The sequence below is a fragment of the Mustelus asterias genome, chromosome 4 (assembly GCF_964213995.1).
Source record: "Mustelus asterias chromosome 4, sMusAst1.hap1.1, whole genome shotgun sequence".
Taxonomy (NCBI): Eukaryota; Metazoa; Chordata; class Chondrichthyes; order Carcharhiniformes; family Triakidae; genus Mustelus; species Mustelus asterias.
Window position 1 is genome coordinate 146,828,862 of NC_135804.1, and position 282,491 is coordinate 147,111,352.

The following is a 282,491-nucleotide window of genomic DNA, read 5'->3' on the forward strand; positions in this document are numbered from 1 at the left end:
TCCACACGGCTCCCTCTGGTGAGTTGTTTGAGAACTGCCTAAACTCACCCGAACTAAAGCAGCCAAGTTCAAATATCAATTCTCAATGGAAGATGCTGGAAAATCTCAGCAGGTCTGACAGCATCTGTGGAGAGAGAATAGTAAGAAGTCTCACAACACCAGGTTAAAGTCCAACAGGTTTATTTGGTAGCACGAGCCAGCAGAAATAAACCTGTTGGACTTTAACCTGGTGTTGTGAGTCTTACTGTGCCCACCTAGTCCAACACCGTCATGAGAGAGAATAGAACCAATGTTTGGAGTCTGGATGACCCTTCATCTTGCTCTTTGTTTCAGATTCCAGCATTCACAGTATTGAGATTTTATCTAAAATCTCAACACTGTTTGACTCTGTTGCTATAACCTGCTGAATAGTTCCAGCATTTTCTATTTGTATTTTTAATTTCCAGCACTCGCTGTATTTCACTTTTCATCATAAAATCATAGAATCCTACAGTGCAGAAGGAGGCCATTCGGCCCATCGCATCTGCACCGACAACAATCCCACCCAAGCCCTATCCCCTTAACCTCATGTATTTACACTATTAGTCCCCCTGACACTAAGGGGCAATTTAGCATGACCAATCAACCTAACCCACACATCTTCGGAGTGTGGGAGGGAACCGGAGCACCCGGAGGAAACCCACACAGACACTGGGAGAATGTGCAAACTCCACACAGTCACTCGAGGCCGGAATTGAACCCCAGTCCCTGGAGGCAGCAGTGCTAACCAGTATTTGCATTTAAATACAAATAGCAGACAGCATAATTCCCCGCAGCCCGGACATTCTCTCTTCCACCTTCTTTCGTCGGGAAAAAGATACAAAAGTCTGAAGTCACATACCAACTGACTCGAGAACAGCTTCTTCCCAGTTGCCATCAGACTTTTGAGTGGACCTACCTTTTATTAAGTTGATCTTTCTCCTCACCTTAGTTATGACTGTAACACTACATTCTGCACCCTATCCTTTCCTCCTCTATGAACGGTATGCTTTGTCTGTATTGCGCGCAAGAAACAATACTTTTCACTGTGTCCCAATAAGTGTGACAATAAATCAAATCAAAAAATAAATATTGATCTATTTTGGAAGTGGAAAGCAAGACCCTCTGGCTGAAAATGTATTGCCGTATTTCTGTAGGGGCTAAGGTAGCCATGATCATCCAGAGAAGGAATATATCAATTGCATTGTTGGGTACTCATTTACAGTTCACACAAAGTCCAAACATGACCTTTACCATACAAACTGCAAGTGTGGTTACCCAAAAGATTTAATTTTGTGCCCTCTTTCATCAAAAATGTAGGCAATGGCAATTCAAGCAGCTTGCATTTGTTTTAAACTCCCCCAATTAATCCTCTCCTCTACAATTTCCCCACTCTTTTTTTCAATTAAGATGCTGAGTAATGTTAGTGACATTCCGTTACCATGTTAAAGTGGTCATTCTTGATGTATGAACCTTGCCAGTAATCTTTGTTTTCAGGAAGTATCACAAATGTACTTGATCCGAATGTCGCCTGCCCTCCATGGGTGCACTTTCCATCAGGAATAACTGGATTGTGCTGCTGACTTTTCCCCCTTCACCAGCCCAGACTTCTGAGGTCAGCTGTACTGTCCCCTGTCACCATCCAAACTGAGACTGGGTCACTCAAAACATATATGGAATTGAATGTGTCTCTCTGCTTTCCATTTACCAATTGAGCATTGGGCACTATGTAATCTTCCCCTTCACTGTTATTCTCCAGCAAAGAGTGAATGGGTGAAGCAGAAAGTGCTGGCAGGAATGACCAGAAGCTTCCACCTTTCCTCTATCCCTGGGGAAAGCTGCCTGGGCTCCAGACAGCACTTCATCTCAATCAGTTGTTTCACAGTTGCAAAGGTGCAGAGAGATTCCAATTCATTATTCCATCAAACAGGCAAACAAATGGAGTGATAATTTAACAGAATTGGGAGGATATTTGTTGGGTGCCTTCAGTAAACCCAGAAAAATCTCACATTTGCTACAGCTCCTTTAATGACCTTCAGTCAGCCTAAAGTACGTTACAGCCAGTGAAGTAATTCTGAAATGGGGTCATTGATGTAAAGTAGGAAATGCAGTAGCCAATTTCTGCCAAGCAAATTCCACAAACAGCATTAATATAAATGACAAAGTCTCTGTTTTTAGCTGTTGGTTGCAGAGTTAGTATTGGCCAGAATACCAGGGAAAACTCCCTCTGCTCTTCTTCAAATATTGACGTGGGATCTTTTACTTCCACCCGAGAGGGCACATCTCATCTGAAAGGTGGGTCCTCTGACAGTGCTGCACTCCCTCAGCACTGCATTGGAGTATCAGTCTAAATGATACATTCAACACCATGGAATAGGACCCTGACTCAGAGGCAAGTGGGTTGCCACAGAACCAGGTTGCCAGTGAGTCAAGTGGGAGTGCTCAATTGGTAATTGGAAAGCAGAGAGACGCAGATTCAATTCCATACATGTTTTGAGTGACCCAGTCTCAGTTTGGATGGTGACAGGGGACAGTACAGCTGACCTCAGAAGTCTGGGCCGGTGAAGGGGGAAAAGTCAGCAGCACAATCCAGTTATTCCTGATGGAAAGTGCACCCATTTGGGAGCAGTGCCTTATAAAGACCTTGGTCAAATCATGCCCTCGGCAAAGAGATAACGGTCTCTTTACAATTCAAGATTATTGCAGATGATAAATAAGATGATTCTGGCAAAATTAACTTCAGCTCCCTTAGACATAAGACCATAAGAGAGAGGAGCAGGATTAGGCCATTCGGCCCATTGAGTCTGCTCTGCCATTCAAATCATGGCTGATAGGTTTCTCAACCATATTCTCCCACTTTTCTCGGTAACCTTTGATCCCCTTACCAATCAAGAACCTGCCTATCTCTGTCTTAGATACACTCAATGACCTGGCCTCCACAATCTTCCATGGCAATGAATTCCATAGATTCACCACCCTCTGGCTGAAGAAATTCCTCTTCATCTCGGTTCTAAAGAGTCGTCCCTTTACTCTGAGGCTGTGCGCTCAGATCCTAGTCTCTCCCACTAATGGAAACATCTTCCCCACGTCCACTCTATCCAGGCCTTTCAGTATTCTGTAAGTTTCAATGAGATCCCTGCCTCATCCTTCTAAACGCCATCGAGTACAGACCCAGAGTCCTCGAGCGCTCCTCGTACATTGAACAATATCACCACAACAGAACTTAGTTCAGTCCCCTGACTGGGAGAGTCAGGCAGAGACAGAGAGAGAATTCATATCTTGGAGAAATAGAAATGGCTTCTGTTTTAATGAAAATTCAATTTCGCTGCTAGGTTTTATACTTATTCCAAACAAGATTGATCTTTTCTGGTTAATGTGAAGCAGTTTGGAGTTGAGCAATTCTGTTGGTCGTTTTGAATTCTGTTGCTAAAGAACTCCAGTTGCTTTGCTTCTCACTGCAAGATGGTAGTTATTTTACACTATTCGATTTGAATAAAAATAACAGGCACCTTGGATTTTCATCACTAAGTCACTCTTTTGCAACTGTTGGTAATTAGCTCCTGGCATGAGAAACATTTTGCTCAATTTTAACCTCTGTGCAAGTGGCTGGGTTTTGAGGGAGTTAAAATCTCACCCACTGTTCTCATTGTTATTACAACACCGGGTTAAAGTCCAACAGGTATATTTAGTATTGCGAGCTTTCGGAGCGCTGCTCCTTCATTAGGTGAGTCAACTGATGAAGGAGTGGCGCTCCAAAAGCTCATGATACCAAATAAACATGTTGGACTTTAACCTGGTGTTGTGAGACTTCTTACTGTGCCCACCCCAGTCCAATGCCGGTGTCTCCACCTCATTGTTATCAGATAGGAAGGGAAAAGAAGTTGTACAATTTTATCCTCAACTTAAGAGGAATATAATGTAGGAAATAAATAGCATTGAAAATACATATAGTGTACCTTCTAATCAGTATCTTTTTTCCTTTCTTACAGAAAAAATTAACATCCGAGTGTGTTTTCCGTGAGCAATTTGAGGAGAACTGGTACAATACCTACGCATCAACTTTGTATAAACACTTAGATACTGGGAGACATTACTATGTGGCTTTGAATAAAGATGGTTCCCCACGGGAAGGATACAGGACTAAGCGGCACCAAAAATTTACTCACTTTTTACCTAGGCCGGTGGACCCTGAAAAAGTACCAACATTATACAGAGACCTCTTTAACTATAGTTGATAAACTCCGCTGCCTTGCAAGTGTTGTACATATGCGGAAGCTTTAGCTATTCTGGGGAGCAGTGCCAACAAGACACTCGTGGCCATTTCTGCGATGACCGTTTTGGTTGAATTCATTAACCACTATTAACACTATCAAGCCTTCGCAAAGTGCAGACCCAGGATTTTTTTTATACTCACACATCTATATTCTCCACTGAATCTTGCTTGTTGGTGAGGTGGCGAGGAACACAGCCTCGCAGACAATGGACACTTATATTGCTGGAACGAAATGAAAGGCCACTAAGTGGTGATAAACGCTGCTGCAAATAAAGAAGCTTTGAGCTAAAAGTTATATATTTATCAAAAGTCGATATATTTCATATCTGTGGATGACACGCTGCTGAAAGCAGATATTTACTATGCTACACAGAAGAGACGAGCCAAGATAGAAGATTCCCAGTCTTTGGAATGGGCTAAAATTATGACCATGGACACTGTACAAACTGACAAAAACTATTTATAGAAATGTCAATATTATATTTATTTTATATATTTATTTATTACATAGACTATATTTTTAATGACAATGTATAGACCAGATTGCAGTCTGGAGGGATTAGATCCTACTGAAATGTAAATGACCACTTTTAAGTTATGAAGATCTATGAATGTTGAGTTTTTAAAAAAAAAAAGGTTATGGACAATAAAAAAAAACACTTTGTTTAAAGCAAAAAAGTATATTGTACAATTATCATGTTGCTTGTTCACTCTTAATAAAAAGAATCATTATGACTGAAATTTAACATGTTACGAATATTCCAAAATATTTCTAATCCATTACATAGCAAAACCTTTTGTTCTCCAACTTGCCTAGCAAGTGTGATGTTAATAATTGCTTTTTTTTAAAAAATCCTCATTTTTAGCTCTTCTTTCGAAAGACGTGCTGGTTAGAGTGCACTGGCCATGCTAAATTCTCCCTCAGTGTACCCGAACAGGCGCCAGAGTGTGGCTTCTAGGGGATTTTCACAGTAACTTCATTGCAGTGTTAATGTAAGCCTACTTATGACACTAATAAATAAACATTTAACTTACACTAGTATTTAGCATATTTGACCATTTATCTTTAGCTATTGCTTATTTCCTTTCTCTCGAGGTCAGTTCCATACAGGAACTTTATTCTTATGCATCAGAGCTCAGGTAAAAAGTTGCTCAGTAGAATATTCACAACTTTTTAAAAAAATTCAAATGGACTTGCTTATTTAGGTTTCTAGTAATTTCTATTATTTAATGTTTTGTTATACCACCGGGTATCATAGTCATTATTTTCCAAGATTCAACTGAGGAGAAGCGATGACCTAATGGTATTATCACAAGATAATTAATCCAGAAACTCAGCTAATGTTCAGGGGACATTCAGGTTCGAATCCCATCACAGCAGTTGGTGGAATTTGAATTCAATAGAAATATCTGGAATTAACAATCTACTGATGACCATGAAACCATTGTCGATTGTTGGAAAAACCCATCTGGTTCACTAATGTCCTTTAGGGAAGGAAATCTGCCATCCTTACCTGGTCTGGCCTACATGTAGCTCCAGAGACACAATGTGGTTGACTCTCAACTGCCCTCTGAAATGGCCCAGCAAGCCACTCAGTTCAAGGGCAACTAGGGACAGGGCAATAAATGTTGGCCCAGCCAACAATGCCCATGCCCCACAAATGAATATTAAAAAAGTACTTTTCAAATGGGGTCAAACATTAAAGTACCTCTGATCCACAAAACCTTAAACTGTGTAACACAATCAGTGCGACTCAGGTGTGTAAGTTCAGTTGATTAAATTACCGATCATCTTAAACATATTTCTGCAGGAAGAAAGGAACTTCAAAAATGAAAGGAAAAATAATCAGGAATAGTTTTCCAAAAAAAAGCCTTTTCCTTTTTAAGAGATAAAAAAATTCTGTTTAGACAAAAAGAAAAATGCAATCTCCATGTTTATTAGCAGATTCAAAAATATTGGAAATGCAGCATAAGGTGGCCAAACTTCACATTTTCTGGTGAATCATTCCCTCATTTTAAATAATCCTAAATAACCCGGAGAAGGATGTTGCCTGGTGTGGAGGGTTTTAGGTATAAGGCGGGTTTGAATAAACTCGGATTGTTTTCCCTGGAAACATGGAAGCTGAGGGGGCGACCTGATAAGTCTATAAAATTATGGGAAGCATAGACAGTGTGGATAGTCAAAGACTTTTTCCCAGGGTAGAAGGGTCGACTACAAGAGGGCACAGGTGAGAGGTGGTAAGTTTAGATGTGGAGTTGCCGGCGTTGGACTGATGTGGGCACAGTGATAGTCTCACAACACCAGGTTAAAGTCCAACAGGTTTATTTGGTGGCACGAGCTTCCGGAGAGTTGCTCCTTCACCAAATCCTGCACTCACCTGATGGAGCAGTGCTCTGAAAGCTCGTGCCACCAAATAAACCTGTCGGACTTTAACCTGGTATTGTGAGACTACCTATTTACTGTGGTAAGTTTAGGGGCGATGTGCGGGGAAAGTTTTTCAGAGTGGTGGGTGCCTGGAATGCACTGCCAGTGGAGGTGGTGGAAGCAGGCACGTTAGTAACCTTCAAGGCGCATCTTGATTGACAGATGGATGGGAGGCAAACAGAGGGAAACCACATAGGCTTGGTGGGCCAAAGGGCCTGTTCCTGTGCTGTATTGTTCTTAGCTCCTTGTTCTAACCTGCCCTAGGAAATATTCTGCCTTCAACACTCATATATGCATTCAATTCTCAAGCCCTTGTATCTTTTTCCTCTCCTTAACCGATGAAGGAATGATTTTGGTGTAATTCTTTGTTTTTGAAGGCTTTTTCCTCCAAGGTCTTTTAAAGTGGACAGATATTTGGAAATAGTTTGGGTCATCTTTTGCTAATTTTCTATGTTGGCATGTTGCAATTGGAATCCATTTGATGTGGTTACACAATAGCTGAAACAGCTGAGGATGCTTACAATAAGCAGCTCCAACCTTCTGCCGCAGATTCCTGGGCACGGTACTTATTAACAATCCCAGCAAGAGTTACTTTCATATAAAGGAATCTAGCACTCTCAGGCCAAAATGTGAGTTTACGGATCACAGACATATTCCAGACTGAGTTAGTTGAGTTGGGTGAAACTTTTGGAATGAACCAGCAAGGTAGTGAGTGGTCTTTTAGGATAAGGTATTGCCAGGAAATTGGGACTTCTCTTTAACCGGGAGTTGTTTTATGTTTGTTTAAAGTTGAAGTTTAAAGTTTATTTATTAATGTCACAAGTAAGCTTACATTAACACTGCAATGAAGTTACTGTGAATAAACTTTGAACTGAGACTTCTCTTAACTGGGAGTTATTTTATGTTTGTGTTCATTAGGATGAGTAATGTCAATCCCGGGGGATGAAACACTTACTACGTTTGCACCTGGTGAGGCAACAAGCATTCCGGAGTGGAGTCTAGCTGCAGAGTAAAGGTCAGCTTCTCTCTCAGAAATGTGCCTTTGGCCCTGTAACGAGAGTGACTTTTCCTTCTTCCCGCACCAATATTCTACTAAATACAGTGCTGAGCCAATCTTCTGTGCCTTATGCTGTGAACTCACAACCACTAGGGAGTGGATTGAAATGACAGTCCCTCAAATTGATCCTGCAGTTACAGGCAACAGATAGGGAAGGCTGATCATCTCAGGCCACAGAGGTGGAAGTTCAGCATGTCTCTTAATATTCTGGCCAACATTCACCATGGTTTGTGGATCTATTGTTCCAAGGGCCATTCAAATAAAAATAAACAGTGGATGCAGAGAGATTTTAGTATTTGGAGACAATATTCCACATTTTGTTTAATTCACGGGACAAAATTAGTAGTTGGAATAAATAAAAGAATTTCAGCAGAACAGCGCAGTGGCACAGTGGTTAGCACTGCTGTCTCACAGCGCCAGGGACCCAGGTTCGATTCCCGGCTTGGGTTTCTGTCTTTGCGCAGTCTGCACGTTCTCCCCGTGTCTGCATGGATTTCCTCCATAGACCAAAAGTCATTCTGGTTAGGTGTATTGGCTATGCTAAATTCTCCCTCAGTGTAACTGAACAGGTTTCAGGGTGTGGCGGCTAGGGGATTTTCACAGTAACTTTATTGCAGTGTTAATGTAAGCCTGACACAATAGAAAAACTTTAATGTTTATCTTAATGTTATAAACATTCCATAAACTGTGTGAGGCTAAATGAGAGTGAATAAAACGCCAGCAGCTTTCTTGTGGCATTTATCATCATTCAATAAAATCTATGTTGGTGCAAGTGGGAGGAGTGTTGCTATGAGTGGGAGTGTTTCCGGTACAGGATGTGCACAAATACTGCTTGTCCATATAAATAATAGCAGGATGTCATCTGGTGCTAAACCAGAGTTTAGTTTGAGTGGCTGCACACCTCACCAGGGGGCTGAATTTTGTGTAATGTCACTACCACTTAAAGCTCACCTTCACCTCTTCTGGTTGCAGTGGGTGCTAGAAGGAACTGGGGAAAAAACCATTGAGCAGGAAGAAGATTAATGAATACCACAAACAGCGCACAGAGTAGATTCCAAGGCTCTTACACCAGAGGCACTATTGGACAAGATGAACAAGAGTGGCACAGTGGTTAGCACCGCTGCCTCACAGCGCCAGGGACACGGGTTCGATTCCGGCCAAGGTGACTGTATGCGGAGTTTGCAGAGAAATATTAGTTGGAACAAATAAAAGAATTTCAGCAAAACTGCATGGTGGTGCAGTGGTTAGTAGCCAGGTTCAATTCCTGGCTTGGGTCACTGTCTGCACGTTCTCCCAGTGTCTGCATGGATCTCCTTCAAGTGCTCCAGTTTCCTTCCACAGTCCAAAGATGCGTAGGTTAAGTGGATTAGCCATGGTAAATGCGTGGGGTTTTGGCCTAAATACTTCAGCAGGGGACTAACCAGGGCTTTCAAAGGTTTAACATAAGAACATAAGAAATAGGAGCAGGAGTAGGCCATCTAGCCCCTCGAGCCTGCCCCGCCATTCAATAAGATCATGGCTGATCTGACGTGGATCAGTACCACTTACCCGCCTGATCCCCATAACCCTTAATTCCCTTACCGATCAGGAATCCATCCATCCGCGCTTTAAACATATTCAGCGAGGTAGCCTCCACCACCTCAGTGGGCAGAGAATTCCAGAGATTCACCACCCTCTGGGAGAAGAAGTTCCTCCTCAACTCTGTCTTAAACCGACCCCCCTTTATTTTGAGGCTGTGTCCTCTAGTTTTAACTTCCTTACTAAGTGGAAAGAATCTCTCCGCCTCCACCCTATCCAGCCCCCGCATTATCTTATAAGTCTCCATAAGATCCCCCCTCATCCTTCTAAACTCCAACGAGTACAAACCCAATCTCCTCAGCCTCTCCTCATAATCCAAACCCCTCATCTCCGGTATCAACCTGGTGAACCTTCTCTGCACTCCCTCCAATGCCAATATATCCTTCCTCATATAAGGGGACCAATACTGCACACAGTATAACATAATGCAAGAGTTATGTATATCTCTATTTTTAAAACCAAGGAACCCTCCACATGCTTGTTAAACAGTTTTCTGAACAGGCCCTGCTATTTTGAAAGGTTTATGTATATACATCCCCAGTTCTCGCTGTTGCTGCACCCCCCCCTTTAAAATTGTACTATTCAATTTATATTGCACGCCTCACTCGTGTGAATCAAATATCTTTCATTCAATTTCAGCTGACATGTGTCTGGATTTTTAAAAATTTTATTTATTGTCATATGTATTGGGATACAATGAAAAGTATTGTTTCTTGCCTGCTATACAAAGCATACTGTTAATAGAGTACATGGGGAGAAGGAAAGGAGAGGGTGCAGAATGTAGTGTTACAGTCATAGCTAGGGTGTTGAAAAAGACCAATTTAATATATGGTAGGTCCATTCAAAAGTTTGATGGCAGCAGGGAAGAAACTGTTTGAGTCGGTCGGTAGGTGAGCTCAGGCTTTTGTATCCTTTTCCCGACAGAAAGTGGTGGAAGAGACTATGTATGGAATGCAAGGGATCTTTGATTATGCTGGCTGCTTTTCTGAGGCAGTGGGAAGTATAGACAGCAGCAATGGATGGGAGGCTGGTTTCCGTAATGGACTGGACAACCCTTTGTAGTTTTTTGCAATCTTGGTTAGAGCAGGGGACATACCAAGCTATGATACAACCAGAAAGAGTTCTTTCTATGGTGCACCTGTAAAAGTTGATGAGAGTCATAGCAGACATGCCAAATTTCCTTAGCCTTCTGAGAAAGTAGAGACGTTGGTGGGCTTTCTTAACTATAGCATCGGCGTGAAGGGACAAGGGCAGGTGGTTCGTGATCTGCACACCTAGAAACCTGAAGCTCTCGACCATTTCCACTTCACCACCATTGATATAGACCAGTTTGACACTGTCCTCCTGGACTGTTATCATCCTCATCGCTGTTTGCTACATTTCCAAGTTTGGTGTTGGCCTTGAACTTCAAAACATGGGAGTCCATTCTTCCAAATCAAAAAGTTTGGCAGTGGGGGCACTCCTTCATTCTTTCCTCATCACTTCCACCTCACAGTCAATTATGTATCCTTGCAATCATTCTCCTGTTAATCCCATGGACTTTATTTCACAGCATTGGATTAACCAGAAAATCTGGCAGGTTTTAAGTACTGAGGCACCTCGGGAGATGAAGTCTGCAACTTTCAGTCTCTTTAGCTGGAGAATCCCAAAATGTTCCACAGGTTTTAAAACAGAAAACGTTTCAAGGTATTTGAAACCGCATAGAAATTATGACGGAGAGCAATCTAATTATTTTCTTGTAAATGTAATCATTTTATGTCCAACACAATTTCTAGTGTTAAGCCTCTTGGCTAGAGCGGCAGCTCCCTGGATTAAGAAAATATTGGGAATAATTTGAGTGGTTCCCATTCAATTTTGATTGGCAGCTTTTGTTGGCAGCCAGTCGATTGATGACTTTCCCATATTCTCATTTGAGTTGTGTTGGAAGTTACGCTATGAGCTTTGACCACTTCCAATTGGCACTTTCCCCAATCAGTTCAATTGTTGATGATTGCGAAATTTCAGTGGAACAAGCTAATGACAGCGGAGGCTTGGCAAATAAAAGGTACTCTGCACGCCATACTCGTGAAGATAAATATTGAAAATGTCAATTAAATTTGTAACAAGGATGGAGGCGGCACCATCACTCGGGAATAAATGAACCTAAAATTCTAAGACAACAGAATTCAACACAACTAGCTAAAGGGAAAGAACATTTTACTGGGAATATTACTTATTGGAAGCATCTCCCTATTATATGTTGAAAAAAAGACACCACAAAAATACTTTGATTAATAACCATCAATTTCCTCACCTTCCTGGAGACTTGCTGGCAGCAATGCAAAGCCCAGAGGTCATGCTATCATTCACCAGCCGTTTTTCTATATACTTGTCCAGCTTTAAACTTGGCAACAGTGCGTGTAACCCTACTCCTCAAAATAGTGATCACGTCCTTTTAAGTTTCGAACTGTATGTCATGCAAGAATGTCATCAAATAGCATACAATAACTTATGTTTTTTTTACCGTGGATACCACCATTTTTCTATCACTAATAAATGAATTGACTGAAAAATCACCCCACCTTCCCAGACAACATTGCAAACTCAAAATGCATCACCAGTATCTCAGCAATTACTGTTTGCGGTTTATTTGTCCACATTCCCAGTCAGATAGGGACTGCCTTGGCAGCAAGCATGTAGGGAACAGAGAAAGAATGAAATGTAAATAGAATGAAATGTAAATAAAATGCAAGCTTAGACATAGGGATACTTTGCCTGGAAAGATAAAAGCTACCATTACAACTATTCTTCACTGCTCTTGCTTACTAAGCAGGTTCAACACAGTAAAGCGCATTCAGAAAATCGTATAATGCTTCATTTTGTGTAAAAACAGTAGAATTGAAATGCTTGCCTAGACCTTTTTGTGCAAAACAATGCATCACATTCAGAACCCAAACTAGACATCCACTTTGCATGTCAAAAACATTACATTCGACATTTCAAAGTGAAATAGAAATAAAATGTACAGTAACATCTCCAGTTTTAAACTGGTTGTGAAGCAGCAAAAAGTCTGACCAAACTCTGACCGGGGAGGAAACAAGGATAAGAACAAAAGACAGAAAGGCGAATAAGAAAAGTGATAGGCGGAGAAATCAAACAGGGCAACAGCGAGAAATGGGAACGAGACAAGAAATGTAAAAAACCCACCAGTCTTAAAAGCTTTGTGCCTTAAGGCATGGAGAATTAAGTGGATGAATTAATCGAGTAAATAAATGTAAACAAGTACGATATAGTAGGAATTACGGAGGCACGGCTGCAAGATGATCAGGGATGGGAACTGAACATCCAGGGGTATTTAGGAAGGACAGACAAAAAGGAAAAGGCGGTGGGGTTGCATTGCTGGCTAAAGAGGAAATTAACAACAGTAAAGGAGGATATTAACTCCAGTGATGTGGAATCTGTATGGGTAGAGCTGAGAAACACCAAGGGCCATCGTACATAGACCCTCAAACTATAGTAGTGACGCTGGGGATGGCATTAAACAGGGATTGAGAGATTCATGCAATAGAAGAACATAATATGTAATTATGGGCGACTTTAATCTGCATATAAATTGCACAAATCAAATTAGTAGAGGAGTTCCTGAAGTGTATATGGGATGGTTTTCTGGACCAATACATTGAGGAATCAACTATAGAACAGGCCATCCTAGACTGGGTGCTTTGTAATAAGGAATAATTAGCAATTTAGTTGTGCGAGGGCCCTTGGGGATGAGCAACCATAACATGATAGAATTCTTCATCAAGATGGAGAGTGACGCATTTGATTCTGAAAATAAGATCCTGACTCTGATTGAGGCTAGGGTTCTGAATCCAAATAAAGGAAACTACGAGGGTATGAGGTGCAAGTTGGCTATGATGGATTGGGGAAAGTTATTTAAAGGGATGATGGTGGATAGGCAATGGCAAACATTCAAAGAGTGCATGGGTGAACTGCAACAGTTGTTCATTTTTGTCTGGCGCAAAAGTAGAACGGAAAAGGTGGCCAAACCATGGTATACATGGGAAATTAGAGATACTAAATCCAAGGAAAAGGTATACAAATTGGCCAAAAAAAAACAGTAGACCTGTAGACCAGGAGCAGTTTGGAATTCAGAAAAGGATGACAAAGAGATTGATTAAGAGGAAAATGGAGGTCAGTTGGTTGGGCAGGTGGTTTGTGATGCAGAGGTTATACATGAAAGCCCTGTCTTCTCAACCTTGCCCCTTGCCTGAGGTGTGGTGATCCTCAGGTTAAATCACCATTGGTCAGCTCTCCCCCCTCAAAGGAGAGCGCAGCCTATGGCCATCTGGGACTATGGCGACTTTACACTTAGTAGGGAAAATACTAGAAGTCTACTATATAAAGATTTAATAGCAGAACACTTGGAAAACAGTGGCAGTATCAGTCAGCATGGATTTACTAAAGGGAAATCATGCTGGACACATTTATTGGAATTCTTCAAGGATGTAATTAGTGGAGTTGATGAGGGGCAGCCAGTGGAAATGGTTTATTTGGACTTCCAGAAGGCTTTCGGCAAGATCCTGCATGAGAGATTAGCATGTAAAATTGAAGCACGATTGAGGTGGATAGAAAACAGTTTGGCAGACAGGGAACAAAGTAGGAATAATCTAAGTGGCAGACAGTGACTGGTTGGGTAGTGTTAGGGAGGACTCCAGCTATTCACAATATATATTAATGATTTAGATGAGGGAATAGATGACACAAAGCTGGGTGGAAGGGTGAGCTGTGAGGAAGATGCAGATATTTCAGCATGATTTGGACAAGTTAAATGAATGGCAAATGCGTGGCAATGCAGTGTGTGAATAACGAGATGTTATTCACTTTGGTAGCAAAAACAGGAAGGCAGATTATCTGAATGGCTATAAAGTGAGAGAAGGGAATGTGCAATGAGATCTACGTGTTCTCGCACACGAGTCTCTGAAAGAAAGCATGCAGGTGCAGTCATCAGTGAAGGAGGCAAAAGATAGGTTAGATGGGCTTTAGATTGGTTTCACTGGTCAGCGCAACATCGAGGGTTGAAGGGCCTGTACTGCACTGTAATGTTCTATATGTTGGCCTTTATTGTGAGAGGATTCAAGTAAGGATGTCTTGGGCCTTTTTGAGGCCACACCTGGAATAGTGTGCGCAGTTGTGTCTACTTATCCGAGGAAGGGTGTTCTTGTAAGTGAGGGAGTGCAGCAAAGGTTTATCAGACTGATTCTTGAGATGGTGCGACATACAAGGAGAGCCGGTTAGGATTATGTTCACTTCAGTTTAGAAGAATGAGGGGGGAATCTCAGAAACCTACAAAATTCGCAATAGGGTAGATGCAGGAAAGATGTCCAGAAACACGGGTCAGTCTGAGGATGCGAGGTAAACCATTTAGGACTGAGGAGAAATTACTTCACGTAGAGTGGTGAGCCTGTGGAATTCTCTACCACAGAATGCAGTCAAGGACAAAATATGTATGTTTTCAAGAAGTTATAGCTCTTGGGGCTAGAGGCATGAAAGGATATGGACGAAAGTGGGAACAGGTTACTGAGTTGCATCATCAGCCATCATCATAATGAAGTGTGCAGCAGACTTGAAGGGCCAAATAGTGGTTAGCACTGCTGCCTCTCAGCACCAGGGACCTGGGTTCAATTCCTAGCTTGGGTCTCTGTCTGTGCGGAGTCTGCACGTTCTCCCCGTGTCTGTGTGGGTTTTCTCCGGGTGCTTCGGTTTTATCCCACAGTCCGAAAGGTGTTGGTTAGGTGCATTGGCTATGCTAAATTCTCTGTCAGTGTACCCGAACAGGACCGGAGTGTGGTGACTGGGGGATTTCCATAGTAACTTCATTGCAGTGTTAATGTAAGACTAATTGTGATGAATAAACAAACTTTACTTTAAATTGAGATAGTTAAGATGACGATCTGCCATAACCTTATCAAATGGCAGAAGCTGTTGTAGGAGTTGAATGTGTCCAGGACTGTGTGCGAATTGGAAATGAAAATTTATAGCAAATAAATTTAAAACAGATAAAATAGAAGAACTTCCAAGTGATAAATATTGGAACAAGCCACCAGTTAAGGGCAGACGAAAAATATTAGGGATGCTCAAAGTGCAATTGGATAGTAAAATACAGTTAGGGCACTAGAAATGTCTTTCAATTGATAAAAATCATCCTCTCATTCTTACCCTTTATAATCCAAGGTAAGCACAAAATCTATTTTAACCTATTAAAGGCTTGGATCATTGCACACCAGTGCAAATGAACTGTTTATTTGCTTGTGATATCCAATGATATTCTTCACACTTCCATTACTTTGAGGTTAGTGCTTCAATTCAAAGCCCACCTACTTCATAGGCAAAGAAATGGTGGATCCTTCTCTGTAAAGTCCCAAATACATGTTGGTTAGACACATTGGCCATGCTAAATTCTCCGTGTACCTGAACAGGCGCCAGAGTGAGGCGACTAGGGGACTTTCACAGTAACTTTATAGCAGTATTAATGTAAGCCTACTTGTGATACTAATCAATAAACTTATTCATACTCCACAGAATAATTCTCAGTTTTGTTGCAATTGATTACACATTCACTAAGTGGGCTAAATAAATTGTTGAAGTACATCATTAATGCATTAAATTGTCTGATCTGTATTTTAATATTTCGAGTCCATGCTTCTTGGAAGTAGCCTCCCTAGTTAACGTGAAGAAATTAGTTACCATAGCAAAAGCTTTCTGGTCTCTGGATACCAATTGCATGGTTGCAAATAACCTGCGGTGCCCACAATTGTCTAGATTAATGCCTTAGCCTGCCTGTGAAAGCAAACATCAGCAACTCTAAGCTGCCTCATAACTTCACTGAGAGAAAGGGAGTAAGTGCTCCAACTCCACCCTAAAGAAATCATCTGCTGAGTTGACAATGTAGTGAGGAGTTATACAATAAATGGCAGAGCCATCAAGAGTATAGAAACACAAAGGGACCTAGGTGTGCAAAGTCCACAAATCCTTGAAGGTGGCAACACAGGTGGAGGTGGTGGTGAAGGCGGCATATGATATGCTTGCCTTTATAGGACGGGGTATAGAGTATAAAAGCTGGAGTCTGATGATGCAGCTGTATAGAACGCTGGTTAGGCCACATTTGGAGTACTGCATCCAGTTCTGGTCACCGCACTACCAGAAGGACGTGGAGGCGTTAGAGAGAGTGCAGAGAGGGTTTACCAGGATGTTGCCTGGTATGGAGGGTCTTAGCTATGAGGAGAGATTGGGTAAACTGGGATTATTCTCCCTGGAAAGACGGCGAATGAGGGGAGATCTAATAGAGGTGTACAAGATTATGAAGGAGATAGATAGGGTGAACGGTGGGAAGCTTTTTCCCAGATCAGAAGTGACGATCACGAGGGGTCACGGGCTCAAGGTGAGAGGGGCGAAGTATAACTCAGATATTAGAGGGATGTTTTTTTACAGAGGGTGGGGGGGCCTGGAATGCGCTGCCAAGTAGGGTGGTGGAGGCAGACACGCTGACATCGTTTAAGACTTACCTGGATAGTCACATGAGCAGCCTGGGAATGGAGGGATACAAACGATTGGTCTAGTTGGACCAAGGAGCGGCACAGGCTTGGAGGGCCGAAGGGCCTGTTTCTGTGCTGTACTGTTCTTTGTTCTCTACCATTCTACAGTATGGAAGCACAGAAACTACATGGTCTGTTCAGCTCAGCACACCTCTCTCCTGTCTATGGAATTCAAACCCACTTAAACATCAGGATGTAAACTGCCCTGTGACATCCTCAGCAATTCCCCAATCTCAAATCCATTTTGGCACGCAAAACTACATTATTTTATGGCACTTTCATTTGATATTTCATCTAGTTAGCATACTCAATAAGTTAGATGGCATTCACATTTCTAAGAGTTAACCCTTTGTAGTCTGAATCTGATCATATATCAGTACACAACATAAAATTAAACTAAATTTCCTCTTCAAAGTTTGCAAATATTACGACTTTTCAATTTAAAATTACCCAAAAACGTCAACCAAATCAGTGGGTGGTCCTGAAATTCTCTATCACATTTGATAGGAAGAGTTGATCGAGTTGCAGACTGGGTCCTTCACATTTAAAAAGACAGTTGAAAATTTATTAAGTCTGCTTATGCCAGTCACATATATGGCTTTGCACAGAGGTGTGTGCTATTTAAGCATTTATCTATACATCCGTTAGTGAATAAGATGAACTTCATTTTATTAAACTACCATCATTTCCCTTGTTCTCCCCAGGTCCTGGGTTTCTCAGAGCAGCATATTTTGATCTAAACTTGAACCATCATATATACGAGAGATTTGTTCTAATAGATGGAGAAGTGATATTTGCCTTCCATCACAAACCTGGCCACAAGGTTCGAAAAATGATTTAGAATATAATTTATCTCAGCTAAACAAGGTCCCAAGTTTGCAGGATAGACAGGCTACAGGTGCGCCAAGCAATTTGTGCCAATAAAAACTCAGGTTGAGGATGCAATGGAGAGCATGCAAGTGAGATAACTGCATTCCTGACACAATATAATCTTTCAACTCATCTACCAGGCCTGCACTGATGTGACTTGTTTGACATTGACAACCATTTTATTTGATAACTGATGGCTAGATGAACCAGAAAAGGTTAAGATTGATTTATTATTAGTCTAGACTATTTTATTAAAGAATCAAGAGCAAAATCCATAACCATCAGGACAGACCAGATGCTATCCAGTATTTTAAGAGGTGGATGGAGTTTTATCCACAGCAGCAGATCCTAATGGCTCCTTGCTCAACCTCTGATGTGACAAAATGTCGAGCTTTCACCAAGGTAGCTTGATACAACTGTAATTGGTGAATACTTAATTCTCTTCTGCCTTAGTGCCTTGTAGTTTGAGATGAATGTTAAAGGCAATTCTTTGTCTCAGGATCACTTTCTGTATGCCAAATGCTCCTGGGTGGACTTTTTTTTTAAGTATGGAAAAAGTTGACCGCTGCAGGCATTAGCTGACATGAGATTATACACAAGTATTTAATATTTTCCTTGCACAATAGCGCTATGTGCAATTTTAAACCTGAGCACCAGCACTGTGTTGACCAAACAACACCTCGGAGGGTCTCCGCCCAGCACTAGGAGGTGGGTTCTTCGTAAAGGTGTAGAATCAACATCCAGCATCAAGGCAGATCTACAGGAACTTGGAACAGATTGCAAAATCTAGACAGACTGAGATTTTGTTTACCCACTGATGTGGATCTAAAGTAGGACTAATTCCTGTGATGGCTAAAACAACCTCGAATCTAAAACATGACTTACATGCAATGCAGCAAGGGTTGGGGAATATCAGGAGCATCATGCTGCTAGATATGGAGCTGAGAAATGAACTGCACTGCTTTATCAATTTGATTGCTAGAAAATACTTATTTTAATAAATAACCTAGGCAAATTTTCAATTTTGTCATTTTTATTGAATATTAAATATTAAAATTTCAATGTTTTGATACCACTTGCAAAGGTAACAACACAACAGTGTGCGTACTTATTCATTCACTACAGTTTCTATTAAAACACACTGCCAGTTTATTTTACACACGATGATCCCTATGGGATGAAGTTGCATCAGTTCTACGGTATTTACGGTAGTGAATAAATACAGTTGAAACAATTTCTGAAATATATAGAAAGCAAGCAAGACTGTTACATCTTCAACGCTGTTGGAATTCAACAGCAAATGATGGTTTTAGGGCTCTCCTTTTGCTATTCAACTAGGGTACATCTGATACAAAAACATTACTAAGCAAAGAGTGCTTTACATCCAAAATTAAGGACAGTACGAGTTAGAAAATATGGTATTTACCATTTTTAGTCTTACTTAATACAAGCTGCAACATATTTATCAGTTAAGCAACAGCAACTATGTAAATCACATCTAACCTTATAAAAATGAACAATTTGAGTGATTTAATTTTTCTTTCAACCACAACCATAATAGTTTCAGAACTATTTCCTGGTCAACTTTAGTGCTAAATTACAGCACTGATAGATATAAACAAAAAAAAAACTAAATTTAAAGTGAAACCTATAAGCAGTCCAAATTTTATGTTGTGCATCTTGTCTTAAAAATTCACTTCCGTGCATTGGCTCAATACCTTAACTGTGCTACCCATAGCTTTTCAAAATTTTTTTTATCTGAGTGTAAGAAAAGCGTATAACTTGGATTTATACTGTCAGAACATCTGGTAAAACAGATGTGAGCAAATTTTGCTGTACAAGAGGTCTTGAACAGTACTGGAGCTCACTTGTTACAAAATAAAAATTCCAAAAGGTAAAATGAAGCAGAGTAAAGTAGAGCAATAGGAAAATGATTGCCGTTGCATGTCTGCCACCCCCCTCCCCCACCGTTAAGTACATTCAGAACACTATCTTGCTGGGTGACCCAAATGCATGGACACTTAGTTTGAATAGATTTAAATTTCAAAACAAAAAAACCTCTCTTGATTTTGTGTTATCTTTCAATTCTATTATGTCCAATCGCAGGAAGAAAATGGGATTTTTTTCAAGGATGTTGGAAAGATTCAAGCCACCAGATGCTTTTGAATCCAATTTGAGGGAGAGGAGTAGAAAGACAAACTGGCCATCAGCTGAAGCGGTCATCCTATTGAATGAACACGTGTCCTGTTCAGCACAACAGCATTAATGTACACACGCTGTTCTTCTTACACCATGATAGAACTTTGTTAAAAGATTTGTATGGGTATGCATTTAACATTATAAACCTATTAATTTTCCAAAGAATAACTTGGCAAACTGTTGCAGTGCTTTGGCGTGAACTCAAATGTGGAAGAGCAAAATGACTGACAAGGGGTAAAATGGATGGCCGGTCCATTTAAAAAAAAAAGCAGCAGCCAAATATAAGTCTCAGCTTTGAATCATACCAACAGGCTGGTAGTTTGCATCAACTGCGGAGTGAAATAATGTGCATTTAAACCAAAGGAAATGTTTGGCAGAACATTACACAACAGCAAAAGTTAGAAACATTTGAGATTTTGCTGCTGCAAGTTCCAAATAATATCATTTGAACAATCCTACAAGTCAAGCTGTGTAGATCTTTCTTTTATAAATCATTTCACGACTACAATAGTTTTTAAAATGAAAAGATATTAAAAATAAATGTTTCAGCCTGCAGTGCAGAGTAGTTTTATTTTTGGTTTACAACTGGCTGACAGTAAAGGTGAAAAAGTAAATGTGGATTACCATATTAAAATAAATTTACAGTGTGTTAATCATATGGATGAAATAAAGTTTTGTGGCTATATAATAAAACAAACAAACAACCTGACAGGCTTGTGAAATTTACATTACCGTTTCTGTATGGGCTCTTCACTGAACAGAAGGCTTCCACCACAAACCACAGGAGTGAGCCAAGGTTCCCAGCAGGAATACAATCCATACAAGACTTGAAACAAAAGGCCATTATGTAATGACAGTAGGATTTCATTCAAGTTTCGCACCTACCAAAAATATAGAAGATTTCACACAAGCCGACAAATTAATTTTTGGGGTCGAAATGGAAAACGAAATGCAAACGATGATCTTCTGTGACAGTTCTCAAGGACAGAATTCATCAAGTGTGATGCGTGGAGAGATGCTTTTACTCAAAAGGAAAAACAGACTGCTAGATAATCTGACGCCCTTCCTTATAATCAAACCCATAACATACAAAAGCTTGACCCAGCAGGACCAAAGAAGATGGAGCTCCTTGCAGTCTACTCAGCATCTTTCAGGATATTGTGAATTTCAGGATCATCTTGATTATGTCAGTTAACTGACAAGACAGCTCAGCAGATACTGCATAAAGTATCCTCAAGGCTAGCCCAGATTGAAGTAGATCTATTGGACTTCACAATCAATTTTCTATTTGCATGGTGACAATAATGTAGAATACATTAAAGAACTGTGTGTTTTTAAGTGTCTGAAGCAGATGTACGTTGTCTAGTTTTATAGATCCAGGCGACAAAAATGGTTTTATCCATTTGTGTATTGAAACCTACATTCTACTTCTGCCTTGCTTGGTGATGGCTGAATGGTCAACTTTTTCTTGTAAATGGATTTCACAAATCCTCCAGAAAGAAAACAGCCTAGGCGCTAGGTCATATCTAGTGGAGCTGATGGAACATCAGTTCTTCGAGCTCATGGACTACCCGGTTTTAAAGCGACAAAAAGTTTAATTTCTATGTAGTAAACGCAAGCTGGATGAGTTGTATGCTGCTTTCCCAACCTGTAAGGGACCATAAACCAACAAAATGCAACATCAACCCCAAAGCAACATTTAGATACATAGCTCAACACCTTAGTGACTGAACAAATCTTTGTTTGAATTGTGCAACCAAAATCGCTTAGCAATCTCGGAGTGCGTGCTTAAACTAATTGATCTAAAAATGCTGCTGTACTTGGACTGAGAAATAATTATTGTTCTATGTACAGCTATAATACTTTTAAATTAGATGACAAGGTTAGCAATCTATGCTCACACCAAGGTTATCTACCAACCAGAAAGAGATCCAGAAGTACAAGAAAAGGTTTCGTGACAAGGGCATGACTAACACCAGAAAGGATCAATGATGTTATTCGTCGTGATAACTTCACATGATACATAACAGGTTCTTTCCATTTGGAATAGGTCCTTAGAAACAGTAATCCTTTGATTGTAATGACAATGCAGACCCTGTAGGTTATTGAAACTCTTGGCTTCTTACACATGGAATTGGAATGTCCACCTTTAAGATAGAAACCAACTCAAGCAAAGTAAGGGAATGCACAGAAGACAGATTAATCGAATCAGCATATGGAGAAGATAAGGTAAATGGCTCTCGCATAGCAGATCACCATTGGAAGTTATCCATTTCATTTCCAATTAAAGATCTGCAAGCAGTATCTTGACATCCAAGTGTCTAGCACATATTAAAAAGTGAAATTCAGCAAGTTTTAATTGGATTGATTGGCAACAAATTGGGCTAAGATTTGAAAACCATCTCTTGAACTGCACTATGGAGGCAGGGGGAAACAAAGTTAGTACATCAATGCACTGCACAGGTGGGTTGCAAAGGGATGAACGCAATCGATTTCTATTAAGACTGATGGGGTTTATTCAAGACCAACATTGATAACTAGCTGGCACCAAATGAGCCCTGACAGCAGTGTCTGGTATCATCTCAGATGAACTTAACTCTTCAAATGTCATCAGTTCTGAAACTAGTTTTCTTTCGGGGAAAAAAAAAGAGTTGGGAAGACTTAACTATCAAAGGTTGGGGAAATAACTGACCTGTTAGATTGTTGAGACATAGAGGCGCTATCACTAAAAAATATACTTCAAAAGGGGCAACTTCAGGTGTTCCTTTATCAACTGGGGTTATTCCTGAAGCACACAAGTATATGGCAAAGACTACATCTGTTAAAGTATGTTGGTCGACGAGTCCTGGACTCAAGTTCTCACCTCCTCAAAACTATTTTAAAATTTTCAGATACATCAGAATTAAACAAAATGGTTGGCAGAGAGAAAACAAATCTTGGGAGAAAACTGGTTCTCTTCCTTACCAGTCACATATTTATTAAGGCTATATACAACGGTTAAAGATTCCTTGGAATCTCTTCTGACAATATTACCTCTGATGATCTCAGCACGATTCTATGCACTTTAGTGTCCCAACTGCAATCTACAGTTATAAATTGGTCACTTGAAGCTTTTCTTTTTCAGTTCAGAAATGTGCTTGCTACCATAGCAAAGGCACAATACTACGTTTCTATAATCTCTTCAGCGATGACTACTTCTTTGAATTTTTAATTCCTTGTTTGAGCTGTGGTGGACCAGGAGACTGTCCCTTCATCTGCATAGGTGCAGGTGGTGCCCGCTGCAAAGGAGGTGGTCGCATACCAGGTGGAGTTTGTGAAAACATTGGCAGTCCTCTTAAACCTAGGTGCGGATAGGTCATCAGTGGGCTAGGATTTCTTGAAGACATAAATTGGTTTAAAATTGGGTTCATTGGAAACTGCTGCTGTTGTGCTGCCATCTGGTTGAACTGTTGCTGTCTTCGACTCATTAATATCTGTTGTACAGATCTGATCAGCTGTGAAAGGAAAGCAGAAATGAGAACAATTGAATATGCAGTGCCTTCTTAAGGACCTTAGAAATCCCTACACTACAAAGTTCTGATCTTGCCACTGTCAAAGATAGGTGTTTAGTTGAGATTAGGCACTCAAGGGAGGAATGCAGATAATTCAGAATCAGTGCTAGCGATGAACTCAGAAGCACTGGAAGCGGTTTACCTTCACTGTGACCCAGTACACCCAAAAGGAGCTCTTCAAAAAGGAGTTTACATGCTCAGATGTACAACCTACATTTCTGCCTCAAAATCTGATTACATTATCTACATCCTCATTCTATCAGTATATTTAATTGACTACAAAAGGTAGATCAATTTTAGAAGCATGAATGGTAAATTTTCACTGACTTGTTTACATATCATACAACGGGAAGTGCTGTCCAATTACATTCAAATTAGCAATGGCCATAATCCCTAAAGATTAACAGTAGTTAGCAGTTTTAACACGTGGTTGGTCACCACAGTTGCAGAAATCAAAAGTAATCTTCGTACCACCAGATCTTCAAAGAACTTTAGCAACTCATCTCCCGAAACATCATCCAAGAGGAGTTTTGGGAAAACACTGGTTTGAAATGTTTTACACCCACAAAGACAGCCCTGAATCCTGGATTTTGAAGCCCAGTTTACCCAGATGCTCAATACTCCTTTGAATGGGAGTCCTTCTATGGGAACAGGAAGCTGTTCAAGTATTGTCATCCCAATGCCTGTGGCAAAAGGATTAAGTTGCTGATTTTGCGTGTGATACAGAAGTTCATTTCTGAACGACCATCAGTTTGGGAGAGAAGCAAAGAAAAGTGTTCATAAATTAAGTTGAAGAATTTATTCAGTATTTGAGAAAATAGACTACAGCCATTAAAAATCTAACTCAATGTTTTAAGATTAAAATGTATAATCTTAAAACAATTTGAACTCAATCTAATCATGCATCTTAAGAATGGAATTGACACTGGCAGTTACTTGTGTGGGCTATAAAACATTTAATTGGTGAAGTGGTTCCGTGGACCTCCTGATTATTGTAATTACATCTGAAGCTTCTGCAATATTTCAGTCACATGACATTTTACTTGTATGAAACAAGTTACCCAAAAATACTCATGATCAATTCTGGTAACTCATCTTTCATAAACTTATGACTACAACAGAAACTTAAAAATACATGTAAATAAATTCTTTATCTATTCAACTAAAATTTAATATGAAAATGTAATACTTGAGATAAATAATGCAAATATATTATACATGGGATAAAACAAAGTTATGAATATTTACTGCACCTTTTAAATTCAGTGATTATGCTTTTCAAATTGTTGAGACATTTTTAAAACGTCAAATATAACCTTGCTTAATCATTTTTTTCCCACAGAAAATACCAAGATCTTGTACTTTTTAAAAAAGGAAATTGGACAGATGTATCCCACAAATCAACCCCGCTACACCACTAATTAGCAAAAAAGTCTGAAAAAGGTTTTGTGTCGACATTAGGCACCAGTGCTTATTCATCAAAAACAGGGCTAAGTTCTTACCAGCTGTTGTTTTGAAAGGATATCATTGTACATAGCTTCTCTGCGTTTTATTTCCAGTTCTTGGCTTGCTTGTTTGCTCAGTGACACTGCTTGAACTTGCTCCTCGGACAGGTTGGGATTCTCTTTCCACTAATGAAAAGGAAGAAACGCTAAAAACCACGACAATCTTGGAACAGCAGAGCTGACAACAACGACAACAAAACATGCAGCTTGCTATTAATAGCTAATCTCAGTCACTTCTGAAGTGACCAATGACAGTTCAGGCTAAAAAGGAATTACTAAATAGTTTTCAGATTGGATGTAGGCAAAACATAGCAAAAAGTTACCAATTTATCTGAATGTTACATTTTCTGCCTGTGAAAATTAATGTATAGAATTAACTTCATTGCTTGAACCATGTTGTCCCCATGTAACTATAAATATTTTAGGAAAAAAAAGAGCACCACAGGGATGTACCACTCACTGTCCACATCAAAGATCAAAGAACAGTACAAGCACAGGAACAGGCCCTTCGACCCACCAAATCTGTGCCGACACAGATGCCTCTCTAATCTAATATTTTCTTGCCTCTACGTAGTCCATTTCCTTCTATTCCCTGCCTATTCATGGATCTATCCAGATGCCTTTTGAACGTTGTTATAGAACCTGCTTCCACCACATCCTCCGGCAGCGCGTTGCAGGCATTCACCACCCTGTGTGAAAAACTTGTCCTTTACATCTCTTTTAAACTTTCACCCCCTCACTTTCAACCTATGCCTCAGAGTAATTGCCCCTTCGACCCTGGGAAAAAGACTATCTACTCTATCCAAGCCTGTCATAATCTTGTAAACCTCTATTAGGTCACCCGTCATCCTGCAACACTCCAATGAAAATAATCCAAGTTTGTTCAACCTTTCTTCGTAGTCCATATCCTCCAAACCAGGCACCGTCCTGGTATCATAGAATCCCGAGTGTCCCTACAGTGCAGGAGGCCATTCTGCCCATTGAGTCTGCACCGACTACAATCCCACCCAGGTCATATCCCTGTAACCCCACATATTTACCCTGCTCAGCCCCTTGACTCTAAAGGTCAATTTAGCATGGCCAATCAACCTAACCCACACATCTTTGGACTATGGGAGGAAACCCACACAGACACGGGGAGAACGTGCAAACTCCACACAGACAGTGATCCGAGGCTGAAATTGAACCCAGGTCCCTGGCGCTGTGAGGCAGCAGTGCTAACTACTGTGCCACCCCAAAAATCTCTTCTGCACCCTTTCCAATGCGTCAACATCCTTTCAGTAGTGTGGTGACCAGAATTGTACACAATACTCCAAATGCAGCCGAACCAAAGTCTTATACAACAGTAACATGATTTTCCAATTCCTATAACTCAACCCCCCAACCGATGAAGGCCAGCATGCCATATGCCTTCTTGACCATCTTGTCCACCCAAGTTGCCACCTTCAGGGAATTGTGGAACGGCACGTCGAGATCCCTCTGTATGCTAATATTTCTAAGGGCTCTACCATTTACTGTATACTTTCTTTCTGCAATAGACTTTCCAAATCGCATCACCTCACATTTGCCCGGGTTAAATTCCATCTGCCATCTTTCAGCCCAGGTCTCCAGCTGATTTACATCCTGATATCCTCACTATCCGCTACTCCAATTTTTATATTATCTGCAAATTTACTAATCAGACCACCTACATTTTCCTCCAAATCATTTATATAAATTACAAACAGTGACCCAGCACTGATCTTTGTGCAACACCGTTTGTCAGACCTCCAGTTAGAGTACCAGTGGAAGGGTATTTTCCTCTGCTTTCTATGCCCAAGCCAGTTTTGTACCCATCTTACCAACTCACCTTGGATCCCATATGACTTCACCTTCTGTATCAACCTGTCATGTGGAACCTTATCGAAGCTTTACTAAAGTCCATGTATACAACATCCACTGCCCTGCCAAATTTCTTTTTGTCACTTCCTCAAAAAATTCAATCAAGTTTGAGAGACATGACCACCCCTTCACAAAACCATGCTGCCTATCGCTAATAAGCCTATTCTCTTCCAGATGCGAGTACATCCCGTCTCCAAGAATCTTCTCCAATAATTTCCCCACTCCTGATGTCAGACTCTCAGGTCTGTAATTTCCCAGAATATCTCTTCTGCCTTTCTTAAACAGAGGAACAATGTTAGCTACTCTCCAATCCTCTGGTACCTCGCCCGTGGCTAAAGATGATAAAGATTTTGGCCAAGGCCTCAGCAATTTCTTCCCTTGCCTCTTTCGGTATTGAGAAAGACCTTATCTGGCCCTGGGCACTTGTCCACCTTAATGTTTTTCAAAACTTCCGATACCGCTTCCCTTTTTGCCTTCTTAAGTCCCTGTTTAAGCTCTTTCCTGCTACCTTTGTATTCCTCGAGAGCCATATCCGTTTTCAATTCCCTGAAAATGTATGCCTCCTTTTTCACTAAGCTCTCAATCTCTCTCGTCATCCATAGTTCCTGAATCTTGCCATCTTTATCCTTCATTTTTACAGGGACATACTTTTCCTGAATTGTTAATAACTGACTTTTAAAAGACTCCCACACATTGGATGTAGGTTTACTCTCAAACAGCCACCCCCATTCTACATTCCCTAGCTCCTGCCTAATACTGTCTTAGTTAGCCTTCTCCCAGTTTAGTACTTTCACTCTGGGACTACTTCTATCCTTTTCTACAAATATCTTGAAACTTATAGAATTGTGATCACTGTTCCCAAAATGGTCCCCCACTGAGACAATCAACTGTCTGGACTCATTTCCCAGAATTAAGTCTAAGATAGCCTCTTCCTGAGTTGGACTATTTACATATCGCCTCAAGCAGCACTCTTGGACACACTGAACAAACTCTGCCCCGTCCAAGTCCCTGGCACTAAAGGAATCCCAGTCTATGTTGGGGAAGTTAAAAATCACCCATCAACAACACTGCTGTTTTTACATCTTCCCATAATCTGCTGACATATCAGTTCCTCCACTTCACGCTGGCTGTTGGGAGGTCTGTCATAAAACCCCAACAGTGTGATTACACCTCTCCTGTTCTCGAGTTCTACTCAGGAATATCAACTGAAGCAGTGGCAGGAAATATGATGTGTAGGTATGATGAGAACTATGTGTCCCTGAGAATTAAACGTGCTGAAGGCCAAGAAACACCTGAAGCACAGTGTGCTGTGTGTACAAAATATTACCCACAGTTTGATGGTACCAGATAAACTCAGAAAACATAACAAATGGCTCTGAATAAAAGAATAAGTTTCTTCAGGAGAAAACTTAACTCGCTGATGAACAGTAAATCCATGATGGTAGGATCCGTCAAGACTGATCACGAGAAAGCAATTTGGGTATCCTACAGAGTAAGTTAGCACAATACACTTGCCGAAGCCCACACAATTGATGAAAACCTGATAAAGCCTAGTGCCAAAGACATTGTAATGTGCTGAGGCAGCAGGTAGAAAGATTGAGATGCTACAGCTGTCCAACAATGCTGTCGCCAGCCAAATTCATGATCTTGCTGCTGACATTGAGGGTCAGCTAGTTTCTTGTTTTAATGTTGTGAGGCATATTCATTGCAGCTAGATGAATCCATTGATGTGGATTGTAATATTGCTGAGGTAGATCTTCAGTGTTGTTGTTGAGGAGGACTTGCTGATATGTGACCCTCTGCACAGCAGCATCACTGGCGGACAAATATTCAACTGCATCAACAACTTCTTGGAAAGACATGGAATTAGTTGAAAGAGTGTGTTGATGTGTGCACTGATGTGGCTAGGACAACGGTCAGGAAGACAGGTGCTGTAGCATGGATTATAGCTGCAAGGGCCATGCTGCATGAGCAATCACCATGTCCTCCACCAACATGTACTAGCTGTCAAGATGCCTGCACCTCTTAAAATAAAATGCGCCGGATGGAACAGCACAAATGAACAGCATTAAAAACTGTGCACTGAAATCAAGACTTCTTAAAATTGTGTCAAAAAAATGAGTCATGAGCACACAGCACTGCTCCTGCTCACAGGTGAGGTGGCTGTTGCGATGCAAAGTGCTCGAGACCTTTTGAGTTTTGTCGTACAGTCTTGGCATTTTGTGGGGATCAGAAATGTCAATTTTCAGAACTGATCAGTACTTCATGGCTTGCACATTTTGCAGATATTTTTGCACGGCTAAATTAAGGGAACCTGTCATTATAAGGCAACGGTATTACCGCAAGAGCTAAGATTTCATTGCTGTTGAGGAAACTTTGCTTTTGGACGGTGTGTAAAAAATTAAGACTGTTGACCGCTTTCCCACGTTGAATTACTTTCTCACTGAAGTTAATTCCGCCCCGAAGGAGAATACTTTCAGTGACATTATACAACACCTGCATGGCTCGCACTCTTTGATGAAATACTTCCCTTTGTCAGATGAGCACAATATGTGGGCATGCAGCTGTTAAGATATGGAAGTAAAAGGAAGATTCAAGAATTGAGTATCAAGATTAAAAATGAAATTGGGATAAAATAAAGAAATTGAATAAAAGGGGAACTGATGAGACCAGCTGTAGAATTAGAGTAGCAGTCGGAAAACAAGCGTTCACCTAAGTGACATGGGGAAAACAATGCTGTGTGTGTATATATATATATATATATAGAAAAGAGTGCTGGAACTATAGGTGAAGTGATTAAGTGGAGAGAAGAATATAATTTGAACCTATATGCTAAAAGCCTGGTTTAAGGTGTTATTACGATAACATATCAAAGGAAAAGAAAATATAACCATAGGACAGCGGAGTACAGGAGAGAAGCAGCTACCATCATGGCCACACCCAGCTGGAGAAAGCAGGCTCTCCCAAAAACAAGTTGCTAGAAGTTGTTTTTAAAAATTCTATAAAGAGAAGAACCGCTATGCCGAACTGAAGCAAGCCTCCCCAAACCTGGAAATAACCTGTGGGTGGTAACTACATGCTGGATTTAGCTCAAAATTTATACAGTATTGGATGTTGTTTGAGAAAAGGGACATTTTGGTTCAGGAAACGCAGGTAGTTGGGAACAAGGAATGCAGTGTGTGCATAGCCATTATTGTGGTTAAGTCCACTGTTGTAGTACAAAGAACAATACAGCACAGGAACAGGCCCTTCGGCCCTCCAAGCCCGCGCCGCTCCCTGGTCCAAACTAGACCATTCTTTTGTATCCCTCCATTCCCACTCCGTTCATGTGGCTATCTAGATAAGTCTTAAACATTCCCAGTGTGTCCGCCTCCGCCACCTTGCCCGGCAGCGCATTCCAGGCCCCCACCACCCTCGGTGTAAAATACGTCCTTCTGATATCTGTGTTAAACCTCCCCCCCCCTCACCTTGAACCTATGACCCCTCGTGAACGTCACCACCGACCTGGGAAAAAGCTTCCCACCGTTCACCCTATCTATGCCTTTCATAATTTTATACACCTCGATTAGGTCACCCCTCATCCTCCGTCTTTCCAGTGAGAACAACCCCAGTTTACCCAATCTCTCCTCATAATTAAGCCCTTCCATACCAGGCAACATCCTGGTAAACCTTCTCTGCACTCTCTCTAAAGCCTCCACGTCCTTCTGGTAGTGTGGCGACCAGAACTGGGCGCAGTATTCCAAATGCGGCCGAACCAACGTTCTATACAACTGCAACATCAGACCCCAACTTTTATACTCTATGCCCCGTCCTATAAAGGCAAGCATGCCATATGCCTTCTTCACTACCTTCTCCATCTGTGACGTCACCTTCAAGGATCTGTGGACTTGCACACCCAGGTCCCTCTGCGTATCTACACCCTTTATGGTTCTGCCATTATCGTATAGCTCCCCCCTACGTTAGTTCTACCAAAATGCATCACTTCGCATTTATCTGGATTGAACTCCATCTGCCATTTCTTTGCCCAAATTTCCAGCCTATATCCTTCTGTAGCCTCTGACAATGTTCCTCACTATCTGCAAGTCCAGCCATTTTCGTGTCGTCCGCAAACTTACTGATCACCCCAGTTACACCTTCTTCCAGATCGTTTATATAAATCACAAACAGCAGCGGTCCCAATACAGAGCCCTGTATTATCTCTCCTGCTGTGTTTTCTTTTAAATTAGTAAATATTCTTTACTAATTGACTACAAGACTACACTATTCCTCACTGGTTTGCATATCTTCCTTCACATTATACCAAAATTTAAAACATACAGCACTAGGCACCAGTGTTCCAAGTTACCCTTCTGGAATTTGAGACACTCTAGCACTTAACATCAGCAGGGTTTTTAATTAACAGTCAGGCCTGGTGACTTATTAGTACACGATTATGAGAGCCTGGTTGACATGATTTCTGTGTTCATACTAAAGCAATGGTTCAGTACACTACTGCTGCTGATGAACCTTTGGACCAGCTTAATGCACGAATATCCTGTGGCACACTGAAGACAACAGCAAGGTCAGCCTTCAGTTCTTATTGTTAATGACTTATTGGTAATATATACATAGATGTAGCTCGGAAAGACTGGCTTACATTTGATTTCTGTGATCACACCTAATTTCACAAAAAGGGTGTCGACATTATGAGAATGTGTGGGGTTTCCCGATGCTCTTGGGGAGGTCACTAAGGATTCTGTGGCTGGAAAGGTTTGGGGAAACCGTGGCATAGATACAAATAAACCATTCTCATTGATATGGGAACCCAGAACAAGGCATTATCTTTAAACTGGATAAAAGCCATTTAGGAGTGAAGTCAGGAAATACTTTTTCCACACAAAGGGTAATAGAAAACATCAGACCTGAGGAGTTTATTGGTCCAATTCTGTTCCTATATCTACTAATGTTGATCAAACAGAGTTACTTTGATATAGAATGAAAATACAGATTGAATTTTGATAGTAGACTGAGATAGGGTCATGGCCAGAATGTCCAAACCAGATCATGTATTTTCAGCCAGATTCAGAGGCCTTCACCTCGGAATTACTTTTCTGATACAAAATAATCACTACTACTCAGCATCTACTGCATAGGAAGCCAGTGTCACACTCAAGAGGCAGCAGTCACAATTTTGTCTGCAGTTGTTTAATCATCTGAATGAGCAGCATAAAAAATCCAGCAGCTCAGGTAACTGTGTTTCAATGCTTTAACGTCAAAGAAAGTTTGAGACACAAGGGCACCCAAGAGCAGTATTAGGTCTGTCTGTTTTCCACCTTCTGAGAACACAGTATAATATGTCTTTACTTGGCAAGGACAGAACACATTGGCTAGAAGGTCCTATGATTCTGTCTTTTGTGCTTTCTTCAAGTGCTGAGATTATGAGCCATTCCCATCATCCAATGACTTTCACATCAAAAAATAGACTTGGACGTGCAGCAGAGTTAATTAAATACCAAACCTGCTCGGCTTTGTTTTGTCTAGCAATGAAAAGACATTGGATTAGGGAATAGAATAAAAAAAAATCCAAATTAATCTTTTAAGCATGCAAAATACTAGTTAGCTTTCTTGGCCAAACTGCAGTCCCTTCAAATCCCAAATGGAAACCTTTTTTTAAAAAAAAATAAAAAGAAGCGGTTTAGGGACTTTGGATGGAGCAAAATTGGATTCCAACTGACAAGGTTCTTAGACACCTGGCAATGTCTCCCATTGCATTCAAAAACGAAAAAAAAATCTGCCCTATCAAAGATTGGAAGTGGATTTATCATACTACTTCCATTATTCAGTGAGCAGTAATATTCCTTCATTTTTCACTATGGTAGCCAAATATCTTTTATTTCAACCAAAACCATATGTACATAATCAGCATGGTCTATAATAGGCAGCATGAAAGCCAAGATTAATGGTACTAAAATGGGGCATCATCTCATTTTTTATTAAATATTTTTATATCGTTCTCTTGTGCTAAATGTTCCGAAGCACTTACGAAAACCTCCAACATGCAGCACTTGCGTTTCAGATCAACGCACAGCTATAGACCACAAGATGATGTAATGTATGAAGCAAAGGCTTTGGTATCCAATGTTGCTGAAAGGTCAACTGCATCGAACAAAATCTTATTCTGCTCTGTGTTAACAGTCTATTGATATTTAGAACAAATTACATTTTCCCTTTAAGAAATAAGCACTCCAGTTTCTTACCACTTGTGCAATTAGGTCTTCAAGAGCTTCTGTTCTCGCACCTGCTATACTGGTACTGGCTTCTACCACCTTCTCCCTGCCTTGGTTGATAAGATCCTTGAGGAGGAAAAACAATTAAGTGGAAAGGACCGCAGTGAAGTTCACAATTAAATACAGTATATTTTTAAATGGCAATATTTTTTTCTCAACTAACAATGAATTAACTCAGCCACCATATATAAAAGATAAAATCGGGACAAATCGTTGTGATTATCTTATTTATTGAACTAAACTGTCAGATTAATTTGGGTGTTTACTTCCATAATTCCTGCTCTAAAATACACTCACTCTTTTACATTATACATTAACACTATCTACTGCGATAAATTAAGCACACTGCCTACGCCAACTTGGGGTTGACATTATTAAATTGCCATTGTCATCATTAATGCAAGTTATTGACGGCATAATTGTTACTCCTGGCGATACAGCAAATCTCAACCAGTGCAGAATCTCAACATCCATGAGCTTTTGCAGCAGGAAAGTAATTCAAGTCACCCAGGAATCACATTTCTAATCATACCTATGAAATCAAATGCAGATGAGATATACCCTGTCCAACAGCAATGGACTGTTTAGGCTGGTGATGGTTAGGGGGGCAAGCACTTACCATGTAATCTTTATACACTGAATACTTTGAAAGTTATCAAAGCAAAAAAAATTTGAAAAACCACAAAATCTCTGGGTTAGGTAATACAAACACTGTAAAGTTCATGTACTTTACTGTCAAGAACAATTGGAAACAAGAACTTACAACTAAGAATTGACAAATACAAAGCATGTCATTACAATACATTTTTGTATTATACTAGATCAAATTAATCTCAATGTTCTGAACCTCAAATACCAAACAAGTTACTATTAAAGGTACTGGGGCCACCAGTTTAGATCAGATTACCCACCTCCAGCTGTTGATTACTCATTGCAGACAATGTTGCTATGTTGAAAGGAAAATGTGCAGCCTGTAAACTAAAATTGGCAGCAGGGAAATTAATCCCAGTTGGTACATTAGTTCGCAAGGAGAGACCCTGGAAGGAGTTAAAAATAAAAGCCATGTTTATCATTCTGAAACCCAACAGTAGCATGAACCATTAAAAGAATAATTTTATCTTAAACCAATCGATAATGCACAAATCCTGCTGTTTTCTTATTCAGAGGGTACTAAAGTGAAGTTTTAAAGCAAATTATGAACACAAAATTCCCTTCACAGATTTTCTATCATGGAATACCAATTGCTGCATTTTAGTTACATATCCTAAGAAGCTCAATGATTTCCCTCCAATTACGAGATCATCTTTGGACAGATCAATTTTTGTTAAGTGTTTTACCAGGAAACATACGATCAAGGCCAGATGGAATGGTATCTGGGTGTTATCTACAGTCACAGATCTTTGTAGGTATATAGGCCAGGAATTTCCTGTGGGGATGTTTATCAGCAAACACTGATGGAATTTATGCATGAAGTTTCCCACGTTGCTAACAATTATTTACACTTACTTATTGTGCATTTACTGTGACTACATCGGAAATAAAGAATCAACAACCTGCACGACCAAGTAGGCCCCCTATACCCTCTTTGAACATCAGACAGGCTTTTTGTGCAAACTTCACATCTCTCAAGTGGTGATGCTACAGCCTTCAAGCACTCATGCCCTTTGCTTTGGAATTCCTTCCTTAAACCTCAATTTTTCTCCCTCCAACTTAAAAGCATCTAGACAATTTTCAGGCCTGGATGGTGGCAAGTAGTATTCGTGCCACACAAGTGCCAGACAATTACCAACGAGAGAATTGCACCACCTTCCCTTGATACTTATCACCAAAACCCAGAAGGGTTATCATTGACCTGAAACTGAACTGAACCAGCCATATCAATATGCTGTGGCTACAAAAACAAGTCAGAGATTGGGAATTTTGCAGAGAGTAACTCACTTCCTGACTCCCCAAAGCTTGACCACTATCTACAAGGCACAAGTTGACTGTGATAGAATACTCTCCATTTGCCTGGATGAGTGCAGCTCTCATAACTCTTCCACAATCCATCCACAACAAAGTAGCCCACTTGTCTGGCACCCCACCAGACACCTTCAACATTCATTTCCTCCACCATCAACAGACAGTATACATTGCTGCCACTGTCTACAAGATGCATTGCAGGAACTCACTAAACTTCCTTCAACAGAGTCTTCAAATCCACAACCTCTCCCACCTAGAAAGGACAAGGGCAGCAGATGCATGGGAATATTGCCACCTGCAAGTTCCCCTCCAAGTCACATACCATCCTGACCTGGAACTATAACACCATTCCCTTGCTGGGTCAAAATCCTGGAACTCCCCTTCCGAACAGCACTGTGGGTGTTCCTACAACAGGGACTGCAACACACTACCACCTTCTCATGGGCAATTCAGGATGGGTAATAAATGCTGGCCTTGCCATCGATGTCCACATCCCACAATTTATTTTTAAAATTCCATCTATTTAAGTATATTTGAGTATCTGAATTTTTTCCCTTTCTTGGTCACTGACCCTCTTCAAATGGGCCTATGGGATTTTTCTTGGGACAGTTTCACATAACTTGCACTGTACAAATACAGATCGTTGTTAAACACTGAGCAAAACTCAAGTTTATACTTAACAAAACTGTTTTTCATATTTTTCAATAATGTTCCCACTAACCAAACAAAAGCCAAGATTCTGATCATATCAAAATAGATGCAATACTTGCATTGAAAATTAAATGCTAGCTTGATCTATTATATCTACAATAGCATAGTTACATTTGGCTAAATGTAAACCAATGTAAAATAAAAACCAATTAGATGAATTGTGACATTAGAAGCTAAATGGCCCTGTATATATTATTCATGCAACTTTTCTACCCATTTTAGAATGATATATGTCAGCTTTCAAGTTTTGCACAGAATTATTTTAGGCCAGATACATAATTCTCTCCAGGAATTTAAATCTGTTTGACCTTGCTGTTGAGCAAGTTCCTTACCTTCTTTTCCGCTTCATACTCAGCCCATGCTGCTTTTCGGTCCTCCTCACTAAGCTCCTCCTCCTCCTTGTGGTCCAAAAGAGAATCATGCTCATGGTAACCCACAATGTAATCTTTCTGGTTTTGAAGTATCTCTGCTAAAATGTGATCCTATTAAAAACACAAACATTATTATTGCTAACTATCCCTTCTGGGCTATGATTGGAACACTTTGCTTTAAAAAAAACCGCAGCTCACTACTTTATGACGACAACAGAATTGCTAACACTACAATCAACTGCCAACTGTTCATTCATGCCTCACATGACTACCTCCTTTCAAAAAATATCACTGGAGGTACACACAGTAGACAAGATTCAATTCAACAACTCTAATTCCAGCTGAAATCTCTAGGAACAATAGCAAGGTGCTGGGTTCCTGAAGAACTTTTCCACGATATTTTCTAGACTTAGATTTAATGAATTCTAAAATATAAAAGTATTTCATAAATTATCTCGCGCATCCTATACATCGCATTTGATGAAAATGGAGTAAAGAGTTAACATATTGATTTGCAATTAGACTGTCCAGTCACTTGCTTCACGAATGAAAAACCGCATGATTCAGAGTTGTGATGCAGATGATCACTCAAGGCCATCAAGTCCATACCAGCCATGCCATGGGGTGGCATGGTGGCTAACACTGCTGCCTCACAGCGCCAGGGACCCGGGTTCGATTCCCGGCTGGGGCCACTGTGTGAGGAGTTTGCACGTTCTCCCCATGTCTGCGTGGGTTTCCTCTGGGTGCTCCAGTTTCCTCCCACTGTCTGAAAGATGTGCTGGTTAGGTGCATTGGCCATCCTAAATTCTCCCTCAGTGTACCCAAATAGGCACCAGTGTGGTGACCAGTAACTTCGTTGCAGTTAATGCAAGCCTACTTTGATACTAATAAACTTAACAGCTCTCTGCAGAGTAATCCTGCTATATTCCCATAGCCCTGCAAGTTTATTTCCCTCAAGTGCCCAACTAATTTCCTTTTTAAATCATTCGTCACCACTTTGACCAGCTTTGTAGGTAGCAAGCTCCATGTCATATAGAACATATAGAATATATTACCACTTTTTATGTGAAAGAGGTGCTCTCATATTCCTCCTGCATCTCTACCCAAATCCTTAAATCTGAATGGACTGGTTCTGCTTTCCTTTGTCTACTTTATCTAGGCTTGTCAAAATCTTGCAAACATGCATCAAATCTCCCCATAATCTCCTTTGCTCCAGGGAAAATAACCCCTGCTTCTCTTAAAAGCCCTCACCCCTGGAGGCCCTGCCGTAAATGTTCACTACACCCTCTAAAGGGCTCATCTTGTGTGGTGACCAGAATTGAATGAAATACTCTAGTTGTGGCTAACCAGAGCTTTATAAAGTTCCACATAAATAGTCCTGCTTTTGTATTTAATGCTCCTATATTAGGAAGACCAAAATCAATATGCTTTGCTAATTACTCCCCATATCATGTCATCTTTAAGAATCTGTGCACATGTATTCCAAGGCCCCTTCATCCTTGCATACACATTGGAACTGTGCCTCTCCCTATCCCGTCTGCCATAAAGCACTGCCTCACATTTCAATGTATTGAATTCCAGCTGCCACTTGATCAATTCTGCTAGCCTACGTCCTAATGCAGTCATTATGTATTAACATCACCGTTTATCACACTTTGAATAGTTATCAGCAAATTTTGAAATTTCACTCCTTTCAGTATCTCTTTATTCTCCAGCCCTGCCCTGCCCTGCAGCACCCTAAGTCTATGATCCTCAATTTTGTTAGCTAGAGGTTGTGGTACTCTATCAAACATTGATCTAAAATCCATATGGATAACACCCATTGCATTCTCTTCAACTATCTCCTCTGTTGCGTCATAAAAGTATTCAAGCATGATGTGCCTTTCACAAATCTGCGCACTCGCTCCTTAATTAACATAAGACTTCAGCAATTCTTAAAAGATAGAGGAGCGCGAGGTGGACATTCAGCCCCTCGAGCCTGTTCTGTCGTTCAATAAGATCTAGCTGATCTGTGGCCTCACTCCATATACCTGCCTTTGGCTCAAATCCCTTAATACCTTTGCTTAACAAAAATTTATCTATCTCAGATTTAAAATTAACAACTGATCTAGCATCAAATGCTATTTGTGGAAAGGAGTTCCAACCTCTACCATCCTGTGTGTGTAGTAGTGCTTCCTATCATCGCTTCTGAATAGTCTGGGCCTAATTCTTTTACCAAAAACTTCAAAAGAATCATTAACGATATGAGTACATTTAGAATGACCATCCATTTTATACTCCTAAAATTTCATTCGAAGACTGAAGTCAACTTCTTGTAAGTGCAAAAACTAATGTAATATGATTGCAGGGAACCTGCACAGCCACAAACCAATTGGAATGCTAATATGCCTAAAAACCTAAATAAGGCAAAGACATAGGTGTGTTCTTACCAGAACATCCTCAAACCATGAAAGACCAGTCTCAGACAAACTGCATTGCTATGCACACAACAGATGGTGCACAAAATAAATCAAACTTGTTTCTTTTGATTGATCTTGTGATGATGCTTACTTTCCTACCTTGCAACTAGAAATATATTTACTTAGGAACCATTAGCAGAACCATTTCTGCTCAATTTCTGGGACTGTCATTTTCTTGAAACCCAAATAGAAGTGGTCCTCAGAACATAACAGCCACTTGGTCCCAAATTAATAATTCAAGCTGGTCCAAATGAGGATGGCACTTCTCTATAATTTTAACCTAAAGGTGGCTGTTTGTCAAACAGGTCCAATATATATTTACCAAAATGCTAAGATTGTTCTACTTTAGTGAAAAGGTCACACAAATAATACTACGAAAATATAATTGATTCATCTAGCTCTAAAAATCATTAGAGACACAAGGACTGATTAGGGACAGTCAGCATGGCTTTGTGAGTGGAAAATCATGTCTCACAAATTTGATTGAGTTTTTTGAAGGGGTAACCAAGAAGGTAGATGAGGGCAGTGCAGTTGATGTTGTCTACATGGACTTTAGCAAGGCCTTTGACAAGGTACCACATGGTAGGTTGTTGCACAAGGTTAAATCTCACGGGATCCAGGGCGAGGTATCTAAATGGAAACAAAATTGGCTTCTTGACAGAAGCCAGAGGGTGGTTGTAAAGGGTTGTTTTTCAAACTGGAGGCCTGTGACCAACGGTGTGCCTCAGGGATCAGTGCTGGGTCCACTGTTATTTGTCATTTATATTAATGATTTGGATGCGAATATAGGAGGCATGGTTAGCAAGTTTGCAGATGACACTAAGATTGGTGGCATTGTGGACAGTGAAGAAAGTTATCTCCAATTGCAACGGGATCTTGATCAATTGAGCCAGTGGGCTGATTGACAGATGGAGTTTAATTTAGACAAATGCGAGGTGATGCATTTTGGTAGATTGAAACAGGGCAGGACTTACTCAGTTAATGGTAGGGCGTTGGGGAGAGTTACAGAACAAAGATCTAGGGGTACACGTTCATAGTTCCTTGAAAGTGGAGTCACAGGTGGACAGAGTGGTAAAGAAGGCATTCGGCATGCTTGGTTTCATCAGTCAGAACATTGAATACAGGAGTTGGAATGTCTTGTTGAAATTGTACAAGGCATTGGTATGGCCACACTTGGAATACTGTGTGCAATTCTGGTCACACTATTATAGAAAGGATATTATTAAACTAGAAAGAATGCAGAAAAGATTTACTAGGATGCTACCTGGACTTGGTGGTTTGAGTTATAAGGAGAGGCTGAATAGACTGGGACTTTTTCCTCTGGAGCGTAGAAGGCTGAGGGGTGATCTTATAGAGGTCTAAAATAATGAGGGGCACAGGTCAGCTAGATAGTCAATATCTTTTCCCCAAAGGTAGGGGAGTCTAAAACTCCCCTACTAGGTTTAAGGTGAGGGGGGAGATATACAAGAGTGTTTAGAGGGGCAATTTTTTCACACAGAAGGTGATGAGTGTCTGGAACAAGCTGCCAGAGGTAGTAGTAGAAGTGGGTACAATTTTGTCTTTTAAAAAGCATTTAGATAGTTACATGGGTACAATGGGTATAGAGGGATATGGGCCAAATGCTGGCAATTGGGATTAGCTTAAGGGTTTTTTAAAAAAAAGGGCGGCATGGACAAGTTGGGCCGAAGGGCCTGTTTCCATGCTGTAAACCACTATGACTGTTTGAAAATCTGAAACACAATCAACTTTACATCTGTTTGTCAACCCAAATAAAATTTTGCCAGAAAAGAAAAAACACTTATTGATAGGGTAAATGAAGAAATAGGTAAAGCAATGCTAACTTGACAAAGATGTATTTGTAACCAAGGCAACATTATTGAAAACAATGTGCTGGAATGCAATATGTGCATATTCAGGCAATAGTGTCATCAAAATATGTTTTAGATTACATCCCTCTGTGCTTGTTTGCTTTTCTTAGTCTAAGCTTTATTCCTCATTTAATGGATGGAAGGTGATGAAAAAAGTGAAAGCACCTTCAAACAAATACCATTGTTAATCACTTAGAGCCACAAGACAATGCAAATTGCTCACATAGCAGGAAATGGACTCAGTGGATTCAGAGGATGAAAACAGCTTGGGCTGTACTGTACATGTTAACGGTATAGCAGCATTTAGTCGAAGGAGATAAACTTTATTTTGGTATTAGCCTCCGCACTCAGCAAGCCAGGAAATAAAAGGCATTTAATGGCCTTCATTTTAATTTAAGTTCTCAGTTCATAAAAATAATTATGCCAAAGATAAACTGTTTTAATATATGCAGATTTGTTTAAGCATGGAGAAATTTGACAATCTGCAGAACAAAATTAGCTTTTCAGGGTCAGAGGGTAGCAGCAATTATGAAGTTAGTACACCATTAAAAAATTGTTATGCTGCATTCAAAGTGAAGTTTCTTGCCAAGGTTCTTTACAGAAAGATTAAGCACAAAGTGCAAGTTCCCACCACTTCACAAGATTTCCAGTTGCTTGCAGTCTGGGGGATGACTCAAGTGTCTGGAGCATAGAATCACTGACAGAATTTCTGGATGCTTATGGTGTTCAGCATGTGTGCAAGTAGTTAGTTTCAATGGTGTAATGACAGTGAATGCTGACAGTTCAGTCATTACCACCAGATTGTGGAGCAATATTTGACGACCATTTTCTCAAATTCTCTACAAGAGGTTACAACATTTATTTTGCTAAGCCCTCAGTTGGAGATCCACACTCCATGCATGCAGCTTTTTGAGAAACAGTTGGGTGAAATTGGTTTTCGCCAATAACACAGATTGAATGGTAGTAAATCTGCAGCCATTTGCGTGACTGTCACAGAACAATTCCGCCCCCTCTTTGACCAAGATTTAATTTCCTTAGCTAATATTTTTTATAATAGAAAACACCATAAATAGTACAGTAATAGCATTAATTTTGAACATAAAAGAACATTTGATGACTTGCCCTTATTTCAGTGAGTAGGAGAAATATGCACACAATCACTGGAATCTCAGTGAGACTTTGGAAACTTTCAAATGCAATGACACTCTGCATTCAAGCTGGTTAAAAGTGAAAAATAATTTCATACATATGTTGAGGCAAAGTGGAAAAATATTTCAAAAGACTCCTTGGAACAACTGAGGAAACTTTTTGAATTGACAACTAAAATGGATCAAAAGGCATAAATTTAAAATGGACTCAAAAGTTATCAGCACCAAATTCTCTTCTGCACTCTTGAACAATCTTGGCCTTTGCTACAAAGTCCTGCAAAAATGGATTTCAATCCCAGTTAGAATTCTGGAATTCATTTGCTCTCTTTCAGGAAAATGTATTTTGAATTTTGTGCTAAGCCGATCACACCTTTAACTTCTCATATTTTACAGGCTGCAACAGAAGGCAAACTTGGGAATGTAGCTAAATAGCACATAGCTGCTCCTAAGCAAAAATTGGCCAAACTCTATACTTTTTCATGTGATGGAAATGCTTCAGATATTACCTTTCAAAAAAAGGTTGCGCTCATTTAGCAGTCAAGTACATTGACTGGCTAAGCCAGTGAAACCATAAATTTTCTATATTTCTCTGGTTAAATGTTTCTTAGAGGTTGTTTGAGGAAATGAAGTGCTGATTCAGTCAATCAAAAACATGCCTCAACATTATCGTAAGACAGTCACCGAACTCCGATTTGTCCTTTCAGTTAAGTGAAGTTTAATTTGAAAGTAGTTCTCTCCATTTGTTCTCCAGGAATTGCAGTTCCTTTGATTTCATGCCAACTTCCAACACATCATAGCGGATGAATTACACCAGAATCAGCAAATGCGAAACTAAAAAGTTAGAAGTTTATTTATTTGTTTCACAAGTAAGGCTTACACATTAACACTGCAACAAAGTTACTGTGAAATTCTCCTAGTCGCCACAGTCCGGCACCTGTTCGGCTCAATGCACCTAACCATCACATCTTTCGGATTGTGGGAGGAAACCGGAGTACCCGGAGGAAATCCACGCAGACACAGGGAGAACGTGCAAACTGCACACGGACAGTGACCCAAGCCGGGAATCAAACCCGGGTCCCTGGCGCTGTGAAGCAGCAGTGCGAACCAATGTGCTACTGTGCCGCCGCCCCTGGTATAAAGTATGAAACTAAAGCATGGTAAATCATACTTTGAATTACAGAATCCATACAGTGCAGAAGGTGGTCATTTGGCCCATCGAGCCTGCACTGACAACAATCCCATGCAGGCCCTATCCCTGCCACCCCACATATTTACCCTGAAAATCCCCCTAAAACGAAGGGGCAATTTACCATAGCCAATCAACCTAACCCACATATCTTATTTACTGTCTGCCTGGTTCTAAATTTTCTTTACATCTTCAATATCATGCCTCAAAAAAAGCGCTCCATTCCTTCAATGATTCTCAAACACCGAATGCAAAATGTACAACACAGGAATTAGGCAGAGCTGGGGTGTTCAGGATTATTTGAGTTGGCAGATCAGTGTAAATGTCAATTCAGTAAGGTACTGGCAGCCAACTACAATAGTGAAAAGGCAGTGTTTACCTGGCGAGTGCCTGCAGCTGCCACCGATGTAGACCAACCCTATTGTATTATATAGACAATCAAAGGTGTATCGGCAATCATAGCTTAGCATGGAACATTTGAATTCTTGTTGCTTTTTAAGGAAATTTTCGATGAACCAGAGCTATTTCACATGTACAGTAATTGATTGTGATGAGGTCACACTATAGCGAAGCTGCAGTATAATACTTTTTCCTTTGAATTTCAATTTAATCAGTTTCTTTAAAATTTAAAGAAATTCAGGCTTTTGATGCACCTCTTCTGTTTATGCAGGTTATTGCCCCCATGCCATATTCTTCTCATACCATCTCAGTTTGGGAGTCTCAGCCCCAAGGCAATCAGTCTCCTATCGTACAGACCCACCATGCAGAAAAAAAAACTTATCAGCCCCAGTAAACAAATAAAAGATCAAAGGTCAATGAGTTTCCATCTGTTCCAATGCAGTGACAATCAAGCTGCACACTTAAGTTACTGAGCTGGGAACTCAACTCATTATGATACATCATACTGATATTATTCACAAAGCCCTCCAGTTACAATCACTATCATTGTTGCAAACTGAATTTATCAACTGTCATCTCAACAACAAAGACTTACCACAGCTCTATTATCTATTAATGTGCATAAATTGCTAGGAATACACAAACAATGAAATCACCGTTGTAAAGTTGAGATGCATTACATGGGCTTTTAGTGATCCAATTACCAGAATATTACTAGGTCAAATCTGATGTGTTATTAAGCAACACATGGCCAATCAGAATTATATGGCTAGTTCTTATCCAGTGGCACAACAAAAGTCTTTGTAAGCACAATGGTTTACTCATGTAACAATATCCAGCAATCTGCAGAAAGCCTAGAGTGAGGCAGAAACTCTGGGTCCTCAAGCCAAGTACAAAAGCAGGCAATACGCTGAGTTATCAAGAGCACATTTACAGTGTACATGCTGTTCAAGCATTTCGAATTAGACATACATAAAACTATGTATTAAATTGATAAAATAGTAACTACTAGAAGGATGAGTCTCCCCAATCCTCCCTTGTAACTTTTCAATTGCAATACTAATTGGCAAGGCTACACCAAAATCTTCAGTTGGTTCACAGTAAATACCTCAAACTTGTTGATAGATCCATCATTGCAATTTAGTCTCGAGCAATTTTACTTGGTATAAATTGCAAAAAAGTCTGGAGATTTTTCTATTCAATTAGCTACCTGACAGAAAAGGGACGGACAGACGGAAAGCTGCAATTTACCAGCTTTACTTATTTCATATCCAAGAACAATGGTTCTCAAATTTGTTTGACAAGGACCTCTTTCCAAGGCCCTTCCACCCAGGTTATAATCTGCATAATGCTCATATGAAAGTGCTGCATGGAGTGTTTTAATAATGCTTTTAAGAAAACAGGCGTTCACTGACATTACCAATGAGATGCTGCCTCCCACTGCAGTCTATCCACTGTCTTACAATGACAGACTTAAATTATTCACCACTTCCAGATGAGACTTGCATTTTCATAACTCTTAACATGGAACGCTGATAATAAGATGTAATTGTAGCCTTACCTCCACTTTCTTGCCTGCCCTCTACTATACTCTCTACTCCCTCATAGATCAGAAAATATTTCAAATTTAGCCTTGAATATATTTAAAGAAAGGCTCCTCTGCTCTCTGGAGTGATAAAGATTAACGACCCTCCAAGACAATAAATCCATATCTGCAAATCTCCAGACTTTATAAATGGGAGACCTCTCATTTGTAAACTCTGCCTCTTATAAGCCAGTAATAAGTTTCACAACGCCAGGTTAAAGTCCAACAGGTTTATTTGGTAGCAAATACCATCAGCTTTCGGAGCGCTGCTCCTTCGTCAGATGGAGTGGAAATGTGCTCTCAAACAGTGCATAGAGACACAAAATCAAGTTACAAAATCACAAAATCAGAACTAGCTGTTCTGTCTGGAGACAATACACGTCTCTTTAAGCTGTGTTTAATGCTCCCTCCACCCACATTGTCTGTACCTTTAAGACCTGGCTGGCTGTAGGGATTCGCATTCTAATTAGTATTCTGTAACTTGATTTTGTGTCTCTATGCACTGTTTGAGAGCACATTTCCACTCCATCTGACGAAGGAGAAGCGCTCCGAGAGCTTATGGTATTTGCTCCAAATAAACTTGTTGGACTTTAACCTGGTGTTGTGAGACTTCTTACTGTGTTCACCCCAGTCCAACGCTGGCATCTCCACACCTTATAAGCCAAACATTCTCTCAGCATTTACCATGTCAAGCCCTTTCAGAATCTTATACATTTCAAAAAGATCACCTGGTTCACACTGTTCCAGGGACCCGGATTCAATTCTGGCCTTGGGTGATTTGGTATGGAGCTTGCACATTCTCCTAGTCAGTGTGGGTTTCCTCCAGGTGCTCCAGTTTCCTCCCACAGTTCAAAGACATGCAGGTTAGGTGGATTGGCCATGCTAAATTGCCCCTTAGTGTTCGAAGATGTGCAGGTTAGATAGATTAACCATGGGAAATGTGTGGGATTAGATGGGTAGAAGGCCTGGGTAAAATATTCTGCCAGCGAGTTGGTGCAGACTCAGTGGATCAAATGGCCTCTTCTGCAAGGTGGGGATTCTAGGAAATCCCACCATTCTTCTAGACTCCAATCAGTATTGGGCCAACCTAGTGAACCTTTTATAATAAAGCAACCTTTCTTCCCAAGAACCAACCCAGGTGAGGCTTCTCCGAACTGCCTCCAACACAAATATATCCCTCCTTAAATACAGAGACAAAAATTGAATGCAATACTCTAGATGTGGTCACATCTAAACCTTACACAGTTGCAACTCATCTAAACCCTACACAGTTCATTCTTCCTTTGTCAAGTTGCAGTTGCTCAGTGACATCAACCACAGGCAAAAGATAAGCTTTCAAGAACAAGACAATTAACACCCATCTCCATCACTCAACCATTTCCTCCATGGTGTCAAACTGGGACATTTTCGACCCTTCACAACCTTAAACCCCTTGCTACTGATTCTTTCCCCCTTTCAGGAAAATTTTAATGTGTCGCCACCAATTACTCCTCTCCCACACCTAATTAATAGTTTACATTGCCAAGTAGATTTTACCAAAATTATTCATTGCTTTTTTTCCTTCTGCAATCTTTGAATTTAATATGTCAAACATGAAAATTTCAAAATATATCTAAGCTATTTGCTACATTTGAAGATCCTTTGACCACGATTAGATTGTAATTCACTGCCGAGTTCCCCTATCTATTCAAAATTCTGCAAACTTTGGGGTGAATGAGATTTTAAATGAGTGCTTCCTGCAAAGTACGTTTTCTTTAATGCCTGATTTCACATCTTAATGAAACTATAACTGATTACTGGAGGGTATTCTTTAAGTCACCTCAACTTCAAAATCAGCTATACAGATTTAAGTGTTGTAAAAACTGAATGACTATAACCAATTGGCAATTACATGTAGTAGATTCTGATCATCATTCACTAACGGTTTAAAAAAAAAATGCTTCGACAGAAAAACATTTTCATATAAGGCAGCGCAAAGTTGGTAACTCCATAGGGGCAGCACGGTGGCACATGGGCAGCACGGTGGCACATGGGCAGCACGGTGGCACAGTGGTTAGCACTGCTGCTTCACAGCTCCAGGGACCTGGGTTCAATTCCCGGCTTGGGTCACTGTCTGTGTGGAGTTTGCACATTCTCCTCGTGTCTGCGTGGGTTTCCTCCGGGTGCTCCGGTTTCCTCCCACAGTCTAAAGATGTGCGGGTTAGGTTGATTGGCCAGGTTAAAAATTGCCCCTTAGAGTCCTGGGATGCGTAGATTAGAGGGATTGGCAGGTAAAATGTGTAGGGATATGGGGGTAGGGCCTGGGTGGGATTGTGGTCGGTGCAGACTCGATGGGCCGAATGGCCTCTTTCTGTACTGTAGGGTTTCTATGATTTCTTCTATGATTTCTATAGTGTTACATTTCTCTATGTGACAAATACCCTCAGGTAACCAACTGAATAATTAGAGGTTACCAGATATTTAATGGAGACTGCTAATAGCCCACTCTCACTGTTCTATTACAACTAAACAAATTATATAGACCTGAAGCTTTAAATGGTGTGCTGCTTTTCATATTCTAAGACATCACATGTACCAAGAGGTGAGTGCAGAGGCAGGAACACTATAATCAGTGGAGCAAAGTCTCCAAGGAACATCATGCTGTTGTGAGCATAATATTGTTTGTGAGATGCAGACCAAGTCTCAGGAAAAAAAACATTGATGAGAACTGCTCTCCATTATTTCTAGCATATTGAGAGAACACTTTTAATGTTAAAAAATGTCCTTGCCATCCACATTTTCGTGTGACAGATGTCATTTGGCATTTTCCTAATGTTAGAATCGAAACTAGATAATTGTAAAGGCTTAAATGGCTCCTCTTAACCTTTCAAGTGCTTTTCATTGATCCAGTGGCATTATGGATCATCACTGCATCAACAAATTATATCACTGCACTTCCAAGTGCAAGACATTTTATTAATGCCCAGGAAGGAGCATTCAATTTTTGACTAATGGAAAATTGCTCATCACAAACTTAAAAATACTACCTGCCAATATCTGAGATTGGAACAAATCAGTAAAACAAAGGATTATTTATCCTTTCACCAAAATTTTCCATACTTTTTCAACTTCCACACTCTTGCTTCCAATCCAAAAGTAACGTGATCAATCTTGATTGTATTATGTTTTGGGATGTTGATCCACTTGAGCTCATCTTTTTGTTTCACTGAAGTTGTATTAAGGTTCGTGACAAAGGGGATGCATACTTAGAACTTCACCTTCTGGGTGGTTAATTTTTCATGAGAACTCAAATGGAAGTGAAATTACTAGTAGAGGGAAGCTAGCGACTATTTATCTGTCAAAAACAATGCAACCAACTTAAGGTTGATAATTGTACCTGAAAATTAAAAACCTTTCCCATATGTTGACAAAATGTTTTCAAAAGAGAGCGTCGAACCTCAAAAAACAAATTCACTGCACAATTCTCAAACCACTAAGGGAAAAATCACTGGATTGATCTCCTCAGCAACTGAGGGCTTACAGCACTGTCAAAACAACAGTTAAATTAGGTTAATATGAGCCATAGGATCTTGATATCAAGTGTTGGCTAAAAGAATATGGAACATCTGGTTAAGTGTTATATTGCAAGCAAACCACATCTTTTGGAGTTGAGAAATTCTAAACTCGGTCCCCAAAATATAAATTGGTTTTAAGTGCTAGAGCAAATACTGCAAAATATTTTCAGACAATAAACTCTTTGTGAGGGCAATTGTGTTATGTCTGTCATTTAGCATAGTAAAAGCCAGTTAAACCACATCAACCCTTTACTGCTGAAGAACAAACTTCTACTTTTAATCAAAATTTATCTTTAATTTTGATTTTTTTTAAAAATCTTCTAATTTTCTGATAAAACAAAGTTATGAACAAGTCAATGGAATCAAATCTCATTATGCCTTTAATGCTATAATTACTGCAAAGCGGCAGCATAACTTCCACTTGAGGTGATATCTTCATAATTTCCATAATCAAGTGGATAGTAGAAAATGGCAGATAATTTAGAATTCCAAAAGTCTAGTCTTGTACATATGGTGCAAAACTAATTGCACCAGATTATGATCCGAATTAATCATTGTTTGATTAATGTCATTACTGATAGAATCTCTACAATACAGGAGAGGCCCATCAGCCCATCGAGACTGCACTGACAGTATCTTACCCAGGCCCTTTCCCAAACACCTCACACATTTACCATAGCTAATCCATCTAACCTACACATCTTGGGACACTAAAGGCAATTCAGCATGGCCAATCCACCTAACCTGCACATCTTTGGAGCATCCAGAGGAACCCACACAAAGGGGAGAACATGCACACAGACAGTCACCCAAGGCCGGAATTGAACCCGGGACCCTGGAGCTGTGAGACAGCAATACTAACCATTGTGCCGCCACCATTAGCAGCCAGTGTATTGCAAGGCCTGCAATTATATGGCCGATAACAAGCATGAATAAGAAGTTTCAGCATAATTCGTGTCAGTCTACTGGAAATAGATTCTTTAAACTTTATTTTGTGCCACAAGTTTAAAATAACGATAACCCTTGGTTTAAATCAAAAGCTGATGCTCCCAGAACATTAGCTGAGTTTCTGGATTAATAGTCTAGCGATAATACCACTAGGCCAGCACCTCACCTAAAGTCACACACTACAGTCTATAACAGAATTCAGAATGTTCCATGCCACCACTTTTGAGTGCCCTACCCCATCCACATCTTTTTGTTCAAAAACACTTGAAATTCTGCTACTCTTAATCTGCCTCTCCGAAAAGTGCCTTACCTTACATCCGCTAATTGGCATTGTAATATAGCAAGATAACTAATTTATGGACTTCTCAATACAACAAGATGTCAGATTTTGAAAAATCATCTCAAAATGAAATATATACAAATTAAAGGACTTCATCCACTGGCACCCAAATATTACACAAATCTCTGCCACAGGTTCAATAAACCTGACAATTTCTAAGCAAAAACAGCAGTTCTTGGATGGGAAACAGAGAACAGATATTAGATGGCGAAACAGAGGGCAGGAGTTTACAGCCTCACTCGTCCCGAAACTGTAAAATCCTGCCCGAGGTCAACAGACCTTTCCAGTGGGCGCCCCCTTGCCTGCTCCGATTCCCATGGTGGACGGGGCAGTAAAATTCCAGCCAGAGTCTTCACAAAATCATAACACATTACTACAGAAACATAGGACTACTACGGTAGTTTCATTGCACAATGGTTCAGGTTTTCATGTAGGAAAACATCTTGAAAGTTAAAAATGTTCTACTGAACCTCTTTAGATTAAGTAAGCTGAAAAGAGATAGTACTAAGTGTGTTGAGAAATATGTAGGAACACATTAGTTTAGAAAGTAATGTGATAAGACGGAATAATACGTAGGGAAAGGATTTTCAACCTTGTACTAAAAAGTGTGTTTGAGGAATCTAATAGTTCCCCCATGAGTGGAATTTGGCTCCTTGGTACTTCAATTTGAGTTTATCTTCTTTCTTCATAATTAATTCAACTTTTAAAATAAGCGTTTCAAATGCTAATCAAACTCCCGAAAGAAGTGACAAGTGCAATCTGGAAATAACACAACCCTCTTAGCAAACAACCTAGTAAAAATTCCTTTTTGTAATATAGCAGAATAGAAGTCAAATCCAAAAAATTGAATTGAAAATAAAAAAAAGTGTCGATTCTCTAGATCGTTACTTCTTTAAATTAAAAGCTGCGTCTATTAGTGATTTAGAAAATCAATTGCAAATCTCACGCTTAATAGATCCAAGTAGTACTGCAAAGCAGGTATCCAAAATATTGCAAATGCCTCTTACTTAAATATGGAAAATCTAACTGGGGCCAACTGCGTGATATCTAAATTACATACAAATGAAACCACTAATTGTGGATTTCACTTTACATGGATTTTTAAAAAACAGATTTTAAGACAGTTTCTCTTAAGGCTGTCAACCAGATCAAAAAAACGAGAACAGCATAATCCCACCCCACAATCTGTTACAATACAGTAGGTGGCCTAATCAGGTTCAATTTTGCAAAGCACAAAGTTACATGAAGTACATCAAAAATAAATCTTTATAACTTTCTTACATCTGTGATATATTGAAGAGTACTCAAATTAAAGCCAAATCAAAGTGAGAATATTACATTTTCAAAAACTCTTTGCTCAAACTTATCCATCTGCTTACAAAGACAATTCTGGTAAGCAAAGCTCAACTTAATCTAGAAATGTATGCAGGTCATTGTTAATTTGCTTTGCTGTGTGTTAATTATTTCAGTGTTCAAGTCAACACTTCGTCAAGATACTGTGTTCCTATATACTGAAGATATTAAAAATGCTCATATTAGTTAGAGAAATCTAGTCTTTTTTAGCACTAGTTCATGCATACATGTGCTTGGAACTAATGGCAATTGACTAAACCCCTCCCCAACCAAGATGTTTTAGTGATATTTAGCATGCTAAGAGTTGATATAAAACTATCTGCATAAAATTATGGGTGGGATTTTCCAGCCCCGCCCACCACCAGGATCCTCCAGTCCTGCTGATGTCAATGGGCTTTTGACTGGTTCACCATGTCTGCCAGGGCCACCGCACTGGGCCCAGAAAATCCCAACCCAATGAATATGATGTCTTGCATCATATTCCATTACAGACCAGGTGCTTTGCCCACAACTCAAATAGTTGGAAGGTACATCATATACATTAAAACTCATTTCAATAGTACAGAACAAAGTATTCAAATTAAACAACTGAAAAGATTTTTAAATTCTAGATCTAAATCATGGCGTGAAATGGTTAAGAAAAGAAAAGCACAATGGGATGGACCATAGGATCAATTTGAATGTTAAATTTATAGGGGTCTGTAATTTTTAGGCTGCTAATTATCCTGCTACAGTGAAGAGAAATCATTAGCACAGAAACTATATTCTGTCACTCAGTATTGTACCATGTCTCGTGCAATATTTCACAGTGCATAACCTTTAATGGCAGTGAATGCTAATGCAACCAAAACAATGTGAAGGCAGCAATTACTGTACATTCCTTTTCAACCTTTGTGCCAAAGAAAGTGAGCCTTAGCTATACTGCTGGTGGCAAATCCTGAATCACTCACTCTCCTCACCCTCCCTTGCTAATTTTTCGTTTGCAGATCTAACCACCACCTCCATTTCTTTCTAGTCCCTAATTTTTTCCCCATCCATTTGTTTCCATCTCACCAGCTGTTCTCAATTCTCCCTTTTGTTCTTCCTTCACTGATAGATTTCTGATCGATAAGGGAATTAGGGGATATGGGGAGCAGGCGGGTAAGTGGAACTGATTCGCTTCAGATCAGCCATGATCTTGTTGAATGGCGGGGCAGGCTCGAGGGGCTAGATGGCCTACTCCTGCTCCTATTTCTTATGTTATGTTCTTAATCTTGCCTTCAAAATTAAAGGTTCACTTTTCATTTGCATTCTCATGTCTATATCTCTTCCTTCTTCCCCACCACTTCAATGCATCTATTCTTGTGTCTTCTACTCTCCATTTCACACATCCCACCCTACCAGTTTAAACCTGCCCTTAATTCTGTCCATCTCTCCCTAATACAATGCCTATCTTCATCGCCAACACTGGTACCTCGATCTTTATCTTCTCCACTTTCATCACCATAACCATGTCAGTCTTCCTTGTTTTACCCACTCGATCCTCTACAGTCCCAACTCCCCTTCAGTATCACATCACTTGCCCGACTACATCATCCTTGCCCACATCCAATCTTCACCTGCTTGATCCATTCGCACATCTGTTCCCTTCGACACTATTCTTCTCCTATGCTTCCCTTCTTTCCATTTATTTTCCTCCTACTATCCATTTTAATGGAAAATGCTCCAATTTCCTGGAATCTGCAGTAACTTGCCTAAGAATTGATTGAATGAGACAAAATCAGAGATCACCAACACCATTTGCAACAAGTGGCACTGAAAGTGCTCCCATCGGAGAGAATCTGTAAAACATTTACTGACAAACATTAAAGGTTCTTAAAGAGGTAAACCTTTGGCAGCAGAGGAGTATCTCTCTTCTTCTTCTTTTCAGAATTTGGATCATCCAGCTGATCTGGCTCAAAAGTGTAGAGTTCAGTTAATTCATTCATTGTGAAGTGACGCTCAATCTGCTGCTGGTCAACGACACGGTACGCTAGCGACTGCTTTGTTACCTGTCGATCATAAATCTTTTCCTCCATAGTGCCCTGTTTTTAAAAACACGAATGTTAGAATTTATGCTTCTCTGGATAAACATTTTCCCCAAAGCTCCCCACAGCCCCCAATTTCCCTCCATAATGACCAACACCTGCGTGGCACAGTGCACCCTAGGTGAAAAGTAGAAAGGTTTATTCTCTCTGGATGAAGTGTAGGATTTCCACTACACAATCATATCACGTCAGGAGCGAATTATGTCCCATTTGCAACAGGCCAAATTGTCAAACAGATTTAATCACTGGCAGGCCATTTTATAGCAGTAAGCATCAAGATTGACTGGCTGAAATTACTCCAAATATCACTATGGAACCAGTTTATGCAAGAGTTAAACAGAAATACCAGTCAGCTGAGCTCCTTTGAATGCATTTCTCTGCAGATTTTTCAAAGGATAGACACAAATATTTCTTGGAACAGTAGCAGCTGCGTGAATTTGGTTACAGTGTCAGAATTACATCAGTATTCCTACCTATGGAGTCATATTTGTCTTTGTACCAGTTGCAGCTAGTTCCAAATCAAAGCTGGCTGTGCAGCTAGTTCCAAATCAAAGCTGGCTGGCAGATCAGAGGTGCTCAAACTATATATCCTTAAAACCCTTAGAAATAGTCTTGCCTCAGTAATAAAACTGCAAGATAGAGGTGCTTTACTCAAGGGATAAACAGCTCGTTTCACAGTATATATACTTATTCATGGTGCTCAAAAGCTGGATTAAGTACAACAAAGCAAGATATTTGTTAAAGATTAAGAATCCAAACTTTAAAAAGTACTGCATTACCACAAATATTTAAAGAAATTATTTTTCCAAAGGTGTTGACAACCTCAGGATACACAAAGTGTTCTTGTGTTATTTCCCCAAAGCATGGCAACTGTACAAGAACTGCAGTGAAATTGAAGAATCTCACCATCACAAGAGTATTCTGTCCATGTTGGTCTACTTGAGTACTTTTGAAGAATGCTGAAGGCATTACGAAGGGAGGGACATTCACAAGGTTACTGAACTGGATAGCAAATTGTGTTTACGTCAAGTTGATGTTGAAGCAGTTTATTATTTACCATTTGTTTCAATTCAGCTCCTCCATACTGTATGCTCCAGTACTCCACTCGTCATCATTTGTATATAATTTAAAGCAAAATACCCAAAAGTCAACAGCAAAAGTTAATTTCTTGCAACTTTCGGAATGTAAAGGGAACATCCTCACCAAACTGACTCAAAATCTTCCGAATATTCTCTACATTAGAAAATTCATCGAATCTTCAAAATATTTTCATCTTACAAAGGTAGATAAAATAGTCCATGGGACGAAAAGTGTAAATTTAGAACATAACATTAATTGAATTGAGGGACAGGGACTTTGTCTTGAGTACAAATTTAGGACTGTCAAGAAATAATTCTTCACAGTGCAATCCTGTGGATTAAATGTGCAGGGAAAGTGGAAACTTTTTCTTTCTTAAATCGTTTAAAATAGTTGAATTGAATTGGTACAAATACTTCTACCTAGTGATCGTTAATCTCAACTAGATATGATCTGACATTTAGCTGCTGGGAGGAGGGGAAAGAAAAATTAAAATCAATCTGCTTATTGATTTTAACTGGCTTTTCAAACATCATGAGGAATAAAATGAAGTAGCAGTCTTTACAGATTCATGTGTTTTAATATAAAAGCAAAGCTTTTCAGTAGCCAAAAACACAATTAGAAATATATAGACTCTCAGATTTTAAAAAAGTGTCCTGTGATGTCTTGTCCATTCATTCAGTTGAGCTACAGCAGTTCAATAAATGGCTCAGCACACCACCTCATTGGCAACCACAGATGGACGATAAATGCTGTTCTAGTCAGCACATCCCACGAAAGAACAAAATTAAATTACCTCAAATGTAGGACAAGGACTCACCTATATGATCTTTGTAAGGAAACACGATCAAAGGCTAATACAATTTTACAAAAGTTAAACCATTCCCGTCCAAATCCAATAGTGAAATAATGAGGTTGATTTTGCACTGTTTTACCTATGCTTTCTAGTAAATAGTCAAAGCAGCTTCTCCATAATGGATTAAATTGAAGAAAAACCCACAAAGCTTATGGATTTTCACAGTAACTTCATTGCAGTGTTACTATAAACCTACTTGTGAGTAATAAATAAACTTTACATAAACTTTAAATAAACTAAATACGCAAACCTGGAATACTCAGATAAAGCCAGGGCAATGGAACGAGGGGACAGCTTTAAAATGAAAAATAACGTGCAAACATGAAGTGTCCTTTTTAAGCCCAAAAGGTGTTCAGCGTTTGGAATAATCCACGTGATAAGGCAACAGAGACAAGGACATTTTGCTATAACCGAAAACAAAACTGCATCCATATGCTTTGTGAAAAAAAATTGATTTTCCTCCATTTTTTAAAAAAAACAGTACATTTAGTTTTAAGCAAGAAAGGAACAGTAATCATGGCTGGAGTTTTTCAGTCCCAACACAGATATCCATCATCATGGGTGGAACTGGAAAATTTGAAGAGCTGTTGAAAGCCTCTCCAAATTATCCCATAGCCTGCGATGCTGCCTGCTGGTGCTAGTGGTGAAAACTTCATCACAAACATTTTCTTAGCAGCTGAATTGGAAGGGCTTGCCCACTCAATGCATCAAGAGCATTGTGTTTCAGACAATCAAAAGTTACAGCAATCATTAAGTAAAAAGGCAGAAAACCACACAGTAGACGACACTTTAAAAAAAAAGGATGCAGAGGACCAAAACCACTCAAAAGCTCCACTATTTTCACGCTAGAATTTCTTTGCGCGCACACACATTTATATTCGGATACAATGAGGAACATCTTTTTACCTGAGCCAAGAATCGGTAGACAAAGACTGGCTTTATCTGTCCAAAACGGTAAACACGAAAGATGCTCTGAATATCATAGGAAGGATTCCAGGAGGCATCAAAAATGATAACACGGTTGGCCGCTACCAGATTAATCCCCAGGGATCCTGCTTTGGTCGAAATGATGAACAGGCGGCCTCTGTAAGAAAAAATTGTCCAAAGACGATAAGTAAAGCTTGATAAATTTAGGATTGATAAAAATCAAAAATACAGCAAACCTTTAGTGCTGCATTCAACAGGACACTTCTCATCCTGGCTTCACTTAGTTCTCTGAAGGAGCAGGGGAAGGGTGTGAGAGAAGGGGGGGGGGGGGGCGGCCAAGAGGGAAGGGGGGGGGGGCGGCCAAGAGAGAGAAAGGGGGGAGGCGGCCAAGAGAGAGAAAGGGGGGGGGGGGGGGGAGGCGGCCAAGAGAGAGAAAGGGGGGGGGGGGGGGGGGAGGCTGCCAAGAGAGAGAAAGGGGGGGGGGGGGGGGGAAGGCGGCCAAGAGAGAGAAGAGGGGGGAGGCGGCCAAGAGAGAGAAGGGGGGGGGGGGAGAGAGGCGGCCAAGAGAGAGAGAGAGAGAGAGAGAGGGGGGGGGGGGGGGGGGGGGAGGGAGGCGGCCAAGAGAGGGGGGGGGGGGGGGGAGAGAGAGGCGGCCAAGAGAGAGAAGGGGGAGAAGAGAGGGGGGCAGCAGCCAAGGAGAGAAAGATGGGGGGGGGGGGGGGGGGGGGGTGCTAGAGAGAAGGTGGTGGTGGTGGTGGGGGGGGTGGGAGGCGAGAGAAAGGGGTGGGGGGCCGCGAGAGAAAGAGAGAGAAATACTTTTGCTCAAATTATGCTCCAAGCTCACTAGCCCATATCCTGGAATCAGAATATGTTGAAGTTATCAGACTTACTTTAGTAAACTGAACAGTATCTTCCAGCATCAGCACATGCAGAGTCAAATACAGAAAACAGAAAGTCGCTATGCCAGTTTGTTGCTGAGAGATGAGGCTTTCAAATACATGGAAGGGTTAGATGTTGGGCTATTTATCCACTAGTTAAGCATGACACATGCCATAAAACGTGAGGGCTTGTCCATTCAAGTGGAAGCAAATTTTTAAACAGCGTGGCAAATCTTAATTACTACTGAACAATGGTTGGCTGGCACTGAAAATTACTTTTACAAGAGCAGTGTCTAATTCAATTGCCCCATAGTGTCCAAGATGTGTAAGGAAGGTGGATTAGCCTTGACACGTGTGTGGTTATGTGGATACGGTGGTGGGGTGGACCAAGATACTCTTTTGGACAGTCGGTGTAGACTTGATGGGCTGAATGGCCTCCTCCTGCACTGTAGGCAGGCTGATGATGATTCTTTCAGAATTTAATTCTTGCTGAAAATTTTAAAATGAAGTTTTAAAACATTGTCTCTCTCGTTTCTCTCAATCCCATTTTTCTAATAGAATTAAATATCTTAACGAATAGACTGTGTTCCTCAGTAAGGATTCAATTTACCATTCTTCCACTGACTGTGGCAATTATGGCCTGGATTTTGTAGTGTACAAAGAGTTGATTGGAATTATTTATATAGCACATACTGGGAACACTATATTCTGTTAGTCTGTCGAATTGTCCAAACTAAACACACTTGCCCAGATCTTGCAGTCATGGCGAAGTAGAGGCATACACCACTGGAAAAACCATGACTCGACCTTTTCCATAAAGTGGCAGCAGGAACTTGCTCTCCCAGCTGCAGTATAGGTCCAATGACAAACTGACGAGAGGGGGCCAGCAGCAAATTGTCAGTGAAATCAGGCTGCCTTTGATGTCACAAGCTGAAAACATGATCCTCGAGGTCTGTTTCCAGGTCAATGACAGATGGGCTGGTTTTAATGATTTTCAAAGTTTTAGCTGAGATGCTTTCAATTGTAGTCCTATAGCACCCAACACCTGCCCCCCCCACACACTGGCTCCAGTCTCCTCCTCCCCTCTATCTGTGCTGTTTCTCACATCAGTGGGACTGAGGAACCAGGTAAAAAGAGCCCGAGGTGCTGTAGGGGAGCAGGAGGGCTGGCAGAACCCCTCAGAAGAGTCAGGGTTGCCCAAAGAAAGTGAGGGCTGTACTTGCGAGCAAATTTTGCACCAGCTAGGAGCAGCCCTAAAAAAAATGTTCCACATAAAAACTGATGCAGGTGCTGTGTAGTCAGCCTATGTTTGCATGTGACAGGCCCCAACAGAAACATCAAGATGGGCTCCTTAGGAGCCATTCATTCTCAACTTCCAGATTAGAATGCACTTGGTTGTGTTGCTTCAACAGTCATGAGCTTTACTGTTTGCTGCTACTGCAACCATAAAATCCAGGGCATGATAAACTATGAAGTCTCACAACACCAGGTTAAAGTCCAAAGATTTATTTGGTATCACGAGCTCTGAGTGCTGCTTCTTCATCAGGCGAGTGGAGAATTGGGTTCACAAACAGGGCATATATAGACAAAGACTCTTGGCTTGAGACAATTCTTTAACCTGTGATTAAACTTCTCTCCACCCGCATGGGCTGTACTTGCAAAGGCGATTACCTGTAAAGACTTGCATTCCAACCATTATCTTGCAATTGAGTCTTTGTCTATATATGCCGTTTGTGAACCCAATTCTCCACTCACCTGATGAAGGAACAGCGCTCCGAAAGCTCATGATATCAAATAAACCTGTTGGACTTTAACCTGATGTTGTGAGACTTCTTACTGTGCCCACTCCAATCCAGTCCAATGCCAGCATCTCCACATCATGATAAACTAATGTATTGCAAATTGTTTATCCAAATAATATATGGACAAGTTCAAACTCACAATCAGTATAAATTCATTGCATTCCAAATTGTTTCGATGTTGCACAAGTATAGTTTTCTCCAGCATCTTTGAATTATCAGAATTAGTCGAAATGTGTTCCCAAACTGTTCAAATCATGCGCAAGTTTAATGCTATCCTACATCAGTCAATATTACCTATACATATCATGGCATCAATTTGAAATTACTTCTGAAAAATGGCAAAACTTTCACCTTCCCATTTCACAGAACTTGAGGCATGTGAGTTCTGCAGATTTTTAATAGATGGCAAAGGTTTTACATTCATTTTGGTATACATTACCTGACATTACTCTCATCATTGAACTCTTCAGCCCATTTTTTTCTTGTCTGTGCACTTGTAGAACCATCCATTCGATAGTAATCTACATTTCTGTACCATTTTCCAGTACCTGCAATTTGAAATGTTTATTGTAAATGGAATATCCTTTTGATGAAGGCTTACGTTCATAAAAATGAAATGCAAAGGTTCTTCAGCAACCAAACTTGCTCAGGGATTCCAGATGAATTTTTAATCTAGGGTCAGAACAATAGCACAATTGTTGCAGCAGTGTTATTCATCTTTGTGGGACCGTAGACATCAGAGTTCTCAAGTGTGCAGATGGGGGAGGGGATGGGAGTCAAAAAGAAAAGCTAGTTGGCAGTCACAGCACCTTTCAGTCACAGTTGGTGCATTTGGAAAATCAGGAAAAAGTCATGGGTGACTGAGAAACAAAAATCTTGACTGGGTTTGCATTACCACTCTAATAAATATATATTTATCAAAGAGAAAAAATGAATCTGACCATTTGTCAAACACTTCCATTTTAGAGGCCAATATTTTTGTAGTGCAGCTCTGCTACCTGCAACATACATATATAAATATACATAGGAGAAAATAAAAAGGGTAAAAAACAGCCTCAAGAATTTAGGCAGGTCACCAGCTGGTCACAGAGCATAGAAACCTACAGAAAAATAGACAATGGAAGTACTCAGCAGATCTGCAGCATACGGAGAAAAAAAGTTAACACTGGAGATCTGCGATCTTTTTAACTTGATGGCAGCGTCTTGCTATCGGAAACCACCATTTGAGCTGTCACTGCATCACAGCATGAAACAGCTAGCTTCACCTGGGAGCAAGAATCTATGAATTTTGGAGCCAGTGCTATGCTAGGCACAACTGTATGTCCCACCAACTAGCGAATCATAACAGCATGTCGCTCAACAAACCAAACTTGCAAAACCCAGAACATAATGTCTAATGTTAGATTTGGTTCCTCAATTGGACGCCATCTGCTGAACAATCCTGAATGTGCTAAGAATTACATTAACCAATTTAAGTTTATTTGTCAGGCTTGCAATGTCACTCAGTTACACCTGATAGAAGCCACATGTATTCATATGCAAGGACCTGTTCCCTACAAACTAAACTGCGACAGCATTCCCCCACACCACACACACAATACTCATGTTCTGTACAACCAAACAACTATTTAAATCATTTAGTAATTTTTCTAGCTGGACAAATAAAGGGTTGAAAAGCCCTCATCTCATTCTTAAGAGAATTTCTTCTGTCTTGCAAGTGAATCTTTCAATTGCACAACTACCCGGGTCATGGAAAGTTCAAACTTCAATGGTTCCAGTGGCCTAACTAATTTCCGATAAATACAATTTCATAACTTTGCCTTTATGTACAATGCCTGCATATATATATATATATATAGAGCAGAGCAAGCTACTTGGTCTTTTTACATACAACGGTTTTTTTAAACCTATGCTACCATCTAATGTTCATAGGTCCCTATGCAGTTTCACCTGGTTAGTAATCTTGCCTTTCACAATTTGCCTCCACATCTTTCCACAACAAACCTCCTTCTAGGCCACTCCTCCAATCAACTTCTCTGTACACACTTCTTTTTATTCCCATGCATTTTTTCCATCCATGCAGCTACACTCATCTTAATACTATGCCTTAATTTTCATGAATTTTACCAAATATCTGATATTTCATAAAACATTCAATGCATTTCCTTCATTCAAACACCAATTTCCTTTAAATCAACTGAATTTTTCAAGCCTTTACAAATGTATATCAAAATACCATTTAGTTTTCATTAAGCTCATGTATAATCAGGCCACATTAAGTGACCTATACTTTCTCAGCTTATTGTTCTTCTTGAAATATAAAGTCTTGTCAAGTTTAACTATTCCAAAATACTCCACCATTTCTAAAATCATACCATTGCTAAACATGCTTGATAACCTACTTCTCTCAAAACCAAAACAGATGCGCAAGAACTCAAGTCTAAGGATACAGAAGAGACTATTGGCTGCCATTTAGCCCATGAAGTAAATATATTTGATTTCAGCCTTGAAGAAAAATATTTTATGAAAGCTATAGTGTTCAATAATTTTATTTCAGCAGCATGGAATCTGCTACTCTTAACTATTACATAAACACTTGTGAACATTGTCTACTGTCGTAACTGTTTTTGCTGTAACCAGTTTTGTCCCGATGTCCTGCCTTCAGAACCATGCAAGGTTTTTCTTTAAACACATTTAGAAACAGGACTTTTACTGCCTATTTCAGTAGTAACAATTTGAACTTAGAATGACGGTTGGATAAAAAGATTGATATTTAACAAGTTAACAGGAAAAAATTCAAAGGTTAACAGTTTCTTTAAAAGTTAGCATAACAGCCAATACAAAAGGCTTACATTTCAGTAAATAAAGGGGAAATATTTTTGGAGCACTTTTTATTTAAAAACCTGTTTAAAAAATTGGTAACAGCCATGTACATATAAAAAAATTTTCTACACCAGCAGAAACCAGCCACATTAGGTCACCTTGCTATCGTGTTGCTCCTGCATTATCAATGATAGGGAGGAGTCCATGTATCTCAGAGAAGTTCTATTGATTACAAGGTAACATTAGACCACACTGGCAACACTATATTACTGCTCATCATTCTAAAGTCATGCCGTTCTGCTTTAATTCAACTGCCAGGCCAGAGTCTTAAAAGTTTTGAAAATTGTGAAATCATTTTATATTTGTACTTATTTTCATTGATATTTTCATCAAATCAATACAGCAAAATCATCACTAAAGCTGGTGCTATTGCTCAGTTGTTATTGGTAAGTGAAAAAATGAGGGCTAAGTACTGTACAGAAAAAGGTGCTTCAAACTTAATATTTCAATAAGTCACACCTCAGGAACGAATGATAAAACATTGCTCATATTAGCTCACTGCAAAGCTTCTTGAATGATACTGTTAGCAGTCATTGAAAAACTTGTTACTGCACTTTCTACTCACCTTTAAAACAGGGAAAGCAATCAAATTTTGGCGAAAAAATATTAAAGGAAGTGTCTAAAACGGGTCGATAATAAACTAACACAGCTTTTTAACTACATTAAGTTCTGTAACTAGCAAGTTACAACTTGAGGAAAATATCTTGCAATTCCTTTACAACTTACAATCAGACTTCCATTAAAATCTAAAGACTGCAGTTCTAGTCAGATCAGATAGAATCTCTACAGTGCAGAAGGCTGCCATTCAACCCATCAAGCTTGCACAGACAACAATCCCACCCAGGCCCCATCCTCTACATGGCATGGCCTTTTTATCAGTGTAGTCTTCAAGTTACATGCTCAACTTTTCAATGGATAGGGACTTAAATAGGAAAATACAACCTAATATTTCAAGTTAAAAATCATCTTATATTTTATCTTTATATAAAAGTCAATTTCAAAAGACAAAACACATTTAACCTCCCAAATTACCACATTAACCCTATTTTCTTATTCCCCCACGTGCACAGTCTCAATTACTAGGTAACAATCTATCCCAGACAAATTGCATCCCCAAAGTAATGCTTTCAGGAATCAAACTTCTACGGTCTAATCACTATAGAACTGAAATGCAGAACAGCTGCAGTTTAATTATGTTGTGAAACAGCACTACCTAATGCCAGATGTACAAAAAAAGTACAGCTGATTGCTGCAGGCACTGGTTAACTAACCTTTAATTCATTGGGGTTAAAGTTTATTTATTCAATATGAATGCAGAATGCATTAAGTTCCTTTTGGGTGACATCCGGAAGTTGTAATGCTAGTTGATGGATTATGGGAAACCTCAAAATTGATGATGCTGAACACAGCACTATTTTGAAATGAAAACACTGCCGACTTGCATAGCATGAAAGAAACCAGATATATCATGTACACTTACACTTCGCACTCAATTTACATTTACAGGGAATGTTCACATTGCCTTTCAGATAGTTGATTAAAGATTGGAAACCAATTGATTCCCACTACAAAAAATAGGCATGTGTCCACGCAAACACAGAATACCCAAATGGTAAACATCTCTATTTTACCTGTAGTAGAAGGGTGTGCACAGGTCCATTAGCAAGAGACCATCCAGGATATGGAAACACTACTGATCTTAAACAGTAGGGTCTCATTTAAATAAAGCTAGCCATGAGGGTATGGGGAGACACTGGCATAGTGGTTACATCAGTGGACTAAATTCCACCAATTTATCTATTGGGATTTAAATTCAATTAATAAATCTGGAATGAAAAGTTATACCAGTAATGGTGACCATGAAACTATTACTGATTGTTGCGAAAGCCTATCTGGATCACCAACGTCCTTTAGTGAAGGAAATCTGCCGTCCTTACCTGGTTTGGCCTATATGTGACTCCAAACAGATTCTTAAATGCCCTCCTTGTAAGCCACCCAAATGTACCATACCCACTGCAGAAAAGTCAAAAAAGAATTAAACTGGACTACCTGACATCAGCCAAGGCACCAGAAACAGCACATTCAGCCCTGTTGACTGTAAAGTCTTCCTTACTAACATCCGGGGGCTTTTGCCAAAACACGGAGAGCTATCCCACAGACTAATCAAGCCTGACATGGTCATACTCATCGAATCATACCTTACAGACAACACCCAAGACACCAGACACCAGCCTGTCAGACAGGACTCACCACAGGTAGTGGCACACAGTGAGGGAGAGGAATGCCCTCACCATTTAGTCTGGATATGCGGAAATTGCCCAGGGAATGTCCTATCCACTGTTGGAGTAAACTCAAAATTAAAGGATTCAAGATGGTTACCTGGCACAAAATGGACTCTGGGAAAAGACATTAAGATGTGCTGACTTGGGCACAGACATTGCACAGCGAGTTAAAACCTGTTAGTGTCTAAATTACTGCAGGAAATGGATCAGACCTTGAGGCACCTTAGCTTGAGATAAAGCAGAACCAAAACAATGAGTTTTGGTAACGAGATCAGTTGTTGATGGGGGACATAAATGCATAAATGGATCTACTCTATGTATAACAATGTGCTAACGGCTAATGTCCGTACTTGTCTATTATTTAAAAATGTATGAAAGATGCTCAACTGCTATTGTAAAGTTGAGAAGGCGACTGCATGCACTGTGGAGAGCGCAGCACTTCTCTCAAAGCTTTGTCCAATAAAACTGCGTGTTGAATCTTTAAGTCTGACTCAGGGTGGTGATTTTCCCACAACACCACAAAAAGCAGGACACATTCAACCCGGCTAAATGCCAACACACTAATCTACTCTCAATCATCAGGTATTGCCAACAGTGCTATCAAGCAACCTTTACTCTGCGTTAACCTGCTTACTGATTCAGTTTGGACGTTACCATCACTAAATGCCCCGCAAGATTCTGGGGGTTACCATCGACCAGAAACTTAACTGGAGCAGCCTTATAAATACTGCTCAAGAGATCAGAGGCTGGGAATTCTACAGCAAGTAACCCACTTCCCACGAAGCCGGTCCTTCATCTACAAAGTACAAGCCAGGAGCATGATGGAAAATCCCAACCTGCCTGGATGAGTTCAGTTTCACCAACATTCAGGACAAAGCAACCTCCTTGACTGGCACCCCATCTATTATTTTACAGATTCGATCTCTCCATCAATCAAGATGCATGTTTCTGCATTTGCTCATTCTACACAAATATGTTTTCTCCTCAAAGTAACTTTTGCTACTATGTTCTGGATTGAAGAAATATACAAACATACCAAAAGGACCAACAGATTCACCAATGCACAACTTTTAATCCTTCGCACTACATTCCCAAAATAATGATGGCAATTCACAGCGGAGGCAAAAAAATGCTCACCTTGGAACTAATCTGCAAGACGGGGGACATATGATTGTGTTTAAGATATGCAAACCCTCAACATACCAGGAGTAAACTTTTGCTTTTACCCACAAAGGGGAGATTTTTAATTAAGGTTTAAAACTACTATGGTGATTCTTCAGATGGTTACAACACATATATAGAATACTTCAAAGTGTAATCAGAAAGAGGTATGTTGTATTTCACTTGTAATCTGTAAAATCACAAAGCTACAACCAGCCTCACACATTGGTCACAAGGTTCAAGGAGAATCTACTTGCACTGCTTTCAATGATCTGTAATATTTTCAACCCAGTAGCCAGACAGCGCTCATTAAGCTGCCAACTATAAGTATCTGTAATCAAATAACACATTTTATCTATAACATATAGATGTTATGTACGTATGTATATAGAAGTACGGACAAGGGCGGCACGGTAGCACAGTGGTTAGCACTGCTGCTTCACAGCTCCAGGGTCCTGGGTTCGATTCCCGGCTCGGGTCACTGTCTGTGTGGAGTTTGCACAATCTCCTCGTGTCTGCGTGGGTTTCCTTCGGGTGCTCCGGTTTCCTCCCACAGTCCAAAGATGTGCAGGTTAGGTTGATTGGCCATGCTAAAAATTGCCCCTTAGTGTCCTGGGATGCGTAGGTTAGAGGGATTCGTGGGTAAATATGTGGGGGTAGGGCCTGGGTGGGATTGTGGTCGGTGCAGACTCGATGGGCCGAATGGCCTCCTTCTGCACTGTAGGGTTTCTATGTTTCTATATACTCCAACTCCAAGATCCACATAATGGTAAATAAAGAGATTCAATCATGCCATGAATTACTTGTTTGGAAGTGGTCCCAGGAAAGCTTTGTCCAGAAACCACACTAAATGACATCCTATCCAATGATCAAAGATGGCATAAGAGACAGAATCTGAGTGCCTCTAACCTAGAGGTTTCCGAAAAAATTTGCACTGCTGCCTTTCACTGATCTTGGTCTAGATTTCACAGACAGTGGCAAAGTGATGGTGTGAGCTACTGATCTCTAAAGGAAGCTGCCCACAAAGACCTCGCAATCTCTAGAGGGATTGCCCCTCTCTTGACATTAGTTTGAATATGGGGCCAAGTCAAGATCTCCAGACATCTAACAATACTGACACCATCAAGCAGAGTAAGGAATCAATCACACTGAAGTATCTGCAAGCTGCAAACCAGGAAGCAAAACTGAATCCTTACCAAAGGGGAGAATGGAAAAACATCTAGAAATTAGACGTATATAACAAAATTGCCATCATGGATTTCAAAAGGGAAATTAACCTTATTGAATTCGAGGTGGCCAGAGAGTAGACAGTGGTAATGCAAATGTAACTTATCCAGATTTTCAAAAGGTTTTTGATAAGGTGCCTCATAAATAGACTAATGAGCAAGATCAGAAATGTGGAATCAGGGGAGAAGTGGTAGAATGGATTGCTCGCTGGCTTCAAAATGCAGAGTGCAGGAAGAAAGGGTAGTCATTCAGAATGGTGGGTGGTGGGAAGTGGTGTTCCATAAGGATCAACACTGCGAACACTACTGTTCAAAACCCACATTAACAGTCAAAAACAATTTTAAAAACGCAGATGACACAATACTGCAGAAGGATTGCAGCAAATTACAAGAGGACATTAATAAACCAGCAGAATGGGCAAATAAAGTTCACCACAGACAAAATGTGAGGTAGTACATTTTACTAAGAAGAATATGGAGGTCACTTATTACTTGGAGGGTGAAAGTCTAGGTTGGGAAGAGGAACAAATGAATCTTGAGTGTACAAATACATCAATAACTAAACATTGTGCCGCAGGGAAAATTAGACCAGCATATGTGGGAGAAGGGAATAGATGAATATGGCGGCAAATTTGGATGAGAAAGGATCGAGGAGGCTTGAGTGGAGCATAAATACTGGCAAGGACTGATTGCGCCAAAGGGCTGTTTCTGTGTTACCTATCTATGCATGTAATTCTACAAAACGATTAGACGGGGATGTCTATAGATGTTATATCAAATGCTTTTTGGAAGTCCATATAAAATCCCTTATAAGAGAGATTTCTTAACTGAAGTTCTTGAATTGAAGGCACTTAGTTAGAAAACTGGGTGAGCCAAAAGAGACAGGAAGGAGGGATAACGGGCAAGTACTCCAATTGGAAGTTCGTGATGAAGGGCATTCTGCAAGAATCCTATTCATCATATTTATTAATGGCTTAGATGAAGGGACAGGGAAACTAACATACCCAAATGTGTGAATGACATGGATATAGACAGCATCATTAGCAGCATGAATGGAACTAAGAGATATAAATACATTCAATCAATGGATGGAAGTGCAAATGGATTACAAATGGACAACTGTAAGGTCATCCACTTTGGACATAAAAAAGAGAGAAGCGTACTAAATGTTGAAAAGCTACAAACAGTGGAAGTCCAAAGGAACTTGAAGGATCATATATGTTGATAAAAATATCAGAGGACATGACCAAAAAAGCTAATGGAATTCTGGGCTTTATATTTAGATTATTAGAAAGGGGAGCAAAAGTCATTCTTCAGTTATCCAGGGTCCTGGTTCAACCACACAAGGAACATTTCCAGATGCCATGCCTAGAGAAGAATGTGTTGGCATTGGAGGGAGTGCAGTGTACATTTACCAGAACCTTACTTGAACTCCAATGGCTTAATTATAAGAGGTCACTTCTTGTCCCCATTTTAAATGGGAGACCCTTTGTTTTTCATGTGTCCAAGTTCAAGTCCCTCCCATAAGGGGAAATATCCTTTCTGCATGCACTCTGTCAAGTCCCCTGAAGGTCTCGTATATTTCAATAAGATCACATCTCATTCTTCTAAACTCCAATGGACAGAGAAATAACCTAATTTCTCATAAGATCCCCCTTATCCAGGAATCAGTCAAGTGAACTGTCTCCGAATTGCTTCTAATGCAGTTATGTTCTTGGAGTAAGGAAACCAAATCTGCACACAGTATTCCAGATGTGGTCACATCAATACCCTGTAGAATTGCAGCAAATCCTCCCTAATTTTATACAAAAGGCAACATTACGATTAGCTTCCTAATCACTTGCTGTACCCACATACCAACTTTGTGCTGGATGCTTTCTTGTAAGATAACAAACTGCTGTACACCTTGATAATTGCAAACATGAAGGATTGAAAAAGTTAAAATTTTGGGATCACATCAAACCAATATGTAGTAAATAAACAAACAGGTTACTATTGAAAAAAAAATGACCTGCAAGACATGGACTAGAAACAGTAGGTGCATGCATGTGTCCAGCCTTGAAAGTGTCAGAAAAAAATGACTGACCCAATGAAGCAGAGGCTGTAAAGTTTAGTGCTGTTGCTTTGAATGAACATTTTAGAATCTCTTATTGACGCTAATCTGTGTTCAATTACATGTTAAGATTTTTACTCAAAGCCAATACCCGGAGCTTGGAAGTTACGGTCCACTATGTTGAAAAATAAATGCTGAATCGTTGACAACACATTGAGCAAGAACGGGTGGAAAAACAAACCAAATTGGGTGTCAAATAATATGTTGAAACAATATATCTAAGTTTAGTTTCAACACAAACACCAAAAAGTCCCAGGAAATACATCTCAATATTAAGTCTCATGTGTGAATTACAAATGTATTTGTTTGCTAACAATTTAAAATAAAACCTTCCTGGCTAAGAGTTATATACCTTCTCCAATTCAGGATACAAAAATTCAGGGCAGCCCACAGGATTATATGTATAGCATCTGAACTGTAAATTGAGGAAAGAATGAATTTAAAATTACCTTTATAAATGTCAGCTTTGCTTTCTGACTTTTCCCTGTTTGCCATCTCCAGAAAATCTTCTATTAAATCCAATGATATGAGGGACTGGCTAAAAACAAGTCTGAAATAGGATACATATATAAAAATGTTATTGCATCCAACAAGGAAAAAAGAATGCCAACTCTACTCAATTACATTCAACTTTTTAATTCATTTTAGAAGCTTCTAGCGTATTCTATTCCATTACTAGAACACTTGGGGGGGGGGGTGTTGGTGGAACGGAAGAATAAAAAAGGATTGTTGTAGATCAATTGGTATTTTTCAGCAAAGCTAAAGATAGGAATTTGTTGCTATAAATGTTTTTCTGTACTTAGTTTACCATAGGAGTGAGCAAAATTACTTTCAATATTTGGATTGTTACCTAGGGAAAGAGGTCTAATCAAGCAAAGCAGTGTAATTTTTACTGCCACCTACATCTGTCATTCCTGTTTTCAGAAACAATTCAATTGGAGGCTACTTGGACTTCAATTTAAACACTTCTCAAGACATTGGATAAGGTAATACGTAGAACAGCTGCAGTTTTACAAAGAACTCAATCTATAAATATGCACTCAATAAATCCACAGGGAAATGCAATATAATTTTCAACCCCAAATGCCAGACCAAATAATTCTCGACTTTATGTTCACAAGACTGGAAACTGCGTGCCTTTCAAACTGATGGTAGGGGATTTGAGCCCAAGGACAACTCGTCACTTGAGCACTTCTGCTGCTGCCTTGGAGCATGCTCTGACAAGTTCTTGGAGCGCTCACTAGATATAGCAGATACAGTGCCACATCACCCCAACATAATATACTTTGGGAGATGAGGGGCTAAAATAGGCAGTTAACACTTATTAGCCCAAAAGGAGCAGCCACCTATTACTTTTCACACACTTCAAGGCATTTAAGACCTTGAAAGAGTGTGAGCGTGAGTGCAAGGAAGAAAAATTCCATTATTCTACAGTTTTAGATGTATTCCTCATTTACAAGATGTGTAGAAAGCGGTGTTCTTTTAAGATAGAAAACTGTTGTACATCTTAAAATTGCAAACACAAAAGGTTAAAATGTTGGGCTCACATCAAATCAATATGTAGTAAATATAAAGATCACTGTGAAATAAAATGAACTGCAAGACACTGGATAGAAACAGTACATGCATGTATGTGTCCAGCCATGAAATTCTTAGAAATAAATGACTAACCCAATGAAGCAGTGGCTGTAAAGGTTAGTGCTGTTGCTGCTTTGATTGAACATTTTAGATTGCCTTATTGACCCTAATCTGTGTTCTAATGCATTTTAACATTTTTACTCCTATTACCCTCTTTTACTGATCCTCAGTAACCCAAATGGAAAACCCAGACACAAATGTGAATTGAATAGGTCTATATACATCTCAGATTTCCAGAGATTGAGTCAGTGATAATGTATAGCTGTGAAAGCTGGAACATTTAGAAAGGTGATGAGGCTCAAATAAGGATATTCAAAATATAAAATTCTAACAGGATTAGACAGGAAGGGGGGTGGTGGGGGAAAGAGAAGAGTGAGCAAGAAAGCTGGTATTAAGGGGAACTTGTTTGGGACAATAATAACAAAGAAGCTCAAATATTTTGGACACGTGTTGAGAAAAGTATGGTAGTGTTTAGAAAGAGGTAATGCTAGGCAAAACGCCTGAAAGACATGCACAAGGAAGACCCAGATTGGCACGGGTGGATAATATCAGAATTTGGACTCGCCTCTCTAGGGGACAGCCAGTGGGGACAATAAAATAAAAAGTACAGCACGGGGACAGCTCCTTCAGCCCTCCAAGCCCGTGCCGATCATGATGCCCTAATTAAACTAAATAAGGAATAGTAATCAGTGAGAAAGATGTTCACAGTGCAGCCATTCTTTGCAATGAGAACAGATGAAAGACAAAAACACATTGCAATTTAGCAATTTTGATGCACTTTTCATTCTTTTTGCCATTTACAGTTAAATCTTCAGATTGATAAACAATCTGATTCATTCTATTGAGCTCCCACTGTACTCTGAATTGTTAATGAACAATTTAACTGTTTCCTTGCTAAATGCACCATGTCACAGCAGACAATTTTAACCAAAAACTTTTGGGAGCTTTGCAAAGTTGACATGGGCTACTAAAGAATTTCACAGTATGAAAACAGTGCAGTGGATTTTTTAGGCATAAGTTACCATTAATTGATGCCTTTCTCAAGAACAGCTGTAAAGAAAAAATCTTTCCATAAGGCCAGAAAAAACTAGGTGTTTTGAATGGGAGTACTGTTAACTCACACTTTTTCTCCAATTGCTTCTGACATGTACAAAATTTCAAACAAAAGGGACATTTTCCCAGAATGCTGCAATATTTCTGCATCAGCATCTGTGATGAACTCTTTGTACCAATCTGCAGCAGGGCTACCTGGGTTGGAACCAGCGGGTGGCTTTGCTGTAGGCAATAGGAAAAAAACAATCAGACATGGAGCATTTTTGTAAAAGTAGAAATAAGTCATGAAATGCAGCACATTTAAATTGCAAACATTCTATCCATAACTGTAACATTTAATATGAAAATGTGAAAACATTAAAGGCTTGAAAACAAGTCATTACTTTACAAATGTGAGGAGTTTTCAAGCTCCTGCAAGTCCCAGGCATTTCAGTAGAAACACTAAATAGTGATTTGTTGGTTCTGTGGCGGTTAAAGATAAATCATATCAAGCCAACTAACTATTTACATAAATTTACTAAACTGCTTTGTGTATTAAAACTAACTTTCACAGTAAAATGTGCACAGCACAATATTCATGCAAATTGTTTAAAAATGAGATACTAGCCAAATGAAGAACCCAATTCCTACCGTCTTCTACTTTTGGAGCAGGAGGCTCTGCAGGTTTGTCTTCTGTGCTGGCTTCTCCTCCACCACGTGACCTCGAATTCCAGACTTTGATCACTTCCACATCATTGTCACTGCCACTTTCCTTTGAGCTGCTACCATCTTTCTTTCCCTTTTTTTTCTTTTTCCTAAATTTAATCAAAGCAATCAATTTAGCATGCAATTTTTGTAAGCGTTACAACTGCTACCTGTCACACTCAGTTACATTCTGCGGATAATACCGCACTGTATAAAGCAGCATATTCTTCAACTCACCAATAGCAATACAAGAATGGAAATTACTTTCTAAAAAGGACAGCCCAACAGTCTACAAAATAAAATGATGAATGTATTGAAACATATGAATGATTTAACCTCTGTCTTAAAACATTGCTAACAAACTAAAGCATTCACTTAAAACATTTCCAAACTTATTTGCCAAGACTCCTTTGGAGGTTCATTGTCCCACACCCATTTTCCAAGACCCAGTATTTTACTTAGGACTTTTCTTTTTCTTGGTTGCATAGCATGTTGCTCAAAACAGCTGCATGCAGCTTTTGACAAAAATGGTTTCCCCACCGAAAAACTCTAATGGCTCCTTCTTATAGATTTGTACACCGAGTTAAAGGTGTTAAGGTGCAAACATCATACTTGAATTATAAACAGCATCACCCCCAATTTAATTTTAGTCAAGCTCCAACGCCAAAACATTAGTTGGATTAGAGAGAGATGATGACCGCATAATTGAGTAGAAACATCTCTTCTCACAGATCTGAAAACAAATTCAGTTATTACTACACAAAGGAAAAATAATCCAACAATTCATATCATAGTTTCTTCACAACCAGATATATATGGGCAGCATGGTGGCACAGCGATTAGCACTGCTGCCTCAGAGTGCCAAGTACCAGGACTTAATTCCGGTCTTGGGTGACTGTGTGGAGTTTCCACGTGTCTGCGTGGGTTTCCTTCTGGTGCTCCGGTTTCCTCCCACACTCCAAAGATGAGCAGGTTAGGTTGATTGGCCATTCTGAACTGCCCCTTAGTGTCCAGAGATGTGGGGGTTAGAAGGATTACTGGGGTAAATATTTGGGCTTATGGGTATAGGGCTTGGGCAAGTTGCTCTGTTAGAGAGTTGGTGCAGACTCGATGGGCCAAAATACCTTCCACACTGTAGGGATTCTATGAGCAAAATATCCAAATCATTGGTCATAGGAAGTAGCTAAAATCATCCAAATAAAAATTCTGCCAAGATCTGTTAGAACTATAAAGTGTCTATGGATCCACAATTTCGCAACGACAGCCATACAAATGGCAGTGTTGGAAGATTTTAAATACGAACATGCAAACCAGGAGCAGGAATGGGTAATTAGGATAAAATCATGGCTGATGTGTTTGTGACGTCTACCTTACTGTCTTCACACTATACCCTTTGATTCCCTTGTCCGTCAAGATACCCATATGAACATACTAGTTACAAAATACAAGTAGCCATCCCACCCCCACCTCAACTTCCCCCCTGCTCCCATACCTGAAGACAACTTGTACTTGGGTGACAATTCTACAGGCACCATCAGTTCTGCAAATTGCCCATATGACGTTTTTCCACATTTCAGGATAGATAGGTAGTACACTGACTGCCCTCTAGGGGTCATTTTCTAAATTTGTTGGCTGAGAGCTTCCGTGTCCAGTTCTACAGTTAAATCGATGGACTCAAATTTCCTAGTCTGGATTTGCAGGCTCCTGAGTTAAGCAGCAGACATACTCTACCCTCTCCTCCCACCTCATAAGAACATAATAGTAGCAGGAGTAGGCCATCTAGCTCCTCGAGCCTGCCCCGCCATTCAATAAGATCATGGCTGATCTGAAGTGGATCAGTTCCACTTACCCGCCTGATCCCCATAACCCCTAATTCCCTTACCGATCAGGAATCCATCTATCCGTGATTCAACGAGGTAGCCTCCACTACTTCAGTGGGCAGAGAATTCCAGAGATTCACCACCCTCTGAGGAAAGAAGTTCCTCCTCAACTCTGTCTAAACTGACCCCCCTTTATTTTGAGGCTGTGCCCTCTTTCTAAGTGGAAAGAATCTCTCCGCCTCTATCCTATCCAGCCCCCTCATTATCTTAATAGGTCTCTACAAGATCCCCCCTCAGCCTTCTAAATTCCAACGAGTACAAACCCAATCTGCTCAGTCTCTCCTCATAATCAACACCCCTCATCTCTGGTATCAACCTGGTGAACCTTCTCTGCACTCCCTCCAAGGCCAATATATCCTTCCGCAAATAAGGGGACCAATACTGCACACAGTATTCCAGCTGCGGCCTCACCAATGCCCTGTACAGATGCAGCAAGACATCTCTGCTTTTATATTCTATCCCCCTTGCAATATAGGCCAACATCCCATTTGCCTTCTTGATCACCTGTTGCACCTGCAGACTGGGTTTTTGCGTCTCATGCACAAGGACCCCCAGGTCCCTCTGCACAGCAGCATGTTGTAATTTCTTTCCATTTAGATAATAATCCAATTTGCTATTATTTCTTCCAAAGTGAATAACCTCGCATTTGTTAACGTTATACTCCATCTGCCAGATCCTCGCCCACTCACTCAGCCTGTCCAAATCTCTCTGCAGACCTTCTACGCCCTCCACACGATTCACTTTTCCACTTATCTTTGTGTCGTCTGCAAACTTTGTTACCCTACACTCAGTCCCCTCCTCCAGATCGTCTATATAAATGGTAAATAGTTGAGGCCCCAGTACCGATCCCTGCGGCACGCCACTAGTTACCATCCGCCAACCAGAAAAGCACCCATTTATTCCGACTCTCTGCTTCCTGTCGGATAGCCAATCCCCAATCCACGCTAACACCCTACCTCCAACTCCGTGTGACCCAATCATCTTCAGCAACCTTTTGAGAGACACCTTATCAAACGCCTTTTGGAAATCCAAAAACACCGCATCCACCGGTTCCCCTCCGTCAACCGCACTAGTCACATCTTCATAAAAATCCAACAAGTTCGTCAAGCACGACTTTCACCTCATGAATCCATGCTGCGTCTGCTTAATCGAACCATTCTCATCCAGATGGCCTGCTATTTCTTCTTTAATGATGGATTCCAGCATTTTCCCAACTACAGACGTTAAGCTAACTGGCCTATAGTTACCCACCTTTTGTCTATTTCCTTTTTTAAACAGCGGCGTAATATTAGCCATTTTCCAATCCGCCGGCACTACCCCAGAATCCAACGAATTCTGATAAATAACCACTAACGCATCCACTATTACCTCTGACATTTCTTTCACTACCCTGGGATGCATTCCTCAGTTTCTCATTAAATCCAGATTTTTCACTAAATGCAGATAGGTCACGGAATTGTAAGAACATTATTCCATAGTTCAATTAGTTAGTAAATTGGTTCCTAATATGCAAAGATATGTCAGTGAAAGTTGACATGCAGCTACAGCAAGCAAGCAATTAGGAATTAGAATAGTATATTCGCCTTTATTACAAGGAGAAAGATGTCTTAGTGCAATTGTATAGAGCCTTGGTGAGAACACACCTGGAGTAGTGTGCACAGTCTTGGTCTCCTTACCAAAGGAAAGATATACTTGCCATAAAGGGAGTGCAATGAAGGTTCACCAAACTAATTCCTGGGATGACAGTTTGTCCCATGAGGAAAAATTAAATAGCCTGGGCTTCAGGAGTTAAGAATGCTAGGTGATCGCAGTCAAACGCACAAAATTCGTACAGGGCTCAACAGGGAAGATGCAGGAATGTTTCTCCAGGTGACAGTATTAGATTAAGGGACAGACCATTTAGGATGGAGATGGGGAGAGGTTTCTTTAGTTTGTGAATACTCCACAGCCAGGGGGCTGTGGAGACTCAGTCATTAAGAATGAGATTGATAAATTTCTACACATTACAAACAGGAAAGGATATGGGGATAATGCTGAAAAATAGTGTTGAAGTCGAAAATCATCCATGATCTCACTGAATGGCAGATTGGGTTCAAAGGGCTGAATGGCCTACTGCTGCTCTTATTTTTTAATGAAAATTCTGTATGGAATTAACCATCTTTACAGAATTGAAAAGTAGGAAAGTTTATGAAGAAAATGGAATGGGATGCCAAATCTGTCGTCAGCTGCTCTATGAAACCACATGCTACTCTTGGCACTTTAACCACATACATTCCCCATTTCAGTAATTGTTCTATAACAGGGATTGTATGTTAGATTTGTGACAGTAGATAGGGAAGAAGTGGGCATAGTCATACTGCACTGGAATGTTAGGAAGGTATTAGGTGATTTGCCATACATTGTGTACAATAGACTTAACATACACATATGCAAATCATTGTAAATCATTCCTTTAAGCCAACATATGCAAAGCAAAAACCTTTTCTCATCTTCAGAGGAAAGGCTCATCGAAGTTTCGTCTGAATCTGATGCAATGAATTCATCCATACTGTCCTCATCAAAGTATCCCTAAATAAATGGAGAGAGATTAATTCACTTTCAGGTGTCTTATTTTATTGCCATTAAAATCAAAGTCAAAAGAATAATCAAACATCCTCTATCATACGGCTTTCCCATAACAATTCCAACATAACATGCAGATGTATATTTTCAGTTTTCAATCAGACGTTGAGGCAGACGAGGCTTTCAGTGGTTTAAAAAAGTAGGAATCATTTAAAGTCTCTGAAGAAACAAATATGGTCCATAAATTGCAATGGTACAGCATAATGCAGAAATTGACAATATCCAACTCCCATTTGGACAAGTCGCAGCTGGTAGAAAATTTGCTATTTCAAAGAAACCATATCTGGAGGGCAGCAATTTAAATAGCACCCATCATATAAGTTCACCATCTAAAATATTTCCAAGATGATCCTGTCTGTGAATATTAAAGGCAAAGGCCTCGACATTCAATTTCAAATTAATGAGGTTTGGTAAAATGTGAAGTTATTCACATTTTCAAACCTCTTTCACATCAACAGATTCTAACTAGATTGTAAATTCATTCCTCTTGAATGGTCCTCAAGGATAATGATAACAGCTAAAGCAGGGAAGGGGGGTGGGGGGGGGGATTTAAAACAGCGCCCTTGGTGCAAAACTATTATCTGTATCAGACACAGATTAGTTACCAGGAAAACTGTTGCTTTTTACCAATGAACTGCTCTGCTCCAAGGGGCTAGTTAAATTTTAAAATTGAAGTTCTCAATGTTTCCCATCAGGTACGAATAGAAAAACACATTAATTATATATTTGGTTGAAAGCATTCGCTCCAGGGACATCATCCTCCTGACAGCTGGTAATAGCAAACATTTAATTTATGACCATTTCTTTATTATGTAGAGCCAATTTAGACCTGTAAATTAGCTTAGTAGATTCACTTGACTTTGTTCCATCTGTAGAAACAAAAAAATTGGTATTCCCTACATCAAATGTTCACCATCCTGCCAGTAAGTACCATAGTTGCTGTCTCATTAAAAAAGAGAGTTAATGTTTCAGGTCGATGACCGCTAATGAGAACAAAGTTCAATGACCTGAAAGGTTAAGTCAGATGCTGCCTAATCTGCTATTTCCAGCATTTTCTGTTTTTAGGTCAGATTTCCAGATTAGCATTTGAATTTAAATACATGTTTCGTTTGATCTAATACTTCTGAATACTGTACATCAGTGTCTTCATCAATAACCATGAGTTAAAGGTGGAATTAAATAGTGGAAAATTTTAATGGCGAGGGAGGGAAGAAGGGAAACACAGAGCAATTATTTACATTGCATAAAAGTTTAGAATTTTTTGTTTTAACACGTGAATAGCTCTGTTAAAAGCAAGTCTTTGTATTTTGTCAATGTATAAAGCTTAGTTTTAAAATCAGTTAAGGTTCTGGCTTCTGATCACTACCCAGTAGGACACAAGTATAACCTTCAAACAGGACAGAATCTGGTGAACCACAAACAAAGATGTATAACATAGCAAGCATCCATTCAGTACATCATAGCCGATCCTGAATGGCCACTTTGGGCATATAACATTTGCGGTGGTGGTTCTTTTGGGGGGGGGGGGGGTGCACAATTCATTTGAGCTCAATCTGGGAGTGTGGCCAATTTGTTAGGTGGGTCTGGCTTCCAGTGCAATGATTTTTAAACAAGTGTAGACAACCGTAGAAACTCGATTTGTGTTTGAAATTCCACAATTGTTTTGGCTGGTTTGGAGGATTTCAGGCAAAATGTCCTTTTAAAAAAAAAAGCAGAAACTAATGGCATCTCCAGGCCAGGATATTCTTAATCATCTTTCCACATGGATTCCTGATGCTACTGTGCAAGTTACCAAACTAACTGCTAATAATGAATGTCGATATTCAGTTCCTGCATAATATATGTTAACAATTCTGTTACATGCCTACGACCATGTTACAGCAAGATTCATCCCAATCACCTGCATGTCAGAATTCAAGATTGGGTCATTTTAAACATGAAGAACACCAACGGCCTTAATATAACTGCAAATTGTTCTGAAAGAAACAATTCAGGTGGTACATTTTTATAAAGATCTTGAATATAGATACAATTCACTATATTCATTTACTGTACCTTGTTTTCTTTACTGATGTAGTCCAACTGCAGACACCAAGGGTGGGTCCATATCCTACTCAGCATCTGAAAATCCTGAAAGAGTCTTGTTCCTGTTTTTCCCCTTCCACCTTCATTACTGCTCCCCACACCTGAAAGTGGAAGTTGTAACTTTGAAATTTAGAGTTTATACATTGCTTTGAAAAGGCAAGAAAGCTGGAAATTATTTGAGCTGTGACACAAATGACACCCAAATAACAACTGGACCAATGCACACATTAATCTGTGAACTAACAGCTTGGCCAAAAAGACTCACCTTACACCAAGTGCAATATATTCTCTTTTACAATGAGACTTAACAAAATTACCGTTTGATAAGAAAAATAATATTGCGTGTTGATTGCAGCATTTTGACACCACGGATTTCTGAACGAGAAGGTAGAGGAGCTAGTTATTACTTCTAGAGGGTTAAACACAAAACATAGGCTGGTACTATATATTCTGCACCCTCTCCTTTCTTTCTCCCCTATGTACTCTAAGAACGGTATGCTTTGGCTGTATAGCATGCAAGAAACAATACTTTTCACTGTATACCAATACATAATTTTAAAAATCGACAATCGCTTCAATACAATACTGAGCAAATGCTGATATATCGGAAGTACTATCTTTCGGGTGAGATGTGGATTTGAGGTCCCCACTGTCCTCAGATTGAAGTAAAAACTCTCGATGCACTATTTCAAATAACTGTGGACTTCTTCCAATTGCCCTGGCCAATATTTATCTCAGCCGACATCAGTTTTTAAAAAAAAACAAATACTCTAGTCATTATCACAGTGGTGTTTGTGGGGCCTTGCTACACACAAATTGGCTGCCATATTCCTTATATACAACAGAGTACACTTCAGGTGCTTCATTGGCTGTCAAGCACTTTGGAATATAGAGGTTGTGAAAGGAATTGTATTAATGCAATGTCTTGCATGCACAGAAAAATGCAAGAATAAATGCAGATAATTTGTTTTAATTGGATTAGTGTTAAACCAAGCAATTACTTGGGATGAAATCCACATAGTTTCAGAATTAGCATCCAAAACCTGCATTAATACTTGTTTCATACCTACCTGATCATGGCAAGCACACACCCAACAATGACCTTTCATTCAGTACCCCAACTGTTGCTTTCAGAAACCAAGAAAGCACTATGCTTAGTCCCCTCCTCTCCATTTACATGTCACCCTTTGGCAAGATCATTCAAAGAGTCAACTTCCACCTCCAGACTACCTTTCCAACCCTTTTCAACACTTCCATTGCTTGTGCTGTCAGGCTACTTGCTAATATATATGTGGAGATGCCAGCACAGACTGGGGTGGGCACAGAAGTCTCAACACCAAGTTAAGGTCCAACAGGTTTATTTGGAATCACAAGCTTTCATCAGGTGATGATTATGTATGATTCCAAATAAACCTGTCGGGCTTTAACCCGGCGTTATAAGACTTCTTACTGTGCCCAATATATAGGCATGGATAAGTTGAAATTTCCTCCATTTAAACAGTAAGAAAACCAAATCCATCAATTTCAGCCACTCCAACTAACTTTGTAACCTCAGATTTCAACACTACTCTCCCCCTCTTTACTCAGTGCCTTGGCTGTCAACCAACATGAATAAAATAGATTACCTGGTCGTTATCACATTTCTGTCTGTGGAACATTGCTGCGCACAAATTAGAAGAGAAAGCTGGGGGGGCGGGGAAATATATTGGTGGTTAATTTTCAAAATCAAAGGTTTTGAAAGAGTAAATAGTCCAAGATTGCTTCCAGTGGTTGGTGAATTGGTAATAAATGATATGAATTTAAGATTAGTATGGAAAGGAACATAGGGGAGGGGGAAAATATGAAGAAATGTCTTCACACAAACATGGCAGGTTTTAACACTGGTGGTTTTTGAGCCAGTAGGTATAAAATTTACTGATTTTGATGAAGACTGCATTTAAAATAATGAATATAAAACAAAGAAATATGAAAGAGCAGAAAAATAGGATTAAATTGAAATACATAATGGGTTAAATGGACAACTCTGGGCTAAATATCTAGGCTATCACTTTATTCTAACAGTTCAACTAGATGTAGCAGCAGAGAACAGAGTTTGTTTTTAAGTGAATGGGGAATTTGCTTCTATCCTATAGACAATAAACTTTTTTTAAAAATTGGATAAAGTCAAAAGAGTAAAATTGAAACTTTCATATGGCCCTTTCTTGGAAGGCATCTGTATTTTGAGCACACATGCACCCTCACACCTCACCACTAAACTGGGAGCTAGATATGCCAGATTCCGATGGCTACAGGAAAATCTGATTTCATTTTGCAACAAGCCGTGTTCAGTTGTCTTTCAAGGCCCGTCATGTTAGAGATAGTAGGAACGCCACACAGCCTGTGCCATGAGTTCCCACTTCCACACCCACTAAAAGACTGAGCAATGAGAGAAAGGCAAGCACACCATCAGAAGAGAGTTCTTATCTCCAAAAGGCTAAAGGAGCTGCTAGAGGTGGTGGTCCAGGTCAGGAGAACACAAACAGGGAAGCATTTTTCTTTTAAACATAGGCAGCCAAAGTGAGAAGACCAGGGCACCTTAGCTGGCTGACAGATATGGAAGCATCAAGGAAGTAACGATCTAAAATGCATTCATTGTGTAGCAGGTGTCATACAACCCATGCTAACATACCCTCCAACAACTGCAGACTTCAGCAGGTTAGGTGCTGTGACAGATGTAATTCCAACATACTACAATCATAGATTTTTAGTCCATGTGCCTAACAATCCAAATTAAATAAAATAGTTTAGGATAAACAATATTCTTTAAATATAATTTAACAACTTGGAACAAAATTAGAGGGACTGTACTATGAAAACAAATGCAAAGCTTTGACTAGCATCTCTGCTACTGAATAAATCACCCCATAGACCTAAGCAGGCCAGTTAGGCAACATTACCTTATTTCATACCAAAAATCAAACATCTGGTTTAAGTTCACCTTAGTTCAACTTCTGTATGTCATTAAACGACACAATGATATCATAGCATACTTGAATGAAAATGAAGTTCAACCTTATAATTATGAAACATCATTTATGTAAAAGCCACAAGCTGAATGCACCATTGTAGTTCTAAGATTAGTAAGCAGATCACGCTCAGTAGTTACTGTCAAAGAATTTGGTGAAATATCGTACAAGTTGTGCTGATTAGGCAATTGTGGCCACAAATTCAAAGTGTTCACTGATTGCACAGTGTAAGCTGTTGGCTAATCAATAAAGTTTTAAAATCCATTTATCACAAACAGACCATAAAATTATTGATAGGTATCTACTAACTTGGCAGTATTTGAGTTAAGAGTCATTTTGCAGGAATCTCGATTTTGAGTTCAAAAAGAGTGATTTGGTAACACTCCACTGCTTTCATATTCACACTGCAAAGTTGCACCGTCTCAGGCAGTGCATATACATTGCATACAAATTCTGCAAAGGTACTCTGTTGTAATACTAAACACCTTTCACCCTCTCACATCACTATCAATTAATGGAACACTGCTTTTGATTTGATTTATTGTCACGTGTACTAGCATACAGTGAAAAGTATTGTTTCTTACACACTATACAAAGCATACTGTACATAGAGAAGGAAAGGAGAGTGTGCAGAATGTAATGTTAGTCATAATTAGGGTGTAGAGAAAGATCAACTTAATACGAGGTCGGTCCTTTCAAAAGTCTGATGGCAGCAGGGAAGAAGCTGTTCTAGGTTGGTATGTGCCCTCAGACTTTTGTATCTCTCTCCTGATGGAGGGTGGTGGAAGAGAGTATGTCTGGGGTGCGTGGGGTCCTTGATTATGCTGGCTGCTTTTCCGAGGCAGTGGGAAGTGCAGACAGAGTCAATGGATGGGAGGCTTGGTTGCGTGATGCTTCAAGACTGTGGTAAGTGCCTGGAATGTGCTGCCAGAGGTGGTGGTAGAAGCAGATACGATAGCAATGTTTAAGAGGCACCCTGACAGATACGTGAATAGACAGGGACATGGACCATGTAGAAGCAAACGGTCTTTAGTTTAGAAAGGCGTCATGTGTCAACACAGACTAGATGGGTGGAAGGGCCTGTTCCTGTGCTGTACTCTTTGCTCTTGTATGTTGGGTTCTCTCTCTTTTAGTTGGCATCACTTTCTCCAGATCTATTGCAGACTTGGTTCATTGTCTCTGCACACTTTACTCAACATTTCCTCACTCCCCTATTTGTTCTTTTGGACAAATCTACATCCTCTTGACCAGAACTCCGACTGATCGTTGCTCCAGTGCCACTTATTTCTGTTGTCATTAAATCCATGTCCTTTCTAGGCTCTGATGCAGGTCCTTAACAAGTGGCTGAACCATTCACCTCCAAACCAGCAAGTTGCTTATGGGAAGCATGTTCCACACTGGCAGTTCACCAATCACAATTACAATGAGGGCCAATGAAAATTAACTGAGTCTCACCGACTCCTCTGGGCAGTGACCATGCACACACAGTTTGCTCACTGTATTGCACATGAAAATTAGCCCCTTGAGTTTAAATTTCAAACGGTTCATATTAAAAATAAATAAATTTAGAAGGTTTCTATAAAATTGTGATAAGCTGAAGGCATAGTTCAAGGACATACTTCATAATAAAAGAAGAAATCATGAACCTAACTGATAGCCAGCAACAGAAACAGAATAGCTCTTGGATATACACCCACATTCCAATATACTTTCTGCAATGTCTAGACAGCAGGAAGACCTAACTCCAAATTACCACACATCACGATGTAATTCCTCTGTCACTCTAAAAACATACAAGGTAGGGAATCATATTGTGCTTCTGAGAATTTCTCCTTTAGTCTAATACTATGTAATACTATATTTTAAAAAATCTTGTCACATACCTGTAAAGTGATCAAGGTAGTACTGATAAAGTTTGCACTGAATTGGCATCATCCTCACAGCAAGAACATACTCATGTTTCGGAGGCAAGAATTTTGTAAGTGCAGTGTAATCCTTTCGCTATTTGAGAATAAAATTTAGGAAAAAGTTATTTTTTCAACATCAATTACAAACCATTTAAGATTCAGTTTTTAACATTACCGCTGGTTTCTGAAGAGGCCACTTGAGGGAGGAAGAGAGTGCTATGGTTAAGTGGCTAGGGGGAGACACATTTACCTCAAAGAATTAATTTTTACCAAGTAAACTGAACCAAAAATGGAAGGCAAGGCAGACATGTATGACCAGAAAAGAACTAAATTATGAGACAGATCTGCCAAAGAATAATGAAGGTATGTGGATCAGAGCTTGATTGAAGGAGTCCTAGATCATTTGAGGTTTGTGAAGGGAGATGACAAAAATTAATTGAACGATTTTTGGGTTAAGTGCAGATTTAAGTGCTATAGCAGCAGAAAACTCAAGGTAAGAAAGTAACAAAACAATATTAGCTTAATTGCACAAAATAAAAAAACAGTAGCAAAATGTTTGCTACCAAAAGGTATAAGGTGGGCGAGATACAAACAACTTTAGTAATTTCTATAAATACCTGCACACAGCCTGCTAACATTTCATACAAGATGTGGGCACGTTTCTTCATTACTCGCACATCGATCAAGGTGGAGTCCGCGCACTGGCCATTTTGAATGGGATTCATAAATCGGTTCCTGAATTCTTTTATTGAACCAAGAAGGTTCTCTTTAATGAAATTCACCATACAATGATCTGGAGGAGAAATATTTCAAGCATTTATTTTTTTCAAAGTGGGGTTTCTGCAATTAAGTAGACGGTATATATGAAAACACATTTATACAAATTGCTGACCTGGAGAATTTAATCATGCTCAAAAGCAGTTTACTAATGCGTAGCTGGAATTTCCCCCATCTTGCATTTCCATAGCGACTAATAGAAGAAACAAAAATTGACATCCAGCTAGAGGAGGTGGTATTACAAAACGTGACGGCATGGTGGCACAGTGGTTAGCTCTGTTGTCTCTCAGTGCCAGGGACCCGGGTTCAATTCCTGGCTTGGGTCACTGTCTATGCAGAATTTGCATGTTCTCCCCATGTCTGTATGGTTTCCTCCGGGTGCTCCTGTTTTTTACCTGGATAGTCACATGAGCAGCCTGGGAATGGAGGGATACAAACGATTGGTCCAGTTGGACCAAGGAGCGGCACAGGCTTGGAGGGCCGAAGGGCCTGTTTCCTGTGCTGTACTGTTCTTTGTTACTAAAATCTTGGGCAAAGGTGTAGGTTTTAAGAAGGGTACAGAGGTGGCAAGGTCTTTGGAAGGGTTTTTAGAACTTGAAGCCAGTGTGGTTTAAGGCTGCTAATGGTTACGTGAAGGAAGTGGAGGATGTGCTAAGGAATGACAACAAATGGCAAAGCAATATGTGATTTAACTGTGCTGGAAGCAATCTTTCTGATGGAAAGAATATAGTGCCATAAGCTAACCTCAAGAACAAATAGGACACTAAGTTTGCTCAGCTAGAGATAGTTGCCAGGAACGAGGATGGAATCCTTGGTAAGGGCTCTGAAGACAATAGCTTCAATCTTTTCCAATGCATAATTGGAGGTTGACAACGCAGAAGCAGTAGAGAGTTTGAGGTGGTGGTGGTGAGGTTTGGGTGATGCAAGGTAATGCTGGTGTCAGCAACTTACAGGTGGAACCCAAGGCCATGCATTTGGATATCACAGAGGTGTAGATGAGAAACAGGAGAAGGGCAAGAATCAATTCCTGCAACACCAGAGATAAAGAACAAAGAACAGTACAGCACAGGAAACAGGCCCTTCGGCCCTCCAAGCCTGTGCCGCTCATTGGTCCAACTAGACCATTCATTTGTATCCCTCCATTCCCAGACTGCTCATGTGACTATCCAGGTAAGTCTTAAACGATGCCAGCCTATCTGCCTCCACCATGATGCAAGTAATGATGCAAGTTGACACAAAAGCATTACAGGAGGAGATTTTATAGCTATGACCATAATCAAATTAATTAATAAAGGTGGAATAAAAAACTACCAGACTCAAAAATCTATCTGGTTCCCCAATAACCTTCAGGAAAAGAAATCTACCATTCTGACCTGGTCTAGCCTACATATGACTCCAAATCCAGAGCAATGTGATGGACTCTTAACTGCCTCCTGAATGGCCTAGTAAATTACTCAGTTGTATCAAAAGGCAACAGAAAATTTAATAAAAACCGGACAGATCAACTGACAGATTGTGGCACAGGAAATGACAAATTCCCAGTTGATCCTGCAAATTCACCCCAGCATCTGGGAGCTTGTGCTAAAATTGGGAGAACTGTCCCACAGATTAGCCAAGCAATAGGCAGAGATAATCATACCCATTGAAACATTCCATAAAGGTAATGCCCTAGAGATTGCCATCATCCTCCTGGGCATGTCCTGGCTCACCATCAGCAGGTGGCAGCACACAATGGTATACAGTCAGTAATGAGTGGCTCTAGACGTCCTCAATATTGATTCCAGACCCCATGAAGTCTCATGGCATTAGGTCAAACATGGTCAAGGAAACCACTTGCTGATTAGCTATCTTCCTTAACTAATGAATCAGTGCTCCTCCATGTTGAAAATCACTTGGAAGAAACACTAATGGTAGTCAGGGTTTGTCTGATGCAAAACTACTTTTGCTGTTCTTCATCTTTGGCCTGGTTAGAGTGTAATTGCAAAGGATCTTTGTAAACTTGCAATACATGTAGAATATACTTTGGGTGGGTGACTTCAATGCTCATCACCAAGAGTGGCTTGGTTGCATTACTGAACTTGTTTGAGTCCTAAAGGACATACCTGCCAGACTGAGCATGTGGCAAGTGGCGAGAACACCAAGAGGGAATATTTCACTTGACCCTATCCTTACCAACCTTCCTGTCTCAGATTCAAAATGTACATGGCATCAGTGGTAGGGATGGCCAACACTGTCCTTGTGGAGACAAGGAACCATCTTCACACTGAGGATATCCTCCATCATTTTGCACAACACTACCATGCTATTCAAGTAGTGCAGCGCCGTAATCTACAAAAATTCACATTTGTTTATAATGTTTCTGTTGATTTTGTAATTTGAACAGTCAAACCAGCATTGTATTGTATTTAATAGGAACAGAATAATAATTTCTTGTACTTTATAATATTCTAGTTATATTGTACATTTGGCAGATGTCAGATGTGATTTCTGTTTAGTGGTAATTTTTAACAAATGTACAAGTATAAATAATGTTATTACAGCCTCAACTTGACATTTATTGTCTGATGCAAAACTACTTCTACTGTGTTCTCACCAGGCTGTTCCATCTTCAGCCTGGTGAGAGAGTGTAATTGCAAATGATCTTTGTAAACTTGAAATACATGCAGTTGAGTGGAAGCTAGATAAACACAAGAGGAAACAGAATAGAAAGTTGTGCCGAGAGGATTAGAAGGATAGGAAGAAGCTCGTGTGGAGTACAAACACGGACACAGGCCAATGGCCAAATGGCTTGCTTCTCTGCTGTGTGTTGCGTAGAAACAAAATAGTTAACTTCCATTCCTGCTTTTAACATGCATTTGTAATTGCTGAAGACAGTCGAATTAAAATAAATATTGACATGGGAGAATGATAAAACAGAAGCATTACTTACATTCTACTAAATTATTTTGTAATGGCGTTCCGGTGAGAATAATCCTCCGCTTTGTTCTAATAGAATTCATTGCCTTTGATATTGCAGAAGCTTCATTTTTAAGTATGTGGCCTTCATCACACACAACAAAGTCTGGACCTACAGGGGAAATCAAGCCATTTTAAAATAATTTGTAAGACTTCTTTTAAATCCAAAAGCCGAGTAAAAAATCACCTTTAAACGTGTCACAATACACAAGATGTTAGACAGGATACAGATTTTGGTAAAATAGGCAGAATCCAAAAAACCCAATATTTATGGAAATGAATCAAGCCTGTTGGATTAATTTTATATATTCAAGTATATTCAATGTTTATATAATATAAATTCTTGGCATTTAATGCTGTACCGATAGATGGACTCAAAGCTGTAACACAAAAATCAAAACATTTCAAGACATCTATATCATAGTTATGTTTATTTCAATTATACAAATCAATTTACAGATCTGTTAGCAGCATACTGGATTGCAGACCACTTGGTAAATAAATTGAACCCTGTACATGCGCTTCGTACAACTGGCAACGTGAAGCTGTGAAATAAATTCCTGCATTGCCCAAGCAGGCTTTCCACAGCTCTATAAACATTAGATAGCATCGTACTTTATAAAATTAAAATCAAATGGGGTCATGATATTTCATTGCAATATGCACTGAAAGTTGAACTGCGTTACATACATATTAAACTTTTAGTACTGTGATAAATTTTAAATATTAATACTACAATTCTCTTCTAAAACAGCAGTATAACTCAAGTGCTCAGAATGTAACCAAGTTGTTCTCATGTTGTTGCACGATTTAGCCACTGAGTGTCGCTGTTGAGCAACCCATTTGTCTCAGCCAGCAGCCATATTGATAGTTTTGTGAAGTAGGCAAGTTCTCAAGTACCCGAATTAAAAGTTCTCTTTGGCCCCCAAAGAATCACAAACTGCCTGCTACATTTCCCACCAGCCCGCTATTCATATCTCCACCTCGATTTGTTATTACCTTATAATTCCCAAGACAATTCCAGAAAGTAATACTCAATTATGTTCCTATCATACAGTTGCCATTTGATGCTTCACAGCCACATTTTGGCAGGTGTTTTTTTGCATCACAAACCAAGCCCCACCACTCGCCTAAAATGGAAGTCTGACACTGATATAGGACTTATCGAAGACATCATGCGGGATAATGGCTACCCTGGTCAGATCGCTTCACACTGTCGGTCATGCAAACTGGCCTTGGGATGTCACTTTTGGCTCCAAAAAGTACCCAGTCCACCTCAGATTATCCTGCATGGACAAGATGTCTCAAAAGCCTGAGCAAGCAAAGCTAGTTGTTTCGCACTACGACAATGCTGTAGCCACACGGGTGGTATTCACCACGAACAGGATGCTGGTTAAGCCAAAAATCTTGTTCTGCCTATCATACAATTGAGTAACAATGGGGAATAGGATCACAGTGCCAGTGTGATGCTCAGTGCGGGTTGTGCATCCTAAGATGGACAGATCATATCAAACAGCATGTCCCAGCCATTGTTGACAGTGGGCTAGGAACAGGCCAGCCCATGCTTGCCTAACTCAGAACTGCGTCAACATTGGATGTAATTCTGAGAATGGACAATATTTGCTAATAATCCTCAGTGTGCTAAAAATTACACAATCTTAAATTGGTTGTCAGTCAGGCCTGCAGCACGATGCATTTGCATGTACTGGAAGCTACATATATTACTATAGAGGGCTCTGATCTTTGTAGACAGAAAGAACATGTTCACACTGTGCCTATTTTAGTTAAACAAAATAAGTGATAGCCATTCACTGACTCTTTCCTCAAGGCAATGCCTAGACCAATCAGGGTCAAGCAGCCTGGTTTAAATTTCAACTAGTACCTGGCAGATAACAGTCAGTCACCATCAATTGGTGCATTCTCCATGGCAGTGCCTCTGCCAGAGCCCTCTTGCCAACCAATCAGCACTCTCTGTCTTGATGAGTACAACATGAAAAGCTTCAACATGTCTGTTTCAGCAATACTCAAGCAAATATTGCTTGGATTTGCAAAATTGATTTATTGCAAAAAAAGGCAAATAGGAATTTAGTGTCAACTCGGAACATTTGATAAGTAACTTGGAATTAGGCATGACTGTTGCAATAAACACAGCTTTCATCAGAATGTCTGGAAATTATTGGTCAATTTGGCACAGCACTTCCCCTTTAATCCTCAGTAGTACAATATTCAGTAGTGTCATCCAACTAGCTGGAATTTCTGCCTCGCGGTGTCAGGGACCCGGGTTCAATTCCCAGCTTGGGTCTGTGTGGAGTTTGTACGTTCTTCCCGTGTCTGTGTGGGTTTCCTCCAGGTGCTCCCATTTCCTCCCATCCTCCCAAAGATGTGCAGGTTAGGTGAACTGGCCGTGCTAAATTCTCCCTCAGTGTACCCGAACAGGTGCCGGAGTGTGGCGACTAAGGGATTTTCACAGTAACTTCATTGCACTGTGAATGTAAGCCTACTTGTGACTAATAAATAAACTTTAATTATTTTATACTTCAAAATATATTTTAATGTAATATTGAAGATTAGATACAAAAGGAATATTGTTCTTTACTTTCTGCATAATACTTGCATTAGTTCATATTACAAGTATTCTGCTGTATTCCATTAGAAAACAGAACTCTGCTAACAGGCATTTTTGGTTATCCAACACCACCTATTCTCCAAGATAATCAAGATTTTACTGCAGTATTTCCATTAAAAATGTTAAAGTTGTCATAGTTGTAGAATTAGAATATAGAGTTTATGTTCCTCTTAAGCTCCATTTATGATGCCCAAGATATATTTGCTTTTCCCTGCACCCTTGAACATTGAAAAGGAAACTAATGCACTATTTGACCGATAATTTTCCAGAAACTCACTTAATCACTACCACTTATTTTGTTCATCACATTTAATGCCTTGCACTATGTCTTTCAATTAAAATTAGTAACATTATTATTCTAACATATACTTTATTAGCCGTTTTTAAATCACTCAAATTGGGTGGTCAAACACCAGTTTCTATTATCAGTTTATAATGCAATCGTATTTTTCTCCTTAATCCTACAAGAACTTTTTCTTCAGAATGTCATGCCAATAAGTCTTTTCCCATTATCCACCCTTTGACTCTGACCTTTTCCCATCTCCCAGCCTTCACTCCATAACGGCTGGTACGCCCTTCAGTCAACTTTGCCTCATGTAGAAAACTACCTCCCTGAACCCTTCTGCTGGTCTCCCTTAGCAACCCTTCTCGAAGCACTTTTTTAAAAAACCAGACTATGAGGAAAAGGAGGGAGCCAAAAACAAATCCTCAAGAGGCTCCAAAGGTAATGACAGGGAGAAGAAAATCCACACCCCTAACAATAACATTGAGATCATTTTAGTCCAAGTAACTTCCTGGCTGAGATCAAACAATTTAGTATAGGCTACACGGAGTTAATTTCCTCTAGTAAGTTAGCTATACTACTCACGGAATAAACCTGCTGGGTAATCACAATAATCAACAGCTTATATAGACTATTTGCAGAGACTCCATCCTGTCAGGCGAAACAATCACATGGCTTTTTTGCTGCATGGGGTAGTTAATATATTACTTAAGGGCTGGGAGGAAATAATCTTCCATTATGAAGAAACATCAGGCATTACAATACACTGGACAACTCATACCACACAGTTAGTTGTCTGGTCCGTTGGAAAAGAAAAATACTGGAAGGGAGATGGGAATACAGAGATACCAAAACCATGATGAATGGCAGTGTGCGGGGAAAAAGGAAAATACAAGTCAAGTAAATTCAAAAACTATTGTTCACTTTTTTAAAAAAAATCATCCATCTTTTATCTAACAACTTAAGAGTATACAGAGGAAAGTAATCATTGCAATCACGTTTAAACAGGCCAATTTCTTTCAAGAGTTCAAAGTTTTGGAATAAACAAGCTTTTTGCACAGTCAAAACTTAAAGATAAGAACCTGCTGACTTTAACATTTTGGAGTTAGGAGATGAAGGGGTAATTAAATAAAGCTGCTGCAAGCTGGCAACCATTTGCAATTACGGATTAATTACCATTAACCTCCTTCCCCACTCCAGCCACTAGCAAACTAATTAAGATTACTTGTTCAATATTTTAAGCTTTACAGCATCATGTTTTCCAGGCTACCTCAAACATCTTATTGTGCCAACTTTTTACAGTTCATCAGAAATGAAAAGAAATGAGGTCAGTTAGATAGCATCCTTGATGTGTGGCTGAGAAAGGTAGTTACAGCAATTAAGATCGATATACCATTTTCTTTTAATCTGCTCCCATGCTCGAGGGAGAATAGAATCATGCACATATCCAGGCAATTCTTGAGTGTTTAAAATATTAATTCAGAAATGTGACAGCAAAGAATTGCAGAATCAGAAGTCATTAGGAATTCCTATTTGATGAGGTACAAGGGAAAGTTTCAGAATTAAATTTAGGTTAAATATTTTCAGTTCCATGTGGAATGAGATGTTAATAATGAACTCTGAAAATGATTAGTTCATGAAACATAGGTCTATAGAACTTGTTGGAATGAACACTTGATTTTGGGTGATTATATGTTTAAGACCAGTAAGCTATTGAGGATACCGATTATCAAGAAACAGCTGAAGGCATTGGAACTGCTGGGCTATCCATCCAGAACAACGCAGCCTGCTTGATTGGTCCCCTTTCACAAACATTCACTCCTTTCATGACAGACGAACAACGGCAGTAGTGTGTACCATCTAATAGATGCACTACAGGAACTTACCAAGGCTCCTAAGGCAGCACCTTCCAAACCCAGGGCCACTACCATCTAGAGGGACAAGGGCAGCAGATACCTGGAAACACCACCACCTAAGAGTTCCTCTCTGAGCCTCATGCCATCCTGACTTGAAAATAGATCGCCATTCCTTTACTGTTGCTAAGTCAAAATCCTGGAACACCCTCCCTAACAGCTGTGTGGGTGTATCGACACTTCAGGAACCGCAGCAGTTCAAGGCGGCAGCTCACCACCAACTCAGAGTAAGTTTGCATCAATATACAAATAGCACTTATAGGTTCTAAAGGCAGTCTGTGAATTTCTTCCATAAGGCTTGATCTCAAAAGGGACAACTCTTGATCCCAGAGGGACAAGGAAGATGCACCAACTAGAGTTATGTCAGTCATGAGCGGGAGAGGAAACCACAAAATGGAAAGCCAGCAAAACAACACTTCTGTACATCCCACTGTCGGGGTCAAAATGTTTTTCTTCTCCGGGGGTCGACCTTTTGGTCTTTTTTTCATTCTCACAAACTGCTTCATTAGGTGATGTTGTCACGCAGCAACACTGCCCTCTGCTTTTTTGGGATTCCTCAAATAGATATGGCAGTACAAATATCAACTGTATGTAAATATATGTTAGAGAAAACTTCGAATCCAGAAATAAGATGCCTTTTGTTAATGGGAGATTGATAAATTCTGTTTCCAAAATGAAAATTCTAACTACATGGCATAAGGTAACTTATTGGGAATGAATATATATTTAACTTTGATAATCTTAAATCAACTATCAAACCGTACTTCTAAATTTCTATACACTAACTTTCCACAACAATTCTAAACAGTTTAGTGCATTGATGATATTCATATTGTTGTTGAAAACAGTGATAAATTTTCAGTTTTCCAAACAGCACCGAATCCATTAAATAAAAGAAACATCTCACCAGGGTCTACTAACGTCTTCTGGAATATTTCTTTCAGCTTCCTGCTTTTCACATTCCTTCCTTGTGCAAGATTACGATACATTTCATAACCAAGAATCATAACACCCCCATCTTCCATCCACCTTTCAAGCATGTAGGACCGCTCCTGAGGACGTTTAACTGTTGCTAATTCATTTACCTTTAGAACAGAAAATAACTCACTATATTTCTGAATATCAGTCACTATACAAATGATTCAAGAATGTAAAATAACGAGGGCTGTAAAACAAACGTTCAAACAACATTTTCTAACAGGAAAGAAAGAATTGCTAAAGGGCATCTTTACAAATGTTCTGCCATGAATATAAACACATCTTTGATTGTTGCAATATTATACAATGATAAACAATCTGTTGACAGTGAGCCTTGAACCATCATTTCTAAAATCGCAGCACAACTACTGTGTTGCTTTGTTCTGTATTGAGAGACTGCTCAATACTGCTCAGGAATTAATATACAAACTGATATTTACAAATTGTTCAGGTCATTTCTTATGCTCATAAATAGGGAACATTATGGCAATTTTGATTTTTGCATACTTTCAGCCAGATCAGAAGGCATCATAGAATCACAGAAACCCTACAGTGCAGAAAGAGGCCATCTGGCCCATTGAGTCTTCACTGACCACAATCCCACCCAGGCCCTACCCCCATATCCCTACACATTTACCCGCTAATCCCTCTAACCTACGCATCTCAGGATACTATGGGGCAATTTTAGCATGGCCAATCAACCTAACCCGCACATCTTTGGACTGTGGGAGGAAACCGGAGCACCTGGAGGAAGCCCACGCAGACACGAGGAGAATGTGCAAACTCCACACAGACGGTGACCCAAGCCGGGAATCGAACCCAGGTCCCTGGAGCTGCGAAGCAGCAGTGCTAACCACTGTGCTACCGTGCCGCCCTGTTAGGAAATGCTTGTAGCAGGGGCTCTTATCCACTAAACTTTGTGACGGTTACCCCATTATTGGCTAGAACATGGTGCTACCCTAACAAGTACATTAATAAACATTTGAAGCTCAAATTTCAAACCTGATCAAAAATAGCAAAATATACGACTTTATGAACAGAATCAAATACTACCATGAAAACAAAGATCAAGTCCATGTTGAAGTTTTATGTAAATATTACATAGCATTCAGTACAGAAAGGACTGGGACATTATGAAGAATTGTACAGGTAAGGGAATGGCACTGTTAAATAACTTTCCTCTTCATTTAAAGGAAATACATTAAACAAAGTTGTCAAAGTGATCAAAGGTAGCTCCTTAGTATCAGATCTTCTGTTAAATACTAATTCCTAATTTGCCAGTTATGAAATCTCCAGTGCATTTTAGTTAATCATATCTACAATTACAGACCTACAATATTTAAATAGTGAACCTGCACTCTTGGTCAAGAATCTGTCTAACTCAGTCCTGAATATATTCAATGACACACCCTCCATTGTTTTCTGGGGATGAGAATTCCAAACACTAATGGCCTGCCCTCCAACCCCTCCATGTTTGAACAAACGTTTTGGACAGAATGGTCTGAAGCTGCATCCATGTTTGGGTGACAAATCAGGGGGGGAAAAGATTAGGCATATTTATTGTGACATGGCTGCATAGATCACAGGAACCAAAAGAGAATAAAGTTAAACCAGATTCTAGCAGCATTCACTATACATTTTAATCTAACATATTGATATCCAGTCTACAAATAACACCACAAAAAACTCAGCTTTAAAATAAATGATTGCAAGGTACACAATACCTCTAAACATTCATCATCATCAAGTCCTTCCTGCCATTTGGAAAATTCATTGATCCAATTAAGAACTGTGTTCAGTGGACAAACAATCAAAGCAGTACTGAATTCAAGCTTTTCAGACAACAGCATCGTGTGCAAGAAGGTCACCACCTGTAACCAAAACATGAAAAATTGTACCTTAGTAGATATTATTAACTGTTTTCCTTTTCCAGCACTTAATCTAAATACACAAAAAGTTAAAGTAGATCACAGACTCACATTCACTATGCAAACCAATAATGATTTAAAATTATTTTTACATTAGGTACACAGAATAGTTATTTTTGAAGTTGTTGGTATTAACTTCCAGGTAAAAGAAGATGGTAAAAGCTTATAAATGCAGCATAAAGAATGAGTTAAAAAACACAAGTAAAAATGTTGAGATAACTGTGGGCTTGGTCACATTAAATTTCCAGTGAAGCTCATTTAACGAATATAAACTAAATTGTATTATGAAATTAGAATATTCAGCAGAATACATATTAAAGTACTAATCTGCACTTATTCTTAACTAAAGGTTGAAATGTTGGAATAAAACTCATTACTAAATACCTTAATCCGATGCCACAGAAGATTGAGGATTCACAAATGCCAAAATAAAATTAAAGTTAAAAAATGGTAGCATTTCTGAGAACCCACTTGAGTACAAATTAGTTCAATGAACAATTCAATTAAATGCATTTTTCTGCAGAATTCAAAATCGTTAGTCATTTGCTCAATACTATATTGTATACCACACATTTTAGTTGGAACAGAGATTTGTTCCTTACCAACCGAGACATTTGTTTGAGAAACGGGTGCTGATATTGACATCTTAGTTTAAATGTAGAGCAGGTTACATTTCAGATTGTAGAAAAATCAAGGAAAAAAAGATTTCTTGTAAACTGCAATTGATTGAACTGTTCAACTCTTAACTTTATTGCTCAAGTTATTTCCCTCATGTGCATTTTACATTTTCCTCCCCCCAATCCATCTCCCACTTTCCACAGCAAAAAGCTAACCTTATTCACAACAGATGATCGGTTCCACATAACTAATGCTGTTCTCTCCCCCTTCATCTGTTACTTCAGTACAGCACTTCTGTCAGGAGGCAGAGAGAAAACCACCTTTTCAATAGAGAACTGAGGGTTGTTCCAAATTAACTTGCTGATTTGCCACAATTTCTTGCCTGTATTTTTTTTTAGGAAAAGTTAATGTGTTTCAATCTGGTCTCTGCTGCTCTATTAAGGAATCTTTCTTTCTGCCCCATTACTGTTCCTCTTTGGCTGACACTCTCCCTCATGTGCATGAACAAAAAAGACAGCTCTCTGGTCTTGGCATAAGATAACGAATTTTGACCTTTATCTGAAATGTACATTCACCATTCTACACTCGATGCAAAATTCACTTGGTTTCATAGCCATGATAATAAATATCTATCCACTGGAACAGTACACACTGATTTCAATATCAATCTGGCTCAAAGAGCAGCCTGGTTTAGTGCACATTTCCAACATCAAAAAATGCATTAAGTAGGCTTAACTTAAGCTACAATATAACATTCATTTCTAGAAATGCTATAATAGAAAAGCTTCATGTAAAAGTCAAATCGGAAAATCTTTACTATAGTCTTGGATTCACCTAATTAGAAACCCAAATTATATAACTAAGTCATTCTTATGAATTTTGTACTTCCTGCAAAATTTGAAAGCAAGTACATTTGAAAAGTTGTAAGCTAATATATTGCCTTTTGCAGGCCAGATGCTCACCTGTAGTGTTTTTCCAAGTCCCATACAATGTGCCAAGATGCATCCAGAACCACTCTCCTTTAAGGCTATTTTCACGGACTCGCAACAACAATCCCACATGAATTGCACACCTGCACAAATAAACAATTATTTTTAATTCAGGATAATCTATAAAACCTGAAATGAAGGAGGCAAAGTAATATATTTTGATTTTGGAAAAATTACATTGCGAGATTACTAAAGCAATTAGATCTGCAATTCTTATTTTTGATGGGTCAAACATGAGCTCCTACACTAAATAGCAGGAGACACTGGCTTCACTGGACTAGTAATCCAGAGGCCCAGGCTACTTTGGATAGGAGTATAAAAGTAGAGAAGCCTTGCTATAATTGTACAGGGCCTTAGTAAGACCATGTTTGGATGGTTAAAAGCAAGTGAACACTTATCATTCAAAGTAAAAGACTGCAGAAAAATGGCTCTCACTTGAGTCCAAATTTATTTGGAGGCGGATAACATAACCATGGCAAAATTGAAAAATGTGCCTCAAGCGAAGCTCTTGGAATTGGCAGATAAATTGGAGCTTGGTTCACTTGTGGGGTTAAAGAAATCCAAGATTGTGGAAAGACTAGCGCAGCACAAACTTGCCAGACATGTCGGACAAATCCACTTTTCTAAAACAAAAAGAGGCAGTGGGAATTGCATGCATAAACTGAAAAGGAAAGGGAATTGAAAATGGCAAAATTAGAAGTGGGAAAACTGGAACCCGAAAGAGAAAGAAGTTTTCCCAAAGGGAATTTGAAATGCAGAAGTCAGCAATAGCAGAGAAAAGGAGAGAGTTTAAGCTTGGAATGCAGCAAATTAAAGACACTAGGGCAGGGTGAGGGAGAAAGCAACTTTAGACACCGAGTGGGAAGATGATTAAATTTATACAGGTACTTCCAAAATTTGGAAGAAATATAAAAACATTTTTTAAAAATATTTTTTGAAAAGGCAGCTCGACAATTAAAATGGCCACAAGAGAATTGGACAATACTCTTGCAGAGTAAATTTGTGGATATATGCATCGTTGGATGAGGGGTTGGATGCAGGAGATTATGAGGGGCATGGACAGAGTGGAGAGTCAGAAGCTTTTTCCCAGGATAGAAATCATAGAAACCCTTACAGTACAGAAAGAGGTTATTCGGCCCATCGAGTCTGCACCGACCACAATCCCACCCAGGCCCTACCCCCACATACCTACATATTTTACCCGCTAATCCCTCTAATCTAGACATCCCAGGACACTAAGGGGCAATTTAGCATGGCCAATCAACCTAACCCACACATCTTTGGCCTGTGGGAGGAAACCGGAGCACCCGGAGGAAACCCACGCAGACACGAGGAGAATGTGCAAACTCCACACAAGCCGGGAATCGAACCTGGGCCCCTGGCGCTGTGAAGCAGCAGTGCTAACCACTATGCTACCGTGCCGCCCATATAAATTTATCATATAAATTTGTTAGAAAAAGTAGAAAGCCTGAGGATTGCCAGCAGCTTAGAATTCAGCAAAGGGGGACAAAGATTGATTGAGATGGGAAAGATAGAGTACGAGAGCAAACCTGCAAGAAACATAAAAGCGAATTCTAAAAACTGCTCTGAATATATAAAGATGGATTAGTGAAGACAAATGTAGGTCCTTTGCAGTCCAGAAATAGGAGGAGGAAATGGCAGGACAATTCTGTCTGCACAGAAGACACAAGAATCTTCCCAGGAACGTTCAAGAAGCAAGGGAATAGTGAGGAGGAGAAAATGAAGGATTTTTTAAAATTAATTTATGGGACGCTGGCATCACTGCTGAGGCCTGTATTTATTGCCCATCCCTAGCTGCCCTGAAAAGGTGATGAGAAGTTGCCATCTTGAACCACTGCAGTCCCTGAAGTGTAGGTACACCCAGTGCTGTTAGGGAGGGAGTTCCAGGATTTTGACACAGTGGCAGCAAGGTGATGCATTTTGATAGATCGAATCAGGGAAGGACTTACTCAGTTAATGGTAGGGCAGGGTTGGGGAGAGTTAAAGAACAAAGAGATCTCGGGATACATGTTCATAGCTCCTTGAAAGTGGAGTCAGAGATGGGCAGGGTGGTGAAGAAGGCATTCAGCATGCTTGATTTAATTGGTCAGAACATTGAATACAGGAGTTGGGATGTCTTGTTGAAGTTGCATAAGACATTGGCACGGTCACACTTGGAATACTGTGTACAGTTCTGGTCACACAGTTATGGAAAGGCTATTAAACTAGAAAGAGTGCAGAAAAGATTCACTAGGATGCTACCGGACTTGATGGTTTGAGTTATAAGGAGGCGCTGGATAGATTGGGACTTTTTTCCCCTGGAGCATGGGAGACTGAGGGGTGATCTTAGAGGTCTATAAAATAAAGAGCATAGATAAGTTAGTCAACATCTTTTCCCAAAGGTAGGGGAGTCTACAACCCTTTGTAGTTTCTTGTGGTCTTGGGCAGAGCAGGAACCATACCAAGCTGTGATACAACCAGAAAGAATGCTTTCTATGGTGCATCTGTAAAAGTTGGTGAGAGTCATACTGACATGCCAAATTTCCTTCGCTTCCTTTCTTAAGTCCTTTCTGGGCTTTCTTAACTATAGCGTCGGCATGGGGGGGAAACCAGGACAGGTTGTTGGTGATCTGGACACCTAAAAACTTGAAGCTCTCGACCTTTCTGCTTCACCCCCATTGACGTAGACAGGGGCATGTCCTCTTTTACGCTTCCTGAAGTTGATGACAATCTCCTTCACTATAGTGTCGGCATGGAAGGACCAGAACAGTTTGTTGGTGATCTGGCAGAGTTACGAATGGTGCTCAACATTGTGCAGTCACTGGCGAACATCTCCACTTTTGATGTTATGATGGAGGGAAGGTCATTGATGAAGCAGCTGAAGATGGTTGGGTCTAGGACACTACCCTGAGGGACTCCTGCAGTGATGTCCCGGAACAGAGATGATTGACCTCCAACCATCATAACCATCTTCCTTTGTGTCGAGTATGACTCCAATGGATGGAAGAGTCAATTACTAGGGGCATAGGTTTAAGGTGCAAGGTAAGATGGTCAATAGCTATTCTTACTACATATGAGTTAGTTCTTGAGGCACAGGCAGAAGTTACAAAACACAAGTAAACAGCCTGGGCAAACTCATCGCAAATTAAAAAGAGTAAAAGAAATCTACTTTGATCGTTGGGTGCGGCTTTTAAGGATCCCGAAAATGTTTGAAGCCCTTAGAGAGGTGATGGTTTTAGTAGAATTTAAAAATTCAAAAGGCTCAGCCTATTAGGCAGCAGAGCTGGTTAATGAATACAAATGTCCCACACAATCAAACCATTTTTCCAGAATTCTTTAAATCATAAAAAGATAGAAAATGGGAACATCAGAGAAAAGACAGTCAAGGAAAAGAGAGTGTGGTTGAAACTCAGTTTTCACCACCACAGAGAAAGGACAGTGTTAAAAAAGTTTCACCCCTTCTTAAAAAAGTCAAGAGGATTAGATGTTACCATTGTAATAAACTGGACCATATGAAATCAGAATGCTGGCTATTAAAGGAAAAGCTGGTTGGAGTTATCAATCTTGAAAAGGGAAAAATTAATCCGGAGAATGGATAAAAAGAAAAGTAGGATTTATGCATCGAGTGAGCAAGAACCCAGTGGGGATGAATGTGTGCATGAACTGTACAGGAGCAAAGTGACCAGCAGGTGGCGGATTTTGTATGTGTAAGAAATTTTCCACATGGACAGGTTAGAATGGCGAAGGACATTAAAATCCTGAGAGATACAGGTCTAAGTTATCCCTAATGTTGCGGGATAAAGATATTTGTTATCCCAAAGGGATGCTAAAAGAAGTTGTTCTGATCACAAGCATTCATGGGGAAAACAGGAACATTCCTCCAGTGAAGATCAACTTAAAGGGCAGTTTTAAGATGGGAAAAGTATCCATCGGATTGGTAGAGAAATTACCTATTGCAGGGTTCAATTTATGTTCGGGAATGATTTGGCAGGATCACAGCTTGTGGTGATGCCCATGGTAGTTGAAAAACATACACAATCTAGTTGAAGAGTCCTTACAAATAGAATTTGCTCCCAGATTGTGTTGTGACGAGATCATAGTCACACAAATGTAAAGAACAATCAGAATTGAAGGAGCAGGATGAAGCAACTGAGATTAGCTTATCAGATGCACCTTTTCACAAACTGACAGCAGAGGAAGTCAGTCAAGATAAAGGGACAGATGTCTTTACTTCAAACAGACTAATCGAGCTAAAGCAAAAAGATTCCAAATTCCATTTCTGAATGGAGGGCTGTGACAAGTGGTGTCCCTCAGGGATCAGTGCTGGGACCTTTGCTGTTTGTAATATATATGATTTGGAGGAAAATGTAATTGGTTTGATCAGTCAGTTTGCAGAAGACAAAGGTTGGTGGATTTGCGGATAGCGATGAGGACCACCAGAGGATACAGCAGGATATAGATCGGTTGGAGGCTTGGGCGGAGAGATGGAGTTTAATCCAGACAAATGTGTGATGATACAAAGATAGGTGGAGGGGCAGGTAGTATTGAGGAGGTGGGGAGGCTGCAGAAAGATTTAGACAGTTTAGGAGAGTGGTCCAAGAAGTGGCTGATGAAATTCAACGTGGGCAAGTGCGAGGTTGTACACTTTGGAAAAAAGAATAGAGGCATGGACTATTTTCTAAACGGTGACAAAATTCATAATGCTAAAGTGCAAAGGGACTTGGGAGTCCTAGTCCAGGATTCTCTAAAGGTAAACTTGCAGGTTGAGTCCGTAATTAAGAAAGCAAATGTAATGTTGTCATTTATCTCAAGAGGCTTGGAATACAAAAGCAGGGATGTACTTCTGAGGCTTTATAAAGCACTGGTTAGGCCCCATTTGGAGTACTGTGAGCAATTTTGGGCCCCACACCTCAGGAAGGACATACTGGCACTGGAGCGGGTCCAGCGGAGATTCACACGGATGATCCCAGGAATGGTAGGCCTGACATACGATGAACGTCTGAGGATCGTGGGATTATATTCATTGGAGTTTAGGAGGTTGAGGGGAGATCTGATAGAAACTTACAAGATAATGAACGGCTTAGATAGGATGGACGTAGGGAAGTTGTTTCCATTAACAGGGGAGACTAGGACGCGGGGGCACAGCCTTAGAATAAAAGGGAGTCACTTTAGAACAGAGATGAGGAGAAATTTCTTCAGCCAGAGAGTGGTGGGTCTGTGGAATTCATTGCCACAGAGGGCTGTGGAGGCCGAGACGTTGAGCGTCTTCAAGACAGAAATTGATAAATTCTTGATTTCTCGAGGAATTAAGGGCTATGGGGAGAGAGCGGGTAAATGGAGTTGAAATCAACCATGATTGAATGGTGGAGTGGACTCGATGGGCCGAATGGCCTTACTTCCGCTCCTATGTCTTATGGTCTTATGGTCTAATGTGAGGTAATGTATTTAGGAAGGTCTATTACAGATGGGAAATAAATATAAATGGCAGAACCTTTAAGAGTATTGATAGGCAGAGGGATTGGGTGTATAGGTACTATAGGTACACAGGTCACTGAAAGTGGCAACGCAGGTGGAGAAGGTAGTTAAGAAGGCATACTGCGTGCTGGCCTTCATCGGCCAGGGCATTGAGTTTAAAAATTGGCAAGTCATGTTGCAGCTTTATAAAACATTAGTTAGGCCGCACTTGGAATACAGTGTTCAATTCTGGTTGCCACACTACCAGAAGGACGTGGAGGCTTTGGAGAGGGTACAGAAAAGATTTACCAGGATGTCGCCTGGTATGGAGGGCATTAGCTATGATGAGAGGTTGGAGAAATTTGGTTTGTTCTCACTGGAATGACAAAGGTTGAGGAATGACCTGATAGAAGTCTACAAGATTATGAGGGGCATGGACAGAGTGGATAGTCAAAAGCTTTTTCCCCAGGATGGAAGAGTCAATTATTAGGGGGCATAGGTTTAAGGTGCGAGGCAAGTTTTATTTTACACAGAGGGTGGTGGGTGCCTGGAACTCACTGCTGGGGGAGGTAGTGGAAGCAGATACGATAGTGAGTTTTATGGGGCGTCTGGACAAATACATGAATACAATGGGAATGGAGGGATATGGTCCCCGGAAGGGGTTTGAATTCAGTTGGGTGCAGGCTTGGAGGGCCGAAGGGCCTGTTCCAGTGCTGTAATTTTCTTTGTTCTACACCAAATTTATCAAACAGCTTATTCAACACCAGAAGCACAGTGCTTTCCTGAAAGTTGTGTCACAGTAAGGTCCTCGTGATACCCTCATTACTGGGACAAAGGGATTCCATTTCCCCTGTGGTTGTCTCCCTCTCTAACAGGTATACCGTTTTGCATACTGTTGGGAGGGGATGGCCTATCGGGGATAACAGCAGCAGCAGGCAGAGCAGTGGCACCACGGCTGGCTGCATTGTTAAGCAGGGAGGGACAAAAAGCACTAGAGCAATAGAAATAGGGGACTCTATAGTTAGGGGTGCAGATAGGCACTTCTGTGGATGTGAAAGAGACTCTAAGATGGTATGTCGCCTCCCTGGTGCCAGGATCCAGGATGTCTCTGAACAGGCAGAAAGCATTCTGAAGGGAGAGGGTGAACAGCCAGAGGTCGTGGTACATATTGGTACTAATGACATAGGGAGGAAGAGTGATGAGGTCCTGCAGCAGCAGTTTAGGGAGTTAGGTAGAAAAGTTAAAAAGCAGGACCTCTAGGGTTGTAATCTGAGGAATACTCCCTGTGCCACATGCCGGTGAGGCTAGGAATAGGAAGATAATGCAGCTCAACGTGGCTAAACAGCTGGTGTAGGAAGGGTTTCAGATATCTGGACCATATTGGGGTCTCTTCCGGGGCAGGTGGGACCTGTACAAGGAGGAGGATGGGTTGCATCTAAACTGGAAAGGCATAAATATTCTGGCTGGGAGATTTGCTAGTGTCACATGGGAGGATTTAAACTAGTTTGGCAGGGGAGTGGGAACCAAAGCAAAGGTGAATTAACTGAAGGGGAACCAGAGAGTTGGGCCAGTAAGACTCAAAGAGCAGGCAGGATGTGGTTGCTAATCAAAGAGGGTCTCGTGGACTGAAGTGCATTTGTTTTAATGCAAGAAGTGTAACAGGTAAGGCAGATGAACTTAGAGCTTGGATTAGTACTTGGAACTATGATGTTGTTGCTATTAGAGACTTGGTTAAGGGAAGGACAGGATTGGCAGCTTAACATTCCAGGATACAGATGTTTCAGACGGGATAGAGGGGGATGTAAAAGGTTCATTACTGGTTAAGGAGAATATCACAGCTGCACTGCAGGACGACAGCTCGGAGGGCTCATACAGCGAGGCAATATAGGTAGAGCTCAGGAATAGGAAGGGTGTAGTCACAATGTTGGGGATTTACTATAGGCCGCCCAACAGCCAGCGGGAGATAGAGGAACAGATATGTAGGCAGATTTTGGCAAGGTGTAAAAGTAACAGGGTTGTTGTGGTGGGAGATTTTAACTTCCCCTATATTGACTGGGACTCACTTAGTGCTAGAGGTGTGGATGGGGCAGAGTTTGTAAGGAGCATCCAGGAGGGCTTCTTGAAACAGTATGTAGATAGTCCAACTAGGAGAGGGGCCATGCTGGACCTGGGATTGGGGAATGAACCTGGCCAGGTGGTCGACGTTTCAGTAGGGCAGCAGTTCTGGAACAGTGACCACAATTCAGTAAGCTTTAAAGGTACTGATGGATAAAGAAAAGTATAGTCCTCAAGTTAAGGTGCTAAACTGGGGGAAGGCTCATTACAACAATATTGGACAGGAACTGAAGAATGTAGATTGGGGGCAAATGCTTGAGGGCAAATCAACATCTGGCATGTGGGGGGCTTTCAAGTGCAAGTTGATAGGGATTCAGGACCGGCGCATTCCTGTAAGGATGAAGGATAAGTATGGCAAGTTTTGGGAACCTTTAATAACAAGAGATATTGTGAGCGTAGTCAAAGAGAAAAAGGAAGCATTTGTCAAGGCTAAGAGGCTGGGAACACACGAAGCAAGTGTAGGATACAAGGAAAGTAGAAAGAAGCTTAAGCAAGGAGTAAGGAGGGCTAAAAGGGGTCATGAAAAATCATTGGCCAGCAGGATTAAGGAAATCAAGGCTTTTTATGCATATATAAAAAGCGAGAGGGTAGGGGAGGGAATTCATGCATGGAGCCAGAGGAAATGGGCGAGGTATTAAATGAGTACTTTGCGTCAGTATTCACCAAAGAGGACGACTTGGTGGATGATGAATCTGGGAAAGGGTGTGTAGATAGTTTGAATCATGTTGAGATCAAAAAGGAGGTGGTATTGGGGTTCTTGAGAAACATTAAGGTAGACAAGTCCCCAGGGCCTGATCGGATATATCCCAAAATACAGAGAGGCAAGGGAGGAAATTGCTAGGGCCTTGAGAGAAATCTTTGGCTACAGGGGAGGTCCCAGAGGATTGGAGAATAGCCAATGTTGTTCCTTTGTTTAAGAAGGGTAGCAAGAATAATCCAAGTTAATACAGGCCAATGAGCCTTACATCAGTGGTAGGGAAATTAGAGAGAATTCTTTGAGACAGGACTTATTCCCACTTGGAAATAAGTGGACGTATTAGCGAGAGGCAACATGGTTTTGTGAAGGGGAGGTCATGTCTCACTAACTTGATTGAATTTTTCGAGGAAGTGGTCAAGATGATTGATGAGAGTAGGGCAGTGCATGTTGTCTACATGGACTTCAGTAAAGCCTTTGACAAGGTCCCTCATGGCAGACTGGTGCAGAAGGTGAAATCGCATGGGATCAGAGGTGAGCTGGCAAGGTGGATACAGAACAGGCTCGGTCATAAAAGACAGAGGGTAGCAGTGAAGGGTGCGTTTCTGAATGGAGGGCTGTGACAAGTGGCGTTCCTCAGGGATCAGTGCAGAGACCTCTGCTGCTTTTTATTATATATACACACAATCATAGAATCATAGAATCCCTACAGTGCAGAAGGAGGCCATTCGGCCCATCGAGTCTGCACCGACCACAATCCCACCCAGGCCCTACCCCCACATATTTTACCCGCTAATCCCTCTAACCTACGCATCTCAGGACTCTAAGGGGCAATTTTTAACCTGGCCAATCAACCTAACCCGCACATCTTTGGACTGTGGGAGGAAACCGGAGCACCCGGAGGAAACCCACGCAGACACGAGGAGAATGTGCAAACTCCACACAGACAATGACCCGAGCCGGGAATCGAACCCGGGACCCTGGAGCTGTGAAGCTGCAGTGCTAACCACTCTGCTACCGTGCCACAATGATTGGGAGGAAAATGTAACTGGTTTAATTTGTAAGTTTGCGGAATGCACAATGGTTGGTGGATTTGCGGATAACGATGAGGACCAGAGGATACAGCAGGATATAGATCAGTTGGAGGCTTGGGCGGAGCGATGGCAGATGGAGTTTAATCTGGACAAATGTGAGGTAATGCATTTTGGAAGGTCTAATACAGATAGAAAATATACAGTAAATGGCAGAACCCTTAAGAGTATTGATAGGCAGAGGGATCTGGGTGTACAGGTACACAGGTCACTGAAAGTGGCAATGCAGGTGGAGGAGGTAGTCAAGAAGGCATACGGCATGCTTGCCTTCATCGGCCGGGGTATTGAGTATAAAAACTGGCAAGTCATGTTGCAGCTTTATAGAACCTTAGTTAGGCCGCACTGAAAATAGTGTTCAATTCTGGTCGCCACACTACAAGATATGAAGGTTTGGGAGAGGGTACAGAAAAGATTTACCAGGATGTTGTCTGGTATGGAGGGCATTAGCTATGAGGAGAGGTTGGAGAAACTTGGTTTGTTCTCACTGGAACGACAAAGGTTTAGGGGCGACCTGATAGAAGTCTACAAGATTATGAGAGGCATGGACAGAGTGGATAGTCAGAAGCTTTTTCCCAGGGTGGAAGAAACAATTACTGGGGGGCATAGGTTTAAGGTGCGAGGGGCAAGGTTTAAAGGGGATGTACGAGGCAAACAGAGGGTGGTGGGTACCTGGAACTCACTGCCGGGGGAGGTAGTGGAAGCAGATACAACAGTGAGTTTTAAGGGGCGTCTGGACGAATAGGATGGGAATAGAGGGGTATGGTCCCAGGAAGGATAGGGGGTTTAGTTCAGTCAGGCAGCATGGTCAGTGCAGGCTTGGAGGGCCACAAGGGCCTGTTCCTGTGCTGTAATGTTCTTTGTTCATTTTCACTGTTTGCAATCCACAATGCACCAAATGAATCTACCAGATTTAGATTTGAACTAGTTTGTGGACATACAGTTAGAGGACCACAAATTAATTCAGGAAGAATTTAAATAACTCAGAAGCTACATTTCTAGACTATATCTCAACTTTCAGAGAAAGACTATATGAGGCTTGTGAGTTGGCAAACACATTTATGGACAACACAACAAGGAATAAAAATAGTAGCCGATATGAAAGCACAGGCTAGAAGTTTTGTAGCAGGAGAAAAAGTACTTGTCTTATTACTTGTCAGGAGAACCACTGAAAGCCAGATTTAGTGGGCCATATCACAGAATCCCTACAGTACAGGACGACAACATTTGACCCAAGTCTGTACCGACCACCCAGGCCCTATTCCCTGTAATTTACCCTGCTAATCCCCCTGACATTAGGGTCAATTTAGCATGACCAATCAACCTAACCTGCACATCTTTGGACTGTGGGAGGAAACCGGAGCAACCTGAGGAAACCACGCAGACATGGGGAGAACGTGCAAACACACACAGACAGTCACCCGAGGCCGGAATTGAACCCGGGTCCATCGTGCTGTGAGGCAGCAGTGCTGACCATCGTGCCACCTTACCACCCTCATCGAATTGAAAAGAAACTGACTGATGTAAATTAGTTGATATACACACATCAACATGATTAAAAAATATTGGGAGAGAAGATGAGGACTTAATAGTCATGAAACAGAAAGAAAATGAGGGGTTAAATTTTAACAGCAAATTCCCTCAAATGCAATTGGATAATAAGGAAGTCAAATTGCTGGATAACTTTTGAATACTTTTACTCACCATCTACTTGATGAGGTTTCAGTTTCCTCACCAAATTTCTGTGGACCTGGACGATAGATTCATTAGTCTCCTTATCTTCATCAAGGACCAATTTAGTGGTTACGGGACATTGCATTGGAGATACCCCTTCCGACACTTGAACCTCCTGTAAATTTTAAAATGAAATTTGGACAACTTAGAGAATACATACTGATGAATTTGTAATTTTGTATGTCACGCAAGCAGAAAGTAATTCACATACAAATTAGGAATAGACCATTCGGCGCTGAATTCTGCTCAGCTATTTCACAAGATCATGTTTGATTGGAGCGTGACTACAACACCACTTTCCTGCCTTGCTCCTTCCCATACCCTTGTTGGTCAAGCCCTCAACTTAATGATCCTTGATTTGAAAGGGTTAAGTAAACCATCTCTGAACTGCTTCTAATGCAATTATGTCCTTTCATAAGGAGACCAAATTTTATACAGCATTCCGAATGTGGTTGCACCAGTGACTTTTATAACTATAGTAAAATTTCCCTTTTAAATTCCATTCCCCTTGCAATAAATGACAAATTCCATTTGCCCTAATCACTTGCTGCACCTAGATAACCTTTTGCAATTCATGCAGTAGAACACCCAGATCCTTTTATACAGATCTCTTTACCTCTGACATAGTATACTGTTTTTCTATTCTTCCTGTCATAGTGGACAAGGACTCATTTCTCTCACATTGTCCTCCATGTGCCAAATTTTTGCCCAATGAATCTAGTGATATCCCCTTGCAGATTCTATTCGCTCTCGACAACTTACTCTATCCAGCTACCTTGGAATCAGCAAATTTACCACATTCAGTCCCTTGAATCAAGTAATCGATATAAATTGCAAATAGTCAAGGGCCCAGCACTGATTCCTGTGGCATTCTTTACATCTTGCCAACCTGAAAATGACCCATTTATGCATACTCTGCTTCCTGTTAAATAACCAATCCTCAATCCATGCGAATGTGTTATCCCCTACACCATGAGCTCTTATTTTGTGCAGTAACCATTTTGTCAAATGCCATTTCGAAATTCAAGTACACCACATCTACAGGTTTTCCTTCATCCATGTTGCTTGTTACTTCCTCAAAGAATTCTAATAAATTAGTCATACACGATTTCTCTTTCACAAAACCATGTTGATAATGCCCAACTGCACTGAGATTTTCAAAGTGCTCTAATATATATATCCCTTTATAAAGATTCCAGCATTCTCCCTAGGGCAGAGTTTATGTTAACTGGTCTGTAGTTTCCCGATTCCTGTCTGCCTTCTTTCTTGAGTAAAGGAGTTAGTCGCTAATTTCCAATCTGCAGGGCCCTTTCCAGAATCTAGGAAATTTAAGTGAAATCATCTATTATCTCAGCAGCTACTTCTTTTAAGACTCTAGGGTGAAGTCCATCAGGACCTAGAGACTTCTCAGCCTTTAGTTCTAATAATATTCTCAGTATCCTTTCCCTGATGATTGTAACTATTTTGTTTCTCCTTCTTTCACCTCATGATTCCTAATTATTTCTGGGATGTTATTTGTATCCTTTACCATGAAGATAAGACAAAATATCTGTCCAGTTCATCTGCTAGCTCTTTATTTTCCATTATTTTACTGCCCAGAATTTCTCTGGAGGGTTAACACTTTACTTACTCTTTTCCATTTTAAATACGTGTAGAAGCTCTTACCATCTGTTTCCTATATTTCTAGCTTGCTTTCTTTCGTACTTCAATCTCTCCCCCTTTTTTAATTAAAAAGTCCTTCTTTGCTGCTCTTTATATTCGATCCAATCTTCTGACTTGCCATTAATTTTGTGGAATTGTATGTTTTTTTTCTTTCAATCTGATACCAACAGATGGTGCATCCTTCCCAAAGAGACTCACTGAAACAAACGTTTGCTGAGTGTTATGAAATACCTCCTTAAATGTCTGCTTCTGTATCTCAATTGATTTATTTCTTAAGTTCCTTGCAAATTTTAGGAATTGTGACACTAATCTCAAAGGCAGTTCTCAAATCTGTTATTTAATTATATACAAGAAAGCATAGATTAACTAATCGGCTGCACACAGTTTCCTACAAGAATAGTAAATGTTCAGATCCTTTCCTCTATTGTACTTGGCAGAGTACAATCTTCAGCTAATATATACATACATATCAACGAAAAGAAAGTTACTGCTATATATCCTTCAGCAGTAATTTTCAAACTATTTATTTATGCATGGAAATTTCTAGAGTTCACAAGATCATCAATCCAGTATTTATAATCCAAATTTAAAAAGCACGACAACTATTACTGCTGTCTACAGTCGCACTGAAGTCTTTTACTCTTGGTCTTCAAAACCATCAATCAACACTAACACTGTACATTCCTAAATTTGAATGCGCTCGAATTTTCTCGAAAGTACTCCACATGGAAATATATATTCCTCTGAATCACAATGTGCAGTACAGATCATCCTTGATTATATTGAAAACTCTTCCACATAACAACTACAATCCTGGAAGCTATTGTTTCATGTGCATGAAAATCAACTTCGAGGTACTATTTTGGTGAGTCACAATACCCTTCAAAGTTTGCCGATTTTTCCCCTATGTTCTCAGTGTTGTTTTGTTTTAAATCTAATGGGACAAGAGGATTCACATTTTCAGTAAATTCTTCACATGGATAAATTTAAATAGCACTCTCCTGCATCATTAAGAACAACCTACGCTTACCCATTGTCCTCTCTGCAACCACAAAAGCTCATCTACAATTACACACCGAGATTTCAAGTTGGGCATGTCCAGCAGTTTAATTTTCCAATTAAGCAAAAGCCATTTACAATTGGATCATATATTTAAAATTCACTTAATCATAATGTACTGCATGTCTGAAAACAGATATTTGATCTTAATTCCATATAGTTTCTCCAATTTAGTTGAACAAAACTGGAGCCAGTCTGTTAGTCTGCCAAAAAGGATCAGTGCTTTAAAATAGTAAAATTTGTACCACATTACCACTGGTCTCTCAAATTACAATTTACTGACACCAACCAAAAAAAAAGTTGGTTGAGCCTCACTTTCATTTTCTTCCTTTTTTCTCCATTTCCACCAAGAAAAAAACTGCTCGTGTTAACTGAATTTAAAAACCCATGAACTGTTATGCTAGACTAAGTATTTGCAATTACATATTTAATCCAAGATGAAAAAGGTAGTGGCTTCCACTGTGTCAGGAACTTGTGTTCCTTGGAGGGAGGATGCATCAATACTCTGCAATGAGATATTGTGCATGAATTATTTACTCTGACCACATGAAAAGAATTGAATGCTTTAAAATTTCATAATCCAGGTAGTGAAAAGAAAAATCACAAACATCTTAAATGGCAAGCAATGTATTCTACTTGAATTCTACAAATCTATTAGCTATGCCCAAACAGACGACTGTATAAATAGAACAAAAATTCAATACCTCTCTCAACTTTTCCCGTTCTTTTTCTCTATCGGCAATGCGTTTTCTTCTATCTTCCTCTTCTTTCAAGGCATTTTGAGTTTCTGTACGTAAATTACCATCTTTCAAAATCTTTCTAATCTTCTTTCGACCTTTTCCAGGGGATTTTGAATCATTGTCATTTTCATCACTACTACCACTACTGTCGTCTTCAGAATTGCTCTGTTTTAGAAACAAAACGATGTTATCTGGTTTGATGCATTTACATTATTACACATGCTTTCAATGAAAAAAACTCCAATATGAGAAAAATCATTGGGTAATCTACTAAACAAGTTTATGATAGTGCTATTTTGATGCATCTTTTGTTTAAAGTGGATTGCTTTAAGAGGTAGTATTTTGTTACAAGAGTTGATTTGCCCGGTAAACATGCAGCAGATGCTAAGAATGCAGGCTAATAACTGATTTTAGCTCAGAATCTGTTGCTTTGTAGAGTTAATGGCCCTTTTATTTAGGTTCTCTTAGGATTTTAGATTAGGTATGCAGTGTCGTGTGGGTTTGATTAGGTCGATTGATGGGTGGAGTCATGTGATTAATGGGAGGAGCTAAGTTTGCAGGAAAACCAGTTTCCTTTTCATTTTAAAATGCAAGCAGTTGCTGCCTGGGCTGCTAGAAGAAAGCAGTTTCTCTATCTTTCTCTTGAGAGAAAGGATTCTGAGGGGCATGGACTGATTAGGGACAGTCAGCATGGCTTTGAGTGGAAAATCATGTCTCAAATATAATTGCATTTTTTGAAGGGGTAACCAAGAAGGTAGATGAGGGCAGTGCAGTTGATGTTGTCTACATGGACTTTAACAAGGCCTTTGACAAGGTACCGCATGGTAGGTTATTGCATAAAGTTAAATCTCACGGGATCCAGGGTGAGGTAGCGAAATGGATACAAAATTGGCTTCTTGACAGAAGCCAGAGGGTGGTTGTAAAGGGTTGTTTTTCAAACTGGAGACCGGTGACCAGTGGTGTGCCTCAGGGATCAGTGCTGGGTCCACTGTTATTTGTCGTTTATATTAATGATTTGGATAAGAATATAGGGGGCATGGTTAGTAAGTTTGCAGATGACACCAAGATTGGTGGCATAGTGGACAGTGAAGAAAGTTATTTCCATTTGCAACGGGATCTTGATCAATTGGGCCAGTGGGCTGACGAATGGCAGATGGAGTTTAATTTAGACAAATGTGAGGTGATGCATTTTGGTAGATTGAACCAGGGCAGGACTTACTCAGTTAATGGTAGAGCGTTGGGGAGAGTTACAGAACAAAGATCGAAGGGTACATGTTCATAGCTCCTTGAAAGTGGAGTCACAGGTGGACGGAGTAGTGAAGGCGGCATTCAGCATGCCTGGTTTCATTGGTCAGAACATTGAATACAGGAGTTGGGATGTCTTGTTGAAGTTGTACAAGACATTGATAAGGCCACACTTGGAATACTGTGTACAGTTCTGGTCACCCTATTATAGAAAGGATATTATTAAACTAGAAAGAGTGCAGAAAAGAATTACTAGGATGCTACTGGGACTTGATGGTTTGAGTTATAAGGAGAGGCTGGATAGACTGGGACCTTTTTCTCTGGAGTGTAGAAGGCTGAGTGGTGATCTTATAGAGGTCTATAAAATAACGAGGGGCACAGATCAGCTTGATAGTCAATGTCTTATCCCAATGGTAGGGGAGTCTAAAACTAGAGAGCATAGGTTTAAGGTGAGAGAGGAGAAATACAAAAGTGTCCAGAGGGGCAATTTTTTCCAGAGGGTGGTGAGTGTCTGGAACAAGCTGCCAGAGGTAGAAGAAGCGGGTACAATTTTGTCTTTTAAAAAGCATTTAGACAGTTGCATGGGTAAAATGGATTTAGAAGGATATGGGCCAAATGCGGGCAATTGGGATTAGCTGAGGGGTTTAAAAAAAGGGCGGCATGGACAAGTTGGGCCAAAAGGCCCGTTTCCATGCTGTAAACCTCTGACTATGTACAGGTTTTTTGAAAGCTCCAAACCTGGTAACCTAGGTCAAAGCAAGCACGTGTGTGTTTTGCTAACTAATTTTACAGAGGTTTTAAGTCTGTAAGATAAGTATTGCTTCATTGGAAGTCAGTGATACGTTAGCAGTTAAGTAGTGTATCTTGTCAAGTTTAAGTATTGTTCAATTGTTAAAACTTAAGCTAATTATTTTGTTGTAATTAAACTGTGTTGCTAAATAAAGTTTGTTTTGATAAAATCTTCAGTGCATCAGCAGAACCGCACCTGGAATGCCTCAAACTAATGCCAAAATAGAAAATTGTTGGGGCTAGTCTGGCTTCATATTATACCTTGAGATCTGGTATCCTAACAGGTTCTGGAATATGCATCTGGCCTTCTCAATGTAGGGGGAGCTGCAACAGTAGCAGCAGATACATTATTAAATCGCTGTTTCATCTGGAAGGAATGATTATGCCCTTGAGAAAAGGGATAGCCCTGCACTTACATAGGATGGCGAGGGAATGTTGGGCAATTGAGTAGACCAGATTACTTTAGAGGGAAAAATTCCTTTGGAAATTTAAAAGGGGAAAAGGCATAGATGTATTTGGTGGTGGCAGCATCGTGCTCAACATGGCAGAAATGGAAGAGGATAATCTGTTGAATGTGGAAGCTGGTAGAGTGAGAGACAAGAACAAAAAAAAAGGTAAGAATCTTTATAAATAGAGGCAGAGTACAAAGATAAAGAGTAGAAATTGGAAGCAAAGCAGATTAAATTTAGTTCAGAGCAACAGCAGGAAATGGAACCAATGCAATCAATGTACTGGAAAAGAGGCAACGGAGGGGATAGAAGTGGGACTGAAACACAATGTTTCACATTTGAGTAAAGGCTTGGACAGCTGGGATTTCCATAGCAACCCATCTTAATTGGAGGAAATGAGTGAATGATGTCTCCTTTGATTTCAGGCAAGAATAAACTCACCCGAGCGGAGGATGGAAACAGGGTGGGGATCCATTCAAGGGTGAAGTAGAGAGGCTCTCAACTTATTTTGGTAGAGGATGGAATTAAGTTTAAGTTTATTTATTAGTGTCACAAGTAGGCTTACAGTAACACTGCAATGAAGTAGAATCATAGGAACCTGCAGTGCAGCAGGTTGCCATTTGGCCCATCGAGTCTGCACTGACCATAATCCCACCGAGGCCCTATCCCCATAGCGCCATGCATTTATCCTAGCTAGTCCCCCTGACATTAATGGGCAATTTAACATGGCCGATCCACCTAACCCACACATCTTTCCCTCCGGAGCACCAGGAGGGAACCCACGCAGGCACAACGAGAATGTGCAAACTCCACACAAGCAGTGACCCGAGCTGGGAATCGAACCCGGACCGCTGGTGCTGTGAGGCAGCAGTGCTAACCACTGTGCCACCCAGATACTGTGAAAATCCCCTAGTTGCCACACTTGGTGTCTGTTCGGGTACACTGAGGGAGAATTTAGTATGGCCAATGCACCCGGAGGGAACCCACACCGGCATGGGGAGAACATGCAGACTCCGCACACAGTGACCCAAGCCAGGAATCAAACCCGGGTCCTTGGCACTGAGAGGCAGCAATGCTAACCATTGTGCCACCCATATAGAAGGATTGGTCAGGCATAGCAGACCATTAGCATTTGAGAACTGTTGGAAGTGAAGAAGGGTGGAGGTGGTGTGGATATAGGTGTTGAGACTAGATTAGGAGAGAAAAAAATATTTGTAATAGGAAGTTCTGCAGGGGCAACAACAGGTTGAAACAAAGGGTCTGGTAGATCAGCCCTGCCTGTCAACCTTGAAAAGGAGATAGAAGCAGGACGAGCAGGGTTTCAGGCCATGGAAGGCAGACCGCTGGAAGAGATGGAGTCATGTACAGTTTAAGAAATGAATGCTTGATGTTCAATTGTTGGGTCACTGCTCAGCGGGGAGTTAGGAAGAGGTCTCAAAGGCAGACAATCATTTGTTTGTGAACAGAACATCTTTGCCAGCAGGTTTAAGGGCAAAGTTAGGGTTGACCCTGGGAGAATGGAGTTTTGCAGCATCCTTGACAAGATTTCAGTCTGTTCAATTCAGACCTACTCAACGTTGCTACTGTTCACACTTTTATCCCCCTTGAATAGTTGTCAAAATGTTAATGTTTTTCTAACAGCCGACCAGATTCAAAAATTGGGGTTTGCTGTAAATGCTCCCTTTAAGATTTTCTTTTTCTTCCAGTGTGCAGTCCCTTTAAACTGTATCACATAACAGGGACCTCATAGTACCACAGGCTGCGGCGTGACCACATGACACTGTTAGTCATATCTACAAGTTAAGCAATGTTCCATTAAGCTATCAGTAACTTTTCAAAATGTGTATTCGTTCCTCCCTAAAGGAGGTACCATGGAAACAATTAAACTTGCAACACATATACCATATCATGGGAAACATGCAGATTTGTTTCCTTAAAAACTCAAAGCTAAAAACGAGCTAGTCCAAAAGAAAATAGAACAGAGTTTTGTCTAACAATTAGCATCTCTAAAAATACCTTTTCACTTGATGAGTTTTCTTGAACTTTAATTCGGCGCCTTTTCTTTTTCTGCAGGTAGCTACGTTGACTTTCCTCTGCCTCTTTCTTAGATGCTCTACATACAAATGAAAGTTACACATTTATTTTCTTGAACCTCCGCAGCTTCCTACCTTGGAATTACAAAAGGTAAATTTGCTGCTAAATGACAATCATACCACAGCTTTCGCTAGTCGAAAAACTATGTTAGTCAGTCAAATCCATGGGAGCAAGTAAAGCAAATATGAGATCGGGAAGCACAGAACAGGATCCTGTTCCAGTGCTAAATGCTGGTCTTGGAAGGGATAAAGTGCAAATTAATTGGGAGCTACTTGGGCTTATGGGCTAAATTACTTTGGTAATTTCAAGAAAATTTATGCATCCCTTGAATACAGGAGATCTGATAACTGTTTAAAATGGTGATTCCATAGGGTAGATAAAGAAACAGTTCCCTGTGATAGTGGAATCAAGAAAAATCAGACACAGTTACAGCTAGACCATAAGAAAGGAAACCAGAAAGCACCAACATCCTCCCCCACCCGTGACTAAAATCCGCACATTTAATAGAGAGGAGTCAAAGGTGGGATCGTCCGATTTGTATGGTCAGTAAAAACATCTCTAAATGTATCCACAGGAATAATAAATTTCAATAAAGCTTTAAATCTGGAGGCCAACACAACACTGTCCTTGGTTCTTTACAGCTCACTGATTGAACATTGACGAGATATTTGTGGATACTACTCAAAACAAAAGGGTGCATTTTGGTCATTTTAAAGAACCGGTCTTATACCTTGTTCTTGGGCGCTTCCGTTTATCATCAGAATCGCTGTCCTCTTCCTCACTTAGCTCAGATTCCTGAAAATCAGAGTCACTCTCCTGCTCAGTAGTATTTTCATTACTACTGACTGAAAAGAAAATATAAATTGTTTTAAGTTTGTTAATATTTACTGAGGAAATACTAAAGGCAATACTGCAAAAGAGAAAGAGACTTGACATTGACATCTGTATCAATTAAAATCACATTAAAAGACTAATTATTTTCCAGGGTAGCATCACAACTTGGCCGACATTTTCAGTCTGAACAAAAAACAACAAGCCATCCCCTGTACCTTTTTTCCTGCTCCTTCGTGTGCCTTCTTTTGTTCCATCTTTGACTTTGGACCCCTTCTTTTCATCTCCAGATTCACCATCACTCATTGTGAGTTTGTGCCTCAAAAGTCGATGCCTATAGCGTGGTTTCTTCGTCATTTCGAAGTCAGAATCGGAATCAGAATCGGCCTCAGCTTCCTCTTCTCCATCTAATTAAACAATTAAGGTCCACTTTATTAAAACTTTAATGAGAAAACCGCTTCGTAGGTATAAAAATATTAGTTTCAGTTTTAGACTCATCTTAACAATTTACTTTAGTTTCAGTCTTGTTACATACTTTGGTTACAGACTAGATGACCAAAAAAGTTTTTGCTTTACGTGTTTTCATTTCAGTCTACTGGACAGCTTACATTTCAGAAAGTTAGTCAATTATTCTTTCATTACTCAACTAAAGAAATTTGATTTTTGATTTGATTTATTATCATGTATTGGAATACAATGAAAAGTATTTTCTTACGTGCTATACAGAGCATACTTTTTTTAGAGAAGGAAAGGAGAGAGTGCAGAATGTAGTGTTACAGTCATAGCTAGGGTGTAGAGAAAGATCAACTTAATGCAATGTAGGTCCATTCACGACACAAAACTGGCAGGACTTGCAGATAGTGAGGAACATTGTCAGAGGCTACAGAAGGATATAGATAGGCTGGAAATTTGGGCAAGGAAATGGCAGATGGAGTTCAATCCTGATAAATGCGAAGTGATGCATTTTGGTGGGAATAATGTAAGGAGGAGCTACATGATAAATGGAAGAACCATAAAGGGTGTAGAGACGCAGAGGGACCTGGGTGTGCAAGTCCACAGATCTTTGAAGGTGACGTCGCAGGTGGAGAAGGTGGTGAAGAAGGCATATGGCATGCTTGCCTTTATAGGATGGGGCATAGAGTATAAAAGTTGGGGTCTGATGTTGCAGATGTATAGAACGTTGGTTCGGCCGCATTTGGAATACTGCGTCCAGTTCTGGTTGCCACACTACCAGAAGGACGTGGAGGCTTTGGAGAGAGTACAGAGGAGGTTTACCAGGATGTTGCCTGGTATGGAGGGGCTTGGTTATGAGGAGAGATTGGGGAAACTGGGGTTGTTCTCCTTGGAAAGACGGAGGATGAGGGGAGACTTAATAGAGGTGTATAAAATTATGAAAGGCATAGATAGGGTGAACGGTGGGAAGCTTTTCCCCGGGTCGGTGGTGACGTTCACGAGGGGTCATAGGTTCAAGGTGAAGGGGGGGAGGTTTAACACAGATATCAGAAGGACATATTTCACACAGAGGGTCGTGGGGGCCTGGAATGTGTTGCCGGGCAAGGTGGTGGAGGCGGACACACTGGGAACGTTTAAGACTTATCTAGACAGCTATATGAACGGAGTGGGAATGGAGGGATACAAAAGAGTGGTCTAGTTTGGACCAGGGAGCGGCGCGGGCTAATTGTTCCTTGTTTCTCGTGGAAGTGGAAATGACTAGGGTTGGGAAGCATTTTCCGATCAGGGCCATTGTGATCTCCTGGACTCGTTTCGATCGCCTCAGGGGGTCGGAGAGGAATTTCCCAGATTTTTTTTCCCCCATATTGGCCCTGGGGTTTTTCACTCTGGGTTTTCGCCTCTCCCTGGAGATCACATGGTCTGGAATGGGGGGGTGGGGGTGAGTTAATAGGTTGTAATGAACAAAGCATCGTAGCTGTGGGGGACAGCTCGGTGGATAGGATATTGGTATGTAGATAGGCTGGAAAATTGGGCGGGGATCCTGGATTCAGGATTCAATCCTGGACCGGGGAGCGGCGCGGGCTTGGAGGGCCGAGGGGCCTGTTCCTGTGCTGTATTGTTCTTTGTTCAATAATCTGATGGCAGCAGGGAAGAAGCTGTTCTTGAGTTGGTTGGTACGTGACCTCAGACTTTTGTATCTTTTTCCCGATGGCAGTGGGAAGTGTAGACTGAGTCAATGGATGGGAGGCTGGTTTGCGTGATGGATTAGGCTACATTCAAGACCTTTTGTGGTCTTCGGCAGAGCAGGAGACATACCAAGTTGTGATACAATCAGAAAGAATGCTTTCTATGCTACATCTGTATAAGCTGGAGAGAGTCGTAGCTGACCTGTCAAATTTCCTTAGTCTTCTGAGAAAGTTGGTGGGCTTTCTTAACTATAGTATCGGCATGGAGGGACCAGGACAGGTTGTTGGTGATCTGGACACCTAAAAACTTGAAGCTCTCGACCCTTTCTACTTGGTCTCCATTGATGTAGACAGGGGCATGTTCTCCTCTACGCTTCCTGAAGTCGATTACAATCTCCTTCATTTTGTGGACATTGAGAGAGAGATTATTGTCACCGCACCAGTTCACCAGATTCTCTATCTCATTCCTGTACTCTGTCTCATCATTGTTTGAGATCCGACTACAGTGTCGTCATCAGCAAACTTGAAAATCGAGTTGGAGGGGAATTTGGCCGCAGTCATAGGTGTATAAGGAGTACAGTAGGGGGCTGAGAACACAGCCTTGTGGGGCACCGGTGTTGAGGATAATCGTGGAGAAGGTGCTGTTGCCTATCCTTACTGATTGTGATCTGTGGGTTAGGAAGTTCAGGATCCAGTCGCAGACAGGAGCTGACCAGGCCACAGAGCGTGGAAAGAATAAATATTTCACCAGAATGGAAAATAAAGAGAAGGAAGCAAAAATGGTGAGAGTTCAATTAAAAGTTAAGCATGTGGTTGAGGTGCTGGAGTCTCATATCTGTTAGGCCAGGTTTCCTTTCCTAAAGGATACTTAATGACTTGTGCAGCATAAACACCGACAGGAACCTGTTTCTGAGATGTACAACAAAATGAATCAGTTTGGTTTATATGGCATATTTAACTAAACAAGGTTTTATTTTCAGTTCCAATTTTCTCCCTGCAAAAGTTTAATATTTTATTTAGTGTCACAAGTAGGCTTACATTAACACAATGTTACTGTGAAAATCCCCGAGTCACCACATGCTGGCGCCTGTTCGGGTACACCGAGGGAGAATTTAGTATGGCCAATGCACCTAACCAGCACATCTGTCAGACTGTGGGAGGAAATCCACGCAGACATGGGGAGAATGTGCAGACACCACACAGACAGTGATCCAAGCTGAGAATCGAGCATGGGTCCCTAGCGCTGAGGCAGCAGTGCTAACCACCGTGCCACCCCAAAAGTCAATGCCTCATGGTACCTTAAGTCCTAGAAATCCCAGCTTTAATCTGATTTCAGCCTTAATCTTTATTTGCAGTTTTAAATTCATTGATGAAAACACATTTTAGTCAAATACTATTTCCTTTACATATTAATCCAATAATAAAATACATTTGGAACATGAACAATTCTTTCAAATTGTTCCATTTCTAAATGTATTTTCATAAGACTGTGTTGGTTCAATGGTATCATACCATATCATCTGATTCAGCAGTTGTGAATTCCATACCTCGCACATGATCTTGACTGAATAATGGGAATGCAGCAGAGTAGTAATGCCATTGGACTAGTAAGCCAGAGGCCCAGACTAATGTCCTGGGGACATGAGTTCAAACCCCACCACCACAACTGGTGGAATTTAATTTTTTTTTAATTCATGGACTGTGGGCATTGCTAGATGGGACAGCAATTATTGCCCCCATAGTCCAGCATATCTTCACTCTACCATTACCATCAACAGTGAAGGATCAACCCTGGTTCAATGAAGAGGGCAGAAGAGCATGCCAGGAGAAGCACTAGGCATACCTAAAAATTAAATTAATGTTTTTAACAAGTCTGGGATTAAAATCTATTCAAAGTAATGCTGGCCATAGGCACAATAGGCCACTCAATGTGACATATTTTTAACTTTACCATAACCATCTATTACCATCTATGGCAGAGGAAATTGAACTTGGTTCAAAGAAGACAGGAAAGCATACCAAAAGCAGCACTAGGCATACTTAAAATGGCGTCAACCTGGGGAGCTACAGCACAGAGGTTCCCAAATGCAGAAGCAGCATGCAAAAGAAATAGCTAAGTGGCTCCACAACCAATGGATCAGATCAAAGCTCTGTCGTCCTGCCACATCCAGTCGTGAATGAGAATGCGCGCGAGCTCCAGGATATTACTGCAGGAGTTCCTTAGGATAGCATCCTCAGTCCAGACCACCTTCAATGACCTTCCCTCCATTATGTCAGAGGTGGGCGTGTTCGCTAATGATTGTACAAAGTTCAGTACCAGACATGACGACTCAGATACAGAAGCAGTTTGTGTCCACATATAGCAAGACTTGGACATCATTCACACCAGGTTTGATAAATGGCAAGTTATATTCATGCCAGGCAATGACAATCTCCATTGATCAACATCATAAAACAGATCTCACCATTTATCCCATTGCTTTTTATGGAACCTTGCTGCATGAAAATTGGATGCCCAGCTTTGCAAACATTATAACCATGTTGAAGGTCTTATATAAATTTAAGTTTGTTCTTTAATACATGACAAACAGCTAGTTTTTCCTCTCACTGGCTTTAGACATTACATGAAATTATTTTGCTTTTTACCTCAAATATGCAGTTCATTATCCATATATTACAAACCCCAAATCCTTGAAAACTTTATGGTCCCCATAGGTGAATTAACCATTACTGCAACTAATGGTTAATTATGGCAAATCACTGGTTTACTCATGTGGCACCTGTGCCAATGACACAAACACTGCAAATTCTGGACCATGTAATATCTGCAAGAAAAGCAGACCCATCTCAGAAACCAATTCAAAGACAGGCTACTGGAAAATGTCAATCACCCTTCCATGTTTGCTCACCATCCATTACTACAGAAAGGGTTGCATAGAGTTTTCCGGCACATGCCTGCACATATTTATAAAGGGTAACTAAAAGCCACAAAACATTCTAACAGCCTAACAGTAATGCATAATTGAGTACAAGACACATTCATTTGCTGAATATGCCAAGGACAATGAGAAGAGATTTACAAAAACTTGGGAAAGGTAGGGAAAGAAATTAAAAATAGCATTTTGAAATTTTTGAATTGGAGACAAAGAGTTTGAAGAAATTTGTAATGTTTAACAAACATTTGCAATTTATTTTAGTTGAAGTGTTTAAAGGTCTTTGGTATATTTTTAAATAATAATAGAGGCAATAACTTTGCTCTGGAAAAATGGGATAAATGTTTGCTTCCTGCACTAAACACATTTTATCAAGTTTCCTACAGTTTGAGACTTCTTTTCCTTACCATTTTCATCTTCATCCTCCACTTCATTCTTTTGGTCCGATTTCTTCCTTTCTTCTTCAGATTCCTCCTCAGAAGATTTATCATCATTAGATGATAGATTTGCATTTATTTCTGCTAGCAGCATCTTCTTAGCAATTCTGGCAGAAAAGTAAAACAATTGAGAAAAATGATCAAATTTGATATTTGAACACTTTACATTTAAGTGATCAGTACAGAAAGGTTCTCTGCAAGCAATCAATTTGCTCAAATTAAGTTCAAATGTTACATATTTTGAAAACATTGTTACCCAAATATAATTTGGAAAAAAGAATCAGTAATAATTTGAAAGAATATTGATCCCCTTAACATTATATAATCCCTTCAAAATAAATGTCTTAATATACTTCATCTAAGTACTGATCAATAATAATTCATGGGTATTAATCTTTCTTGCATTACTCATATGCATAGTGCTCAGCAGGAATAAGACTAGGTCAAAATGAAACATTCCACAGGGCCCCATGTACGTTTCCTGACTCTATGAAAATGTCAAATTACACTGGGCAATAATTTTATTTTCTACCATGAAATCAATGAGAAATATTCAGAAAAAAGCAAAATCTATATTCACAAGAATTAATCTGAAAATTACAAATAAAGCTTTATGGTACGTTTGTTTCAAATACTTTGGCTACCAATATTGGTAAAGTACTATGTGTAAAGCTATTCTACTTCAAAACAGTGCAACCCTATAACAGTGCCTGTTCACATGCGTTTATCCAGTTTACTACAAACTGTTGCATTCAAGACCTATATTACTATTGATTGCATTATGCAACATTTTACTAGCTGCTACAAATGCACTTTACAATCATGAGAACAATATGCTTTCAACAATCTATTTATTCATTCGGTCGTTCTGCAATATATTTAAAATAACCAAATCACAGAAAGGAAAGATTGGTTGCTAGTGGTAATGATCGGGGGGGGGGGGGGGGGGGGGGGGGGAGAGAAGAAGAGAGACAGAGAGAGGGAGAGAGAGAGAGAGAGGGGAAAGGCAAGGAGTAATAATCTTTTATCTCTATAACAATCTCAGATGCTCAGAACATCACAAACACTTCACAACCAATTATATTTGCATGGAGCCAGATGTAGGAAAATACAACAGCCAAGATGTGCATAGTAAAATCCCACAATAGCAAATCAGATGTCCAAACAGGTTCGGGGAGGAAACGTGGGATCTTTTATATACAGCCAAATAGGAATGGCATTCATAAAATATTACACCCGAATAGTAGTATCTTACACAATGCTGCCCTCCTCAGTACTGTACTGAAGAACCAGCGCAGATGGTATTCCTCGAGTGGGACCTGAACTGTGCTTAATCCTTATTAGACTAACCAGAGGGTGGCTGAATAGAGTGGCAAAAACTCTCCCTACACTGACTTTTATTAACCAGATTTCACACCATCTTTCTACATGTTATGGGGACACATCCCTTCCCATCACAAGCTCAACATTTCTCTCAACCCCTTCTAGTGATGAAGCCTAATCTAAATTTTCAAGCTGTTTACAACTTCTGCTGCAATAGATAAATGCCCATGAATTCTTGCACGTAGAAATAATATTCAACCAATTTCAGGTTACGGTAGCATTCTGTTATTGGACTAGTTTAAAGCTCAGATTATGAATCTGAAGACGAACCTAAACCCCACTATAGCAGCTGAGGAATTGAAATTCAATTAAATAAATAAATCAGGAATAAAAACTAATCAGTAATGATGGCCATGAAACTACCAGAATGTCATTAAAAACGTATCTGGCTCACTGATGTCTTTAGGGAAGGGAACTTTTCATCCTTACCTGGCCATGTGACCCCAGAGCAATGAAGTTGACTCCTGAGCCCTCTAAAATAGCCTCATGACACATGGTTGTGTTCAAGAAGCAAGCTCACCACCAATTTAAGGGCAAATAGAGATGGGCAATAAATTCTGACTTTCCATCAATATTCTCATCCCCATAAAGGATTTTATAAAAATTGTGGTCACCCCTTATTCAGCATTTTCATGGTCACCGCAAACAATGGTGAGACATCCAATTGTGTGCCTTTAGCCCAATTATTTATTCTGGTAAAAGGGAATTGATCTGTGAATTAATTATTTGTTCAACATTTGGACTACACCTTTATCTAGAAATACCTCAACCAGGTTATTCATCTTAACATACTATTGGAAAGATATTACAGGAGGAAGAAAACACTTATTTGCACGATACTGTGAATTAACACTTCAAATTGCCATGATCATTCAAGACAGAGCAGTCGAGTCAAACTTTTTCTCCAGGTGCTGGGGAATTTTAAAAGTTCAAGTAAACACAATTTCACATGAGCATTATTTTGCTTTACTTAAACACAAATGACCATCAATTATGCATAATCAGTTCCATTTTATCCCAATTCCAGTATCTCATAGTAATTTTGCCATTAAAATAGACTGAAGCTTTTCTTTACAAATAAGTAAATCAGTTTTAAAAAATTTTCATACCACTTAGATGTTCTTAAATTTAAGAAACTAACAGTAATGCAAAAAAATTGCTATACTGGCAAATTAAAAATGTTGAAAACACCCAGATCAAGCAAAGCTATGGAGAATAGACAGTTAACATTTCAGGTGTGGTCCTATCACAACATCCAACCAAAAATCAACAACTAAAACATGAACTTATCTGATCTTTAGCGATCTGCTGAGTGCTTTCAACATTTTCAATTTTTGTTACGAGTAACAAATGTGACACACGGGAATTCGTTACAGCTTAGCAGAATTAGATACAGAAATGAAATATTTCCCATCTAAAAGGTTAAAAATGTGCGCAGAAGATTCACTGCATAAAAATAATGAACTCAATTCTGATCATTACACCAATAGTTAAAGCAAGGAACAATTGCATGCAATATTTTAAAGAGATATGTCTGATTGTTTAATATGTTTTCACCTGAAGACAAATAGTTGTGTCTCCTTTGTCTTACACTTTCTATATACTTACAGTGTATTAAAAGTATGATGTGCAGGTTCTTCTGGTCTTTTGGAGCATACAGAATCCTGAGCTGTCCACCAGATTGAAGACTGAACTTTCACTTCATCAAGTCAACTAATCAGTTGCTTAGAACCCAATCCAAGGCATACACTGGGCAACAAATGTTAGCTGTCACTGTTCAGTCACTTGAGCCAATCGTCTTCCACCATTTGGTTGCAGATTCATTTAGAGCTTCAGGTGTGTTCAAGACTGCAATTCTGCACAAATTCTTTTTCGCAGCTTGCCTTAAAGGATTTCCTTTCATCAAGATCATTACACAAAAGTTGAATGTGCAAGATGATGGAATTGTTGCTTCCCTCCCCCCACTTTCAACTACATTACTTCAAAAATACACAACTTTAACTCATTGATGAAGCAAGAGAATATTTCTTTCTACAAATCCACAGAGGGCATCGGAGCAACAAATTTTGGTAGCCAAGTCCTGCATTCTTATTTACAACGCAGGCTGAAACTGAACCATTTTATGCAGGTACCTCAGGTTTGTAGAAGAAATTAATTCTGGCCAGACTCAACCACCCATCATCCATCCTCAAAACAATAATTTGAGAAACCAAAAAAATTGATGCAATTTAAGCCTTAGATATACAATACAACATACAAAAAAAATTTAAGGTTCACAAATGGAAAAGAAATTCACTGACATTACTTGACATTCATTTCATAAATACAATTTAAATTTACAACTGCCTCTGGTGGAAAACTTGCATTCAAATAAAAGATTTGCAATGACAATTTAAGTCTAATTTTACTCAGAATTGGCATAAAATTAAAACTCCAAGATATTCTATATCTTAAAATTGTGCTGTAGCTCCCTGTGGTTACTATGGAACCACCATTTCACAAGATTGTTCATCTTAAACTTATACAAAATACACAAGATGTGATATATTTGGTCCAACAAGAACAAGCATTCAATTCAATTTACAAGTTAGCACAACCAATCTTCAAACAACGCCATGTAAGGCAACAGTCAGGAACACTCGAGCACAATAAAGCAGTCTGCACAAGGCAAGGCAAAAGATTATGAAAACATATCTCCCCATGAATGAAAATGGGGTGCCAAATCATGGGCTGACAAAACTCTGGTAATAGATGTAACAGAAAATAATTTCACTACTATGAAATAAGCGAGTGCACCACATCCTTAAGCGCACAACACTAAAGGCAATATAACAAACTGAAATCATAAGCTTTTTGCATTTCAAACTAGCTTGTTTCAAATCGCCAATTAAAAGAATATTCATCTTATTCAAAACACAAAAGTTGCACATTTTCAGCAATGTACGTGACCTCAAATAGAGCTTGGAATTAATATTTTGATTGACTCTTTAAAACATGTAGAGACCAGGCTTTCTATGTACAAATGCTAGTATTCTGTTTCAAAACAAGTTGGCATAATTAGAGCAAAGCAGATCTGCTCTATTCCAATAGTTCACTTGCAAATATCATTTCTGGAAATTTGGTGCAGCATTATCATGAATCCAAGTGTGAAACGTTTTGATTAGTTAACCTTTTAAAATTCTACAGCTCTAGAAACTTGCACTGGATTACATTAAACCAAAATCCTTCATAAAGTATTAGGCACATCTCAAAAGTACATCTGAAATTAACAGTAAGAGATGAACTGTGTGTTGAAAAGACAGAATCCATAATTAAACATGCAATCATATTTTGGATGAGGAAAAGCTGCTCAAAGGAAGAATGATTCTGTTTTAAGAACACTAGTCTAAATGTTAATTACTCTGAAATGCTTGCCTTGCTGTATTTTCTTTGATTTCAAAACACACAGAACAAATGAAGCATGCAGGAAGAGCAAACCAAAACGTTTGTTTTCCTACCTTTCCATAAAATAGGATACAGTCCCTATTTCAACAAGGGATCATCTGGAAGCATTTCCCTTTTAGAAGTTGCCAAGGCTTTGTGACCGCTTGGTGGGTAAATGCATCAACTGATGTAATACTGAGTCATCCATATAGGCTAAGATGACCCTTTTTCAACCATGAGTCTTTGGCGATCTCAGATGGTGCTGTGATTGAACTATGGAAATGTTACTGCACAGCAGCAAGCGAGCCATTCAGCTCAAATCCATGATGGATTTTTTTTCTCCACATACTTTCACATGTAGTCTCATGTTCATTCCTAAACCCTTTACACTATTCCCACAATTTTCTCCTTAAGGATTCTGTTTCATGATTTTTTTGTAGCAGGAAATAAAACATTCCAACCACTGGAAAAATATTTGCTGAAATGCTCCTTTTGATTGAGATTATCTTGAACATGCATGCTCAGACTGTCCCGCGAAAACAATTTCTCAGTTCCAATGAAATCAACTGAGTCCCATCTCTACTTTTTAAAAAAGAGGATAATTTTATTTGCCATTCTTCAAACTTCTGGAAACATTTCCTTATAGAATTATGGAATCAGAGCCTCTACTGCTTTCCCTAGCTACCCTTGGAATCCTGGGATAAAATAGGCCTTGGTGATTCAATTACCTTAATTCTGAACAACTTCAAATATCATTTCAACAACAATGCATTTATATAGCATAAAAAAGGTAAAACATCCCAAGATGGTAACAGAAGCAAACTATGCATTTCTACTATTTGTTCTCACCCCTTACTTTCGTTGCAGCAGCCCTACCTTTATTTTCACTATCGCTTCATTAAAATAGGGGCACCACAATGGGTTTGGAAAAGGTTGGAAGATGCCCAAAATAAACCAGAATTCCATCTCCCATTTGATAGTACATGACAGTTGCTGGAAAGTGAATGTGTTAATGTCTCAAGATTGGATTGCAATGTCCAAGGTCCATTGTATACACACACATCATAATAGATTGCCAGCTCATCCCAATAAATGCTGTAGTGAATGCACAGGGGAACCTCTCTTTCTGAGAACTAGATAGTTTGTGCAGCAATACTACTCTACTTTGGACAAAATCTAGTTTGAAAAGTTGTCCTGAAGGCTATCTTTGCCTAACTGCAACAAATAGCTGAAATACATCTACATGAATGATCAATAATGCAGATGGATTTTACTTATAAAGAAGCCAACAGTTACTTCATCCTGTTAGTCCACAAGGTACAATATTGCAAATTCTATTGTAGTTGAATGCACCAATAATATACCCACACAGTTGAGGATAAGGGCAAGGAGATGAATGCTGCACTGCCTGATGTAGCAAACCAAAGTTATGCAAGTGATTATTATTTCAGTCCTGCAAGGGAGGTATTACTCAATACTAGATGCTGTTGATATGATGGCTTTGATTTGAGACCACTCATTTAATAGTGCTTTTTGTCAATGGCTTTTGAGCATTGTGGATATAAAAGGTTCAGTTACAGGAACTCTATGAACAATTTTGCGCATGTATCTAGAACAAGGGCAGCATGGTGGCACAGTGGTTATCACTGCTGCCTCTCAGCGCCAGGGACCCAGGTTCAATTCCGGCCCTGGGGGACTGCACGTTTCTCCCCGTGTCTGTGTGGGTCCAAAGATGTGCGGGTTAGGCAGATTGGCCATGCTAAATTACCCCTTAGTGCAAGGGGGTTATGGGGATAGGGCACAGGTGAGATTGTTTTGTGGTGCATGCTTGATGGGCCGAGTGGCCTCCTTCCTCACTGTAGGGATTCTATGATCGAGTGTCCACTATCATCAAGTCCAAATGCACATTAGATGCTGTGCCTACATTTGTTGAAGTTCAAAACCAGCAACAACTGAAGACCTCTGCTTTGTCCCAAATCGAAAACTGCATTCATGGAAACAAAGACTTTTCAGTACTTATCACACACGGTGGATGATTTTAAAAAAACAAGAATTTCTGTCATTGACCGAACAAACAAACCTGAAGGAGACATATTAGTTCTATGTCTTTATGCTCTTTAAAAACAAAAGTTCTCTTAAAGAGTCATTGATTCTCTCTTATTGCCCCAGAAAAGAATTACATCATTCTGCTATACAACGGTTGAATGAATCACATACAATAAGACACCAGCCAGCCAATTAAGTGTACCCTGAACATTTCAGGGGTTGCACTGGCATCAATGCAATTGCACTTCAAATTTTAAACAAGGAATATTTTTATTCCCTAAATTAAAGGCAAATCTTTCACTGCCTATATAACAGTTAGAATAATGATAAAATAAACTTTTCAGATATTCAAGCAGTCGCAAAATCTGAACAATTGCAATGTGAGCTGTAAACTTCACATGTTATAAGCATCCTCCATTTTCAAAGGCTTTGAGAGTTTAAATTTTTGAAAAACAAATCATGAGTTTGTCCAATTCTGAAAATTGTGCCCTGTTGGTATACTTTAAAAGTTATATTTGATTTCCAAACAATCAATCTTGTTGAAAACTTGAGCTTTAATTATCCAACAGAAAAATAATTCCAAACCAAACATTAGATACACAGTCCTGAAAAATGCCTAGTCTGTGGCACAGCAATGGGTTCAGTAAAATAAAGCATTTAGAGTGGAAGAGGAAACTACTTGCACCTCATTTTCCAGCTTGAAGTTAGCAAGAAACCTATTTCAAATTATCTGTCAAGGCCAGGTAGAAACACGACCAGGAAACCTGCAAAAGCAGGCAGAAGGATGCTGGCTCCAGGGGAAATCAGTTCACTGAGATAGTTCAGTTTTGTGCACCCTGGAAGATTAATTCATGAGATATACTGTTGTCAGGACTTCAAACGGAAGCTTAAATTTACAAGCATCATCATTGTTGCATGTGGGTGACGGGTGTGATTCAACTGAAAACTGTAAGATTTTTAATAAGATATCCTAAAAAGGTTTGTTCAACTGTGCATAGCAGGACTGATGTTTCAATTATTGATCCTTCAGAGGCCACATTAAAAATCACTGCTCTCACTGATCTGACAGCTCACTTCTGTAAAAAGAAAACTTTCAGGAACATCTTGCACCCTACACACAATGACAAATTTAATAAGGTCTACATACTGGGCGATTTTAAAAATAAAAACTTGCCTTTGAAGGCAACCATCTCCACATTTTTCTACTGCAAGTAATTTTAAATTTAAAAAGTAAGGCACCAATTTATCTGGAAAAATTAACAAAGTTGACATCAACGCTACATCTTAAATTGTGGAACATGTTATCGAGCAACAATTCTGTGTTAACATGCACTGAAACAGTCTCCTTTGCATCAGTATTCACAAAGTAGAGGGACACGTTGATTGGTAGTGTCTCAGAGGGATGTGTAGACCCGTTAGAACAAATCGCAATTACAAGGGAGGAAGTGTTAGGTGTTTTAGGAAGCGTTAAGGTAGACAAATCCCCAGGGCCAGATGGCATCTGTCCGAGATTAGAGAGAGAGACAAGAAATGAAATTGCTGGGCCTCTAACAGAAATCTTTGTTTCTTCATTGGACACAGGTGAGGTCCCAGAGGATTGGAGGATAGCAAATGTGGTCCCGTTATTTAAGAAGGGTAGCAAGGATAACCCTGGTAATTATAGGCCAGTGAGCTTGACATCCATGGTAGGGAATTTTGGAGAAAATTCTTAGAGATAGGGTCTATACACATTTAGAACTGAATAGTCTCATTAACGATAGACAACATGGTTTTGTACGAGGGAGGTCATCCTCACAAATTTGGTTGAGATTTTTGAGGTGATGACAAAAATGATTGACGAGGGAAGGGCCGTGAACGTCGTCTACATGGATTTTAGTAAAGCATTTGATAAGGTCCCTCATGGCACGCTGGTGCAAAAGTTAAATCTCACGGGATCAAAGGTGAACTAGCTAGATGGGTACAGAACTGGCTTGGCCATAGAAGACAGAGGGTAGCAGGTGGACGGGTCTTTTTCTGATTGGAGGTCTGTGACTAGTGGTGTTCCGCAGGGCTCTGTACTGGGACCTCTGCTGTTTGTGATATGATTTGGAAGATGTAGTAGCTGGTCTGATTAGTAAATTTGCAGACGACACAAAGATTGCTGGAGTTGCGGATAGTGATGAACATTGTCAGAGAATACAGCAGGATATAGATAGGCTGGAAAATTGGGCAGAGAAATGGCAGATGGAATTTAATCCAGATAAATGCCAAGTGATGCATTTTGGTAGAACTAATGCAGGAGGGAGCTATACAATAAATGGCAGAACCATTAGGAGCATAGACAGAGGGGTCTGGGTGTGCAAGTCCACAGGTCCTTAAAGGTGGCAGCACAGGTGGAAAAGGTGAAGGCGGCATACGGCATGCTTGCCTTTATTGGACGGGGCATAGAGTATAAAAGTTGGCATATGATTTTGCAGTTATATAGAACGTTGGTTAGGCCACATTTGGAATACTGCGTCCAGTTCTGGTCGCCACGCTACCAGAAGGACGTGGAGGCTTTGGAGAGAGAGTGCAGAAAAGGTTTACCAGGATGTTGCCTGGTATGGAGGGTATTAGCTATGAGGAGATATTGAGTACACTTGGGTTGTTCTCCCTGGAAAGACGGAGGTTGAGGGGCGACCCAATAGAAGTTTATAAAATTATGAAGGGCATAGATGGGGTGAACAGTTGGAAGCTTTTTCCCAGATCAGAAATGACAAACACAAGGGGTCACAAGTTCAAGGTTCAATACAGATATGCAGGGGACGTATTTTACACAGAGGGTGGTGGGGGCCTGGAATGCACTACCAAGCAAGGTGGTGGAGGCAGACACGCTAGGATCATTTAGAACTTATCTAGATAGCCACATGAACAGACTGGGAGTAGAGGGATACAAACAGATGGTCGAGTAAGGAACACATGATCGGTGCAGGCTCGGAGGGCCTGTTCCTGTGCTGTATTGTTCTTTGTTCCAAAAATTTCAAACACTGATACCTTCAATGTCTATATTCATAAGCACTGAATAAAGTTATGTCAATTATTTTGATGTAGACATGCTGGTGTTAGACTGGGGTGGGCACAGTAAGAAGTCTCACAACACCGGGTTAAAGTCCAACAGGTTTATTTGGAATCATGAGCTTTCGGAGCGCTGCTTCACTCAACTGAGGAAGGTACAGCGTGCTCCAAAAGCTCGTGATTCCAAATAAACCTGTTGGACTTTAACCTGGTGTTGTGAGGCCTCTTACTGTGTCAATTATTTTATTAAGGATAGTTTTGACACAGCTGTGCATGACTGCTTTAATTGGGTAATTAACACTTATAGAACATTACAGCGCAGTACAGGCCCTTCGGCCCTCGATATTGCGCCAACCAGTGAAACCAATCTAAAGCCCATCTAACCTACACTATTCCAATATCATCCATATGTTTATCCAATGACCCTTTAAATGCCCTTAATGTTGACGAGTCCACTACTGCTGCAGCACTTGATTGAATATTAATTTTTAATGTTGGCTGTCCCAACTGGCAACTAAACTAAATTCTGTGTGGTTTGTTCTTTCTAGGTACTCCAAAATCGAGTCACCGTTCTGCCTGAAAATAGTTTCAATTTACACCCACTGAAGGATTCTTAATTTCACACTGATAACCCTATGCTTTTGATACTACAATTTCCAATCGCAAAAATGCAGTGCATGAACTAGTAAGCCAGTTAGTTGGTCCCTTGAGCCTGCTCCACTATTCAATAAGATCATGGCTGATCCAATTTCTCCACATTTCCACCAAACTCCTTACTTCATTCATCAAGAATCTATCTACCCTCAAGACTCCTGTGATGACACTGTGCCTTTAAGAAATATATTTGTATCATGTTTCTTGTAAGGGGTATGTTTAGAATTCAGATCTGTTTTGCAGGGTTCCGCTCTGTCTAACAAACCTTCAAATTAGTAGCTGGGAGCAGAAGATAAGTACCCATTTTAGACCTGGAGTTGTTTGGTTTAAGCAGAGCTAATGCATCTGCATTTACTTTGGTTTCCCCTGGGGGTTTTAGTGTAGAGTTTTGATTAGGTTGATTGACAGGGACAAAGTCATGTACTTAATGGGAGCAGCTAAGTTTGTAGGAAAGAAGTACTGCGTCCAGTTTCATTTTAAAAATCCCAGCCTGGGCTTCCTGAAGAAAACTGTCTCTTGTTGTCTCTCTCCAAAGGCTTTCTGAAAGCTCAAAAGCCTAGTCACCCAAGTCACAGCATGTATGCCTGTGTTTTGGGGGTTTAAGTCTATAAGAGGAATATCGCTTGAATTGGAACTCAGCAATAAGTTAGTGGTCAAGTGTCACGTTTAAGTATTGTTTAATTATTAACAGTCAAGTTAATTCATTTGTTACAGTTAAACTGCGTTGTTAAATAAAGTTAGTTTTGATAAAAGCTTCCCAGTTTGTCAGCAAATTTACACCCGTTTGAAACATCTTATCCTCACACTAATGCCAAAGTAGAAACTTGTTGGGATATAGACTGGTTTCATAACATACAAAGAACAAAGAACAAAGAACAATACAGCACAGGAACAGGCCCTTCGGCCCTCCAAGCCCGCGCCGCTCCCCGGTCCAGGATTGAATCCTGAATCCAGGATCCCCGCCCAATTTTCCAGCCTATCTACATACCAATATCCTATCCACCGAGCTGTCCCTCACAGCTATGATGCTTTGTTCATTACAACCTATTAACTTACCCCCACCCCCCCATTCCAGACCATGTGATCTCCAGGGAGAGGCGAAAACCCAGAGTGAAAAACCCCAGGGCCAATATGGGGAAAAAAAAAAAATCTGGGAAATTCCTCTCCGACCCCCTGAGGCGATCGAAACGAGTCCAGGAGATCACAATGGCCCCGATCGGAAAATGCTTCCCAACCCTAGTCATTTCCACTTCCACGAACACCATATGAATTCCCTGCCCCCGAGACAGGTTCCCAACTATCCGCAGTCTCACTCTGTACTGGCACCAGCAAGATGATCGTAGAATGAAGCCTTGAAACGAGAAACCAGGAACAATTAGCCCGCGCCGCTCCCTGGTCCAAACTAGACCACTCTTTTGTATCCCTCCATTCCCACTCCGTTCATATAGCTGTCTAGATAAGTCTTAAACGTTCCCAGTGTGTCCGCCTCCACCACCTTGCCCGGCAACACATTCCAGGCCCCCACGACCCTCTGTGTGAAATATGTCCTTCTGATATCTGTGTTAAACCTCCCCCCCTTCACCTTGAACCTATGACCCCTCGTGAACGTCACCACCGACCCGGGGAAAAGCTTCCCACCGTTCACCCTATCTATGCCTTTCATAATTTTATACACCTCTATTAAGTCTCCCCTCATCCTCCGTCTTACCTTGGGGTTCCTGATTTGGTACCCCAACACACTGCCTGCCTTTTGAGGAACAGAGTTCCAAAAATCCACGATCCACTTAAATTCTCCTAACTTACCTTAAATGGGCTTTTTTTCAAGCTTACACAGGTGTCCAGTACCATATAATAACCAATAGCCACCTGATCAAGTCTACAGATTACTTAAAAACGATTATATATTTCAGTTCATTACCCGCAATAGACTTCATTACACTATTCATGAAAATTACTCTGAATGGTTGCATCATTATTGAAATGCTCTCAATTGGCTAACAGCAACAATAATTTGTTTGAGTTTTTTGAAGGGGTAACCAGAAAGGTAGATGAGAGCAGTGCAACTGATGTTGTCGACATGGACTTCAGCAAGGCCTTCGACAAGGTACCACATGGTAGGTTGTTGCACAAGGTTAAATCTCACGGGATCCAGGGTGAGGTAGCGAAATGGATACAAAATTGGCTTGATGACAGAAGCCAGAGGGTGGTTGTAGAGGGTTGTTTTTCAAACGGGAGACCTGTGACCAGCGGTGTGCCTCAGGGATCAGTGCTGGGTCCACTGTCATTTGTCATTTATATTAATGATTTGGATGAGAATATAGAAGGCATGGTTAGTAAGTTTGCAGATGACACCAAGATTGGTAGCACAGTGGATAGTGAAGGTGGTTATCTCCGACTGCAATGGGATCTTGATCAATTGGGCCAGTGGGCTGACAAACGGCAGATGGAGTTTAATTTAGGTAAGTGCAAGGTGATGCATTTTGGTAGATTGAACAAGGGCAGGACTTACTCAGTTAATGGTAGGGCGTTAGGGAGAGTTACAGAACAAAAAGATCCAGGGGTACATGTTCATAGCTCCTTGAAAGTGGTGTCACAGGTGGACAGAGAGATGAAGGTGGCATTTGGCATGCTTGGTTTCATTGGTCAGAACACTGAATACAGGAGTTGGGATGTCTTGTTGAAGTTGTACAAGACAGTGGTATGGCCACACTTGGATTACTGTGTACTGTTCTGGTCACCCTATTATAGAAAGGATATTATTAAACTAGAAAGAGTACAGAAGAGATTTACTAGGATGCTACTGGGACTTGATGGTTTGAGTTATAAGGAGAGGCTGGATAGACTGGGACTTTTTTCTCTGGAGCATAGAAGGCCGAGGGGGGAATCTTAAAGAGGTCTATGAAATAATGAGGGGCACAGACCAGCTAGATTGTCAAAATCGTTTCCCAATGGTAGGGGAGTCTAAAACTAGAGGTCATAGGTTTAAGGTGAGAGGAGAGAGATACAAAAGTGTCCAGAGGGGCATTTTTTTCACGCAGAGGGTGGTGAGTGTCTGGAACGAGCTGCCAGAGATAGTAGTAGAGGCAGATACAATTTTGTCTTTTAAAAAGCATTTAGACAGTTACATGGGTAAGATGGATATAGAAGGATATGGGCCAAATGTGGGCAATTGGGATTAGTTTAGGGATTTTTTTAAAAAAGGGCGGCATGGAAAGTTGGGCCGAAGGGCCTGTTTCCATGCTGTAAACCTCTGCCTCTATAACAATAAGATAGTGTCTGGGTAACTCACAAATCAGCTTTATAGAATGACAATACTGGATTCCTTTTCCAACAACACTTACATTTTTTAAAAATCTCCAATTTTAATTCCTATGGAATTAAGTTGCAATTAAAAATATCACCACTTAAGGCTCCTGGTTGCATACAGCTTAGTTTAGAGGTTTTCAATACTATTAACAAGTTATCATATCGCACCCAGCACAACCAATCCCACTACATCCAAATTGGCCATTGCCTCCAAGACTTAGCAATGCTGACAAACACCAATGTTAGCCAACACATCCTCACATACCATAATACCAATCATGCTACAATCAAGTCCTGCATGCATATTTACAGATTCTACGCCATGCAAGCTTTCATATCAAAATGAAGGAAGTCATGGACTGCAAACAAGAACTAGTCAGGCTGATAAAAATTTGTTGATTCTTTGACGTTATCCCTTCTGTTTACCAATTCTCATGCAGCAATTCAGAAAGCTAGCCAGGACAAGATAAGACTCAAAATTGAAGCCTACACAAGAAGAAATTTTCCTCCCTCCTCCAACCAACACACAAGCTAGCACAATTGACACCAACTGCAAATGATTCATCTCCCAGTTCCCCATCATAGCAACGTTCAATCCTACCCGTACAAGTGGAGAAAATATCTGCATCTTTACTAGAAGTTACAAACTGACTTCAAACTAGGAAACACTAGTCCTCTATCTATTTTTGGAAGTCATAGTTCAGAGTCTGCCCAACTCCAACAAAAATCAGTTGAGTCATAAATTAACAGCCACTCTGTCATGGCCCACAGATGCATTTTCAATTTACTGCCATATAACCTATTTCATAAGTATATATAGTCCTAAAAATATATACTTTTTCTTGGGGGTGCATGTGTATTACCACTCAAAAACATCCCAAAAAAAGGGGGTACGTTGATCCAATTAATTTTGTCTAAAATTGTTAGAGGATAAAATATGCTTCAGATATTAGAAATGTGGTTTAATAAAGTGCACCAAGACATGGGCATTCCCCTAAAGTCTTCACCCCAATTTCCAATCAGGACAGTAACATTTTAAATATATACAAAACTGTTTCAACTTAACTGAAGTTTGCCAGAAAACACATGTACCCACATACCTCCAAATGTTTCCCACATTATTCGGTGAACAAAATTTTACAAACTTTGCCCATAATCTCATTTCTAATAATTAGCTGAAGTTGGCCAATTCTAAAGAAAGTTACTTTTTGATTTGCAAGTACATCTACACTAAAAAAAACACCATATGAAAATTGAGTGCAGGAATGTGCCGTTGCAGCCTGCTTAAATTCTTAACCAAGAACTTCCGAATATTTGTAGAAGGTGCAGTGTTATTATGAATAAACTTGACCAACTAACGCTAGATATTTGACATTTTTAATTTGGTATATTCAAATTCCACAACATTTCGAATCATGTGCAATTTCAAACAAAAATCTGGGACCAAGTATTTTCACAAAGTTGTACTTACTGCACAAATTGTAAAAATGAAAATGTTTGAAACTATTTTAAAATCTTTTACAAAACAGAAACCAAGGCTATAAAACCATCTTGATAAAACAGCAGTGGTTAGCATCTATTAATTTAACTGTTTAAAGAAGTGTTTGTGACTATACAAAAAAAATTTTTTCTGGTAAAGAAGCCTTTGTAAAGTCCACACTGTAGAAATTATTACCTATTCTCAGGGTCATCGTCATAGTCATCACTGGCACACTGGGGAGCATTTTTTGAGTTGCCCTCGGCTTCATCACCTGGAATGACAAGGTCAAATTTTAGTTGAGTCCCTACAAAATTAAAATTTAAATGTTTTCATCAACTTAAAATACCTCTCAGCAATCATAATTATATAACCAAGTGAACAAGTGGTACCTTGCGCTATCATTTATCATCATTTAATTTCTCTTTTCACCCTTTCATAAATCTTTTGTTCTTTTCCTCCCCCTGCCTGCCAGTACATTTCTTTAAACCTGTTGCATCTTTTTTTCAAGGTCTGAAGAAAGATCATTCTTCAGAAAAAGTAACCCCTTTTTCTCTCTACACAGATGCTCCGAGTTTTTTCAACATCTACTGAGTTCATATTTCCAACATCTTCAGAATTTTGCTTCCAAAGCACATCTGAAAAAAACTTTCAAAAACATGAAAAATAGACCTAAATGCCTCAGCTCATCACATTTTATTTCTTTCTAGAATCTTAGGAAACCTATTCTGCCTCCTTTCATCTTGTTGTGCAGTCAACTGGACTGTCAGATGCAGCAAGAACCCTGCCCCATCTACAAGGTAATGGGAGTTGGGACTCAGCACATGCAAATTCAAAATATAAAACCTAAATGGTTGTCAGTAAAAGTCTTACTGCTTCAAAGTTTACATTTATTTTTGCATTAATGGAAAAATTGTACCTTAACGATTTTGCCAAAATGCATTTTTTTAATGAATCTGTCAACCTTTAAAGCAGAGCTCGTTGGAACTTATATCACTTCAGCAGTCAAATCATATAGTACCACACTGAAGCTGTCTCAATTGTGAGACAAAGTTACTGTTGAACAGGAAACTTACTTGGGGAATAGTTCACGAACAGTGTTAAAGTCCCATGAAGTAATTATAATGGTGAGTCAGTTGTGGACATATCCACATATCCATTCATGGGATTTGGGTGTCACTGGCTGGGCTAGCATTTTTGCCCATCCCTAATTGCCCTCGAATTGAGTGGCGTGTTAGGCCATTTCAGAGGACTTTTTAATGAAGTCAACCACGCCGTTACCTTAACAACACAAAACGACACTGGAACAACACTTCGAAGCCATTTGAGGGATGACCTCTAGACAAAGTGGTTGCAGCCAGAAACCAACTAACAAATGAGTTTGACAGGTTAATTGATAAAAACTAAAAATGGCCAATTAAGGTCACATTTTAGAAATTTAATTACATTTTGCAAAGGAATCACCAAGGCGAATTAAGGAAGCCAAGGAAACACAATTGACCTCTTAAGATACTATACAAGAGGTTTCTTTGCAAGATGGAAGCCTCTAGTATTATTGGTAATTATACTGTGCTGGACCAAGAACTGGTTGGACTATAGGCAAAAAAATAGGTAGATAGATTTGGTTGCTTGGAGACCAGACACTAATGGATTCACTCAGAGATCCATGTTGGGATCATTGTTCTTTACTATTATTAGTGACCTAGGATGTAGGTGCAGGGTGTAAAATCTGCAAGTTTGCAGATGAAGCCAAAATGTGTGTACAAATTAAAAGTGGTAGAGGATACTTGATAACTTCAGGCAGATCTTGATATGCTGGGAGACTCACACGGCTAGTAAATTATGTTTAACTTGTAAGAAGTGCAGTATTACATGCAAGGGTAGGGTAAATCTTGTTCTAACTATGAATTTTCACCTTCAAACAATGTAATATTGACAAGTCAACAACTTAATGTAGATGAGGTCAATTGTTGATCTATACTAACGAGAAGGTAATTTACAATCTATTAGAGGCTTGATCTACTTATTGAGAAGGATGTTTGACAAAGCCCCAATCTCAAAAAGGCTATGCTTTGAAAACAGAAGACCAAAGGAATACATGAAGAATACCAAGACAGAAGCACACATACCTGATGATTGGCAAAAACCTGATCCTGTAGCAAGCACAATGTTTTCTGTGATAGGCTGGATCTTTTGTTCATCACTGCTGCCTTCTTCGGGCAAGTCCTGCTTGTCCCCTTGTTCAGCTGCTTCATCTGATGAAGAGGAGGAGCTTTGCTTTTTTTCCGCAGCGCGTTTCTTCCGTTTTAATTTTGCTGTTTTTTCCGGAGCAGAATTTGTGGTAACTTTCTCATCTTTGGATGAATCATTATCTTCCTTTTTTGTCTGTTTTTTTGATTTCTTCGAAGATGACTTTTTAGCTGTACTAATTTTACTCAAGTTCTTTATTTCCTTTTCTAGGTCAGAATCATAGTTGGAAGAGTCTGAACGATGTTGTCTTTTTTTGTTAGCGACATTAATCCTTTTACTAGTTCTTTTTCTCTCCTTCCCACCAAAATCTGAGCTCGAGGATGAGCATTTCCGTTTCCGTTTAAGACTACTAGCCTGAGGCATTCGCTTTCTCAGACCAAACAGACTTGTCCTTTTAATAATTTTTTGGGATGTATCACTATCTTTGTTATCCACATCAGATGAACTTTCACTCTTCACTGCTGCCTTTTTCAGTACCTCAGGGATTTCATCAGAGTCAGAGGTAGATTGCACATCAGCTTGATGTGGCACATCTGACTTATCAGGATCAGATTCTTGCATCTCAGACTTGAGACCTTTGCTGACTTTTGATCGGCCAGTCTTTACTTTTCCTTTGTCTTTGCTTTTGCCTTTGGAGTCCCTTTCCGATCTCCTACGTTTTTTGCCACCACCAGTACTATCTGTCTCTTCTTCAGATCTGGAGTTTACAATTCCTGCCCCACCAGGGCGCCGCAGGGGTGTAGTTTTTATGCGAGGTGATCGCCTGGTATCAGTGTCTTCTGACAAAACTGATGTGTCATTTGCAGGTTCATTTTCAAGGTTTTCTTCAGTTACTTCAGATTTTTTCTTCCTTTTCTTTGAAGATTTTACATTGCCTTTTTGAGCTCTTTCCACACTTTTCTTGCCTTTAATGGAATCCTCTGTAGCACTGGCTCCTTCCCCATCCCCTGCATCATCATGGGTATCATTTCCAATCTCAGCATTATCGTCATCGCCTCCAACCTCATCATTGTCGTCGTCAGCACTGCCCACATCAGACTCCACTGTATGTTCTTTGTTTCCATCACTCATATTATTCACTGCCTCACCGGCATCACTCCCATTAGCCACTGCTTCAGCAGCGTCACTCTCACTGTTCACATCTTCAGCAACAGCATCATCTTGTCTATCCTTCAACAGTTTCTTCCTACCTGGTGTAGTTTTCTTGGATTTTTTAAGTGAAACTGGGGTCAGTTTTATTTTTGTTGAAGACTTAACACTAGAATCCGAATCGACCTCTGAGGATTTTGTAGAATTATTCTGACTTTCAGCAGGTGCCTTAGCTGATGGAGTATCTAAAAGTGTGCTATTGCTTGCAGAGTTATCCACTGTAATCAGATCTGGTAGCAATGTGTCAGTTACTCCAAACAGACCTTCAGTCAATGACGAAACAGATCCCATATCCAAAGCTTCATCTAAGCTATTAAGCAATGTTGTTTCCGCCATCGCAGATTCTAGTTCAAGGCCTGTGCTTTCGCTATTAGCAACAGCTTCTTCATTTTTGACCAGCAAATCATCATTTGATGTACAATCGGTTTCAGCCCCGAGCATTCCTGAATCCAATACTAATGGATCAGTTTGTTCAACGGACATGATTTCTTGTTCTTCAGCAGTCTTGTCCGGTTCATTTGAAACTGTCGTCATTTCCATCTGATCAGATTCCTCTTCAGCTGCAACGGAGTTTTCTGCAATTGTCTCATCGCGTAATAAATAATTCTCATTGTTGGCAGAATCCAGTACCTCAGATTTTTTAACACATTCTTGTGATGATTTAGGATGTTTCTTATTTTGTTCCATTTCCAAGTCCTGAATCTCTTTATCGACAACTTCTTCCAATGCAAGATGAACTTTCTTCAGATCTCCGAGGACAGACTTAAAAGCTTTCAACTGTCTCATGTTTACACTGAACTCTGACTCATTCAAATCTTTTTGTTTCAGAAAATTAACAAAACTAATATTCAAGTTGGCTGTTGTATCAATTAGTTTGCGAGCCTTCTTCAGAATTTCTTTCGGCACTTTTAATGCCTTATAAGAATATACAACGTTTCCCGAGCCTGGAGAAAGAGCTGTTAATGAACTTACATCAGTATCCTGTCCATTACAATCTTTACTGGAAATTCTTCGAGTATTTTTATACTCATGGTCCACAGACTTGTCACTGTCATGAGGACCTGGAGATTTGCATTTATCACTGTCCAATTTAAATTTATCAAAGTCTTTCCTCTTTCTGTTTTGTTGCCACAGCTGATCAAGACATTCAAATACACTGTCACATGCAGTGACCAAATCCAGTAAAGGCTCTGGATTGCATACATAGCAGTACCACTTTTTGTTTTCATCCATAATATTGGATAGTTCCTTCCTACCCAGGTTTCGCAATATGCAACTTTTGCAAAATGCATTGTGACAAAAATCACAACAAATTAGATTTCCACCTTCAGCACACCATCTGTAATAAAGAGCAAGTATGAAGATCAGAATTTTTTTTAAAAACAGGCTGCACATCAGAAAAGTAATAGCCATGACTCTTTGCTGGAGGTCCAAAAATCAGACAGGGTAGTGCCTCAGGAACATGCCCACACCTTCTATACAGTACTGCAATTGAATTCCCGTTAACATATTATCTGTCCTGATTTAAACTGCTTTCTCCAAGGGTGGAGTACTAAGAAAGTCATCACAGCACAACATTCCCCACAGGCCAGCATTATCATTTCTTTGAGATAACTTAGACATCCACAGCCTTAAACACAAAGTAGACTTTTCACTTTGGATGAAATTGTCAATTCTGCAAAGTGATCGCGGCTTCAAAAATTTTCAAGTGGCAACTCAGAAGTCTGATTAGCGCAGCTGAAAATTGGTGCATTTCAAAAAAAATGTTTAATGACAGTCAACCCGCCACGAGTAACCCACTTGTAAATTACTGTCCCTTGATATTCAATCGCATGACCGTCACTGAATCCCCTAACATCCTGGGGATAACCAGAAACTCAACTGGATTAGTTATATAAATACTATAAATACAAGAACATGTCAGAGAATCGGAATCCTGCGGGAACTAACTCCCTCCTGATTCTCCAAAGCCTGTCCACTATCTACAAGGCACAAGTCAGGAGTATGATCGAATACTCTTCCCCTCACCTAGAGGAGTGTCGTGCCAACACCACAAGAAGCTCGACACCATCCAGGACAAAAGCAGCCTATTTGATTGACATTCCTTCCACAAACATTCATTCCCTCCACCACGCTCAGTAACAGCACTGTCTACCATCTACAAAGTGCATTGCAGGAACTCACCAAGATTCTTTTAACAGCACCTTCCTAACCCACGACCACTGCCATCTAGAAAGACGAGGGCAGCAGACACATGGGAACACTACCACCTGCAAGTTCCCCTCCAAGCCACTCACCATCATGACTTCATTGTCGCTGGGTCAAAATCCTGGAACTCCCTCCGTAACAGCACTGTGGGTGCACCTACACCACCTGGACTGCAGCGGTTTAATAGACAGCTCACCATCACCTTCTCAAAGGTAATTAGAGATGGACAATGAACAATGGCCCAGCCAGCAACACCCACATCCATTGAATAAATCAAAACTAATTTCAAGTTATACTGAAGTACATTAGGCTGTTTTTCTGTAAATTACAAAAATCACATTTCAAAGCTCCCAAGTTATCCAAGGATCATTGCACCCAAAGGAACCAGCTTGATTTAAGAGTCAGAGGTTTACAGCATGGAAACAGGCCCTTCGGCCCAACTTGCCCATGCTGCCTTTTATTTTAAACCCCTAAACTAGTCCCAATTGTCTGCATTTGGCCCATATCCCTCGATACCCATCTCACCCATGTAACCGTCTAAACGCTTTTTAGAAGACAAAATTGTACCTGCCTCTACTATTACCTCTGGCAGCTTGTTTCAGACACTCACCATCCTCCGAGTGAAAAAACATTGCCACTCTGGACAGTTGTATCTCTCCCTTCTCACCTTAAACCCATGCCCTCTAGTTTTAAACTCCCTACCGTTGGGAAAAGATATTGACTATCTACTGATCTACGCCCCTCATTATTTTATAGACCTCTATAAGATCACCCCTCTGCCTTCTACGCTCCAGAGAACAAAGTCCCAGTCTATCCAGCCTCTCCTTATAACTCAAAATCCATCAAGTCCCAGTAGCATCCTAGTAAATCTTTTCTGCACTCTTTCTAGTTTCATATTATCCTTTCTATAATAGGGTGACCAGAACTGTACACAGTATTCCAAGTGTGGCCTTACCAATGTATTGTACAACTTCAACAAGATGTCCCAACTCCTGTATTCAGTGATCTGACCGATGAAACCAAGCATGCCAAATGCCTTCTTCACCACTCTGTCCAACTATGACTCCACTTTCAAGGAGCTATGAACATGTACCCAGAGATCTCTTTGTTCTGTAACTCTCCCTAACGCCCTACCATTAACTGAGTAAGTCCTGCCCTGGTTCAATCTACCAAAATGCATCACCTTGCATTTATCTAAATTAAACTTCATCTGCCGTTCGTCAGCCCACTGGCCCAATTGATCAAAATCCCGTTGCAATCGGAGATAACCTTCTTCACTGTCCATTATGCCACCAATCTTGGTGTCATCTGCAAACTTACTAACCATGCCTCCTACATTCTCATCCAAATCATTAATATAAATGACAAATAACAGTGGGCCCAGCACTGATCCCTGAGGCACACCGCTGGTCACAGGTCTCCAGTTTGAAAAACAACCCTCTACAACTACCCTCTGGCTTCTGTCATCAAGACGTCTCACAACACCAGGTTAAAGTCCGACAGGTTTATTTGGTAGCACAAGCCACTAGCTTTCGGAGTGCTGCCCCTTCATCAGGTGAGTGGGAGTTCTATTCACAAACAGGGCATATAAAGACACAAACTCAATTTACAAAATAATGGTTGGAATGCGAGTTTTTACAGGTAATCAAGTCTTAAAGGTACAGACAATGTGAGTGGAGAGAGGGTTAAGCACAGGTTAAAGAGATGTGTATTATCTCCAGCCAGGGCAGTTAGTGAGATTTTGCAAGCCCAGGCAAGTCGTGGGGGTTGCAGATAGTGTGACATGAACCCAAGATCCCGGTTGAGGCCGTTCTTGGCTGATAGCCAAATTCCGCACACGAGGATGGCCTCAACCGGGATCTGGAACCCCCCACGACTTACCTGGACTTGTAAAATCTCACTAACTGTCCTGGCTGGAGACAATACATACCTCTTTAACCTGTGCTTGGCCCTCTCTCCACTCACATTGTCTGTACCTTTAAGACGATTACCTGTAAAGACTCGCATTCCAACCATTATTTTGTAAATTGAGTTTGTGTCTTTATATACCCTGTTTGTGAACAGAACTCCCACTCACCTGATGGAGCAGCTCTCCGAAAGCTAGTGGCCTGTGCTATCAAATAAACCTGTTGGACTTTAACCTGTTGAGACTTCTTGTGTTTACCCCAGTGCAATGCCGGCATCTCCACATTGTCATCAAGCCAGTTTTGTATCCATTTAGCTACCTCACCCTGGATCCCGTGAGATTTAACCTTATGCAACAACCTACCATGCGGTACCTTGTCAAAGGTCTTACTAAAGTCCATGTAGACAACATCAACTGCACTGCCCTCATCTACCTTCTTCGTTACCCTTTCAAAAAAACTCAATCAAATTTGAGAGACATGATTTTCCACTCAGCCATGCTGACTGTCCCTAACCAGTCCTTGCATCTCTAAATGCCTGTAGATTCTGTCTCTCAAAATACCTTCCAACAACTTACCCACCACAGATGTGAGGCTCACTGGCCTGTAGTTCCCAGGCTTTTCCCTGCAGCCCTTCTTAAACAAAGGCATAACATTTGCCACCCTCCAATCTTCAGGCACCTTACCTGTGATTATTGATGATTCAAATATCTCTGCTAGGAGACCCCCAATTTCCTCCCTCGCCTCCCACAATGTCCTGGGATACACTTCATCAGGTCCCAGGGATTTATCTACCTTGATGCGCTTTAAGACTTCCAGCACCTCCTTCTCTGTAATATGTACTCTCCTCAAGACTTAAAGCCCACAAACAAGTGTAATTAGTGCAAATTACCAATGGTGGGCGATTAATTCACCTTGCAGGCATGACCTGAGTATTTTTTTTAAACTAGCACAAATCATGATGAACATAAATTGCATTTAAGTTTTGTGAACAAATGTGTCACTTACTCTCATTTCAGCTAAATTACAGGTACAGCAAAAAAAACACAAGTGGAAATTAAAGGCCCTCTGCTTTTGTAACAACTTGAGCCTCCCCAATAAAAACTGAATTATCCTTCTATGTTTCACAAGTTCAGAACTTGATTGATTTCAATCTAGTCAGAATAAAGGATTCATGCTTTCTCTCCCTGCCGCTCCTCTTTCCTCCATCCAAAATCACAATTTTCTTCTCTGACATCTGCCTCATTAAGGAAAATACTATGGATGCTGGAATTTGAAACAAGAACAGAGAATGCTGAAAAATCTAAGCAAGTCTGGGAGCATCGGTCAGAATAGAAAACAGGGTTAACGCTAATGGAGTTAATGGACTCAAAATGTTAATTCTGCTTTCTCTACCAACAGGCGATACGGTGGCACTGCTGACACGTAGCGCAAGGAACCCAGGTTCTGGGTTAGGTCAGTGTGTGGAGTTTGTATGTTCTCCCCATGTCTGCGTGGGTTTCCTCCGGGTGCTCCGGTTTGCTCCCAGTCAGAAAGACGTGCTGGTTAGGTGCATTGGCCATGCTAAGTTCCCCCTCAGTGTACCCAAACAGGCGACGGAGTGTGGTGACTAGGGGATTTTCACAGTAAACTTCATTGCTTGTTAATGCAAGATACTTGTGACACTAATAAACAAACTTCAAACTTTACAGATGCTATCAGACCTGCTGAGTTATTCCAGCATTCTCTGTTCTTATGACATTTGTTGGGGTTTGGTCCCATGGTGAGTGGCAGTGTTCTTGTTAATCTAGAGCTCAGCACCACTACAATCAATTTCACAAACACCCCTGGTGTTAACCAGATGCCCAGAAACTGGAAAATCATATACAATTTTCTGGCCTTTATGGTTTGCAGCTGAACCAAATGCAAAAGGCAGCTCCTGAATAATACAAACACAATCAAATTTACTGTGAACTTGCCAGCTTCAGTACATTTGATTGGTAAAGTGTAATGAAAGTTCAAATGGTGTATAATCAATTACATGTTTAAAGCTACCTCCATTAGCATTTTAACCACTACCATTCAAATAATAACATTAATGATCCACAACGATGCACCTCATCATCTGCTACCAACCTATCTTCATTGACACCTTTCATTTGAGATTCTAGCTTTGCTGTGATTAATGACTCATTTTTTGGCTTTCTTCCAATAAGGGCTTCCGAGGCTTTTTCCTTCCTGCATTTCTTGGTCATATTGATGACCTGTTCCATTAATCATTGAATCCTACCCAGAGTTTTGGTCGATTACACGTCACCTAGAATTTCAGCACACATCCATTCCTCCTACTCCTCAATTGCTGAACTAACATCTTAACCTCCTCCAGGGTTATGAAAAGCTCATTTCTTCCCATTTTTAAATGAGAATTTTTTTCCACTTTATTGCTAATACCAGGTTATGACGACTCAAACCATAGCCCAGTATTTTTTTCACAATCTTGGTCTACCGCCACTAACCCCGAATTGAATTCCCAAATTGCCACAGCTTCTTCCAAACTCAACTTCCTCTTTTCATGCCAAGCACTTGTGGCAAAGCTAAAAAGCACCCAAAATTTGAAAAACACACCTATACCTGAAGATACAAAAGAACATTCGCTAATTGCAGACTCCAAGGTTTATCTTTTGCAATCATTTCCCTCCTCTCGTTAAACAAATACAACTGCAGCGTGCTCGTCTGAACATTCCTTCCTTTTGCATACATACAATTGCACATATTCTCTCCTAGCATCCTCACACACCTGAAATTAAACATCACTCTGTTTGCTGCTCCAGCTCTTTTATCAGGATCAAATGGCTAGCTTCTTTTAAGTGCAGACAGCCTGATCTAACCATCTCACAATCTTCCAACAAGCCAATAAACTGAAAACAACATGGATGCACCTCAAATCTAAACATCGGCACATGGACTACATTACTGTATGACAGGCTTCAAGAAAGTGCATTTTACCTACTGCCTTAGAGTATGTTGGTCAGCTTATCAGGAACATCATGATCTTGAAGATCACACCCGAAGTGCTACAACACATTCAACCACAGAAAAAAATTCATATAACTACGTAAGATCTGGGCCAACTTTCTGGTATCCCTGAAGATAACAAACATTGAAGATTCTTGGAAGAAGTTAAGAGATGTCACTAATAGTACAGCATCTGAGGTCCTTGGATTCAAACAGAAGCACCAAGATTGGTTCCACAAGAAAACCAAGCCAAGCTTCCAGAATTGCACTGATCTTGCATACCTAGCAATAACAAAAAAAAACCATGAACTGTAAAAATTAAGACACCAATAAGCAAAATACATGGAGCCAAACGAAGAAGCTACAGTAGAAGAACAAAGCTGTAGAGCATCATGAAGCTGCCAATAAGCAGAACCTGATGTCTCTCTATCAAGATCTCCTGTCCTCTCTCCTATCCAGGATTCCAAAACCAACTGCAGGATACTCATTAACTCAGCAATCAGCTCCTAAAGAACAGGCTCCAGATAGTCTTGTTGGGCACAGCACTTTAACAATTAATTTCCTGAACTAAGAATCAACAATGTCATGAAAAAGAGACAAGCTGTCAAAGTTTTTCATCTTGCACTCATCAGGATACTTTGCAAGAATGCCAACAGTAAAGGGAACAATTTACTCTCCATGGCAATACCTCTATCAGAGCCCACTTGCCAACCAACTAGCACTCTTCTCATGCAGTATAAATTGTTCCCTTTATTGTTGGTATTATTTTGATAATTGCAAGACAAAAAGCTTTGACAGCATGTCTCTTTTATTCGAACAATACTCAAGCTCTATATTACCGAACAACTACAAATCCAGTGTGCAACACCACTGAATCAATTCTACAGCATCACACTCTGGATGAGTTTGTCCTCAATCCAGCTCAAGCCAAGGGCTGATGGTATTCCACTTCAAGTATTCAAGAATTGAGGAATTCAAATGGTTAGGAAACAGAAGAGAAGTAAATTCATCTGTGATAATCATCGTGGTATTTCATTTCACTCCTCAGTGGGGCAAATTCTTATAAGGATTATTTTCAAAAAACTCAATGTAGTCAGAATCAGAGTGTGGCTTTTGGCCAGAATCAGAGTGTGGCTTTCGCAATGGATCAAGGAACCATCGTGAACTTTGCAGCATATCAAACTCTCACACCCACCCCACAGGCAGAATAAACACCTTATACAATGCTCGCCCACCCGAGCAAGGCCTTTGACTCAGTAAACCGTGAAACCTGTGGAAGATGCTGTACAAATATCTTTGCCCTGAAAAGTTCTTCTACTCATCTTATGATGACCTGCTGCAGAATGATTTTCCTGTCACTAATGGCACCAATAAGGCTACTCAATGGCACCAGCTCTGTTTGCTATCTACTTTTCAGCCACTCTTTTCACCACATAGGAGTACAGATTCAGTTCAGGACAGGCAGCAACCTGAAACAGCACAAGGGTTATTGAACAGCTACTCACTGAAGTCTTATTTGCTGACAAGTGCACTTGCATGGCAAATACTCACAGGACATCCAGCTGCTTGTCAAAACTGTAAAAACGTTGGGAGAATCCATCTCAACAAGACTCACGCTTTCCTCCTCAAAGTCCAAAAATTAATCAGCCAAACGTTTCAAATAACTACCACTGAACCATGTACAGCCTGAGCCCTAACTATCGGACCCTTAAAGTTCAAACAAAATCAATCATATTTGAGCTTATATTTATTTTTGAACTTGCCAAAAAAGGGAGAGTTTTTGGCACTTAAATCATTTGAGTTTTTATAATACTGATACCAATTTTTAAACTGAATTAACACTCCTGTCAGATAATTTTAGGTACAAGGGTGAAGTGCAAATTCAACAAAGTAACAAAAAAAGAGACTACCTACCTGCATTGCTCATCCATACCATCTGCATCTCGACTAATATCATCACTCATATAGTACTTATGGCAACTCTGTAAAATCAGAGAAATACATTAGGAATCAGTAAGGGAGCAGAGAATTGATTTCTGTAACACACACAACCATGCCTGAATAATATTAAAATATTTAAATTAATGGTTAGCATCCCCAATCATATTGAATCAGCATGGCAAGCCTCGGACCTGCTGTTCTTACAAAGAAATAACAAGCACCTGTAAAAGACATATTTTTTCACCAATTTAATAGTGAACAAAGCCAGAAATGTTTATAACATGATAAAAAATGTTTCTAACATATCCAAAGATGCAGTATTGTCACTGGCAGCATTTGGAATTCATCATTCTAGAAGCAGTCGAAATAGAATCTTCCACTGTTAAAGTGAGCAGCCATTAGTGACTCTATTCCAGCTCACACAAGCCTATTATCACCCTGTTGGAAGCTCTAAACCCTTACAGTATAAACAATATACAGAATCAGGATCTCTTTAGTCCAGGATGCAGCAAAAAATTGTAACCTCGCTCCTGGACACAGTTCCTACCCACTAGCCTTGCTTTACAATTAAAAATGATCTACAAATTCAGGTTTTAACCAGTCTTGAGTCAAATAATTATGATTGTATCTGACTGGATTGGGAGGCAAAAATTACTCAGATTGGACCCTTTAATGGATTTTCTTAACTTTCATCTTTTAATTATCTTTGTACTGAAGTTATTTTTATAGTTTAACGTGCATCAACCCTTCATTTACCCTTCCACTTCTTATCCCTGGTCCAGTCATAGTGTAATGGTGTCATTGTTTGTAACATCGCAGCTGTTGTTTCTTGTTCCAGTCTTGCTTTTGTACACTGGGGACATTCAGATCATCAGCATCCTCCTTGCACCCCACCCCCACACTTATTTGGCAACTGACTCATCACTTTGTCTCTATTTTAAAATTCTGATTTTTGTTTTCAAGTCCATTTTGGTCATACACTTCCCTATCTATAATCCCTCCAGCCTCATGCACCTTGAGTTACCTACACTCGTCCAAAACCAGCCTCAAACACCTGATTTTAATTGTGCCACCATTCCTTCAAATAACTAAGCCCCAAAGCTCTGGAATTCACTACCTAAACCTTTGCTTCTCTCCCTCCTTACAAGAGAGTGCTTAAAACTTAGCTATCTGGCTAATGCCCAATATCTCCTGGTGTCAAATTTTGCTTATAAAGCTCTTTTAAGTGCCCTGGGTCTTATTATGTTAAAGGTGATATATAAGAAATGCTTCTTGTAAATGCTCAATCATGTTGTCACAAATAGCAACACATCCTGCTCTTCCAGTGGAGCAGAGTGTAACTTTAACAGAAAACAAACAGCTCATACCCGACAAATGAGAACTTTCAGTGCTGGATGCCTCTGGACTGAATCCTTGTGAAAATGGTTTACTTGCTGCCCACAAGCAGTGCAGCTGACTATTCCATGTAGATTCTCATCTGTCAAAAAAAAACAAATTATAAATTTGCTCATTGTTTCATTATGGTTGCTAAAAAGAGTTCAAGTACACTACTAGAATTTAAATGCAATCTAGCTGCACAGAATGTGCTCTACCCCTTTGATTGGATTGATCTCTGACTTCAAATATAAATATTCATTGTAAGCTTCCCGCAATTGGATTCATACAGTGCTAATAAACAGCTCAGGTTGTGCTGATCATCATAATCCCAGATTGGATGATGATGCATGGTGCCACTGAAAGACTCCAGTTTGGATCCCATGTTGTATTTAGAAATACATGCAAGTGATACCAAAGCAAACATGGGTTATATATTTTAATACAAGGTCAGAGTAAAACTATTTTTCCATATAATTATTTTTGATTAGCGTCATACTGAAATGCTAGAACTAAACAAGGTACAGCTGCTCATTGAGACAGTGAGATAGTAAAGAAATTTAGACCTAACAGAGATTTCAACACAGGTTAAGTGTGAAATCATCCATGTTGGACCAGATAAGGATAGGTCCAAGTATTATTTAAATGGTGCAAAGGCAAGTAGAGTAATGGTTCTAAGTGACTTAGGGGGAGGTCTATATACAAAGATTACTGAAGCGTAACAATCAGGAACAAAAATAAATCAAGACAGCTGATGGAATGTTAGCCTTTATAACCAGAGGGCTAGAATATTATGGGAGAGGAAGCTCTGTTACAGCCATATAAGGCACCAGTTAGAGAACAATGAGTACTGTAAACCATACCTCAGAAAGGATATATTTGACCTTGAAAGATTGAGGGAATAAATATTTAAGCTTGCATACCCCAGAACAAAGGTGGTCAAGAGTGGCATGATGAGGGGCTTTTGGATCTTGAAAGGAATGAAAAGGGCTGACAAAAGAGGGAGACAGTCAGTCACAAATTGGAAAACACTTCTTCACAAAGGGTGGTTGAGATGTGGAATTCTCTCCCACAAATAGCAGTAGCATCTAGCTCAATTAATTTTAAATCCAAGGTCGATTTTTGCGAGCCATTCATATCAGGATATGGAGCTATTGCGGCAGATGGAAATGAGATACAGATCAACTATTACCTCGTTGGTAGAACATGCTTTAAAGATAAATGGCCTACGAACGATCTTATGTTCTTGACAACACTCAAATGTCTAGGTGCTAAAACAAATTAAGACTTTATAGCACTTCCTGTATTTGCACAATTAGAAAAAATTCTCAATTAAAACCAATCGCTCTTTAGCACCATCCCGATTGGCTAAATTTATTGTCACCTGCTGTGAAGCTTTACAATACAATTAGGAATTTGATTAACAAATGCAAAGCAATTTGCCCACCTCCACGTTTCTTAGTTGTTTCCATTTTGTTCTTGGGATTTTTACTTCTAAACTCAGGTCCTCGAAAATTATCTTTGTCTTCATTCCATACTGGTTCGGGCTGTACAACTATTGTGCCTAAAAAAGTTGAGGAAGATTTTCAAATTATACTTTGTATACCAAATTTTAATGGTTTACAAAAAAATGTGAAATCTAATATTGCATTCTCTTTTCGGGAGATTGCAGGAGCCAATGACTTTGCTGAATGTCGGTACGGCACTGAACCAGCTCCATACAGTAGCATTACAGGCAGCGACAATGAACTATTCTTTTGATATTTCCTGCCAGTGAACAGTGCCTGGGTTCCAAACCTCCATTCTGACACAATTAAAAACCAATACTTCAGCACAAAGTAAAATTGTATTGCACTAATTGAAGGCATAGATTAGAGCACCAAAATTCTGCTCGCTTGTACATCAAAAGAGCACCCGGATATAAACAAACCTACGCACTTGTTCTTAGTACCCATCATGTCAACACATGATGCACTGTAGCTAGCATTATTTTGTTCCTTAAAGTAGTCTCTGCAGTTTAGAGTGCATTTGCAGCATTCTACAACTTCACTGCTAGATATTATAGCAGCCTTCATTTATAGAACAAATAATATTTTATCATCTAAAAAGATAACATTTTCAAAACCGCATGTTTGGACTCAATTAAAGAATTACAGCTCTGTATTTAGTTACAGTATTTACTATTTTTTAAAAGAAATAGGTAGAAGTAATTTTTTTTTGCTTTACCTACCCTTAGGCAAACTATTCACATCTAAATCGTTTGTGTCCTCAATCTTTGAAGTCAATTTTTCACAATCAGAAGCATTCTCATTTGACATTTCATCATCCGATACAACGTGTTTTGTCACAAACGTGGGCTTCCTACAATCAAAACCAAATTAAACAATGTTCGACCTTTGTAAAATTTCTCATTGTAATAAAGTATGATAGCATCATGTTTTGACAGTTACTGACAGTATAGTGATGACATTTCTAGCATCTCCATGCATTTCCCAAAATATCTCTTTCCAACATCTTTGTTGGATTTTGTTTTCACAGATGCCCATAGCTCTCCAAGCAAGTGGCTATTCTTATGCAAATTTAGAGCATACCATTGAGTACATTGTGGTCAAGCCGAACCTGTTCTCAGCTGACATGCATTCACACATTTTAGGAGCAGAAAACCTGGCTAATTTTCCATTCCCTAACCCAAGGAACATAGGATGAAATGAACAGTAGTGGGCTATTCTGCTGCTCGAGTTCACCAAACTCGGGGCTTTGCCCCTCTTTGAATAGTTTATAATAATCGGTCAGCTTTAAATTTAACAACTGATTTAGTATCAATTGGCATTTGCAGAAGAGAGTTCCAAACTTCCTCCATCCTTTATATGTACAAGGGTTTCCAATTTTACTCCTGAAAGCTCTGGCTCCAATTTTTATAGATCATGCCCTCGTCCAAGAATCCCCAATATCTCCCATGTGCCCCTTAATAGCTTAAAATTTTCAATCAAATCATCCCCACAATTTTCTAAATCCCAGGTGATACAACTTGAGTTTGTTAAATCTTTCCTAACTTAAGCCTTTGAGTTCCAGCACTCCATCCAAGGTCAATACATCCTTCCCAAGGTGGGGCATCCAAAACTGCTCAATGACTTTGAAGTGATGTAAGCGTTGCTATATCATTTCACCATTTTGTATTCAAGTCCTCTGGTTATAACGCCAGCATTTCATTCGCCTGATTATTTTATGTACCTATTCATAATGTTTTGATGATCAATGTACCTGGACTCTGAAGTGCTTTGGACCTCCACTAGCTTTCCACCAATTAGAAAGTACACCATTCTATGCTGTTTAGGTCCAAGTGGATGATTTCACATCTGCCTATAGCGAAATCCATTTGCCCATTAATTCTACTAACCCAAGACTGCTTAACCTAATGCTTCCATCAACAGCTTAGAGTACTTCTACCTCTCTCATTGATAACTGTAGATGCAGTTTGCCCTCCCCTTCATCCAAGCTTTTAATGAATACAGTGAAGAATTCAAACTGCACTGTCATGGGAGACCACTACTCACATTCTGTCAACTTGAGCACTCACTTGTTATCTCCTGTTCTCCAATTATTTGCAAATAAAGGTCAATAATTTGCCTTCAATTCTGAGTTTCAACTTCAGCTGTCTCTTTTAAGGAACTTCTATCAAAATTTCTTCTGTGGTGAAGCACAAAGGAAAAAAAACACTTTAAATTGGAGATTGAAGATGCAGAACCAGAGGTCCCAGCAGGCCTCTGCTCTCTGCACACACACTGGCAGAGAATGGCCGCACATGCGCAGTTGGTGCATTTTTGAATTTCCAGGCTGAAAAAAAGCCCTACACACATGCATGCTTCGTTTTTGAATTTTTCAATTGGAAACCACCTCTGCGGGATGTGAAACAGCAACCTAGAAGAGGAGTGCCAGTAGAGATGGGATCCAAGGGAAGAGGATACAGCAGGGGCACAGAGAGCAGGTCCCAAATACTTCAATATAGTACAAATATACAAATACTACAATACTTGAGGAAGCAGGGGGGCTGCAGAAGGACTTGGACAGGTTAGGAGAGTGGGCAAAGAAGTGGTAAATGGAATACAATTTGAAAAGTGAGAGGTTATGCACTTTGCTAAGTTTGTATCATCCGCAAACTTAAGTGCCTTCAGTTCCTTCCTCCAAATCTTTAATGTATATTGTGAAAAGTTGGGGTCCCAGCACTGACCAGACACACTAGTCAGCGGCTGCCATCCTGAAAAAGACCCCTTTATCCCCACTGTCTCTGCCTTTTACCAATCAGCCAATCCTCTATCCATGACAGGAACGCACCCTTAACACCATGGGCACTTAACTTATTTAACAGTCTCCTATGCAGAAAAGATTGAAACCCTGGAGGTGGATCCTTGTGGAAGGCACCCAAGTGAAAACAATGAGAGAATTCCAAGGTAAGTTCTTTGAGCGTGAGAAAGACGAGAGTTTCAGTGAAACGACTGACTCATCATGTGACAAGTGTCTGGACGGATGATGAGAAAGCCATAGAATCTACTTCTGACACCCATCACTTGATTATGGAACGTGATGTGTATCTACAGTTCACATGTACTTACTCTGATGTACAAGATTGATCTTCTAAATTGTGTAATTGTTACAAATTGGAATGCATCTATAAAATATATAATTAAGTTGAGGGAATAATGTGATTTGACTCTCGTATTTGTCTTAAAATCTTTCTAATACAATGTGGGTCGCTTTTTGGTTTAATAAACGTTTTATTATTTGCATTAAAAATACACAAGCTGACTGAATGTGTTCAGTAACTGTCCTCCTGTTTCTAAAAAACAACAATTAGGATCCATCAATTAAGGTTCCCGTCTGTTTGGGTTTAACCTCCGTCTGTTTGGGTTTAACCTCCGTCTGTTTGGGTTTAACCTCCGTCTGTTTGGGTTTAACCTCCGTCTGTTTGGGTTTAACCTCCGTCTGTTTGGGTTTAACCTCCGTCTGTTTGGGTTTAACCTCCGTCTGTTTGGGTTTAACCTCCGTCTGTTTGGGTTTAACCTCCGTCTGTTTGGGTTTAACCTCCGTCTGTTTGGGTTTAACCTCCGTCTGTTTGGGTTTAACCTCCGTCTGTTTGGGTTTAACCTCCGTCTGTTTGGGTTTAACCTCCGTCTGTTTGGGTTTAACCTCCGTCTGTTTGGGTTTAACCTCCGTCTGTTTGGGTTTAACCTCCGTCTGTTTGGGTTTAACCTCCGTCTGTTTGGGTTTAACCTCCGTCTGTTTGGGTTTAACCTCCGTCTGTTTGGGTTTAACCTCCGTCTGTTTGGGTTTAACCTCCGTCTGTTTGGGTTTAACCTCCGTCTGTTTGGGTTTAACCTCCGTCTGTTTGGGTTTAACCTCCGTCTGTTTGGGTTTAACCTCCGTCTGTTTGGGTTTAACCTCCGCCTAGAGTCTCCCACCCTCCCCCCTCCTCTAACCTAAAAAAAAGGACTGAGTGAGAGCAGGTAAGCTTTTTTTTCCCTCTTTCATTTCTTAGTATGGGAAGTTAGCAGGGATGTCAGTGCAGGCAGTGCAATGTTCCTCCTGTGGGATGTTTGAGGTGGGTGTCCCAGCTGAGTACACTTGCAGGAAGTGCGTCCAATTCCAGCTCCTTGAAGACAGTGTTAGGGATCTGGAGCTGGATGAACTTCGGATCATTCGGGAGGCAGAGGTGGTCATAGATAGAAGCTTCAGGGATGTAGTTACTCTGAAGAATGAAGATAAATGGGTGACGGTGAGAGTGGCTGGGAGGATGCAGTCAGTACAGGGATCTCCTGTGGTCATTCCCCTCAGCAACAAGTATACTGCTTTGGATACTGTTGTGTGTGTGTGTGTGTGTGTGTGTGTGGGGGGGGGGGGGGGGGGTGCCGCCAGGGTCCGTGACATCTCGGACCGTGTTTTCAGGATCCTTAAGGGAGAGGGGGAACAGTCACAAGTCATGGTACACATCGGTACCAACGACACAGGCAAGAGAAGGGACAGGGATTTAAAACAGGAATTTAGGGAGCTAGGGTGGAAGCTGAGAGCCAGGACAAACCATGTTGTCATCTCTGGTTTGTTGCCGGTGCCACGTGCTAGCGAGTTGAGGAACAGGGAGAGTGCAGATAAACACGTGGCTGCAGGGATGGTGTAGGAGGGAGGGTTTCAGTTTCATGGATAATTGGAACACATTCTGGGGGAGGTGGAACCTGTACAAACAGGACAGTTTGCACCTGAATCAGAGGGGCACCAATATCCTGGGAGGGAAATTTGCTACGGTTTTTCAGGGGGGGGGGTTTAAACTAATTTGTCAGGGGGATGGGAAAACGAGCTGTAGTCCAGAAGCCAGTGTTGAGTGTAGCGAGGTGCTGAGGAGGGTATCATGGTCGCAGGAGTGTACCGGCAGACAGGAAGGTGGGTTGAAGTGTGTCTACTTCAATGCAAGGAGCATCCGGAATAAGGTAGGTGAACATGGAGCGTGGATTGGTACTTGGGACTACGATGTTGTGGCCATTACGGAGACATGGTTAGAACAGTGACAGGAATGGTTGTTGGAAGTTCCGGGGTATAGATGTTCCAGTAAGAGTAGGGAAGATGGTAAAAGGAGGTGGTGGAGTGGCATTGTTAATCAAGGATAGTTTAACAGCTGCTGAAAGGCAGTTCGAGGGGGATCTGCACACTGAGGTAATATGGGCTGAAGTTAGAAATAGGACAGGAGCGGTCACATTGTTGGGGGTTTTCTATAGGCCCCCAAATAGTAATAGAAATGTGGAGGAAGAAATTGCAAAGCAGATTATGGATAGGTGTGGAGGTCACAGAATAGTTGTCATGGGTGACTTTAACTTTCCAAATATTGATTGGAACCTTTATAGGTCAAATAGTTCGGATGGGGCAGTTTTTGCTCTGTGTGCAGGAGGATTTCCTGACAATATGTGGATAGGCCAACAAGAGGTGGGGCCACATTGGACTTGGTACTGGGTAATGAACCAGGCCAAGTGCTAGATTTGGTTGTGGGAGAGCACTTTGGAGATAGTGACCACAATTCGGTGTCTTTCATTATTGCAATGGAGGGGGATAGGGCCGGACGGCAGGGCAAGGTTTATAATTGGGGGAGGGGCAATTATGATGCGATTAGGCAAGAATTAGGGAGCATAAAATGGGAACAGAAACTGTCAGGGAAAGGCACAAATGAAAAGCGGAGCTTGTTCAAGGAACAAATACTGCGTGTCCTTGATAGGCATGTCCCTGTCAGGCAGGGAGGAAATGGCCGAGTGAGGGAACCATGGTTCACAAAAGATGCTGAATGTCTTGTCAAGAGGAAAAAGGAAGCGTATGTAAGGATGAGAAAACAAGGTTCAATTGGGTCACTTGAGGGTTACAAGGTAGCAAGGAATGAGCTAAAAAAAAGGGCTTAGGAGAGCTAGGAGGGGGCATGAGAAGTCCTGGCGGGTCGGATCAAGGAAAACCCCAAGGCTTTTTACTCGTGAGAAATAAAAGAATGACCAGGGTGAGGTTAGGGCCGGTCAAAGATAGTAGTGAGAACTTGTGCATGGAGTCAGAAGAGATAGGAGAGGCAATGAAGGAATACTTTTCTTCAGTGTTCACCGAAAGGGACCATGTTTTTGAGGATGAGAGTGGGATACAGGCTGATAGGCTGGAGGAGGCAGATGTTCCGAGGGAAGGTGTATTAGCAATTTTGAAAAATCTGAGGGTCGATAAGTCCCCTGGGCCAGATGGGAAACATCCTAGGATTCTTTGGGAGGCAACGGATGAGATTGCAGAGCCTTTGGCTTTGATCTTTGGATCCTCACGGTCCACAGGGATAGTGCCAGAGGACTGGAGAGTGGCGAATGTCATTCCTCTGTTCAAGAAAGGAAATAGGAATGACCCTGGTAATTATAGGCCAGTTAGTCTTACTTCGGTGGTCAGAAAGTTAATGGAAAAGGATGAGGGATAGGATTTATGACCATTTGGAAAGATGCAGCTTAATCCGTGATAGTCAGCATGGATTCGTGAAGGGCAAGTCTTGCATCACAAATTTGATTGAATTCTTTGAGGAGGTAACTAAGTGTGTAGATGAAGGTAGAGTAGTTGATGTCATATACATGGATTTTAGTAAGGCGTTTGATAAGGTTCCCCATGGTAGGCTCATGAAATAAGGTGGTGTGGGATAGAGGGAAATTTGGTCGATTGGATAAGTAACTGGCTATCTCATAGAAGACAGAGGATGCGGGTGGATGGAAAATTTTCAGACTGGAGACCAGTTACCAGCGGTGTACCAGAGAGATCAGTGCTGGGTCCTCTGCTATTTGTGATTTTTATCAATGACTTGGAGGAGGAGGCTGAAGGGTGGGTCAGTAAATTTGCTGATGACACCAAGATTGGTGGAGTAGTGGATGAGGTGGAGGGCTGTTGTAGACTGCAAAGAGACACTGATAGGATGCAGAGCTGGGCCAAAAAATGGCAGATGGAGTTTTACCCTGATAAGTGCAAGCTGATTCATTTTGGTAGACAAATTTGAATGCGGATTACAGGGTCAACGGCAGGGTTCTGAGGAATGTGGAGGAACAGAGAGATCTTGGGGTTCATATCCACAAATCTCTGAAGGTTGCCACTCAAGTGGATAGAGCCGTGAAGAAGGCCTATAGTGTATTAGCTTTTATTAACAGGGGGTTGGAGTTTAAGAACCGTGGGGTTATGCTGCAACTGTACAGGACCTTGGTGAGACTACATTTGGAATAGTGTGCGCAGTTCTGGTCACCTCACTATAAGAAGGATGTGGAAGCATTGGAGAGAGTGCAGAGGAGATTTACCAGGATGCTGCCTGGTTTGGAGGGTAGGTCTTATGAGGAAAGGTTGAGGGAGCTAGGGCTTTTCTCTTGAGCGGAGGAGGATGAGAGGCGACTTAATAGAGGTTTATAAGATAAGGGGGAATAGATAGAGTGGACATTCAGAGACTATTTCCTCGGGTGAATGTAGCTGTTACTAGGGGGCATAACTATAACGTTCATGGTGGGGGATATAGAAGGGATGTCAGGGGTAGGTTCTTTACTCAGTGGTTGGGGTGTGGAATGGACTGCCTGATGTGAGAATGGAGTCAGACACTTTAGGAACTTTCAAGTGGTGATTAGATAGGCACACGGAGCACACCAGAATGATAGGGAGTGGGATAGCTTGATCTTGGTTTCAGACAAAGCTCGGCACAACATCAAGGGCCGAAGGGCCTGTTCTGTGCTGTTCTATTAACATATGATAAGCTTCCAGATGAACAACCACTTGTAGGAAGTATCAGAGCAGTGTCTGCAGAATTAAACCAACCTTAAGTCACCATCTTAATGAAAGCAATAGAAACACCTGGTCATCATCGAAGTGGTGAACAAGAGAGTCTAAATTAATCCAAAGCTTGAATTCAACCTTAGAGTTCAGCAGCATTTTAAATTCAAATGCAAAATTGTTCATTCAAAGAAATGTAAATCAATTCTGAAGAGTCCGATTGGACTCAAAACTCAAACTCTTGCTCCACCAATGCTGCTATGCCTGCTGAGTTTTGCCAGCACTTCACTTTTACTTCAGCTCTCCAGCGTTCTCTAGTATTTTGCTTTTAATTAAATTATATTATTGTATTTCCTCCAAAATCCTTGCGAATGGGTAGTCATTAACTATCTAGGTCAATGGGCAGAAAAGAGAAATTTAATCCCTCACCAATTCCTTTCAATATATTGTTATTTTTTAAAAGCTGGAAAAAGACTGTACAACAGTAGGATAGCACACAGTACTTGCACCTCTGCAGTTCAGGCTGTTGAATATTAGTTGCAAGGCTTTGATGAAATGAGCAATGCTGCCTTAACAGAGCTCATGTGTAAATTCACTGCCATCCATATAGACTCCAGCTTAGATTTGATTTGTCACATGTATTGAGATATAGTGAAAAGTATGGGGTTTTTTTGCACATTGTACAGACAAAACACACTATTCAGAGTACATAGGGAGAAGAAAAGAACAGGGTGCAGAATATAGTGTTGCAGTCACAGATAGGGTGTAGATAAAGATCTGCTTAATATACGATAGGTCCATTCAAAAGTCTGATTGCAGCAGGGAAGAAGCTGTTCATGGGTCAGTTTTTGCACCCCCCCCCCCCCCCCCCCCGCCCCCCCGAGGAGGAAGGTGGAAGAGAGCACGTCTGCGATGCATGGGGTCCTTGATTATGTTGGCTGCTTTTCCGACACAGCAAAAAGTGCAGACGGAGTCAATGGATGGGAGGCTGGCACATGACATCCAGCTGCTGTTCAAATTAAAGTCTTCGTCATGCATTTCAAGTACTTTATTAAATCATGGGCAAGTTTGTTCCAATGATGTTTGGTGCTGTAAACTCCCTTTCCCAGCATTCCAAATGGAAGTGCCAACTACCTCAATAAAAGAAAAGGTACATGAAAGCAAGCATTTCTACATCAAGGGATGCATCATGGTCTTCAACGGTATTGGGTGTTTGCTGTAGCAAGGAAACCAGTGTTGCTGCATATGCAGTGCTACAATCGCTTCAGCAAGAAAAACGAATTTGTAATTCTTGCTTGGCGATGCACTACTCCTTGGAAGTATTTCTCAGCACAAGATTTCTCTTCAAGTAACCTTCAAATTGCCAAAATCAAACAAATGTGATGCTAGTCACATCCTTGAAAATAGAATTCAAAATTCATTTAACCTCACCAATGACAAACAACTTTTAAAATTCCTAGAAAAATTGCACTTCTTTTTTTACACACGGCACGGTAGCACAGTGGTTAGCACTGCTGCTTCACAGCTCCAGGGTGCCAGGTTCGATTCCCGGCTCGGGTCACTGTCTGTGTGGAGTTTGCACATTCTCCTCGTGTCTGCGTGCGTTTCCTCCGGGTGCTCCGGTTTCCTCCCACAGTCCAAAGATGTGTGGGTTAGGTTGATTGGCCAGGTTAAAAATTGCCCCTTAGAAACCATAGAAACCCTACAGTGCAGAAGGAGGCCATTCAGCCCATCGAGTCTGCACCGACCACAATCCCACCCAGGCCCCACCCCCACTTATTTACCCGCTAATACCTCTAACCTACGCATCTCAGGACTCTAAGGGGCAATTTTTAACCTGGCCAATCAGCCTAACCCGCACATCTTTGGACTGTGGGAGGAAACCGGAGCACCCGGGAGGAAACCCACGCAGACACGAGGAGAATGTGCAAACTCCACACAGACAGTGACCCGAGCCGGGAATCGAACCTGGGACCCTGGAGCTGTGAAGCAGCAGTGCTAACCACTGTGCTACCGTGCCGTAACCTACCAAGATGCGTAGGTTAGAGGGATTAGCGGGTAAATATGTGGGGGTAGGGCCTGGGTGGGACTGTGGTCGGTGCAGACTCGATGGGCCGAATGGCCTCCTTCTGCACTGTAGGGTTTCTATGATTTCTATGACTAGCAATCGACTACAAGCAACACTGGAACTGGGACAAAGTATTGGCACAAAATTGGGTGTACAAGTTCAATAAGATCCACCACATGCAAGTTTTAGCTGTGGGAAGGTAATGGATGGAACTGCGAAGAAAGTCTGTGCTTCATTTTTTGTGAATACATTACAAAAACTGAGTAGTTATCCTACTCTTTGGCTTTATGATGTGGATAGTCCCAGCTCCAATTCATCTACTTGCAAAATGCGAAGTGATGCATTTTGGTGGGAATAATGTAGGGAGGAGCTACACGATAAATGGAAGAACCATAAAGGGTGTAGATACGCAGAGGGACCTGGGTGTGCAAGTCCACAGATCTTTGAAGGTGACGTCACAGGTGGAGAAGGTGGTGAAGAAGGCATATGGCATGCTTGCCTTTATAGGACGGGGCATAGAGTATAAGAGTTGGGGTCTGATGTTGCAGATGTATAGAACGTTGGTTCGGCCGCATTTGGAATACTGCGTCCAGTTCTGGTCGCCACACTACCAGAAGGACGTGGAGGCTTTGGAGAGAGTACAGAGGAGGTTTACCAGGATGTTGCCTGGTATGGAGGGGCTTGGTTATGAGGAGAGATTGAGGAAACTGGGGTTGTTCTCCTTGGAAAGACGGAGGATGAGGGGAGACTTAATAGAGGTGTATAAAATTATGAAAGGCATAGATAGGGTGAACGGTGGGAAGCTTTTCCCCGGGTCGGTGGTGACGTTCACGAGGGGTCATAGGTTCAAGGTGAAGGGGGGGAGGTTTAACACAGATATCAGAAGGACATATTTCACACAGAGGGTCGTGGGGGCCTGGAATGTGTTGCCGGGCAAGGTGGTGGAGGCGGACACACTGGGAACGTTTAAGACTTATCTAGACAGCTATATGAACGGAGTGGGAATGGAGGGATACAAAAGAGTGGTCTAGTTTGGACCAGGGAGCGGCGCGGGCTAATTGTTCCTTGTTTCTCGTTTCAAGGCTTCATTCTATGATCATCTTGCTGGTGCCAGTACAGAGCGAGACTGCGGATAGTTGGGAACCTGTCTCGGGGGCAGGGAATTCATATGGTGTTCGTGGAAGTGGAAATGACTAGGGTTGGGAAGCATTTTCCGATCAGGGCCATTGTGATCTCCTGGACTCGTTTCGATCGCCTCAGGGGGTCGGAGAGGAATTTCCCAGATTTTTTTTCCCCATATTGGCCCTGGGGTTTTCACTCTGGGTTTTTGCCTCTCCCTGGAGATCACATGGTCTGGAATGGGGGGGTGGGGGTGAGTTAATAGGTTGTGATGAACAAAGCATCGTAGCTGTGAGGGACAGCTCGGTGGATAGGGTATTGGTATGTAGATAGGCTGGAAAATTGGGCGGGGATCCTGGATTCAGGATTCAATCCTGGACCGGGGAGCGGCGCGGGCTTGGAGGGCCGAAGGGCCTGTTCCTGTGCTGTATTGTTCTTTGTACTGAAAATTACATGTTAAAAACACCAAGAAGTTCTATAATCCCATTTAACAAAAATGAAAACTGACTCAGTTGGCATAATCTAATAGGACATTAATAAAAGTTGTACAGAATGTGACCCTTAAAATACCAACTAAATTTCCAGAATAACAAAATGGGAATTTCACCAACTCTAAACAGTAACTCAAATGATTTGTGATCATACATTTGTAAATTTCATACAGTAAATTTTAATTTGAAGTAGATGAATTGGAGCTGGGACTATCCACATCATAAAGCCAACGAGTAGGATAACTACTCAGTTTTTGTAATGTATTCACAAAAAATGAAGCACAGACTTTCTTCAACTTGCAGAGTGCACCCATTCTTTAATTCTAACATATGAACTAGAAGGTGTAAGCCACTCAGCCCCCCCGAGCCGCCTTAGCCATTCAATAAGATCATGGCTGATTTAAGAACAAAGAACAATACAGCACAGGAACAGGCCCTTCGGCCCTCCAAACCCACGCCACTCCCTGGTCCAAACTAGACCATTCTTTTGTATCCCTCCATTCCCATTCCGTTCATGTGGCTATCTTGATAAGTCTTAAACGTTCCCAGTGTGTCCGCCTCCACCACCTTGCCCGGCAGCGCATTCCAGGCTCCCACCACCGTCTGTGTAAAATACGTCCTTCTGATATCAGTGTTAAACCTCCCCCCCGCCTCACCTTGAACCTAATTGCAACCTCAACCCCACATTCCTGCCTACTCCTGATAACCTTTCACCCCTTGCTAATCAAGAATCTATCCAACTGCGGCTTAAAAATGTTCAAAGACTCTGCTTTCACTGCCTTTTGGAGGAGAAGTATTCCAAAGACTCATGACCCTCAAAAAATTCTCATCCATCTTAAATGAGCTACCTCTTTTTAAACCGTAAAACCTAAATCTAGATTCTACATCCACCCTGTCACGACTCCTCAAAGGTAACGGTTCTCATTAAAAAAATTCTGCCTGTGGCCTGTTTTCAATTTTAAAACCAATTATTAAATGTGAGTGAGGGTAGGCAAATTAAAAATATGAACTTGTCTACTCTGGCAGGAAAAACAGCAAAGCAGCAATTTTACTGAAATGGAGAGAGATTGCCAAACTCGATAGTACAGAGAGATAGAAATCATAGAAACCCTACAGTGCAGGCCATTCGGCCCATCGAGTCTGCACCGACCACAATCCCACCCAGGCCCTACCCCCACATATTTACCCGCTAATCCCTCTAACCTACGCATCCCAGGACTCTAAGGGGCAATTTTTAACCTGGCCAATCAACCTAACCCGCACATCTTTGGACTGTGGGAGGAAACCGGAGCACCCGGAGGAAACCCATGCAGACACGAGGAGAATGTGCAAACTCCACACAGACAGTGACCCAAGCCGGGAATCGAACCCGGGACCCTGGAGCTGTGAAGCAGCAGTGCTAACCACTGTGCTACCGTGCCACTCATGATACATGTGTCCAGGTGCATGAATCACAAATTATTAGTATACAGCAAATGGAATATTGGTATTTAAAGTTTATTTATTAGTCACAAGTAGGCTTACATTCACACTGCAATAAAGTTACTGTGAAAATCCCCTAGTCACCACACTTTTATTGCAAGGGGAATGGAACATACAAGCAGGGAAGTTTTACTGCAGGTTTCCTCTGGGTGCTCTGGCTTCTTCCCACAGTCCAAAGATGTACAGGTTAGGTGGATTAGCCATGGTAAATGTGAGGGTTTACGGGGGTTGGCAAGATGCTCTTTCAGAAAGTCAGTGCAGACTGGATGGGCCAATTGTTTTCTCTCTAAGGCCATTAGTATGTGGAATTATTTATCCATAAAAGTAGCAACGGCCGAGTCTTTACATTTATTAAAGTCAGAGTTAGATAGATTTATGACAGACAAGGGTGTCAAGCCTGATTAGGGTGGGGAGGTGCAAAATGCACTTGAAACGTAACCATAATCTTATTAAATGGCAGGGCAAGCTCAAATGGGCCAAATGGCCCACTCCTGCTTCCAAGTCCTATGTTTCTATGGTCAATATAGTTGGCCTCATCCGGCAGGAAGACTGATCAGCAAGAGATCTTAGAAAATAGACTGATCATTCTGTAGGTATTCTCCACTTTGATTTGAACTACCACAAATACTGTGAAAAACTAACCAATTTTTCAATTACAACCCCATCATCTATTCACCAATTCATCTCTGATCTTCATTTCAATGTGGAACGCCCAGGAAAATTAAAATGGCAAAGACTGCCCAAATCCAGATATGCCGATGCAGCACTAGAACAAACAGGTAATGCAGCTAGAGAGTTATATACCTGCAAAGAGCATCAAAGCATTCCTGTTATTCAGCTAGTATACATGGCTTAAGCAGTGCCAATGTTCTGTATTTTAGTGGAAGCCTGGGGTTTTACTTTCCTCTAGCAACATTGTCCAATCAAAATTGTTGATTTAAAACAAGTGCAGCTATAGATGCACATTAGCCACGTGCACTCATTTTAGTACAAAACACCTCAAACTCAACACAGGCAAGTTACCTTTACTTGTATATAACTGCATAAACATCTACCAACATTCAGTAACCAACATAAAAAAACTTGGCAGTTTTTGTCTTTGCTGTTATAACAAATAAGGCAAAATCAAATAGCAATATTATATATTTTCCATTTCATTATAGCTCATGCTGGACTACAACCTATAACATGCTTTAAATCTTCTCCCAATACTAGTCTTCAGCCAAACTTTAGGAGATAAGTAGCAGCGGCCTAGTCATAACTATCCCATTATGGAAGCATCACTTCTCAGCAGTGTAACTGAGCATGAGTGCTCACTGGAATCCATGAAGTTCATCCAGTTGCCCACTACTGAAACAGCACCACACTGCCTTACGTTCTACACTCTTAAAATACTAACCTTCTTGAACGGGATGATCCCGAAGACTTCGATTTTTGACTGGAGGCCTTTAAACAAAAAGGAACAACTAAATTTAGGCTTACAAATGCTTAATTGCAAAATAATTAATATGAACCAATGTGGATTTAAGAATTTAAATCTGTTGGATCATCCATAGTTTAAAAAAGTTAAGCCTGCTTCTCAGAAGTTGATATAAATCCATGATGGCTAAAACACTGTTCTGCCAAAACACTATTCCATATGGAGAATTCAAGGCAAAATATCAGTTCTAGGCCAAGGTATCAAGGATGAGAATATTTCACAAAATCTCCCAAACCAACTAAATAAAACAAAATAGATCAACGATTCTACCCATTAAAAAAATGAACCTATTAAGTATGAGAGCTTGGTATGCCATGATAGATTTCTCAGGGAACACAGCTTCAGGACCCAAGTCTGGACACAGATGGAAAAATCCATTTAGAATTCAATTAATGTTAGCGTTACCAAGGTTCCTATTACAAGGATAGAAACAGAAAATAAACAGGCAGATTCAGTATTTGTCACAGGCACTTTTTAGTTAGTCTAACAAGTGCTCTAGATTGCATACATGTGGTAACCTTTTTTCCGCAATGATAATAATTCTTTTTCCTTTAACTAAGACCATCTAAGCTTGAAGTTACCATTAATTAATTTTCTCAACTATAAAATCTTGCAGGGAAAATGGCAGAAACATGGATATGTATAAAGAACTATGAATAAGGACTGTTCAAAATTACTGACTTAATTTCTAATACGAAAACTCTAGGATATATAGAAGTGTCATTTCTGGCTGCACTGTTCCATTGCAAAAACACCTGATTGATTCTCTCCTTCCCACTCCAATGCAAAAACTAAGTGCGCATCAAACCAGGCTGGAAGTCTGTGCCAGTTACTGCTTAGAACAGGTAAAGGATAGATAGCTCTCACTTTCTACTTCTGGTATTATTAATAAAGTGGACGACAATGTCCTCCAAATTAAAGACAGTTAAATTTTGACTTATGGTTGAATACTTTTATTACAAAGCAGATAGGAATGCCACAATGTTCATTTAGGGAATTCTGCAGCAATTGCAATGGGCTTATATCAACTGGGAATAATATGGCTATTGGAAATTCCAATCAGCTGCCAAAGTCACACTGTATATATATATATATTTTTTTTAAAGAGAGCGTCTGAAATGACTTCCAAAGTAGTTGCCTTCCCCATGCCACAATCCCCCCCATCACAACCTACCAAATACTACAGGTGTCAGATAGACTAATTTTTCTAGATGAATCTCAATCTTTGCCATAAAAATATGATTCTATGATGGCATGAAACCCTATATTCCACTCTTTGCGGGAAGTATAAGGAGGGAGAACTGATCTGATTGTCCACTATGTATGAGATCATGGTCATGTCGCAACTTAAACAGTTGGCATGACTTTTAACTGCCAGCATCAAACCTTGCCCACTTATCTTCAAATCCAAAACAAAGCCATTCTGCTAAGTAAGCTAGTTTCATGATTTATATTCTTGCTTTTCCTATTTAGAGAATAAATTCTTCTTCCCTCCACTGGGGGAAGACTCTTAAAATGTAAACAAAATATTGCTTGCTATCTCCACGAGGCAAAAACAAAATGAAGCTGGAAAACACCAACAATATGGGTGGGTCAACTAAACTGGCCATGGCAACGTATGCCTTAAAGTTTCTAGTCTTATTTCTACAGATATGGGGCAGGCGAGAGAATGCGAAAGAGCAAGAGGGGAAAATAAATGGCACCCATAGAAATTTAAACAATTATTAAAAAATTCACAGGACCAGGCTGGAAGAAAATTAATGCTAATAATGGAACAATAAAGGATTGAAGTAACACTATATCGTGCACAAGAGGCCACAGAAAAGGAGTATTAGCGTGATGCTAACAGGTGACCCAAAACTCTGCAAGAAAACTGTGGGCACAGAAAACACAAAAGAAAATTTAATTTACATCTAAAGGAATGCAAAACATTCCATACAAGCATTCCTTTAGATTTGGGATTGTGGAAGCAATTTTTGGATTGATTATATATGCCCAAACAAAAGAATGTAACTGCAACTTGGTCCCGTAGAAGACTGTAGTTGTGCTCAATTCAGTTTTTACAATCATTTCTTTGGCAGAGCAAAACTGCAACAAACCTCTTTATCCTCCATATGTGAAGTGGAAATTACAGTCGTGTTCCCTTTTTCTGAAAAAAAGCATAGGTAATTTATATACAACCGGAAGGAATATAAAATATCATCCTTTTATTAAAACAAAACATATGAAGGGAATATACAAGGTAGAAGCAGGGAGGTTATTTCCACTTCATCGTCGTTGATGTAGACAGGGGCATGTTCTCCACTACGCTTCCTGAAGGCTATGACAATCATAGAAAGAATCACAGAATCCCTACAGTGCAGAAAGAGGCCATTTGGCCCATCGAGTCTGCACCGACCACAATCCCACCCAGGCCCTACCCCCATATCCCTACATATTTACCCGCTAGTTCTTCTAACCTACACATCTCAGGACACTAAGGGGCAACTTTAGCATGGCCAATCAACCTAACAAATTCCTTCGTTTTGTTGACATTGAGGGAGACTTTACCCATTTGAAATGATCTTAAGTATATACACAAATTATTCTACTATAATATACTAATTAGAAGTAAACATAATTTAACTACTTTTATGCACAGGTTGACAATTGTGGAAGCACACTACAGTTCTAGTGCAATCTGAAGATGACAGCTGCTTGTGGCCTCAGCTCCACCATCTGCAAAAGAATCTTTCCTGACCCCTCCAAATAAATCACACCACAAAATGTGGTGCATACCCACAACAATAAAAGGTCATGGATTTGGTAATAATTTGAAACCCCTTCCCCAAACATTCCTCAGCCAAATTGCGTGAATACAATCAGCTTAACTGGCAGATATGCCAATTTCATGAGGAATGCATTTGTCTGGAAAGACCAATTGGCAAATGAAGGATGCAGATGTAGCATTACTGAATCTGATGTGTACAAGGTGTTTCACAAGACCTGGTCACGTTGAACATGATTAGAAAATGGCTAATATACAAAAGTTTATGGTAAATTAGTGCAGCTCAATACTGGAGACAAGTCCAAAATATATTCAGGTTTCAGTGCTATTGCCCTCAGTGTATAAAGATGATTTGGACTTGGATTTAGGGAATAAATTTCAAAGTTTGCTGACAAAGGTTTGATAAACAGGCAATATAATATTTCAAGAAGATATTAACAGAATTGGCAGATATGTGCCGCATGATTTAATACAATTGAGAGGTAACATTTTCAAATTAAAGTGAAGGATCAGGGTAAACACAAACTGGAAGGAATGGATGAAGACAGACATCAAGGGATTCAAACTTACAATTCCATGAAAGTGAGTGCAGTCGGACAAGTCTCAAGAACCAATAAAATGTTAGATTTGATTAACAGGGCAAAATGCACATGGGTTAAAAAAAAGTATTGGCCTAGCCAATGCGTGCACTATTTTAGGAAGATAATACAACACGCAGAACATTTTCTCAGGATGATACCACAGCTCGTGAAATATACCTATGTGAGATACTGGGGCAGTCTACCTGGAGTAGAGAAGGCTTTCACCAGACTTTGCTGATGCTTATGGAAGCTATGAGGAATTTTGATAGGGTGAACAGAGAAAAGATTATTTCCTTGGTTTGGGAATCCAGCAATGAAGTGTCATTAATTTAAAATTACAACCAAGTTAGAAAGGCTTTTTTAAAAGCTTTAATAGACAAATTGGTGGAGCACAGAGTGCTTGTTTATTGAGTATTTAAGGCATAATGTGCTGCATCTTTTCAGTGAAGACAGTATACATATTTGAAGCTGAGAATTGCTCTGGCAAAGATCTGGCTGTGTTCTGCGTTGTAAATTTGGTCCCATGGAATGGAAATTCCAGAAAAATCAGAATTTAAAGCAAGGAAGGTTAGAACTGAAAAACACAATGAAATGATCAAAGCAGTTGCAAGAGAATAATGCAGGACCCCAGTTTTCAAGTATGAATGCTGACAACAACACTTGGCCAAGCATTGTACAGCAGTCATGTTCATGGCCTTGGAATAACAAAGTTTCAAAGACCTATCAGGATACCAGGAAGGAGATAAGGCAACACAGCCAGAGGGTAAGCTAAGCAGCCAGTACAACAGGATGGGGCTTTAAAACTATCTTTGACCATCAAGGTGCATCAGAACTGAAGGCTTACAATCACAAAAAAGCATTGAGAGTTGTAACAGTTGGTGCCTTAACAATATTCACTGAAATCGGAGGGTTTAGGAAGATGACCATCATCATTTTTCCATTCACGTGTTCATTTTGACTGCTGTTCTGGATCCAGGCCAACTACTTTTATGCCACCACCCCCTCCTGCCAGAGAGCATTTATTGCTTCCTTTTATCTCACCATCTACCACCTTACATTCAACCTTACAAAAGCCTCAATTTTTTTCACCATTCACCCTGCCAAAACCACCACAGAAAAAAAAATGGACCATAACCTTTATCCCAACTTCTAAAACACTTGATTCTTTTAAAGTCCTCATTCTGTTTCAACCTGCTTATATCTCCTTTAAACCTTTATCACTGCCCCAGTCCTGAGTTTCCACAAGAAATCATCTCCATTAGCAGTCTCTGCACTGAACAATCCTCATCCAAAGTAATGTTCAACCCCGTTTCTGCCCTCCTCCCCTTCTCATACAATCTTGCCTCTTACCATTGAGAAACACTCGAGCCAATACTAAAGGCAAAGCATTCAACTTTACCACTTACCAGCGGCACGGTGGCACAGTGGTTAGCAATGTTAGCACTGCTGCCTCACAGCGCCATAGACCTGGGTTCGATTTCCAGCTTGGGTCACTGTCTATGTGGAGTATGCACATTCTCCCTGTGTCTGTGTGGGTTTCTTCCGGGTGCTCCGGTATCCTCCCACTGTCTGAAAGATGGTGCTGGTTATGTGCATTGGCCATGCTAAATTCTCCCTCAGTTAACCCAACAGGCACCAGAGTCTGACGACTAGGGGATTTTCACAGTAACTTCATTGCAGTGTTGATGTAAACCTACTTGGGACATTAATAAATTAATAAAACTTTCCACTCCAATGTTCCAAGCACCACGTTATTTCTCTTATGGTCACATTCCATTATCCTGCTTCAAATTTAGTTATATTGGGTCTGTCCCTTAAAAATACTCCACCAACTAACTTACCAACATGCACAAATTTCCAAAGTGGTTAGCCATTGGCCTCCCATTTGGCACAAACCCTCTACAGTTGTAGATTTGTTCTTCCGCTCCTTCAGCCCCACCTTTGATACATACCCCGGAAAGCGCCATCTTCCATTCTGGTCTTATAGCTCTTGTGCAACACTCACCTTTATTTTAAGTTATGAATATCATAGAATCCCAATATGCAGGAGGCCATCTGGCCCATCGGGTCTACACCAACCACAATCCAATCTCTGCCCTATCCCCATATATCCATGCATTTACCCTGCCAATCCCCTGGCACTAAGTGCTAATTTATCATGGCCAATCCGCCTAACCTGCACATCTTTGGAGTGTGGGAGGAAACCCTAGCACCCGGAGGAAACCCATGCAGACATGGGGAGAATGTGCGAAGTTTGTAGTCACCTGAGATCAGAATTGAACCTGGGTCCCTGGCACTGAGGTAGCCTTGCCAAAAACTTGGTCATCCAGTGATAGATCCCCAACTCTTACCAAATAACCAACTACTTTAGGCTTACTAAAGGGTAATGATAATTCTTTTTAGTGAGGATGGAGTTATCTAGTCATTATTACATTGCTGATTCTTGAAACTTGCTGTACACACTTTTGATGGTCACAGTTCCTCGATTTTAATGCTACGAAAATGCTTTCTGGACTGAAAAGGGTTTGTCCAATGGTCAAAAAACTGCAAATGCAAAGATGCTATATTTCATCGCCCAAGACACATGCAGTTGCCTATGGCTCCTAGCTTCCTTCTGCTCCGAACTCAAACCATACTCAAATCCCCTTGCCACACCATCCATGAACTAAACCCTACTCTTCATTAGCCAATTTCATCCAGGAATCCCATCTCCTGCTTCCCCACCCCATTCCAACTTAACTACTCGTCACCCAATTTCCCTTTGTAGCCTCTCATTTAACCAATATTGTAAATTATTTCCTCATCAGCCGAGCCGTTGCATTTCAAAAGCATGATATTCTCAGATGTTCAACTCTCCCTTCCTCAATAATGACCAGCCTCACATTTCAAGATCACTGCTGTCTTTCCTGCAATTCCTCTCATCAGTTCCCAGCCTTTGCACAGCATCAAAATCTCCTAACCGAATTTGTGAATGATAGGGGCTCCAAGTGACTGCCTCTCGGTCAATTATACAATCCATCTCTAATGCCCATCTTCCACAACTAGTTTCGAGGTTATCCTCACTTGGTCCACTCTTACCTAACCCCACTAGAGCCAGGACAATTCCAGCAATTGTTTCTTTTCTCACTTTTGCATTGGTAAGCAAGGTTGTTGGGAGAATAAGGACGCATCTGGTTGCCAGAGATAATACTTTATATTCATAAGTTTTTCAGAGTATTCAAGGCATTCAGGTAACCCTACAACCCTGGTGATTCTGATCTATAGGGTCAAAACCAGCTCTACTGACACTACCACTCAGATTTAATGGGAACACTACCCTATGTTAATTACCTCAGGCAAGATATAGGAAATGCCACGGTCAGCATTTTTCCCCAGTGAGAAAACCCAATTCATACAGTGGTGAGGATGATAAAAGCATGTAGCCTCATGCTAATCTAAAAAGTAAGGCTCATAAATCACAAGATATGAACCCAGGTTTCACTAGTGCCCATCCAATATTAAGTAGCATTTGGATGCCAAGAAAAGGCAAAAGGGAAAAAGAGAAACTTGAGACAGAAGTTAACGATTAGAAAAGAGAGAAATCAAATTCAAATGACCAAGTTAGTGTTCTAACGTTAGAAAACCAACAAGGAAAAATTAGAGATTGAGCCATTAAAGCATGAACAGGATGATCTCACAGGTAATGACGCAAATGAGAGAAATATTGAGTAGCTATTTAGCATCAGATTTTAGCAAAGAAGATGGATATCGCAAGAGACACTTCACTAGAGGCTAAGCTTAAAAGGATTGAAAACTGGGAAGAAAGAAAGCTAACAAAGCAGCAAAGCTAGGGAATAAAGTCCCTGTATGCTTTAGACAACTAATGCACTTCCCATATTCAAGGGAAAACGAACAAAGTCTGAGCACTACAAACCTGTCAACATAAATGATAGGAAGTCACCAAAATTTATATTAAGGTAAAATAAGAGAGGAACATTCAAGATCCATCACCATTTCAGGGTAACTGCAGATGGGTAACTGAAACCAGTCTTGTCACATCTCAAGAATGAATAAAAATGTCTACTCATCTGCCAATTAGGCTCCTATTTTTTGGGACCTTATGAAAAATGCTTTTATTCAGAACCGAATGGAAGTCAGTAAGTTTAACTGCCCATCAAATTTAACATTTCATAGCATTCAGAGAAGCTTCGATTAGGAGGCATTTGCTACAAGTATAGAAGCAAAATTTAAGAATCCTCCCACATGTTTGTGCAAGCTGAGTTATTTTTGTTAGACCCATTACACACACAACCTAGATGTGAATATCATTCCTTCCACAAGCAGTGTTTATAATCCAATCCCATTGACTTTGTGGGGCCATAAGACTCATCTACTCTGCTACGCTACTTCATTCTTAAAACAGAGTCTAGTATTATTTCCTGATGTGCAAAATTGGATTTAGAAATATTTCCATTCAACTGAACTCTGAATAAACCAGGTTTTTTGGGGGGTCTTTGCTATCCTGATGTATAACTCTGGTAAATTCAGCAAAATTCCCAATGGATCAATATACAGGATCAGCCTGCATCTTAAGTTATCAATTTAAAATGAGTATTTACCTGAAAACTGATTCAGAGACAGCTTTGGAGAGGACAGGGTTTCTTCACCTTGTTCTGTTGATTGAGCCAGATATTCATGAAGCTTCTGCACTAATGTATTCAGCTTGCTTTCACTGTAAAAGAAAAGAGTTACGGTATTTTTAAAATGTACTATGTTACCCAATCTATTTGCATTTCTTTGGAGTACAATTACATACACTGAAAAATAATCAGCTATTTGGCAGCAAAGTTTAAAACTATTCTGGCAGTGATGAAAAAGCATCAGGGAGTACCTGCCCAAGCATTTGATCAGAAAACAGTGCATGATGCAGGTTCATTTTAATTTTGGGGTTTTATAGAACTGTGTGTCACTTTCTCTTGTACAATTGTACTGGATTCAAACAGTTTATCCGCACAATGTACTGTCTTCAAATTAACAGACCAGATTTTTAGGCCAAATCAAGTATATTTACTTTCTATTTAAAAACCAATATGCACTGTATCAAGGAATGCTTCCGATAAGCAACTTGCCCTTCCAAAATCAATAGAACTTACAAGCATATTTTTTCATAAAATGTTTCAGCCAATGGCTACTTAAGTGCACAACATATCTGCAATATGCACTGAACATTCTTTACTTGAAAAACTTCATTCTCATCCCCTTAGCTATAACCATATAAATTTTCCCCAACTGTGAAACTGGCAAAAGCTTCACGTTTCTTTCATCGGCAATCACAACCGGTTTAGTGACTTGCTCAAATGTTTAACTAGAATATTCAGACAGCACCTATCCTTCATACATCCATTCAGACTCTCTAAAGAGCTCATACTTGCCCAAGTGCTCAGCCAGTAATGGAAAATTCCACTAATTTCCACAACTGAAATTAAACTGAGGTTCATATTTACATGGTTTCTCCCTCCCTTCTTAAACAAGAATGAAATCTGCAATCTAATGGCTAGAGAGCACTAGAAAATAATGATCAGTACAAATACAATTTCTTCATCCTCTCTTTTACTACTCTGGTGTGGTAAAAAGATCAGGTTCAGAAGACTTGTCCACTATTATTTTCTTCACTGCTATTTTCTTGCACGTTAAATCTGATTCCTCTTTGCTGGACATACTTTTAGATTCTCATATCATTAATAATTTTTCCCTTAACGTAAAAATGAATACAAAGCATTAATTTAACAAGTCTGCCAAGACAGCCTCTTTAATACACCCACAACCTCCCCTACTGTTCCCTTTCGATTATATTTATACAAACTTGTTAGCTTTTTGATAAACTTTGCACATATTTTGCCTGTTCTTTTTTGCACCTTATTTTCTCCATACCCTTGTTATTACTTATAGATCTTCCAGTCTCCTGGATTATTTCTACATTTGTGTAACTAAGGATCAGTGTTTGCGGTTCAGCCATTTATAGTCTGTATCAATGACTGAGATGAGGGAACTGAGCATAATGCATCCAAGTTTGCTGACAATACAAAGCTAGGTGGAACAGTTTGCTGAGGATGCAACAAGGCTGCAAAGATTTGTATACAGTAAGAGTTTTAACAACACCAGGTTAAAGTCCAACAGGTTTATTTGGTAGCAAATACCATTAGCTTTCGGAGCGCTGCTCCTTCGTCAGATGGAGTGGAAATGTGCTCTCAAACAGGGCACAGAGACACATTAAACTCCATCTGCCTTGCATCAACCCACTGGCCCAATTGATCAAGATCCCGGTGCTAACCACCGCGCCACCCCTGGATTTCCTTTTTCCCATCCTTACTGAGTCACAGCAGAATTCCATTATTTGGAGTCTCTGTGCCCTGTTTGAGTGCACATTTCCACTCCATCTGACGAAGGAGCAGTGCTCCGAAAGCTAATGGTATTTGCTACCAAATAAACCTGTTGGACTTTAACCTGGTGTTGTTAAAACTCTTACTGTGTTCACCCCAGTCCAAGGCCGGCATCTCCACATCAAGATTTGTATAGGCAGGTCAAATATGTGGCAAGGTGGCAGCAGACAGAATATTATTCTGGAGAAATGTAGTTCCCTAACCTGTTAGGAGAAATTAAAACACATTTGGAAAAAATTCTCAGAGGGACACAGGTGTCCTTGTACATAGATCACAGAAAATTAACACGCAGGTACTCAGAGCAACAAGGAAGAGGACACTCAGTAGAGCATGTACCTTAATAGAGCTGTGTTAACTGCTACATTTGCACAACTTTTTCTTAAATCCTGGTTAATGCTTTGTTAACTACAGAGCTGAGAAAAGTAATAGAGTCATAGAGGTTTACAGCATGGAAACAGGCCCTTCGGCCCAACTTGTCCACGCCGCCCTTTTTTTTAAAAAAACCCCTAAGCTAATCTCAATTGCCCGCATTTGGCCCATATCCCTCTATACCCATGTAACTATCTAAATGCTTTTTAAAAGATAAAATTGTACCCGCCTCTACTACTACCTCTGGCAGCTTGTTCCAGACACTCACCACCCTCTGAAAAAAATTGCCCCTCTGGACACTTTTGTATCTCTCCCCTCTCACCCTAAACCAATGCCCCCTAGTTTTAGACTCTCCTACCTTTGGGAAAAGACATCGACTATCTATCTTGTCTATGCCCCTCATTATTTTATAGACCTCTATAAGGTCACCCCTCAGCCTCCTATGCTCCAGAGAAAAAAGTCCCAGTCTATTCAGCCTCTCCGTTTAACTCAATCCATCAACGGTAGCATCCTAGTAAATCTTTTCTGCACTCTTTCTAGTTTAATAATATCCTTTCTATAATAGGGTGACCAGAATTGCACACAGTATTCCAAGTGTGGCCTTACCAGTGTCTTGTACAACTTCAACAAGATGTCCCAACTCCTGTACTCAATGTTCTGACCGATGAAACCAAGCATGCTAAATGCTTTCTTCACCACTCTGTCCAACTGTGACTCCACTTTCAAGGAACTATGAACATGTACCCCTAGATCTCTTTGTTCTGTAACTCTCCCCAACGCCCTACCATTAACTGAGTAAGTCCTGCCCTGGTTCAATCTACCAAAATGCATCACCTCGCATTTGTCTAAATTAAACTCCATCTGCCATTCATCAGCCCACTGGCCCAATTGATCAAGATCCCAGTGCTAACCATCGTGCCACCCCTGGATCTCCTTTTTCCCATCCTCACTGAGTCACAGCAGAATTCCATTATTTGGAGTGATGAACAGACTCTTTCACAATATTTTCAAGTTTTGGACATGGTAAGCAGTTGGAAACCGATACTTTGTAGATGGTTCGACCAGAGTTAATGTGATTAATCCTGTCAGGTCGCATGAAATCAGTTGTTAAAAAATCTTTTCATTAAGAGCTTCACTCGTAGAGAGGAGGCGTCAGGCCAATCCACATCCAACCACTTGCTCTGAAAATTGGCTCTCAATTTGACAGCTGTGACGAACTCCATTAAAGCAGCAGAGACAATCATAACATTCTGAAAAAGTCAGATCCTTCCAGCATTTTGGCAAATCCAGATCAACATTTCATCAAAATCAGTTCTTCCTTGAGCCACATTGCGTATACCAAGTTTTGTTGAAATCCATCCATTAGTTTTGGGATATACTGTTTACAGACAAACAGGGGCAAAAACATGACCTCTGTCACGGAAGGTGGGTGGAGGCAATTAGGAAAGCATAAGGTATGCAAATACTCTAATACCTCCGTAACAAAGGCCAAGAGTAAAGCAGTTCATACAACTGAAAATTGCACATATGCAATTAAATATGAAAATTCAAAGCTGCTGTTCGATTTTCCCAGCTTCAGTCTTGTTCCATCGATTCCAACCAACACATTTGGCATCGAAGTTCATCTAAGATGACAATGTTGCTATCCTTATCACCATTAAAAACATGTTAGGGTGTGTCCATTCTGGTGACAACACACAATGCCACTGAAGATGTAATTTTACAAATGAAGAATCACACTCCACTGAAGAATGCCCAAGTCCTGAACTCACATCTCTCTGGTTTCTTTTCCATCTCCCATGATGTGCTGAATATGCTCATCTCCACAAAATGTACTTTCTGACCCCTCAATTCTATTTTAACTGCTGCTCAACCAAATTTCCTTTAGTTCACAGGTTAGTTGATATTGCTACAGTTCTCACATCAGGCACTGTCCCTCTCACCTACAAATGTCATCCACTGCTCCTCTTGAAAAAAAAACAACCCTTGACCATACTCTCATAGAAATCATAGAAACCCTACAGTGCAGAAGGAGGCCATTCGGCCCATCGAGTCTGCACCGACCACAATCCCACCCAGGCCCTACCCCCACATATTTACCCGCTAATCCCTCTAACCTACGCATCTCAGGACTCTAAGGGGCAATTTTTAACCTGGCCAATCAACCTAACCCGCACATCTTTGGACATCTCCTGCAAACTACCAACCCATCGGCAAATGAACATACCAGTTAGGTCGTCACTGGGTCCTTCAAGCTTGCTCCATCATTCAATATCATGGTTGATCTGACCATAACCTCAAATCACACATTCTTGCCTTTCCCCGACAACATTTCACCTCCTTGCTAATCAAGAATGTATCTAGCTCTGCTTTAAAAACAGAGACTCTGTCTTCCATCACCTGGAGGAAGAATGTCCCAAAGACACTCAGCCCTCAAAACAAATCCCAAATCTGTCTTAAATGAATGAACCCTTATTTTTAAACAGTGACCCCTAGTTTTAGATTCTCCCACAAGAGGAAACATCATTTCTGCATCCACTCTTAAGGCCCCTTATGATCTTGCATGTTTCAACCAAGTTGTTTCTTACTCTTAACTCCCGTGATACAAGCCTAACGTCTCCAACCTTTCCTCAAGAGAACCCATTCGTTCCAGGTCTGAGTCTAATAAACCTTCTCTGTAACGCATTCAGATCTTTCTATAAATGAGACCAATACTGTACACAGTACTCCAGATGTGGTCTCACTAGTGCTCAACCTCTCTTTCCTCCCCAAAGTCCATTAACAGTATTATCACCTCCCAAATCTGTGCCCATCTTTCCAGAGCCCCACTTGCGAATCTTTATCAGGTTTCTGCCACTTTCAAGGTACCAAGATGGCTCTTAAAGTTAAAATTACATCCTGCGTGACTGTAAAAGGAATACAATTCACACCTCTTACTACTCGGAATATCTGTACTCTTCATTACAGTTGGCCATACCAACCACCTGCAATGTCTCCACCTTAATTCAGGTGGGTGGGAATGCATTTGTCTGGCTCTATTCATAGTCAAAGAATCACCTGCAATGATTTATTTTCCCACTCCCAACCAATATATCTGGTTGTCTCCAAGGACCTACACTGGCCCTCTATTTTTTCACTTGCATACTTCCCTTGGTGATGTCACCAGGAAAAGTTCGTTTTCACATGTGCACTGATGACAAATAGCTTTCTATTACCTCTGCCTCTCTTGACCCCTCACTGTCCTTAAAACTGCTTTTCCGGCAACCATCACTGGATGAGCAGAACTTTCCTCCTAATTAAATATGCGGACGACAAAAAAAACATTGCCCATGGTCCCCATCACAAACGCCATTCACTAACCAGACTCCATCCTTCTTCTTGTCAACTGAGAGGCAGGACCAGACCATTTGCATCCTTGGCATCATATCTGATCCAGAGGAGAGCTTCCAACCACATATCTGCTGTCTACCTTCACTTCTATATCACTTAAATGCTTTCTCAACCTGCCCAGCCACCAACATACCCCAGGTCTTTCTTCTCCAGCACCCTCTTTTATGGTGCCTTTTCGCATTCTTCCAACAGACAGAAGATTACAAGGGAAGTAGATAAGGATGAAGGGTGAGCATTGGGATTGATGGCAGGAAAGATGGCAGGCAAGAAGTGTACGCAATACAAGGTAATGCTACAAAACTGGATGAAGGAGTGGTAAAGGAGAATGGAGAACCATCAGCGATGCCAAGAGACAATATTGGATCAAACTAGAGTCATGATGTGGAGATGCCAGCGTTGGACTGGGGTGAACACAGTAAGAGTTTTAACAACACCAGGTTAAAGTCCAACAGGTTCATTTGGTAGCAAATACCATTAGCTTTCGGAGCGCTGCTCCTTCGTCAGATGGAGTGGAAATGTGCTCTTTCAACAGGGCACAGAGACACAAAAATCAAGTTACAGAATACTGATTAGAATGCGAATCCCTACAGCCAGCCAGATCTTAAAGATACAGACAATGTGGGTGGAGGGAGCATTAAGCACAGGTTAAAGAGATGTGTATTGTCTCCTCAAACTAGAGTCCCAGGCTAGCCACATGAACACTCTGATTATGGAAAGTGGTATGGTTGGTTCAGGTCAGTGCTTTATGGAGCCCTGGATCACAAGTTTTGCATCAAGAATTTGGCTTGGATAAGCATGATAGGCTTTACTTCAGGTTCAATTCAAATGACCTACTAGGGAGCTTATATCAAACAAAGAATATAGTCAATATATAGTAAGAAAATTAGCAAGAATTTTTATTACAAGCAAGAAACAAAACAATCACTGATGTATAACCCTTAACAAAGATATCCAATGTGTTCCAATGAAACCAAAACCCTTGCCATAGACAAAACGCTTTTCACAAGTTCAAAGGAGCAAAGTCTACTGCTCACGTGATAATGGAAATTGAGTCCTTCAGTTGAATTCTGCACTTCTCTACATTCACTCCGAACAGTTTGACAAGGCAGCTTCCCAAAACACCAGAGAAACTCTGGTCCAACCTCCAGCAGCAGCACCCTTCAGGAAAACAGAATTTCCAAAACAACAGGGAGGGGGAGAAAGCACTTCTTATCTTGCTGTCCCTTCTAAAACGAAAAACTCAAACCTGCATCTCCAAACTGATTTTTTTTTAAAAAACGGTCCAAAAACACATGACCGTCCTAACAATGCAAGATTGTAAAACTAATCACAGAGTAAACACAAACAACCCTATTTAAGCCACTTAAGCAGCAATAAAAGGACATTTCCAGTCAAGCCGGCAACGATGACATAATTGAAGCTGAGAACTAAGAAACCACTGAAGCTGAGAGCTGCAGAAATCATGATTAAAAAACCTCTCAATGGTACACTATCACACAAGGTCTACATGATACAACACGCTACAAGGTGAAGACGAGTAGAATCGTTGGCAACAATGCATCCTTCCCCGGTGAGCTCAGTGTATTCTATGCTCGTTTTGAGCAAGAGGCCAGTAGGGACGTCATGGGGTCCCTGGCCGAGTGCTTAGATCCTGCACGAACCAGCTGGAGGGGATATTTGCAGATGTCTTTAATCTCTCCTTACTCCCACCTGAGGTTTCTACCTGTTTCAAGATGACGACCATCATCGCAGTAGCAAAGAAAAGTCTGGCAGCATGCCTGACTACTACCCGGTGGTTGACATCCATCATTGTGAAGTGCTTAAAAAAAGTTGGTCATGGAACACCAACTCCAGTCTTCCAGGTAGCCTGATCCAGGACAGTTCGCCACAGCAGGCATCATCTCCCTGGCCCTACACTCAACCCTGGAACCCCTGGATAACAAGGAGACATGTCAGACTCCTATTTATTGACGACAGCTCAGCCTTCAACGCCATTTTTACTACAAAACTCATCCAAAATCCATGGCCTGGGACTCGGCTCTTCCTTCTGCAACTGGTTCCTTGCAGTCCATGGCTTAAGAAGTCAATCAGTACAGATAGGCAACACCACCACCTCCATGATTATCCTCAACACCAATGCCCCGCAAGGTGGTGTTCAGCCCTTTACTATAATCCTTTCCAACTCCATTTTCAAGTTTGCTGATGACATCACTGTGGTGGGTCGAATCTCAACAATGAGACAGAGTCCAGGAAAGAGATAGAGAACCTAATGAAATGATGTGATGACAATGATCTCTCCCTCAATGTTAGTAAAACGGAAATAGTCACTGATTTCAGGAAACATAGTGGAGGACATGCCCCTGATTTTATCAACAGTGCTGAAGTAGAGATGGTCGAAAGCTTCAAGTTTCTAGATGTTCAGATCACCAATCTGTCTTGGACCCTCCACGCTGATGCTAGACAAGAAAGCTCACTAACACCTCTACTTTCTCAGAAGGCCAAGGAAATTTGGCATGTCCGCTACGACTCTTGCCAATTTTTTGCCGATGTACCATAGAAAGCACCCTATCCAAATTTATCACAGCTTGGTATGGCTCCTGTTCTGACCAAGACCACAAGGAACTACAAAGGGTTGTGAATGCAACCCTTGTCCCTTTCATCGACTCCGTCTACACTTCCTGGTGCCTTGGGAAAGCAGTCAGCATAATCAAGGACCCCACACAACCCGCTAAATACTCTTCCACCTTTTTCCGTCAGGAAAAAGATAGTCTGAAAACATGTACCTGCGGATTCAAGAACAGCTTCTTCTTTGTCGTCATCTGAACAGTCCCATCATATATTAAGCTGACCTTTCTCTTCACCCTTTGAGCACTGAACTGCAGCAAGGTAACAGACAAGGCTTGGGGCAACAATGGACTTCAGCAAAATACAATAGGCGAGTACATCAAGATCAAGTTGCAGTCCTCAACATAACTCTAAACCACCAGGACATGAGGCTGGTTTGGTACAACAGAAGCAGGGAAGACATAAGCAGGCTATGCTGAAACAGTAAGCAACAGGCTTCATAGGATCATAGAGAGTAAACTATTTAATGCTGTGCCAGGATCAGGGACAAAAGATTGAGAAAAATTAATTTAACAAAATAGGTACCCAGACCTCTGCAGCTCTTGCCCTATGTCAAACTGCAGCACAAACTAGGCTAACATAACCAAATTCAACTGCTGGATTTACATAACAGTTGCGGTAGCAGGTGCACGTGCAAGGTTCTATTAGTACCAATATGTTAAATAATCAAAAATTATTACTCACTCACATTCAGCATCACAGAACATCACTGTGCCAAGGTATGAGTGAACTTCATGTGAAGTTGTGGTCTCAGAGATTATAATTTTCCTGAGATATACAAAACAGGCAAAACATCTTAGGACAGATGTGCGCACCTTCAAATCATCGACTATAGGACTACAGAAACGTTCATTCATCCTCACACATTCTGGACAAACGATGCGTTGAGCCACTAAGTAAGCCTTTAATAATAAAGTGTTTTAAAATTCAATGGATAATAAATACTTGGTGTTACTGCAGGGAGGTAAGTTGTCGTGCTAAATCAACAAAGGTGAACACAAAGCTTTTACAAATCATTCAGAAAAACAGAAGAAAATAATAGGACCATTAAATTATGTAATACTGAAACAGTACAGATCATACACACTAGCAAAGGCAAGAAGCAGTAAAAGAACTTGCATTTTCTGGCATCTCTGGATGTCACATAACTTCAAAATCAATTAGTTTTGTAGGCAAACCAATGTCTCAAGTTTGTCAAAATTAATACTGGTCAACGCAGGAGAACTCCCGTTCTTCAAAATGCTCCACAATCTTCTGCATTTGCCTGAAACAGCAGATAGTCCCTCAATTTAACATTTTGTATCCAAAAGTGAGCTTCAACAATTCAGTTCCATGACTACACCAAGTCCAAGAACAGACTCGGAACCTTCAAACTCAAAAAAGGGAGAATATTGCCATCACTCCAAGCAATCTTGTAACAAAAATAAAGTGGTGATAGAGATACAAAAGCAAGAACAAGTTTTAAAATTGCTTTGATGGATCAGCTAGTTATGACAACAGCCCTGGCAAATAAGCTGATCTCAGCAACTGCAACAGGAGGGGCATTATAGTTTTTTCAAGAACGGCAGGCATCTTTTTACTTGTGTTCTTTCATGGGATGTGGATATTGCATTTGTTACCCATCCCTAATTGCCCTTGTCGCTTTTGCGGCCATTTCATAGGACAATGAAGAGTCAACACATTGCTGAGAGTCTGCAGTCACATGTCTTGAACCAGTTAAGGATGGCTGATGGTTTATGACAAATAATGGTTTCATGGTCACTGTTACCAGCAAGCTTTCCAATTCCAGATTTAAAATTCTACCAGCTGCCGTGATGGGATTTGAACCCACTTCTGAGCCTCTGGATTACTAGCACAGCAAGATTATCACAACACCACTGTCTTCCTTGGATGCCAGAATTCCCAGTATGAACGCGACAAGATCAATCTTGGTTATAATGTTGAAGGGCCTACATAAATTAACTTCCTAGACTCATGAAAATTGACTCCTGGTGATATGGAAAGGCATGATGTGGAGATGCCGGCGTTGGACTGGGGTAAACACAGTAAGAAGTCTCACAACACCAGGTTAAAGTCCAACAGGTTTATTTGGTAGCAAAAGCCACTAGCTTTCAGAGCGCTGCCCCTTCATCAGGTGAGTGGGAGTTCTGTTCACAAACAGGGCATACAAAGACTAACTGTCCTAGCTGGAGACAACACGCATCTCTTCAACCTGTGCTCAACCCTCTCTCCACCCACACCCCCAAGACCCAACCACCTGCAAAGACCCGCACCCCAACCACCACCCTGCAAATTGAGCCTGCACCTCCACACGCCCTGCCCGCGAACAGAACTCCCACCCACCCGAAGGGGCAGCGCTCCGAAAGCCAGTGGCCCATGCCACCAAACAAACCTGCCAGACCTCAATCCGGCGTTGCGAGACCCCCCCCCCCAACTGTATTTCTGAAGAAAGTAAGAAGTCTCTCAACACCAGGCCAAAGTCCAACAGGTCTACCCGGCAGCAAAAGCCACCAGCCCCCGGAGCGCCTGCTGCCCCCTCGTCAGGCGAGTGGGAGCCCCATCCACAATCAGGGCACACAAAGACACAAACCCAACCCACAAAACAATGATTGGAATGAGAGTCCCCTCAGGCAACCAAGTCCCAAAGGCACAGACAACGTGAGTGGAGAGAGCACCAAGCACAGGCTAAAGAGATGCGCACCATCTCCAGACAGGACAGCCAGTGAGATTTTGCAAGTCCAGGCAAGTTATGGGGGTTACAGATAGTGTGACATGAACCCAAAATCCCGGTTGAGGCCGTCCTCGTGTGTGCGGAACTTGGCTATCAGTCTCTGCTCAGCGACTCTGCGCTGTGTCGTGAAGGCCGCCTTGGAGAACGCTTACCCAAAGATCAGAGGCCCAATGCCCGTGACCGCTGAAGTGTTCCCCAACAGGAAGAGAACACTCTTGCCTGGTGATTGTCGAGTGGTGTCCATTCATCCGTTGTCGTAGCGTCTCCCCAATGTACCATGCCTCGGGACATCCTTTCCTGCAGTGCATCAGGTAGACAACGTTGGCCGAGTTGCAAGAGTAGGTACTGTGTACCTGGTGGATGGTGTTCTCACGCGAGATGATAGCATCCGTGTCGATGATCCGGCACATCCTGCAGAGGCCACCGTGGCAGGGTTGTGTGGTGTCGTGGTCACTGCCCCCCCGAAGGCCAGGGAGCCTGCTGCGGACAATGGTCTGTTTGAGATTGTGCGGCTGTTTGAAGATGTGGGGTGGCCTTGGTGAGATGCCCGTCTTCATCAATGACATGTTGAAGGCTCCGGAGAAGATGTCGTAGCCTCTCTGCTCCGGGGAAGTACTCCGGGTTCGAACAAGACCTCTTCACCGCACAGGACCTATCTGTAACCCCCACAACTTGCCTGGACTTGCAAAATCTCACTAGCTGTCCTGTCTGGAGGCTGTGCACATCTCTTTGGACTGTGCTTGGTGCTCTCTCCACTCACGTTGTCTGTGCCTTTGGGACTTGGTTGCCTGAGGGGACTCGCATTCCAATCATTGTTTTGTGGGTTGGGTTTGTGTCTTTGTGTGCCCTGTTTGTGGATGGGGCTCCCACTCGCCTGACAAGGGGGCAGCAGGCGCTCTGGGGGCTGGTGGCTTTTGCTGCCGGGTAGACCTGTTGGACCTTGGCTTCGTGTTGTGGGATTTCTTACTTTCTTCAGAAATACAGTGGGGGGGTCTCGCAACACCGGGTTGAGGTCCGGCAGGTTTGTTTGATGGCGTGGGCCACTGGCTTTCGGAGCGCTGCCCCTTCATTGGGTGGGTGGGAGTTCTGTTCGCAGGCAGGACATGTGGAGACACAGGCTCAATTTGCAGGATGGTGGTTGGGGTGCGGGTCTTTGCACGTGGTCGGGTCTTGTGGGTGTGGGTGGCAAGAGGGTTGAGCACAGGTTGAAGAGATGTGTGTTGTCTCCAGCCAGGACAGTTAGTCTTTGTATGCCCTGTTTGTGAACAGAACTCCCACTCACCTGATGAAGGAGCAGCACTCTGAAAGCTAGTGGCTTTTGCTACCAAATAAACCTGTTGGACTTTAACCTGGTGTTGTGAGACTTCTTATTATGGAAAGGCAACAGGCATCCATATAAATATAGCCTTGCAATGCATCAACTGCTTCACAAGAGGATTGGAGGATAGAAGTCATATTTCCGTAGTTTACTCCTGAAATCCAAGGCCAGAAATATTTCTTTTGAAATCTAATGAAGGCAAATATAATTATGCTGCTGTAGGACTTAACTTCAAACACTGGGTGGTGCTATGCAGCATCAGCTTTTGTTTTGGTATAAGATACCACCCTGTGGGTGAAAAGTGCTCTGCAGAATATTTTCCTGTTGGAACAATGGGAAGACTTTGTTCAGTGAAATTACTGTTTTTTAGAATTATAGAACAATATAACAGAAGGGACTATTTGGCCCATCATGCCTGCAGTGGCTCTTTGCATATGCTCTTTAGAAATATTGTTCTTCACACTAGATTTTGTTTCCAGTGACAGTAACAATCTCACACTGATTATTTGGACTTTTATTGTCCAGAAATCCAGACTTCAAGGTCAAGTATCTGCTCAACTCAGACTTTGCTAACTGCAGAGATTGGCAAAATTATTCATCACCTCATTACTTAATAGAAGAGAAGTCACAGAAATAGTTATAGAAACTTACATGCACAATATACATCAAAAATAGGTCCTACCTTTACTCAACAAAATGATGGATGCAATGTTTTGCGTTCCCAAGTCAAATTTGCTACAATTTAGCTCAGGGGAAAAAAAGATCAGAGGACAGCTAATTTTTCATAAGTAACACAGGGAACTACAGAACAATGAGTTCAATGGTAGTGGTATAAAAGACTTTGCTAAAAGTTCAGATAGCAAAACATCTCAAGATAATGGAATAGTCATTAGGAGTTTCTTCTAATGCTTAAATAACCTTGTGGAAGTTTTTGAAATGCCAACAGAAAGAGTAACATGGGGCAATGCAGTGCAGGTGGCACAGACTTCCAGAAAATATCTGACAAGGGGCCATGATAGAACATTTATAGCAACAGTCAGGGGATGCAGTGTCAGGGGCCTTGCAGCAGCATGGATTAAAAAATATCCACAAAATAAATAAAAGAAGTTTAAGGAAGCTTTTTGGACTGGCAGCAAGTGATAGTGCCTGATGGTCTCTGCAATGTTCTCTTCACTGTGCACAGAGATGATTTCAGCCCAAATTCGAAGCATGTTGTCAAAGTTTGTAGAAACCAAATTACCCACATGGGAGACTTAAGGCGGCTAATGCACATGGAATACAGGGTGATCTGACAAGGTGGATTCATAATTGGCTTTGCAGTGGAAGACAGAGGGTAGTGACAGGCGGCTGCTTTAGTAACTGGAGGCCAGTGACCAGTAGCGTGCCACAGGGATCCGTGCTGGGCTCCCTATTGTTTGTCATTTATATAAATGACATAGATGACTATGTGAGAGGTAGGATCAGCAAGTTTGCCGATGACACAGATTGGCCAGATGGTTAACAGTGAGGTTGATTGTCTTGGGTTACAGGAAGATATAGATGAGATTGGCAAATGGACGGATAAGGGGAAGATGGAATTTAACCCTGAAAAATGAGGTGATGCACTTTGGAAGGAGTAATTTGACAAGGAAGTATACTGTGAAAGGTCTGACACTGGGAAGTTCCGAAGAACAAAGGGACCTTGGTGTCTTTGTCCCTAGATCTCTGAAGGCGGAAAGGCAGGTTAATAGGGTGGTGAAAAAGGCATATTGCACAGTCACCTTTACCAATCGGGGTACAGATTACAAAAGCAGAGAGGTCATGATGGAGTTGTATAGAACTTTGGTGAGAACTGCACACAGTTGGAGTACTGTGTGCAGTTCTGGTCGCCACATTATAGGAAGGTCGTGAACGCACTAAAGGAGATGCGGAGGAGATTCACCAGGATGCTGCCTCAGATAGAACATTTAAGTTATGAAGAGAGCTTGTATAGGCTTGGGTTGTTTTCGCTGGAGCAGAGAAGACGGAGGGACAATCTAATTGAGGTGTTCAAGATTATATGGGGCATAGACAGGGTGGATAGGGAGCAGCTGTTCCCCTGAGTTGAAGGGTCAGTTACGAGGGGACACAAGTTGAGGGGGGGTTTTGAGGGAAAACCTTTTTACTCAAAGTGGTGATGGTCTGGAATACACTGCCTGGGAGGGTGGAGGGGGCGGAATGCCTCACATCCTTTAAAAAGGACCTGGATGAGTGCTTGGCATGCCATAACATTCAAGGCTATGGACCAAGTGCTGGCAAGTGGGATTAGGTGGGCAGGTCAAGACCTTTAATGCGTCAGTGCAGACTAGATGGGCCGAAGGGCCTCTTCTGCATTATAGTAATCTGATCTGTGAAATTAAACTGTATGATTAATAATGTGCAAGATATACCAATTGGGCAGCATGATGCCACCGTGGTTAGCACTGTTGCCTCAGCGCCAGGGGCCGAGTTCGATTCCCGGCCTGGGCCACCGCCGCCTGCATAAGGTCCACACGCTCTCCCCACATCTGCGCAGGCCTCTCCCAGGTGCTCCGGCCCCCACCCACCGTCTGAAAGACGGGGTTAGGTGCATTGCCCATGCTAAACTCTCCCTCAGTGTACCTGAACAGGCGTCGAAGTGTGGCGACCAGGAACCCACACAGAAACTTCATTACAGTGCCAATGTGAGCCTACTTGTGACAATAATAAACAAACTTAAACTACAAAACACCAAAGGGGATTGTAAAGTGGGTTGATAAAAGGCAAATTAAAACTGATGACAGCAAAGTGTAAAGTGATTCACTTTAGTAGTCCACAAGTGCAGTATTTAGAGTAATAGAATCCAGAAGTTAAGGAACATAAAATTTATATCAGTTACACTCAACACAATTCTAGCTTCCATATGAACATACAAATTAGGAGTATGCCACTTGGCCCCTCAAGCCTGCTCTGCCATTCAATAAGATCAAGGCTGATCCTCCTGCCTACCCATGATAACTTTTCACATCCTTGTTTATCAAGAATCTCTCTCATATGTTTCAATGAAACCACCTCTTACTCTAAACTCCAGCGGATACAAGCTGGTCAGAAGAAAACCCACATAATCCAGGTATTAGTCCAGTAAACCTTCTCTTAAATGAGACCAGTACTTCATGCAGTACTCCAGATGTGGTCTCACCACACCCTGTCGAACTGAAGCATAACTTCCCTATTTTTATACTCCATTTCTCTGAGAAATATCACGAGGCAATGACCGACTGATATTATCACTAGACTATTAATCCAGCAACTCAGCTAATGTTCGGGCAACACGGGTTCGAATCCCGCCACGGCAGATGGCAAAATTTGAATTCAATAAAAATCTGGAATTAAGAATCTACGGATGACCATGAAACCATTGTCAATTGTCAGGAAAAAAACCATCTGGTTCACTAATGTCCTTTAGGGAAGGAAATCTGCCATCCTCACTGGGTCTGACCTACATGTGGCTCCAGAGCCACAGCAACGTGGTTGATTCTCAATTATCCTCAGGCAACTAGAGATGGGCAATAAATGCTGGCCAGCCAGTTACACCCATGTCCCATACATGAATTAAAAACAAACAATAATATTCTATTAGCATTCCCAGTTACTTGCCTTTTGTGATTCATACAACAAAATGGATAAAAGTATCAGAAAAAGTATAGAAAAGACTAGAGGAAGTTCCAAAATTGGACGTGCAACTATCAGGAAAGATAGAGTCTGATTAGAATAGAGAAGACCCAATAAGTGGTTTCTAAAACGAAGGAGTTCGATAGAGTTGACGTGGATAAAGTGTATCCACTTGCGGCTGAGTCCAACTAAAAAAATGCATAAAGAAGATAGCCACTTACAGATCAAATAAAAAATGTCTTGCACAGCACATGCTACATATTCATGCCTTTCTGTCACAGTAGTTGAAGCAGAGAGCATGGACGCGAGAAGATATGGGTATATACATGAGTGAAAGGGAATACAAGGGCAGGGGGAAGCCAAGGTAAAAGAGGTAAGCAGAATGGAATTTGGAGTTTGTCTCTCCAGATTATGTGTCTTGGTACAAATTTATAAAACCTATATGCCTTTATAATCACCTTAGCAGCTTATCCTGCCAGTTTCAAGGTTTGCACTCCAAGGTCCCTGTGTGTTTCAGTGGCCTGTCATTAATTGTATATGTCTTTGCAATGTTTGCCCTCCTCAGATTCTTTACCTTAGTTCTTCATATTGAATTCCAATTACCACTTTTCTGCCCACCAGTCCACTAAGATCTTCTTGTAATCTACATTATTCCTTGCTATCAATCACACAGACAACTTTGCAAACTTAGTTATGCCCCCAACAATTAAATCCAATCATTTATACTTCAGAAAGCGAGGGACTTGGTACAAAACCTTGTGAAATCCACAACCTCCCGGTCACAAGAACACATACCAACCTTTGCTTCCTGCCAGTCAAATCTGGATGCAATTAGCCACTTGTCTTGGATCCCCTCTGCTCTTTCTTTTTAACTCGACTATCATCTGGGATTTTGTCAAGATCAGTGTTAAAATCTACATAGACCACAACCAAGGTATCAACCAGCTTCCTGTTACTTCAAAAATTTAAATCAAGTTAGTCAAAAATGAAGTTTCCTGAAACCCATGGTGACTGTTCTTAACTCGTCCATGTCTTACTAAAATACAAAGAATACTGTCCCCAGAATTTTTTCCCCATTCATTTTCCTATCACCAAGGTTAGGCTGACTGGCCTGTAATTACCCTGGTCCACTCCACCCTTTCCTTCCTTATTAAACAATGGTACAACATCAGCAGTCCTCCAGCATCACATTTATAAGAGAGGGGGGGCTGGAAATAAACAAGAGCCCCCCCAATTTCTCAGCAGCCCAGAATACATTTAATCTGGAACTGGCCATTTACCCACCCACAATAATAAACGCCTTAATATTTCCACACTTGCTATACTTATCCTACCCAATATTCCACATTACTCTTCCTTAACTACAATAACTGTATCAGCCCATACTTTGTGAAGACAGATTGAAAGTGTCATTTCCACCTCTTCTGCCACCACACACCGGGGACTTTTTTGCTCTGTATAAGCTATTAGTTATCCTCTTGCTCCTTATGTATTTAAGATATCTCTGGGTTCTCCTTGATTTTACTCGGTGAAATATTATCACCAGCATAGATGAGTTAGGTTGATTAGCCTGTTTATAATGTAGATCTCATGAAATTCTGCACAATGGAAATATAAGAGACAGAACATCCGATTTCAAAATGGGGACTTATATTTGAACATCCTGGACCTATTGTTGTCCAAACTTGTATGAAGACTGTACTTGTTTGATTTGCCACATGTAATGTCACAAGAGGTAACTCAATATTAAAAATCTTATACTACCAGATATAAGAATCTATAATGGAATTTTTCAACATAAACCCATCATCTAATTACATCCTGTTGTTAGTGGAGGTCTGGTCAGTTGGGTAGAAAAGTGGAATTCAAGCGTAGAATACAAGAGTAGGACAGTTTACTAGAACTATATACAACATTAGTTACACCATTATTTGAGTACTGTTCTAGTCACATTCCAGGGAAGGTGCAATAGATTGGATTTGTCATATTAGGATACAGTGAAAAGTATTGTTTCTTGCCCACAATACAGACAAAGCATACAGTTCATAGAGAAGGAAACAAGAGAGGGCAGAATGTAGTGTTACAGTCATAGCTAGGATGCAGAGAAAGATCAACTTAGTGCGAGGTAGGTCCATTCAAAAGCCTGATGGCAGCAGGGAAGAAGCTGTTCTCGAGTCGGATGGTACATGACCTCAGACTTTTGTATCTTTTTCCCGACAGAAGACAGTAGAAGAGAGTATGTCCAGGGTGCGTGGGGTCCTTAATTATGCTGGCTGCTTTTCCGAGGCAGCGGGAGGTACAGACAGAGTCAATGGATGGGAGACTAGCTTGCATGATGGATTGGGCTTCATTCATGATCCTTTGTAGTTTCTTGCGGTCTTGGGCAGAGCAGGAGCCATATCAAGCTGTGGTACAACCAGAAAGAATTCTTTCTATGGTGCATCTGTAAAAGTTGCTGAGAGTTGTAGCTGACATGCCAAATTTCCTGAGTCTTCTAAGAAAGTAGAGGCATTGGTGAACTTTCTTAACTGTATTGTCGGCATGGGGGGACCAGGACAGGTTGTTGGTGATCTGGACACCTAAAAACTTAAAGCTCTTGACCATTTCTACTTTGTTCCCCCATTGATGTAGACAGGGGCACATTCTCCACTATGCTTCCTGAAGTCGATGACTAGCTCCTTCACTTTGTTGACACTGAGCGAGAGATTATGTTCACCAGATTTTCTATCTCATTCTTGCACTCCATCTCATCATCATTTGACATTTGACCCACTATGGTGCTGTCATCAGCAAACTTGAAAATCGAGTTGATGGGGAATTTGGCCAGTCATAGGTGTATAAGGAGTATAGTAGGGGGCTGAGGACACACCTTGTGGGGCACCGGAAATTGTATTGGAGAATGTGCAGAGGAGATTTACAAGGATGTTTCCAGGACTGGAAAGTTTTATCCAAGGATAGATACAGTTTACAGGAGGTAGTTCCTACTATAAATGTGGAGAGATTTTATAATGAAAATACTGGCTTAAAATGTGGACCACATTTTTTAAAAAATCATCCTTGATATGAACATAACACTGACAAGACAAACGTGCACTACCCATTTTTGTTTCCGAGAATGTGATCACAAAATTTCCAACACAAGACATCATTTGGACCATCATGTTCTTGGAGATTGATGTAGCGCTAGTCAGCCTAATCCCACGTTCTTGCTCTAGGTCCTTCGTAGTCCTGCACATCATAGCTCTTTAAGCAGACATTCAAAGTTATTAAAAATTATGCACTTCTGCCCTAACACCCTCAGGCAGTGAATTTACAATCCTTAACAGCCTCTGGAAAAAAGGAAATTCCTCATCTCCCCGCTAATTCACCAATTAGTTTAAAACTATGTCCTCTAGTTTACACTCCTTTGTAAGGTAAACAGACCATCACAATTTGTTCTATCCACGTCCCTCAAATCAGTGAAGTTCACGGAAGTAATCCCAATTTATCTGATCTTTCCTCAGAGCCTAGGGCTGCACTGCTGCTTCTCAGCACCAGCGACCCAGGTTCAATTCCAGCCACAGGTAACTGTGTGGAGTTTGTACATTCTCCCCATGTCATAGAGTCAACGGTTTACAGCATGGAAACAGGCTCTTCAGCCCAACTTGCTCATACCACCTTGTTTTTAAAAAAACCCCAAGCTAGTCCCAATTGCCCGTATTTGGCCCATATCCCTCTATACCCATCTAACTGTAAACGCTTTTCAAAAGACAAAATTGTACCCGCCTCTACTACTACCTCTGGCAGTTTTTTCCAGACACTCACCACCCTCTGAAAAAATTGCCCCTCTGGACACTTTTGTATCTCTCCCCTCTAACCTTAAACCTATGCCCTCTAGTTTTAGACTCCCCTAACTTTGGGAAAAAATATTGACTATCTAGCTGATCTATGCCCTCATTATTTTATAAACCTCTAAGATCACCCTCAGCCTTCTATGCTCCAGAGAAAAAAGTCCCAGTCTATCAAGCCTCTCCTTATAACTCAATAACTAAATGTCTGCGTGGGTTTTCTCCCACACTCCAAAGATACATAAGTTAGGTTAATTGGTCATGCTCAATTGCCCCACATCAGGGAGATTAGCAAGGCAAATACAAAGAGTTACAGGGATAGGGGCCAGGATGGGATTGCTGCCAGCGCAGGTTATGATGGGCCAAATGGCCTCTTTCTGCACTGTAGTGATTCTATTCTATGAAAATTTTCTCATCCTGAAAACAGTCCTTTAAATCTCTACACGTTCTCCAATGCAATCACATCTTTCTTGTAATATGGTGACCATAACAATGCAGTACTCAAACTGTGGCCCAACTAGTGTTGTATACAGTTCTAGCATAACCTTTCTGCTCTTGCAATCTTCTCTCGCCTTGCTCTCACCACCAAAAATACATTACCTCAGACGTTACTGGATTGAATTCCATTTTCCTATCCAACGGACCAGACCACCTATATCTTCCTGCAGTCCTGGTTACTCTAAAGCAGTCTTACTCTACCACACAGCCAATTTTTGTATCTTTAGCATACCCCCTATATTTGAGTCTAAATCATTTATATAAACTACAAAAAACAAGGGACCAAGCACTGAAGACGGCAAAGCTCCACTGGTAACAGACTTCCAATTGCAAAACCCCCCCAATCAAGCATTAATTACCCTTTGTTTCCTGTCGCTAAGTCAATCTTGGATCCAATTTGCCACTCTCAGGTCCCAAAGGCGTTTCCTTTTTTGACCAACCTGCCACATGGGACCTTGTCAAAAGCTTTACTGAAATCCAAGGAGACCACACCACACTGTCATCAGCCCTAATTTCAAAAAAATTCAAACAAATTAGTCAGGTACGATTTTCACTTCAATTCATGCTGATGGCTATCCTTAATGAACATATGTCTTTCTAAATGTTAGGTGCATGGAAGTACAGAACTTGAATATTAAACTTTTCATGTTGCACTCAGCAGGACAGATTCACAAAATATCAAATCTCAAAAGGAACAATAATTTATACCAACTTAGAAGACAGTGCTGGTTGGCAAGTGAACTCTGGTAGAGGCTTTGGCATGGAACATGCACCAGGAAACAGTTAAATGCCAAGTTTTTGTTTAAATTTAAACAAGGCAGGTTGACTCGTCTCTTTTCAGCAATAGTCAAATTTAGACAGTGCCACAGAACTGATTCCATCGTTTTGCCCATGACTGAAGTGAACGCATCCCTAATTACTCAGATTATCCTTTGCTCTCTTTTTAAATGGTACGTTAGCAGTACTCTTGAAATATGATGGTCAGAGCACCTACAATATCCTTCCTTGTTTATTTTAACATAGGATATCTTTAATCCAGGTCTGCTGATATATCAACTTTCAAACCTCTGACTATTTTCTCACTTGTAATGTTCGTCCTCCATCCAATATTTCACTTTTCCCCTTAACCACAACTGCCTCTTTTGTGAAGACAGCAGCAAAGTATTTAATTTTATCCACATCTTCTGCTACAGCACACAGGCTATTTTCTGGTATCCAACAGGCCCTATATTTCCCTTTGTTATCCTCTCTCAATTCTAAAATAATTTCACCCCAGGCACAATTCTAAATGACAAATTAGGCAGCTTTTATCAAAATAAACTTTAACAACATGGTTTAACTATAACAAATCATAGAAATCATAGAAACCCTACAGTGCAGAAGGAGGCCATTCGGCCCATCGAGTCTGCACCGACCACAATCCCACCCAGGCCCTACCTAAATGAATTAGCTTATCCTTTAACAATACTTCAACGTGACAAAATGCAAGTCTTGGGGCGGCACAGTGGCAGTGGTTAGCACTGCTGCCTCAGTGCCAGGGACCCTGGTTCAATTCCTGGCCTGGATCACCGTCTGCGCGGAGTTTTCACATTCTCCGTGTCTGCGTGGGTTTCCTCCGGGTGCTCGCTCCGGTTTCCTCCCACATTCCGAAAGATGCGCTGGTTAGGTGTATTGGCCATGCTAAATTCTCTGTGTACCCGAACAGGTGCCAGAGTGTGGCAACTAGGGGATTTTCACAATAACTTCATTGCAGGGTTAATGTAAGCCTACCTGCGACAATAATAAAGAATAAAATAATGCTAACCAATTTAAGCAATATTCCTCATAGATTAAACCCCCGATTTAAAATTAGTTAGCAAAACACAGGCATACTTGTCGTGACTTAGGTTACCGGGCTTTGGAGCTTCCAGAAAGCCTTTGAAAAGACAGACATTTCTTCAGGCAACAACTGCTTGTATACAAGCTTAAACACGCGACTCTATCCCTGTCAATCAACCTAATCAAAACTCTACTCAAACCTCAGGGGAACCTAAGTAAACACAAATGCATTAGCTCGGCTTAACCAAACACACCACGTCTAAATGAGTACTTATCTTGTCCAACCACCTATTAATTTAAAGGTTTGCCTATACAAATCGGCACCCTGCAAAACAGATCTGAATTCTAAACATATCCCTTACAGGAAACATGACAAATATATAATTCTTAAAAGCATAACCTCCAAATTCACAAGAGGTACAATAATCAGAACGCTTTCATCCAATCTTAATCAGTGCCAGCCTTCCATCTCGTAAGACAAGGCTATTATTTACATTTAAATCAACACTGCACCTGGAGGAGCATATTGTTGACATTTGAAATATATAACTTTAGATCACAAATTGAATCTTGCTTTATTTACCTAAAGTGAAGGATATCTTCGTTTGTATTTTGAAATTATATGCAACTGCAGTTGCACGTTCAAAATCTAACTTTAATGCAGCAGTTACAAAAAAAAAAATCAAAATCTAACTGAAATATGCACTTAAAGAAAAAACAAAAACAGAAGAAAAGGGGGGTTGGGTAAAAATCAACGTTGCTCGGGTCTAACACCAAGCTTGCAAAAAAAAAACACAGCCAGTTTGGGATTCAAAATGGAGAATCCGAAAAACTGTCCACTCAAAGTGACGTTTGGCATCACTACCAGCCTCCACTCACAGCAACTCCACTCCACACACACACACACACAGTGAGTGAGTGAGCAACAGTATCTCCCAAACACCACATCCGCTGCACCCACACAAACATATAGATGTATCCGTGTGTGTGTACGTGCGCTTATGATGCGAAACTTAAAAAGATGGTGGCTCAGCCTTTGAAAAAGAAACCCAACATGTGTGTGATTGGGGATTTCCAATCTCGGTTTGCTCAGTGTGACCCCCCTACATTGCAGCCGGGGGAGGGACGGTGCACCGGAGGCAACCAGGCCGCCATTTTTTAAAATACGGCCTTCAACTGGAGGGAGGGAGGGGGTGATGAGAGGCCGGGCGGACATGGCGGCCTCCTTCATAACAACCTCCCCGGCCGAATGAATCCAGGAGAATCACAGCGACGAAACTAACTGGGAGGGAGGGAGGGAGGGAGGAGGGGCGGGCCGCTTCCTCCCCCCGGGCCCGGCGCCCGGAAAGTACCTGCGCGGCTCTGCTGTCATCTCTCCCGCGGCTGGGCTGCGGGTTGGCTCCTCTCATGGGCGATGGCGGCGGCTCTTCCTCACTTTTCTCTTCTCTCTCCCCCCGGCCCTCCCCCCCGCCGCCAGCTCTTCACTCTCCTCCCTCCCTCCGTCCCCACTCACATCCACCCCCCTGCCGGCTGCCTGTCCGCCTACACTCCGAGCAAACAATACCGCGCCATCGCGCTCTCTCTCTCTCTCCGCCCGCCTCAGCGACGCACAATCCCCTCCCCGCGAGCCCGCTCCGCCCACCCCCCCAAACCTTCCCATTGGCTCCGCCGCCTCCAGTATCACCCCCTCCCATTGGTCACTCCCCGAGGGGCACGTGGTCCCCGCCGCTCGGGGCCTAGTCGCCTCACATCTTTCCCCCTTTTTTTATTTTCACAAAACGCCGCGGGCTCGGAAACCTCCCGACCGGCATCACCCGCCTCCCCTCAGGGGACAGGGTTCTTTTTTGGGGAGGGAGGGAGGGGGGTGGTGGTTGGAAGGAGGAGAAGGGGGTGCTGAGGGGAAGGGAAAAGTCCCCGACTCACCGTGCCGCCGGCTGACTGAAGGTTCGAACTCATCCCGTCCTCCCACCTCGAGTGACCGCCATGGCCGCGGAGAAAGGGAGGTGGTTCCTATGGTGACGAAGGCCGTCAGCGGGGAAGGTCACGTGACGCGCCCTCCTCCAATAAGAATGCGGCCCCCACCCTCACGTCATGGAAAGATCGCCACCCGACAGTAAGCCCGCTCGCCATTGGTTGCTCCCGCTGCTCCCCCGCCTTGATTGGCTGCTGGAGATGTTGCCCCGGTAACCATGTTGCTATGGCTATTGGGATGATGTGGAGATATTGGGATGTTCAGTCAGGTGGCCAGCTCTGGAATACTCTTCATCTTTGGGGGAAAATTTAATTTGATTCATTGGGGCTTATACACTCATACAGCAGGAGAACAGGCCCTCCACCACAAGCCGGCCAGGTTTCCTTAACTGAACCAGTCCCATTTGGCCCGTAACCCTCGAAACCATTCCTATCCATGTTCCTGTCCAAATGTCTTTCAAATGTTGTAATTGTACCGGCCCTACCATCTCCACTGTAATTTGAACTTGAATATTGCTGAAAAGCGAGACACTTTGCTTGATATGTTCATACATCGTCATACTATAAATTCTTCTCGTCACATTTGAAATTTGGTGTTCTCTCATTTGTCCTGATGAGTGCAAGTTGAAAAGACTAGACTCATAGAATCCCGACAGTGCAGAAGGAGATCAATCGGCCGACCGAGCCTGCACTTACAACAATCCCACTCAGGCCCTATCCCCATAACCCCACATATTTACCCTGCTAATCGTCCTGACGCTCAGTAGCAATTTAGCATGGCCAATCCACCTAATCCACGCATCTTTGGACTGTGGGAGGAAACTGGAGTACTCGGAGGAAACCCACGTAGACATGGGGAGAATGTGTGTGTGGAGTTTGCACAGTCACCCGAGGCCAGAATTGAACTTGGGTCCCTAATGCTGTGAGGCAGCAGTGCTAACCACAATGCTGCCTGATTTTTTTGGGGAAAATTTTATTTTATTTACTGTGGCTTATAGAGTCATATAGATATATATAGCATGGGAAGTTTAAATGAAAGGGGTAAGACATGACAAGAGAGCTCCAAGTCATGGTCTGCTCTTCATGCTCTATGTGGGCAGCCGGGAACGTTTCCAGTGTCAGCATGTGTGCAGGAAGTGTCTCCAGTTGCAGCTCCTAGAAGCCTGCACTTCGGAGCTGGAGTGGTAGCTGAGGACACTGTGGAGCATCCGCAAGGCGGAGAGTATCGTGGATAGCACGGTATAGTAAGGTGGTCACACCACAGGCTCAGACTCCACAGGCAGGAAGGGAATGGTCGACCACCAGGCAGAGCAAGAGAGCTAGGCAGGCACTGCAGGAATCTCCTGTGGCTATTCTCCTACAAAACAGATATACTGTTTTGGATATTGTTGAGGGGAATGGCCTTTCAGGAGAAAACAGCAACAGCCAAATCCATTGCACCATAGTTGGTTCTGCTGCAGAGGGGTGGAGTAAAAAATGTGGAAATGCAATAGTTATAGGGATTCGATTGTAAGGAGAATAGATAGGTGTTTCTGTGGCTGCAAATGAGACTCCAGGATGGTATGTTGCCTCCCTGGTGCTAGAGTCAAGGATGCTCAGCGCGGCTGCAGGACATTCTGAAGGGGGAGGGCGAACAGCCAGTGGTCGTAGTACACGTCGGTACAAATGACATACATTAAAAAAGGGATGAGGTCCTAAAAGCAGAATATAGGGAGCTAGGCAGCAAGCTGAAAAGTAGAACCTTAAAGGTAGTGATCTCAGGATTACTACCTGTGCCACGTGCTAGTCAGAGTAGAAACAGCAGGATACATTGGATGAATACGTGGCTGAAAAGGTGGTGTGAGGGGGAGGTTTCAGATTCCTCGGGCATTGGGATCAGTTTTGGGGGAGGTGGGACCTGTACAAACTGGACGGGACTGATGTCTTGTGGTTGGGGGGGTGGGGGGGGGGGGGGTACTTGCTGGAGTGATTGGGGAGGATTTAAACTAATATGGCAGGGGGATGGGAACCTTTGCAAGAATTCAGAGCAGAGGGAATTAAGAACAAGAGGTAAAGACAGTAAGGAGAATAAGGAAAGTGATAGACAGAGAAATCAAGGGCCAAAGTCAGATGAGGACCAAGTAAAAAAAATAGTAGGAAAAGGAAAAGAAATGTTAAAAGTTCCAACTCAAGGTTTTGCACCTGAATTCTCAAAGCATTCGTAACAAAATGGATGAAATAGTTGCACAGATAGATGTAAAGAGGGATGACATAGTTGACATTACGGAGACGTGACTCCAAGGTTAGCAAGGATGGTATTATGAAGCGGAGGTGGATCCCCCCCCTCTGAGAACTGACACTTAACTACTCAAAGAGAAGTACCTTGCCTCATAATCTGTAAAGTGGTACAATCAGCGCTTCAGCAACTTCAATTGCGATTGAAAACACGATTCAATTCCATTAGAATCGTGTTTTATTCGGTTTGTTAATATTTAGTTAACTTGTTCACTGTTAGTTAGATAAATAAATTGTTACTTGTTGACTTTAGAGAGATTGTCAGGGAGTTAGTTTGATTTAACCACTAAAACACGATTCTAATTGAATGCTGTTCAGATAAATACAATTCCCACTTACTAACAAAAAAAAATAGAATTTTTGTCACACTCTAAATTACAACCAGGTTTGGCGTCTTCTGGAATATTCTGGGCCTTCTCTGTTGATTCTCCTGTCTGGAACTTCAGTCTTCTTTGATATCTGCTTTATTGAGATGGTGCTTTCTCTTAAGACATAAATGAAGCTAAGAGCTGTTACTCTGGCAGATGACAGTTGCTCTCTGCTTTTGTCCCATGCCTCCTTCCTTTTATACTTGTGATGACATATCAATATCTTCCACAACATGATTGGTCCGAGGTTGCCAAAACTATCAGATTTGAAGTTCTTGGTATCCAAGTGCCTGATTCAAATTTGTTTGGTTGAATTCAAAAATTCAAATGCCTGAAAGCCTGTTGCCTTGGTAACCCTGCTGCTCCACCTTCCGACACAAATGTTTCACTTTGGGCACTCTATCTGTACTTGCATTTTTTTTAACTTTCTAAGCACAGAAAAAGCACCACCCTCTTCACGGGACCATGCAATGCTTTCCCTAGAATTTTAGAATCTACAATTACTCTCCAAAACTTCGCAACAATGGGAACTAAATATTGAAGTCTATTCAGTGTTTAGGAAGGACAGACGGAAAGGAAAAGGTGGTGGAGTTGCATTGTTGATTAAAAATGATATAATATTGAGGAAAGATATTAGCATAGATGATGTGGAATCTGTATGGGTCGAATTAAGAAACAAGGGGCAAAAAACATTGGTGGGGGTGGTATACAGACCACCAAACTGTAGTGGTAATGTTGGGAAAAGCATTAGACAGGAAAGACAGGTTGCCTAATATGTTCATATATCGTTGCACTATAAATTCTTCTCATGTTTGGCCTGATGAGTGTAAGTCTCTCTCTTCTAAATCTAAATATTATTTAGATTCACAGAATGCGAGGGAGAATAGAGTCAAAGCTTCAAGACTGGATGACCCCTTGAAATGTTGGCTCGATTCTCTCTCCACCGATGCTGTCAGACCCGCTGAGATTTTCCAGCATTTTCTGATTCTGTTTCAGATTCCAACATCCATAGTATTCTGCCTTTATACACAGAAAATGAATTCATAGAATCATAGAAACCCTACAATACAGAAAGAGGCCATTCGGCCCATCGAGTCTGCACCGACCACAATCCCACCCAGGCCCTACCCTCATATCCCCACACATTTACCCACTAATCCCTCTAACCTATGCATCTCAGGACACTAAGGGGCAATTTTAGCATGGCCAATCAACCTAACCCGCACATCTTTGGACTCTGGGAGGAAACCCACACAGACACGAGGAGAATGCGCAAACTCCACACAATTGTGTTGTGTAGTTTGAAAAAAAAGAGCAATTGAATGTTTGTATATAAATAAATAGTAGTAGTGATTTACTTAAGGGCAGATTTGCTACTTTCTTTACACCTCACAGACAAGAAGAGCTATCATCTTCAAATGCATTGCCCAAAAATGTCACAAGCATTCGTGTTAACCGTTAGCATTTGGCATGAATAGTGAGCATCTGATGAGCAGATATTTTCACGCCCATATTTTCACATGATAACCAATACACCTCTTGGTCTGCCTCCGCTGTGTTCTAGTTAGACACCTGCCTCAGGTTGTTGCTCTACTTTTGAACAGTAATGCACATTAGGAATACCAAAGCATGGCACTGGATAGAGGAAAACTAAAAGTTTATTGAAATTGTATATTTCTGAGGCTGGTATCCAACAAAAGCTGAGATTTGGGAACCTCAGAATGGCACTGAGAACACAGTGATAGGGGATAGACAGAACAGAGGAAGAAGAATGGGGTGTGAAGAGTTGGGGCTTGAGTGGGATAGTACTCTGTAAACTGCAAGTGTTTGAGGGATCAGAATGTTTAAAATTTACCATTATACTTTATTTTAATGGAAAATTAAAACACTTTCCAGCAAAGCACGCCCCGATCCCCAGAAAGGGATCACCAATTGGGAATGGGGAACTGTAGAGAATTCTAAATTTACTACCCAAATCCCTGAATATGTTCAGTAAGGTTCGATTCAGAACTACTATTAGTTAATTCTCTTGGGGAAGCACCTCACATCACTTTTAGAAAATAAGCCGTGTTTCTGATACTTATATTCTTCAGGCTTTCACAAAAGTTTATTTAATTTCTAAATAAGAAACTTTGCTGTCTTGTCTCATGATCACGCACATCAAAAGTCTTCTGAATAAAAGTAAATTGTTTTATTTTTGTGGTTTATGTATTCATGGAATAGAAGGTACATTAGCAACATCGAAACAAATTTGGCTGAGTGACAGGAAGCAGTGTTAATGGATATTTTTTGGGCTGGAGGAAGGTTTCTAGTGGAGTTCCCCAGGGGAACCTTGCTTTTCCTAATATTAATGATCTTGACCTTGGTGTAGAGAAAAATGTCAAACTTTGCGGATGATACAAAACTTTGTAAACCTTGAAGAGAATAGTGTTGAACTTCAAAAGGACATGGGCCAGTTAGTGGATTGGTGGCTAGGTGACAGATAAAGTTCAATCAATGTGGATGAATGTCAGTTGATGCATTTTAGTAGGAAAAACATGAAAATACTGTACAAGGATACTACTCTAAAAGGGGTGCAGGAGAAAGAAACCTGGGTATGTATGTGCATATGTCTTTAAAGGTAGCAGGACAAACTGAGAGCAGCTAATAAAGCATACATTATCCTAAGTTTTATTAATATGGGCATATAATACAAGAGTATGGAGGTTATGTTGAAGACATAGTGTATAAGACACTAATTAGACCTGTGTATCAGGTACAGTTCTGGATGCTGCAGAAAGATGTGAAGGCATTGGAGAGTGTAGAAGAGGTTTATAAGAATGGTTCCAGGGATGAAGAGCTTCAGTTATGAAGTAAGATTGAAGAAGTTGGGACCCTCTTCCTTGAAGAAAAAAAGACTGAGGAGATTTGATAGAGGTATTCAAAGTCATGAGGGGTCTGGAAAGAAACTGTTCCACTCATGAAATAATTGAGAGCAAGAGGGCACAGATTAACATGGTCAATTATCCTAACCTGCACATCTTTGGACTGTGGGAGGAAACCGGAGCACCCGGAGGAAACCCACGCAGACAGGGGGAGAACATGCAAACTCCACACAGTCACCCAAGGCTGGAATCAAACCTGGGTCCCTGACACTGAGGCAGCAGGGCTAACCACTGTGCCACCATGCTGCTACTTGAGGGAAGGAATTCCAGAAATGGGAATCTTGATGACAATGCACTCTAATGTGATGGGGAAATGCAAAAAGGGCTGGAGTTGGAGTAACAGAGTTGGGGAGAGGTAAGGGATGGACTTGTGTGACTGGAGAAGGTCACAACGTCTGGAGACGCAGGTTCAAATCCCATCACGACAGCGAGTGCAATTTGAGTTCAATAAAAATTTATAATTAAGTCTAATGATGACCATGAAACCATTGTTGATTGTTCTAAAAATGCATCTGGTTCAATAACGTCTTTTAGGGAAGGAAATCTGCCATCCTTGTCTCTTCTGGTCTATATGGGACTCCAGACCCACAGCAATGTGGTTGACTCTTAAATGCCTTCAGGGATAGGCAATAAATGTCTACCAGTTGTGGGCAACACGAAAAAATGCCAGGGACTGCTTGAAACATCCTGCAGAGAAATATGATTAAAATACATTTCTTAATGGCACAGTATAATCACAGACTGAGCTAATGTTTAATAGTAGGCTTGCAACATTCTTTGACATTGTTTTTGATTACTCATGTAGAATGGAGTGTAGCCTTTTTCTCTTCTAGATTGAGATGAATGCAACATGGGGTTCTGGGTCATATATAAAGTGTAAATCAATGTTCCCATTAAACTACTTATTGCTCAAGTTGTTACTAACAAATCGCAAATGTTCTGATTTTGGATGCATCCAATGGTGCACCTACACTAAGAGCAACCCTTTATGAATCTCCAAGTCCACGAACCTCAACTACCAGTAAACAAGAAACATAAGCTCAAAAAGGACCGGGTTGTGGGGGCTGCATTGCCAGCAGTTTTGTTTTTGCCCAGGTCAGTGGTTGGTACGGGGGGAGCACAAATAAGGCACCCCGACACCTAGATGTATTTTGATATTTGTGTTTGTCAACTTGCACCTCAGCTCCCATTTCACTTTTGGAAGGAGAATGTTCACTCCATATCTGTAATATATTTAAAAGGATTGTAGGTTGCTTTAAGAGCTGATCACATGATTTGATGTCATTTGTATTCTGTGCCACGAACATCTCTCAATAAAACCTGCTGTGTTAGTTTGAATGTACGTGTGCAAACCATGTTCTTTTCTTGTTAAAGCCCACAATCCCAACATAGTTAGGACATTACAATATTGCACTGAAATTATCTACAAATTGCTCAATAGCTTGGTTTGGAGTCCCCCCCTAAGCATGATGATGGGTTTCTGCGTTTATTAGATGCCTGTGCAAAACAAAAACCCAAATACAATATTTAGCGGAGGTCATTTATTTATCTGATTAGCAGTTCTGCATACAGTAAATATCAGAATTAAGTAGAACTAATTTCAGGCTTTGTAATTTGCCTTATGGTTCTTGGGGACGTCACCCTCTGTACATCGATGCATGGAGACTTTTATCTCAGTAAATACGACTGAACATTATGAAGAATTTGAGCACTTCAAGCATATATAACTGCAACATAGCAAATATGGAATAATTCAGTAGACTCTGTATATCCTTTTCCTTTTAAACAGAACATAATGCGTCTCACAATGAGATGCATATGCAAGTTAGGGGTTTTCTCATCTAGATGGAAAAATGTTTAGACAATATATGCAAAGCTCGGTTGCTAGCGGTAGTCAGCTGGTTGCAGTGGGGTGGTAAATGAAGTACCTACAGAACAGTTTAAGCCCCTTGTCCTTCTTCATTTTCACCGATGTTTGCAAGATCTGCAGAAGATCTTTAAAGTGCGCACAAAAGCAAACTGTCAAGTTACTAATTAAGATATAGTTACTTGGTTAGATAAATGCAAAGTAGTCTTTAGTGTGAAGTATTATGATATAGTACCAATAAAGCAAAACATTAAACCGTTTCACGTAGAGTTTGGAAGTGACAATAAGCTGTTAAATGTATTTATGTGGTATAATTACAAAGTCAGTATGAACTAAATAAAATGTTGTCTCTTTCGAGTCCAATTAAATATATTGGTAAAACCACAATGGGACAAATATTGCTTCAGTGTAGACCTTTTTTTAAAAGAAAGAATAAAAGATATGCAGTTAATTCCTGTGCTCAAACTGATGTTACATGGATAAGCTGAAAATTATGCTCCTTAAAAAGTTTGAGCGAAGGAATTTAATAGTGAGCCCAAGAAAAATACTGCATCATCGATTCACAGTGCAAAATTTGTATTCTGAAATGTAGAGTAAATTTTGTCCCCCTCCTTCTGCCTGGGATAAATCATTAGGAATTCTTTTGTGTGAACCCTGTTGAGTAAGTACAAAGTACTCAATCAGCAGCATTGTTAAAGATGAATTTAATCCTATTACTTGCTTTCAATATAGGTATGCAACCATTATAGGGGTGTGAATATTCTATAGAAGTGGGAGCCCTGGATTAATTACCAGCATTAGTTTAGTGCAGTGCAAGAAAGCTTTATATTTATTTCCCAATATGACACTATTGCCTTGACAATTAAGTAGAAGCATCCAGTGACTGCTCATCTTCTGCCCTGTACAAAACCAGACAGAAGAGGAGAATTAAAAAGTAAAGTGCATTATGTACAAAGCAGATGACAGAAGACTGCCCATACATGATAGTTAATTGTGAAATTGGAAAGCAGGCTTGTGCTATCTAGTTTTCAATTATCAGAATTAGTTTGTGCCAATTTCTCATTATCAGGCAGTCTAATTCAGAAATGTCCGCATGACAGTAATGGTCCAATGTTTAAAATTTGGTTATAAGGTACAATATTGACTCTCGTGGTACTATTTATGGTTATTAGAGAACACACCATCTTATAACATTGAGAATGTTATGCCAAATGATGTACATTGCAGCAATATTCAGTGATGATCATTGCTGCTTTGAAGATTAAATTCTATTATTTTGTTCATTTTGGCTTGAAAGTCGTAAACAAGTAGTCATAATTAGATATTCATTTTAGTATACACAGGAAAATCATAGGCAACATGAAAATTAGAGACAAGGCGGCCTTAGCAACAGCAGAGTTGGAATATTGATGTTTTGGAGCAGTTACAAGCAAGGTCTTTGGTAGTAATAGAGCCTGAGAGCCGAGAGTATGGGAGTGTTTTGGATGGGTAACCCATCCTAGTAATACTGATGGAATGTGGAGCTTGATATATGTTGAGTTTTGGCACTGGTAGGCGAATACTGGTACTTTGTGTAGTGGGTGGGATAAGGGAATATATGCACAGGGAGGTTGCGCCACAAGAGACGGTAACAGCGGGAAGGTATGTTAAAACTGGCAGGAGGACAGGTAACTTTCACATGTACTTTCTGCCAGCAGCGCACTTACATTCTGTAGCACTTCCTGGTTGCACAAATATTCTTCAGTAGGGCATGACCCCTGTATCTTCCAACTCACTGCAAATGCATTAAGCCTTGGCTAGAGTGCACACTTGCCTAAATATACAAATTAATGAATAATTCAATATAAAAAGATTGGAACTGACAGGGCATTATCATACAAAGCAGAAATATGGAAATTGGCTGAAGAACTACCTGTGAGAAGCTAATAACCACATATAAACCCAATGGTAACTACAAAATACTTCTAATATACGACCGGGAGTATTGTTAAAACCAGGCACCAAAACCAACAAGAGGGGTTTCATAGGGAAAAATACCCTGTATTATCATTACTCCTGATGTGGAGATGCCGACATTGGACTGGGGTAAGCACAGTAAGTCGTCTCACAACACCAGGTTAAAGTCCAACAGGTTTATTTGGTAAACCTGTTGGACTTTAACCTGGTGTTGTGAGACTTCTTACTGCTGTCATTACTCCCCCATTCCTGAAGTTGCACTTCTCCTAAATGTCCCTTTTAACTCCTTTTATGGCTATGGTGTGCACAAAACAATGTTAAATGCCTTTCCACTTCTGAAGGTATCGGCTCACACTTAAGTACAGTGCCCTCTGACCACAGTAATTCTTTGAGAGGATAGACTATTTTAACACAAGGTGTGGTACAACTGAGCTCAACTGACTCCTCACCTGATATCTATAAGCACTTTCCAGCAAATGCCATTGGGCATCAATCAACAGCAGGAGTCCACACTGATCTTCTCTTCCCAAGTCTGGGAAGCCAATAGCATTAATAATATACTCATTGTCAACCCAGTTGAGATCAGCAAAGTCAGTACTTTGTGCTTAATTCACCCCTGGAATAAAGTAACATTTTACACCCAGCACCAATATCAAATAACTCCATTTCAGCAACAGTTGGTTCAGCTACAAAGTTAAAACGTCTCCATCCATAGATCAGGAAGGTCCTGTGCAATCCTTAATTGGTAGAAATCAGGAAAATTCTCCAGCTTTACCACTCCTGATCACCGTTCAGTGAGCACTGCTACACAGGATCACATGAATAAAGTCTGACAAAGCTATAGTGGCCCTCAGTGGGCTAACTTCCCAATACGGTTGGAACTGTACCCTAGCAAGTTGATGCCTTCAGAAGAGAAGAGGAATAAACAGAGAAAAATTAGATAATCAAACTCTGAAGAGCGAGTAAGGCAAATTAATTCTAATTAAGTTCTACATTCAACGTGTATTGTAGCTGTAATGTGCTTTACCCTTCACTAAATAAACTTGGTCAATTCCCTCAATTCATTGCTCTGATGTGGTCTTTGAAAACCATTTACATTGCATCTAAAAAAAAAACTTACTGTGTTCATGAAAAGTTCACTTTCAGCAGGAGAAAAGTCAAGAGGTTACACTTATTACATGATGCACTAACATGACAAATTGAGTCACGAATATGAATGTTTGCCAAAACATTTTTCATGAACACAATGGCTTTTCATGCACAATGTCAACTGTCTTCGAAGAACCCAAGACTAACATTGGGGGAATTTGAGCTACATGTTGAACGTAGAACATAATTAGAATTAATTTGCTTCTACGTCCTCTTCAAATGTTGTTGCGTCATTTTTCTCATCTGTTTATTCCTCTTTACCTCTCCTAAAGGTAGCAATGTCTTGTTAGGGTACAGCTCCACACACATATTGGGAGGCTATTCCATTGTAGCTTAATCAGACATCACTCCCACATACATTTTTAACTGTGTTCACTGAATTGTGATCAGGGTTGGGGTAACTGGGGGGGGGGGGGTTTCCTGATCCAGAAGTTTTGATTAAGGACTGCCCGGAACCTTCCTGATTATGACTAGAGAAGCTTTAACTTTGCAGTTGTAGCAGACTATAGCTGAAACTGAGATGTCTGATATCAGTACTAGATGCAAAATGTGTTATTTCATTCCAGGAATATTTGTCTCTTTTATGGAATACAAAATTACATTCATCAGAAATGTTTAGAAGGAAAATTTTACATTCAGATGAAATAGTTAATTCAGTTCAGTATCTAATTTACATTTAATATAAAAATTAAGGCATTAAGCTAGCATCTTGCTCAGCATTTTCAATCAACTAGCATCTTTCTGGTTGTGAACCCAAGTCTTGAGGTAACAGCACCATACACTCCCCACTCATTTAATTTAACTCAGTTGCATTATTATGCATCAAAAATTCTCCATGAACAGTCAGACTCAATAGTCAATCACATTTCAAAAAACTCCCAAATGATAACACAAGCATCAAGGTGTTTCAAAAATGTTACTTACAGACTTAAGTTCGCTCCCAGTTATTAACACCACAGACATCAAGTTAACTCTTTATTGTAAATGGAACAGCCAGGTTCACAGTATTTGTAAAAAGAAAATGACCCAACATACACAATGAAACATAGCATTTTAGATCAACTTACTTCAATTTTACATTTCACCAATTAGTATAAATTCAGAAGTATGCAAATCAGCCCTTTGCGTCTTGAACAATTCCATCTAAGGCACTTTAGTCAATAGAAATTGCACACTTTTCTGAAAGCTGCAAATCATTTTTAAAATTATTTTCTATTTCGTCCCCAGATACCGTGAAATATTTTCATAAGGAAATGGTTTTATTTTTAAAATATTTTTGTTGCCAGACAGTAAACTTAAAAATCTACTAAGGCACTATAGGCTCTCTTTGGTTCAAGTCTTCCTTTGAGAGACCTCGATTGGAATAACATTGGGAGGCAGTTGAAATGCAACTAAACTCTCCATGTATATTTTCATGTATACTTCTCAAGCCAGGGTGCTGTCCTATCTTCTGCCCATGTCTCGAGGATCAACTAATAAGAAAGCTAAAAATGCAAAAAAGACAAAATGGCAAAATTTAAAATAGATTGTTAGTGAACATTTTGGACTTTACTTAACATGTTTTAGTAAATTTGACATAAGCAAAATCTTTCAATTATAGCACTTTACATGCTATATTACATGCAATTATTCCACTTACATGCAAGCCTGCAATTGTTCAAAATATTCCTTCACTTTGCACAAGTGTTAGAGTTACCAGAATTTTACTGACTTCCCAAATAATAGTGTAGACTTCTAGAATCCCACAGCTTAACCTGCCAATTCCTACAGAGCAACATCAAATTGGCCCAGCAACAAAGGTCTCAACCTGAGAGTCTCCATGTTGGTAAGAAATTGGTGATTTAGAGAACCAGTTACCACCCCAAGAAAAATATGTTTTCTTGTACAAAATGAAGTAACACTTCAAACAAAAAATACTTACGCCAGAAAAGCCTTGCCATTTAACCATTAAAAAAAATCAGACTCAATCACAGAAGCAACTTAATTTCTTGTTCTGCGACATGTGAGACAGACATAGAAACCACGTTTAAATGTCTCCAAAGAAATCCTAACAGGTAGAACTTGTGTTCAACTGGAGAATCTCTATAGATTAACTTTCTCTCATGTAAACCCTGCCCCTGCCAAGGGATAAGATCCAGGTTGACAAAATTCTTCATGTACAGGTGTGCTACTGGAGTTTAGTTAGCCAAAACTGTATAAACCTACTGACAAGGAGCAGTGCTAAGTTTCCCACTTCTCATCCCGATAGGACCACTCAACCTGTTCATTTTTGATATTATATAGAGCTGAATTGGTAGGATTCCAATCGCCAATCACAGACCCAATCCTCCAAATCACGTAAATGAACCAAACTGCCTGCTCAAATGAACAATGCCATGAAGCAGTATCCAAGCTTTGTGGGATCGAGTTAAAATTAGACTTTAGAGGATTGGTTGGTTCAGATCCAATCCATCAACACAGTGCGATATCTTCAAGATACTTTAACTCCAAAGTTATCAGGTATATGATGGAGATAAGTTGAGACGATTTAACAGCAAAGTATTCTCACTTTTCGGCACAGCGATTAGCACTGCTGCCTCACAGCTCCAGGAACCCAGGTTCAATTCCGGCCCTGGGCGTCTGTCTGTGTGCAGTTTGCACGTTCTCCTCGTGTCTGCGTGGGTTTCCTCCGCGTGCTCCGGTTTCCTCCCACAGTCCAATGATGTGCAGATTAGGTTGATTGGCCATGCTAAATTGCCCCTTAGTGTCATGGGTAAGAACATGGGGTTACTGTGATAGGGCATGGGTGGGCCTGGGATTGTTGGTGTAGGTTCGATGGACCGCATGGCCTCCTTCTGATTCTCTGCTGAAATTTGATAAATTAAACACCTGGAACTAAAATGGCGCGGACAGAGGAGAATGAGAAACAAAAATTATTTGTGACAGGCCTTAAAAACCAGCCTAACATATTCCAAATGTGTGAGTGTACACAACGCAATATCTCCATTACTAATCACAGCTGCACATCAAGTGCAGAGAAGTTGCTGAAAAAGATGAAAGGTTTCAAAGCGGAAACCCTACCAAATGGGAGAAACAATTGCAATTCCTGTTTGAAATGGAAATGTATACATCTAACAAATACAGATTTTAATTTTGATAAAGTATTCAGTCATTGTAACATTACTACACATCCTACCAAAATATATTCACAACTCACCTGTATGGATATCCATGGTATTTAGCTCTGAAAATGGACAACATCAGACTGAAAAAAAATCCAACCAGTCCTAGTCCTGCCACACACAAAACTGAAGGGTAAAAAGTAAAAGCAAAGGTTAATCACTAACCCACTACAGCCTCGCACGGTTATTAAATCTATCTCAACAATATGCACATTTGCTTTTAAACCATATTTTAATAGACCAAGAACTTATTTCTTTTCTATATCCATCCTTTTACCATTAATTGCTCTTAACAGCAGCTTCAGCATTTGTTCTTAGTCAGTTGCCTTAATAAGGTCACAAGTTAGAAAGAGTTTTATCAGAAATATTCCATAAGGATTTTCTCAAGAAGATTTATGTGGGATCTTGGATGCTGAAACTATAAGGTTGAAACCAAAAGGATATATTTTGTACAAGACTGTCAAATCCAGCAGCTTATCAGGGAAACTGATAATAAAGAATGACAGAACCAGGCATTCAAAAGGATCTGAAATATCATCTGCACAAATTGTTAATAAACTAAGCATATCAGCAATCAATAAACATTAACCATGTAACATCTCCAATCAGTTCCCACGAAGCAATCAAGATAATGGAAAAGAAAAAAGGTGATGCAATGGTTAATTTGCTAGAACTGTCTGATCTTTGAAAGGGTGTGTTGGCACTTACATCTTAATCATAAATGATGTGCAATATTGCATTACATTTAATCACAGTATTACAAACATACTTATTGTCATCACTACAAATTAAAAACATTTGTCTTTCTCACTACTTCTGGTTTTCTGCTCAAAGGCAAGCAAGCATACTGTAGCCTGGAGCCACAGATAGCGATGGTAGAGGTTCCAATTTCTTTCCATCACATAGTTGACCAGGAATCACTCCTACTCTTACCACCTGCCACTGCTGTACACTGGAGGGATTTACAAGTTAATTCTTGACCTGTTTTGGCAACATTACAAACCTTCCTTGGCCATCAAATCCTGGACTTGAACCCATAGCTTCTGGCTCAGATGCAGGGATGCGACTCACTGCGCCACCAGACCTCCTCTTTCTCACTACTATCTGTGAATGAAAACTAATCTGGGGAAAAGCTCCTCTGAATGACAGTGAATAAAGGTGTGTTTAACAAGTTCTTTAAGACGGAGATGAGAAGAAATGTTCTTTCTCTCAGAGGGCTCAGCGTCTATGGAACTCCTTTCCTTAAAAGGCAGCGGAAGCATCATCTTTAAATATTGTTAACGCAGAGCTGGATAGATTCTGGCTTAACAAGGGGGTGAAAGGTTATTGGGGGTAGGCACGAATATTCAGTGGAGGTTACAATCAGATCAGCCATGATCTTATTGATTGGCGATGCACGCTCAAGGGACCAAGTAGCCTACTCCTGCTCCTAATTTGTATGTTTGTATGCATGTCTTATTTATGTCACAAATTTCCTGTACTGTTACCATGGATTATTGAGAAGACATGGGATTATAAATTAATTAATGCAACAAAAAAAGTGAAGAAAATTCTCAGAAAAAAAACTGCAGAATTCTGAATTCAGAAAAATCTATTCTGATCAAAAACTGACTTCTCAGAACTCCAAACATCTGTAACCATCCAAATGTTCCAGCATTTTCTCCTCCACTCGAGAGCATTGACTCTTATTGAGCTATGAATGATGTTCATAATTTTTGGAAAAGACAAATGTAATTATTTGATTGCTGCTGGACCTAATGAATTATGAATCCTCATTTTAACAGATTCAACTTATTACAGCAATGAGAGTGCTTCATTTTTTCCCCCCATGAGATGAGCATCCATTATATGGAATGGAGTTGGTGTGCTGAATTCTAAAAAAAAGTTTATTTATTCGTCACAAGTAAGGCTCACATTAACACTGCAATGAAGTTACTGAGAAATTCCCCTAGTCGCCACATTCCGGCACCTGTTCAGGTCAATTCACCTAACCAGCACGTCTTTCAGACTGTGGGAGGAAACCGGAGCACCCGGAGGAAACCCACGCAGACACGGGGAGTACGTGCAAACTCCACACAAACAGTGACCCAAGCCGGGACCTGGGTTTGATTCCCGGTTTGGGTCACTGTCTGTGTGGAGTTTGCACGTACTCCCCGTGTCTGCGTGGGTTTCCTCCGGGTGCTCCGGTTTCCTCCCACAGTCTGAAAGACGTGCTGGTTAGGTGAATTGACCTGAACAGGTGCCGGAATGTGGCGACTCGGGGAATTTCACAGTAACTTCATTGCAGTGTTAATGTGAGCCTTACTTGTGACGAATAAATAAACTTTTTTTTTTAGAATTCAGCACACCAACTCCATTCCATATAATGGATGCTCATCTCATGGGGGGGGGGGGGGGGAAATAAAACACTCTCATTGCTGTAATAAGTTGAATCTGTTAAAATGAGGATTCATAATTCATTACGTCCAGCAGCAATCAAATAATTACATTTATCTTTTCCAAAAAATTACTAACATCATTCATAGCTCAATAAGAGTCAATGCTCTCGAGTGGAGGAGAAAATGCTGGAACATTTGGATGGTTACAGATGTTTGGAGTTCTGAGAAGTCAGTTTTTGATCAGAATAGATTTTTCTGATGTTTGTTCAAAATCTGCCGATACTTTATTAAAAACTTTTGCCAAAGTAAATGAATGCTCAAAAATTAATCATAACAGTTCCTCTCATTAGCCCAGTTATAGTAACAACTAGCCAACTCAAAAGATGCATTTAAAGTACTTACTTCTTCGTTTGCCTATTTCCATATTAGACGTTGCGGCTTCATGAAGAAGCACCATGCCTAATGTTATAGCAGCATCTGCAATTGGTGGTTAAGGTACAACTTGCAGCAAATTCAGATTCATTACTGTTACAGAACATGGTTAATGCGGGTCCATTTACTGAAAAACACAAGCTAATTACAAAGGAAATATACATGGTCTCAGAATTTCTTCATGTGCGAGAACACGACCAAATATATTAAGTCTTGCTATAATCACCAGGGTGGTCCAAGTCTATCAGTAACATCGCGCCAGCATCACCTTCCGAGTTGTCAAGGTGAGAAAGTCACACAACTTGTGACAAATTGAAACTGGTGCCATTAGTTTTCTCAAGTGAAAAGATGCAAGGATTCATGTTGTGCTTAAAATGGATCTTCTAAAGTACCCGAAAATAGTACAACTGTCTCACAAATTGCACCAGTGAATCACAAGTTTGCAATTGGCCACTGACAGAATATTTGCTCTGCAATAGCTTCCATAATTCTGTGTTTAGAAAACTGAAAACATTTGGGATGCTTGGCAGTATTAATAAAGACCAAGCGTATAAAAGCAAAGAATTTCTTCTGAGCCTTTCTATACACTGTTTAGGCCACAGATGAAATTGTGTTCAATTCTGGATAGAAACATAGAAACCCTACAGTGCAGAAGGAGGCCATTCGGCCCATCGAGTCTGCACCGACCACAATCCCACCCAGACCCTACCCCCACATATTTACCCGCTAATCCCTCTAACCTACGCATCCCAGGACTCTAAGGGACAATTTTTAACCTGGCCAATCAACCTAACCCGCACATCTTTGGATACTACACTTTAGGAAGAGTGTCAAGGTTTAAGAAAGGGTACTTGAGATTTAGACGTCAGTTAAGTGGAGAGACTGGAAAAGTTGGGGTAATTCCCCTTCAGTGAAGATTTGAGGAGATTTGATGATGGCATTTCATGTCACGCACAATTTCAATAGAATAAATATGTAGAATGGTTAGTAACTGAAGGACATGGCTTTAAGGTGCATGACAAAAGAACCAGAGGTGACATGAGGAAACATTAAAAAAGACAGCAAGTTGTGGTGATATGGAATTCCCAGCCTGAAAGGGTGATGGATGTAAATTCAGTAGTGAAAGGGAATTGGATACTACTTGAAAAGAAAAAAAACGGCAGGGTAACGAGTGCGGGTGAAGAGGTGTTGGGGTAATTTATCTGGAGAGCTCTATCAAACAGCGAGCATAATACAATGAGCCACACAGCTCCTTTTGAGCTGAATCAGTGTATAATTCCAGATAACAAAGCCCGATTATGTTGCACCTATAATTCTGTGGAAAAGTCATTTTAATTGTGCTTTGTTCTCTTTTGACCTTTATATTTTGTACGTGTCACACCCAAATAACATTTTTCTTCAGCTTTTTAGATGTCATAGCATTTCTTCCAGTCAAATAAGATTCAACCAAAGTTGAACATTTCTACAGAAAGAGTGACCTTATGATTGACATATAGGAGATGATCACTGATTCCATTCCCTCTCCTAAAATATGTGATGCTTCATCTCAGCTCTCCATCCAGCAATAAATCGAAGAGTTGATGATGCTCAACCACCTGCAGCTAAGTCAATGTCAGTTAATTAACAAACCAAACTCAAATCTCAGGTTGGCAGTCTTCCAGGTGGCGAGTAGAATGCATGAGTTGCTTTTGATTCTGCATCTTCATGGTAATCATGTAAACTAGAAGTAGGAATGTATATAAAATACAATGCACAATTTCAATAGAACAAATATGTAGAATGGTTAGTAATTGAAGGACATGGCTTTAAGGTGCTTGGCAAAAGAACCAAAGGTGACATGAGGAAACATTAACAAAAAAGACAGCAAGTTGTGGTGATATGGAATTCCCAGCCTGAAAGGGTGATGGATGTAAATTCAGTAGTAAAAGGGAATTGAATAAATGTGGTAAACAATTTCAATCAATTGGTGAATAATAAATGGTTATTACAATAATGATCATCTTCTATTCTCAGCAGCGCACTGACAACTCTTAAATATTTAAAACATTGTGCTACAGTCAAGGCCAAAGGATACTCAGCAAAATAACAATGTGTGTTTCAGCTACAAACTGTGCTTGGCTGCTTCCATGAATGTAACTCTGCAAATGAAAAAAACAACAGGGTTAAAGGCACATTCATTTAAGATTTCAATTTTACCACCCTACAGCTTAAGTGGTTAACAAAATAGCCTACCTAAACTTTAGAATACATTTACATCGCAATTTCTCATCAACAGAAACTCATGAAGGCATAGAAAGATAACAGTACAGTAGGAAACCATTCGGTTCATCATGTACATGCTGGTCCTCTGCAAGAACTCAAGTCCCAATCCCCAATCCTTTCCCTATTGCCCTGAAAATGTCTTCTCTTCAATTGCTAATCAAATTCCCTTTTGAAAATCATGATTGAATCTGCCTCACACTCTTGGGCAGTAAATTCCAAATACTAGCCACAGTCTGCATAAAAAAGCTTTTCTTACGTCACTGGTTCTTCTGCCAATCACCTTAAATTGAGTTCTTGACTTCTGTCAAATGGAATAGTTTCTCACCATCTATTCTTTCCTGATCTTTCATGATTTTGAACACTTCCATCAAAACTCCTCTCAACATTCTCTTCTCAACCTCAGCTTCTCCAATCTATCCAGCACAGCTAAAGACCCTCTTCCGCGGAAACATTCTTGTAAATATTTTCTGAACACTTTCAAATGTCTTCACATTCTGCCTGGAATGTGGTGCCTAGAATTGGATACAATACCCCATTTGAGGCTGAACCAATGTTTTATAAAAAGATTCATCATTACTTCACTGTCTTTGTACTCTATCTTTAAAATTAATTTATGGGACATGGGAGTCGCTGGCTAGGCCAGCATTTAATGCCCATCTCTAGTTGTCCTTGAGAAGGTGGTAGCGACCTGCTGCAGTCTCCAAGGTGTAGGTTCATCCACAGTGCTATTAAGGAGAGAGTTCCAGGATTTTGACCCAGCGTCAATAAAAGAACAGTGATAGATTTCCATGTCAAGATGGTGTGCGACTTGGAGGGAAAAGTCCAGGTAGTGGTGTTCCCAGGTATCTGCTGCTCGTCCTTCAAGGTGGTAGTGGTCGTGAATTTGGAAAGTGCTGCCTAAGGAACCTTGGTGAGCTCTTGCAGTGTATCTTGTTGATGGTACACACGCTTGCCAATGTTTGTGGAACAGGTAGTAATTAATTGGGGTGCTTTGTCCTGGATGGCGTCAAGCTTCTTGAGTGTTGTTGGAGCTGCACTCATCCAGTCAAGTGGAGAGTACTCTGTTACAATCCTGACTTGTGCCTTGTGGATGGTGGACAGGATTTGGAGAGTCACTAGGCAAGTTACTCACTTCTGACCTTATGATGGAGGGTCACTGATGAAGCAGCTCAAGATGGTTGGTCCTAAGAGACTACCCTGAGGAACTCCTGTAGTGATATCCTGGAGCTGAGATGATAAGTCTCCAATCACCCAGCTGTTTTCCTTTGTACCAGGTATGGGCGGCATAGTGGCACAGTGATTAGCACTGCTGTCTCACAGCACCAGGGACTTGGGTTCAATTACGGTCTTGGGTGACTATGTGGAGTTTGTACGCTCTCCTGTGTCTGTGCGGGTTTCCTCCGGGAACTCAGTTTCATTGAATCCCTACAGTGCAGAAGGAGGCCATTCGGCCCATTGAGCCTGCACCGACAACAACCCCACCCAGGCCCTTATCCCCATCACACTACGTATTTATCCTGCTAATCCGCTGACACTAAGGGACAATTTAGCATGACCAATCAACCTAACCTGCACATCTTTGGAGTGTGGGAGGAAACTGGAGCACCTGGAGGAAACCCACACATACATGGGGAGAACATGCAAACTCCACACAGACAGTCACTCAAAGCTGGAATTGACTGCAGGTCCTTGGCACTGTGAGGCAACAGTGCTAATCACTGTGTCATTGTGCTTCCCTCTCACAGTCCAAAGATAGGCAGGTTAGGTGGATTGGCCATGCTAAATTGACCCTTAGTATCAGGGGGACTTGCAGGGTAAATATGTGGGGTTATGGGGATAGGGCCTGGTGGAGTTGTTGTTGATGCGGGCTCGATAGGCCGAATGGCCTCCTTCTGCACTGTGGAGATTCTATGATGACTACAACCAACGCAGGGCTTTCCCCCGAATCTCGTCATCTCCAGCTTTGCTAGGGTTCCTTGATGCCGTACTCGGTCAATTGCTGCCTTGATATCAAGAACAGTCACTCTCACCTCATCGCTGATATTCAGCTCTTTTGTCCATGTTTCAAACAAGGCTGTCACGAGGTCAGGAGCTGAGTGATCCTGGCAGAATGCAAACTGAGTATCCATGAGCGGATTATTGCTCAGTAAGTGCCATTTGGTAGCGCTGTTGATGACCGCTTCCATCAGATAACTGATGGGGCAGTAATTGGCCGGGTTGGATTTGTCCTGTTTCTTGTGTACACGACATACCTGGGCAATTTTCCACATTGCTGGGTAGATGCCAGTGTTGTAGCTGTACTGGAACCACTTAACTAGGGCACTGCAAGTTCTGAAGCACAATTCTTCATCACTATTGCTGGATATTGTCAGGGCCCATAGCTTTTACAGTATCCGGTACCTTCAGCTATTTCTTGATATCATGTGGAGTGAATTGAATTGGCTGAAGACTGAGATGTGATGCTGGGGACCTCCGGAGGAGGCAGAGATGGATCATCCACTCAGCACTTCTGGCTGAAGATTGTTGTGAATGCTTCAGCCTTATCTTTTGCACAGATGTGCTGGCTGAGCTCCTCCATCATTGAGGAAGGGCATATTTATGGAGCCTCTTCCTTCAGTGAGTTGTTTAATTGTTCACCACCATTCATGGCTGGATGTGACGGGCTGCAGAGTTTAGATCTTATCCATTGGTTGTGGCATTGCTTAGCTCTATTACTTGCTGCTAATGCTGTTGGACGCAAGTAGTCTTGTGTTGTAGTTTCACCTGTCTGATACTTGGGTGGCACAGTGACTAGCACTGCTGCCTCACAGCGCCAGGGACCAAAGTTCGATTCCCAGCTTGAGTGACCGCCTGTGTGGAGTCTGCACGTTCTCCCCGTGTCGGCACGGATTTCCTCCAGGTGCTCTGGTTTCCTCCCACAGTCCGAAAGATGTGCTGGTTAGGTGCATTGGCTATGCTAAATTCTCCCTAAGTGTACCCGAACAGGCACCAGAGTGTGGCGACTACGGAATTTTCACAATAACTTAATCGCAGTGTTAATGTAAGCCTACTTGTGACACTAATAAATAAACTAAGCTAAACTAGCCCTGGTGTTGTTCCTGGCATGCCCTCCTGCATTCTTCATTTTACCAGGGATGATCACCTGGCTTGATGGTAGAGTGGGGGTTATGTTGGACCATGAGGTTCCAGATCATGGTCGAGTACAATTCTGCTGTTGCAGCTGGCCCACAGCGTCTCATGGATGCCCAGTTTTGAGCTGCTAGGTCTGTTCGAAATCTATTCTTTTTAGCACGGTTGTAGTGTCACACAATACAATAGAGGATATCCTCAATGTGAAGACAGGACTTTGTCTACACAAGGACCGTGCGGTGGTCACTCCTACCAATGCTGTCGTGGACAGATGCATCTGCGGCAGGTTGGTTCTCTCACCTTTTGGAAGTCTGGGTACACCACACATCAGCCTCATCAAATCTCTCTGTTACAAGTTAGCCAAACACTATTTATCCTTGCACTACTTTCTTAACAAGGGTGTACCAATTGCAATTTTGCAGTGCTCGGGTGTCACCCCTCTATCCAAGGAGCATTGGAAGATTATGGCAAATGCCTCTAATTTCCAAGCTTTCTTCTCTCAACATCCTCGGATGCATCCCATTTGGTCCTGGTGACTTATCAGCTGAAGTACAACCAGCCTTTTCAATACCTCCAAGTTACCCATTTTTAGCCAATCTGGTGTCTCAACTACCTTCTCTTTCACCATGGCTTTGGGCGCATCTCCTTACTCATTTAATACCTCAGCCATGACAAAGGTCTCCAAGCACAAATCACCTTTTTGATCTTTAATTACCCCCACTCTTCTTACTACCCAGCTATATACATGCCTATAGCAGACTTTGGGACTCCCTCTATGCTAATTGTTGAGGTCTCTTCGCTTCTCATTTCCTTCTTCATTTCCCTCTGAACTTCCTCTAGTCAGCCTGGCTCTCATTTGTATCTTCAACATGATAGTTATCATACACACTCTTTTTCACTTTCATTTTACTTTTTTTTCTCATCCAGGGAGTTCTGGTTTTGGGTACAGCACACTCTAGTGCTTAATTTCTGTGCCTAAGTCTTGGAGGGCGAACTTGAAACCAAAACCATGTGATTCTGAAACAATAGTGTAACCAACTGAGCCACAGCTGACCATTCCATGACACAAGTGCACACTTAAAACTTAGATAGCTTCCAAAGACAATCTCTGGCTTACAGCAGCATCAATTAACATGCTCTCGAAACATAACATAGCCTTGAGTCCTGCAAATGGAAATGCATCCTTTGGAGGCAATTCATGATTTTTCCTGGAATCTGACAATGTGTAAATGGAAAATATGACATTACAATTATGACAAGTTATGCGCATCCAACCATTTAAGCTTGAACAAAATAGCTCCAGAACTTTTAATTTTGACTCAGCTACATTATTTATCTCATCTCGTTCTGCAGATGCCACTCCAGAGGGGACATTGTCGCCTTCTTTTATGAAGAACATTTGGGTAGCAACCCTACACTCACCAGATCACCCTGTAATGAACCAACAATACAGAATTTAACAATTGCAGTTCAATATTTTTTTTAAAATACTGCAGTTTCTTCAATTCCCACCCCTCAACTGAAATACAGACTAAGTCCTGAATCATTTACTGTAACGGCATCTAAATCTTTGTTTCCTGTTTGCCAAAATGGCAACTACTACTGATAGAAACGCAGCCTTTACCAGATTTATAAAATGGGATACTAGAAACTAAAACGACACATCAGAAACTAAACCATGGTCGAAATCTTTAGTAACATTCCTTCATGATAAGTACTTCAAAGACAAACTGACTGTTTGATCTTCAATGCTGAATAGGGGTCTCAAAATGGCTTCTTGAGTCTACATGTTCATGTAGATTTTTCAACACTGTTCATTAAAATTCCTTCCCAAAAGTTTGGCCACTCTGCCCTCAAATCATTACAGGTGCATGGCAGGGTGAGTAAAACTGGATCCTCCACTTCATTACTTCAAACGGAACCTTTATTTCTCCCTAGTCTGATTTCAGAGTTTCTGGTGCATAAAATTCACCAGTATAAAATTCAGCCAGAGTACAGCTCTATATTGCAAAGAATATTTCATAATTCAGGGGGTAGTTCTTTAACTAGACAGCTTTATTTCTAATGTTGGCTGTTAAACTCCTATAAGGGAATCTCCAAAGCACCATCTGGTGGTGAATCACATCAATGTCAATTGCTAAGAGTAGTTTTATAACAATTAAAAAATGATTTTTTCTCTTTTTATCCCTCTATGTTTTTCCACAAAACAAAGAAAAAGATCTGACATATATGTCCACCATCCTTCCCATTTGTTTGTGTAGAACAAGAGCTCCAGTGTAGATTTTGATGCAGAATATGGTATTAAAAAATAAATTGCTTGGTAGAAGATAGGCATCTATAATTCCAACTGTGACAAGAGGGATTAAATCAGTTGAAATATCCATATATATTGGAAATTTATTCAACGCAACAGAGAAGCCCCTACAGCAAGGGCACAAATACTTAGAAGATCAGAGTAGATTGAAATACTCACCACTTGACCATTATGAGGGTTCTTATGTGCATATGGGGGACCTCGGATATGGTTCCACATCTGGCCAGAGGTCATAGCAAGTACAAAACACTGAGTGAGAAAAACAGAAAATTTATGGGCCAGATTTTGAAACCAGTGACAGCTGCCATTTAATTGTGTTCCTGCACGCTTCAGCTACAAACATTTTTGCCCAAAAAGTAGGTTATTTATGAAGTTCTCTCCCCTGTCCATCCACTTTCAGCTCCAACAAATGAGTTTGTGACTTCCATTATTATTAAATTTGGCAACATCATTCAGCTGCTACTAACGCATTCTTTCCTTCTCCTTGTCCATCATGCTAAACATCTGAGGTTCCTAGCTGCCCTGGCATAGATCTCATTTTTTCCTAGTTTCTCTATATCCCTTCATGCGTTCTTTGAGCTTGACCCTATGCCCACCAAGCTGTGGACTACACATTTTCCCTCACTTTCCCCATTCCAGCTGTTATTGCAAACAGTTCCCTGTGTGTTGAGTATTATCATCTTCCTTTCAAACCTGCCATCATCAGCCCCATCAACTACACCCGAGATATTTTCCACAGCAAACATTCTTTGACAGAAATGACGTTTTTAATTGGTGCGAAAATTTTGTTCCGAACTATAGACTTATTTTAGATTTGTGATCCTTCAGGGTCTCTAGATGAAAGAGACATCGCTCCCATTAGTTTGGAAAAGATTCAAATAAAAGGTCCCAGAACTTATCACCTTTCACTGCTTCCAACACTACTGATTTACATCAATGAATTATTTTTAAGTAGGTCATTTTCAACATGGGCATGCGGTCATCACAGCAAAGGGACAAATCAGGAAAAACTTTGGAATGAGCACTCTCATTTTCACTTACCAATGCAACAAACGCCCAGCCATTTTTGTTATATAGGAAATCAAGATTATTCCGCCGAAGATACACAAGTCCACCAATTATGGCAAGTAAAAATCCCAGCATCAAGGGACCAGCATAATTTGGGGGCCTTATCACTCGGATCTGTTTAAAAATAAAATAGAACGTCACTTAAACTTTGCTTTGACAACTGTTGATATTTTAACAATTACATACAGATATTAAATACGGATAATATTCTTTTCTATCACACGTTTATGTCATAGAATCCCTAGGGTGCAGGAGACTATTTGGCCCATCGAGTCAGCACTGACTTTCCGACAGAGCATCTTACCAGGCCCAGCCCACTCCGCATTCCCTTAACCCAACAGTTTTAAATTGTACACGATGAAACAGGCTCACGAACTGTTAAATGGTAACATTAGATGTCTCATCCATCTCAGATGAAATGTCAAACTATGTCTGCCCATACAGATGTGGATAAACAATCCTACAACACTATACTTAACGAGTTCTACCAGTTGTCCAGGCAAACATTCTCCCTCGACTATCATCACCAAAACACATTAACTAGTCTTTTATTTCATTGTTATCTGTGGGACCTTGCTGTGTGCAAATTGGCTGACACATTTGCCTGCAAAGTGACTTCAAAAATAATTCACTGGCTGCACAATGCCGATACATCTTGCAAATATGATAGGCACTGTAAACAAAAGCAAGCTCTTTCTCAGTCTATTTAGTCTGTATATTTTGCTTTATCAGTATCTCAGTGCACAGAAGAGCCATACAGACAGGAAACGTTACACACAAGGTCTGACTTCACTTGCCTAACCTCAGTTAAGACAGTTTTAGTAGTGCTACAACATCCTTGGGTAAATACACAGGATGTTTTTGCAGTTTTATGCTATGTTTCCTCAGGTATAGCATCAAAGGCCTCATGTACCCTATAGAAATTGATTAACTAGATAGCAGGGCCAAACAATTCTTCAGTTTGCTGTAAAGTGCCAGGTGCCACATGCAATTTCATCTTTTGTAGGAGGAGCAACATGCACACATCAGGCTGCAGGTCAGGCTCTAACACCTCAGTTTTATTAAATATTTAATTAGATAAATGAGCAGCAATTCACATAATAAATCAATCTGTAGTCATTACAAACTTGATTAAGCTCTTTGAAATGTCAAATGCTACAAAGATGATTCTTGGGTAACCCTCAATATTAACCAATTCGTAGATGTGCTTACTTCATCTATGGCTAACCACCATCAAGAATCCTTCTGACTTGCCACATACTGCTGATAGCTCGAAGATAAAGCTCCAAATTCCTCTGAAGATATCCAGGACATGAGAGCATTAAAAACTCTCAGCTAAGTTAGGTGATCAGTCATCCCAGAATTCAAAAACACGGTTGGCAAACATACACAAACAGCTCCACAAGGTTCCACTGAGCTCAACCTCATTCAAACTGGATGAGCAGAAATTTCCTCTAACTCAATAACAGGAAGACCAAAGCCATTGTTTTCGGTTCCCGCCTCCAACTCCTTCCCCCAGACGCTGACTCCTTCCCGTTCCTTGACAACAGTCTGAAATAAAATCAACCTGTTCGCAATTTTGATGTCATATCTGACCCCAAAATGAACTCCTGATCACATATGCAGGCCATCACGAAGACTACCTACTTCCACCTCCACAAATATTGTACACCTTTCTATTTAGCTCAGCTCATCTGCTCAAACCCTTATGCATGCCATTGTGAACTCTGAACATGACTGTTCCAATACATTGGTCAATCTGTAACCTTTTCTCACTTGCTCTTTGAAGAGTGCACATTACCCCACAATGAACAACTATCAGTGTAAATTTTAAGAGTGCATTGTCTTCAGTGTGCAGAACTTTAAAATATTTAGCCAAGAGAATCCCATATTCATTGTCTCCAAAACAGCCAGTGTTTCAACTACCAGGTACTCCCAACAGACTTTTTTGTTTAGCTTCCCAAGCTCAGGGGCATGATTCTTACCCAGGTCTCCTGCATTGGAGGTGGTTAAGAGATGGTTTACTGGATTGGTACCTGGAATGGGCTAGAATGTCTTATGAGGATAGGTCGGAAAGGCTAGATCTGTTTCCTCTAGAGTTTAGAACCGTGAGCGGTGACTTGAAGTACACAAGGTCCTGAATGGCATTGACAAGATAGACACAGAAAAGATGTTCCCTCTTGTGGGCGATTCCAGAACTAGGGGGCAATGTTCCAAAATTAGGGGGTCGCCCTTCTCAGTCAGAGATGAGGAGAAATCTTTTCTCTCAGAGGCTTGTGCAACTCTGGAACTCTGTCTCAAAAGGTGGTGGAGGCTGGGTCATTGAGTATTTTTAAGGTAGAGGTAGATAGATTCTTGTCGGGCAAGGGAATCTATGGGAATGTTGAACTCAAACAGGTCAGCCATGATCTTACTGAATGGCAGAGCAGGGTCCAGGGGCCGAATAGCCTACTTCTGCTCCTATTTTGTATATTTGTATAAGAAATATTATAAAACCAACTGCACTACAATATCCATTGGGAAGATTGCTAAAAATAACTAGTTTTATATTCTCTGGGTCACTTAAAGATGGGCATTTAAGTAAGAATTTCTCTTGATTTCGTTTTTTTAAATGGGGTCCTTAAAGAATTCCCAACTTTTAGGGTGTTAATACTTAACTACAGCACATCAAAACTATTATCTGGTCTAATTCGGTGCAACTTGTGGGCCGAAGGGCCTGTTTGTGCTGTAGCTTTTCTATGTTCTATGTTCTAATTCAACTGTTCAAACAGTTCAACCAACGAATCAATCAAGTTTCACAATTCCTCAATTTATTCTTCAGGCATAACATCTTTTCGTGATGACCTAGTACAATCAATCAATCAGGCTGGAAGTAATACTCTTTAAGTATGATTTGCAGTTAAAGTTATTTCAGATCTCCTCTGCTTAATATTTAAACCAATATATTTAAAAGTCCAAATTTCAAATTCTATTATAACCTTTATAGCACATTTCTTAATTCCATAGTATCGTCTGTAAGAAATCAAAATGCACCACGAAGATACCTAAAAGTTTCCCTTTACAATATCAATAAAACAATGCAGGATCTGCTTTGGTTGAAGACAATTTTTCAGCAATACTTTGGGAGCATCATTCAGGTCTTACATCACATTTGCTCGGTTTCCATAATTGTCCTTCTGTGCCTGCTGTCTCTTTGGTCAACTTCAGAAACAATTCTCTCTGAAAACTATCAGCCTGCAGAAATGCGTATTGTTAGGTCAAATGATCTACACTCTCATGGATATGCAGCAAAAACAGATAGAATGATTTTCGAGATCACTCTTCCAGCTGTAGAGGAGTTCAGACTAACATTTGCATTACCCAGTCATTCTTCAAAAGCCCAAGCCACTAGCATTGTTTTAGTCTTACAAGTCCTAGATGTAAGAACTTTTTCAGTGCAAAACCACATAAATGACAAAACAGATTGTCCTTTATCGGTTCCTCACAAACTCCAACTATCTAATACCCTTTGTTTTGCGCCTCAATTTATCCTCAAGATTACTGGCAGCCACCAAAATGTCACGAGCATTGGGACTTCTGCTTCTAGTTGTTACAAGATTGTTCTGTAATCTAGCCAAGCTATGGCCTCCACTCTCAGAGTCTGGCTGGATTACAGCTGAGAGCTCTCCCTCTTGCTTTCATGACACGAGAGTCAGCTCCAGACTCAATGTCAGTAACCAAAAGAGAAAATGCTGGAAAATCTCAGCAGGTCTGGCAGCATCTGTAAGGAGAGAAAAGAGCTGATGTTTCGAGTCCAGATGACCCTTTGTTAAAGCTCAATATCAGTACTTGCACTACATTTTCTTACTCTCCACCCTGCTGGTCTTCCTAGTCACCATCATGAACATGAACCAACATATAAAACTTGCCATTGCTTTTCCTTAACACTCACAATTGTCACATCTCTTCTTTCACTAGAATTTGCTGGAATATATGTTGTGCAAGTACCCATACTGGCCAATCAGTCTATGGATGTAATAGCTCCATCATGTGTGTCATAATCACTCAAATTGTTGAGCATCTGAGGTACAAATTGCCTCATTTACTGGTCAGAGTAAGATTTCGTCATGGTCTTTAAATACACCAAATCTCCCTAATTAAATTCTGTTGCAGTTGATCTTGAACAATGTGTCCAAAACCTCAGCCTTGATGAAAGCTCACCTCTTTACATGTAAAACATTCAAACGTGAAGAAACCATCTTTCAAATCTTCTATAGCAGGCTTATCCAAGTTACTGTCCTGGGGCCAGATGTGCCCCTCCACACAGTCTGCCGAAGAAATTTTCAAACTCCCTGCCAACCAGTTGAGCTTCAATGCAAGATTCTACTTGGAGCTGCTCCTCCTATCACAGGCTGTTTCTCTCCCTCATCAGCAGCAAATGCGAGAGAGAAACGGTCTTTAATTTGTGCAGCAGCAGACAGTTTGTTGAAGGCTGGTGGACAAGAGAAGCAAAGGTAAGTCAGGGCCAGAGCCTGCAGAGCCAAGCTACACCGGGAATGGAGAGACCTTGGGACACTACGTCAGGTCTGGGGAAGGCAAGGTCTTGGAGGACCAGGGAGGGCAAAGTCGAGAGAGAGAGAGACAAAGATTTAGTTTTGTGGCCCTTATCAGAGAGTCTAGGTGTGGGAGTAAATGAATGGATAAAGGCGAGTGATACGAGGGTGAGTTTTCTCACTCACTCTCATCACCACATACCAACACATATACATGCAAGCACCCAGGCACTCTCACCTACATATACTGTCCCTCCAACATTCTGGTAATTTTTATGGCTTACTCTTATTAACTCAACAATTCATTGCTATGACATTGCTTTACATTTGTTCAGCAATTGTTTCTTCCTTTAAAACTCACCCTTTGCTGAAATTCAGTTTATTTCTTTGCCGAAGCTTATCTTTCTGAAATTTGCTCATTGGCCCTCGAATAGGAGAAATATGCAAATATAGCCTCAAAGCAAAAAGGTTGGGCTGCCTGTTCTAGAACAGGACTGTAGCACAGCACATTCAGGATTTCAACAATAGGATGATTGATAGGGATTATATCCTCGAACCATGTGGAATTAATTATTTGCACTCACTGTCCATACCAGAGCAGCTGTTAGCTTGCAGTCAGGTTGTTCAGCTCAGATTTTATGCAACATTTCACCGATCACTGGATGATTCCTTTCAGAGTCCACTGCTAAGACAACTTTCAGGTGTGGCATTTATGACCACAGTGTTCAAGTTTTCATATGTCTATGAATTCATCATTGATAATGCAGGGAGATTTATCAGTCAGAAGCTTCATTAATGTCCCAAGTCGGATCCCTATTCATTTCTTCATGATTTTATCTCCATAGCACTTCTGTTATTAAATATATTGCTTTAAATGTATAGACTCTCACTCCTGCTATCTTACATGGAATTACAACTCACTATAGTGCCTTGATGCGTTGCCATCAACAAGCCAAAAGCAAGTAGTACTTTTATATTCCTTAGCCTCGCGTTACTATTAGAGACTCAAGGCAACATTTTACCAAGTTGTTTCACAAACTATTGAAGTGCAAGCACTAACTAGTACCATACAGTTAAAGGAGTCTGCAACTAACATTCATCACAAGACTGAAACTCTTCGTGACCAGTATAATTTATTCAGAATCATCATTATGTCATCTTTTCCCTCAGAATTATCTTTGACACATATTATTCAAAAAACTATGTCTCCCCCTAGGCAGTTCACCATATAATGATACTTCGAAGCAATCCTGAAGCACCTATTAACTGCTCCTTGGGCATTCATGGAATTCATTTGCCTATCGTTGCTGCCCCAATCCTGTTGTTTGCTGCAATAGCCAGAGTTGTCACAGATGTTTTCATCTTCATTCCACCTGTCTTTGATCCTTCCATTGCACTGACACAGCATCTAGTATCGGGACCATTTTGAAATCTGGCAATCAAGTCCTCTACTCTGTGTCATCACAGAATGTACTGAATGCTCCATGTAGGCTGAAAGAAATGTCCATTCCCCCAGAAATTTTATCACAGCAGATGTTTGATCAAAAGATTCTTCCTTTCAAAAAGTTGAACACTAGTTAGAATGCGTTGGATACAGCAATAGCTATAGGCCCTGATAACATCCCAGCTGTAACACTACAAGTTCCTACTTCAGGACTAGCTGCACCCCCAGCCAAGTTATTCCAGTACAATTACAACACCAGCAACTACCTGACAATGTAGCAAATTTCCCAGGTATGGATTTGTTTTGCTATATGTGGAGAGGATAATCTGGCCAATTACTGCTCCATCAGTCTAAGATTGGCAAAGTGATGGAAGGTACAATGCAGTGTTCTCAAATGACACGTGCAGAAAAAGCTGCTCAATTATTCTCAGTTTGGGTTCCATGGTCTGTGTCCACATGTAGCAAGACCTGGACAACATTCAGACTTGGACTGGTAAATGTCAAGTAACAGTCACACCACACAAGTATCAGGCAAAAGACAGTAACAGCAAAAGATAATCTAACTATCTCCAATCTGTGGCACTACTGTGGATGTGGATATATGCTTGGATAGTGATGTCTTCCTTGATTGTAGAAACTATTGATAATCTAATGCTTACAGTATTATAGTATAAGTGAGTATAAACTATTGCCTGGCTCCTGGGTGAGGTCATGTGATGGTATGGCCTTGTTCTGCAGACCATAGATAAGGTCTGCAGGCCTAAGATAAGCTGAATGCAGCTGCGATCACTTGATATCACACACGTGTTCTATGTTGCAGCATACGTGCACAGAATGTGACTGGCTAGTGAAGGTCAGCACGAGGAGTGCACAAAGTATTATTATCCTCTGATTGGTAACGGGTATATTGGGGCTATAGCTGGTGGGCTATCGGGTCGCTTGCATGCGTTAGAAAAAAAGTATTTGTATTGTATCAAAACAAAGAAGTGTGTTCAGTCTCCCCTGAGGACTGCAGGCTTTGTTAGCCTGCATCATTAAGGAAGACTGACCCGACGTCATAACATAATGAAATAAAGAGGTTGATTAAACACCTGAACTTGAATCGATTTGTTGTCGAACCAAGCCTGATAGAGTGTACAGGCAAAAGACAGTAACAGCAAAAGATAATCTAACTATCTCCAATTGATGTTCTGTGGCATTATCATCGCTGAATCCTCTACCATCAACATCCTTGGGGTTACCAGTGATCAACCATATAAATACTGTGACTACAAGAGCAAGTCAATGGCTTGGAATTCTGTGGCAGCTGACTCACCTCCTGACCCCATAAAGCAGGTGCAGCTGACTCCCCAAAGTGAGAGAAGACAACAAACCTCAGGACCAGAACAGGGTTATAAACAGTGAGAAACGAGAGCAACACTTCATGCAGAGCAGGGCTAGAAACAGAGAGCAGAACGAGATTCCAGAGCGGAGCAGGGACAGGAGCCAGTCAGAGCTCATGCATAGAAACAAAACCTGAGGTGTGTCACCACAGGAAAGTAGGTAGGTGATTTGCTATCAGTGGAATCACTCCTGAGGTGAAGTATCAAAGAAGAACGAACAGTACAGCACAGGAAACAGGCCCTTTGGCCCTCCAAGCCTGTGCCGCTCCTTGGTCCAACTAGATCATTCGTTTGTATCCCTCCATTCCCAGACTGCTCATGTGACTATCCAGGTAAGTCTTAAACGATGCCAGCGTGTCTGCCTCCACCGCCCTACTTGGGAGCGCATTCCAGGCCCCCACCACTCTCTGTGTAAAAAACATCCCTCTAATATCTGAGTTACACTTCGCCCCTCTCACCTTGAGCCCGTGACCCCTCGTGATCGTCACCTCCGACCTGGGAAAAAGCTTCCCACTGTTCATCCTATCTATACCCTTCATAATTTTGTACACCTCTATTAGGTCTCCCTTCATTCTCCGTCTTTCCAGGGAGAACAAGCCCAGTTTGGGGCGGCACGGTAGCACAGTGGTTAGCACTGCTGCTTCACAGCTCCAGGGTCCCGGGTTCGATTCCCGGCTCGGGTCACTGTCTGTGTGGAGTTTGCACATTCTCCTCGTGTCTGCGTGGGTTTCCTCCGGGTGCTCCGGTTTCCTCCCACAGTCCAAAGATGTGCAGGTTAGGTTGATTGGCCAGGTTAAAAATTGCCCCTTAGAGTCCTGTGATGCGTAGGTTAGTGGGATTAGCGGGTAAATATGTGGGGGTAGGGCCTGGGTGGGATTGTGGTCGGTGCAGACTCGATGGGCCGAATGGCCTCCTTCTGCACTGTAGGGTTTCTATGATTTCTATGATTCTATGAGTTTACCCAATCTCTCCTCATAGCTAAGACCCTCCATACCAGGCAACATCCTGGTAAACCTTCTCTGCACTCTCTCTAAAGCCTCCACGTCCTTCTGGTAGTGCGGCGACCAGAACTGGATGCAGTACTCCAAATGTGGCCTAACCAGCGTTCTATACAGCTGCAGCATCAGACTCCAGCTTTTATACTCTATACCCCGTCCTATAAAGGCAAGCATACCATATGCCTTCTTCACCACTTTCTCCACCTGTGCTGCCACCTTCAAGGATTTGTGGACTTGCACACCTAGGTCCCTCTGTGTTTCTATACTCTTGATGGCTCTGCCATTTATTGTATAACTCCCCCCTACATTATTTCTTCCAAAATGCATCACTTCGCATTTATCCGGATTAAATTCCATCTGCCACTTCTCCGCCCAATTTTCCAGCCTGTCTATATCCTTTCCTCACACCCTTTCCTCCTTATTGCCAAAATAGAGACATTGTTGGGGTCTAATATGGCTTCACAATATACCTTGGGATTTCTGATCTGGCACCCTAGCATTAAGGAAAAGCAAACTCAACCATTGCATTTAAGCAGTAGTGAGTTGAATGTTTCTGTATTCTTTCTTTATAAAATGAAATAAGTTGGCTTTTGTGTGTGTGGCCTGCAATGATTTTGTCTACGTGGAACAACACATGATGTGAAAAAAGTTCCCCAATCCTGTCTTCAGACAGCAGTTAGTCTGTGGGATTCTCTTCCCCAGAGAGCAGTGGGTGCTGCGTCACTGAATACATTCAATGCTGAGTTAGTTGATTTCTGACCAACAAGGGAGTCAAGGAAATCCAAGAAAGGGGAGTCAAGGAACAATCAAATCAGCCATGATCTTATTGAATGGCGGAGCAAGCTCAAGGGACCGAATGGCCTTCCCCTACTCCTAAGTCTAATGTTGTGTTCACCATGTACAAGGCATAAATTAGGATATGGCAGAATACTCTCCAATCACTTGGGTAAGAGCAGCTGCAAAAACACAAAAAGCTTGACACCATCTAGGGTAATGCAGTCTACCTGACCAGCACCCCCACCCGCTAATTTAAACATTCAGCCCATGGAGGACACGGCATACCGGAGGAGTAGTGTGTACCATCTCCAAGATACTTTGCAGCAACTCACCAAGGTTTCTTTGACAGCACCTTGCAAACACGCGACCTTCATCACCTAGAAAAGCAAGAGCATCTCCTGCACGCTTTCCCTCCAGGCAACATACCATTTTGATTGAGAAATACATTATTCCTTCACAATTACTTGGTCAGAATCCTGGGATTAAAACCTCTCCAATAGCACTGTGGGTTCAGCTACACCACATTGTCTGCAGGAGTCTTACTACCATCTTCTCTCTTCCCTGGAGTAATAAATGCTGGTCCTGCCAGTGATTTTTACATACTATAAAAATAAAATGAATAAGGATCCAGTGGACTATCATATGAAGCACCTTAGAACAAATCACCAATTTAAAACCTAGTAATGACCCAGGGATCCCAAAATTGAATTTCATCAATGATACAATCCGTTGATGTTCATTATATTTTCTTCAAGGGAGTGACCACCTGATTCAGAAGTCCATCAATGTCTGACCGTTCCTCATAAGCATTTCACACATTTTGTTTTGTACATTTCATCCAAGAACTCCAAGGGAAACCCATACCTTCATCACTGCCCGCCTGACAGGCATCCACCTCTCAAAATATTTTATTTCTGACTTTACTTCTTGTAGCAAATGGCAACACCACTTGTTTCTTCTTTGGTAGGCGACATAAACTGTGCCCACATATGCACTTCATTCTTCCACTGGTCACAGTTCAGATTCTAATAGAGGGCAACTGTATCTTGACAACTTGCATCTGTTTTCTGCCATTTATTCCATCATGGGTCAACAGGATTTGAGCTTTCGGCCTGAAATGTTTTTCTTACATTTTCAACCTTAAGGTAACCATCCTTTGCTACCATATTATACTCCAAAAAGGTAGTTGGTGAAGAACAGCGCCAGGGTCAACTTTCCACACTTTTGTAAGCGTTTATTTACAGAGTTACAGATTATAATCATGTGCCTCCTAAACTAACAACCAGTGTCTATTTATAAGCAGGGTATCAGGGTTACGAGTGGTCAGAGTGGTCATCCCTGTCATTTTGTTAGCCACCCCAGGCCACGGTAAAGGTTCCATACTCAGGATTGAGCCATGGCCAACAGTGGAACCAACAAAATGTCAATTGTGATCGTGGAAGAGCTGGGACCTCCAGGGACAATGGCTGCTTTCAGACAGAGGATCCTTTGGAAAGAGGACTTGTGCTTCCTTTAAGCACACAAGGGAGGTAACAGGAAACCTCCTCATGTATCCCTTCCAACAGTCATATTAATCATTGTTCATTGAAACTGAAAATGGGATGCTATTACGATCAACTGAAGTGGAAAACATAAGATCACAAGGTGTGGAGAAATGTGCAGAGGATCTGCCCTTAGGCAGATCGCTGCTATTATTAAAGGGAGTAAGAAGTTTAACACCAGGTTAAAGTCCATCAGGTTTATTTGGTAGCAAAAGCCACAAGCTTTAGGAGCCTTAAGCTCCTTCTTCAGGTGAGTGGGAATTCTGTTCACAAACAGGGTTTGTGAACAGAATTCCCACTCACCTGAAGAAGGAGCTTAAGGCTCCGAAAGCTCGTGGCTTTTGCTACCAAATAAACTGTTGGACGTTAACCTGGTGTTGTTAAACTTCTTACTGTGTTTACCCCAGTCCAACGCCGGCATCTCCACATCATTATTAAAGGACACAGGTGAATCCAGTGTTAACATTTACTGCCTGCATACAATTAATATAGAATTAACAAGATATAAATAACTAACAGACACAGATTATCACCGACTTACATTTATCTCCGTCCTATCAGCAATCCATCGTCCAATCTGCTCAGCTGCAAAGCCTCGAACTTGAAGCTCGTAAGTGTCTGCACGTTTCGGTTTCCCTTTAGCAGGAAAATGCATGAACGTTGGAGCAGAATTCATATTGAGCTGGACAAAGAAACAAATGTTGAAGGTTTATTATTACATGTTATGCCAATATTCCTCCTTCCCCAATTTTGTCTATTTTTTTCTCCCAACAGAAGTAATTTATGTTAACCTGAGGTTCTACAGGTACCAGCAGCCCTCTGTATTTTGTCCATGTCTGTTCTCAGTGAATCTCAGAATGCTATTTACATAGAACTTACAGCACACATACAGGCCACTCAGCCAAACTTGTCTATGTTGGTGACCCAGGAATATCTTTCCACTCATTTGTCCATGATAGTGAATTAAATCATGCAGTTTGGCACATGGCTAGATTTTGAGCAGGAATGTCATCATTTGTCATCTGCCTGTTATTGTCACTCCAGCTAAAAGTCAGCTAAGTAAGGGCAGACAATGGGTTAAGAGCTCACTGTCGTACCGTGCCAGGGTTTAACTCAATGAGGTAGCCACATTGTTCCAAAAACAAACTAGATTGCTGTTAAAATCTCCCAAAACATATGCACGATCAATAAGACAGCGAATCCAAAGCTCCCATCTCAACTGTTGCAGCCCAGTGCATTGGCAAAGAAGCAAAAAGTCTCCTCTTTCTACTAGGAGATGCATAGCAAAATTACTGAGACACAAAGAAGGCAATGGTGTAGCATGTGAAACAGATTGGCATCAGGTGAAATAGTCCCATATCAAATACATAGGTGTTTTCCCGAAGGCAGTTACAACTGGAATACAAGGCTTCTCTGTTAAAGAAAGAGAAATGGATAAAGAAACAAAGAATATTGCGAAGAAGATGAACAAAGACATGAAAGTCAGTTGTATACAATATCAAAGCCTAAAATTTTAGTTAGGCTAAACAATAATTGAATAGGTATCACTGACTGTTGGGCATGGTAATTCTATTAATAATTATTCAAAATCTTACAAATATCTGAATCACAGAAGTCATTCTCCTACCTGATGAAATACATCGGATCCTTCATCAAAGTCCACCATTGCGAAGAAAAGTTTATTTATGAAGGAACTCGAATAACGCCAAGAATTAGCCAGGATTTGGTATTCTTCATCCACTTGCCTTTCAAGAGTTGAAATAAGACATTTAGGAACTTTTGCAAATCAATACTAAATATAAATCACATCTGATGTATCACATTGTAGTGAGGTTTTAGCACAATAAAAGGCAGTTGGTAACATACTTGCAAACAGTGCACTGTCGCTGTGGCTGCAGGGCAGTGAACATCACAATAATGGAGTAGTTTCTTGGAGGGGCTCTCACAAATCGACGGAACTTATCCCCATTCATCCGAATTACAGCTCGCCTATTTGCCCATTCCATCATCTGCCCAACTTTTTCAGACAGAAGAGTCTGAGGTAAAAAAAGACAGTAGATATATAAAGCTTTTGACAAACAGCCTTGACAAGAGCTTCTTTATTTCGTTGCAGTTACATGCCAACATTTTAGCCATTTGAAAAGCAAACATAGGTAAAATGTCACATTTAAATTGTATCATTTCCATGAAGTTTAACGTTAATTTATTAGTGCCACAAGTCGGCTTACATTAACACTGCAATGACTGTGAAAATCCCCTAGTCGCCACACTCCTGCGCCTGTTCAGGTACACTGAGGAAGAATTTAGCATGGCCAATGCACCCTAACCAACACATGGGAGGAAACCGGAGGAAACCCACGCAGACACGGGGAGAACGTGCAAACTCCACACAGACAGTGTGGAGAGGTATCAAGTAGTACATCATTGATAAGTGTTATTTAATTTGTGGGTGATTCAAAACGCTCTCTGGAACGCACTCTGGGAAGAATGAAAACTTAAATATAATCAATGATTGCCCTTCTGCATTTATAAAGTAACACTCTTGTGACGCTCCCTAATTGATTGGAGAAATTATTCTAACGCTGAATCAGGAAATCAGACGACATCATTCATTTTAAAATAACATGAAAGTTTAGTGAAACTTGTTTCTGCATCTTGGTTCTTGTATCCTATTTGGAGCGATAAACAACCCAAAGAGTGGACAATTGTGAACTACCTAGTTATTTTGCAATGCAAATCTGGAATTATGCGATCATTACTAATTTACAAACAGCTAACATGTTTCTCCATATCCATTATTTTAGGAGACATCAACCTATTTACTTCAAGTAAGTTACCACCTTCTCTGAAATAATAGAGGACCCTCAGCTGAAAGCAGTAAGCAACAGAGAGGTTGAAAATTCATTCACCTTGAGAATGATCTTAAACAGGTTTTAACTTGGACACTCAAAGTCCTGCAGAGTGGACCACAATTCAAGGCAGATTTATATTGCGACTCTTCACATACTTAAAATGGAAAGAAACTTAAGTGCACGTGGACATACTACTACCACTGCAAATGACAGAGCTATCACAAAGCAGAAATCAAATAAGGAGCATTTTCTATTTTCCGAGTTAGAAGATAGCTTGCAAGGAATCCTAGCGCTCATTGCTTTCTCGGACTCCCTCCCACACTTAAAATTCTTCTGCTTTAGTGAGAAGCGTACAAGAATTTCTGACACGTAACCAGTTGATGCCCAAAGGGCAAGAGCTCTACTTGCCAAAAAATCAGCCACGGACAACTGGACTCAAAAAACAAAGAAAATTACAGCACAGGAACAGGCCCTTTAGCCCTCCAAGCCTGCACCGACCATGCTGCCCAACTTAACTAAAACCCCCTACCCTTCTGGGGACCATATCTTTCTATTCCCATCCTATTCATGTATTTGTCAAGACGCCCCTTAAAAGTCACTACCGTATCCGCTTCCACTACCTCCTCCGGCAGCGAGTTCCAGGCACCCACCACCTTCTGTTAAAAATCTGTCTCGTACATCTCCTTTAAACTTTGCCCCTCACACCTTAAATCTGTGCCCCTTAGTAATTGACTCTTCCACCCTGGGGAAAAGCTTCTGACTATCCACTCTGTCCATGCCTCTCGTAATCTTGTAGACTTCTATCAGGTTGTCCCTCAACCTCCTTCATTCCAGTGAGAACAAACCAAGTTCCTCCAACCTCTCCTCATAGCTAATGCCCTCCATACCAGGCAACATCCTGGTAAATCTTTTCTATACCCTCTCCAAAGCCTCCACATCCTTCTGGTAGTGTGGCAACCAGAATTGAACACTATATTCTAAGTGCAGAGAGTACAGAGAGTAACAGAGAGTACAAGAAAAGAGAGAGTACAAGAAAACAAAGAGAAAGTATTTAAAAAGGCAAAATAAATCAGAAAATATACTTTTTTAATAACTTATTCTCTCATGGAATGTGGGCATCACTGGCAAGGCCAGCATTTGCTGTCCATCTCTAAATGCCCCTGAACTGAGTGGCTTGCTAGGCCATTTAAAGGACAGTTACGAGTCAACCACATTGCTATGGATCTGGAGTCACATGTAGAACAGGCTGGGAGTGGATGGCAAATTTCCTTCCTTAAAGGATATCAATCAATAATTGCATCACTATTCCTGAGATTAGCTTTCAATTCCAAATCTTATTAATTGAATTTGCACGTTCTCCCCATGTCCATGTGGGTTTCCTCCAGGAGCTCCGGTTTCCTCCCACAGTCCAAAGATGTGCGGGTTAAGTGGATTGGCCATGTTAAATTGCCCCTTAGTGTCAGGAGGAATAGCTAAGGTAAATACACGGGGGTATGGGGATAGGGTCTGGGTGTGATTGTGGTCAGTACAGACTCGATGGGCCGAATGGCCTCCTTCTGTACTGTAGGAGTCTATGATTCTAGTTAAATTCCAGCTGCTGCCTTTGTGGAACTTTAACCCATGTCCCCAGAGCAGCAGGCTGGGCTTCTGGATTATTAGACCAGTAACATTAGCACTACATCACCATATCCACTTGCAATATTTACCACTGTATCAGGATAAAAGGGGCCAGGGAAACGCGAGCCCTCTTAAACTGACAACTGTGATATTGTCGACGAAACTAAGGAAATGGCAGACAAGTTGAGTAATTCCACGTCAAGGTACTTATTAAATGGCGAAAAGCGAGAAATCATGGTGGTGTGGATGCTGCCTTTTATATCGAAAATACAAGAAAATACAACCGAAAATACAAGAAGTCACGTTTCAACTAAACAAAGCCCTAGTTAAATCCATCTGAAGTACGGCAAGCAGTTCTGAGCATCCCATCTTATGAAGGATATACCGTCCTTGGAAGAGTGCAACATAGATTATCCGGAATGATAACTCGATCTCAACAGTTAAATTATGAGGAGCAATTGTAGAAACAGGGATAATCATCCTTGGGCTTCCGAAGGTAAAAGATGAACTTAACCAAAATTGAAGAAATTAAGGAAGACATATAGAGGATAAATAGAGAGAAAATATTTTCACTGGCTGGAGAGTCTAGGCATAGGAGGCATAGCCAAAAATTTAGAGCCAGTCTTTTCAAGATTAAAGTCAAGAAACACTTCTATACGCAAAGGGTGGTAGAAGTTTGGAAACATTCCTTCTCCAAACAGCAATCGATGTTGAATAAATTTCAAATCAATTGACTTGTTAACAAATCGAAGGCATTAAGGGATATAGGTCAAAGGCAGGTATTTGGAGTCGGGTTGTAGATCAACCATGATCCAATTTCAGAACAGGCTGTTCCTGTGCAACATCACATTGGTTATTCACTTCCCACACATCTCGTCTGTGAAATAACTGTCACTTATGTAACATGATCTAGTCACCTTCAGCCAGAGAGATTTCTGTCGAGAACCCACCTATTTTAATTAGCCCTCTGCAAAAAGATTAATCGCCACCAATCCTCGCAAAACTGGTTTATAATATAGCAGGCCCCAGTGAGAGAGAAAAACTTTCTTTCAAGTGGAAATGTCTGGGTAGAGCGCCCGAATATCAGTTCTGACATTACACAATTTTTGCGGTGTGGTATTATTTGTACATAATATATTGCATATATCCCCAAAAAGTTGATTTTAAAGTGCAACGTGTTTCTAAGGTTGAATACTTTGTTCAGTGCAGAGCCCAAAATAAAAAGCCACCCAATTGTTCAGAGGGGGTCTGGCTGCTGCTCTTTTGACATGATACCAGGTCCCTTTCTTGGTTCAGAGGGAAAACCTTCAGCAAAATGGATCCGCCAGTGTGTTTTACGTTTAGGAAACTATTCAGTTTTTTTTAAACCAACAAGAGAGTTATTAAGGAGAAAGACTGCAGCCGTGTAAAGTCTGTGCCAGGAGAGAAAAGGCTTCTTATTGTGAAGCCATTTGAAGGCTCGCATTTTAACTCTTCTGCCTGGGAATCCCTGGCCCCTCAGTGTCTGCAGCAGCTGCTGCCTGCCCTCGGCCTCCTCTTTCTCCCACACCTTGCCCGGCCCGCCTATTGCAAATTCATCAATCGGTTTCCCTCCCCTCCCTCAAACCTCTTTCTTCTTCTGTCCATCAGACGGGGTCCCGCAGCACACAAACAGGACAACAAACACCGCCAAGCGCCCAGCCACCGCCATCTTGCCCTCGCTCGGAGCCCCCAGCAACAGCGTGACGCAGGCCCACGCGCTGACGTCAGGGTCACGCAGCAGCCACGCCGTGCCACACGCGGTGACGTCCGGTGCACGCAGCAGGGAGGCACGCCCCACGCGGTGACGTCAGGCGTACATAGCGTCACCGAGCTCCATTCAGTGTCGCCCTGTGATTGGTCCTCCGCGGCTAGGACAAATGGGGGTCTCCTATTGGTTATTTGGGTTTGGCGGGTTGTGATTGGTTCCCTAGGCCCCAGGCTCTGGGCACCGCCCCCCTGACCCTCTGCACTGGGGGGAGTCTCTGGTCCTGAACCTCAGTCATGATGTGGAGATGCTGGGGTTGGACTGGGGTAAACACAGTAAGAAGTCTCACAACACCAGGTTAAAGTCCAACAGGTTTATTTGGAGGCACAAGCCACTAGCTTTCGGGGCGCTGCTCCATCAGGTGAGTGGGAGTTCTGTTCACAAACAGGGCACATAAAGACACAAACTCAATTTACAAAATAATGGTTGGAATGCGAGTCTTTACAGTTAATCAAGTCTTAAAGGTGCAGAGAATGTGAGTGGAGAGAGGGTTAAGCACAGGTTAAAGAGATGTATATTGTCTCCAGACAGGACAGTTAGTGAGATTTTGCAAGCCCAGACAAGTTGTGGGGGTTACAGATAGTGTGACATGAACCCAAGATCCCGGTTGAGGCCGTCCTCATGTGTGTGGAACTTGGCTATCAGTCTCTATGTGTGGAGATGCCGGCGTTGGACTGGGGTAAGCACAGTAAGAAGTCTCACAACACCAGGTTAAAGTCCAACAGGTTAACCTGTTGGACCTGTTGGACTTTAACCTGGTGTTGTGAGACTTCTTACTATCAGTCTCTACCCAGCGATTCTGCGTTGTCATCTGTCGTGAAGACCGCCTTGGAGAAACAACGCAGAATCGCTGAGCAGAAACTGATAGCCAAGTTCCTCACACATGAAGGTGGCCTCAACCGGGATCTTGGGTTCATGTCACACTATCTGTAACCCCCACAACTTGCCTGGGCTTGCAAAATCTCACTAACTGTCCTGGCTGGAGACAATATACATCTCTTTAACCTGTGCTTAACCCTCTCTCCACTCACATTGTCTGTACCTTTAAGACTTGATTACCTGTAAAGACTCACATTCCAACCATTATCTTGTAAATTGAATTGTGTCTGTATATGCCCTGTTTGTGAACACGACTCCTCATTCACCTGAAGAAGGAGTGACACTCCAAAAGCTTGTGCTACCAAATAAACCTGTTGTACTTTAATCTGGTGTTGTGAGACTTCTTACTGTGCTTACCCCAGTCCAACGCTGGCATCTCCACATCATGGCCCTCACAGTGCCAGGGATCCAGGTTCAATTCCCAGCTTGGGTCACTGTCTGTGTGGAGTTTGCACGTTCTCCCATGTCTGTGGGTTTCCTCCGGGCGCTCCGGTTTCCTCCCACACTGGAAAGATGGGTAGGCTAGGTTGACTGGCTGTGCTATATTGTCTCTTAGTGTCTGGGGGACTAGCAGGGTAAATACATGCAGTTATGGGGATAGGGGTGGGTGCGATTGTTGTCAGTGCAGGCTTGATGGGCTGAATGGCCTCTTTCTGCACTGTAGGGGTTCTATGACTAAACCTTTTGGTCACCTGGTTAAATATCTCCTTATGTGGTGGTGTCAACTTCTGTGTTTTTTATTTTTTAATTCATTTGTGGAACATGGGCATCGCTGGCTGGCCAGCATTTATTGCCCATCCCTAGTTGCCCTTGTTCACAGGGCAGTTGAGAATCAACCACATTGCTGTGGCTCTGGAGTCACATGTAGGCCATAGCAGCTAAAGACGGAAGATTTCCTTCCCTAAAGGACATTAGCAAATCAGATGGATTTTTCCGACAAGAATTTCATGGTTATTAGTAGATCCTTTATGCCAAATATATTTTTAATCATAGCTCTGTGAAGTTAGATATCTAACTGCTTTTAAATTGCTATATAAATGCACACTGTTGTTGTAGTCTGCAAGATTTAATTGAACCCCATGGTACATGTTTACCCTTCTGAAACAAAGATAAGCAAAGGAGCCAGTCACAAACCTCCGGTACTTAACAAATAATATGCAATATAGACTCATCCAGGCTGTGATGGTGTGAAAATGCTTCCTGAAAATTTCCACTTTGCTTTCTCAGATCAAAGGTGTGCAATGTCTGTAACCATGGGCAATGACTATGTTGACCAAAATGAAAACAGAAAATGCTGGAAAATTTCAGTGCATCTGGCAGCATCTGTGGAGGGAGGAATATTGGGTGGGACTCTCTAGCCATTCACACCAGCAGGATTTTCTGGTCCTGCTGCAGTCATGATGTGGAGTTGCCGGCGTTGGACTGGGGTAAACACAGTAAGAAGTTTGACAACACCAGGTTAAAGTCCAACAGGTTTATTTGGTAGCAAAAGCCACACAAGCTTTCGGAGCTCCAAGCCCCTGAGGCTTGGAGCTCCGAAAGCTTGTGTGGCTTTTGCTACCAAATAAACCTGCTGCAGTGAACAGAGATTTGGCTCAGTGCCAAACTCTCCATCCTCATTGGCAGCAGCGGCTAGACGTGAATGGCCAGAGAATTCCGGCCATAGTTAATGTTTGAAGTCCGGATGACTTCTTTGCTGAGTTTTTTCAGCATTTTCTGTTTTTATTTCAGATTTAAAGTTTATTTATTAGTCACAAGTAAGGCTTACATTAACACTGCAATGAAGTTACTGTGAAATTCCCTGAGTCACCACACTCCGGCACCTGTTCGGGCAACTGCAGTATTTTATTTTTAGTTAACTATATTGACCTGTTTGAAAAAGTTTATAAACAAGAAAGAATTTCACTGGTAATAAAAGCGAATGCACTATAGAGTCATACAGTCATAGAGTTTTCCAGCACAAAAAGAGGCCATTCGGCCATCGCTTCTGTGCTGGCCATCAAGCATCTATTCTTATCCCATTTTCCAGCGTTTGGTCCGTAGCCCTGTACGCTACGGCATTTCAAGTGCTCATCTAAATGTTTCTTAAATGTTGTGAGGGTTCCCGCCTCCACCACCCTTTCAGGCAGTGAGTTCTAGATTCCCGCCACCCTCTAGGTGAAAAAGTTTTCTTCAAATCCTCTTTAAATCTCTTGCTCTTTACCTTAAGTTGATGCCACTCTGTTATTAACCTCTCTACGAAGGGGAAATGTTCCTTCCTATCTATCTTATCTATGTCCCTCATAATTTTGTACACCTTGATCAGGTCCCACCCTCAACCTTCTCTGCTCTAAGGAGAACAACCCCAGCCTATCCAGCCTCTCTTCATAGCTGAAACACTCCAGCCCAGGAAACATCCTGGTGAATGTCTTCTGCACCCTCTCTAGTGCAAACATATCCTTCCTATAGTGTGGTGACCAGAACTGCACCCAATACTCTAGCTATGGCCTAATGAGCATTTTATACAGCACCATCATAACCTCCCTGCTCTTATTTTCTATGTCTCGGCTAATAAAGGTAAGTATTCCAGATGGCTTCTTAAGTATCCCATATGCCTTCTTAGGATTAACAATGTTAGAAATCCTAACATGTTTAAACTTGCATGCACTACAGTTAGAACTGTTAGATGTTATTTAGGAGGTAATAAAACTCCGAGGGAGGGATGTTACAGCATCTCACCTCAATGGCTGTTTTGAGCAGGCAGGGGGGCACAGAAAGTAGGTTGGGTGGGTAGACCACCACCAATTTCCTGCCCACTCCTAACCTGGTCCCTATAATATGGGGGGTGTGGATAAGGTGCCCACTAGATCATCTTTCTTTAGGCAGGGTGAGGCCCTTAACTACCCCTTTAAGTGGCAATTAAGGACCTCAATCCACCTCCACTGCCGTAATATACTGAGCAGCAGAAGGCAGGTGAGAATGGGAAGGCCATTTCTTCACCAAAGTTGGTGAAAGGGTGGAAAGGAAGGGGGCTACCTCCTTTGGGGGTGCCCCGTGCACAATGGGAGCCCCTCCCCCCACCTCTCCCTCAATATCATAAACCCCTTCCTATCACCCTACCTGGCTTCCAGAACCAATATGTCCCCCACCCTACCCCCCGCTTGCACCTCTACCTTGGATCCCTTACTGTCTAAAATACCCCAGACTCACTTTGTCCAGTGTACATAGCACTTCTCTGTGGGCCTCCCTGCAATTGCAGCAGCACCCACTTCTCTTTCCTGGTGCTGCTGGGACTGCAAGTGCTGTTGGCTAATCTGAGGGTAGGACTTCCTCCCATTAATGGGTAGAGGTCTGACTCTCACCTTATTAAGGCCGCCCATTGCGTAGGTGCGCAGTATGCCCCACTGAAAAATTCAGCTCCTAATGTTCAGAAAGCACAAACATGAATTTAATTTCAGATGTTTATACTCCACACAAGCCTCTTATGACTCTTAATTAGCTCTTCCCACCTTGCCCCAGTATCACTCCATTCTATTCTCCCCCGTGTAGGCATCAACCCTTTCCTTAAAAGCTCAATGCTAACTGCTCCAGCCACTCCATGTGTCAGTGTGTTCCACATTCTTACCATGCTCTGCACAAAGTAATAATTCCTCATTTCAAAACAGTTGATTTTAAGCTTCCTTTGTTCTCGACTCACCAGGAAGTAAAAACAGATTGTTGACATCAACTCAATCAAACCACATCATCATTTTAAAGACCAGGAGGGCGGTTCTCCCAAAAACTTTCCAAGTGTCGAAATCACATGATAATTGGAGTAAGTCCTGCTGTTTTTTCAGCAGGTGTTTCATAAAGAATCTCCCACACTCTGTGACTGCAGGGAATGCTAGTGAGCTTCATGTTAACAAGCTGGGGACAGGACCTATCCCCACTGGAGAGGCCGGCAGCATCGTGCTGAGCGGGCCACTGTGCATGCACCGATCCATCAGCACCGAGATCGGCTCATGTACAGTGACCCGCACTGCTGACCTCTCGATCGCTGGCCCCGCAAACATGTAATGGCCAGCCTCGACCACCCCGCCCACCACCCGCCTCAATCTCCCATCCCCCCACGCAGCCCCGATCTCCCGACACCCCCTCCCCTACAGCCCCGAGCACCCCCCACCCCAATGTCCAGCCCCAATCGCTGGCCTCCCTCATTCTACTTGGGATCTCTATGCAGAATAGCATAGAGCTGACTGTGCCGGAAATCTGGCTGCTGGAGACATGCTGATGTCCTTTCGCCCAGCGCTACAAAAGTAGCACAGTGGGCTGCGAAAATCGCACGCCCCAGGCAGCCCAGTGACACAGTGGTTAGCACTGCTGCCTCACAGCGCCAGGGACCCGGGTTCAATTCTGGCCTCGGGTCAGTGTCTGTGCCGAGTCTGCATGTTCTCCCCATGTCTTCGTGGGTTCCCTCCTGGTGCTCCGGTTTCCTCCCAGGCTCCAAAGATGTGTGGGTTAGGTGGATTGGCCAGGCACCTTAGTGTCAGGGGGACTAGCAGTGTAAATATGTGGGGTTACGGGGATAGGGCCTCTGTGGTCTTGTGGTCGGTGCAGACTCGATGGGCCAAATGGCCTCCTTCTGCACTGAAGGGATTCTTTGATTCATTTTGAATAATTCTACCCTTCCTGATTGTTTTCAGTGTTAGAGAATACTGTCCTATTTACTTGATCCTATCTTCATTAGTCAGATTTTCATCCCAGGAATCTTCCTTGAATTTTATGGTCTATATGATTCACTGTGATACTTGGAGATGCATTTACTCGAGTTATTATTGATGCTGGCTACAATATTCGCAAATAGATCATTAATTAACTTACATTTTTCAAGCAGGTTTATTCTATTCCAACAGTGGCTTCATTTCCAAAATACATTACTGGCCGTAAAGCACTTTGCAGTCATGAAAAAGCTGTATAAATGCAGGAACTTCCTTTGTTTCATAATTGGATGGATGCAATTTAGTGCATTAAAGCCAAGTAACAATTTTTATTTTATTTATTAGTGTCACCAGTAGGCTTATATTCACACTGCAATGAAGTTACTGTAAAAATCCCCTAGTCGCCACACTCCGGCACCTGTTCAGGTACACTGAGAGAGTTTAGCATGAACCTAACCAGCACGTCTTTCGGACTGTGGGAGGAAACAGGAGCAAACCCACGCAGACACGGGGAGAATGTGCAGATTCCGCACAGACAGTGACCTAAGCTGAGAATTGAACCCGGGTCCCTAGCGCTGTGAGGCAGCCCATGCTAACCACTGTGCCACCCCTACAGGACTTTTAACAGACTTAGTGCATTTGACCTGTCAAAAATTACTTTTGTGATATGAATTCCTAACGTACGGAATTTGAACTGCAGATAATACAAATACATTGCAGAACATGACACCCCCCCCCATGACAAATTATAAAAAGGTTTGTGACTATTCACTCTGCATCTGTTAATCATTAAAAATGCCTTTTTCTACATAAAAATTTGCCTTAAACAGATTCATCCATCCAACACATCACATTTTGTCATGCTCAAGGTGCTTTTTCTCTGCTCTTGCCACTTCAGATGCTTTTTTATGTTTTGCCCAGATCAACTATTTATGAAAACAAACCAAAATGACGGATAGTAACTTTGGAATTTGCTGACAACTTGCCGCAGAGAAATGCTGCACGGGGAATCTTTTTCATTTAGCTTGAAAAATTATTTCACTGAAATAAACTGTTTTGGCTCAAATGATTTATTGTTACACTGTTAATTTAAAACATTCCTCTGCTCTTTCGAGGCAAATGTGCAGGAGACAAAAGACCTCATTGTGTGAGATCATAATGTGGGAAAAAACCCATGATAATGCTGCTTGCCAGAAAACTCTCAGAGTAAACGTATGCCAACATGCCCACGTGGTCAACAAAATGTGCTTTCCCCTGGTGGTATTAAAGCTTTTGCCTATAAACTCTTTCCATCATTGCACTTGTAATCTTGAGTGTATAATTACAGGGACGGATTTACAATGAAACACAGCACGCCACAGCACAGGGCCCCCAAACTACAACGGGCATCAAAAATGATGAGTGAGTGATGAAGTTTCTCACTCTGCCACCTGAGAGCACTGTTCACTCCCCTGCACCTCTCTTTGATTTGATTTGATTTATTATTGTCACATGTATTGGGATACAGTGAAAAGTATTGTTTCTCGCGCGCTATACAGACAAAGCATACCTTTCATAGAGTACATAGGGGAGAAGGAAAGGAGAGGGTGCAGAATATAGTGTTGCAGTTACCGATAGGGTGATGAGAAAGTTGATTTGATTTAATTTATTATTGTCACATGTATTAACATACAATGAAAAGTATTGTTTTTTGTGCGCTATACAGACAAAGCATATCGTTCATAGAGAAGGAAAGGAGAGAGTGCAGAATGTAGTGTTACAGTCATAGCTAGGATGTAGAGAAAGATCAACTTAATGCAAGGTAAATCCATTCAAAAGTCTGACAGCAGCAGGGAAGAAGCTGTTCTTGAGTCAGTTGGTACGTGACCTCAGACTTTTGTATCTTTTTCCCGACAGAAGAAGGTGGAAGGGAGAATATCCGGGTTGTGTGGGGTCCTTGATTGTGCTAGCCGCTTGCGCAAGGCAACGGGAAGTGTAGACCGAATCAATGGATGGTAGGTTAGTTTGCGTGATGGACTGGGCTATATTCACAACCCTTTGTAATTTCTTGTGGTCTTGGGCAGAGCAGGAGCCATACCAAGCTGTGATACATTCGGAAAGGATGCTTTCTATGGTGCATCTGTAAAAATTGGTAAGGAGTCATAGTTGATATGCCGAATTTCCTTAGTCTTCTGAGAAAATAAAGGTGTTGGTGGGCTTTCTTAACTATAGTGTTGGCATGGGGGGACCAGGACAGGTTGTTGGTGATCTGAACACCTAGAAATTTAAAGCTCTTGATCATCTCCGCTTCATCATAGTTGATGTAGACTTGTTTCTTTGCCGGCTCTTTAAGCTTCTCTTCATTTCACATGAATTTGGAGCAGGAGTAGGCCGCTCGGCCCCTTGAATGTGTCTTTTCATTGGCTGCTACACTTCTGATTGAAGTCACATGGCACCCAGTATGGCATTTGATGGGCTGGTGCTGGTTAACCCTGCCTCTGACTGGCCTGTCCCTCCACCTGTCGGTTTCCCATGGCTCTTTACTGTGTGAGAAGCCGGAAATAGAGCCAAAGTTGCGCCGAGACTTCAGCTGCTCGAGGCACCGCCACCCAACAGGGGGAATTTGTGAAGGAAGATTGCAGAGTGAAGGTCAAGTTCACCCCTTTCTGCTCTGCTGTTTTTTAATTTGAACCCAGGTGATTAGCATGTGCTTATAGGTTAATCAGTGTGTACCTATGCATGTGTCAGTATATGAGGGGTTCTCAATGACATTATTACATGTTTGCACCTGTAAGAATGTGGTTTTATCTACTCAATAGTTAGACATACTGCACAAAAATGCAGTGGTTCTTTCTAAATGTATCAACATCTCACTGAATCAGAACCATGATATTAAAAACACAATCCTCCCTTCCAATCACTCCTGCTGATTTCAGATATCTCCACCAGGAATCTATCTGTAGTAGATTGTGAAGTCTGTTTCCCTAAGACAACACAGGAGAAGAGAGTCACCTGGCTTGAGGGACTAATCACTCCAGCGAGTGGAGTCCTCTCTCGTGCAGAATCATCGAGCAGCCATGTAGTAAGCACGTAAGAACTAGGGCTCTGCCTCAAACTCACAAGGAACTGTGAGGCTTGTCCCAAAAGAGCAGGAAAGAAGAAAGTGTAAACTGTTTCAAACAGAGAATAAACTAAAAAGTTTAAAACAAAATGGCTGGAACTCAAAAGCCATGCTTCAACTTTGAAAAAAAACCGTACCTGCAGCAGCCGGAGACTTTGTACCTACATTGAAGCATTGTTGCAAAACACACCTGCAAAAAGGGAAGTCAACTGTATCTGAACAACAATAGGCTGTGTAGAAAAAATACTATAGTCTAAAGGCAGTAATACACTTAAAGTTGTACAACATTTAATGCAATAACCATAAGAAGGAACAAAGGTCCAGGGACAGGAAGATCAGAGAAGACTTCCAATAGAAGATAACTCGAAAAAGAGGGTCTGTAAGCAACACAAGACTTCAGCAGAGGAAATTAAGACCTCAAACAAGAGGAAACACCAGATCCCGGAGAGGTGGGTACTGAAAAACCCCAGAGAGGGTGGAGCAATGAAAACCTCAAAGTGTTGGGGGGGGGGGGGCGGCATTGGAAACCATGGTGAAAACCCAAGTCAGGGGGTAACAGATGACCCTTAGCGACTACATGGAGAGCTGAAGGCAGCAAGGTGGAGTCGCATCCCTCCTGTTGTAATGAGTAGTTGCTTGGAAGTTTTAGCAATAAACTACAAACAAGAAAGACAGTTGTAGTCAATCAGAAAGTAAGATGAGCCACAGCAAAGGAAGGAATAAGAGGAAGCAAAAGAGTTGGATAAAGAGTGAAACGCATCAACAATTTGATACACGGCCCTCATGCAGGACATCCTGTATCAGTGACCACAAGAGTCGCTGTACTGGTGAAGCGGAGCTATCATTCACCAGAGCCAGACTGGAAATCTTGTGGAGATCCAATTGAATGATCAAACTACCAGTTGTGTGGAATACACCAAAAAGCTGGAGAAATGGGCATTCTGCAGAGAGGCAGAAACAGTCCGGTGTTCAAGGGTGGGCTGTGCAGGACATAGCAATGGACAAACCCAAAGAGAGAACACAACCGTCAAATAAATTAGCAATTCAGAAAGTGAAAGTAAAGTTTATTTATTAGTCACAAGTAAGGCTTACTCTACAATGAAGTTACTGTGAAATTCCCCTAATCGCCCCACTCTGACGCCTGTTCAGGTCAATTCACGTCTTTTGGGCTGTGGGAGGAAACCCACACAGACACAGGGAGAACGCGCAAAATCCACACAGTGACCCAAGCTGGGAATCAAACCCGGGTCCCTGGCACTGTGAGGCAGCATTGCTAACCACTGCGCCACCGTGCCGCCCACGAGTGTCTAAGAAGAAATGCCTCATAAAAAATAACAAGAAGTAGGTAAAAAGGTTGAACGTAAGATGTTGCAACTACAAAATAGATATAGCAATTCTCGGCAAACATGCGGAGCGTGAGTAAGGAGAAATTGCTATCTAATGTTCATAGAAATCATACAGTGCAGAAGGAGGCCATTCGGCCCATCGAGTCTGCACTGACCACAATCCCACCCAGGCCCTACCCCCACATATTTTACCCGCTAATCCCTCTAACCTACGCATCTCAGGACTCTAAGGGGCAATTTTTAATCTGGCCAATCAACCTAACCCGCACATCTTTGGACTGTGGGAGGAAACCGGAGCACCCGGAGGAAACCCATGCAGACACGAGGAGAATGTGCAAACTCCACACAGACAGTGCCCCAAGCCGGGAATCGAACCCAGGTCCCTGGAGCTGTGAAGCAGCAGTGCTACCGTGCCGCCATGTTGTCAGAAGAGACTGTTGAGTTCACCTTAGAAGAAACTCAGAAATGGATACACTAAATGGATTGCAAAGGCAGAGCAATGGGCTAAGAGTAGAACTAGCACATACTGAGAATGAGAATCTGAAACCAAGCAGAACGACTAAATTGCTTGGAAATAACCAAATCATGCGTGAGAGATTGGATAAGCAACAGCTGGGAAATAAAACTGAGTTTGGAACAAATTTGGAAACAGGCCGAAGGATGCGATCGTCGCAGAGAACTTTTTTTTAAAAAAGAGAGGAGCCACTTAAAATTGTCGGTTCATCTTCAAGGGATTTCAGATGAAATTCCAAGTAAAGGAAAAACCAACTGTGGGAGATGGAGCTGGAACTGGCTCAGACCAAACTACAACTGGCAGAGGCTGAGTGCAAAGTGAAGGGTGGAGGAGATGAGGTAGATGGATCGATGCAGAAAGTGAAAGGAAGATGGTGGACAATGAAGCCACCCAGTTGGTAGAAGTTGTGCTGGAGAGAACGAGACAAAGCAACAATTCAGGCAGAGAAGGAAACTGAGATTAAGACCATAAGACATAGGAGCGGAAGTAAGGCCATTCGGCCCATCGAGTCCACTCCACCATTCAATCATGGTTGATTTCAACTCCATTTACCCGCTCTCTCCCCATAGCCCTTAATTCCTCAAGAAATCAAGAATTTATCAATTTCTGTCTTGAAGACGCTCAACGTCTCGGCCTCCACAGCCCTCTGTGGCAATGAATTCCACAGACCTACCACTCTCTGGCTGAAGAAATTTCTCCTCATCTCTGTTCTAAAGTGACTCCCTTTTATTCTAAGGCTGGAATTGTCACACTAATAGAAAAACAGAGGAACCAGTATGATAAAATGGTCGATGGGGAAAAGGAGGAACTTTTCCACACAACCTCAGTATCAGAAATAGATAGAGTGCCACAACCATTTCCTTCACAAGTAATAGACTGAGGTTGTGAACTAGCTGACAAGACATAAATTGTGTTGTATTGTGATGTTGGTACCTGCATGCGTTGTAGCGTAGAGTGCTTGACAGAGAAAAGCATCAACAGAGGATTGGAGAATGAAAGCATTCTTTCTGCTTGTATCACAGCTTGGTCTGGGCTCCTGCTCTGCCCAAGACCACAAGAAGCTACAAAAGGCCGTGAATGTAGCCCAATCCATCACGCAAACCAGCCTCCCATCCATTAACTCTGTCTGCACTTCCAGCTGCCTCGGAAAAGCAGCCAGCATAATTAAGGACCCCACACATCCCGGACATTCTCTCTTCCACCTTCTTCCGTCGGGAAAAAGATACAGAAGTCTGAGGTCACGTACCAACCGACTCAAGAACAGCTTCTTCCCTGCTGCCGTCAGACTTTTGAATGGACCTACCGCATATTAACTCGATCTTTCTCTACACCCTAGCTATGACTGTGACACTATATTCTGCACTCTCTCATTTCCTTTTCTATGAACGGTATGTTTTGTCTGTACAGTGCGCAAGAAACAATACTTTTCACTGTACAAAGAACAAAGAACAGTACAGCACAGGAAACAGGCCCTTCGGCCCTCCAAGCCTGTGCCGCTCCTTGGTCCAACTAGACCAATCGTTTGTATCCCTCCATTCCCAGGCTGCTCATGTGACTATCCAGGTAAGTCTTAAACGATGTCAGCGTGCCTGCCTCCACCACCCTACTTGGCAGCGCATTCCAGGCCCCCACCACCCTCTGTGTAAAAAACGTCCCTTTACTAATACATGTGACAATAATAAATCAAATCAAATCAAAGACATTGTCCACAGACTAAAGTAAGTAGTCCTTGGTCAGCACACACTTTAGGACAGAACTCGGAAAGCAGCAAGCTCATGGTAGAATCCCATGCAAGACTATTTGGAACTGTGCATAGATGAAGCCTTCCTGTTGTTAAATGTGAGCCTCAGAACCTCATTATTGTACAATTGCCCCATCAATTTACAAAAGGTTAACTTGTGTATATAATGTGTATTTAGAATGTGGGTTTGAGTAAACTGTTTTTGACATTTGTATAAAAATTTAAAGGGGTAGGGATGTAGTGGTTATGGGATCTGTCTCTTTAAGACAGCACAGCAGAAGAGGGTCACCTGGTTTGAGGGACCAATCACACCAGAGGGTGGAGTCCTCTCTCGTGCAGAATCATCGAGCAACCATGTAGTAAGCATGTAAGAACTGAGGCTCCAACTCAAGGCAGCCATGGCTGCTGTCCCCGGACCTGATTTCTCTTTATCAATAAATAGCTTTTGTCCCTAACAAAGTCTGAAGTGGCTTGACATTGCCTGGGGAGTGCCACACTATTATAGTATCCTACTGGATGTCTCAAGAGAACTCATTGCATTAACCTGCTTTGCACTCACTGCTCGTCTCCCTCTCAATTTAGAACCATAGAATCCTGACAGTGCAGAAGGAGGCCATTCGGCCCATCGTGTCTGCACCAACAACAATCCCACCCAGGCCCTATCCCTGTAACCCCACGCATTTACCTTGCTAATCCCCCTGACAATAAGGGGCAATTTACCATGGCCAATCAATCTAACCCACACATCTGTGGAGTTTAGCACAACACTTGTTAACTGTTTTTTCACAATGCTGTTCCTAAAAATCTCTACCAATGGGAGGAAGACTGAGGATAAGGGTTTCTGAAAGGCCAGATCTGCAGGATCCAAACCATTGGATGTGTGGAAATGGATCTTGCTGGATCTGTCTGACTCTCAAAATCACCACCCAATTGTTCAGAAAGGCAGTAATGACTGGGTATAGTCACCAGTTAGTGTTACATTTGAGGTACACACCCTTGTTTAACATTAATGATTCAAGTACCAGTGATTAAAATCCTGGTGAGAGGATTGTGTAAGGGTGGCACGGTGGCACAGTGGTTAGGCACTGCTGTCTCACAGCGCCAGGGACCCGGGTTTGATTCCTCGCTTGGGTCATTGTGTGGAATTAGCACGTTCTCCCCGTGTCTGTGTGGGTTTCCTCCGGTTTCCTCCCACAGTCTGAAAGATGTGCTGGTTAGGTGCATTGATCCGAACAGACACTGGAGTGTGGCAATGAGGGGAATTTCACAGTAACTTCATTGGAGTGTTAATGTAAACCTTACTTTGACTAATAAATTAACTTTATTCATTGTACAGTCTGATTACTGAACTAGCTGGTAGCAAAAACAGAGTTGGGGGGGTGTCAGATGTCTGCATAAGCACTTTAATCATGTAGTCGGTGCTATGTTGTATATTTCCAGTGTATGTTTTATCTGTGTTCAATTGTGAATAAGTGACTAAATGGATACAGGATGTCACCATGTGTATGAGTTCAAAAATAAAACAACAGATGCAGTAGTCACATATTGTTAAAAGTTTTTATACACTTTAGTTTGCGAGTTTGAATTACTCAGGCAATCAGCCCTGTTAGGAACCGGGAATTCACTCATCTAAATATTGTAAAGATATGGGAGGGATATTTTCACTTGTGTAATTTGTTACAATTTCCATTGCCCCAAAGTTGGTGTAAAGCCCTACTCCCCGGGCTTTACATCTACCCTGACCTATTAATGTATCATCTAGCAGTAACTTAGAATATCAACGAAACTTCAGAAGTTTAACAAATTACAAATATGATACTTTCCATCCTGTGAGCTGTCCTGGGGATTTTCAGTTCCCTTGGTAACTTATTACTCATTTTTAGTAACGCCATATGAGGAGAAACTAAAGTGCTTGGCCGCACACGAGACATTTAACCGGGACACATCCATTCCTCAGAAATTGGTCCCTTCCAATCAAATCATTTTATTGTTAGAGATTGCACAGGGTGGACCCAGAGGGAGCGGATTGGTGGGGATTAGTGGCTCCAGGGTTGATGTGCGGGGGCAAAATTGAAACAGTGAATGGGACCCCACTAAGTGAAAATTGCCCCTCTATGTTTATATTCGAAGATACACCAAGGGTAGGAGTGAGTTTCAGAGGCAGATGCAATCAGAATAAATGGTCTGAGTTATTATTTTTCTTTCACAGAATCCCGACAGTGCAGAAGGAGGCCATTCGGCCCATCGAGTCAACACTGACCACAATCCCACCCAGGCCCTATTCCCGTAACGCCACATATTTACCCTGCTAATCACCCTGACACTAAGTGACAATGTAACAGGGCCAATTAACCTAACCCACACATCTTTGGACTGTGGGAGGAAACCAGAGCACCCGGAGGGAACTCACACAGACACGGGAAGAATGTGCAAACTCCACACAGACAGTGACCCGAGGCTGGAAATTGAATCCAGGTCCCTGGCGCTGTGAGGCAGCAGTGCTAACCACTGTGCCACCGTGCCACCACAAGCTACTGGGATTCCAACAAGAACTTCCTTAACTACACAGACTGATATTATTTTTAATCAACGTCACTGTACCAATTAGTTTTTAATGTAAAAGTTAGGCTTCACTCCATTGATTATGTTTTGATTTTAACTGGAACAAGCTTTCCCTCATGGGATGAAATTTTTGAGTGCGCAATTACTTTCATATTTGGTTTTCCTTTCATTTTCAGCTATAGGGTTTTTTTTCTCAGTAATCTCTTCCAATAATAGTTGTCAAATTCAAGTTTTCAAGTTTATGAGGGGAATTGTGTAGCATGGCCAGAGGTTTGTGTGCCTGATTTGATTTAATTTGATTTGATTTATTATTGTCACATGTATGAGTATACAGTGAAAAGCATTGTTTCTTGTTAGTGTAAGCCCTACTTGTGACTAATAAATAAACTTTACTTTACATAGAAAAGGAAAAGAGAGGGTGCAAAATGTGTGCTGACCAAGGACGACATACTTTAGTCTGTTGTCAATGTCCTTGATTTGATTTGATTTATTGTCACATGTATTAGTATACAGTGAAAAATATTGTTTCTTGCGTGCTATACAGACAAAGTATACCATTCATAGAGAAGGAAACGAGAGAGAGCAGAATGTAGTATCACAGTCATAGCTAGGGTGTAGAGAAAGATTAACTTAATGCAAGGTAGGATAATTCAAATGTCTGACAGCAGCAGGGAAGAAGCTCTTCTTGAATCGGTTGGTATGTGACCTCAGACTCTTGTATCTTTTTCCCGATGGAAGAAGGTGGAAGGGAGAATGTGCGTGGGGTCCTTGATTATGCTGGCTGCTTTGCCGAGGCAGCGGGAAGTGTAGACAGAGTCAATGGATGTGAGGCTGGTTTGCACGATGCCTGGGGAAACAGATTCACATTACATAGTAAGGATTGAGCAAAAGATGGGTCAGAACTGCCTCAGCCAAACTGCAGTAGCCTTATGGAACAAATTATCAGGGAAAGATATCAAAGGAGACTGCTTAAGTGGTTTCAAGAAGCAATTGGATTAAGGGTTATAGCGATTAGGCAGATGGGTGGAGGTAATCTATCAAAAAGACACTTGTTCAGCAATACAGATTACTTTTTCCTGTTCTTAAAGTCTATGCCTCTTCACTTCAAGTTTGCAAGTTGTGGCCACCATCGCCTCACCACATCCTGTGCACACATCCATTATTAATGTCCAGGTTCCAGAGAAGTATTGAAATAAAAGGTCGAAACATTCATTGTGGACACTGGTTAAGCTTTGATAACTTTGAGTAAATGTGAATGGAATGTTTTGTATCCGGAGAACTGATTGGAACCCTCCTTTCCTGCCTTCCAGTGCGAAGAGTATGAGTGATGGGAAAAAGTGTAAGTTACACTGGATTCCTGAAGCATACCTGATTTTGCATCATCTGCATTAGGGGCAGCACGGTGGCACGGTGGTTAGCACTGCTGCCTCACAGCACCAGGGACACGGGTTCAATTCCTGGCTTGGGTCACTGTCTGCACGTTCTTCCCGTGACTGCGTGGGTTTCCTCCGAGTGCTCTGGTTTCTTCACACAGTCCAAAAATGTGTGGATTAGGTTGATTGTTCAGGGGATTAGTAGGGTAAATATGTGGGGTTAAGGAGATAGGGCCTGGGTGGGATTGCTGTCGGCGCCGGCCCAATGGGCTGAAAGGTCACCTTCTACATTATAGGGATTCTCCGATTCTATCCTACCTTTATCTTAACTTGCCTGAGTGAATCCATCCCAAAGACATACAGGCCGAATTTAAATGGCAAAGTTGTGACTCAATAATATAATGTGGACGTGTGTGCCATTTTAACTGTAAGCCTGACATGTTTCTGCAGAGCCTTGATCTCACCAGTGAACGAAGGACAGCATCCTGGCCACAGGTGGCCCCAGCAAATTAATGTTTGTTTAACTTTTTATTGGTTCCGGGTTGGCCAGGTGGTGGTGTTCTCCTCCCCTTCACAGAACGAAACCTTGGATGACTCTATCTTTCCGAGTTCTCTCTGCACCTCCACCTCCTAACGCTGACTCTCTTTAGTCGTTGCGGACTATTTCTATGAGACCTCGGTGCCACGAGCCTCACTGACCTCAGGAGGGAGTCAGTGTTGGGAACTCAAACAAGACCCGAATTAAAATTGCCTGCTTCAGCCCACCCATCACCAATGCCTGCCTGGAGATAAAAATGGGGCTTAAATATTTGCTCTTGACCTGTTTCATCTCAATCTTGAAGCAAATGAGAAGCAACAATTTGATTAGATTTCATTTTACATTGGCGATGGAATGCCTTTGTACCACAGATGAGTGAACGCATTTTTCATCCCCCGCCCCACTGACTTTCTGATCCTAACCGTACTGTTATGAGGAGGTATTGACTAGAGCCCAAAAAAGGGGTAAAAATCAAAGGCCGTGTTGTGGCTGGGCTATTCCCAAGTATCTCTTAGTTCTCAGATAAGAGACACGGGAACTAGTTGTGTGCCTGTCCTAACTGCGGTCCGTGTAGAGGAATAACTAAGAGGAATTTCATACACTAAGTAAAAACATCTTATTTCATAATACTTCCTTCCTCAGTTTATCTGTGTTGGTCCCCATTCATGGATCTTTCCTTTAAATGGGGGCAGGAATTGTGGATCTGGGCAACTGAATCAATTTTAAAATGGCAGCCCCCCAATCCCAGCAAATATATTTTCTATAAACAGTTTATTCCATAACTGCAGACAATATGCATTATTAAAATACTGGGGAGGGGGGGGCAATCCTCCCAGCCCACTGCGCTGCTCTAGCAATGCAACGGGCCAGGAGACATCAGCAGAGGCCATTTTGTGGGCTTCCCGCTGGGTGCCACGGCCTCTGTGTGTCTCCAGGGACAGGATTTCCGGAGTCGTCAGCTCTGCATTGGAAATCGGTGCGGAGCTGATTTAAATATTTAAATCCTGATTTAAATCCTGTTAGCGGGCCCGGGACTGAAGTCTCTGAGCCCGGAAAACGTCTCCCCTCCACTCCCGACAGGAGTGGTTCAGTCCAGCGGGGTTTACTCTTGCTCCCCACTAGTGAGGAACAGGCAGCTGACCCTGCTGAAATGAAGGGAGGCCATGGAGGCCCCCCGGGGTGCCCTTAGGGCATTGCCAGACTATGCCCCCTGGCACTGTCCAAGGGTCAAAGTGACAATGCCCCAGAGGTGCCTTGGCACTGCCCTCCAGGCATTGGGCAGTGCCAAGGGGGCGGGGCCAGAGGGGACTGGGTCAATGTGGGGCGATCAGTGCGGGTGGGGGGGGGGTCTCGCTGCCACTCTCAACTTGGGATCAGTAGATTGCAGGCAGAGGGAGGGAAGTGGGTGGTTGGGGGCTGGCCATCTGAGTGGGGGAGTGGGTGGGGGATGGTTGGGGCTGCCGGGAGTGTCGGGGCTGTGGGGAAGGAGGGGGTTAGGACTACCGGGAGGGGGAGGGGGGGAGTCAGTAAGCCAGCGATGCGGGCTACTGTGCTAGCCTGGAGAGGTCTGGGAGGCCAGCGATCAGGGAGTCAGTAAGCCAGCGATGCGGGGTTGCTGTGTTGGCCAGCGATCGAGCTGGCTGGCGTTCGGGAGGCTGGCAGTGTGGGACCACTGTGCATGCGCTGATCTCTGCTGTGACAGATCGGTGCATGCGCAGTGGCCCACTCAGCGCTATGCTGCCGGCCTCTCCAGTGGGAATAGGCCCCGTCCCTGGATTTTCAACATGAATCTCACTCGGGCATTTTGTGATGCCCAGAGTGTGGGAAATTCATTTTGAAAATCCTGCTAAAAGCACCAGCAGGATTTACTCCAGTTTTTATGCGAATTCAGCAGTTTGAATGTTTTTGGGAGAATCGCACCCATGATCCTTTCTAGATACAGTAAGAAGTTTAACAACACCAGGTTAAAGTCCAACAGGTTTATTTGGTAGCAAAAGCCACACAAGCTTTCGGAAGCTTGGGTCGAAAGCTTGTGTGGCTTTTGCTACCAAATAACCCTGTTGGACTTTAACCTGGTGTTGTTAAACTACTCACTGTGTTTACCCCAGTCCAACGCCGGCATCTCCACATCATAATTACCTTTCTAGATACCCATTATTGCATTAGTTTTACAAAGCCAACATTCACACAACGGCACAAACAGTAGAAAGATCTAAGATAAAATCAGGACATTCCAGCCCATTAGAGCTTGTCCCTCTTGTTTCTCATTGTAACATTCAATCAGTGATTTCATAACAAGGCTCAGGTGACACTTGCTGCCAACATTCCCTCCATCCACAGTTCCCAGTAATAGGGCGTTACTAAGCATCTAACCACAAACCACCGCGCAGAATATAATACACATAATGTTTGGCATTCTGATCTTTGATGGAAAGTTAGCAATTGGCCTTACCCTATGTCAAATACTAACCATTAGCAATTGCAATAAAGGTTGTCAGTGTGAATTTCCAAGAATCTAAAGCAATTGCAAATAAGGCCATATTTCAAATAATATAACCAAATTAGTCTAAAAGTTCCAAATACTGCTCTTGGCCCCAGAATTAGAATCCCAAGTCTGAGTCTTAAATAAATGATGTGGAGATGCCGGCGTTGGACTGGGGTAAACACAGTAAGAAGTTTAACAACACCAGGTTAAAGTCCAACAGGTTTATTTGGTAGCAAAAGCCACCAAATAAACTTTTGCTACCAAATAAACCTGTTGGACTTTAACCTGGTGTTGTTAAACTTCTTACTGTCTTAAATAAATCACCTAATGATTCAATAAACCATCCTTTTAATATTCGAAGTGGCTTCACCAGGATGAGTTACACCAGTGCCACTATCATAGTCTCAATCTTGTCTCCCTTCCCAAACCATTTATATCCCAATTTATCTGAGCCAGTCATTCTCTCACTCTTGCTGTATTCCAATTTGTAAGAAAGAGCTCACATTTTATACAGCACTTTTCATGATCTCAGGACACCCAAAGAGCTTTGCAACCAATGACTTACTTTTAAAATGTACTTACTGTTGTAATGTAGGAATCATGGAAGGCAACTTGCATATAGTAAAGTCACCATGGTCCCAGATGACCATAGGCACTGACTGGTGGTGATTTAACCTTAGAACTACCACATCTCAGGCAAGGTTGAGAAGGCGGAGCCTTCATGGAAAACTTAAGCCAGTACAGGGATTGAACCCGTGCTGGTGACATCACTAACCAGCTGTCCAACCAACTGAGCTAAACCAACAATACAGTAGGTTTTTACTGAGAGCAATGACCAGATAATTACTTTCAGTGATGCTGGCTGAATGCTGAATATTGGCCAAGACATCAAAAAGAACTTCCCTGCTCTCCTGTGAGTAACACCATCGGATCATTTACATCCACCCGAGAGAGTAGATGGGGCTTGGTTTAACATCTCATCTGAAAGACACACCTCCGACAATGCAACAATCCCTCAGCAGGGCACTCAAGGGTCAGCATAGATTAAGTGCTCAGATTTCTGGACTGAAGCTCAAACCCTCAATATTTTCACAGTAACTTCATTGCAGTGTTAATGTAAGCCTACTTATGACTAATAAATAAACTTTATTTCCCCATCCAGAGGTGACAATGCTGCCATATCAAAGCTGGAAGTGAAATGAAATCATCTGCACATCTCTTGGACTGTGGGAGGAAACTGGAGCAGCCGGAGGAAACCCACGCAGACACTGGGAGAATGTGCAGACTCCACCCAAGCCAGAAATTGTACCCAAGCCAGAAATTGGCGAAAAAAAAAGCTTTAAATTTAGAATTTAATTTAGTGTGGGAATGCTGCAACTGTTGGGCTGATTAGCGATGAGGAGAGGTTGGAGAAACTTGGTTTGTTCTCACTGGAACGACAGAGGTTGAGGGACGACCTTGCCAGGCAAGGTGGTGGAGGCGGACACACTGGGAATGTTTAAGACTTATCTAGATAGCCACATGAACGGAGTGGGAATGGAGGGATACAAAAGAATGGTCTAGTTTGGACCAGGGAACGGCACAGGCTTGGAGGGCCGAAGGGCCTGTTCCTGTGCTGTATTGTTCTTTGTTCTTTGACCTGATAGAAGTCTACAAGATTATGGGAGGCATGGACACAGTGGATAGTCAGAAGCTTTTTCCCAGGGTGGAAGAGTCAATTGCTAGGGGGCATAGGTTTAAGGTGTGAGGGGCAACGTTTAAAGGAGATGTACGAGCCAAGTTTTTTTACACAGAAGGTGGTGGGTGCCTGGAACTTGTTGCTGGGGGGAGATAGTGGAAGCAAATACGATAGTGACTTTTAAGGGGTGTCTTAACAAATGCATGAATAGGATGGGAATAGAAGGATATGATCCCCAGAAGGGTAGGGGGCTTTAGTTCAGACGGGCAGCATGGTCGGTGCAGGCATGGAGGGCCAAAGGGCCAGTTCCTGTGCTGTAATTTTCTTTGTTCTTTTCTTTGTTCTTTGATAGATGGTGAAAAGAAACACAAGTGGGAAAGCAACATTCCATCTGGATGGCGGGAGCTGTGGTCATATTTTCGAGGTGCCAAGAATTCAGGAACAAAGTCCACCTGTCTGTTCGTGCAGGTCTCATCCCTCTCACATGCCTTCAAATCATCCATGGATTCAAGCCATTTTTCCAGCGGCCTTCATTGATCCGAATGCAATTCGGAAAGTGTTAATGCGTGACATTTATAGCAGCAAGCGGCAGATGAATTTTTGGGAGATTGAACTCGCACTTGTTACTATAAACAGGACATCACTGAAAGAGGCGGCAGGACAGCTGCTGTGCGAAACAGAAATGTCACACAAGAGTAAGGCTTTTCAGAAATAGGGATTAATACACATTGTTGGGTTAGTACAGAGGAAACTTCAACCAATATCTAACCAGTACTGTAACTGTCCAGAGTGCCCACACTGTGCAGCAACAAAGGCAAAAATGTTCTGCCAAATAATGAACACAATCATAAGCTGCTGTGCACTGATGATATGTTAGCCATTAACTGGAATCTTTAGTAATACGATGGAAGACAAGCCACGAACACCTGTGTCAGCTGTTGTGTCTTCTTGGGATGTTCATTGTAAAAATGTGTAGGTTAAATTGGCCAGATGAGGGTGCTGTAACATGAAGAAATGTTATTATTCTGCATCATTAGCCGTAACCTGCTTCCAGCAATAAAAGTTAGATGGTGCACTGGATCCAACACCTGGCTGCTGTTCCCTTCTAGAATAAAAGCAATATTAAAAAAGAGCAAATTGAGTCCACAGCTGATTCCTTGCTGCTAAATAATAAATTCCATTATATCAGTAACTGGAATATTTCTGAATCTGTGTTCATTTAGGCGGCATGGTGGCACAGTGGTTAGCACTGCTGCCTCCCAGCGTCAAGGACCCGAGTAAAATCCCAGCTGGGGTCACTGTCTGTGCGGAGCCTGCACATTCTCCCCGTGTCTGCGTGGGTTTCCTCCGGGTGCTCCAGTTTCCTCCCACTGTCCAAAAGACGTGCTGGTGAGGTGCATTGGCCATGCTGAGTTCTCCCTCAGTGTACCCGAACAGGCGCCGGAGTGTGGCGACTCGGGGATTTTCACAGTAACTTCATTGCAGTGTTAATGTAAGCCTACTGGTGACACTAATAAATAAACTTTAAACAATCATGGTGGTCAAGAAGAGTCCTAAAACCTTGCTGTGGCTCAGTGTGTGAATGTGCTGGCAGAATGGAACCAATTCAAACACTCCACCAAAGCCCAATCACAGATTAAATTTGGGTGTGCCCACAGGGCACCCCCCGGTTACCCCCAACCCATGGGGGACCTCGATGGGCCCCCTTCACTTCAGCCGCGTCCGGCTAAACCCCACTGGAGTGAAATGCTCCTGGCAGGTGACGGGAGACTCAAGCGAGCCTGGAGTCCAGGGCCCGCTAATTAGATGTAAAATATATTTAAATGCTAATTTGAATAATGTATCCAGCTCTGCGTAGATTTCTGGCACGGAGCTGCCGGCGCCGGAAGCCTGGCTGTCGGAGACTCGCGGAGGCCGCGAGGCCCAGCGGAGAGCCTGCAAAACGGCCTGCACTTGAGTCTCCTGGTCCGCTGCGCTATAAAAGCAGAGTAAGAAGTCTCACAACACCAGGTTAAAGTCCAACAGGTTTATTTGGTAGCAAATACCATAAGCTTTCGGAGCAATGCTCCTTCGTCAGATGGAGTGGTCTCTGTTCCATTCTGGTTCACATTCTGGTTCCATTCTGCTAGCACATTCACACACTGAGCCACAGCAAGGTTTTAGGACTCTTCTTGACCACCATGATTGTTTAAAGTTTATTTATTAGTGTCACCAGTAGGCTTACATTAACACTGCAATGAAGTTACTGTGAAAATCCCCGAGTCGCCACACTCCGGAACAGAGAACAGAGAGCAGAGACCACTCCATCTGACGAAGGAGCATTGCTCCGAAAGCTTATGGTATTTGCTACCAAATAAACCTGTTGGACTTTAACCTGGTGTTGTGAGACTTCTTACTGTGCTTACCCCAGTCCAACGCCGGCATCTCCACATCATGACTACAAAAACAGCGCAGAGGGCTGGGAGAATTTCACCCCCCCCCCCGATCGTGTCAAGTATACAAAATGCTCAGTATGTCCAATGGCCTTGAGTAACTTTTTAAAAAATTATATAAAAGGCTTCGGCACCCTTGTGCTAAAGAGCGACAAGAAATATCAACTAAATTACCCACTGCGACAGTTATCAGTGCTACAGCTGTCCACGGCAGTCAGCATTTTCATTTACAAATTTCCTGCCAATAGTAAAAACAAACCCAACCGAACAACCGAGGGAAAAGAAAGCATGCAGAGCTCCATCCTAACGCAAAAGCAAATCACTACGGACACTGGAATCTGAAACAAAAACACAAAATCCATCCTGATGTGTTGCTGTTCAAATCCGGTATTAAAACTGAGGCAGCAATCTACGCACACAGATTCCAATGCAAAGCCTGGTTTAACAGAAGGGACGTATTAAAGGACAAATACTGCACAGTGACCACCACCAAGTTTCCCTTCATGAAAGGTGATGGCATTGTCCCAGTCCCAGCTCACATAATCAGAGGACCTTCATGATGTCAGGGACTATACATAAAACATTTGTTCCTCTAAGCTCAGTTTTAAAGCATAACATCCAAGGATACTGAATGTCCTCTAATGTGTGTCAGCACCGCCTCTCACTGTAGTTAAGGTTGTGATTATATTGCACCGCCAGTCTGAGATCAGTGACTGCAGAGTAATAGCAGCCACCAGGAAGATTCCTGCTACACAGATCACTCTGAATTGATAGCCATACAATTCTGCAGCGCTCAGTTTCCTCATAACCTTTCGGGCGGAATTATCCCGTCCCACCCGCCTCGGGAATCGTAGCGGGCAGGACACGGACCATGCAAAGGTTCGTTGAGCTCGAGCGGGATTTTCCGGTCTTGAACCAAGCGTGGCTGGAAAATCCCGCCCTTTATCTTTTGACAGCGTGGGAGGAACCCAGAAGGACAAAAGCAGTCAAACGAGGAAATAAGAACACTGGTCCAAACTGTTTTTAGCTTCTGGGGAGCGTTTGCTTTTGCAAAATACTTTTAAAAGATCCTGGGGGTGATTCTCCCCAAAAGATTTGTGTAAAAACTGGAGGAAACCCTGCTGGTATTTTCCACGGAAGTTTCAAAATGAATCTCGTGCATTCGGTGCACTAGCGTGATTTACACCAAAAAACAGTGGGTGGCGTCCATTCCCGCTGGAGAGGCCGGTAGCATAGCACTGAGTGGGCCTCTGCGCATGCACTGATCTGTCAGCGCCGAGATCAGCGCGTGTGCAGTAGTCCCACACTGCCGGCTTCCCAATTGCTGGCCAGCTCGCTCAATGGCCAGCCCCACAGCCCAGCATCACTGCCCCTCCGATCCCTTCCCCCCCCCCCTCTGATCACTAGCCCCCCCCAGACATGTCCGGCCAGCCCTGAAGTCACCCCCCCCCCCCCCCCCACCGGCCTGCCTTAATCTCCCCTGCTCCCCCCTACCAGCAATCCTGATCTCCCAATTCCCCATCCATCCACCGGCAGCCCCGACCCCCCGCTTTCCCGACTCCTCCCACCGCAGCCCCGACCCTTCTAGCAGGCCAGCTCCCCCCTCAACCCTGATGGCCAGCCCCGATTGCTGGCCTCCCTCCCCATCACCAAGCCCAAGTGCAGAATGGCCGCGGGATCCCCACCCCACCGATCTCCCCCCCAGGATCCCCGCCCCCATTAGGCCCCATCCAACAGCACCAGTACTGTGGCATTGCTGGTTCGGTGCATTGGCCATGCCAAATTCTCCCTCAGTGTTCCCGAACATGCGCCAGAGAGTGGCAACTAGGCGATTTTCAGAGTAACTTCATTGCAGTGTTAATCTAAGCCTACTTATGACACTAATGAACAAATTTAAAAAACTAAAGTAAAGCTGTTGTTCTCACCTCAAAGTCTCTTGCAGACTGAGATCCACCTTGTGCATGCCTCACTTTATCTATCAGGTTTGAGGCCAACGCAATGTCATGTGGGTGTGACACAAGATTGAAAGGCCTGATGGGATTCTGGCGACCACCTGTTTTAACGAGCATTCATGAGATGCAAATGAATGCAAATGGCATTCACATCACCAATGAGCGGGAAGACCAACCCACCACTAACCCGCCATTGGGAGAATCGCAATATGATTTTACTCTGGTGGGTTTCCAACTTTTTGGCTCCCATTAGATTCTCGACTCCCGCCCTCCATCAAACCCGCTGTTGGTGGGATGGGAGAATTCTGCCCATAGATTCTGATGAAAGGTCATCAACTGGAAACGTTACCTCCATTTCGCTCTCCAAATGTCCCGCCTGACCTGCTGAGTATTTTCAGCATTTCCTGTTTTTATTTCAGATTTCCAGCATTTTGCTATTGTTTCTTTGCAACAGCTTTTGCTACACATTCCATTCCAGTTTATTTTGGCTGGGATTTTCCAGCCATTATGACTACACCCAATGTGGGCATTTCGGTGGCCCCGCCAAAAGTCTACTGACTGGCGGCGGGACTGGAAAATACCCCAGTGGAAGGAGCAGTAATATCCCACCCTTTGTTTCAGTGCTTCTGCTGCTGTTTTAAAACGATTAAACTATTCACAGCTTCGAAAAGTATCGCCATGACAATGCAATAGTTGAAGAACTTGCCTTTCAACAAGTACTGATCAGTAAACACATTTGCACCTCATTTAAATGCAGAGGAAGCATTTAATGCCAATAAATCACTCAGCTGCCAGGGCCACCGACCTTTAAATCTAAGTGGCAGCCGTGTGAACACTGGCACTAATCCAGGAAAAAAATTGCAAACGCCATTGAGTTAATTGCGAGAGAGCCATGACCAATAGAGTCTTGGGATGGCATTTTCTGGCCCTACTGAGCTGGGCACCACCGTGGGGGATTCAGAGCTGGTTAGGGTTAGGGTTAGGGTTAGGGTTCGGGTTAGAACTGGACGATCTCAGAAATGGGCAGGGCATGACCATTCCATCTGTTATGGCACAGAAGGAGGCAATTTGGCAAGGGTAATGGCAAAAATCATAGGAAAATATGGTGTGGCATAAATAATGGTATGAGTCACTTAAAAGGAGATGTGAGGGGCAGGTTTTTTTACACAGAATGGTAGGTGTCGGGAACACGCTGCCAGGGGTGGTGTTGCCGGCAGATATGATAAGGGCATTTAAGGGACTTTTAAGTAAACACGTGAATATGGAAGGAATATAGGGATAGGGGCCAAGGGCAGGCAGAATGGATTAGTTTAATTTAGTGTCATGTTTGACACAACATTGTGGGCCGAAGGGCCTGTTCCTGTGCTGTGTTCTCTGTACCGTAGTTTCCCTATTCTGTTTGTGCTGTCCATATATCCACAACCAAATGGGGGCCACAGCTATTACGTTCTATGTTTAATATCATTTTCATGCAAAAATGCCTTAACAGTAAGTGAGATATTCCAGATCACGCAAAGCTGAACGAGTTGCGTGCTCTGCAACTTTGATGTTCAGGCCCATTTTTACTGGTCGCTACAGTAAATGTATCATTCATTGTCTCACTGACTGTCTGTTAAAATGTTAGAATACCACTAGCATAATTTGCCCCAGTTCAGCAAAGTTTTCAATAATTGCTGGGCTTCCACTGCTTGAAGGTAAACTGGAATTGATGACAAATTGCAGTTAGAAATCTGAACATTGTATGCCACACACATTTCTTGAATGATTTATTTGCCTCATACCTGTAAGTTACATAAACAAGCCAACTGGCAATTCTCAGCAAATAATTATTTTATCACAGCTCAAGTGCAGCTATTTGCAGGAGCTTGAGCATGTGTTTGGTATTAGAAAAGGTATGTGATGCTCTTGACTGATCATGTCATTCCCCGTGAAGGCAGCTGTCCCAGTGGAAAATTTACAGATGTTTCCAATTTTAAAAGGTTAAAGCCTATGAGAAACTTCATCACGATTCATACAATTCTGGGGGCATTATGTTACTTCAAAAACAGTTCCAACTTGTCTCTAAAGAAAGAAGACAGGCGTTTTAGAAAACACAAAGAACAATATTTATTTACAAGGCCCCCAGTGGGTGAATTGCAACTTATAAAGGGCAGTTTCAGACACTCAAAATAACTTTTGTTCAGATTACTAAATATACCTTTAATTTTAATCACTTACCAAGAGCAAAGCCAAAGTCCTGTATTAATTAAATAAACCCCAAGTGCAAAGGGGAGAACGTTCCGCTGGTCACATTGTGTAAAACATTCAGAAAGAAAGCAGCAATATTTCCTGTGTTCATTGTTTCTCGTTAAACCACAATTACATTCCGAAGGAACAATCAGAGTCAATGTTTTCCACAAAAATAGAAAATGCTGGAAAATCACAGAAGGTCTGACAGCATCTGTGGAGCGAGAGCAGAGCCAACGTTTCAAGTCTGGATGACCCTTCGACAGAGCGCAGTATTTTGCCTTTATGAACATTTCCCATCATCATTATGCTGTCATTGCTACATGGCCACCAGTAGAAACATCTCCGCCAAAGTGACTGTCCTGACATAGTACCCGCATGGTGATATTATAGATCTTTAAACAGATTTTTAAAAGCTATAACTGCAAGATGGGCCTTCAGAGATGTCAAATAGTTCTGTGGATTAAACCACCTTTTCTCCCAAGAGGGCAAAGAGAGCAAAAATATCTTTGCCAAATGGTCATCTGAACTCAGTTCTTTTCTCTCCTTACAGATGCTGCCAGACCTGCTGAGATTTTCCAGCATTTTCTCTTTTGGTGGCAAAAATATCTTTTCTGAGATTGACTCACTGTGGCTTTCAATTAGGAGATAGCCGAAGCTCCATCAATACCTTCACTGTAAAAACACAAATTTGCCCTGACAAATCTAAATGGCCGCCACATAAATGCCAGGTGAGAGAAGACTTCATAAGAACATAAGAACTAGGAGCAGGAGTAGGCCATCTGGCCCCTCGAGACTGCTCCGCCATTCAGTAAGATCAAGGCTGATCGTTTCGTGGACTCAGCTCCACTTACCCGCCCGCTCACCATAACCCTTAATTCCTTTAATGTTCAAATATCTATCTTTGCCTTAAAAACATCCAATGAGGTAGTCTCAGCTGCTTCACTAGGCAGGGAATTCCACAGATTTACAACCCTTTGGGTGATAAAGTTTCTCCTCAACTCTGTGCTAAATCTGCTCCCACTTATTTTGAGGCTATGCCCCCTGGTTCTAGTTTCACCTGCCGGTGGAAACAACCTCCCTGCTTTGATCTTATCTATTTCCTTCATAATTTTACATGTTTCTATAAGATCTCCCCTCAAACTTCTGAATTCGAAAGAGTATAGTCCCAGTCTACTCAGTCTCCCCTCATAAACCAGCCCTCCCAACTCCAGAATCAACCCAGTGAATCTCCTCTGCACCCCCTCCAGTGCCAGTATATCCTTTCTTAAGTATGGATACTTGACTGAATCTGTTAATTAAATGACCACAATCCCTTATTTGGGACCAGCTCTTGTGACCTGATGTGAGGTCACATGAAAGAGCGGCCATCTTGGCTCCTTCAAGACCAAGCTGATCAACTCTAGAAATCATCGCAATTACTGAGAAATCTTAGCCATTACAAAACCTTCACTTCAACTAAACTGACTACTTGACTACGAAACAATTAATTAATTGCAATTAATTAGGGACCGCATTAAATTCCATTTTATAACTGCAGTTTTTTCTTCAACTATATTTAGTTTTTGTGTGTGTGATAGTGTGGTGAGTCGTCTGAGTGAGACATCACATTTTCATTAACCTCGGGCAAGCATGCGAGAAATAACCTAACCTTCTTCATTTTAAAATACGGAATCTTGTTGCTGGGTCGTTTAAATTGACAGAATCATTCCGAGGGCAAGAAAATACACGCGTCCAGAGATAAATATATTTGATCACGGGCAATAAAAGGTGACATTTTAAAAATGCCCATGACATGACTTTTGACTTCCTACATCCCAAAGCCAAGATTTAATAACCAAGTTAAATGACATTCTTTCTTGTCTAGGTTTTTAAAAATATGGTTTAGAATATAGTAGTTGATCTCCCAAGACACTCATTGCACAAAAGGAGTAAATTCTGTAGCCCTTGGATAAAAATTAAAGTTTATTTATTAATGTCACAAGTAGGCTTACATTAATACTGCAATGAAGTTACTCTAGTCGCCACACTCCAGCACCTGTTCGGGTACACTGAGGGAGCATTTAGCATGGCCAATGCATCTAACCAGCACGTCTTTTGGACTGTGGGAGGAAACCACGGCACCCGGAGGAAACCCGTACAGACACAGACAGTGACCCAAGCTGGGAATCGAACCCTGGTGCTGTGAGGCAGCAGTGTGTTGCTGTGCCACCATGCCGCCTCACTCAGTCAGAGGTTATGGAGTTTGGACCTGGGTGCAAGAGTAATTCTTTCACCCTTTTAAAATGGTACAATTGGTAATTTTTTTTAATATTAGAATTTTATTGTTTTAAAAATACATATTCTCAGAACATTGGTGTTGTTGTCAAGCACAGCATTTATTGTCCAACTCTCATTGTCCATTGAGACAGGAGTATTGGATGCTATTCTTGAATCACTGCAGTCCATGTGGTGCCTCCACAAAATTGCTAATTAAGGAGTTCCAGAATTCTGACTGAGTAATTAGGAATGAATTTTGATATATGGTCAAATCAGGATGGTGTGTTGCTTGAAGAAGGCTTGGAGATGATGATTTCCCACACACCATCCTACAGATAAAGAAAAAACAGTAGATTTAATATACTTGGATTTCAAAAAGCGTTCAATAAGGTACCGCACAAAAGGCTACTTCATAAGATCAGAACCTATGGCGTTGGGGGTAGTGTATTAACATGGAGAGAGGATTGGCGAAGACAGAGAGTTGGGATAAGAGGGACACTTCCATCATGGCAACCTGTAACTAGTTGAGTGCTACAGGGATTAGTGCTGGGGCCACAATTATTGACAATATATATGAATGATTTGGATGAGGAAGTGAACGTGCCATTGCCAAGTTTGCAGCTGACACAAAAATAAGTGGGAAGGCAAGTGGTGAGGATGACGTAAAGTCTAAAGAGGAATGTAGACAGGTTAGGTAAATGGGCAGAAACTTAGCAGATGGAATATTATGTAGGAAAATGTGAAGTTATACACTTTGGTGGGAGGAGTAAAGAAGTTGAATATTATTTAAATGGAGAAAGACTGCAAAATTCTGCAGCACAGAGGGATTTGGGGGTCCTTGTGCATAACTCACATAAAGCTAGCATGCAACTTTAGCAGGTAATAGGGAAGACAAATGGAATGTTGGCCTTTATTTCAAAGGGAATGGAGTATAATAATAATAGAGAATCTTGCTAAAACTATACAAGGCGGTAGTTATACCATACCTGGGAAATCATGAAGAGTTTTGTTCCCCTTATCTAAGGAAAGATATACTGGCATTAAAGGCAATCCAGGGAAGGTTCATTAGGTTGATCCTGGGTCTGGAGGGATTTTCTTATGAGGAGAGGTTATGTAGTTTGTGCCTGTAGTCATTGGAGTTTAGAAGAATGAGAGGTGACCTTATTGAGACATATAGGATTCTCAAGGGGCATGGCTGAGGTTGTTTCCCATTGTGGGAGAGTTTAGGGTCAGTGTGCATAATCTTAGAATAAGGTGTCGCCTATTTAAGACAGAGATGAGGAGAAATTTCTTCTCTTGGAGGATAGTGAATCTGTAGAATGCTTTGTCACAGAGGGCTGTAGATGCTGCGTCATTAAGTATGTTCAATTCTGAGATAGACAGGTATTTAATGAGTAAGAGAATCAAGGGTTATGGGGATAAGATGGGAAAGTGGAGTTGAGGATTATGTCAGATCAGTCATGATCTCATTGAATGGCAGAGCAGACTTGATGGGCCGAATGGCCTACTTCTGCTCCTGTGTCTTATGATCTAATGGTCTACACATCATTGTCTTTTAGGATGGTGAAAGTCATGGGTTTGGGAAGTGCAATTGAGAGAGTCTTGCTGGGTTGCTGCAGTACTTTCTGTAGCTGGTCCACAGAGAGCCAGTTTAGCTCAATTGGCTGGGCAACTGGTTAGTCATGCAGAGCGATGCCAACAGCATGGGTTCAATTCATGTATCGGCTGAGCTTATTCATGAAGGCCCTGCCTGCCTCTCCCCCGATGTGTGGTGATCTTCAGGTTAAATCACCACCACTCTCCCCTTTGAGGGGAAATGCAACCTATGGTGATCTGGAACAATGGTGACTTTACCTTTAGATAGTACATAGTATGGCCACTGTATATTGGTGTTGAAGGGAAATGTTTAGATAAATGACTGAGGCCAATTAAGGAGACTGCTTTGGTTTGGATGCTGCAAGCATCTTGTGTATTATTGCAGTTGCAGCCGTTCATAAATATGGACAGTATTCCAACACACTGCTGACTCATAATTTCTGGGTGGTAGGAAGGCTTTGAGGAATCAAGAGGTGAGCTACATACTGAACAATAGCTATCCTTCGACTTGCTCCAGAAACCATGGTATTTATGTGATGGGTCCAAGATGAGTTTCTGATTACTGGTGACAGTCAGGATGTTGATTTTGGAGGATTCAGTGATGATAATGGAATGTTATTGCAAGGTGATTAGGCTCTCTCTTATTGCGGCCATTGCCTGTCACTTGTGTTGTGTGTTAACTCAGTCCACACAGTCCAAAGACGTGCTGGTTAGGTGCATTGGCCATGCTGAATTCTCCCTCAGTGTACCCAAACAGGCACCAGAGTGTGGCGACTAGGGGATTTTCACAGTAACTTCATTGCAGTGCTGATGTAAGCCTACTTGTGACTAATAAATAAACTCTAACTTTACCTGTTAGGTATCAACCCAAAACTGGAGGGATGTCATTTACTCTTGCTACAGGTGGGCCTGGATTTCTTCATTAAATTAAATATTGTGCTGCTGCTCAAGTTAAGGTGCTAAATTGGGGGAAGGCTAATTACAACAATATTAGGCAGGAACTGAAGAATGTAGATTGGGAGCAGATGTTTGAGGACAAATCAACATCTGGCATGCGGGAGGCTTTCAAGTGCAAGTTGATAGAGATTCAGGACCGGCACATTCCTGTAAGGATGAAGGATAAGTATGGCAAGTTTTGGGAACCTTGGATAACAAGAGATATTGTGAGCCTAGTCAAAGAGAAAAAGGAAGCATTTGTCAAGGCTAAGAGGCTGGGAACACACGAAGCAAATGTAGGATACAAGGAAAGTAGAAAGAAAGGAGTAAGGAGGGCTAAAAGGGGTCACGAAAAATCATTGGCCAGCAGGATTAAGGAAAATCCCAAGGCTTTTTATCCACATGTAAAGAGGAAGAGGGTAGCCAGGGAGAGGGTTGGCCCACTCAAGGACAAGGGAGGGAATCTATGCGTGGAGCCAGAGGAAATGGGTGAGTACTTTGCGTCAGTATTCACCAAAGAGAAGGACTTGGTGGATGATGAGTCTGGGAAAGGATGTGTAGATAGTTTGAGTCATGTTGAGATCAAAAAGGAGGAGGTATTGGGGTTTTTGAGAAACATTAAGGTAGACAAGTCCCCAGGGCCTGATGGGATATACCCCAGAATACTGAGAGAGGCAAGAGAGGAAATTTCTGGGGCCTTGAGAGAAATCTTTGTATCCTCACTGGCTACAGGGGATGTGTATCAGTAACCCCCACAGCTTGCCCCCTGGACTTGCAGAATCTCACTAGCTGTTCTGTCTGGAGACAATACACATCTCTTTAACCTGTGTTTAATGCTCCCTCCACCCACATTGTCTGTACTTTTAAGACCTGGCTGGCTGTAGGGATTCGCATTCTAATTAGTATTCTGTAACTTGATTTTGTGTCTGTGCACTGTTTGAGAGCACATTTCCACTCCATCTGACGAAGGAGCAGCGCTCCGAGAGCTTATGGTATTTGCTACCAAATAAAACTGTTGGACTTTAACCTGGTGTTGTGAGACTTCTTACAGGGGATGTTCCAGAGGATTGGAGAATAGCAGATGTTGTTCCTTTGTTTAAGAAGGGTAGCAAGAATAATCCAGGTAATTACAGGCCAGTGAGCCTTACATTAGTGGTAGGGAAATGATTGGAGAGGATTCTTCGAGACAGAATTTACTCCCTTGGAAATAAATGGACGTATTAGTGAGAGGCAACATGGTTTTATGAAGGGGAGGTCGTGTCTCACGAACTTGATCGAGTTTTCGAGGAAGTGACAAAGATGATTGATGAGGGTAGGGCAGTGGATGTTGTCCACATGGACTTCAGTAAGGCCTTTGACAAGGTCCCTCATGGCAGACTGGTGCAGAAGGTGAAGTCGCACGGGATCAGAGGTGAGCTGGCAAGGTGGATACAAAACTGGTTCAGTCAAAGAAGACAGAGAGTAGGAGTGGAAGGGTGCGTTTCTGAATGGAGGGCTGTGACAAGTGGCGTTCCTCTGCTGTTTATAATATATATAAATGATTTGGAGGAAAATGTAACTGGTTTGATTTGTAAGTTTGCGGACGACACAAAGGTTGGTGGATTTGCAGATAGCGATGAGGACCATCAGAGGATACAGCAGGATTTTGATCAGTTGGAGACTTGGGCAGAGAGATGGCAGATGGAGTTTAATCCAGACAAAGGTAATGCATTTTGGAAGGTCTAATACAAATAGGAAATATACAATAAATGGCAGAACCCTTAAGAGTATTGATAGGCAAAGGGATCTGGGTGTACGTACACAGGTCACTGAAAGTGGCAATGCAGGTGGAGAAGGTAGTCAAGAAGGCATACAACATGCTTGCCTTCATCGGCTGGGGCATTGAGTTTAAAAATTGGCAAGTCATGTTGCAGCTTTATAGAACCTTAGTTAGGGGTTTCTTGGAATATAGTGTTCAATTCTGGTCGCCACACTACCAGAAGGATGTGGAGGCTTTGGGAGAGTACAGAAAAGATTTACCAGGATGTTGCCTGGTATGGAGGGCATTAGCTATGAGGAGAGGTTGGAGAAACCTGGTTTGTTCTCAGTGGAATGATGGAGATTGAGGGGAGGCCTGATAGAAGTCTACAAGATTATGAGAGGCCTGGACAGAGTGGGTAGTCAGAAGCTTTTTCCCAGGGTGGAAGAGTCAATTACTAGGGGGCACAGGTTTAAGGTGCGACGGGCAAGGTTGAAAGATTTACGAAGCAGCTTTTTTACACAGAGAGTGGTGGGTGCCTGGAACTCATTGCCGGGGGAGGTAGTGGAAGCGGATACGGTAGTGACTTTTAAGGGGCATCTTGACAAGTACATGAATAGGGATATGGTCCCCAGAAGTGTAGGGGGTTTTAGTTAAGTTGGGCAGCATGGTCGGTGCAGGCTGGGAGGGCCAAAGGGCCTGTTCCTGTGCTGTAATTTTCTTTGTTCTTTGTTCTTTGTTTGCTGTTTTTGAAGGTATGCATTTTGCACTGTTTAAAAATTGAGGTAATTGGGGCAGACAATAGATGAATTCCTGAACTTGAAGCTCCTAGGTGTCTGCTCATTTTAGTTTCCCTCAGCAGGAAAGTGGGTAAATGTTGAAACAGAATTCATCATGAGCTGGAAGAAAGGAATGTGAGAGGTGTGGGTAATCCTTTCAGTGAGGGCAAACAGGACAAAGGAATATGCAATTAATGCTAGGATACTGCAAAGTGTAAAGGAACAGAGAGACCTTGGGTGCATATCCACAGATCCCTGCAGGTAGCAGGAGAGGTAGATAAGGTGGTCAAGGAGGCACTTTCCTCTTAACCAAGATATAGAATATAAAAGCAGGGAGATTATGCAAGAACAGCTTAATACACCAATTAGTACACAGCTAGTGTACTGCATAAAGTTCTGGTCACCACATTAATATTATAAAGGCAAAATACTGTGGCTGCTGGAATCTGAAACAAAAACAGAAAATGCTGGAAAATCTCAGCAGGTCTGACAGCATCTGTGGAGAGAGAATAGAGCCAATCATTAATCATCTAGACTCGAAACATTGGCTCTCTTCTCTCTCCACAGATGCTGTCAGACCTGCTGAGATTTTCCAGCATTTTCTGTGATTATATTAGATAGGGTACAGAAGAGATTTGCAAAGATGTTGCCAGAAATTAAGAATTTTAGCCATGAGGAAAGATTGGATAGGCTGGGGTCATTTTCTCGAGAGCAGACAAGACTGAGGGGAAATTTAATCGAGATGCACAAAACTATGTAGGACCTAGACAAAGTGGACAGTAAGGACCTATTTCCCATAGCAGAGAGGTCATTAACGAGAGTCCATAGATTTAAAATAATTAGCAGAGCATTAGAGGGGAATTGATAAGACTTTGTTTCATGCAGAGGGTGATGGGTGCCTGGAACTCACTGCCTGAAAGGATGGTAGAGGCAGAAAGCCTCATCACATTTTTAAAAACTACCCGGTTCTGTAAACTACAGGACTAAAAGGACCAAGAGGTGGAACATAGGATTAGACTGCATAATCTTTAGCACAGACATGAGGGGTCAAATGGCCTCATTCTATGCCACAAATTTTCTATTGTACATAGTGCATTGGGAGATTAGGCGCATGCGCAATTGCGCCCGCTAGCAGTCATCAGCTGGCTTACCAGCATGAATAGACTCTGTCAACTCCCCCGACTGGTGAGAATCACACTTTGTCTTAGGCTGGCTTATTTTCAGCCAATGCTTGCATATTATAGAATTAATCAGCTGTATATTCTTACTGTTTTCATCAGAGATTTTGTCGTCATCAAGTTTTGAAGACACATTGCCATCCAATTACTTTAGGTGCTGGCAATCATTTCATTCTCAACTTGCTATAGGAATATTTCAGAACTCCCTCCCCCTAGTGGGAAAAAATCGGGATACTTCCCAACGTAGGCCAGCGCAATATGATTCAAAGGATTGTCAACTGTAGAATCAAGTTTATTAATCTGTAACAGCCCCATTTAGTTCTGCTCAGATTTTCACATTTATATCACCTGTAATGGACATTCCATAGTGGCTTTCCTATAGATTATACTGTGTCTGTTTGAAAGAGGGCAAATACTTTGCAATGAAAGTTTATAGCGAATACAGATGCGCTACAATCGGGTAAGATATGCCTGCACTTTTAGTACTCTCGATGGTCCACTCTGTCATTTGGATGACTTAAAGGATGTTTTTGTAAACAGTTCTTCACTGCACAGTAAAATTTGATGCACTTAAATCATTGCGTGTCGGAAGGCCCTGTATCACTTTCCAAATATATACATCGTTGGCATGTAACATCTGCAAAAATGATTTGTTAGAACATTTGAAAGCTGGGCATTACAGATTTAGACAATTACTCAGAACAATATTCCTTCACATATTCTCAAAATAAATCAATAAATATTTTCTCTAGTCAATTTCACATTCACCTTTTTATGATGGTATTAACTGTTTATTGTATTTTAAAATTTTCCTATAAAGATTGGGCACAAGTGCAAAAAGACAAGGTTGTTCCATCTCCAAAGGAGTATCTTGTTGCAAGCAAGAAAGCTGGGCAACGTGTTTGACCTGATTCAGTAATCTCAATGATAGGGCGCATTGTGTTATCTTTGGAATTTCCTGGGGGTCAGTTTTTTTCGTTCATTTACAGGATGTGGGCATCTTTGGCTGGGCTGGCATTTTTTGCCCATTCCTAACTGCGCCCCATTGCAGAGGGCATTTGAAACTCAACTCCATTGGTGTGGATCTGGAGTCATGTAGACCAGACCAGATAAGGACAACAGATTCCCTTCCCTAAAGGACATTAGTGAACCAGATGGGTTTTTAACAACAATTGACAATGGTTTCATGGTCATCGTTAGACTATTCCAGACTCTTATGGAATTCAAATGTCATCAGATTTGAATCCGGGTCCCCAGATCTTGTCTTGGGTCTCTGGATTACTGGTCCAGTGACAATACCACTACAGCACTGCCTCCCCCATAATATATTATGCAACTATTGTGACCTTTATCTGATATTCATTATTGAATTAACATCAGATTGAAGTAACATCAGATTCCCTTTATTTACAAACGTATCTCCACTCTGAAGAACACTTCAGATACAAAGTCAGAATCCGGAGTCCCAGTAGACCTGACACTCCTCATTATCTACATAGGTAAGACTCCCTGATTGGGCAGGCAATCATTACCTCAGTCAGGGAGATCATATTCCAAGAAGCCCAACTCATGGGCCTCATTGAGGTCATTACAATTTTCAGTCCATATAGCCAGAATATGGCAAGCTTTCACTAGTTTTTAATCCAGCTGGTGTATTTCATTTGGATTAACCTCACTTCCAGGTCACTGTGATGACGTTAAGTGCAATTAGTGAAAAGGAAAATACTTACCTAAAATACATACCAAATTGCTGTTGTTATTTTGGACTTATGGGTGTATTGGCAACATTTCAGTATCTACATGACTGAATTATTCTCACTTTTGTCATTTTACTGCAGCCAGATTTTGAAACCACATCAAGGACTTTGTCACTGACTATCTAGGAGAGTGATTTGTGTAGTTGAATTATTTGAAGCAACAGCAAGGAGTACATGTCAAATCTACTAACTTGTAATGTCCAGCTACATCAAACAGGTCACAAATACGTTGTTTGCCTGGGCCAATAGTTTCATGACTTTTCCAAGCTATGATTTATGACCCTCTGATATATATAGAGACTAAACCGGCAGGCAGTAACCAAGGTGAAGCTCAGTATAATAGATTACTGGTATGCTGAAATCAAAGTTTCGAACATACCATTTTTCATGCCACAGACTAACCTATCCTGTAACATGTCATTTAGGGTGACTCCAAAATCACAATACTCTGATAATTGCTACAGTGTAGCAATGTAGGTTGTGATCAATTTGCCTGGGACTCTCACCCTCGAATTAAATGTAAATTTCTGGAGTATGACAGATGGTTGAGATTGTAATTGTGCCTTCACTTAATCCACAAGCTCATTAAATAATTTGGAGTCAGGCACACTTGGAGTTGTAAGACTGCAAATAAGGTTACAGGTCACAAACATTTAGGAGAACTGCTTTGTACTTCACCTCCTCTCCTATTTAATTTGCTTGGAAATAATACCCAAGGTGCTCAATGTATTGTGTCCAGTCCTTTGTGAAGGAGTCAAATGGGTCTATTCACCCAAAAAGAGGCATTCTGTTGAGTACTTTTTTTTTCAGACTTCAATTAAAATGGGATACTCACAGGTGTTGGGCCAGAGGCAGTGTCAAGATAATTTATCCTTGTCACCAGATGTACAGATGCATTTTCACAGACTTCACTAGAAACACCTAAAGTATTTATAAATAAGAAAACAGCAGCCTCCTGGTTGTAACTAGCTGCCAACAAGTCTCTTTACATAAGAGACTTTCTCATTATGGGGTGATTCCACACTCTGAGTCCCTATTGGTCACCCAGGCATTGAGACCCTTACTCTGCTGCATTGCCCTTGGAGGGACAATCACCATAAGCATGCACATAGTTCTGTTCTGTAACTTCATCAGCTTGGCACCTCATTTTTAGGTATGCCTGGTCCTGTACCAGGCATGCTCTCCTATACTCTTCATTGTACCCAGGTTCGTTCCTTGGCTTAGTGATAAAGGTAGGTTGTGTTATATGTCAGGCAATGATGTTACAGATTGTGCTTGAATACAATTCTGCTAATGTTGTTGGCCAACAGTAGCTTATGGATGCCCAGTTGTGAGTTGTGAGATTTGTTTTGAATCCATCCTATTTAGCACGGTGGTAACGCCACACAACATGATGGAATGTGTTCTCAGTGTGAATCTGGGACTTTAGCTCCCCAAAGACTGCACAGTGGTCACTTCTACCTATAAGTCATGGACAAATGCATCAGCATCAGATGATTGGTGTGTCAGTCAGAAATGGACATTGACGTCCTCCGCCCAATGTATATTCTGTATCCTTGCTGCTTTCAGTCCCTCACCTGAGGGGGGGAGTAGCTGGTAATCAGTAGAAGGCCTCCCTGGCCATAGAACTAGGGGGCATAGCCTCAAAATCAGGGAGAGTAGATTTAAGACTGAAGTGAGGAGGAACTTCTTCACACAAAGGGTTGTTCCCTGCCCAGTGAAGCAGTTGAGGCTACCTCATTGAATATTTTAAAGGCAAAGATGGATAGATGTTTGAACAGTAAAGGCATTAAGGGTTATGGTGAGCAGGCGAGTAAGTGGAGCTGAGTCCATGAAAAGATCAGCCATGATCTTATTGAATGGCGGAACAGGCTCGAGGGGCCGGATGGCCTACTCCTGCTCCTAGTTCTTATGTTCTTATTTGACCCGATGCCATGAGAGTTCATGGGGTTCAGATTTATTGTGGAGGACCCCCAGAGCTCCTCCCTGCTGACTTTTTACCCTGTGCCCCCATCCCTGATGGGGCAGGGTGTACCCGGAGATGGGATGGTGATGGAGGAGTCTGGGAGATAGTAAGGTATGTTTTGCTGAGTATGCCTATGGCAGGCTATTGCTTGACCAGTCTGTGAAACTGCTCTCTCAATTTTGGCATATGTCCCTTGATGTTACTGAGGAGGTGACTGGGGAGGATTAGCCTTTGTTATTTCTGATATCAAAGTCGATGCCATGTGATCTGTCTGACTTTAATCTTATTCAACTTTTCCTACTGTTTTATATGAGTGGCTTGCCAGGGGGCAGTTAAGTGTCTTTAGGTCGCATGTGCGCCAGACTGTGCAAGGTTTGCAGGTTTTCTTCCTTGAAGGGAACTAGTGAACTCGATTTATAACAATCCGGCAGTTTCATGATCATCACTACTGAGACTAGCATCTTATTCCTGACTTATTAATGAATTTAATTTAAATTCCTCCAACCGTCTTAGTGGGGTTGGAACTCATATCTCCAAACCACTAATCCAGTAGCAGTACCATGTACTACAATTCCCTGTTGGCATGGCAACAATGTGCATGTAGCAAAGCAAGCATATTAATGATTTTGGAAACACTTCCATCGGGAAACAGCTGCCAGAGTGTTGAGCATTCTTCCTCTGTGATGCTTTACAGTGATGATGCATTGTAAAAACAAGGATGGACTATTAAAACATGTGTGAGGGCTCTTCTCCAGGTAACATAGAAAAATAGAAAATAGGTGCAGGATTAGGCCATTCGGCCCTGCAGTACTCCACTAATCACTGCCTGCCACTCTGAAAGGGACCTGTTTATTCCCAATCTCTGCTTCCTGTCTGCCAACCAGTTCTCCATCCACATCAATACATACTCCATACCATGAGCTTTAACCTTGCGCACTAATCTCTTGTGTGGGACTTTGTCAAAAACCTTTTGAAAGTCCAGATATACAACATCCACTGGTTCACCCTTGTCTACTCTACTGGTCACATCCTCAAGAAATTCCAGAAGATTTGTCAAGCATGATTTCCCTTTAGTGAGTCCATGCTGACTTGGACCGATCCTATCACCGCTTTCCAAATGCTCAGTTATTACATCCTTAATAATTGACTCCAGCATTTTCCCCACTATCGCTGTCAGGCTAACCGGTCTATAATTACCTGTTTTCTCTCTTCCTCCTTTTTTAAAAAGTGGGGTTACATTAGCTACCCTCCAATCCACTGGAACTCTTCCAAAGCCTATAGAATGCTGGAAAATGATCACTAATGCATCCACTATTTTTAGGGCCACTTCCTTGAGTACTCTGGGATACAGAGCAACAAGCCCGGGGGAGTTATTGGGTTTTAATCTCAGCAATTTCCACAATAAAATTTTCTGACTAATATGGATTTTCTTCAGTTCCTCCTTCATGCTAGACCTTCTGTCCCCTAGGTTATTTGTGTCCTCCTTAGTGAAGACAGATCCAAAGTATTTGTTCAGCTGGTCTGCCATCTCTTTGTTGCCCATTATGAATTCACCTGATTCTAACTGTAATGGACCTACATTTATCTTCACCAGTCTTTTTCTCTTCACATATCTATAGAAGCTTTTTGTAGTCAGTTTTTATGCTTTCTGCAAGCCTACTCTCGTATTCTACTTTTCCCTTCGGAATTAAATGCTTTGTCCCCTCTGCTGGATTTTAAATTTCTCCCAGTCCTCAGGTTTGCTGTTTTTTATATGTCTCCTCTTTAGCTTTAACACTATCC

At 41.4% G+C, this 282,491-nt stretch overlaps 3 protein-coding genes across 12 annotated transcripts in view; 1 reads left to right on the forward strand and 2 right to left on the reverse strand.

The window, feature by feature from the left end:
* The window catches only part of fgf16 (fibroblast growth factor 16), a 12,150-nt gene extending 7,198 nt beyond the window's left edge, over nucleotides 1-4,952 (forward strand). The window contains exon 3 of the mRNA XM_078210421.1: nucleotides 4,008-4,952. Coding sequence (XP_078066547.1) covers nucleotides 4,008-4,253 — 246 coding nt within the window. The 3' untranslated portion in view covers nucleotides 4,254-4,952. The remainder of the gene's footprint in view (nucleotides 1-4,007) is intronic.
* Nucleotides 4,953-20,535: 15,583 nt separating this feature from the next.
* atrx (ATRX chromatin remodeler) lies at nucleotides 20,536-198,833 on the reverse strand. 9 transcript variants are annotated; one of them, XM_078211911.1, is made up of 35 exons: nucleotides 198,740-198,833; nucleotides 174,772-174,884; nucleotides 168,925-168,974; nucleotides 166,745-166,791; nucleotides 153,128-153,258; nucleotides 152,345-152,461; nucleotides 150,891-151,000; nucleotides 149,497-149,564; nucleotides 139,207-141,815; nucleotides 137,276-137,351; nucleotides 121,726-121,862; nucleotides 116,466-116,654; nucleotides 116,147-116,261; nucleotides 115,339-115,435; nucleotides 110,804-111,004; nucleotides 107,349-107,493; nucleotides 96,267-96,376; nucleotides 94,483-94,629; nucleotides 92,688-92,865; nucleotides 86,933-87,070; nucleotides 83,844-84,019; nucleotides 83,203-83,320; nucleotides 78,285-78,415; nucleotides 76,087-76,175; nucleotides 71,674-71,837; nucleotides 71,112-71,265; nucleotides 68,802-68,902; nucleotides 59,127-59,235; nucleotides 55,987-56,164; nucleotides 52,950-53,144; nucleotides 36,203-36,352; nucleotides 34,109-34,234; nucleotides 33,168-33,263; nucleotides 25,048-25,176; nucleotides 20,536-23,488 (listed from the first exon to the last, which is right to left on the reverse strand). In XM_078211911.1, the coding sequence occupies exons 3-35, from the start codon at nucleotides 168,937-168,939 to the stop codon at nucleotides 23,186-23,188; spliced, it is 6,849 nt and encodes a 2,282-aa protein (XP_078068037.1). In that variant the 5' UTR covers nucleotides 168,940-168,974; nucleotides 174,772-174,884; nucleotides 198,740-198,833; the 3' UTR covers nucleotides 20,536-23,185. The 9 variants fall into 9 exon arrangements, with proteins under 9 accessions (XP_078068037.1, XP_078068035.1, XP_078068033.1 ...); XM_078211909.1 differs by having other exon boundaries at nucleotides 110,804-111,007; XM_078211907.1 differs by lacking the exon at nucleotides 198,740-198,833 and adding an exon at nucleotides 198,169-198,463.
* An 11,454-nt stretch (nucleotides 198,834-210,287) lies between these two features.
* Nucleotides 210,288-240,982, reverse strand: LOC144493060 (dolichyl-diphosphooligosaccharide--protein glycosyltransferase subunit MAGT1-like). Of its 2 annotated transcripts, none has more exons than XR_013497674.1 (10): nucleotides 240,819-240,963; nucleotides 236,610-236,779; nucleotides 236,371-236,488; nucleotides 235,285-235,425; nucleotides 224,043-224,183; nucleotides 223,161-223,250; nucleotides 216,097-217,434; nucleotides 215,267-215,916; nucleotides 212,522-212,612; nucleotides 210,288-210,809 (listed from the first exon to the last, which is right to left on the reverse strand). XR_013497674.1 is itself a non-coding variant. In XM_078211915.1 (10 exons), exons 1-10 carry the CDS (start codon nucleotides 240,900-240,902, stop codon nucleotides 210,794-210,796), a joined length of 990 nt encoding a protein of 329 aa, XP_078068041.1. In that variant the 5' UTR covers nucleotides 240,903-240,982; the 3' UTR covers nucleotides 210,288-210,793. The 2 variants fall into 2 exon arrangements, 1 of the variants encoding a protein (XP_078068041.1); XM_078211915.1 differs by having other exon boundaries at nucleotides 215,267-215,341; nucleotides 217,371-217,434; nucleotides 240,819-240,982.
* Nucleotides 240,983-282,491: the final 41,509 nt, after the last annotated feature.

Bases quoted from the DNA above. Each gene is read 5' to 3' on its own strand.
- atrx (XM_078211906.1), bottom strand. From the start codon at position 198,188: ATGACAGCAGAGCCGCGCAG. The intron at 153,259-166,744 runs GTTAGTATTTTA...TTTTGATTGTAG, and splicing joins GGATCATCCCGTTCAAGAAG to GAAGCCCACGTTTGTGACAA. The intron at 84,020-86,932 runs GTAAGTAATGCT...TTTCTCCTCCAG, and splicing joins ACAAAATAATTTAGTAGAAT to ATCATTGTATGGTGAATTTC.
- LOC144493060 (XM_078211915.1), bottom strand. From the start codon at position 240,902: ATGGCGGTGGCTGGGCGCTTGGCGGTGTTTGTTGTCCTGTTTGTGTGC. The intron at 235,426-236,370 runs GTAGGAGAATGA...TTCTTTGTCCAG, and splicing joins GATCCGATGTATTTCATCAG to CTCAATATGAATTCTGCTCC. The intron at 215,342-217,370 runs GTATCCTTTGGC...CACCAATTGCAG, and splicing joins ACACATTGTTATTTTGCTGA to ATGCTGCTATAACATTAGGC.